The sequence below is a fragment of the Anabrus simplex genome, chromosome 13 (assembly GCF_040414725.1).
Source record: "Anabrus simplex isolate iqAnaSimp1 chromosome 13, ASM4041472v1, whole genome shotgun sequence".
Taxonomy (NCBI): domain Eukaryota; kingdom Metazoa; phylum Arthropoda; class Insecta; order Orthoptera; family Tettigoniidae; genus Anabrus; species Anabrus simplex.
This window is the reverse complement of record NC_090277.1, coordinates 79,440,131-79,648,741: the sequence shown is the minus strand read 5'-3', so window position 1 is coordinate 79,648,741 and position 208,611 is coordinate 79,440,131. Positions and strand designations below refer to the sequence as shown.

Genomic DNA, 208,611 nt, shown 5'->3' with positions numbered 1-208,611 from the left:
CTGGCGGCGCGATTTGAACTGAATATCAATTTGGAAATATGTGCGAGTGTGTGGTTGAGAATATTCTTTAAGGCCTTTCTCAGGTAGACCTTTCCACGAAAAATTCAGTCTTATTAAATGGCAATGTTGACTTTACAAAGTGTTGTGGGGGCTAAGATTGCTTACATTAAAAAAAAAACCTGCCAATTCTGTACTTTAAAGACCGCGCATACAGAAAGAAGCCTTTACCAGACTGCATTAAGCAGATAAAACCATGTTCAAAATTTAAGAAAGAATTATTCAAATTTGTTTCTAACCATTGTTTTTATTCTATTGAAGAATACTTAGCTCTTGAAAATTAACTTATGTGGTATCACTTTTGTTTTATTTTTTTAAATCTGTGCCTCTTTACCACATTGTATATTTCTCTTTATTTATCATGGCATGTATATTACTGTTTTATCCTTTGTTACTGTAAATATGATTATTGACGTGTCCCATATCACTGTATGATCAGTTGGACGAAATAAAATACAATACAATACAATACAATACATATTCAGCGGTTTTGTGTAGCTTTGTAAACTCTCTGTGTGGAATGCGAGTGTGTTATTCTTTGGTCACATGGTTAAATGCGAGAATGTGAATGTTACGATTGGTAACGATAAGTGACAGATACGGGTGGTTTTGCCGGAGGAAGACGTGTTGGTGAGGGAATCCCCTCGTTTTTGCATTTTCATTTTAATTATTGTAATGGACGACTGTTCCGTTGTCGCAAGTTTATTAAGGTGAAGTCGGAGAAACGATAGAGCAGTGGATTGGGCATATTGTCCATTGAAACGGCTTGTTTACTTGGCAAGAAGATCCACATGTGCAAGTTTTATTCAGTGTACATAATCGGCAATTAATTGCGGTACGTAGCTGATTTTTGTATGTATCTTTTTTTCTGTAGTACAGTAGGACAGTATGCTCTTGATGAAATATTTTCTTCTTGCATTATTAATGCCGTACGTTGACATTTTAGGTTATAACACTTTTTGAATTTGTATTGTTTTCCTAGGATATCAGTATCGAATGAGGATATCTTGCAGTGTCTAGTGAATCCTTTTAGAGTGGAGTATGTTGGGAGACATCAAATAACTGTCCTGAATTTCTTTCTTACAGTGGATAGGAAATTATAGTCTGTCTTGCATCAGGTTACTTAATATGCTAGATTGTGCTAGACGAGATATCTCGGGGACACACTGCCATTTTCTTTGAGTTTACGTTCCATTTAATGGATTAGCATGAACAGGCACAATTTGGTTCATTTAAGAGGAAGACCACTTATGTTACCGGTACTAAGCTAAGTTATGCATATTGTATTTGATTTTATATTGAGTTTTGTAGGTAGAAATTGATAAGTCTTTTTTAGTTTAGACAAGTTGAAGGAATGTTCTTTTTGTCTGTAAGCTCTCATTTTAAGATTTACTGTAATGTACTGCTGGTTTGTACTTTTATTTCCTTAAAACAAAATCTGACCACTCAGGGTAGGCTTGGTATAATGGAAGACAGTCTATAATGCTTATAATAAGCTAAGCTGGATGAAGTTAGGTCATTGAGTATATTTTCTGTCTTCAAGGTACTTCTAGTCATAGAAAAAGAGTTTTTAATGAAATACATTTGGGGGTCTTGAAAATATGCACATGAAAGTGAGATGGAGCCTGTGCTGCGTATTAATTAAGCTGAATTTGTGTGGTGATTCGTTTTTAAATGAAATTATAGATAATCAGTCCCTTTATTTACTGAGTGAGTTTGCTGTGTGGTTTGAAACAATTACCTGTGAGCTTCTGTTCGGGAGATTTATTGCCAGCCTTGAAGATGGTTTTCCGTTTTCCTATTTTCACCCAAGGAAAATGCAGAGGCTGACGTTCAGTTAAGGCCACAGTCTTTCCTTCCTACTCTAACCCTGTCCTATCCAGTCGTTAGCATAAGACCTGCCGGTCAGTGTCATGGTGCGACATAAAACAAAAAGAAAAGACCTTTTATTCAAAATATAAAATTCAGTCTGTTTTAGAGAAAACTTGTATGGGAGGTGAAGGTTTGTGTAGGAATAGTGAGGTGTTCGTTATTTTACCATCAGAGATATATGGTCAGCTTAGTCGGGACATTTATAAGTTGTAGGAAGTGTGTGTGATGAAACAAAACCTTTAAGTTTGCACTATGTATTTAAAACTTTGTAAATAATATCCAGTGGATGAGAATTGAGAAAGTTGATATAAAATACTTAACCTTCTTAACCCTATCCAGGAAACAAAGCTGCTTCTTACATTATTGTAAGTGTATAGAAACATGTCTTACGTTGATGTGTGCAGTTTCTCTTTAAGTGATCGAGGGGGAATGATTAGAGAGCATTAACTGAAATATAGTTCTTAGAGAAAAACTAAAGGTTTTAGGATTCATGTTCCTTCTCTAGCTTAGTCCTTTTTTTACCATGCTGTGCAGCAATGACAGGTTAGATTTTAATTCTCTAAAACTGAACTTTGGTGATAAAATATTCCAAATGATTTAACAATATAAGGTACAATATTATTGTCCAAATCAAAAACTGATAGAATGTCCATGTCCATAGCCAAGTTGCTGGAGATCAAGATGGGACAAAACACTTCACATTAACTTATTCCTAAAAGATTATTTACACTCTTCTAGAATATACTTTTACTTGGTGATATATCAAGCTCACTTGTCTTGTTAATATTGTTAAAGAGAGATGAGAGACTGATTTGAAAGGCTAGTTAGGTTATTGTGTACTGAATGTGGGTGATGTGGAGAGGATCTTTGAATCTGTTGGAATGGAAAGGGTGCTGTGAGAGAACAAGTAAAAGAGACATTCTGAGTGGAAATATCTATGTAGAAGCCTGAGGAGGACACGTTGGTCTGCTGCTGTCGCCTAGGGTACAGTGGTGACACATTTATCACTCTTAATCCCTGCAGCGTAGACTGATTTTTAAACAAGAGGTTTCTGTTCCTGACAATGGCAGCATAGGAGGAGACTGCTTTCTCTAACTGGTTAATGCTGAATGGGGAGGCCATTGTCAAAATCAGATAGCAGTAGTTTAAGGGAAGCTGAATAATTGTAAGGAAGAAGAGGTGATGATGAGTGGGATCAGAATTTTTCCTTGGAATGGTAAAAAATGCCTTGGAGTTTCATGGGCTTGGCTATGTGTTTTCTATGTAGCTTTTTGAATTGTAACACTTAAGTTTCACTGTTGGGTAACTACATTAGACTAGGAAATATGAAGTCGGTATTGGAGATTTAAATGGGGTAATGGTCAAGTGGCTCCACTTTTCTGGATTGGGTAGTTTCCAAATACTGCACAAGTTTGAGAGGACGTTGCATGTGCACTGTAGAAGAGCTGTATTTGCTGGGTTCCCGATCTCCTTAAATATATTGCAATCATCAGTGAAGAGAATAGGATATTTGCAGTTTCATTAACCCTCAACTGGTATCGTACGATTTTGTAACATTGCTGGTATCATGGTGTCTGTCAGGCTCCAGAAACTTACCATTAAATTACACAATTTTTTCTTACTTTTTAGTTTTTTATTGAGCTTAATCGGTTGGAACGTACGTTTACAAACATGTAACAGCAAAACTTAGGATATAAATTTACAAATACAGGAGAAAATACTAAAATGAAGCGCCGGAAAAGTGGACCTTCCTATTTTTGTTTAAAATCTAGAAACAAAACTTTTAATCCTTACTTTTCTAATATGTCATCCCTTTATAAAGAATGTAGAATTGGAGGAAAGAATCAAAATTACTGGAAATCTCAAAGCATGAATTCACATTTTTATGTTAAAAATCCATGTGTTTCTATATCCTCCCCTCCATCATTATCATCCGCTTCCTGTTCTGAATCCGTCTCATTATCACTTTCTATCTCTTAATCCTGATCAATATCACTGTCATCTAACATTTCATTAATCATTTCTTCTAAACTAATTTCAAAGTTTGATTGATTTGCTTTCAGAACTCAGTGAGAATAACCAGTTCATGTTTCCACATTGTCAGTCCATTCTGATTGTTGAGATGGAGCTGGTCGTGGCTCCATATTGTACGAATTAATTACAAAGCACTGTCAGTAATAACAATATTACATTGAACAGTATTAATCACAGTAAACCCAAAATATTGATTAACAAGACTCACGAATGATAGTCACGTAACTGGTATCATACTTCATAAAAGGAAGGAAAAATTCCACCTAATCAATACATTTATTTTCTTGTAAACTATTACAATCTAGGACCGAATTCGACCCTTCATAGGTCATCCTCAGCTATATCAGAATCACATTTGCATTTCTATCTTATACCTCTGAAAAAAAAAAAAAAAATGTGATTCTGATATAGCTGAGGATGACCTATGAAGGGTCGAAACCGGTCCTAGATTGTAATAGTTTACAAGAAAATAAATGTATTGATTGGGTGGAATTTTTCTTTCCTTTTATGAAGATTGGTAAATGTCAATACGGAAAATGAAATTCATAAATCAAGACTGGTATCATACGCCTGCGAGGAGATGGCGCGGTGAACTTACCCCTCTTTTACCGAAGGTCAAACAGAGCAAAGGGTACACTACCTTTATTGCATGGAGCCAATGCTCCAACTGGAAGGTACACAAAGGAAGAAAAGAATTAGGACCCCAGAATTAGAGGGGATGGCTGCCAGAAAGTTGAGCAGCCATCTCAGACGTATGATACAGTTGAGGGTTAAGTTTAGACCAGGGCTGGCCAAAGCCACCAAGGCCTTTTCTGTGGCCGTCTGGAGATGAAATTATTTTACTATTGTACATTTTTGAGTTTATTTGCTGGTAAAGACAAATGGTTTCAACGAGGTATTCCTTCTACATGTAAGACAGATAGTGTTTGAGTTATAACAAACTGGTTTTGTTCATCATTGTTGCAGAGGGTAGTGAGTACAGGTGGCTCATTGTTAATGTAAGTCCATTGTGGCTAGCAATCAAGGACATCATTAGTGTTCATTCATGCCTTGTCAATACTTTTATCACTTTGTGCCTCCACTCCTTGTCATGATCCTTTTATTGTCAGCAATTGTACATGCACAGTAATGTTGCAAGAATGGTACAAACCTATAGTTCCTTTTCTATGAGTTTCGACTTGACAGTTAACCAGAAGTCAGACATTAGTGCCAAATTGTTACGAGAACAAACAGCTGATTCACAACACGAGCGGAAATGTATATATTCAAATATATGTCCAGAATCAATTATTCTTTGAAGCAACATGCATAACTTGCATAAGATTAACAATAACACATACCGTAACATATTTAGGGTAAGGGTGAAAACCTATAACCTGTTTTTTCAGTCTTTGACCGGATCAGGGATGTAATGAATGAAGCATACGTATATAGGCTATTAGCACGATGGGGTCGCCACTCCCAAAGTGATTTATTAATGACTGGTAGATGCTATGAAATGATAATGGAGAGTGTTGCTGGAATGAAAGATGACAGGGAAAACCAGAGTACCCGGAGAAAAACCTGTCCCGCCTCCGCTTTGTCCAGCACAAATCTCGCACAGAGTGACCGGGATTTGAGCCACGGTATCCAGCCGTGAGAGGCCGACACGCTGCCGTCTTTGCCACGGAGGTTCTAGGATAAGGGTATAAGATAAAAATAGATCAGCGCTCGAACAGATAAAACTCGATATAATGAAATTACCATAATCTATAAGTTTCATTTCCGTATTGATTGTAGCTACAACATAAGATTGATACTGAAGCCTCCACCTTATCAATATATTTATTTACATACTATCATTCACAGTACTGGTTTCGACCCTTCAAGGGTCATCCTCAGCTGAGAATTACAAATATGGTTCTTAAAACATCACAATGGAAAATATTGTACGGTCGTGACAATTATCCAATTCAACAGACCGTCGAAATCGGTACTGTGAATGATAGTATGTAAATAATTGTATTGATAAGGTGGAGGCTTCAGTATCAATCTTGTGTTACAATGAAATTAAATTTCTACTCACCATCTAGTAGAGCACGTGTTGCTGATTGGTTCAATTTCTTCTAAAATCCTACAAAGGGAATACAGCACTCATTTCTGAGTCACTATCGGCAATATCATCGTCTGTCGAGGTTTCACCCTAGCTCGACCGTATCGAGATAACGTTTTCAACATAATCATTTGTGATGCTTTCCCTCTCCAAAGCTTCTCTTATCTCGGATTGTGTCCCAAAACCTTACTGCACTCTTCTGCACTTACACGGCCTACAGCTTCCTAAAGAAGTCTTTCAACTTCCGAGCTGTGAAGACTTGGTTTTTCGCAGCTACATATTCCTTAACTTGGGTCCAATTCAGTTCTATAGCATTAAAATGGCAGTGGTATGGTGGAAGGCGAACTACTATATGCCGATGCCTCCTGGCTGTTTCATTCACCACGTAAACTGGGTACTAGGGCTTATTTTGTTTCACAAGATGCATGAGATTCTGCCTTCCTCATGTCATTGCGAACTAAAATATTGTGCTCCTTCAGCCACTCAATCAACTCGTTGTTTCTAGCCATCATTTTTGGTGCTTTGTCAAGAATGACCGAGTGAACCGACTAAGACCGCAAAAAGATCTTAGCACAATACAATAGACAGCTGATAGTATGTGGTTATAGTAAACAGCAGATGGACAACACTGGTAAGGAGAACTAGAGTCTAACATGGTCTGTTGGAGCGATCAGCTGTTTATTAAAATCACTTAACCTCCGCCAAAAGGCAGTGCTCAGATGTCAAGTCAAAACTCATAAGAACTGAACTATAGTGTACACACTCCAGCATATAAGACAAGTTTGTGAGTTATGAATTCTGGAAATAATGTCATGTCGGCTAATGGACAATGGCGCGTGAAGTGTTTCATCAGGTTATAAAAGTAAATATACTTTTATGGGCAAGCAGATGGGGTCCTGGCATTCATAATGACTTGATTTTATGAGTCAGGTTGCGAGTTTTACAAACAGGAAAAGTCCTCTCAGTTTTAATTACTCTGTTGATGGGGTGAAAGTTCCTTATGGGAATCTCCGAGCATTTCCTATCCCATCGTCGCCATAAAGCTTGGTGCGATGTAAAACATTTTTTGTGTAAATGTTCATAAATTATCGTCAACGTCACAATAAAGAAATCATCATCAGTGTCCCACTCCAGTCGCCCGGGTGTGGTTAACGAGCCTTCTCCATTCCTCTCTGTCTTCCAACTGGTCTCTTTCCCTTTAATTCTTTCCAATTCCCTTCTTGCTACGCGTTCCTTTCCCATTCTTTTTACATGTCCGAACCATCTTAGTCTTGCTTTCTGTATGTTCTGTATTAGTGGTTCTATATTTAGCTCTTCTCTGATTTTAATATTTTGAATTCTATCTCTTGTCTTTTTAACCAATGTTCTCAAAAACTTCATTTCTACTGCTTGGGTCTTACTATCTTGTCTCTTATTAGTTACTAGAGTTTCTAGTCCGTATGTTACAATTGGTATGAAATACTGTTTATATAATGTTAATTTTGTTCTCTTGGGTACATTGTCACTTCATAAAAGCTCTCTGACTTAATGATAAAATGTTGTACATGCAAGCACAGAAATGGTGTCCTGACGTAAACAATCAACACTGCCCCACTCCAGTAATGAAAGTTGGCGAGGGAGTGAAGGGGTAGTGTCGAAGGCCACTCCAGTACCGAGAAAGAGGGGAGAGTGTGAACGGGTAGTGCTAAAGGCAGGGTGTGTGTATTGCTATACATCCACCACTGTGCCCATTTCAATCACAACAGTCTTGTAGCGGCTGTCTACCTGCAGCAATGCGTTAAGCGTGGAGGTGGGGGTATACCATGCTTTGTTTATACCGTGACACCATTTCTGTGCTCGCATGTACCTTTACTTAGTCTGTTATTAATTTCAGGATTGATTTCATTACTTGCATTAATAATGCAACCCAGATATGTAAACTGTTCTACATTCTCTAACCGTTCTCCATCTATGTTCACTTGACTTCTCTTTTCCACAGTGCACGACTACAGTTTTCTTTTTACCAATTACCATTCCAAACTTTCAGATTTTCATTCCAAATGTCCAGTCTCCTTTGTACTTCCTTTTCTCCTTTTCCCCAAATCACCACATCTGCAAACTTCATAACTACTGATACTCTGTTTTACACGTTTTATGATCTCATCCATCAATATAATAAACAATAATGGTGACGGTGCACTTCCTTGCTTGAGACACTTTTTTTTTTTTTTTTTTATAAAATGTTTGTCACAAAGTCCCACTTGTTCACTGCTTTTACTCTCATGATACAACATTTTTATCTTGTTAATTAATGATTTTGGTGCATTCCTTTTCAGTAGGCATTTCCATACATGTTTTCTCTTAATTGTATCATAAGCTTTTTTCCAAATCCAAAAATACGAAGATGATTTCCTTGTTCCTTTCCAGATGTTTTTCCATTATCGTTCGCACTGTAAATATCAAGTCTATTGTTGATCTATTTGGTCTAAAGCCATGTTGTTCTTTTTCTGTGTTTCTGTTATATCCCTCAGTCTTTTGTCTATGATTTTCATTATTATTTTTGCCCATGTGCTAATAGCGTTATACCTCTGTTTCCTTTTTTGAACAATGGTACAGTGCTTCCTTGTTGCCAATCTTCAGGTATCCTTTCATCCTTCCATGTGGTATTGAGGGCTCGGTATAGCCACTGTAGTCGAATGCTTCCTGCTGCCTTAATCATATCAGCATTGAATTTGTCTTTTCCACTTGCTTTACTTTTGGTCATTGCTTTCACTGCCCTTTCAAGTTCCAATCATGTTATCAGGTTCTCTTCTTTTTCTTCATCTAGTATTTCCATTTTCTTATCTCCTTCCTCCGAGCAGTCATCCTCATTATAAAGTTTTTCAAAATATTTTGTCATCACCTTCTGAAGACCTTTTTCGTCATGTACTATGGATCCATCTTCTCTCCCTAATGCCTTGATTTTTTTCGTGATTTATTCTTCTCGATTTTATTACTCTCTATAATAGTTTCTGATTTCCTCGACTCTTGCTCAATTTTGTTGGTAAACTCTCCCAAACATTTCTTCTTTTCTTCCTTGATACTCCTCTTTACTTGTAGTTTCAATCTATTGTATTCCACATGTAACCTTTCTATCTTATTCTCATCCCTATGATAAGTTTTTTGCTTTTCCTTATCCATTTCTTTCTTCACCTTGTTCTTTTCTTTTTTTATTTTGTCTGGCCACCACCGTGTCTCCTTTCCCTTAAACTTTGCTTTTGTTTTCCTGCATACCTCAGTTGCTGATACTACAGATGTCTGTCTTAAATTTGTCCTACTCTTCTTCTCCACTTCGTGTTTCCGTGCTAGGCAACTTCCTTTTTATCCAATCTTGGAATGCCGTTCTTTTATCCTCCTCCTCCAATTCCTAAATCCTGATCTTTGGATTCTTCTTCAGTGCTATTTTTACTTCTTTTAATTCCACAGTTAATAATGTATGATCACCTTCCATACTTTCACTGGGGATTATCTTCGTATTCTTGACATATCTTCCCCATTCTCGGTCTCTTGTTATAAAATCGAGTGTTCCATACTGTCCATCCCAATAAAGAAATCTACAAAGAAAACACTTCATGGTACATAATTAACAGGAAATATAATCCGAAAAGTAAACATTCAAAATACTACTCGGTCAGCGCGTGGTGCAATTTCAAATCACGATACGTTTTCTGATCTATTTATAACAAATGCTACGGAGCAGCATGGGTTCCTCTCGTTATAACTTAAAATTATTCCTTCTCAAGATTGATATGAAGCTTTATAATGATTTTGATTGGGGTCATGATCAAGTGTGTTGATTTGGTGTTAATTTACCTGTAATTTTTATATTTCAGGAACAATGGCAAGTGTTGAACAGGAGTACCCTCGGTTGAGTAGATTCCTTCGGGCGTTCTCTGGTTTAGATCGCCCGAAAAGCATTAAGCGGCAAAGAAGCACATTGGAACAGTATAGGAAATGGCGAGCAGAACAACTGAAAAAGTAAGTTTCTTCCTAGGATTATATTCTTAAACCTTCAGGGATCGTGCATGGTCTTTTTGATCAAGCTCACAAAGCTGTCAACTACTATGTCTTCGTGTTTCCTCTCTGGCTTTGTCAGTGCCTCCCAGTGAACTTGTCTCTGTAGCAACAATTGTTGGAAGTTGACCATGAATTGTTTACATTTGGTAGAAGAGTTTAAAGTACTTTGGAGAATATGTAACGGGAAAGGACAGGAGCAGTGAGAAGGTAAAAGAGAGTGTGAAAAAATAACGACCTAACTTGTGACCAGAGCAAAAAAAAGAAATATTAATAGATGCAAAGCTCAGACTTTACAAGGCAACAGCGAGGCCGAGGCGATGGTATTAGGAAGGCATGGGGCAGAGTAATTGGAGAAAGGAGAAAGAAAAATCCTGAGAAATATTCTGGTACCAAAAAGAGGTGAAAGATGGGAACGAAGATCAAGGGACGAACTGTCCTGAAACATAAGGACGATCTCGGAAGAAATAAGACATAAATGAGCAAGATTTGCTGGACATGTGATCAGGATGGACATGGAAAAGAGTATGAGACAATGGATAGGACGAGAGGAAAGACTGGAACCAAGTGGGGTGTCGAACTCTGGAGGACAGGACTGGACTGAGACGGGGGCCAAGGTGAAAGGGATGGAGAGCTGGAGAAATATACACCAACCAGTATGCTGGAGCTCAATGACAGAGGAAGGTACAGCAATATGATAGAGAAGTGCATGCTAATAGTATAGGGTCTTCCATCATTGGTCATCAGCTTAGGTGGATGGCACATGTCCGCCGGAAGGATGTTACGAGACTTCCACGTCAGATTCTGTTTGGTGAACTCTCTTCTGGCACCAGATCTCATGAGGTCCAAAGAGGCGCTATAAGGAGCAGTTTAAGCATACTATGAAGCTGACAGGTCTGAATCCACAAACCTGGAAATTTCGTGCTGAGGACTGTTGAACCTGGCAACTGATCATCTTGGGAGCTGTCAAGATGTTTGAAGAGAAACGGCGCAGTTACGAAGAGGCCAAGCGACGAGCACGGAAAATCAGGGCCGCTCAACCATGTCCTCCAATTATGTGTGGTCGTCTGTTCTGCACTAGGATTGGACTGTTTAGTCACCGTAAACGCATCCACGGACAGCCTTGATTTCAGAGTGAAGTTTTTTTTTTCCAATTTGTTTTACGTCGCACAGACACAGATAGGTCGTATGACGATGAGATAGGAAAGGCTTAGGAGTAGGAAGGAAGCGACCGTGGCCTTAATTATGTACAGCCCCAGCATTTGCCTGGTGTGAAAATGGGAAGCCACGGAAAACCATCTTCAGGGCTGCCACAGTGGGGCTCGAACCCACTATCTCCCGGATGCAAGCTCACAGCTGCACGCCCCTAACAGCACGGCCAACTCGCCTGGTCGGAGTGAAGTGACACGGAAGAAGATTATACTCGGAAATGAGTTAAAGCCAGCGATAACAAGAGAAGCGCCGGTGGGGGAGACGAGAGAAGGATACTGAAAATATCAGCTGAAGAATGGGAGAAAAGAGAGAGGGATGAGGAAGAGGTTCTGGGAGGAGTAGGAGGAGAAGGAGAGGATGAAGAAGAAAACCCAAACCATGACAAAGCTACCCGTGGTCCTGCAGAGGCTGTAACAAAAGGGACAATTTTTTTGGTTTTTCAACTTGATCGTTTTCGACTGTTCGGGCCTTACCACAAGATATGAGTCTCATGATTTCTGTATTAAAAGCCAACAAATGTTGATTCCGCATAGTCCTAAGCAACCTATTTGTGGCGGCGAAGCAGGAGGAGGAGAAGAAGAAGAAAGCACTAAAAAAAACCACAACATTAAAAGTTTTGTGTAAATCAGTTTTGAAATATATCGTACAGTACCCTTAGAAACATAATCTAATTTATAATGAAGTTCTTCACTCAGCTGAAAATAATTTTGAATAAACCAATTTAATTAAGTTGTTTATTTTTTCAGGTATGTTTTCTTTTTCAGATAATTTATACATTCATTTTATTCTTAATTATTTTCAGTAGAATGAAGAACCTAACAGTTTTAAATTAACAGAGTTGAAACTGAAAAGAAATTGCTTCAGGTATCGCCAAAAAAAAACCCCCACCACATATACGAACATATAAAAGCACTCGTTCTTCATGTCTTGATGTAAGAAGTGACTTAACAATTATGGTCAGTGGATACAGATATCAATTTATAAGATACATCAAAAATAATCTTCATGAAGAAAAATGGTTGGTAGCGTGGTGTATTGTGTGTAAAAGAAGAGGAGTATATTAACACAAACAGCCAATCCCTGAAACAGAGAATTAAGCATTCCCAGTTGAAATCCTCGACACAACCGAAAATCGAACCAGGGGCTCTCTACGCCAACTATTCAGCCAAGGAGCTGTCGTAATATAAATGTGAAATTAAAATTGCATTTCCATCAAAGCTAATAGTAGATAAAAATATTTTAAGTATAATAAAATTGATACGGTATATCCATAAGCTTAACAGAAAACTCAAAATCTTGCGTTCAGAAGGTAGTGTGTTAACCCAACTGTTAGAGGGTTTTTCGTGTTTCGCATTTTCACACTGGGCAAATGCTGGGGTTGTAGGCCCTACCTTAAGGGCATGGCTTCTTCCTTCCTACTCCTAGTCCTTACCTATCCCATCATCACCATAAGACATATCTCTGTCGGTGCAACATAAAGCCAGTTGTAAAAAATCAAAATTAAGTTCATATAAAATCAGAAAGTAAAAAGTTACCTGGGTTATTTTCACGAATCAGTGACAGTATTGAAGGAAATCACAAAACAAACCTGAACATAGTTCTGTTATTACAAGATAGAATCATTCCGTTGACGGTTTTCACTTATCAAAGGAAATTTAATGTGTCCTATTCAGTACATACACACCTCCATAATTAGATGGAGTGATAATAGTCATACATGTTTCAACTCATTTAAGCTGTCTTCATTGGAAAAAGGTTGAAGTTTTTTACATAACTGATGCTAAATAAATGTGTTAAAACATAAAGAAGAAAAGAATGAAAACAAATAAGAACATGACTGAATTAAAACAATAAGTGATTATGGCGAGGTTGTGGACCTCTTAGTTTAAAAACTTGCAGTGTGTTACATTTAAAAACGAGGACAAATTCACTGTGCTAAAATTTAAAATGAACATCTGTCTTCATTGAGTCACCATCACAAATCGTTGAGAGGGCAGCGAAAACTTGAGAAACTATGTTTGAGAAAAAATAAGGCAAACACAGCAGATAGACACGCTCGGTGAGAATGGGACCGCTAAATTTGAGGAGGTCAGGCTGCTCGTGAGGACAACTATTTAATAACTTTGAACTTCATTGGTGGTTTCCACTGTGTGTCGCATACATTTTCCCTGGCTCTTGTTTTCTTATCAAACCTAGTTTCTCAAGTTTTCGCTGCCCTTTCAACTATTTGTGATGTTGACTCAACGAAGACAGACTGTCATTTTAAATTTTAGCACAGTGAATTCGTCCTTGTTTTTAATTGTAACACAGTGCAGTCCTCGTTTTTAATTGTAACACGGTGCACGTTTTTAGACTAACAGATCCACAACCTTGCCATAATCACTTATTGTTTTTTCATTCTTTTCTTCTTTATGTTTTCACACTTTTTTTAGCATCAATTATGTAAAAAACTTCAGACTTTTTTCCCTGAAGGTGGCTCAAACGAGTTGAAACATGTATGACTATTGTTACTCCATCTAATGATGGAGATGTGTTTGTATTGAATAGGACACATTAAATTTCCTTTGTAATGTGAAAAAATTGTTCTGTTATTCATGCTCGTACAATATTAAATTATATTTACTGAAATGTCTTTCAACATCTGCAATCTTGTTAGGATCTCAGAAACATTGAAGAGCTGCTTGGACAAAGTGTGTGTGTTTGAGCTTAACAGCCGACAGCATTTGGAAGCAGTCCAATGTTATACATACTCCGTGGTTTAAGTTTCCATAAGGAGAAAACAAATCATAAATGAGGTTTTTATTTTGGAAAAAAAAAAAAAATCATCAGTTTCACAGTTGTATCTCATTTTAGTATGATTTTTGCATTTTCAAATTGTTGAAAAGTGGTTCGCAGGTTGAGAAAAGTGAAAATACAAAATTACAAGCCTTCATAAACATTTTGTGTAATATTGCTGTTGTGAATTGTTGTACTGGATGCTTGCTAAGGTCAATCTGTGACCTATTATCTTCTTTTATCATTTTAGTGGTTTGTCCTGGTCAGATGTCTGCGAATTTCTGGAAAATGAAGTCGGCCCGAAGTCTGTTGTGATGAAAGAACTGCGGCATCTACGCTCTATAGCTGTTGAAATGTGTGGTAAGTCTTCTCAAATAATAAGTATTGATGTGAACTGTATAACCAGCAGAAATGATATACTGATACTTTGCAGTACATGGAACTTTTGGTTCTTGGACTGTTTTGCTTTTGCTGCCACAAAAATGCACAATTTGTGTTTATGGTCTCCGTCCACTCTTTGATGATTTATTAATGATTCCTTTAAATGTTTAACTCTCTAGGTCTCGGCCTATGTTCAGGGGTTTGCTCGAAGCAGCTCAAACTAATTTTTGTGATATTGCAACCAAATTACAAAAAGAAATCTTACACGTAAACAGTTTGAAACATATTAAAATAAAATAAATCGCACTAATATAGGAAATTATGAGCATTTCTGAAATGATAATACCTTGGATGTATTATCATTGGTAAAGCCGAAAAAATTATTGGACTTCGAAAATAATTTTTGAAAAATAATTGTTTTCAATGACAGGAAGATTAGACATTATTGCGTCTTTCTTCTTTACTCTTAAACCTGAAAGGAAGAACGTTTAATTCTCAGTAATTTGATATCAATATGATGTGTGTGCTGCAATTCACTCATGAAGTATGGCAAGAGTTATTTCACCGTACACGTAACTGGCATCGATGTCAGCTTCTTCACGGTTCGATGCATGGTGCGCGGCAGTGACAGTGACAGTGCAAAAATCTTCAGGGGTAAAATCGTCACTTCCCACATAACTGGAATCGCTTTTGACAAAACAAAAAAGTCGCTATTAGTGTATAAATCATCTGGAAATTCAAGAATATCGGACTCATTTGGCCTTGAACATGGCCCTGCCATTAAGATAAAAAGATGATGCAAGCACGTGCAACAACCGAGTAATAAGATGTATAATTATAGTTTGGGATGTACAGCGAACATACAATTTACCAAAGAAACGAAGTAAACTCTAAACTAAACTGATAGCAACGTCAAATTGTTGTATTCATAAGCCAACCAGAAACAGAACCATGCAGTAACAACTTCGAACAACCACAACGTTAACATTCACGGTCAACAGTTTCATTTGTCGAAAATAAAATTATTTCGTAGGGCTGGTGGTTATATCTGTTGGGTAAAATGCAAATTCAATGCTTTAGGTTACTGTCACGGTCATCTGTTACCATTTAACAGCCACACAAATGACCAAATTCCCTAAATAGGACAGAGCCAATGTATCGGCGCCGTGAGCGTTCTTACCATAACCTGCGCGCTGAGTGCAAGAGGGTTAAGCCATTATAAGTGGTATTACACATTTAAAATATGATAGCACTTGGCTACGCCAAGAACTAAACTGCTTGGTTACATCCATTACTATGTCACCTGGTACAGTTAGTCAGTGGTTCCTTTTGCTCTAACAATTACTAGCTCCTGAACAATCGGTATTCACATTACGGACAATCTGAAATGGAATAAACACTTGGAGGAAGTTATGAGTAAGGCATACAGAGCGCTAGGTTTTGTCCGTATATGTCTCTCGGGAGGAAGAAGTGAAGCTCTACGAATGGCTTATATTTCCCTGGTGTGGCCCATACGACTATATGGCCTTCCTTCCTGGCATCCAGCGACGAGCAGAATGTTCATTTAACCAACACCTCCCTTTAAACACAGCCAGGTCATTGCCACCAGTGAACTCGTTTTGTACACAAATAGACGTAGCCTTCCTTAAGAAATCCGACAGACAACACGCACCTCTCCCCTTTCCACCACTTGCTGCTTAATTACTGCTCTGTTAAGAGAGGCCCTCCCTTCAGTAGAACAACCTCATATTTAAATGGGTTTTACGCAAGGTCTGCTCGTACCTGGAACCTTCTACCATCAGAGGTAAAGCTGCTTCCTCTCCCTCACTTCTGCGCAGTAAAGAAAGTGTATGTGTAAATAGGAACCCATATGTGATGTATATAACTTGTATAAATTAGAATTGCAAGAAAGATGGGTGCAAGTACAGTTGAAGGTGAGTGAATGTGTATGCGTGTGCATGTGGGAGTGGTTGTGAATGAGTGTGTAGACAGGGGTATGAGTGAGGGTATAAATGACTGGGTCTTCTTACTCTAATATGTATGGAATAAATCAAGATAATTATTATTCTAAGAGTATGGTGTTTGGAGTGTAAATATGTAAATTTAAAATTGTCTACATATATGTAAAAATTCAATAGTTTATGTACACAGACATGTGGAGATGGAGGCAGTTCCGTGTGTGTGAGGCTTGCCCTTTCTCTGTCTACCACCCCTAACTTGTACATGTCCAATTTAAGGGAAATAAATATTAATAATAATAACACACATCTGTTCTGAGTTTGCCCTGTTTTTACATTTGTAGGTCACAAATTCTTGTTTAAAATTCATTTTGTAATTAATATGAGATTTGTGTAATCTGGGAAAGCCTGACATTGGCAGAATGGTTTGGAATTAACAATGAGCTAAAACAAGTGTGTGTTGTCACCTTTACTATTCATGATGGTGATGGATTACATCGTAAAGGCAGCAAGGCAAAATTATAGAGGGGAAAGAATGAAAGTAATGAGATGTTTGCTGGTGATGTGATCTGGGGAAAAGATGAGGAGGTATAACAACAGCTGAATGTACTGAATATAAGAGGATTGGGGATCATCGTGGAGAAGAGTAAGACAGTGGTGATTAGTAGAGGAGGTAAAGAAGGAAAATAAGCTATCAGAATTAGAGACGAGGAACTGGAAATAGTAGAAATAGTAGAAGGCTAAACAAGCAATGTACAACGGATATTACTTTGAAATGAAATTCCTGAGAATATGGTAAGAAGACAAGGAGGGATAGAGTGAGAAATGAAAACGTACAAAAAGAGCTAGATGTGTAAAAACAAAAGGATAAACTGGAACAGAACTAATCGAGGCGGTTTGGGCATGTCTAGCGGATGAAAAAAGAAAGAATGCCAGGACGAGCACTGGATAGACAGATGATGGGCAATAGGGGAAGACTAAGATTGCGATGGGTAGAATCTATGAAGAACAGGGTACGACAACGGAACCTGGACTGGAACGCAGTGTTTCATGAGGAATAACAGACAGGACGAAGTGCAGAGCAACCATGTTTGTTCCCATCCAGTGCCAGCTGGAATAAGGGGAAATGCTGATGTTGACTTGTGTAATGACTGTACTCAGTCTTGTGATGTGCCTCCTGCTACTTTTGTAGTAGTTTCTTAGAACTCTTGGACTCGATTATAAGACTTGTGAAAGAGGGAAACCAAAATTATATGGATAGCATTTATAGCTCTCAATGAAATACCATATAATTTCAAGTACCACCCGCACTGTTTTTTTCGAAAATATCGCTTCCAAAATGGGTGCGGGTCTTATTTAAAATTTTGGGGAATTTATCTTTCCAAATGCACGTAAATCGGGCATCACCGCCGGCGCAGCTTAGCATCAATGCTCTCTCTGCTGTCAGTATACGCTACTTCCGCCTTGGCGTCAGTCTCACACACATTCTCAGAGTATTAACATGAATTCTACAAAGCATTTGCAATCTTTTACTGTGAGTGAGAAACTGAAAGAGCGGGAAGCTGAAATTATTGGAAATTGTGCCGCCGGTAGGAAATACGATATTGACGAGTCGTGGAGAAAGAAGAAAAATGTGCTATTAACATGTAGTGGTCATCGTAGAGCTTTTCGTGGACTGAGTGTACAGTTTCCAGAAATTGAAAAAAAAACTTTATAAATATGTGATAGAAAGGCGGGAATTGGGATAGGGTGTGTCAACCGAAATGTGTCAGCTAAAGGCATTAGAGATTGCAAAGGAACTTTCAACGGTAGGGTTTAAGGCAAGCCGAGGATGGGTTTGTAATTTTTTAACAGAAATGGGCTGAGCGCACGAAGGCGTACCTCAATTTCACAGCGTCTTCCTGGTGCCTATGATGAGAAGTTGTCATTTCAGCGTCATATAATTCGGTTGCGGAAGGAAAATGCATATTTGCTTTCCCGAATTGACAGTGCAGATCAGACGCCAGTCTACTTTGAAATGCCAGTGGACAGGACTGTGAATGTTAAGGGTGCGAAAAGTGTTACCATTAGAACAGGTGGTAATGAAAAACAACTGTGTACGGTAATGTGTGTGTTCTCGCCGACGGAACCAAATTGCCGCCGTACATTGTTCTCAAGCGAAAGACGCTTCCTAAAAATCTACCCGCAGGTGGTATTGTAAGATCTCGGAACTCTGGCTGGATAGACTGTTCACTTGTGGAAGACTGGGTAAAGTGTGTCTGGCAGCCCTGTTGCATTATTGGGACAAAAGAGCTTGCTTGTTCTCGACAGTTACCGCGACTGCACAACAGACACTGTGAAGAAACATGTCAAGGATGGGAAAACCGATCCTAGCAGTCATTCCGGGTGGGATGACTTCTATGGTACAGCCGGTGGATGTCTGCATGAACCGTCCATTTAAAGCAAACTTGAAACAGCTCTATACAGAATGGATAGTGGCTGATAATCACACACTGATGCCAACTCGACGCATTCACTGCCCGGACGTTCAGCTGCTGTATTCGTGGATTTTGACGGCATGGAAACATATCCCTGGAGATCTCATACGGAAGAGCTTCAGGAAACGTAGCATTTCTAATGCTATGGATGGCAGTGATGACTGCATTTTGTGGGAAGGTGATGGTGATGAAAGTTCCGAAGTTGGTACTGATGATAATGAATGATCTCGTTGGATATCGTTCTGCAAAGATTTGTTTACTTTTATTTGTATTTTTGAATCATTTGATGTGTGTTAGTAAAGATTGTAAATAATTTTGACTTAACTTTTTTTTTAAAATTTTATTCTTTGAAAATAAGGGTGCGGGTCTTATTCGGTGGCAGATGGTATTCAGGATTGTACGGTATATAAAAATATTCATTGCAGCATAGTTTTATCTTCCATAAATTATTAAAGAAAGACTTGAAACTAGCTGCACAACACTGCATTCATCACTTTCAGATTTTCTAATACTCTGTTGCTTTTCTCTAAAGTTCTTTGTGATTTGTCCTTTTAGGAAACGACCAGGGAAAGGATGTGGTTGACGAAGCAGCCATCTTCCTTCTCAAGTTATTCCTCCAGGAGCAACATGTTATGCAGAAGCACATGCTAATGTTAAAGCAGATGTTTGGTTCTGTTTCGCAACACTTGGCAGCTAAGGCTCACAAGGTAATTAAATTCATTGTCACATGTGGAACTTGAAATGCCAGTCATTTTGATTCATTCGGACCCATTGTCCATTATAACATACCCAGGTTTTTTTAACACTAATGTTTCACCTCAGTTATAACATTTGAAATTGCTTGTACATGTTCATGAAATTGTTTGAGTTTGTCAACATAGTGGCATATCATCATCAATTTCACTCCTCCAATCCCCGCTGGATCGGTATGTTAACGGCATCTTCCTTTGTCCAACCACCGTTGCTGCTCTTAACTGTCTTCCAATCCAGTTTCCTTCGTGTTGTGATGGGAGGCTAATGGTTTGAATCCCACATAAAACGAGAGGAACCGTGGCTGTAATCATGATATCAGCAGTCATGTCAAACTACATTGGCGGGCAAAAAAAGTGGATCACATTAATTAATGAGCTTCTAGCACTTGGACGTTCCTAAAGTTGATATGTGCTCCACTTACAAATAGGTGGGCACCCAGTCCTCAAACCTAGATCTTCTCTATCCATTCCTTCTCAGCCCCTGACAAGCTCGTTTCTGCTCCTCAGCTCCGTCAGGAAGGTGGGTTTCAACACTCATTGTGAGGGCATCTTAACAAATTTTGTGTTGATGTGGGAAGTGTGGGATAGGAAGAAAGCCGAATGAAGATTTAAAAAAGGTGGGGGGAGTAATGAATGCAACCGTGTGAGTTGGCCGTGCAGTTAGGGGCGCAAAGGTGAGCTTGCATCAAGAGATACTGGGTTCGAACCCCACTGTCAGAAGCCTGAAGGTGGTTTTCCATGGTTTCCCATTTTCACACCAGGCAAATGCTGGGGCTGTACCTTAAGGCCACAGTTGCTTCCTTCCCACTCCTAGACGTTTCCTATCCCATTGTTACCATAAGACCTATGTGTGTTGTTGCAACATAAAGCAAATTGTATGTATGTACCTGATGTAGGTGGCCCAGGCATCACTGAAGAGGCGTACTAGGGAAATGAGGAGTGAGGTAGTTTCCCGTAAGCAAATTTAAAAAAATAATTGTGAATCAACCTAATGTAATTTAAATAAAAATTAGTTGTTACACATGTTTTGTTTATTTTCTTTCCAGTCCGTTTGCAGCATTGCATCATGCATGCCAGAGTCCTGTGCGGAATATATAAAGAACGGTAGCAACGGTATCGTGGATATACCAACAGTACAGTTTGGTGAGCACCTAGTTATAGCTCCCGTGCGAAGGCAAGTGTACCAGCCTGACACTAACTTTCTTCACGACTTAAGTGTAGAATTAGGCAGCGAAGTCCTGAAAGAGTTTACAATGAAGTACGATGACAGTGCTGCCTTGGCTCAAGCGAAGGAAGAACCAAGGAAAAATCAAAGTAAAAGGAATGGGGTATGTAGCTTTCTTGTTTATGTAATAAGTGTATTCCATGTGCTGTAAATTCTTTGTCTGTTTTCTTAACTTACAAAGTGTTTTTTAATGGATGCCATTTCATGATGCATCCCATTTTAACTTTAGCCAAGCATTACATCTGTTTATCCGGAACTCATTTGCTCCCATGAGAGCAAAAGATGTCATTATCTGGAATTTTAAACTGCACGCTTTTGCAACCTTGTATTTTAGAGTATATTTGTAATATTAGGCGATAGATGTCAGGAGTGTATACACAGGACCCTTAGTTAGGCTTAACGCAGGGATTTGGAATGGAAAAAATAGAAAGCTTTTGCTGCTAAGTAACCTTTACCATGGTGATGTTCTTTTCAGAAGTTTGTTGACATTGTGAATGTTTGTGTTTTAGCTCTTGTGTATGTTCCAAAAAAATTCAAAGTGAATGTTCATGAATACTAACAAATTAGCAATAATGGATGAAAAAAGAAGTGAAATTGATCCAAGTGAGTGTGAGAACAACATAAGTGACAGGGTAAATTCAGACAATGAAATACCTAGGTATTATCAGTGGGATTAACCATCAGAATTTGACAAAGTCAGTGATGGTCATAAGGAAAGCAACGAATGGTACAAGGTTGAACATCAGGATTCAGGACCATAAACAATTCTAGTTTAAAAAATAAATAAAAGTTTCAATTTGTTTCCTATTTTGACACTTACTGTACTGTGCATATCGGTTAATTAATTTTACAATGTCGGTAATTTTTCTGTACTATTAGTGATAATGAATTGAAGTAGGCAATAAATAGAATTAAAACAAAGTTTTGTGGATATAAAATATAGTATTTTGTGATGTTGGTGTATTCACAAAGACGCACACAAAATGCTGCCATTTGCGTACGCTAGTTTATTTACAAATTATTATACAAATTCTATTTACATCCTCTACACACACATGCACTATTGAACTTTCATCATGAAACAAAGCACTACTACGAAAGAATAAGAGACTGCAGCAAATGCATGTCAACTACCAACCCAACAAAACCAATTCACATACTTGACTTCAACCACATGGTTAATTAGACTTCCACACAAGTCTCATCAAAACAACTAAACTCTCACTGACAAGACTGCCTCTTTATATATATTGCCTGGCCAGCCTTCTAGAAGGATATACATAACATGTTTTTCTTGCAAATTCAAGATCTCCCATAGCCTAGCTACAATGTAAAGAAGTTTCTACAACTATCAAGTGCCAAAGATATGTTATTCTGGATATTACAGTGTGTTGCACAATGTTACATTGGATTATACATCATATATACAGGTAATAAATTATATACTATTAGTTACATGTTCTTACATTAAATAAATTCATATTAATATATAGCACGTTTCATGACATAACCTCACAAATAATACGATCGTCCGTACATAACTATGTAAATAATAATACTAATAAATGGATATAAATACTTCATAGCCATACCTCACAAGTCATAATAATAATAAATATTTACATTATTTGTCCATGGGTTAAGGAATGTTGTTTTCAAGTTATATTAACTCTTATCACACTTCCGTCAACATTAGTAAAAAGTACCGTGGTGTGCGCCTTGTGCCACTTATGCACAAAAATGGGCAGTTGAATGTTTCTTCGGAGAGTAAATGGTAACCTGCAATCTGTTCAGTTGAAATTAGGTATGAATGATTTATTTATGCTTAACTAATGTTTTCGGAGTGTTCGTCTTTGTAAACAGTGAAAATAAGAATTCTTGGAGGGATTCTCATATGAAAGAGGCACCCTCTGGAAAAAGGAGCACTGTATTCAGAGAATCTGCGATTGCAGGATGGACGTCAAGACTTGCTCTAAGCAACAAAATTGAATGTTGTGGTCTTTAGTTGGCCATTTCAGGATTGTTCTTTACATCTTGTGCATTCCTCTGACCTACTTCATGATAAGTACCTTTCTTCAGGGTTGCCTATAGAATGTTGAGCTTGTGACTTGCACCGTATATGGAATGAAAGTGAAAATTTCTGTGCTGTTCTGGCTAAAACTGTATGTCTAGCAGGCCTTGGTACCTGTTCAGAAGTTGAAAATATTTTCATGTACATCATGGGGAAACGGCTCCACAGAATTTGTGGGAACTATTTATGTTCAGGGATAGTCAGGGTGTGCACTTTGCTATGTATTATTTGATTACTGTACAGTTGCTAGCAATATTACGGGACCCAAAACAGAAAATGTCTAATTTCTTTGATCATATTAGCTCTTATCAAAAAACTCTATACAGGTTTTGTAAAGTATAATTTCTGATCTTTGATGTTTTGTATGCTTTTAACCTGCCAGGAATAATAACCAACAGATTTTGTAATTATTATGGTTTTCATGAACTGCCAAACTCCCTGAAAATATTTGTTCTGTCTGAAAGGTTTGCTTAACAGTAGTTGTGGAAATGTAATTTTCAATCATTTATGCCTGGTTCACTTTTACTGAACGAGGTATAACGAAGATGTCCATGAATATAGATTTATTTTACAAAGGTCACCAGTGAAGAGCATCACTGATTTGAAGTTAAAAAATATTGTTCAATGTGACAGCATTGCAAATACCGAACAATTCTGTTGGTACCAATATACAGTATGTGTCTCTATTATTCGTACAGGCGTCAATTTCTTATCAGGTCTCGTATATTCGCATTAACGATTGAAATAGTGAAATAAAACGTACATTACGGGTAAGAACATGATTTGTCAATGACAATTCGGTAGTGAAAACCATACTTATTTACATACAGGCAAGATGATTTGATATTAATGTGCCGGCATCGACAAACTGGTGTATCAGTTGTATTTGTACACATAGACAGGATGATGTCCACCGCTTGGTTGTGATGCACGGAAAAGTCTCAGTGACGGCATACGACTGGTCAGGTGCAATAGTCTCCTTCCTAGTGTGTATGTGGTGGACATCGGTAGGAGTGCAGATTTAAGTACGGAGCTCAAGAATACTATACTTAAACTGGGACTTAAAGGACTTTCATTATGAAAGATTGAACAGCTGGTCAATAGAACACATTCTACGGTGCAATATGTGGTTGATATATTTAAATACAAAGATACTATTCAGAACACGCCAAGGAAACCCAAGCGAAAGTATTTAACTGAAAGGAAAGAACGGCTTGTTGTTCGGCTTATAAAGTCAGATTCCAAATCAAGTGCACTAGTATTGAGGCAACGCACGGAGGAATGAACGGGAAAGAAGATCAGCAACTCCACCATCCATCGGATCCTGTATCGGCACGGGTACTATAGAAGAATCCCTCGGAAAAGGCCATATGTAAGTATAAAAAACAGATGGCTTATACTGATATTCGCTAAGGAGCATATAAATGAGAAAGAATTCTGGAATGATGCTATCTGGTCTGATGAGACAAAAATAAACCTCTCTTGGGTCAGATAGCATCCACAGAATATGGAGAAAAATTGGTACGGACAATGATGTGGCGAATACACTCCCAACTGTAAAATAAGGTGGTGGGTCTGTAATGCTTCGGGGCTGCATGTCAGCCAGAGGTGTGCGTAACATACATTTCATTGATGGAATAATGAACAAGGAGGACTATAATGCAATCCCGTAGGCAAACGTGAAGCAGAGTGCTGAAAATATAGAGATGCCACCTTTTTATATATTCCAGCATAATAATGAACCAAAACTCACTGCTGATATTAAAAAGACATGGTTGATCTGGAACATTCCTAAGCAGCTTAGAACACCATCCCAGTCTCCGGATTAAAATCCCATCGAATATCATTGGGCTACGTTGAAGAGGAATCTCTGTAGGCAAGGAGGAGGAACTTAAAAGTGTGATTCTTCAGGAATGGCAGAAAAAAGCTCAGACTTTTGCAAGAAATCAGTGTATTCTGTCTGGCGACGATGTCAGGCAATTAAAAATTCTTGGGGACATTTCACTAGATACTAACATGTTCCAGGAACCCTTTATTTTTTGTTTATTTCAAATGTTCAGTGTGGTTGTACGAATAGGAATGATACAAGATTATGGGCGCGCTTTTCTTTATTAGAAGCTGTATGTTTGGATAACATGATTGCACACAGATACGGTAGATATGTTTTCTGAAGCTTTGTTGAGTGAATAAAATCCTTTCCAGTTTATTATTTTCTGTCAGTGCATTGAAGTACTAAAGCAAACAGCCCTTACGAATAGATTAGGTACATACTGTATACTTCTGATGTTATCGCAGTATCAAAACCAGAATATCGTATCGAATGTTGTATTGCAACATCCGTACCTGTTTATTTTAACCAATGAGCTAGAATCTGTAGCGGTCGCCGTTTGTGTGACTGTCAATATTTGGCTTTGCTCAGTCTGTGACAGCCACAATGCATGAAGTGAGAGCACAGCACTCGACTAAGGTTGGATGTAGGCCTATTCATACTCTTTGGGCCCATACGCGAGTCTGACGTCTCATTTTAGCACCAGCGCTGGTGCTTGGCTTGGTTCATCCTTATAAAACTTATATCTTTTTCCTAGGTTCTTAATGTTGCATAATCAAAACAAATAGAAATAAAAACCAGAGAATTAAATATTTTCCTGCAGATTTCACTATAATTTGAATTATGTTAAAATTAAATTACTCTTAAGCTGGGCTGAGTGGCTCAGACGGTTGAGGTGCAGGCCTTCTGAATCCAATTTGGCAGGTTCGATCCTGGCTCAGTCTGGTGGTATTTGAAGGTGCTCAGATACGTCAGCCTCGTGCTCGTAGATTACTGAACATAAAAGAACTCCTGCAAGACTAAAGTATGTCACCTCGGCATCTCCGAAAACTGTAAAATTAGTTAGTGGAATGTAAAGCAAACAACATTATTGAATTTGTCGTAAGGAGTAATTTTTGGGGCTTGAAATTTGTTGCCTTAAATGCAAATTTGGGGTTATACTGTATGGTATATTTCGTTCTGCTTTTAATCTGTCCTTGCATACCTTACACATTCTGTAATTATATCTTGGCAGTCGATTAACAGAGAGAAAAAGCCCCTTCTCTTAATTCCTCTTCACATTTTCTGTTGTGTATGGTAGCTTACTATATCTCAACTTGTTTAATGTTGTCCATAGTATGGACGATCGTGGCTGGAAAAGGAGCTCCGTAAACACCCTTCAGGGTTGTCCGTGGATCAGTTGACTGACAACGTTATCAACATGCTGAAGTCTGGACGATCAAGTGATGAGCTGCAGAATGAGGTGAGTTTGCCCTGTTCAGGAGTGATTTACTGATATAGACTGTGCCAGACAACCAGGTTATTAGACCATGTGGAACATTTGATTTTACTAGTTCCATTTAGTATCCTCTCTGTCTTTTCAGTTGTTTGATCTCCTGGGATTTGATCAGTTTGAGTTGATCCAGTCGCTCTTAGAACATCGCAGGGACGTCATCCACTCGGTCTCCGCAGGTGAAGAGAAGAGACTGACAAATTCCTCGCAAGCAAGTAAGTAACTGTTGATTTATGAATACCCTCATTGATAGGAAAAGTAAAATTTGTATAATATAAAGACAACATAAGTTTAAATTGCCTAGGTTTTGCCGATGACCTTGCTCTCTTGTCCAACAGTATTCAGGAAACCAGACAAGTTATATCACTACAGGAAATAGCACAGAAAATTGGTCTTGGAATATCTTTTGAAAAGACAGTAATCATGTTTACTGATCCACCACTCATAAACAAAATTGCCATAGGAAACCAAGAAATCAAAATTGTAGATAAATTTAAATACCTGGGAGAAATCATAACATATAACCTCAATGAAAGGCCAGCATGGCATAACAGATTAAATAAACTGACTAGAGCACAATATGTTGCCAAGGATACCTACAACAAAAAAGGCCTGTCGATAGCAACAAAATTAACATTACAACACAGTCATTCAACCAGAAATAACATTCGCAAGCGAAATCATCTTCAAAACAACTAACACTGCACAAATAGACAAAATACTCAACATAGAGAGAAGAATCATTAGAACATGCATCAACAAATGATACCAAAAAGATGGACACTGGAGAGTAGCTTCTAATGAAACAGTCTACAAGGAAATAGAACCAGTAATAAGCTCAATCAGGAAGAAACGCATTTCATTTTTGGACATCTAATCAGGACACCAGAGAACAGGATCATCAGGAGAATAATAGAAAAATTATGGAATAGTAAGTGCAACATTAAGTGGATTACAGAAATCAAGGAAGATATGGATGAACTACAAATTACAGTGGAAGACCTAAGAAACAAAACCGACAAAATCAAGAAACTCGCAAACAAACCAGACTGCAAATCAGAATCAACAGACAAGTGCTAGGCAAGTGTGTGGCCAGGGTGATCAAACGTTTGCCGAACTCTTTGAATGCCGCTGGGTACGCTTTGCCCGTCTCAGCTATACTTGTAATTATTACCATCACGCGAGGAACATCATGTGTTGCCTTTACTTGCAAGTTTGCAAGAAATCAGCTTCATTTTCCTTATCAAATTCTAATCACAGAGGCTTACAATAATTGAAAATTATCCACCTTTTTGATACTTTTTATTTGCTTTTTAGCAAATTAATTAATTATAAGCTTCAAACGTAGCTCCTCCAAAGTCACGGTAGGATTGGATTTTAACAACAGTAAGAAATCGTGACGAAGCTCCCTTTATAATTAACGAACGGCAATCAGCTTCAAGGTACTGCATTATACTCAATTTAAGATATATTATGTAAGCTCAAAACAAACACAGCCAACTTGGAAGGAGAGAAAGAAGTGAACATTCAACAATATTTAGAACAGTGACAAGGAGTCATTAACAAAAACTTTTTAACAGGAAGACAAGCGGAATAATTTTAGTGTAACAGAGTTTGAAACTTTTTAACAACAACTATTCAAACGAATAGATATAGTTTTTAAGTAGGCTACCTGTGTATCCATCCCATCTCATTTCACCCACTTAACCACCCACTTAATATTCAAATAGTTTTTAAGAGGAACAAGGTACCTGAAAATAATGTACTTAAAAACTCGGTAATTCACTTAAGCTAAGGAACAGCTGAAGATGTTCTCAAATAAGAACGAAACATGTACTGTTTATAATTAATTAATTTGCTAATAACTAATAAGTATCAAAAAGTTGGATGATTTTCAATTATTGTAAGCCTCTGTTTACTTGCAAGTACCAGGCGAGTTGGCAGTGCGGTTAGGGGCACGCTGCTGTGAGCTTGCATCCGGGAGATAGTGGGTTTGAATCCCACTCTCGGCAACCCTGAAGATGGTTTTCCGTGGTTTCCCATTTTTACACCTGGCAAAAAGCTAGGGCTGTACCTTGAGGCCACGGCAGCTTCTTTGTAACGCCTAGGCCTTTCCCATCCCATCATCACCATAAGATCTGTGTCGGTGCGACGTAATGCCACTAGCAAAAAAAAAATTGCAAGTAGTACCACTGTGTTAGGTACACAATAGGTTCGTGATTAGTAGCAACAGAGGGTGAATCACTATGGGATTTACGGTATCCGTGATTAGTACTGTTGTGATAAGCACCACAGGTCTGGGTGTTGCCTGTGATTAGTACTCCACTATGTGAAGAGGATCATGCATAGTATGAGTCCCTGTGATTAGTACAGCTATATGAACACCATGGGTTCGCATTGCCGTTGAGTGGCTCCATTATGTGAGAAACACCATAGGTCTGCGTTACCTTTGCATATTACATTACCTGAGAATAGTACCACAATGTGTGGAACACCGTAAGTCTACGTTACTTATGATTAGTACTGCTACATGAAAAATACCATGGTTCTTACTTTCCTAGCGATAAGTACCATTATGAGGGGCTGTTGATCTAGATTTTGGACCCCTTTAGACAACAAGCATAATCGACTCAGGATTTTGCTTTAGAAGCAGACCTTTGGTCAATATACACTATTGTTTTAAGATAGCTTCTGGGAAGGTGGAGCATTGCGGGTCGGCTCCAGTGATTGTTTTTAAGTGCATAATCATTGTCTCTTTTTTTTTTTAAATACTAGACAGTGGATTAATTTTGAAATTATTTTTAACTTTCAATATTGTGAGCTAAATCTGCTGATTAAATTTATATTCATCCATTCATTCTTCATCATCACATATTGAATTCTGGTCAGTGGATGAGTTTTGGAGTTTTAAATTTTCATTACATTTAGTCTCTTTTCGTACCATTAGGGGCTGATGACCTAGATGTTAATCGAGTAATACTTGAGACTAAATTAAACAACTAAATGCTACACCAACATAAATTTTTCGGTAGCTGTACAGTAACTCTATATTAAACTAAAACAGTTAAATCTCATGTGACAATGGATCTAGTGAATACAGGAAGAGTTACACAACAATCCTTTCTACCAATTTATCTTGCTGTAAGATTCTAGAAAGCCATACATTCATTCACACTTCCAGCCTAATGTACATCCATAGTCTGAGCACAGTGATTTTTTTTTTTTTCGAATAATGCTGTGTAGTTGATCTGTTGGATGATATTGCTTAGGTTTTTGCTTCAGAGGTTCTTGTTGTTTAAAAAAAAATCATTTCCTTAAAACATGGGGAATGAAGTGAGCTACTGTAACTTTTGATTTTCTTTTGCAGTCCTGGAGCAGAGGAGGCCGAATTTCGGTTGCCAAGTTATTGTGCAATCTGAACAAGAAAAGCAGATGCTGAAGCAAGCGCTCAAGGAAGAGAAGAGAATAATGAAAAATACTACCCGTGGAGATGAGGACAGTGATGAAGAGCCTCCTATCACAGCGGCTGATGTGAAAGCAAAGAAGTAAGATTGGTTATTAAATGAAAATTAATTCTTTTCATCTCATAAGCTGCAATTTATGGCGTGATAACATATTATTTGGTCTGCGAATAGGGATGCAGGCTAGAAAGCAATATATGGTGAGGGTTTGTAGTCTTCATACATTAGGAAGTTAGATTAATTTCGTTCATGTGACTATCAGTGTGTGGGAGAGGTCTCACTCACGGGGTGTGGAGGGGTATGGATACATTTCAGGTACACAGTCAACTTCGGGAATGTGATCTCTAGGCTGACCCTCAACCAAAGAGGGAGTACCGACCGTGTCTTGAGGGAACTTCAATATTGATGTTGACCTTGTAACGTTAATGAGGGAGGCATTTTAATCTCAACTGTGCAACAAGACCAAGACAAGTCTTTACTTAACCTACACTAGGGCCTTATTGTTTACTGCTTAAATCACATTTCATACTTCATGTATAGTCGTCCCATAGGCATGGCTATCATCCTTCCCTCCAGCAGCCTCCTCCTGAAGCTTCTTTAAATTATTATTATTATTATTATTATTATTATTATTATTATTATTATTATTATTATTATTATTATTATTATTATTCTGCTTTTACGACTTCATTGGACCACTTCAATAAATTTTCTGATAGTCGTCTTCGGTAGGTTTTCTGTCCAAATTGCTCAGTAGCTTTTCATTCGTTCTGACCTTTTCTTTCCTTCCTCATCTGTAAATACCCTTTTCATTGTATGTTGTTTGTCTATTTTTAGTTTAAATCTTACTTTTTTTTTTTTTGCAAATTGTCCAGTTATTTCTTCTTCTTCTATATACTCTCTAATTTCCTTAATCTGCCCTGCTTGTTGCTTCAGATTCCAGAGTTTCTTTATAATTTTTGTTGGAAATCTGGTTTCTGTTGTCCTCGTAATGTGATCAATAAAAAAAAATAAAAAAAGAGATCCTCTTCTTCTGTACAGTATTTGTGATGGGCGCCAGTTCTCTGTACACGACTTCATTTGGCACTTTTCACCATTACCAATCTTTGTGATGTTTTTTATTTATGCATGTTCTAGCTATTGTTCTCTCTACTCTTAGCATTTTGACGATTCTGTTTCTCTGAGTGACTTGAAAAAATAAGTAGGTATGTCACCTCTTTATGTACATCAAAGAAAGGACAATAATTTCCACCTTTTCAATACTATATATTGTGTGAAAGTTTTACATTACAGTTAAAACATCACAACTTTTATACATTCGGTACCGGTTTCGACAGATTCCCTGTCATCATCAGCCGAGAATAATTAAACAAAGACAAGTATAGATCATGATTCTTATGGTGTGATTACAATGGTGGATTAAAAATATACATTATATGATTAAAATAGTATATATGTATATATACACAAATAAAAGGTAAGTAAAATGGGAATGGTCATTATTCTATGAGGTGTACACCTTAATATTTCTAATTAAACGGTTAATTTGTTAAAAGAAATATTGTTCTTGTAATATATAATTAGGGCCTATAGTGAAATTTGATTGTAGGCTTAATTCTATAATATTTTACTTTTTGACCAGTCAATTCATTGAAGTTATGTAGCCATGTTTGACACGTTAAAAAAGTAAACAAACATTTAGTCGAATGGTGTTCCACATAAAATATGTACAATAAAATTCGATTGGAGCTTCAACTTGGACTTAAGAATGGAAGAATTATATTAATGTTCCATGCAAGCAGAAATAAATGAGTTAATTTTTTCACTATGTATTGATGTTGATAGTTAGAATGTCCGTTGAACAGTTCGATATGTCGATTTGTATTCTGGAATGGTTTACATTATTTTGAGAAATAGTAACTGAGGTTCTTGCTAAGGTGGTACTTGAAGATCTTGTGTTGTAAGTTGTGAATACATGAATGATTTGGAAAGATCCTGATCCAAGTCGGAACCTATAAGAAATAAAATACTATTTAAAGTTATAAGAAAATCGGAAGAAGTAAAAATTCGCGAAATATTCGTGGTTGAACCACAGTCTTGTAATGCTTTAATTTTGTTTTGATTGACAGACATTTTTATTGTACATAGACCATGTTCATTTTTGAGCTTTTGTCATTTTATTAATTCTTTCTTGTCATGCAGGTTTCTTGTCCAAGTTGTATATTATATTTTCACGTAGGTATTTAAATTCTTTCACTGTTTTTACTTTCATGTTATTTGATGTTTTGTGGTTTATTACATTACTGTTATGTGGCATCTATTGGGGTATATCGTGTCCGGCTCCATGGCTAAATGGTTTGCGTGCTGGCCTTTGGTCACAGGGGTCCCGGGTTCGATTCCCAGCAGGGTTGGGAATTATAACCATCAATGGTTAATTTCGCTGGCACGGGGACTGGGTGCATGTGTCGTCGTCATCATTTCATCCCCATCACGACACGCAGGTCGTCTACGGGCGTCAGGTCAAAAGACCTGCACCTAGCGAGCCAAACTTGTCCTCGGACACTCCTGGCACTAAAAGCCATACGCCATTTCTTTATTACTATCTGTAATAATCGCCTGCAGATTATTTCCGAGTGGACCCTATCCGAATCGCAGTGTGGTTTTTGAATGTCCAGAGGCACAAGAGATATGATCTTCTGTGGAAGGCAAAACCTGGAAAAATGCAGAGAGGAACAGACTCCTTTATACCTACTGTTCTATGATCTGGAAAAGGCTTTCAACTCAGTCCCGAGACCAGCTATGTGGACAGTACTAAAACACTTTGGCTGTCTACAGCATTTTGTAGATCTGTTTAAGGCTCTTCATAATACGTCTGAGCAATTCGTTCATCAAGATATTATCTCTGATCCATTTCCAATCACTCAGGATTTGAAACAAGGATGTGTGCTTGCTCCAGCACTCTTCACTATGTACCTAGCTGCCATACTATATGGAACATCTACAGACAACGCAGGTGTAAAGGTCAGAAATCGCTTGGATGGGGGGAACTGTTCAGTCTGGCTGGACTTTGCTCCCAAAAGCTTACTAAGATTTCCTCCATTACGGAATTTCAGTATGCAGATGATGCTGCTGCACCTGCTCTCACACCTGAGGAGCTGCAACAGTCAGTCAGTTGTTTCAAGAGTGCTTGCGATCATTTTGGCCTCTCCTTTAATGTTCAGAAAATCAAAGTACTCTCACTGCCTGCACCTGGATCAAACCTCCCACCTAACTATATCTCCATTCCGGATACTCCACTGGAGCAGGTCGACCACTTTGCTTGTCTAGGAAGTATCCACTCGCAAAATGCTAACTGTTCAAAAGATCTTGATAGGAGAATTGGTGCTGTCCATGCAGCATTTGGACGTTTATCCCACCGTGTCTTCATGAATAAGGACCTTACAATGCATACCAAGATGATGGTTAACCATCCTGTTGTCATATCGACACTGCATTACGGTTGTGAATCGGGGACCCTCTACCATCTGGATATCAAAAAGCTAGAGTGCTTCCATCTGCGAAAACTTAGATACATCTTGAACATCAAATTGGTGGACCGGATCACCAACCTTGTTGTTCTTGAGGAAACACATGCTATAAGCATTGAGGCTACCATCATTGGCCATCGTCCTAGATGGATAGGACTCATGAGTCTGGAAATGTAAACTGTTGAAGAATGTTTACTGGAAGAAGAGTTGTAGACGACAATGGTTTGTTACTGGTGGATCAGCTACCATTATCTTAGTCTTTTTTAATGATATCTGGAGTCCTATTTTTTGTGCTATAATTTGTAGGCCTGTTATTTGATGTCTGTGTTCATTATTATCTTCGTTTCCAGCTTCCTGGGTTGGGTTGTGAATCAAGGACCTCCATCGCTGCCTGTCTCTCCACCACTCTTCTCTTTGCACTCCCATGCTGAATCTGTCCATCTCTTTCATGTTAACTTCTCTGAAAAAGCTCGCTCTTTTTTTTTTCTCTCTCTCTTTCTCGCCTCCCATTCTCATCATATGCCCATACCACTTTAGCTTTGTTGTTTCTGTCCTGTCTTGGAGTTTCAAATTTCCTGTCCTTTTCCTTATCTCTTCATTTCTAATTCTATCCTTTCTGGTCTTGCCCTCGGTACCTCTTAGGAATTTCATCTCTGCTGCCTATATATTGCTCTCCTCTCGTTTTGTTGTAGTCCACGATCCAGCTGCATAGGTTAGTATGGGTTCTCCTCCAAGACAGGATAGAAGCAATAAAGCTAAAGTGGTATGGGCATATGATGAGAATGGGAGAAGAGTGTGCCAAAAAAAAATTTATCAGAGAAGTTAACATGAAAGAAGTGGACAGATTCAGCGTGGGAATGCATAGAGAAGAGGGGAAGAAAACCAGAAGATATACTTAAAAAATGAGAAGAAATCCAACTTCCGTTTCATCCTCACCCCATATCACTATATCATCTGCAAACATGACTTTTGTTGCCTGTCTTATGTTCTTATGAATTTCTGATGAATAGTATGGGGGATAGTATACTTCCCTGTCGGAGACCTGTTTCAACAATGAAGCATTTGGTTTTTCGTATACTAGTCTTCACACTACTAACACATTTTTGTACATAGCTTTTATCATTTGCACTTCGACTCTGTTGTTTTTTCCTTAATGTGTCCCATATCAAATGTCTGGGCACACTGTCATAAGCTTTCTTAATGTCAATAAATGTCATCACTATGTCTTTTCCAAATTCCCATCTTTTCTCTTGAATGTCTTCTTGAATGTTATTAGTTAGCAGTGCATAGTCATCCCCAATTTCCGAGCAATTTAAGTTTATTTTATCTTTCTTCATTCTAGTTTTTATGTTCTTAGGATTTTCCTTGTACCATTCTCTTATTTCAAACTCTATGTTGTTGGGTATTCAGCCCGAAGGCTGGTTGGATCCTCAAAGGTCCACCATTACCTGTCATTGATGGCCTAGGTTTCGCTGAAGAGGCGTACTAGGGAAATGAGGAGTGAGGAGAGTAGAATACAGGCAGCGGAGATGAAATTCCTAAGAGGTACCGAGGGCAAGACCCGAAAGGATAGATATAGAAATAAAGAGATAAGGAAAGGGACAGGAATCTTGAAACTCCAAGACAGGATAGAAGCAATAAAGCTAAAGTGGTATGGGCATATGATGAGAATGGGAGAAGAGTGTGCCAAAAAAAAAATTTATCAGAGAAGTTAACATGAAAGAAGTTTACAGATTCAGCGTGGGAATGCATAGAGAAGAAGGGAAGAAAACCAGAAGATATACTTAAAAAAAATGAGAAGAAATGAAATGGCGTATGGCTTTTAGTGCCAGGAGTGTCCGAGGACATGTTTGGCTCGCCAGGTGCAGGTCTTTTGATTTGACTCCCGTTGGCGACCTGCACGTTGTGATGAAGATGAAATGATGATGAAGACGACATACACCCTGCCCCCATGCCAGTGAAATTAACCATTGATGGTTAAAATTCCTGACCCTGCCGGGAATCAAACCCGGGACCCCTGTGACCAAAGGCCAGCACACTAACCGTTTAGCCATGGAGCCAGACAAAAGAGAAGAGTGGTGGAGAAACAGGCAGCGATGGAGGTCCTTGATTCACAACCCGACCCAGGAAGCTGGAAACGAAGCTGATGATGGTGAACACAGACATCAAAACAGGTCTACAAAATGTAGCACAAAAGATAGGACTCAGATATCATTAAAAAAGACTGAGATAATGGCAGCAGATCCACTGGTTGAAATGTAATGGCGATAAACCACCTTCATGAATTTTGTTTGTTGAAAATAATTCCTCTTTTCGTCTTCTGTTGATTTGCTATGCCTAATGCAGTGCAGGGTTGTTCTGTCAGGATGAACTCCCTTAGCCTTTAGTAGTTCTCCACTTTGTCTACAAGGCAGCAGATTGAGTACTGGAATGCCTCATATGAATGAGGTGATAATCTGTAAGAGATAGGAGTTTAATTTCACATTGTGGTCATTGTCAGAACTTGCAAAATGATCACAGGAAACATTGTCTGGCACATCGGTGCCTGTTTAATTCCTCTAGTTCATATTTTGGGTGTTTTTATTCCATGTGTTAATCTATGATGGTGCTGCTGATGATTTAGAAAGCCAATCCTTGCATAGAACATGCAATCGGTTACAGATGTTGCACCTGATGAAATGTGGAAGATGTGGATGGGTTTGGCGAAGTTTCTGTCTTTCCTGAGACCCTGTTTCTTCTCTTCAATGTACTTCTTTAAATATTACAACACCTGCTGAGATGTTTGCACTCACCGAGCTCGATAGCTGCAATCGCTTAATTGTGGCCAGTGTCCAGTATTTGGCAGATAATGGGTTCGAACCCCACTGTCGGCAGCCCTGAAGATGGTTTTCCGTGGTTCCCCATTTTCACACCAGGCACATGCTGGGGCTGTACCTTAATTAAGGCCACAGCCGCTTCCTTCCCACTCCTAGCTCCTTCCTGTCCCATCGTCACCATAAGACCTATCTGTGTCGGTGCGACGTAAAGCCACTAGCATAAAAAAAATGTTTGCATGCCAGCAGATGCGGTCTTCTGCCTGATCATGCCAGGTATTTGGGTTTATGCCTGTGTTCATCATGGTCTTTTTTGAGTGGATCTTTGTAGCATGATTCTCTTGCCAGTGCAAATTTCACTGTAGAAGGTTTGTTGTGGGCGTCGTTTGTCATTCATTCGTTAGATGTGACTAGTCCATCTGAGATGATGGGGGCTTCTATGCTGTTCATCTATGTTTTTTCAAGAACTGACACATTGGTTACATAATCCTCTCATCTAATGTCCATAATGGACAAGAGCTTTTGCCGGTGAAAATGTTTTCTTGGTATCTCGGCAGTAGTGTGTCCAGGTTTCACATGCATATGGTAATGATAAAATGTCAACAGCTTGACGCATATCCTCGGATATTTATTCAGGAAAACACTATGGGAAAGACGTCGAAAAGCTTCATGGGTAGCACAGATTCTGTTCACAACATCCTTCTCCGAAGCACATAGTATCGAGAGGTTACTTCTGACATTCAAACTTAATCAACACTATATATGTTGTTAAATTTATTTTTATATCTAAATTTCAATACATGTTTCAATCCATGGATCCTCTTCAGGTGCTTACACTAACAATTAAAATAGTACATTCATGATCATTAGAAACTTTCTTTGAGTTTGTCATATATTACAGTGTTAAATCTAATAACCAACCATGTTTCAGTTCACTAGCATATTGCTATTAGTTGAATTAAAGCACTCTTCTCTCGAAATTCTACAATTGGCTACTAGATTTTAGGACAGTGAATTTGTAGAAGTATATACATCGGAACAAGAATAAACTCAATTGAATTTTATTGAATAGGTGGACCTTTCTTACCTTTCATCGAGATCAGTATGTAATCTTTTTATTTTTATTTCACTGCTTTGTTTACATCTTTGCCTGTCTCAGCGTCTGCCATGACGTATGGCAATGTCACATGACTATTAGCGATGTTCAGGTTGGCTGCGAGGATGTGGGCAGAGGGCAGTTTATTTTGCTTAATATTTTGAAGGCACAATATTACACGAATGGAAGTTATTCGAGGTGGACCACTTTCATAACAGATAGGAAGTGAAAAATTATCCCGCTAGATGGCATTATCTGAGTTTACCGGTTTCTGGAGATGGCCCACTATGCTTCTGACCCCTTCATTTAAGGCCATGGCCGCTTCCTTCCCACTCCTATGCCTTTCCTATCCCATCGTCGCTATAAGACTATTTGTGTTGGTGCGACGTGAAGCAAATTTAAAAAACTTCGGTTGTTTTATTAATTCCTTCATCATTGTATTCTTATCATTGTACGGTTCACAAGATGCAAAACATTTGTTTTGTAACACCACGTTTCAAAAGACACTAGCTTTTTACGTGGTTATTAGCAGATTAGCACTCATCACTTTATTAGTAGATTCTGTGTTATCTTTAATCATAGTGAATGAAGTGAAGGTATTTGGGCATTTTCCTGTTTGTTTTGTAATTTATTTATTTTTTCACAAAGATAGTATGTAGTTTTATTCAATTCATCTCCCTGTTGCTGTAATGATGTATGTTTTCTGTTAGTTTCAGGGAACCGGTTGGGAAGAGCAAAGCAGCTCCTAACCTCAGAGACAAACTTCGACCGGCTCAGACTCGGGAAGTTTATCCTCATGTGTACGATGCTCAACACCAAGCTCAGCAGAAGACAGGTAAGGTACAGATATGGAGAGAGGTGGAAATATGTACAGTCGAACCTTCCCTAACGGACACCTCCCCATACGAACATTTTTCTACAGAAGCGATTTTATTTTACATAATACACATGTTAAATAAGCCTCATTTAAGCGGACACCTCAATTTATGGACAGCGGACAATGCTGTTTGCCTCGTCCACTTGTATTAAGCGGATGCTTTAAATGTTCAAGGACTTGTTCTTTACACAGGGCTGTGTCATTTTTTTCTCTTAAAATCATTCTGTAGACATACAAGAATTCCTTTTGAATGTTTGTACTATTTCAAGTCTGAGGAAAAAAGAGAAAGAAACGTACGTAGGAATGCTGAAGTAGCTGTACATTCTGTACATGGCTCGTTCCAGACCTTTTGTTAGGGTCCTCTTGCACTCTAATTTGTGTACGTTTTTAGAATTCTAGTTGTCCGCGAATGTACGAGTGACTGTTTACTCACACGTTACGAAGGGATTTTCCACCCTAGCCTGCATCGTTCCATTTATAACTCAGATTGTTGGTTATAAGGTCGAGGTCAGGTAGTTCAGTTAAACTTGACAGGGACGAGATATTCATATCCTGATTGTTGTAGCATTTCATCGCCAAGTAAACATCGGTAGGAGGGACGAGCGTGTTTATATCTTGAGACAAGAAAAGATGCAGTGCGCAAGGACTTTCAGTAAGGTAAGCTCCCTGAAGAAAAAAAGAAAGAAAAAAAAACTGCAGGAAAACTCAAATAAACACAATTGTGAAGAATAAAAATGCAATTTTAAGTGAGTGGGGGTAAAATAGGAATCAAGGAGTGAAAAGAGAGTGGGAGTCAGTTTTTGCACAAGTAAACGTTTTGGTGTAGGAGTGGTTCACATCTGCTCGAGCAAAGAAACTGCAAGTGAGGGATCAGTGTTACAAGGAGGAGGGTGATAAATCGCAAATAATGTGGAAGGTGAGGTCGGTATTCCCTTTTGCAGAATATCATGGTAAAGAAAAAGATGTGCTAAATTTGTACACCTACCTGAATGATTACTTCCCGGAGTCGTAATGATTGTGAAGGTTGTAAAATCACTTCTCTTATCTCACAGGCAAATATTTAGTTACAAATTATTTAGAGATCAAAATAAAGACCTATAATTATAAGCTATTTAAGGTAGGTGTTCTTTGGGGTTAAAATATTAAGTTAATTTTTAAAACCTTGTTTTAGCCGACACCTGTCGTAACAGACATTTTCTCATGGAACTGACAGTGTCCGCAGAAGAGAGGTTCGCCTGTAGTAGGTTAAACACAATGACTGGCCATTGTGATAAGAGGGAACGACAACTTTCTCTGCATCTTCATACTCGGTCATCTTCAAATGGATGGGCTGCCTCATCAGTCTCTTTTCTCTATGTATATGAGCTCTTGTCTACCCCTCAACCATATCAGGGTGGTGGGCATCCTCACTCCTTTAAGTAGCTTCTCATTTGGTTTATCCTTTGTAGAGATTTATATCATCTTTCTCATGGTCTTGGCTCAATCTGGTGATACTTGAGGGTGCTCAGAAGTCCCAGCATTTTGTTGGTAGATCTATTGGTGCATAAAGAACTTCTGTGAGTCGTCATGACATCTCTGAAACCTACAAATAGCTGGATGTAAAACCAGTAACGTTAATGAATATTGTTCGTGAGTGTTTTATGCACTGTTCACAAATTTCATCCCCCCTTCTCTTCTTCACTTTCCATTTACAGGATTTCCCTGAATTGGGTGATGTATCAGGGCTATCCATCTCTGCTTATCTTCCCATTATTATCCTCTTCATCTCTGCGACAGTCTGCAATATTCTCTACAACTGATGTTATCCATTGTTTTGTGGACCTGCCTCTAAGTCTCTTCCTTATATCTTCTCACTGAAGATCAAGAAGGAGCCTCCTGCAGTAAACGGTGGCAATTGCACCATCATCTAGTAAACGTCGACTCAAGCTGTGGCGAGATTGGTTACCGGAAGAGCATTGGGAGAATGTTAGACACCTGTCTCGGGCTATCATTTGCTGTATGCTACATGGAAGACGGTTAAATAGGCTGAGAACTGGAGTGTCCTGCTGCAAGGTGAATCTGAAGAAATGGGGATACATCACTGAAGACAGGCGTTGCGAGTGTGGTGATTTACGGGACCCACAACGTCTGTTGATCTGCAGAAACCTGCCTGAAAGTTGCAGCATGAACAATCTAATTTCTGCTAATAATAAGTCCTTCAAGACTGCTGAATATTGGTCCATTTAGTAAAGTAGTTTGTATACTTCTAGATTTCTCTAACTACAGTATGAAAAGGTGATATCCTGGACACGTACAATATCTCTTTCCATTTTATAAGCTTCATCATTCACTCCAGATCAGTCATGCCATGAACATACTACGCTGGCATAGCAGGGATAGAGGTGATACTCCGTGGCGCATCCCAGGTGGCGGATAGGGGGTTCTAACCGGCTTGCCAGTGGACTTGAGCGAAATAAAATAGCTCTCACAGACCACTCACACATCCCCCTTTTGGGTGGGGGACGCAGGCGAATAATACACCCTTGGTATCCCCTGCCTGTCGTAAAAGGTGACTAAAAGGGCGGCCAAGGGATGATTGAATTAGAACCATGAGACTACTAGTAATTAGTACTGAGTTCTATCTCCCCTAGGTTACCCATTGTGCTTCCAAGAAACCCCATTTCTACTGTCTAAATCTTACTCTTCTGTACTGTAAATGTTCATATTCCTGCAGCATATGTCAGGATTGGTGCATGGTATAGTTTGTACTTGCATGCACTTGCTCATAGTACCACGATGTTAGGTACACAATAGGTTTGTGATTAGTAGCAACAGTGTGTGCTTCCAGCTGGTTTGCACAGTACCTGTTATTAGTACTATGTGAGGAACACCACTGGATAGTACGAGTCCCTGTGATTAGTACACCTATGTGAGGAACACCATAGGTTTGCGTTGCCTGCAAATGGCACCGCAATGTGAGAAACACCATAGGTCTGTGTTACATGTGCGCATTATGTTACCTGTGAGTATTACCGTAATGTGTGGAATACCGCAAGTCTACGCTACTTTTGATTAGTACCACATGACAAATACCATGGTTCTACTTTCCTAGCGATAAGTACCAATATGAGGGGCCGATGACCTAGATTTTGGATCCCTTTAGACTACAAGCATCATCGATTCAGGATTGTGTTTTAGAAGCAGTCCCTGGGTCGGTAATACCATTGTTTTACATTAGATTGTGGGAATGTGGGACATTGTGGGTTGGATCCACTGATTGTTTTAAATTCATATTCATCCATTCGTCATCACGTTTTGAATTCTGGTCAGTGGATGACTTTGGGCTTTTAAATTGGCATTACATTTCATCTCATTTCGTAACATTAGGGGCCAATGACCTAGATGTTAGGCCCCTTTATCAATCATCATCAAATCAGCCATTGTTATTGGACCAAGGCAGAAAGATCTTCATGCTTACGACTAATTATTTAAGACACACCGGGCGAGTTGGCCATGCGGTTAGGAGCGCGCGGCTGTGAGCTTGCATCCGGGAGATAGTGGGTTCGCATCCCACTGTCGGCAGCCCTGAAGATGGTTTTCTGTGGTTTCCCATTTTCACACCAGGCAAATGCTAGGGCTGTACCTTAAGGCTACGGCCGCTTCCTTCCAACTCCTAGGCCTTTCCTATCCCATCGTCGCCACAAGACCTATCTGTGTCGGTGCGACGTCAAGCCACTAGCAACCTTAATGACACTACCTACTGTTACAGGGCTTCTAGTGGGCTGCTGCAGGGGAACTATCCCCAAATTCTTTTGTCTTTCTTGTGCCCGCTTTGGTATAAGCAAACAAGGTGGCCTGGACATAGGTCTCTTGGCACTGAAGGGCTTCGTTCAGATTTTGAGAAATCGTTTGTACACTTCACATTAGTAGAATACCTAAACCATGAGGTAAACAATTCCTCTGTAAAGAATACCCTGTTCTTTAATGGAGAATTATTTTGCATGGCATGCTCGTAGTATTACTAGGAGCACGGACGCTGTAACCATGCATCGTCCGTTATCACTGCTGCTACGCATGCTTATGACTTAATGTCTTTGTGACAAGCCTGCTTTTGCAAGTTTCAGCTTGTATTCTGAAGTCGGCAACCATGTCAGTCAGACATAGAAGGCAATATATATAGAGTTGCCCTGGAGAAATTTCTAGATCTAGTCCATGAACCCAAGGTGAACATGGATTCCTCCGTTTATCGGAGGTATTTCGAGGACTTCTTTCACCAATGTTTGGCCGCAAAACTTATCTTCACGAATAGTTCTAAAATTGGAGATATTGTTGGTTGCTCTTTCTTCACCTGTGATAATGAGCACGAAGATCTGACTTCCTAGTGTATGTAGCTTGTATACTACGGAGCTTTACACCATCTTAGAGGCTCTGCAGTTTGCACTGGGCAACGAAAGAAGCCACTTTGTGTACCTTCTTGTTAAGCTCTCTGCAGTGTATTGAAGCCTGTTTCTCGCAACACCCACTGGTGCAGCAGATTCATGACCTTTTAGCCAGGTGAAGTGATGCTGGGACCAGAATCACTTTCGCATGGCGTCCAAGCCACGTTGGGATTGCGGGAAACGAACTTGCGGATGAAGCCGCAAAGGAAGCAGTACTTTTACCTCCAGGATCTGTCAGTGTACCTGCTAAAGATATTTGTTCTTAGCTACATTGAACCATCTTGGCGTCCTGGGAATCGGAGTGGCTAGTTTTCCGAACTCCCAATAAGCTGAGATCAATTAAGATGACAGCTACCATGTGGCGGTCCTCTTTTTTTGACTTTCACGGAAAGATGCCATAGTATTGTGTAGGCTGAGGATAGGTCACTTACGATCTACGCAGTCTTATCTCCTAAATTGGGAAGATCCCCCAGTGGGTTCTTGTGGTGTCGACTTCACCATGGCCCACATCCTCAGTGTGTGCCGATCTCTCTGGCCTAAGACGGAGCCTCGGTCCTCAGGAAAAACTCGAATGCATATTAGCCGTGGCGCAACTACTGCTGATCTCGTCATCTGCTTTATGTGCGACAGTGGATTATTCAAGGGTATATAAATTAAAAGTGTACTGTTATTCAGCGAACACAGTTCCCTTTTGTTGTGTTAGTAATTTTTTGGCCTAATTCAATAATTTTTTGTTTTATTTAGTACTGCCTTTCCAAATTCCTTTGTTGAATAAATAATTGTTTTTATTTTAAATTCTTTTCCACTAATGTATTCAGAGAGGATGATTACCTCGTTGTACTTCTTAAAACAAAAATCACCACCACCACCATTAATAATGCTGCTGCAAATGGTGATGGTTACCATACATTCACATTTTATTAACCAGAGAAATCTGGAGTAATGCTTGGCTGGAAAATCAATATGGCTGCCTATAAATATAATTTGGGAGACCTGTAATTTGGTAAGTAATAACATTTAACACTCCAGTAAAATTCTGACGCTTGTCCTGTTCTTGCCCACCTTCCTGTCTTCTAATAAGTTATTTTGTATGGCCTCCAATAATTTATCACATATTTTACTTGCCACTCTATCAACTCACTCTCCTCTGGTCGACAGCATCGTCTTTCTCTTAACTATGCTGAGTTTCACACCGAACTCCTCAATTGCTTGACATCACGGAACTTCCTCTTCGTCCTACCCAATATCACTACATCATTAACATATCAAATTGTGTTCACTTTTCCATATTAATAAGTATTGGAAAGGGACAAGCAGGCATCCAGTCAAGTCATATAAAAAAAAAGGAACTCTTAATAGGATGATAATGGTAAGAGGGAGGGGGCCCTCTTTTGATGGCTCTTTTACCTGATGAAACTGGGAAGTAGAGACAAGCTCTTTGGGGGCTAAAAGAGACGGATGTAGAAGAAATGGGATTGATGTGAGAGCCTGTCTATTTGAAGTGTATCAGGATATGGAGATTGTCCTAGTCCTTTTGTTTTTACATGTTTTTCCTTGACTTCTCTTTCTATAGCTCCTTCCTACACTGACTTGTCATTCTTTTCTTTTAAAGCCTCTCCTTCACTTCTTTTTCTATTACTTCCATCTCTGATGAATAAATAGTGTCCTTCCACTTTTTCCTCTTGGACTCACAAATGGAGATGCAATTTATAACTGCAGGGTTTTGGCGATCACGTACTGCATTCCTAGAACATGAATTGGATCAGTCTATAAACTACTCGATAGCTGCTCGTTATACTGCTGTTTCCATACCTCAGATAGACTGAGCCCTGACTCTGTCTTTCGCTTGACTGTTCTCGGACGTGTTTGGGGGTATTCTAGTTCACCTAGACTAAGGTTCTTGATATCCTTGTGGATTGGAAGGAGAATGTTCAATAAGATTTTTTTGTATATTTGAAGAAAGGCATTCGGATTGTACAAGTCTAGTGGAGTGACTTGAGTAAGAGATGGTAATCCGTATGTTGGAGTACTTCGGATAGTGCTAGATATGACGTGCATTGTATTGTTCGGCTGCAACAAGATGCTGCGCATTTTATGGAGAATGCTTTTTTGTGTCTCTGTTCTCTGAAGAACCGCAACAGGATATTTTGGGTGAGAATTGTAACAGCGTGCTACCATTGAAATAGTGTGTCTGCTATCTTGTTGGGATGGAAAATGGCTGACTGTCATATTCATGCTATGCTGTAGTCTCCAGTTATGGAAATGTACTCGGTCTCTTCAGGATACCCAGTCTAAGAACCTATCTTGATGTTTGGTGGCAGTAGCTAAGTCATTGGCATAAGGAAATTTATAGCAGACTCTTGTAATGTCAGATGTGTACACATGAAATAACAGAGGGGCCAGCACAGACCCTTGTGGTAAACTGTTGTTAAACTTCTGAATCCACTGATAGTGTAATTTGTAAATAGTTGAAAGTAGCTATTGGACAGCATACTTTTGTTCAGGTTAGCCATATTTAGGCATAGAATGAATTACAATAGTTCAATATTAGTCCCTGTTTCAATACAGTGTCACAAGCTGGTTTCACATCTTTAAATACCACATGTCTGTAACTTTTGAAAACTTAATACTAGATTTTTAAGTGGAATTTTATATATGTGTGTTAATGTAAATTGAATATTTCTGTTTCTAATGTAGAGTACATTTTACATGTCCACAGGCTTCATTTCTGGAGTGAGAATGATGCTCCCTGAGGGAGTTAATCGGGTAGATACCAAGATGTATGAGGAAGTTAATATACCTGTCTCTCCACCGCCTCCTCTTGATGTTGGCAACAAGCTGATTGCTATCGACTCTTTGGACAAGGTAGGGCAAATAATTGTTTTGTTTTTGTATTTACTGTCAGTTTTTGGTGGTTATGCTAAGAAATACAAGCAGTTTAATTAAGCTGGTAGAGGGGAAAATCTTAAGAGAATGAGTAAGATGCATATGCGATGAAGTTGTGTGAAGTGAAGGATATTCTCTATCACTTTGTCATAGCAGAGAGGATGAGGAGTCCAGTATGTGAGGTGAAGTTTTCAATTTTTGCGCTATAAAGGTGTGTCCACAGCAAGATGTTTTCTTCAACTTTGTTAATAAACACGGATAACCAATCAGATAATAAGATTTTATGAGACCAGGAAAACTGAGGTGCGCTGGTACCAGGAGGTGAGGGAAGGATCTGGAAGAAATGGAAATACAAGGAACAGAAATCAGCAACAGGGATGCTTACAAATCGAGGATCAAGGCCACAAACAGGTTTCAAGAAAAAGTTTTATCCCGTACCCAATCGCCATGGGCAGAAGAAAGGAGGAAATTGCAGAGTGAAAAGATGGATTACTGGACGAGGTTTAAAGCCCCAAAATATATGAAGCTGAATCCAAATTAACGTGGTCCAATTAACAGCCAAAACGAAAGAAGAAACGAAATAGCATGTTTGTAAACTTTTCGGTCATGTTTGTAAACAAATTATCTTGAAATTTTGTGAATGAAACTTTGTGTTTCCGCTAACATTTGGGTTCACCCATGCATGAAGACACAATTAGAGCACGCAAATTTGTAGCGCGGAATACAGTTCTTTTTTATTTCTTTTGAAAACTGACCATCAAATTGCAAGCGAAGTTATAACATACAGTATTTTAAATTCTGTATTATATTGCTTTAGCTCTGTTCTAATGAAGTTTCATTTCCAGCTTTACTCCTCTCTGAATAACCTTACCATCGATAATCATTCTTATATCATCAAAGTAATACTATCCTAGCTAGTCTATGACGATTTTCTTCATTTCGTCTACTTCATTGAGATTGTTGTATTAAATTTTACACAATTCAGGCACAATAACTGACACTGCTTGTTTTGATACTCAAGAAAAACATATAAGTGAAGTGTACGAATCACCAGTTGCTAGGAGTCTTAAATTTATACCTAGCCCGTCATTAACCCTCTTAGTGCCAGGCCTGGGTGCTCACAGTATGCCAAGAGTGCCAGACAAATTTAGAGAATTTTGCAGGTTCTCACTCTCTGGACTATATAGTTCACAAATATTATAACTATGACTTGAAATTTTTATTGAATGTTAACAAGAAGGCACTCTTACTGCTGAACTAAATTACAACACTAAAACGCTCTTTGGTATTTTGAAAAAATATTTTCTAAACAATTTTAAAACACCAAAATTAAAAATCAAAATTCAACTCAGCGATAAATATTGATGACTTCTTCGAAATGTCTTATTTCATATGAATAAAATTGTAATGTTTCACATTTTTATCTTCAGTATTTTAAGAGTTGTGTACAACGGTATCGTAATATACAATTGGCATGTTCAACAATGGGATCGAACTTGGCACATGGGTTGTAGTCAGGGTGACCAGATGGTGATAGATTATCATTGTTCACAAGATGAAAGAATCTCAAGATCAATTGGAATCTGTTTCTTGAGAACTTATTTCCCAACCATGCAATATAACGTGAGTTTTTGACCCTATAAGAAAATATGCTCGGCCTTCTAGTTATACTCATTTCCAACAAAACAGCAAACAATTCTACCAATGGAAGCTTTTGAAATTCTAGCACTGTCTCCAAACATTACATGAAATGCACTTTTTTATTATTATTATTATTATTATTATTATTATTATTATTATTATTATTCATTCATTCAACTTCGCTAATCGGCCAACTGGGGACCACGATAAGCCTCGCTTTACGTTCTGGCATGTGTTCATTTTTCGCTTGATCCACATCGTCTTCATTAGCTCACTGTGTTTAGTACGACGTTCTTCTGTCCATTTACCACCAGTTGCCCGTTTTTCATCCCGGAAAGTCCCAAAAGTCTTGATGGCTGCTCTGAAAAGATTTCGGTCTTGTGCATCTTCTGCTTGTAGGCCCAGTTCTTTAAGATCTTTCTTGACATTAACGTACCATGGCTTTTGCGTTTTGAGTCAAATATACTGAAGATACGTTTCGTCCATCGAGAATCGATCGTGCGTCTGATATGACCGTAGAAGCGAACTCTGCCTTTGCGCATTGTGTCCGTGATCTTCTCTATCTTACAGTATACTTCTTGCTTGGATTTTCTAATGTAGATGCCATTTTTGTAGTTTGGACCAAGTGTGGTGTGTAGGATCTTTCTTTCTTTCCTCTCTAAATCTGCAAGCAAACATTTCTCAGACAGGATAAGGCATTCAGATGCATACAGCGATACTGGTTTGATGACAGTGTTGTAGTGACGAATTTTTGCGTTCAGGGAAAAACACTTTTTGTTGTATATGTTGCGGGTGGTTTGGAAAGTGAATTCCATTTTCTTGATTCTTGCTGCTATGGCCTCTTTGTCAAGTCTATTTTGCTGAATCCATTCCCCAAGGTATTTAAATTTACTAACACGGTTTATCGTTCCATATTTGATGTTTAGTTGTGCCGTATCATCTTTGATATTTGACATTACTTCCGTCTTTTGAAAGGAAATTTGTAAACCTGTTTGTTCTGCTACTTCCTTGAACACATTGATCTGTTCTGTTGCACTAAGCAAGCTAAGCAATTTATTTCAACTCCATTTTTCTTTGTTTCAATCCTCACGGGTTTGTAAAGGTTTCTTTCTTTTAACGTCTTTCGCCACTCCTGTATTACCTTCTCAAGTACGCAGTTGAACAAAAGAGGTGACAGCCCATCTCCCAGTCGAACGCCTGTCTTGATCTCAAAGGGTTCAGAGAGACATCCTTGGAATTTTACTTTGGATTTGGTATTAGTTAGTGTTGCCCTTATTATCGCCAGCAGTTTCTCATCGACTCCCATTTCTGCAAGGATGTTAAGCAACACATCACGATCGATTTAGTCGTATGCTCTCCTGAAGTCTACAGATGTAGATACATAGGTTCGACCTGTCAGCATATGGTATCTTATTATGGTTTTTAGGTTAAGTATTTGTTCTGCACTTGATCAGCCTTTCTGAAAACCTACTTGGTATTCCCCGAGTTTGTGTTCAACTTGCTGTTCTAGTCTTTCAAGGATGGATAGTGACAGGATCTTGTAGGCTACTGACAGAAGAGAAATTCCACGGTAATTGTTCACATCTCTATTTCCTTTCTTGTGTAAAGGATGGATAAAGGCGAGCTTCCAGGCCTCTGGTAGTTGTTCTTTCTCCCATATATCTACAATGGTTTGGTGTAGGATGTCGATTGCTTTTTCTGGGGCATGTTTCCACAGTTCTGCAATCATGGAGTCTTCACCAGGGGCCTTGTTGTTTTTCAGTCTCTTTATGTGGTGTTTGATTTCATCGCGATTTGGTGGAGAAGATGGCATGTTTTGGCTCACTGGTTTGTTTGTTTTGATGGGGTTGGCTGGTATTTCAAGTTTAGAAGGTAGTTAAAATACTTAGCTAAGATTTTGCAATTTTCTTCATTTAATGTTGCAGGAGTTCCATCTTTCCTTAGGCCCGGTTTCACAGTTTGAGTTTAAGCCGAAACTTTAGTAAGCCACGCACGCCGCTTAAGCAAGGCTTACTCTTTGGCTTAAACACTACGAGTTTCACAGTAGGGGGACCATGTGCAGCTTTACTAAGCTGAACATCTCCGAAGTTGGTAATGCTTGCGCATGCGCAATGATTCAATTCTCATCTTTGTTTACTTCCGTAACCTATGATTGATTGACTTTCAGGTTATACATCGTTTATCAGCCAAGATAATTTAGAAAAATGAACAGAAAATGTGATTCCAATAATAGTAACAAAAATAAAGTTTAAAAAAGGTCACTCGCCCGTCCTGCTGACACGTATTACCACTACAGTCTAAAATGGCCATAACTTCTGAACCATTCATGCAAATAATGTCATGACAAGGTTATTGTAATCCTTATAAAATACTGGAGGAGGTCAAACAATTTATTTCGATGAGGAATTCAAGGATAATATCGAAATATTTATTTAATGTTAAGGAGTTATATTTTTTTACCGCTGAGTATAGCATAAAATCGCTTCTAGAGGGCAAACGGTTGGAAATAGGTATATACCATCGCGGAAGTTTTTGTAGAGGTTTCTATGCTCTACAATTCGTACACCTGCACTTGGGGTCTATCGTTGATGGTTCACGCAGCGTAAGCCAAGAAAGCAAGTGACCGACCGACATTTTTGTCTCTTTTACTGTATATCGGAACACGGAAACTGTATTATTTCACAAGCTTCGAAATATATTCAGAAATATAAGTTATTTAATGTTAATGGTTTTACGTCCCACTAACTATGAATTTGAGCACCTTCACCACAGGACTGAGACAGGATCGAACCTGCCAAGTTATAAGAAGGCCAGCGCTCTACCGTCTGAACTGAATCCTTAGCTTAAACCTCAGTTTCATACAGCTTAAGCCAGTCACAGATAAGCTCGGCTTACCACTTGCACTCCCCACTGTGAAACTCATCCAGAGTTTAAGCTCCCGCTTAAGCCCGATCCAAGGCTTAAGCGTATACTGTGAAACCGGGCCTCAGAAAGCAAAGGGAAGGTGCCTTGTATCCTTGTACCTTCTTTTTAAAATTTCTGAAACCGTAAAAGTAGTTAGTGGTACGTAAAGCAAATAACATTGTTAAAATTTCTGAAGTATTCACGGGTCTCACCTCTACGAAAGTCTTGCTCAATCTTGTCCAGTAGTTCCTTTTCATACTTGCGTTTCTCACTGCGTATTATTTTTGCTGTTTGTGCTTGTTGTGTTTTGTACATCTTCCAATCTTCTTCTTTTTTCGAGGTGAAATACTTTTTCCTGGCATTCAGACGATCCCCTAAGGTCTTCTCGCAGTTATCGTTCCACCACGTGTGCTTCTTCCTCTTCTTGATTTTGGCCACTCCTTTTGCAGCTTGTACCATCTGCTTTCTTGTGCTGTTGAAGTCTTTTTCCAGTGGTTGGGCAAGTTCTTTGAATTCATTCTCTCTTTCTCTGAGCTTTCTTGTGTCAAAGCGAATTATGGTAGGTTTGTTCTTATTTTTGTTGAGAGGGATTGGCCGAAACTTGATTACTGATTCGTAGTGATCTGAGTCTATTTCCTTTTTTACGGTAACGTTCATGATTTCCGGACTGTATCTTTGAGATATAGCGACATGGTCTATTTGGAATTCTCCTATTGTTTTTTTTTTTGGGCATCTCCATGTCATCTGTTTTCTTGGTAAGTGACGAAAATGTATTGACATCATTTGGAGGTTGTGGTTATCACATAGTTCAACGAGGCGTTCTCCATTCTTGTTGGTTCTTTTGTGTGCTGGGTATAGCCCAACAACTTTTCTGTGTTTCCATTCACGTCGTACTTGTGCATTAAAATCACCAATTAGGATCTTGACGTGGCGTTTCGGGATTTTCGCTAATCTGGCATCCAGGAAGTTCCAGAACCTATCTGTGCCTTCCAAGTCTTTTTTATTTTGTTCATTAGTTGGAGCATGTGCATTGACTACCGTATATGTTTTATTTTGCACAACGCAAGGATAGTAGGCATAACCTGTCATTAACAGCTTCAAAATTTGAGACTGACCTAAGGATTCTGGTGTTGACTGCAAAAGCTGTACCGAAGATAGGGGTGTTTTTCAACACACTCTTATGGGATCTGCTCTTGAAGAACCGATACCCTTGACAGACTCAAACTTATCTTCGTCAGTGAAGCAAGTTTCTTGCAGAGCCATTACTGCGATTTTATTTTCGAGGAGGGCATTGGTCAGCTGTTTCATCTTACCAGTTTGTATTAGACTGTTTATGTTGAACGTTGCCAAGAAAGTCTTAGATATGGGTTTCAGCTTTCATGACTTCAGGATTTCTAAGACGCTTCGACTCGTCTTTAGCATGATGTTGCATCCGCCCCAGAATCCGAACGGGATGCATGCGTCGCTTGTCGGCGACGGTGGACTTCTTTGAAAGGTTGCCACCTGGGGTATTAACATCATGTCTTTGTTTTACTATCATGCTTGAGAAGCTTTAGCTTAGCTTGGAGCAAATTGCTCATTCTGAATACAACCAAGGTTGTTAGCCCTGGAGGGCCTCAAGATGTTCTCCGGCTGCGGGCAGACATTTCCTCCTTACCCGAATAGTTATGGTTTTCCCGCCAATACTCAGGTGGCTGATTGCAGTGGTTTCCCACTGGGCGATGGGTTCGCCACATCCCTACGCCAATTATTATTATTATTATTATTATTATTATTATTATTATTATTATCATCGTGTGGCATTTTCTCAGGAAATGTTTTAAGAAATGCGAGAATATTAGTGTGTTGTTAAATTTTGCATTACACAGTATGACTCTTTTGCTATAGTAATTCCACTTTAGTCTGTACACCTTACGGAGTTTTGTGGCTCATTCTACGTTGCCCCAACTGTCTAGTCCCGATTGTAGTATGATTTCTCCAAGGTATTTGAAGGAGGATACCTGTGAAATTGGCATCCAGAATGCTTTGAACAACAGTTTGTTTTAATGCAAACTAATGTCCAAAACTTATGCATGATAGGAAAACTAGAAAAAATTAAAGGGAGAGATATCCATGATGACAGTAAATATTTCTCAAGGAGTGTAACTCATTTGTATAGCAAGTGCCAGTGTTAAATGTGCTCATAATCAAAAGTTAAACGAAACAGAGTGTATTGGACCAAGAGTGTCTTGTTCTGTATTATTTTCTCATTGGAATCTGAGGACAAACTCAAAATAAAGTGTGGGCTGTCCAGTAAGAATGTGTCTCTTAGACCTCTTTTTGAAAGGGAAGAATTATTGCAATCCTGGAAGCAGGTTTTACTCAGGCCAAGGTCACAGCAACCCTGAATGTCTTTTCTAGGCTTTAGTAACTGTTCCAAGGTATGAATGATTTTCATCATAGCATAATAGGTCGCACTAGAATAACAACTCTGCAACAGGGTTGATTTCTGGTCTTGAGTGCACGACAAAACCAGACTATTTCTGCAAGTCAACTGCCTTAAGAACTTCTAGCAACTTCGGGAGCTGGAGTTCCTTAACAGACTGTCGCTGATCTCTATACATGGATCGCTGATGGCAGGGCTCCGCTGCAGGAGAAAGTACGCCAAGTTGAGCGCGCGGTTCGCCATGTTGGTGTACCCAACCTAGAGCTCTCCTTATGGAGAAGCAATGATAATATAGCCAATTTTAAGTCGCAATTAATGGCGCATTGGAATAATTAAAAATATGGAGACATGTTCACGCAAAGCATAAGGACATTGGGATCACTGACACGTCATTCCGAGGTCAGTAAATCTCCGGGATAGCAATAAACATGAGTGTATAATAACGGCCGACAAATATTAACTTAGATGCTGAATACATGCAATTAGCGATTGGTAACACAATACAAGTGAAAACCAGTTTCTGGAAACATTGCTGTAAATTGTATACATATATGCCACGAAATTATGCATTCTTAAAATGATGTACCTATAAACGTATCTCACTATACAGGCCTAGATTCGACATGTCGTAATCGGTGCTTGATAATGAATTTCTGTTTCCATGAAATAACGCGCAGTTTATCAAATTAAGATATAATTGAAGCAAATGTACACATTTATAAAACCAGCAAATATTCAAAACTTGTCAATATATCACATTACCTGCAGCTTAATTTACTATTACAGACCTCTTTAATTAAATTCAGCTACCAAAGCAATATTGATGGTCATCATCAGAAATATGTAACACCCGATAAATGAGCCCCAAATACCACAACTAGTATAATGGGATAGCCTAAAACACCCACCACACTTTGCCTTCTCCCACCACTCCAGTGTCTGAAACCCATAATTATTACTGATGTAAATAAGGTCTAGAATTCCTCCAGACTTCATTTTCTAAGATTGTTATAAGGTCACGTCAATTATTTCATCAAAACCGTCAGTTTAATTATGAGAAATAAAAAATATATAAGTAAATCTTTACTTGAAGTTAATGTTCAGTAAAATTGAAAACAGTTGGCTGTACATCACTTCTAAGGTGTACAGTTTGTCCATTTCTATCAAAACAGTCTTCCTCTAAGTGATCCGAGCAGAGAACAGCTGTTTTAGAAGGCTCCCAATTCTCCCGCCTGATACTCCTAATCGATGACCTTAGATGTTCGGGTCTCGAGATAGGAAACCTACAAAAATTAATTGCCATTTTGCTCCCGGAATATGCGAAATAAGATACAATAAACCTAAAACTTAAAACACTACCCTAGGAAGATTCTTATGTACAGTATAAAACTCCCCGAAATGATTTCTTCTTCTGCTGATCGGTTCTGTTTGTACATCCATAAGCTGAACACTGCGGTATGTTAATACCCCGTAGAATGTTTCTTCATTCATATTTCAGATAAACACATACATATTTAAATTGAATCTTGTAATCCACAAGTATACTACAAGGCAACGAACCTAAATTCGTAAAATACACTACTATTTACTTTGCAATAACACAGCACAGGACACTCGTGGAACTGCAATCAAGAGGCCTGGCGTCACTGAACTAAGCATAAACAAACCAAGCGCGCTCCTCGTGGTCTATTGCACCGTGCGCTCGCTGCCATCTTAGTACGCCAGTCATCTTCTATTCGGCTTACTGCTACCCAAGCTACCAGCCATCCAGGTATAGAGATCAGTGCAGACTGTCCACTGGAGACTTGGGACAGCTGTCTCTGTCAGACAGGCCTCCAGTAGAGTGTGTGTCACTTGGGCCCGTTTACAGTGGAGGCAACACAGTAGGAATAAATGGAGGAATGTGCTCTTCTCAGATGAGTTCACATTCACTTTTCTAAATTAAATGTGTGGTCATCTCCTGGAGCGTGATTTTATCCCCAGAACATCGTGAAGAGTAATCAGTTTGGTGACAGAGGAATATTGGTGTGGGCAGGCATCACGTTCAGTGGAATCTCCATCACAAGATGTCAGTGATACATTGAACAGTGTGAAATGGCCGGAATTGTAGACCTTTGTGTGCTTTAATGAATTGCACTTTTTTTTGTGAACGTTATGAGCCTATTCTGACGAAAGGACAATCTCGTGAGTGACATCTTCTGAACTGTATTTGTACAAGGCATATCGTTGTTGGTCACTACTTATTTTCGAGAATACATTTTTATCTTACAATTCTTCTTAATACAAAGGGCACCAGGAAAGTTTTGCATTGTGAGTGAACGCTTGAGACTTTTTCAAAATAATTTCCACCACACTTAATACACTTCTCCGTACGTAGAAACCAGTCACTGAACCAACTCTGCCACTTTCCTTCGGTTACATTTTCACACTCTTGATCCCATGCTGCCAAAAGCTCCTCGTCGGATGCAAAACGCCGCCCTTTCAGCTTCATCTTCACTTCTGGGAAGAGTGCGAAGTCATATGGGGAAAGATCAGGACTGTATGGAGGGTGATCAAGCACAGTCAACCCTGATCTGGCAAGAAATCCATTGTTACATCAGCACGATGTGCTTGAGCATTGTCATGATGCAAGAGCCAAGTATTGAGCCGTGACCTGGGATGGAGTTGCTTGAGAGCCTGGATGACCTGAGGCAGACAAGTCTCACTGTAGCACTTCGCAGTAACTGTCCTTTGTGTTTCTAGCACAACCCGTGTCAGGATGCCATGTTCAGTGAAGAATACTGCAATCATCCTTTTCTTCACTGACCTTGACTTTCACACAGTCACAGGAGTACCCTCACCTTCAAACAGCCACACCTTGTTCTGGGATTTTGTTGGGACATCGTAATAATAAAGCCAAGTTTCGTCACTTGTAACGATGCTATTGACGTTACGCGAAGTCCCATTTTCAGACTGTTTTAGCATTTTTAGGCACCATTTCAGTCGATGTGCCCTTTGTTCCCCTGAAAGTGAGTGGGGCACCCAAAGGGAACAAACCTTTCTAACATGGACATTGTCGTATAGAATTGAATGAATAGTTGTTGCAGGGATGTGGAGGGTCTCTTCTACCTTCCGATATGTCGACCGCTTCTCTTGCTGCAACATTTTCCTCACAGCTTCAATGTTTTCCTCAGTCACTGATTCAGACTGTCACCCAGAACGAGGATCGTCTTCAACCCCAAAATTTCCCCTCTGGAACTCTTTGTACCAGCGGAAAATTGTTGTCCGATGTGGGCAGTCTTTCCCCAGCACAGGAGTCATTTCCTCCAGGCACTGATCAGCAATTAGTCCACAAGCAAAATTGTAGCGGATAATTGCGCGATATTCCCCTTTAGACCACACTGACATCTTAACTTGCTTTCACTCCCACTGCTTGTTAACAACTGGTGTGAAGGTCACGCCTTGCTGTCGTCTAGACCAGTTTTCACCCCTCTTTTCATCCCTCACCATACTAGGGGTGTCCAGCCAACTGTCTTTGCATATTGCAAAACTTTCCTAGTGCCCTTTGTATCTATTGGCTCTGTGGAGATTGCATAAGACCAATTTCATGTTTTTACCCGTATTGAACTTACTATTAGTATTTACAACTCTTGTATTAATTATCCACACCAATTCAATACATAAAATGTTTATTGTCCTAAAGGGACATTACAATACAAATGTTAATTGGTACATGTTTCGCTCTCTGTATCGAGCATCTTCAGCCATCTTTTTATACGATTGTCTCAAGGTTGTCATTCATTAAGTCATATTTACAATAATGTTGCACATTAAAAATGTTTTACACAATATAATGTCATCACACTTACAGAGTAAACAAGAAAAAATTAACAATGAAAATGTCTCATTAATGGACTAAACGTTAAGAACATAATACTGATGTCCAAGTCATAGTAAATATACCAATAAAATTGGATGATTTGACTAATTCTCGTTTGATTCTTGATTTTTCCAAACACTGCTAGTGTATTTATCGAAGTTTCAATGTATGAAAATAGTTAAAGTATGAACATTGTTGCTAGGCAAGGAATATACTTGTTGCTAGGTAATGAATAACATAATTTTGTTTTTGGTACAACTAAAGGTGGATAGTGATATATAAAAAAACTCCTAGAGTATATTGTAGGATATGAACTTATCAGTATTGATATGGATTTATGAGATCTATAGAAAAAGGAAAATAAGTTAGAAATAAAAACATGGAAAAATGGTAAGATAAGTAATACTGTGAGGCTCACTTTGTTTAGCTTGCCATGAAGTATAAGAGGAAGTATGAACACAAATTGAGCAGGTGTAGGGGTTAGGATGGGGGAGTTGTATAAGGTGGATCGGGGGGTGTGTGTTTGTGTGTTATGATAGGGGCAAGTAGCGCGAGAAGGTGTTGTGTAGAACATGTAAGATCGACTGCCTACTTGTCAACTTGAAACTTTTGAAAACTAAGATTCTCAGATCAATTATGAAGTTTTAAACTTTAAATAATAAAAACTTGTATATACTGTATACGTTTTGGTGCAGTGTGTACTTCACCGATCTTGTATATGAAGGGTATATAGCGCCTTGCTTTGAAGTTCTGTGCAGCAGATATACCACTCCATTTCACTTGTGTTAAGCGCAATCAGCTTCATTGGAGTGGAACATCACTCCCGCTGATGTGTAGCAATTATGGCGTCTTGAATTCAACTCTTGTTGACGAAGAAATTAAATTTTCCCTCATAAATAGTGATTCTGGAGAGCTATATTTTGATAATGAAGATGGAGAATATATAGGGGGCGATATTGAACTAAAAGAAAGTGCGAGACAAAGTAGTAATAATGAATCTCATGCAGAATTGTCACTCCATTCTCGGATAAATTATTTTTCCCCAAATGTTAATGATTTTGAAACTATCTATTTATAGATAGTTTCAAGTATCTTTTTTCCACAGTAATCTGCTTTAATGATATCTCAGCTTGAAGTTAAGATCAGGCTGATCTCAGCAAATAAGGCGTACTTTGCCTTGAGCAAGACTCCTCAGCCGCCCAGCAAAACTTACTATTTATAAAACCCTTGTTAGACCAGGGGCCTATTCCACAAAAGTATGGTCTTGTACATTACAAGTTACTAGTGTGGGTTCTTGTAATGTATGGAGTAGTACATTTCTGTTCCACAAAAGATTGATAGTCTCTTGTATATTACCAGTGAATTGTTACAAGTTTTACAAGTGACGACATATCAATAAACATACTACATCATAGCATGAATCAGCTGTTTATCTTCGTATTCCATTCGTTGAATTAGGTTATGCTTGCCTCATTTATCGTAATATCGTATTTTACTGTAACTTATGCAGCAAAGATTGAAATAACTAATATTCCTGTGAATTTTTTAATGCTACGATGTTATTTTTCAGTTTATTTCTTTGATGATAGGAAATTACTCCGTTATTATCACCCATTCTGTTCTTCCGCGATCCTCGCGTATGTTCTACGAGAGTCTAACATACCTACCTTGGTCTGTCATTAGGAATCAGATGCCGCTAATAACGGTATTCGGCCGCCAAACTTAATTGTTACGAAATTGCAAACTCTGCATGAATTGTTTAAAATGATGTCAAGAGAAACAAAGTTATTCATTTTGAAGGAAATAGAAGGTAGGAAAGATATTCGTTTCGGTGGATTCAGCGAGAGTCTGAAAAAACAAGACAAAATAAATGTTTGGATGGAAATATTTGACTTGGGAAAAGCTCATGGAACTTTTGAGGGGAAAAGTTGGACGTATGTAAGAGATATTCTGCTCATTAATGATTCCAGGAATGTCCTTCTTGGAATATGTTTTTTTCAGTATTTTCAGGCCAACAAACAATTTGAGGAAATTTTATATCATTTATTGCAGCTACCACAGACCGAAGATTTTGCCATCCCAAGCATATCTGCAGTACCATGGTACTGACCACCATTTCCTAGCCAATGTAATGTTGTTAGTAAATGTGTTTAGCAGAGAGAGATTTATTTCTGTTCATAGGATATTTTAAGCTATGGCCAATATCTATCAAAAGTTCTTCCACTTGTATTGTGCTTAACCTAAAACGTTCATTGTATTCAAATACAGTGTTAAACTGGAAGTTTATTCTTTCCCTGTACAGACGATAGTTTTTCATTTTCATCACCATCACTATCACTACTGCTAGACCACATATTTATCAAAATGTATCCAAAATAGGCGTATTTAAATAGCACTAGTACATTTATATATTATTGTCCTTTCACTGGTAGAGAATTCTTCTCAGTTCGCTAGTAAGTTACAAGTACTAGTACTTTTGTGGAACACGCCTATAAAAATTCACTAGTAATTTGTAAGTATGGAGTAGTAAAGTACAACTGTAGAAAATTCTTTTGTGGAACAGAAACTCTGGTATTTGTACAAGTTACTAGAGAATTTACTTGTAATGTACAAGACCATACTTTTGTGGAACAGGCCCCAGTCCTCACTTATGCCTCAGAAACATGGCCCCTGACAGAAACCAACTCAAGGCTGTGTGATGGATTCGAGAGGAATGTTCCGAGGAGGATGATTGGTCCTGTGTATGATGATGAACAAAGGAGAACAAGGTTCAATGCAGAATTGTACATTATATACACCGATGCTCCAGTAACAAAAATCATACACTCAGGAAAAATAATATTGGCAGGTCATGTGGCAAGAATGGAGGAGTCTGAGGTGACAATGATGATTCTCCTTGGAAACCCAGGAGGACTAAGAGGATGGTTGGATGGAGTGGAAGATGATCTACGGAAGCTGGGATGCAGAAATTGGAGGAGGGCAGCGTGTGACCGTGATGGATGGTAGAAGCTTGTTGGAAAGGCCAAGGTTCACCCTGGACTGCAGCGCCACACAAGAAGTTAATGATTTTGATAATATCAGTTCTTAGGTCAACAATTTTGTATTACATTTCAGTGATAGTATCACTGAGCGGAGTAGCCATGTGTGTTAACATGCTACTACTATGGAGCCAAGCTCTGCATTCGAACCCCCCAGTCAGCTGTCCTGAGAATGGTTTTGTGGTTTCCCGAGCAAATGCCGGGACAGTTCCTATTCATAAGCCACAGCCGATTCCTTCCACTTTCTTAACCAATTTCCTTCACCATCCATTTTATATTCATTATCTTCTCAACTGAGGTTGGCATTAAGAAGGGCATCCAACCATAAAAACATGCTGTAAAATATAATCTCGCTTCATCTCGACCCCGTATTGGGCTAAGGGGGCGATATGCATTCCATTAATAGTATCAGTAAATATTATCTTTAAAAGTGCTTCTTCAAAAAAAAAAAAAAAAAAAAAAAGGCCCAGAGGGTTCGCCTGGTCATCAAAACTCGGCTGTGAAAGAGTTAACAATGATAATCCTCAGCCCAGCCAGGAATGTGAACCGCAGGCCTGAACATCTACCATTCGGCCAAGGAATGCATAGGAGTTCATTAAAAACTGCCTCTATATAAAAACACACAACCTGGGAATTGCCATCATATCCACCACCTGGCACTTTAACCCTTTCACACTCAAGCCTATATGCAGGGGTTTGCTCAAAGCAGCTCAAACTAATTTCTGTGATTTTCTAACCAAATTACAAAAAATCAACACATAAACAGTTTTACACAGATTAAAATAAAATAAATCGCACTAAGCTAGGAAACTATGAGAATTTCAGAATTGAATATACCTTGGACGTATTATTATTGGTAAAGACGAAAAATAATTAAAATTTGAAAAATACATAATGGTTTTCAATGACAGAAAGATCAGACATTGTCGTGTCTTTCTTCTTTACTCTTAAACCTGGGAGAAAGAACATTTCATTCTGAATAATTTGATATCAGTATGATGTGTGTGCTGCAATTCACTTGTGAAGTATGGCACAAAGTTTTTCACTTCACATGTAACTGTCATCAACGTCAGGTTCTTCATGGTCCGATACAAGGTAAGCAGCTGTGACTGTGTGCAAATCTTCAGGAGTAAAATCGTCACTTACTACACATTGGGAATCACTTCGACAAAAGAGTCACTTACTGTCTAAAATCTCCTGAAAATTCAAGGATATCTGAATCATTCGGCCTTGAACATGGCCCAGCCATTGTGAGAAAAAGATGATGCAAGCACGTGCAACAACGGAGTAATGAAAAGATGTATAATTATAATTTGGGAAGTATAGCAAACACAATATACCAGAGAAACGAAATAAACTCCAAACTAAACTGATAGCAAGTTCAAAGTGTTGTGTTCATAAGCCAACCAAAAACAGATCCACGCATTGACAACTTCGAACAACCACAACATAAACATTCACGGTCAACAGATTTCATTTGTTGAAAATAAAAATATTTCGTCAGGCTGATGGATATATCTGTTGATTAAAATGCAAATTCAACACTTCAAGGAACTGTCGTCTGTTACCATTTAACAGCCACACAAATGACCAAAATCCCTGAATAGAACACAGCCGATGTATCGGCGCCGAGAGTGTTCTTGCCATAACCTCTTGCGCTGATAGATCGGCGCGCTGAGTGCAAGAGGGTTAAACCCCGTAAACGTGAGTTTGAAAAACAAAACAAATGAACATAGAACAGTTTTGAAGCGCACAAACGACCAGTATGTAAGTCTTACAACAGACCTTGAACAAAAAACTCTCAATTGCTTGAAGGCTCTAAATATTTCATTTAGCAAAAATTTCAGAGACCGTAACAATCTTGTTACCAGATGCCAGGAAGCTGCGACATCACTTAGGAAAGGAGGAGTATCATCAGTGGCACAGACTCCCACATAAAGGTAAAGGCTTTAGAGTTTTTCAGTGACTGTACGCCTACAATTAAATGAATACGAGAGGCCATCAAGACGACTATTTCCACTGTGTGCTCCCTGCCGGGGAGGTCCCAGAGCAATATCTTCTGCCGCCGTTGTGGGAGAGAGTACGAAGAACATATTCTGGATGCCTGTCCATATGGAGAAGTTCTGCACAACAGTTGGCGCCATCGATTCCGGAGGAGGGTGGAAGAAGGTATGAGGCCAAAAGGCTTCCTTGGTTTATGAAGGGTTGCATGGACTGGCCACTGACGTAAGCAATTGACGCATTGACACGATTGCTTTTTAACCATCATGCAAGAGTGGAGTGATCATTGATCCTACCGTTCGTTTCGAGTCACACAGTGGTAGACGCTAAAAAGAAAGCCAGTCGCATACCAACATCAAATACTATAAGGAGAAGTATGATCTTCAAGATATAACTAACACAGGACTCATGATTGGTGCGCGGGAAACGGTGCCGAAACTGTTACATCGGTTTTGGATGAGCCAAGGTTTGGTCAAGGAACTGCTCAACTTGATTGCTCTCTCTTCCTTACGAGGGTCTCTTTTTAATTCTGAGGAACCATCTTTATAGCCTGTAATAATTATGGTTAATATTACGAATATCAGTCTCTTTTTTTTAAGTATATAATTGAGTACATATTATACTTTGTTGAACAGCTGGCCTCAAATGAGGAAAGTCTAAATAAATAAATATAAATGAAAATAAATCATAGCATTTAAGATCCTAAAACTTCAACATTGAGACTCTATCAACTCGACTCCTGATTAGTTCCAGAAAACCAAACAGATGTCACTGAATGTCTTATAAACACGAGTTAATTCATGTTCTGCCAACAACGTTCGTCAAGCCTAACAGGCGTATACTTGCTTCTTATCAACGGTGTGTTAAGATATTGTCATTCTAGTCTTTATGTGTATGGAAGAAGTTTAAGTGTTAAGATTGTGTGCAGCAATTAGTTTCTCTGATGTTCATCAAAGTGTGAAGTTTAGCTGCAAGGTACCTCATTCCTTACACTGAAACAATAGAGCACAGAGAAAATTTATTGTTTAATTTTGAAGGTGATGAAAAATCTGTTGCAGTTACAGAGCCTAAGCAGAAAACCTGTAGTAAATGGGAAAATCCAGCATAGAATTCTGTTGACCTTTAATGTTGTGTTGTCATTGCAAGTCAAAGTGAAAGAAGTTTTCATTACAAGATTTACGTTATCCATTTCAGGATGGGTGTGTGAAGAGGAAGGAGGCTTGCCAGAATGGTGGCGAAGAGGCAAGAGAGCAAGTGAATTCCGTGTGGGAATCGAGGTATTATGTCGAAGAGTTGGAAGGGGCAGTTGGCGGCAGAGAAAACGACTACATTTTACGAAGGATGAGACAGGCGTGGAAGAATGACAGGAACTCTACAATCGCCGCTAAGATGAATGAATGTTTCATTCTGGGACAGGAAGTGGCTCGTCGGGTCGCTCTGCTCTCGGACGATCACGCCTTCGGGGAAGTGAAACGACTGATATACAAGTTACTGACCGAAGCTGAAGCAGGCAAATATGACAAACCGTTAAGGCCTGTGCTAGCAGTTCCTAGTTTTAAAGGACCAAATCCTCCTCCATATTCAACTTATCATTTAAGTAAAGTTTCAAATATACAGCCAAGAAGAAGTGTTTCAAGGTTTTAAGGAACATAAACTGAATTTTATTTATTAATTCAGCTTTAACCTACCTATTAAGGATAAGCAGTATTAAGTGCCAAGTTGAGGTTGATTTTTAACATGTATTCTTGCAGCATATTTAGGGTCTTTGTTTTATGATAGTACGGCAGCATCAGCACGACCCGAGCCGCTGGCTGGTAAAATGGGTACCATATCTGTGCGCTACTCAGTGTCGAGCTGTTTCTGGTGAAAATAGCAGATTAAAACTCCACCTGATGTTAAAGGAGATGCTCAAAATGACTCCCCTCAGCTTTCAGACAGGTTTGGCACCTTCTAAACAGGTTTGAAAGCACTCTATGAATCTTATCCTGCAAGATGTTTGATATAACTTCCCGAATGTTCTTCTGTAGTTCTTCTCTTGCATTAAGAGTTGTTTTCGTTTTTGTGTTCCCCCTCACGTTATCATCCCAGGAATTTAAATCAGGGTATCTAGCAGGCCAGTTAATGGCATGATTGTTGAAAATGTTCCTTATTACTATGATTGTGTGCCATTGTTTTAACGTTAATATTACTTTTTTAGCAGCATTGAACTAAAAGCACTTATAAGCTAATTTCTTGCCTGTAGTGATTTTATTCTGAATGCTGTGTCCCATCACGCAGCTCATTGTCCAATACTCCACCATGCATTACAGTGGCAGTCATCAGACTCTTTACCTGGTCAACCTACCAGCTTGAGGTACATCCTCTCTGCCCTGGACAACATGCTTCTCAAATCTGTCTTGCACCATATGCCATAAAACCATATGCGGGGTATCCATAAAAGAACTCCTGGGTTTTGAAGTTAAATGTTTTAATGAAATCAAAAGTTGAGAATAATGTGTTATACATGGTTTGAAAAGAAATACTGCCAAGTTCCTTATACGATTTAGTGCAGTTTAATTTTGTGACGCGGTATGCATCCAGACAGTAATAGACCTTTTTCCACAGACTGGCCACCATGTTTGCCACAGAAGCGATGCTCTTTTGCCGTAGATGGTTTAAGTCTTGAGTCTTTTCTGCATAAACAAGGTTTTTTAGGTGTACCAAAAATAAGAAGTGTAAGGGAGTAAGGGGACTTTTTTTTAAACAACTTTCAGATAAAACTACGATTATAATATGTCGAATATTGAAGTAATATCTCTATAATTTTCTAAGTATGTAGAAGAAAGATTTGCTTTGGTTTCAGTTTCATAAAAAATATCACAAAAATGACCAAAGATATGAAGTGTTTCCTGATTAAATGCACAAAGTGAAATCGCAAGGCTTATTGAGCAACATCCTAGCGCCACCAAGAGATTTATAAGGCCAGCGGTGAACGGGTTAGCTGTGCTCTGGCTGCAGAGTTTGTTATTAGTATTTTCTGCTCCGTTTGGAAAATGTACATACAAAATGTGTGGCTATTTTTGAATCGATTTGTAGAAGATGAGTGAAATTTTTTTTGTGGAAGGTTATTTCTTATTTTAAAATTTAGTGTGTTATTGACTGTGGATAGCATGTTTGTGATTTCTCTAATTGTTTCACAAAAACCTAAGATGTTATGTCTGGGCTGTGTCTTTCCGTAGGTATTTTATCTGTGATATTGTCTTGCTCATTTAGCTTTCAGGCTGTACTGGTGACAGCGTCTGCTAATATCTGCTTTTTAATTGTTCCTAAAGAATTTTCTTGTTGAAATTAACTGCAGTACAAATGATAATGAAGTACAAAAAAATGCATATTATACAGTAAGGAGCATAATTACTTTGATTTTGAGGTTCATATGATGATATAGTTAATATACAGTGTTTGGACAATGAATTTTTATTCTAAAGCCAATTTACAAACTTGTAAACCTTGTTAGCATTTCAGTATTAAAATACCCACTTAAGGAACCCTTATTTTCTTCATAAGTGCTTAGGTAAAAAAAAAAAAAAAAAAAGAAAAAAGCTACCAAGAGCAAAATATTCATGGTGTTCATAAAGTCTGTGCATTCAAATTTCAATTTTTTCTTAAGTTGTATTCTGCAAAAACATTTAATAATTACATATGATTGTTATACATATCTTTAAGCATAGAAAAATACATTTTAAACTTTGACAAAAATATTCTGGAAGTGATGAGGATAAGGAATGCACAAACACAAGACTAACTTGTTTCCCGCATGTTGCTTTCCCACAGTTTTGGTTCATTGGCGATATTCGTAATGACAATTTTCCTGCAGGCACAATTTTATGGCGTACACATTTCACAGCACTTTTCTTAAAGTCACTGGAGATATTTCTGCAATAAATTAAAAATTTGCTTATTTGAATTCACATAATTAATATGGATTTTCTTTGTGTACTCTTTCTTTAAAAAGTCCAGAGAAAATAGTGTCAAATCTGGTGAACTTATTCGATCGCCAAAAAAATGTTGCAATATTTACAAGGTCGCATTAGCAGTATGCCAAGTGGTGCCATCTTGCTGGAACCAGCAGTAGTGCTCATACTGTTGTAAAAAAGCCACAAACTATTGCACAGTATCTCTGTATCTGGTGTCATCAGTTGTTGTGTCGAGAAAGAGGTCTAACGATCAGTTTTGATGGTACGGTAAAACAGACATACATTTTTTTCTGAATGAAGGGGCACTTCATGCAAGGCATGCAGATTTTCCATTGCCCACGTAATGTTGGATCCACACTTCATCTGTGAAAATGGTATCATTCTGAATACCTGTATTGCTGCTTGCAAAGGTTAAGAACTGCTGGCAATTACGCGACGTTGGCCACCTTCTGCAATTTGTGTTTGGACCCACTTGATGCTCCTTGCTGTTGTGTCAAACATCGTACAGATTTCCACTGAGATCTCACAAAATGATGTGAACATCACGAACAAAATTTCTGTGATTTATATAGATCTCCCATTTCGTTGTCTCATCTACGAAGTCTATGTTGCAAAACCGTTGTTCAAGATCACACCTGAAAGTTTTACATGGTGTGAGTTTATCAGGAAAACATAATCTCCAATTTTCCACATATCTGTCGTAACATTTACACTAAAAATAACCTAACAATGTGATCCGCTGTGTGCGTGAAAAGGGCACTTTCGGCTCACTCGACTTTAGACATCTCACTCCACACAGCTGCACTGTTATGACATTCCAATGGCTGTTCTATGAAGTCTGAGATTGTTCCACAGTCAACTTATTCAATGTTTCCAAGTTAGAGTGCGCTGACTTTATGAACGCTGTGTATTTGTATAGTAAACTGTCAAAGCACATGTGAATCGGAATTTCAAGTCTTTGACATGATGTTTAAGCGAGATACAAAACAAACAGCACAACACAGAAGGAGAGTTATTTTAAATTCAGCAATATTCTACATAAATAAACTGCAACACTTCCTTTGAGCTGCGCCACATCTTGACAAATCCTTACGTGATATAGCACAGCTCAAAGTATGTAATGCATGTAATTTGCAAGGGGTTTTACATGCATTCTTGCATTCCAGCAGACTTGTTTAACTTTGTATTGAGCCTCCATGCTTAGCAAATGTTCCACCATGTACCTCAAGCTGTCCTCCAATGCAACATTGCAACTATTTTAACGGATCAAAGAGTAGCAGGGGTACAGAAATCCTTGTTCTCGTCTATGTATGTCGCAGCACCCATAGTATAATCTTGGTGTGGCCAGTGAAATTTACCTGCAATGTTCCATTATTTAAGTGCATAATGACAGCCGTGGATGTGCGTATCCATTGGAACTTGCAGGTTATACGACAAAGAATCACTTTCTCGTGGTAAGAAGTCTTACATTATACAACCAATTGACCACACACTACTTCAAAACTGTGGCCTTTTTCCCATCAACATTTCAGGAGCCATGTAGTTCGGTGTTCCACACAGGGCTTTTTTGTTTTGTTTTGCTTGGTATTCAACTCTTGCAGCAAGACCAAAGTCTCCAGTTTTCACTTGCAATTTGTCATTGAGGAACAGATTTCCAAGTTTCAGATCTCGGTGAATAATATTCTTGTGCAAATAATCCACGATAAGTAGAATTTGTGTCAAGTAGTATCTTACTTCAGGTTATGATAAGGTCTTTCAGCATTTATGTGATTCCATTAGTTATCTCCTTTGGCAAAGTTCTAAAACTATGTAAATATTGTGCACATCTTCGAAAAAGCTGTGAAATCCAACTACATGCTTACGATTGAAACTACAGTGGATCATGATTTTGTGGATCATTTTGTTTGTTTTTGTTTCCACTAGTTATTTTCTTTTACACTATCTTGCCGGCGTAAATATTACCCATTTTAATTTCAGCAAGTTTGTAGCACTTTACAAAGCTGCCATCCCATAAAAATCTTTGTTTATTTAAAAATAGTTCCTTTTCCAGAATAATATGTATTCATCTTCATGTATATTATGTGAAATAAAATACCTATCATCTTCTTTCGAAGCCATTGTCGAAAATATTGGACAAAGGATGAAAGGGTAATAATATATTAACTTGCAAAAGAAATCCAACCTCACCAGAAACTTAAACCGCTTACCACTCTCTCCACATTGGAAAATTCTGGCACCTTTGCACCTCTAGAAACTACAAAAAGTAGTTGGTGGGGCAAAAAACCAAGAGCGTTATTGTTATTATTATTATTATTCATCGTTGACCATCTCCAGTTGCCTGGGTGGTGTGCAAGCCCCCCTCCATCTTTCTGTCCATGGACCACTGTTCTCTCATAACCTTCTCCCAATCTTGTCCTCTCTCCTTGTCATCTTTCTTCACCAGATTGGTCCATTTTCCTCTGGGTCTGCCCACTGGTCTTTTTCTTTCTTCTCTTTCGTATTCTCTTCTTGCAGTCCTGCTCGCACTCATCCTTCTTCCATTGGCCAATCCACTTCAGTCTTGCTTTCTGGATCCTCTGTAGTAGGGAGTCTCCTATTCTCACCTCCTCTCGGACTTCTTCATTCCTGAACTTATCCTTCCTGGTCTTCTATATCATGGTGCGTAGGAACTTCATTTCTGTAGTTTGGAGTTTTGAATAGTCTTGTCTCGTTAACGTGGTAGTTTCCAAGCTATTATTATTACTTATCATCCACTTCCTGTCCAGTGTTACAGATTCAATAAGTCGTTAACGGTAAGTTTGTTGCTCTCTGTGTGGATCAATCATAGAGTTTCAGCTTCTGAATCCTAAGATTGCAGTTTCAGACGTAGTCGGATTTTTGAAGTGCAGAGTAATGTAGTTTTAACGTTCCATATCACATGGTGTCAGCATGTAAAGGATCCCTGGTGACACGTGGTCTTTACCTGACAAAATTAATTAAAACTAGGCCTTGGATCGCCAAACTGAGATGCAAATTACTCTGCAATCTGGAGGAGTAAACTGGAACGTTGAAATGAAATTCCAGCCAGAGCAAACAGCCTACTGACTCTGCCGGTTGATGCTAGACATTGTAGTGTGTTTCTCTCTCTCTCTCTTCCCTCCTCTCCCCCTGACATTAGAACCTTGCTTAGTATTTTTGACAGTCTGAAGAGACTTGTCTCCTTGGCTAGACAACCAGATCTTCTCATGACGATGTCTCTTGTTTTTCCACCGTATCCAAAACATTGTCTCTTACAATAGCATATAACAGGTTTCAGAGAGTTTTGTTATATCCTCTGTCCTATTTTACTTGGATTGTTATCCACAAAGGTTTAGTACTATTGCACTACATTTTCAGATTGTGTTAATTATGGTTTTTGCCTTTAGTTTATGTTAATGTAATGTGTTTGAAGATAGGCTTCTCGGAGTTGAAAAATTTCCGATAGTTATTGGATAGGAATACACACACATGAAAATCACCGGTCCTAAATATCCAGCTCCTGCGTTCTCCGGTGGAGGAGAGATGTGTACTCTGCTAACAAAGGCTGCAGCTGAAAAGTATGAACTCTTCTTTTATGAGTATTTCATCCATCATCATCATAATCATCATGTCCCACTCCAGTCACCCGAGTGTGGTTAACGGGCCTCCTCCACTCTTTTCTGTCCTTTCACCTTTCCTGCTCCATTACTTCCGCCACATCCAGCTTCTCTAATGTCCTTCCAAATCTGATCCATACATCTTCTTCTCGGTCTTCCAACTGGTCTCTTTCCTGTAACTTCTCTTTCAAATTCCCTTCTTGCTACTCGTTCTTTTCCCATTCTTTTTACATGTCTGAACCATCTCAGTCTTCTGCACTAACGGTTCTGTATTTTAGCTCTTCTCAGATTTTAATATTTTGAATTCTATCTCTTCTTGTCCTTTTAACCAATGTTCTTAAAAATTTCATTTCTACTGCTTGCATCTTACTCTCTTGTCTCTTATTAGTTGTCAGCGTTTCTAGTCCGTATGTTACAGTTGGTATGAAATACTGTTTAGTCTGTTATTACTTTCCATGTTGATTTCATTACTTCCATTAATAATGCTACCCAGATATGTAAATGTTCTACATTCTCTAACCGTTCTCCGTCTGTGTTCACTTGGCTTCTCTTTTTCTCTTTTCAACAGTGCATGACTACAGTTTTCTTTTTACACATGTGCTTATTTCTTGCATATTTGTGGCTCGCTTTCTTCCAACTTCTAATCTGTGTTTTTCCCAGTAGCTGACATGTTTCACTATATCATTGGTGATATTCAAACAGTTTAACAACCAGGTCTGTGGCACGGATCTACCTACAAGATATTGTAATACATCATACAGTACATTACGTTGATAGTGGTCTCTGAACGATGATTCAAGTTCTTTTTTCTCAAATCACATGGCTTGTCACATGGCTTTTTATGACCAAACTGAAAATAATGTGAAATGCTATAAAGAGACTTCATTGAATCTGTAGCAATGCCATGGAGGAATAATTCATTATTGTATAGGTACCAAAACTATATAATCTTAACTGTCGACTATCAGTATTACACAAAGCAGCAATGTTGCCAACAAAACATTACTGTCTATTTTCAAGTTTCAACAGGGGTTACATAATAACACACTTTTTCTTTCTGTTACTGCCATAACTCAAATATGAACTTTGGTCTCTGTTAGATGTGTATTCAGCAAACTTTTTACAGACCACTGTTGACAGATAAACTCCCAGTTCGACTGAATCGGTGGAAACTGCCGGGATATCACCATGTCACTTAATTTGACTTGTTTGTATATATAACTTTTTAAATGAAATATAATATGCAAAGGAAGAACATGTTAGAGAAAATGTAGTTTCATTCTGTATATATAACTTTTTAAATGAAATATAATATGCAAAGGAAGAACATGTTAGAGAAAATGTAGTTTCATTCACCTGGTTATATTAGAATATGAAAAAGGCTTGCCAAAATAATCAAAAACTGTTATAAGTAAAAATGCTAATTGACACCAATTGTTTTTAAACATGCATGATTCTCAATAAATAGGCCTTGGTTCATCAGGGTTGCACCCATCTAGTCCAGGGTCTGCTGTGTGACTCCGCTCGAATGTGAGATGTGTTGAGATGTAGATTTGTGCTCATGTCGTGTAAAACATCGGCGCATTGTTGCTGAGTTTGTTCTTTGGGTTTCTTTCTATATTTGCTGTTGTATCACTTTCTGCACACTGCACATGTCTAAACCATAACCATCGTAGTTGGCATTCCTCATTTTCTCCTTGATCAGTGCAATACCATTTTAAAAAATATTTTTAAATATTTTTGCTACATAGAGGCTCTTAAGGGTTCTTATAATTATTGCAATGTTCTGTCTTAAAACTGAAGTAATGACATTAAATCTTTGGACAGTCTGAATTCATTGTCCATTTTCTGAATATAGATTTCTGAGGCGTAAATTTAGAATACTTATCTTGGTATCTTTTTCATCTTATCATTATATCTTTGTAATGTTGTGTACTTTTTTTATCAAATTGGAATTAAAGAAATTGTTTACAAATGATTGAGTATTGTTTGTAGTGTTTGAACTGTGTTCCGCACTTAGCAATGTATTCCCCCAGTTATTCCATTAATTTGTGGGACAATAAATGAAAGGCATTCACAGACGATATGGTGATATTGTCGGAATCATCAGAAGAGGTGGTTAATCAAATCACGCAACTACATAGGGAAGCGGCTAAAGCAGGCCTACAGATCTCTATCAAAAAGACACAGTATACGACAAACATCATCCTAGATGGATGAGAATAGGATGGAAAATTCAGAAGGTGGAGAGATTTAAATACCTAGGAGAATGGATAGAAACAGGACTGACAGAAAAAGAAGCAATGGGGTCTGAAATAATCTAGCATGTTATTACACTTCCCAAGTATTTGCAAGCATCTACCTGTTCTTTATGGTTGTCTTCACTTTTCTTGTGCTTATCACCATACATTTTGTCTTTTTCTTATAATTCTCATTCCAAATTCTTCAGACAGCATTTAGATCTGTTAGCATCGCCATCATAGCTCATTCACTCTCTGCCAGTAGGACCATGTCAGCAAATAAAATGCAAAATTAAGACTTTACCAGACGGTAATGCCTTATACGCAGTAGTAACTCTTAACCTAGTAAGAAAGAGTACTTTAAGAGATTAGAAATGATGGAACGAAGGACTCTCAGGAAGATATTGCGACAGCAAAGAACAGAGGATGGTCAATTTAGAAGACGAGCGAACCGAGCACCGTACACCAAAATAGAGAAAATCTCGGACATCATACGGAAAAGGAGCGTGTTCTTCGGACACATCCTGAGAATGGACCAGGGGAGGTTAACACTGCAAATAATAGTTTCTTGTGAACAAGTACACTGGATCCAAGAGAGAAGGAATGGGAATACAGAAACCAGAGATATACAACTAAGTGATTTTTAAAGAAAAAATCAAGCTTGCACAGGTTTCCAGGACAGAACTAGGCCGAGAACAAAATTATCATGGACAGAAGAGCGAAGAAGGTTGCAAATGATGAGAATAAAAGAATATTGGACAAGGAGAAAGAACAGAAGAATCGATGCTGATATCAATTAACATGGTCCTCAGATGGTCAAAATGAAAAAGGGGAAAAAATGTCACTGGTTTGAAGGAAAGGTAGACTATCGCCAATTTTAACTTATTTACTTAGCAAATGGCTTTTAGTCCGGGGACGTGTTTTACCTTAACTAGTGAAATGAAATAGCATATGGCTTTTAGTGCCAGGAGTGTCCGATTACAAGTTCGGCTCTCCAGATGCAGGTCTTTTGATTTGACGCTTGTAGGTGGCCTGAGCGTCGTGATGAGGATGAAATGATGATGAAGATGACACATACACCCAACCTCCATGCCAGCGAAATTAACCAATTATGGTTAAAATTCCCGACCTTGCCAGGAATCAAACCAAAGGCCAGCACGCTAACCATTTAGCCATGGAGCCGGACACCTTGACTAGTGCAGTTCTGTTTGGCACCCATGGGTGACCTGCATGTCTGGGTGCAAGATGATGACAATGAGGTGGGGTGAGATTGAAAGCAGTTGGTCCGCTCAAGGCTTAACATCCTCATCTGACGCACAATTCACCATCAACTGCATCGTATGCCCGCACTCCATATGAACACTTCATAAGGTTTGGAATTGAATCAAGGCTTTTGGCACACAATCTAGTGCTTATAAATTCTATACCACAACCTGTCCTACCTTACTTGCCAACATTCTGATGGTGATTTTTTAAATTTTCTTTTATTCCACCAGCAGGACTCAAACCGGCTGACCATGTGTCAGACCTTAAGGACTTGGCACTTAAATTATGATGGCCATTAGGTGGGCAAGGGCAATTTTAATTAAATGTTCACTGAAGATGTGTTGAAAATATGAATCAAAATCAGAGGAGATAATAAGCCAAGGAAAATAATAGAAAAGTCACGTTTCCCACGACGACGACTGGTGCAGCAGGTCCATGACCTAGCCAGGTTTATTTTGCTGGAACCAGGGCTTCCTAGTCATATGGACAACAAACTCGCGGATCAGCCTGCAAAAGAAGGGGTACTCCTACCACTTCCACCTGTGAACGTGCCACCTAGTTTTATTTGCTCTCAACTACGCCGAACCACCTTGGCGTCCTAGGAATTGGAGTGTCTAGCTGTCTAATCTCCCAGCAAACCGAGAAAATATTGAAGACGACTACAGTGTAGCGGTCCTCTTTCTGGCCTTCATGGAGAGAGGCTGCAGTTCTGTACAGTTTCAGGACATTGTGCAAGTTCTGCACACACTTGCCTCCTAAAGACGGAAGACCCTCCACTGTGTTCATGGGGTGCTGAATTTACCTTTGCCCACCTCCTCACTAAATTTTTCAGTCTCTCTGACCTAAGATGGAACCTTGGTCTGCATGGAAACTCAAAATTCATTCTAGGCGATGACGAAAATACTGCTGATCTTGTCATTTGCGAGTGTACTAATTAAGTGCATATAAATTGCAAGTGTTCTGTTACTCAGGGAACATGGTCATTTTTTTCTAATGTTACTTAAATAAAATAACAAAGCAAGTCCCATTTTGATGTATCGGTGTCCATTCTGACTTTAAATAATTTTTATTTTTTTCCTTCATTTCAGAATTATTTTTTTAGTATAAAATTTGTTTATTTTTGTTTCCACTTAGTTTAAGAGAGGATGGTTGCTAAGTTGTTCTTCCTCTTACAAACACCACCAACTGTTAGGAAGCTTCTAACACCCAACATCATGAGTTTGATCCAGATTTAAGATGGTAGGTTTTGAAAAATCGCAAATGAAGGCATTATCCTAAAAGGCTTTTTTTTTTTTTGGAACTTGACAAGTACTTGTCATATTAGGACTTGTTACCAACAAAGAAACCTGCAAAAAACTTGAGTGCCCACTGTCGGCAGCCCTGAAGATGGTTCTCTATGGTTTCTCACTTTCACATTAGGCAAGTGCTGGAGCTGTACCTTAATTAAGCCCACAAATACTTCCTTCCCACTCCTAACCCTTTCTTATCCTCTCGGCGCCATAAGAGCTATGTGTGTCGGTGCGACGTAAAGCAGTTTGTAAAAAAAAAAGATATATTTTCTGTCTGTCAAAATGTCAAGTCTCACTGCCGTTCAACAGGATTTAAACAAATGCTTCTATGTTTCTAAACAATTTTCATCAGGTGTGGTTTGATAGAATCTGATGATGTTCTTTCAAGACCAAAACATGTTATTACTTATATTTAGATTGATGCTTTCTCAGCCTATAATTGTAGACATGATAATAAGCATCAGGTCTTTTACCATGTCAGAAAACAAGGTGAAATGTCTAATAACCTTGCTGTTTACTTCGCACGCACATACGATGAAACAAGGAGCATCTTAATTGGAGCTTGGAAGGCTGGTGCACAGTGATGAACCAGAGCACCACTTACTATAGACGAACGGTAAAGCATTCTTAAATTCAAAACTTCATTATTAGAGAAGTCTTGCTTGTGAACAGACAAGATTTCTTCTGAAGACATGGAGCGATGTTCTCTGCAAAACTTAAATAATTTCACCTGGTTTTCTAGCAGGGTAAAAGCCCAATAGCTTACTCTCATGGCTACAAGTACAGGCAGTGAAAACATCAGTCTAAATGGTAGAGGCCAATTTAAGAAACGGTGTTTAGACTATGTCTACAGTTAAACAATGCCTAACTATGGCTGCCACATTGCAGAGCCGTTATTCATCACTTGTACACTGTCTAAAACCGATGTTCAACCGGTCATGTTTAAACTGCCGAGAGCACTGTTTAACCTCAAATGAGAGGAGTGAAGCGCAATCAGAGGTTATGTACCATGAAACATGTAATTTGCATTATCATGTTGAGTCTATTCCTGGAAGAAAGTTTAGTCCGACGGCCTCTCTGTGTGTCGCCTGCTGCAAAATCACAGCAAATCATTTGAAATGTACGGGGAGGTAGAGCTTAAAATACGATTTCGCTTGTTTCTCGAGACTGACAAAGAGACAGTCTGGTAAATGTCAACTTGAATACAATTCCTGGCAAACAATATATTTTATTATGCATGGGGTGATTTGCATGGAATTATAGGTCACTTTGACTACATACATGTCAGAATTACTTGTCCCAATCGTTAGAGGGCTGTCACATACATCAACTGGGAGGGATTTACATGTATTTACTGCCAAGTAAGCATACATAATAGTGAAAACTAAAAGGTAGGTTGTATGTGGTTTTTATATATAATCGTCGTGCTAATTCAGATAAGTTTTCGGCAACTATGCGATAGGAAAAGGCAAGTGGTGGTGATGGTGGTCATTAGTGTTTAAAGAGGACTGGGGAAGAAGAGCTGTGGCAAAACAGCCCTAGTGTTTGCCTTATTTTTTAACCAATATTGAAACTTTAAACGATGTCTAGTTAAACACAGCTGAACATTGTTTATGCAATGGAAGATCGTGATCGATTTAGACGTTGTTTAGGTAGACGTTGTCTAAGGCTTAAAACTAGTCATTGTTTCTGCAATTCCCCCTATGTTTTTTACAGGTCTTTTAAAGGATGTGGCATGGAAGAAAAAGATGATTTCCTCAGTGAACTGGAAACACATAGGGTCGATTGTCAAAACAGTATTTAGACTATGTTTACTGTCAAACAACGTCTTAGTATAGCTGCCGCATTGCAGAGATGTTATTTATCACTTAGACACTGTTCAAAACGGATGTTAAACCGGCCATGTTTAAGCACTGCCGAGAAAACTGTTTTAGTTCAAATTTTAGGAGTGAATCACAATCAGAGGTGGTGTAGCTTGAAACATATGATACAAGGGACAGTCAGGTAACTATCAATCTGACTACAATTCTTGGCAACCAGTATATTTCATTATGTTTGGAATAATTTTCCTGGAATTATAGGTCACTTCGACTACATCAGTCTTGATGGTCAGAAGACTGTCACATACATCAACCGGGAGGGATTAACTTATATTTACTACCAAGTAAGCACTCATAATAGTGGCACTAAAAAGTACGTTGTGTGTGTATGATTCTTATTTTGCTGATAATCATCGCGCTAATTCAGGTTAGTTTTTGTAAACTATGAGATAGGAAAAAGCAAGGACTGGGAAGGAGGAGCTGTGGCCATAACAGCCCCAGTATTTGCTTGATGTAAAAATGGGGAAACTATGAAAAACAATCTTCAGGGCTACTGATGGTGCGTTTCCAATGTACGATCTCTAGAATGCAACCTACGTCTATATGGCCCGTACAACTCGTTCAGTTACACAGTAATATAGTTCCATCTTCCTTTCCTAGAAGCTATTTATATTAGACTTACCGTAACGCTATAATCAAAGCCACACTTCCTTGTACGATGGCGTGTCGCTTTAGTGTTGATAATATTATGAGATTTTATTTCCATCGTAAGTGATATTCTTATCCGTGGGCAAGTCATGCTCATGCTTAGCCGTACTGAGTAATATGTAAGAAGACAGCTGACTAACGTTTGGCGCACGCACCGACGAATTTCATTAGTTGCGACAAAGAGTTGCATGGAAGGTACTTCTGTCTCCATTTTTGAACCAATATTGAAACTTTAAACGACGTCTAGCTAAACACCGGCTGAACATTCTTAATGCAATGAAAGATCGTGATTGGCTTAGACGTTGTTTTAGTAGACATTGTCTAAGTCTTAAAACTAGTCATCGTTTCTGCAATCGGCCTATATTGTTGGAGATGGGATCATGATAATGGGAGATCTGAATGCTCATGTGGGAACTGATAGAATGGGATGTGAGAATGTTTTTGGCCCACACGGGTATGGCGATAGAAATTAAGATGGAGAGAAACTGTTGGACTTCTGTATCAGAAATAACCTGATAATAAAGAACACATGGTTTTTGAAGAGGAATAGCCATAAGATCAGCTGATGTAGTTGGGATGGACAGTATGGAACACTCATCGATTTTGTAATAACAGACCGAGGATGGGGAAGATAGTCGTGAATACGAAGATAATCCTCATTGAAAGTATGGAAGGTTATCATAGATTATTAACTGTGGAATTAAAACAAAAGTCCCTAAAATTGTACTGAAGAAGAAACCAAAGATCAGGATTTGGGAATTGGAGGAGGAGGATAAAACATTGGCATTCCAAGATTGGATAAAAAGGAAGTCGCCTAACACATAAATACGAGGTGGAGAAGAAGAGTGGGAAAATTTAAAACAGACTTTTGTGGAAGCAGCAATTGAGGTATGCAAGAAAACAGAAGCAAAGGTTAAGGGAAAGGAGACATGATGGTGGACATACAAAATAAAAAAATTAATAAATGAAAGGAACAAGGTGAAGAAAGAAATGGACGAGGAAAAGCAAAAAACATATCAGAGGAATGAGAATAAGATAGAAAGGTTACATGTGGAATACAAAATATTGAAACTACAAGTAAAGAGGAGTATCAAGGAAGAAAACGAGAAACGTTGGGGAGAGTTTACCAACAAAATTGATCAAGTTAGTCAAGGAAATCAGAAACTATTATACAGAGTAATAAAATCGAAAAGAATAAATCAAGAAAAAATTGAGGCATTAGAGAGAAAAGATGGATCCATAGTACATGATAAGTGTCTTCAGAAAGTGATGGCAAAGTATTTTGAAAAAATTTATAATGAGGATGACTGCTTGGAAGGAGGAGATACGAAAATGGAAATAAGAGATGGAGAAAAAGAAAAGAACCTGATAACATGGTTGGAACTTGAAAGGGCAGTGAAAGCAATGACCAAAGGTAAAGCAAGTGGAAAAGATGAATTCAATGCTAATATGATTAAGGCAGCAGGAAGCATGAACTACAGCGGCTATACCGAGCTCTCAATGCCATATGGAAGGAAGAAAGGATACCTGAAGTTTGGCAACAAGGAAGCATTCTACTATTGTTCAAAAAACGGAAATAAGAAGAAATGTGAAAATTATAGAGGTAATAATAGTCATAATAGTAATTTCATGAGGCTATTTCTAGCCAGGGGCAGTCCTTGTAAAGCAGACCGTCCGATGAGGGTGGGCGGCATCTGCCATGTGTAGGTAACTGCGTGTTATTGTGGTGGAGGATGGTGTTATGAGTGGTGTGTTATTTGCAGGGATGTTGGGGACAGCACAAACACCCAACCCCCGAGCCACTGGAATTAGCCAGTAAAGGTTAAAATCCCTGACTCGGCTTTGAATCGAAACCCAGGACCCTATGAACCGAAAGCCAGTACGCTGACCATTCAGCCAACGAGTCGGACATGATAGAGGTATAACCCTGTTATCACATGGGCTAAAAATAATGGAGACAAAAGATTGAGGGATATGATAGAGACACAGTTAGAAGAACAATAATATGGCTTTAGACCAAATAGATCAACAGTAGCAAACCAGAGCACGACGGCTTTTACAGTACCTGTGATTATTAGCACTATGTGAGTGACACCATGGTTCTGGCTTGCGTGTGATTAGTACCCACCATATGAGGAACACCACAGGATAGTACGAGTCCCTGTGGTTAGTACCCTTATGTGATGAACACCATAGATTTGCCTGTAAATGGCGTCGCAATGTGCGAAACGCCATAGGTCTGTATTACATGTGCAAATTTCATTACCTGTGAGCAGTACTGTAATGTGTGGAATATTGCGATTGGTACCGCAGCATGACAAATACCATGGTTCTACTTTCCTAGTGATAAGTACTATTGTGTGGGGCCCCTGATTTGGAATTTAGACCCCTTTCGACTACAAGTACCATCGATTCAGCCTTGTGGTTTAGAAGCAGTCTCTTGGTGAGTAGTACTATTGTTCTACGCCAGCTTCTTTGCATGGGAGGCACTGTGGGTCGGTTCCACTGATCGTTTTAAATTCATATCCACCCATCCATTCATTCTTTGTCCTCACGTTTTGAATTGTGGTCAATGGATGTTTTTGGGCTGTCATTTCATTTCGTACCATTAGGGGCTGATGACCTAGATGTTAGGCCCCTTTAAACAACAATCATCATCATCGGTATTGCCTGAAGAGACAAGAACAATCCCGTGAGAGTTGAACGAGGAAACTTTTGCCTAATATAAAAAAATCTAGTTTTTATTTTTTAAAATTGTCCACCCTTTCAGTACAATATATTTTTCCTTATTACATTAGAAAATTTTACATTATTGCTAATTTCATTAATGGTACATGTTTCGCCCTTATATTATGAGCATCATCAGCCATGTTTCTTAACTCAAAATCATGAAAATATATTCAGGATCCTGTTTGTATTTAATCTTGTATTACTCTTTAAAATATAATGAAAGTTAATTGAAATGTGCTTTTGCATTACAATCGGTGTCCGCATTTGGCTAGTTAAGGATGGCTTATAAGATTATGTATATACATTAAGTACTGAAATCTAATATAAAATATCGAACAGCACTAAAATACTTTAAATTAAAAATTGTTCACAACTTTGGTAGGTTTTTGCACTTAATCTTATTGTCTGCTGGTATATTGAACATGCACTCTTAGAAATACAAATGTTAAGTCACATTGGATATTCTCTAACTAAGTCGTAATCTCGTTGAACGTCTAGTAAATTTTGTTTACTAACTTGTGCATATAATATAATATGAGGGATGTTCCACCATTCAACACAATGTAAAATATTTGAAATTTATTAAGCGAAGACCGGTTTCGACTCCCTTGGAGTCATCATCAGTTCTTGCAGAATAATTAAATCAAAGGGAATCTGATGATAATCATCTTGGTAATTGCCTAAATACAACCTGTGACAGTAAAGTTTGGTGAATAGTCCTGTACCATCAACATAGATGAACAATACACGACAGTGACCTTACTGTCCTTCGAAAGAGTCCCCTCGCTTAACTATGTACTGCTGAGATTGGCGATACGTGTCCTGCAAACTTTGCAAGAAGGTTTCCATTTGGATGGTGTTCAAAAGCCTCGTCATGTTTCGTTGGATGTCAGGAATATTGTCAAATCTCTTTGCTTTCAAAGCGATTTTGATGCGCGACTTTTCGGCTCTGACCTCTTTCCGACGAGGGGTTCGTGGAGAATGCCATTTGCCGTTTCGTTTCAGGGTCGTACCTGAGACACCAGGTTTCATCCTCAGTGACGATACAGTTCAAGAAATTTGGTGTCGCATCCGCTGTTTTGACAAAATCCTGTGAAGCCTCTAAACGTGCCTGCTTCTGGTCGTCAGTCAAGTGATGTGACACAAGACGAGAACACGTTTTGCTCTTCCCTAACTTCTGGGTAACGATTTGTCGCACGGATTCACGGTTAATCTGCAGTTCATTCGCTGTCATGCGCACAGTTAATCGCCAATCGTTTGTGATTAATGTCCTCACCTTCTCATTGTTTTTGTCACTGGCGGCGGTCACCGGTCTTCTGCTATGGGGGTTGCCAGAAACACTTTCCCGGCCTCCTCGAAAACGGGCGAACCACTCGTACACACACTTCAAGGACAGTGCTTGATCTTCATAAACACGTACCAGCATTGCATGCATTTCTTCCGGTGTCTTGCCAAGCTTAAAACAAAACTGTACATTGATGTTTTGGTCGTTCATGTTCCTGTTCGCAGTTCAGAACCAACGCACTAAACACGCACTGTGTCAAACAGGTCTTACACGGCATACACACGATGCTCAACTGAACAATGTTGGGAACAGGTGGTCAAAACCTGCTGCTACACAGGTGCAGCGTTACGTGTCGCCAGTGTTGCCGGATTGTCCGTTCTGACTTCATTCACCGAACTTGTCACAGGTTGTGCATCTCAGTAGGTTGACTCGTGCATACGCGCAGAGCATTATCTTGTCTCCATCATACACCCTACTTCTCCTCCCTCCCCTCCCTTTCCCTGAAGCACGGCAGCGGCAATTTGAATCGTGCGTGCCCGGAAGTAAAAAAAGTAACCTAATTTCCTTAAAAAGGAAAAATTTTCTCCAGCAATCTGTTTGCACCATTTTTCTTAACATAACACGAAGCACATCTCAGATTTTCTTGTTGGTATAGTTCTGATGCACCCTGTAGTTTTTGAGAAAGTAAAGTACCATAAATTACAAGTTGTTTGTATCTAAATACAAGGAGACATCATTTTAGATGGAGTGTGGTGCTGAGAAACTTGTGTCTGGATGAGCAGGAACTTCCCCTTCCAACTTCTTCAGAAGACAATGCAGTGTACACTCTTGTACATGATATATAGTAGAAGATGTCACATAACTGTTAGCTTGGATTTGGGAGATAGTGTGTTCGAACCCCAATATTGGAGAAGAGCAACGCCTGAGCTCCTTCATTCACAATGTTTTTCACAACATTTATGGGTAGCAAAAGGAAGTCGTGCTCAAATAAGTATCGTTCGCAACTAGCAAGCATTGAAACGAGAATGCTTTAGGAGAAATGTTCAGTCCTTTCGAGCTGTTTTCCTTCTTTTCTTTTCTTCTGTAGAAAATTATTTTTTGTGATAATGTTAGCTTTCCCGCAATAATTTCCCCCTTGACCGTAATTCCGTAATCGTCTACTCACTTTATCTGGTAAAATTATAACTGTAAAACCCACTAAAATATCACCAAAATATGCTGCCACTAAACATGAGAAGTTGGCTTATAAATACTCTTATCCTGCTTATATTTTCCTAGTGTAACATAGTGTTGCTCCAGTCACTTCTATGGTTCGCAGAAACTTGCCGTGAGTCACCTGCGTCACCTCACAGACCCGGGTCTCAATTTGCGGCCATCGTAATTGGCATCCTTCACATACACGTTAGATGGTCGTTACACTCGCCAGTGAATGAATGCATACCGTGACCTGCATTAAATATCATGATAGAGAGCATTGAATATTTCTGCTTCAAGAGTAATGTTTAATACGTTCCAACAACTTAGACATGGCACTTACTTAAGATACTGAAGTAGCTGGCGTATCCTGTCCAAATGCACAAGCGAGTGAAATTATACTCGCTGTTGGAAGAGAGATCTGGCAGTAAGAACAAAAGAACAGAAGTGTTACGTGGTCAAGACTAAGATGTAAGAGTAGAGAGGCCATTAAATATTACTAGAAAACTAAAAATGAAAAAAATCCTTGCGACAAGAAATGACAAAGAAAATACTAATAGATTGCTTAGAAATAAATTTGTAAACCATTGATCAAGAGGAAATTAATTACGAAGATAATGACTGAAGTAAATTTTGAATGTGTGTATGTTGTGCATTCAGCCCAAAGGCTGGTTTGATCCTCCACAGCTCCACCATTAGCTGTCATAGATTTCCTAGGCATCGCTGAAGATGCGTACTAGGGAAGTGAGGAGTGGAGGTAGTTTCCCCGTTGCTTTCCTCCTTGAGCCAGAAGTTGCTATTACATATCAGTCTGCCAAGCCCATGCACCAACCGACCCTATGAGCAATATTTTCACCCCAATCATAACAGGGACTGACTGCGTAAGGAATGGCATTACTAACATCGCTCATACCTCGCTCACTTGTATATTGCAGAGGTGCCTACTATTGCGGATTTCACCACACAATTATGGAATTACGGTCAAGGAGGAATTTATTACAGGAAAGCTAACATTATCACCAAAAAAAATTTTCTACAGAAAAAAAGAAAAGAAGGAAAAAATGTTCAATTCTTTCGAGCCTTTCTCCTAAATTGCCCTCGATTCAGTGCTTGTGAGTTGCGAATGATACTTATTTGATCGTGACTTGCTATTGCTACCCATAAACATTGTAAAATTAATTGTGAATGAAGGAGCTCAGGTGTTGCTCTTCTCCACTACAAATGCTTCAGTAATGTTGTACTTGCTTTGTTAAGTGTACGTGACAGTTGACAGAAACATTGAGAAATAACTGAGGCCTACATCTGCACTGGAATCGCTTTCTGTTCAGAAGACAAAAAAGTCATCGCAGTGGGAAGGATGCTTCAAGAAAAACTTCACTGAAAAGCAGCTGATGCGTGAGAAACAAGCTACAAAGAATGTTTTATCACAGAACTAACAGCTTGTGTGCAAATGTTGTTGTGTAATATGATATACTTTGGAATAGATTGCTAGAGGGAAAGGAAAAGAGGATGTCATTATCGAGAAGGAAGAAGCGGTTCCATCTGTATCATTTGTTTTCATTTCTTTTCTTCTTAGGTTAACACAATTTTTACATTCAATTATGTTTTGTATTAACCCCTGTTTTCAATTAATTTTATCGCAGTGAGTTGTTTATTGCTCCATATTATGATTTAAATATTGTATATTATACTGTTTTTATTTCTGTCATGTCTCTCTTTTGTTTTTTCATTTGTTCCTTCATTATGTTTTATGGCACATTTTTAGCTTGTATTATGTAAATTACTTCAACCCCCCCCCCCCCCGCCCTTTTCAATGAAGATGGCTCAGACGAGTCAAAACTTGTTTGAATTTGATTACTCCATCTGATGATGGAATTATATGATGTGTTGAATTGTGAGGATACACTTTATTTTACCTTTGTAAAGTAAAAAGTCATTGTTAGTACCAAAAGTCACCGACAGATGGTAGACAAAGACAGCTGTGAGAATTGTTAGCCTGTTTGTAACTCATGACTGAACAAGCTTGCTCTTCATTTTTCAGTAGGGATGGAGTGTCTTAAGGGATTCTGTTCTGTTAATTATTTGTTTATTTTCCAGGTCGGTCAGATGGCATTTCAAGGTATGAAAAAGCTGAACCGTATCCAGTCTGTTGTATTCGATTCGGCTTATCACACCAACGAGAACTTGCTCATCTGTGCCCCAACTGGTGCCGGTAAAACCAACGTGGCCATGTTGACTGTAGTACACACCATCCGCCAGTTCATCGAGAACGACATTATCAAGAAGGATCAGTTCAAGGTAGGATTGCTTTATCGAGGGCCCTTTTAGGTTTTTAAACTGTGCCTTTTTTTTAAAAGTTAACTGGAAATTACAAGTTAAGCATGATTTTATCTACAGTGATTAAAAATTATGCAAATTTCAAAGGTCATATAAAGTCATATTTTGTCCCGTTCAACATTTTATGGTATTTTTTTATGTTATGGTCGTATTTTCCTGTAAATTTTTGTGTTTCTGTCATATTTTTGTCTTACTATTCTGTTTTTGCACCCCTGCTTGCAGTCGTCTCAGACAGATTTTTCACATCTCCTAATTGTTGTCTGTGATTTCTTACAATTACCTTTCATAGAAATATATAATTATGTGAATTAGGAGGGTAAGCTGTATAGAAAGAGATAGATGCGTACAAAGCGACAGAATAGTGATCCTCAATTGAACTCTGATTTGACGAATTTCAAATATGCCCCAATAACATTCTGCGATGTTGAGCGGTCTTTTTCCCGTTACAAGTCAATGTTGCGTGAAAATAGAGATCATTCCTATTTGGAAATTTGAAAATATATGTAATTTGCTATTGTAATTCTTTCCGATCACCCATCAAAATGTGGCATTTATTTCATTCTGTGCAGAGTCGAGTTACCTCTGGATTGAGTAATTAAATAATTTCAAAATGCAATAACAAAATTAATGTTATTGCTTATTTATTATTATTGAACATTCTAGATTTTAAAAGTATATTTTCAATGCAATGTTAATTTAAACAGCGGCAAAATTTTGAAGAATTTGAAAATGTGACCAAAAAACATGTCATATTTTAATACATTTTTAGGTCATAAATGCTTGCATTTTGCTAACAATTTTAGGTCATAAATGTCCGGGCCCTAGTCATGATTTTTCCAGAAATAAATTATGGATTACAAGTTAAAAACTTGATCTTTATACCGTATTGAAACCAAAATTTAAATGATAACGGTTAGGGAGATCCACCAGATCAATACAGCCTTGTATTGGTGATATGGCTGTATTAATAATAATAATAATCGTATGACCTCGGCTACCGTATGCAGACATTTCAAGTTGACACCATCTGGCTGTCTGCTCGTCAATTTCGACGTTCCGTTTTACTCTAGGCCCACTAGATGGCAGACCGAGTAAACTGAAACTCTCTTGGGCGTCTATGGCTGAGATTTAATTAATTTTGTCGGGTAAACACCAAATGTGTCACCAGAGATCTTTTACATGCTGACATCGTACGACATGGAGTGTCGAATGGACTTTTTTCCGCCCTTCAAAAATCCGACTACCTCTGCCGGGTTTAAACCCGCTATCTTGGGATCCGGAGCCTGACACTCTACCACTGATCCACAGAGACAGCTTATGGCTTTATTGATTTAGTGCACCTCCCCAGCCGTTATAATTTAAATTAAAGAGGTAAGTTATAGTTCACATCGAGCATCACAAAAAAAGACACGAGTCTTATTGTGTCCATTTATAATTTTTGTGTATGAGTGTCTTTAAAGGAGGTTTATCTGGTAATGTGTTGCATGTAATGTGACACATTGGTTTTAATATGTTTTTCTTCTTTTCTTGGTTGGGTTGTAAATCAAGCACCTCGACAGGTTTCTGTCTCTCCACCACTATCTTCGTTCCTCCAATACCTCTTCTACTTTTTGTCCTCTCTTCTCTATACTCTCAACACCATATCCGTCCCCCTCTTTCCAGAAAATTAAGAACAATAAATTGTGGCACATATAATATAGGGAGTTCTCCTTGCAATTGAACTAGAGTTAGGCATAAAAGGGCATGATTCAAAACAGCTATGATATGTTTTAACTCCCATGAAAGGAAAGAATATGGCATTACCAAGGTGTACATGTTCATATTACACCACAGACTATATCCAAGGATACAGCCACGGAGTGTTCAAAAATATTAAGGTTTCCTTGTCTCATCTAAAATGCAGTTCTCTTGACTAATGCCTTTTTTCGACCATATCCTTGAATTGTGTGGGAGGTTTGGTTTCTTTTTGATTTTTTTTCCCTGCTTTAAAACAACTCTCACAGCTGTCATCAGCTTTTATATATATATATATATATATACACACAATTTGCTTTACGTCGCACTGACATGGCGACGATAGGATATAAAAGGGCTAGGAGTGGGAAGGAAGCGGCCGTGGCCTTAATTAAGCATTTGCCTGCTGTGAACATAGGAAACCACATAAAACCATCTTCAGGGTTGCTGACATTGGGGCTCGAACCCACTATCTCCCGGATGCAAGCTCACAGCTGCGCGCCCCTGACCACACGGCCAACATCAGCTTCTAATGGTGCTCAGATAGTTACAACTGAAACATTATGATGATAAGATTTTCTTTTGCCAATAGTAGATTAGACAAACCTCGCAACCAGTACAGATCATAACATAGATTTGTTCTTCTGTGTGCCATTCCTAAAGGTATGAAATTATAGCCGTACAGTGAAACCAATAGTAAGCGACCAGTGAGTTTAAAGTAGTAATGCTAATACTATCTATCTGCTGTAATATGCCAATGGCCGTTGCCATGTTGAAACACCGGATTCCATGAGATCTCCGAAGTTAAGCAACATTGGGCATGGTCAAGATGTGGATGGGTTGCCACACGCTCTTGGTGGGGGGTAAGGACATGGAGGAGCGGAAAGGAACTGGCCACACTACCATACGTAAACTCCGGCTCAGGCACGCCTCTGCAGAGGTTTGGACCTGCCTTCGGGCAGAATACACCTTTGCCTTTTATTGTAATATGTGTCTGATTTAAACTCTTGTAGTATTTAAGAGTAATGTATTGACATTGACTTCTTAATCTACCGTGCTGTTAAAGAATATCGGCCCAATAATTCATGAACCTGAGATTGCAATTCACATGCCATCTTTTGAGAATGAAGTCTCGCAAATTGCATGTGGATTTTCAGATGTCCAGAGTCAGGTGTTTATGTAACTAGTTAAATGAAACCAAGCTTCCTAGGTAAAAATTGATCTGTCTTAACACTTCCCTTGCATGTTGATTAATAAACCGCTGAAACCACTCGCAATAAAAAAATGTTCTTCTCTTCGCCCACCAACTTCAACTTCTGAAGGACAGAAAATTTATACGGATAACGATTTAGGTTATTTCCTGCTACTCTGTGCGCTGTGAACACTGATACACCAGTCTGCTTTGTCAATTTCTGCATGGATTTAGACAGACTTTTAAGGAGCTTCTTGGAAACATCAGAAAGTTTCTCTTCTGTTAAAGTTGGTGGTCTACTGATCTTTGAAGCATCCTATATGGCACTGCAACTATGACATTTAATCATTAAATCTCACATGGTTCCGCGTTGAGGTAGAAATGAGTCAGGAAACTGTTTGCAAAATCTTCTTTTCTCTCTGTCCGTGTATTTGTCACCTTCCCGGAAAACCCACACTACTAAAAGCGTACGCTCCTCTGTCGTAATCATCTTAAGTTTCACACGCTATTGACCACCTGCCCCGACCTTCATTTTTAACATCATTGCACTCCGTTCGGCTTGGCCGCAGCCTTGGTAACATACACAGTATTGCCGCCCTGCAAGTTAACTGCAGAGACTCTTTTCTAATACATTATTTATAGCAAGACACAAATTATGAATGATCTCTGTACAACTAAATGAGGGATAATATATTCAGAATATAAATTGTATCCTTAACTCCAAGGCATTGTGTTTTTTCACTCCTTAAATCTCTACTGCCGTCATGCCTAATACCCTCCCTTCCCCCATTATCAACTGCTGTAATCCAAACCAAACCCCATGGCGCAACAGCCCCAAAGGGCCATGCCCTACCAAACAACTGCTGCTCAGTCCAAAGGCATGCAGATTGAGGTGTCGTGTGGTCAGCACAACTAATCCTCTCGATTGTTATTCTTGGCTTTCTAGACCGGGGTCACCGTCTCATAGTCAGATAGCTCCTCAATTGTAATCACATTCGCTGAGTAGATCTCAAACTAGTTCTGAGATACAGGTAAAAATCCCTGACCTGGCCGGGAATCAAACCCGAGGCCTCCGCGTAAGAGGCAGGCGTGCTATCCTTACGCCACGGGGCTGGCATCAACTGCTGTAAACATTTCACAAACTCCCCAGACAAGTCTGCTGCGAGGTGGTAGAGCGGAGCAAGGTGACAGCAGAGCGCTGCTTCCTGTCCTTGTCTGGCCTATGACTTGTTTAATATCTCGTTTCAATTAACCCTTTTTTTCTTTCTCTATTCTTTATTTTGGCAGATTTTCCTTCATAAAGTTCACCATTTTCCCCATTTCCAGCTGACACCAGGTGTGGACAAATATGGTTCCTCTCCATTTTGTTCTGTCTTTCCACCATTCCTTGTTCAACACTGTGTTAACCAAGTTCATCCATTGTAATCTCTGTCTCTCTCACCCTCTCTTCTCTATCATCTCTCCTTCCCTTGCTTGTTTTAACATTCTTTATTTATTCATTTGCTTGATATGTCCAAACCATTTCAAACTGTTTTGCTCCAGATTTTTATTTAGCTTTTGTCATTGTAGTTGTTTGCATATCATCTTACTCTATCCCTGCTTGTCTTTTGTACCATACTCTTCAAAAACTTCATTTCATCTGCCTGTACGTTCTCTCTGTCATTGTCCAGAATTCTGCTGCATATCTCGTTATGGATATGGGGTATAATATTCCTTGTTCATTACTTCTTTAGCCTTGATAAAAAATAACCTATACAAATTTTCCACAACAGATTGTGTACGTGGCTCCCATGAAAGCTCTTGCTTCTGAGATGACCCAGAACTTCAGTAGACGCCTGAGCTGTCTGGGGATCACTGTCAAGGAGCTGACAGGAGACATGCAACTCACCAAGACTGAAATCCTCCAAACGCAGATGCTCGTCACCACCCCAGAGAAGTGGGACGTGGTTACAAGGAAAGGCACAGGTTTGTCTTAAGTTATAATAATTCTTTGAACTGCGAGTTGGGACGTAGAATGCATCCGTGGTCGCAACTGCCTGTAGTAAGAAGCAACTGATCCAGTGGTAATCAACATGGTTGGTGGCGTAGTAGGATTGCTTCCACTTACAGTGAAACCTTGTTAGTGCGTTCCTCATTAATACGTTTTCCCGCTTGGCACATCTTAAATTCGAAGTCCCGATTTTCATCGCATTAAGTCTATGTAAAAATACCTCGCTTATCGTATCGCGAATTTTCCCTGTTACCGCTTAGTACGATGACATTTTTCCTGTGCCTGAAACTGTTATTTGTCATCCCTTGTGAAAGGAACATGATTTACAACTTGGGCAAGAAATAGCCCTTGCTACAGTTGCGTGATAACAGGAAAAGACTTTAAATAGATAAGTTGCACCTTTGTGGAGCCAGCCGTTAGACTCAGGAATGTTCAGTTTTGCTTGCTATTTAGCAGCGAGATTGCTGAATAACACATTGAGCCTGTGTGGGCTTGTATTTCGCATTCCATTCAGAAAGTAGAAATTTATTTTGTGTTGAATGGTACAGTGAAGGGTAGCGAATATTTGTCACCTGATAGCCTACATCTGGATTAGGAACATAATCGTGTGAAGTTGACTAGCGTGGTGCATATTTGTCTTGTGACAGCCTAGTTATGGCTTTTAAAAGAGCCATTTCAGAATGGCGGCCAAAGGTGCAGCCGCACATGGTCGAGTGTAACCTACAATTCATTGCCTAAGATTGTGACCAGAAAATAATGTTTAATAACCCACTGCTCCAAAATAAAAGGCTTCTACTAACATTTTATTTTAGAAAGAGTATGATCTGCAATAATACTTTTGATTTTTTTCCATGCATATGTTTTCATGTTGTTGTCTGGATTTTTCACAATTTTCGGTGCACTATTGTTATTTTATAATCCCCAGCATGAAATATTTTCATATTTGTTCCCTCATGTTTTTAACACATGTTGGATAGTTTTTATTTGTGTATTCAGTGGTACGTTTTCTCGCTTAACATTTTATTTTTATTTTTTATGTAAGTATGAAAATGAACATATAGTAGGATAAACACAATGGTAGATCAGTGCGGGAAGAGAGAGCAGACAAGTACAAACATTTCTGCTGCTGCTGCTGCTGCTGCTACTACTACTACTACTACTACTACTACTACTACTACTACTACTACTACTTTTCAACTCTGATCTAGAATATGTGTTGGGGGAACAGTGCAAGGAAAATCCTAAGAACATAAAAATTGGAACCAAGAATGATCAAACTTAAACTGCTTGGGATTTGCAGACGACCTAGCATTACCAGCTAATAACATTCAAGAAGCCAAAAATCAAATAAATCTTCAAAATATAGCACAAAATAATAGGACTACATATTATTAAAACATAGTGAGATAATGGTAGCAGATCCTGTAGTAATAAACCACATAACAATTTATGTTGGAGAAATTATAACATATAAATTGGACAAGAAACCTACATGTCATGAAAGAACTAATGAAATAAGAGCTCAAACATTAACAAGGTCTGCGTACAATAAAAATTGTGTATCAACCAGAGGTGACATGCGAAAGCAAAACTCTTTAATGTCACTCAGAGAAACAGAATCGACAAAACAAAATCCAAAAAGTAGAGCAAAGAATAGCTAAACCTTCCATAAATAAAAAGTATCAAAATGATGGACAGTGATGGATAGTGCCAAATGACGTGGTGTACAGAGAACTGGTGCCCATCACAGATACTGTACGAAAAAAGAGGATCTCTTTTTTTTGTTACATTATGAGGACACCAGATTACCAAGAAAAAATATAGAGAAGCTCTGGAAGCTGAAGCAACAAGTAGGATGGATTAAGGAAATTGGAGAGATATGGAAGAACTAGAAATAACTCTATATGATTTGCAAAAGTAAACAAAAAATTTAAAGAAACCTAAATCATAGAAATAAGATTTAAACAAAAAATAGGCAAACAACATAGAATGAAAAGGGTATTTGGGGAGATAGTGAGTTCAAACCCCACTGCTGGCAGCCTTGAAGATGGTTTTCCATGGTTTCCCATTTTCACACCAGCCAAATGCTGGGGCTGTACCTTAATTAAGGCCATGGTTGCTTCCTTCCCACTCCTAACCCTTTCCTATCCCATCATCACCATAAGACCTATACTGGTGTGACATAGAGCAGATTAATAAAAAAGGACGAAAAGAGCCTGGTCATCAAAACATGGCAGTGAAAAGGTTAAGAGACCATTGTAATGTTGCTCTTCCATGTGGCCTTCGGCAAGGTATCTGGCCAAACTCCACCACTTTGTCCAGAGATTCTGCTCCCTTATGTGCATTGTGGCCAATGCACTGTTTTTTTTTTTTTTTTGAGGCAGGAAATAGATGACTTCTTCCCAATTTCATTTGGTTTTCTGTTGCGTTTAAGAAATACATTCTTCTCCTATTTTCTTCCTATCTGGTGTAATAATAGTGCATATTTCCACACCATATCTGATTAAAGTTCCTTTATAATCAGATCTGTGATTTTCTTTCAATTTCTTTTCCTTTTTTTTTTTTTTTTTTTTTTTTCAGGTGACGTTGCCCTCACTAATCTGGTGAAGCTGCTGATCATTGATGAAGTGCATCTCTTGCACGGTGACAGAGGGCCTGTAGTGGAAGCTCTCGTGGCAAGAACTCTCAGACTGGTGAGTAGACTTATAGGCAACTAATGAAACCAAAAGGTAGAGTTGTGAGAGGCTACCAGACAGCTGAAAATGTACTGAATCAATACTTCTCATCAAGAAGTGATAAAGTTAATCTGTTGTCACATATTTATAAGCTTCTGACCAAGATTTTTACTAACTTCTTTGCAAATTTGGACTTTCTAAGATGGCTTTTCGGCTATTGACCCCCATCCAAATAATTTGCCTTCTTCTTGTGAAAACCATTGAATTGAATAATGTAGGAATTATCTATCCTTTATCGACTATCGTAAAGCTTTTGATTTAGTGGAAATATGGGCAGTCGTAAAGGCTGTCAAAGATGCAAGGATAAACTCCAAATATGCTGGCCCCATGCTCTAGGGATAGCTTGCCTGCTTCTTATCCGGTGGCCCCAGGTTCGATTCTTGTTGAGGTCAGGCATTTTTACCTTGATCTGAGGGCTGCTTCAAGGTCCACTCAACCTTTGTGATGACAATTTAGGAGCTCTCTGACGATGAGATAGCGGCCCTCATCTAGAAAGCTAACCATAACAACAGACGTGTTGATCATCCTGTACTTCGTGGGCTGAGAAGCGGTCTCTTGGTAGTTCAAGGCCATCAGGGCTGTTGTGCTATGGGGTTTGTTTTTGGACTCGAAATACATAAGGCTTTTGAAAGGCATCTACGAGCAGACTGCAGCGATGATCAGAGCGGCTGAACATTTGATAAGTAGGCAGAGGGGTTCAACAAAGGGATAATATCTCTCTTAAGCTGTTCACTCTTGTATTGGAAGGATTGTTCAAAACTTGTCATTGGGAGAGGAAGGGAATCAAAATCAATGGCTTGAACTTAAATCATCTTCAATTTCCTATTGATATCGTAATCATCATCATCATCATCATCAATTCCCCCTATCCAGCTGACACTGATTGGGGGTAAATATGGTTCCTCTCCACTTCGTCCCGTCTCTCCGCCATTCCTCATACAACACTGTGTCCAGCTTCTGTTGTCCAATGCTGTTCTTCACCGAATCCATCCATTGTAATCTTGGTCTTCATCGTCCTCTCTTCCCTGACATCTGTCTTTCAAGTGGTTGTCTTGTAACCACAAAGACGCACGTGCGAGATGCTGTCAGTTGTGTACACTATTTTATTTAAAAATTATATACACATTATACACACACATTATCAACCGCCATCTTGGCAAACATTTGACTGCTACAGTAACATGTCAACCGATTACCAATACAGCAGAATCACGACATGAGTACACGAGTTTCACTAGCAACTCTCGCTAACAACTCAGCTCTTAACTCCCAAGGCTGCTTTTTTATATACCTTGCCTGGCCAGGCTTCTAGAAAAGTATGACACAACATGTTTTCTCGTAATTTCTAGAGTCTCCAATAACCTATTTACAATGAATGGTATATTCCGTACAGCTCTAGTGACAAGATGCGTTGTTCTGGACTATTACCCTGTGTTGCACAACATTACACTCGATTTATACATCATATTTACAGGTAATAATAAATTATATACTATTAATATTACATGTTCTTAGATTAAATAAACTCATATTAATATACATACAGCAGCTGTTTCGTGACATAACCTCACGTTTTGTTATGACCATGATTTAAACCAAATAAAGTCTGTACATACCTATGTAAATAATGAAGAAGAAGAAGAAGAAGAAGAAGAAGAAAAAGTTTGATATTTTAATAATTTACCCATCTGTTAGAGAATTGTTTCGAGTTATACTAATCCATTACACTTGCATCAGTCTATGCCATATTTCTTCTTCCATCCGCTCGACATGTCCAAACCACCTCAATCTGTTCTGTTCCAATTTGTCATTTATTTTTTTTGCACATTTAGCTCTTTCCGTACATCTTAATTTCTTACTCCATCCCTGCTTGTCTTCTGTATCATAGTCCCAGCTCCATGGCTAAATGGTTGACGTGCTGGCCTTTGGTCACAGGGGTTCCAGGTTCGATTCCCAGTATGGCCGGGAATTTAAACCATCATTGGTTAATTCCGCTGGCACGGGGGCTGGATGTATGTATCCTCTTCATCATCTTTCATCCTCATCACGATGCACAGGTCGCCTATGGGTGTCAGATCAAAAGACCTGGACCTGGTGAGCCGAACTTGTCGTCGGAAGCACCAACAAGGGGAGGCTATGGCACATGTATGACCAATTTGATCCATCTCTGGTACACGTATATGGCATGACCAGAAGCATAGCAGGTGCAAGTAGTAAAGCGCAACTCTCAGCCGTTTCCGAGTAAGAAATTAATGAAAAATTGCAGTGCGTTTATGTGCAAGTTATGTTCGCGAAAAAGACAACAAGCTCATGGTGCAGCGGCAAGAGCTCAGCTTCGTAAATGCGGGATCGATAAATCTAATTCCGCCGATGGATGACTTTTTTTTCAAATATTTGACCTCTCTCACAAATTAAGGAGTCTTCAATAATGTTCAGTTTCAAATCAATTCCAATAAAAAAAATTTCATGCGAAAAGGGTTCTGAAAAAATCGTACAGGAGCTGTTTGAAAAATTAATATATTCCCAGTATTCTGTACAGCTTATTCTACCCTATTTTTGTAATTCACTATTGTGCTGTTCGCAACAAATTACTGCACGAACTAGGATGATGTTGGTCAGAAGTAGGGGAAACAATCATTATTGCGGCATCTTGTGCAAGTGATAAATACTGTATTTTTGCATTCGCCAGGTCTTTCAAATACATCTATCGCAAAGCAAACTTTGTTGACGTTCATGAACGATGTCCTGTCATCGCACAATTTGGCCGCAAACCACGCGTATTTTAACATGTTGCAGAATATTGGTGCCAACAACTGATGGCATACCAGAGATTGCATTTTTATACAATTTTTTGTGGTTGTGAAAGTTTTTGAAGACACCTTTATTTGTGAGAGATGTGAAATATTTGAAAAAAACGTCCATCGACAGGATTCGATCCAGCAATCCCGCGCTTACGAAGTGCCGAGAGCTCGTTGTCTTTTTCGTAAACATAGCCTGCACATAAGCGCACTGCATTTCTTCATTAATTTATTTCTCAGAAACGTCTGAAAATTGCACCTTACTACTTGCACCTGTCATACCATGTTCATGCCCTACATGTGTACCTAAGATGGATCGAATTGGTCACCCATGCACCATAGCCTCCCCTTGTAAAAGCCATACGCCATTCCATTCTGTATCATACTCCTCAGGAATTTCTTTCGAGCTGTCTGTACTCTGCTCTCATCCCTAACTACAGATCATTCACGATTGATATGTGGCTTACATAAAATCAGCTTCATGGTCCGTATCACACTTCAATAGATTCACAATTAAGTATTTATTTATTTTCCACCTAGTCAATACAATGATTGCTTAAGGCAATTTTTAATGGTCAAAAGTGGTACATGTTTCGTATATTATCAACATCTTCAGCCACATAACACTGTTTAGATGAAAAATATATAAAATTGACAAAGTAATGCTTTAGAGGAAGTGTCCTTAAAAATTTCGACGAGGAGGAATGAAACCTTCAACAGCCTGTCAATCACAGAAGATGCTATGCAACTGATGTTCCGCTTGAGCTTCCCAGTGTAACTTTTTGATGATTACTGATAAATATAATCAATAAATAAAAATATATAAATAAAATTACTCCAAAACTTAATAAAATTAATAAGCATAATTAACTGAAATGTCCGTAGTATGGGTGCCAGAGTTCACTAGAATGGATCCCTCGAATTTAGATAAGAGCATGATAAACTGTATATCCCAGGGCGTGTACATAATGCTGCGTACTGGTACATCTGCTGCAGGCCTTACCTAACCTTCTGAAAACGACTAATTGGGTAGGAACTGCACCTAGGTTCATCAATAACACTGATTCTATAATAGCTAACTATATTCTTACAAATTCCGTGCATGAGCACCTCGTCAACATACAACATTATACATATAATACACACATAAAATATTGCTGGAAGACTCCATATTTACAACAACAATAATAATAATGAAAATCTTGGGAAAACAAAAGCGAGAACTAAGCTACCATTTGTAGATAGTTCGATGAACAATGTACATGTATGAAGATAAATACCCTTCACTGTCTCTATATCAATTCGACTTACCGATTCTCATAATCGGCAGTTATCACATCACACAGATACTGTACCTTGTACTACTGTGTTCACATATTTTAACACATGTTGTAAAGATATATACACACGTCTCTCGATCCTCAACATAAATTATGGAAAGTCTGAGATAGCTTTCACCAACATATAATGCTAGGCCGCCACAAGTGCTACAATACTTAATCCGCAAGCACTCTCCACAGTCAGCCACTTTCCACGAACGTTTGAAGTCCAGTCCATTGCAGCCGTGCCACTCCAGTACCGTGTATAGCACCACTTCCTTCCCGTACAGTGTCAGTTGTCATTCCTTCATACAGTGTTACTGCTTGTAGTTATCTTCCTTCTCGTTCCTTTACAATCACCTTTACAATCACCCTTACAATCACCCCTGTTGCCGCCGTATGATCAACCTTTATAGACATCAACGTCCCCCTCCTCTCAGATGATACGTCTGGATTGGTGCTTGCCAGCCAATCATGAGTGAACCTCTTGTCAAGACCTAGCTCCCAAGAGATAAACAAACTCTGGGGTTTGCCTCAGATGAGTCAACGAAGTTCCCTAATACAACAACAAGCTCATCTCATCAGGCTGGGATATATACATGACTCATGAATTTCCCGACACAAGTACATCACAACAAACACTGGGGTAGCCATATGACTCAACCAAATTACCAGAGTTCTTAAAGCAATGTTTTCCCACTTGTGCAAAACAAATTACTCATACCTACATATGTGGATATCTTCCAGCTTACCAATATAAATGGCAAAATATACAAATGAAATAATAATAATAATAATAATAATAATAATAATAATAATAATAATAATAATAATAATAATAAATCGAATACTGACAATAATATCTCGAACTTCTACATATAATTCGGGGGGTGTGATATATGTACTATCACACCAGCATTGCAGTTTTTGCATATTTAGCTATGAACCTCTTGTAAGGGTGGATGGCAAGATATCAATTTGCATTGTTCAATTATGGAATGTTTCGATGGGTTTGGAGTTGAGGATCTCTACTGATTATTTTGAATACACAGACTAGGGCACCTGATTGACGCATATTGGCAGTGCAGTTCCAGCCAGCAGAGAGAGCCAATACTTTGGAGTGGAGTTTAGAGTGACAGAAATCAAACGCACAGGGGTGTATCATGGGGGACAGTTAAGCCAAACAGGTGCACATTATTATGCATATAAGGTGTAACCTATCCTTGCGCAGTTAACATAACACAGTTAAATGGAAAGAACATTAAAACATGAAAATCACTTTAAAAGGGTCGAAAACATCTCAATGTAAATATTTTAAAAAATAGCTAATGGAACACAACAACTACAGATAGGATAAGGGAAGCGACATGGAATCCTGCGAGGTAGTGAAACGTATCCTTTTTACGAAATAAATTATCGAAAAGGTAATTTCCTTAGTCATCAAACATATTTCTTAAAATAACAACATATTCAAAAAGTTAAAAGATGGAATAAACTCAAGTAACATAATAAAAACATTAAAGGTTCTTTGCTATACCTGGACACATATGCTACGCACTAAGAAAATTTTAAGATACCGGTGCCATGGCACCCCATGACAAAAATAGCAAAAACCTACTCAGACGATGCATGTCCATGAAAATAAGAGCAAGGCACATTCTGTACAATGCATGAGTGATTATAAAATATTACACAAACCAAGTGGTAAAGAGAATAAAGCTACGTATTTAATCAAAACACTTCGGATAATGAGGATTAATTCCTTTATACTAGCAAGGTGAAACTGAACTACTGGATGGCACACCTAATGGAAGATTACAATCTAATACGAGAAAAGATTAGGAAAAGGGTTGTGCCTCCAACAAAGATGCAAATGATGTTAGCTGAAAAGCTAAGTCATTGTGACGTTAAAAATTAGCGGTGAACGTGTGACCCACGGGCAAACTTCTGCAAAGTTAAGGAATGTTTTACATTAAAATTCAAATGAAGTTACAACCAAACCTGTAAGAAGGAATAGTGCTTACCGTGAGAGCCAGGTTTCCGAGCGTTCAGCTCGGTCCGAGCATGACCACGCACTAAGATGGTCAAGCAGACAAGACACCCGGCGCTTCGTCGCTCTCACCGAAGGAGTGGTCAAGTTCGAGAAACAGGAAATGGTGCAGTCACAAAAGGAAACCATTCTGAATGCAGAATTCATCTTCGGATCCAACATTCACCCATTAATAACACTATTATTCTAACCAGTGAAACTCTTCTTTCTTGCTGACGTGAGAATTAAATGTTCTAGAAAAGTTCAATGTTGTGAAACAGGAAACACACTTCCAAAACTGCACGTGCTGGTATAGGATGTCGGAAAATAATTTGACAAAATATGGAAATTTTGAAATCCACATATTAAATGATAATATTGATAAGAGATTTTAAAACAATTCAAAATGTTGTGGATGAGTCGAGGTTTGTGAAATAGAAACAAATCTTCAAAGTCCGAAAATTCAATTCAACAGATAAAATTACCGGGCGAGTTGGCTGTGCGGGAGATAGTGGGTTCGAACCCCTCTTTCGGCAGCCCTGAAGATGGTTTTCCATGGTTTCCGCATTTTCACACCAGGCAAATGCCAGGGCTGTACATTAATTAAGGCCACGGCCACTTTCTTCACACTCCTAGGCCGTTCCTGTCCAATCGTCTCCATAAGACCTATCTGTGTCGGTGCAACGTAAAAGCCAGTTGCAAAAACAGATAAAATTTTGTACAAGAGAGAAATAAAGGTTTATACAATCAAATGAGAAATTCCCACGGCTGTCTTCCTACTGTTGCACAAAGTATGGTGAATGGTAACACTAATAGGAGGATTATATTGACAAAAGTTACTGTGTATAATAATTATTGAATGCTGACATCTGCTGACACTCATTAATTTTTCCTTCACTTCCCAGGTAGAATCTTCTCAGAGTATGATTCGTATCGTAGGACTGTCGGCTACGTTACCCAACTACCTAGATGTGGCTAGATTTCTCCGCGTGAATCCCTTCAAAGGACTGTTCTTCTTTGATTCCCGTTTCCGGCCCGTTCCTCTGAGTTCCTGTTTCGTTGGAGTGAAGGCTGTCAAGCCGCTGCAACAGATGAATGAGATGGACCAGGTGTGCTACACCAAAGTGATAGACCTCGTGCAGAAAGGACACCAGGTTAGTAATTGTTTATTTTAAAGAGTTAATAAACAGGCCTATCAGAATTATCTCCTGCCCATCATGACTGGTGACAATACTTACTCCCATTGATTTCAGTAGTGCATTTGACATTATAAATATCCAGGCACTATTAAACAAGATGAAATTTTACTACTTCACTCAATGAATTATTAATTTTGTTTCATCGTACCTCAAAAATTGCACGCAATGGATTGTAACCCTTGATAAAACCTCTCACTGGCTAACCAGGAAAGCAGGCACCCTGCAGGGCAGTGTTTCGGGCCTTTTGCTCTTTATTTTGTACATAAACGACATTTCATCTAATTTGAGGAATTGTAGCTACCATCTTTATGCGGACGACGTACATGACAGACACCAATGCTGACCTTCAGCAACTTAATGCTTACTTCTTGAAAAATTCCCTCCTCCTTAACCCTTCCAAGACTCAGGCAGTCATTATTGGCTATCAAAAATTGTTGACCACACTACAATATCAAACTATTTCACCAGTTATACTGAATGGCAGAGTTATTCCATTCAACCAAACTGTTGGAGTGACAACGAAAGAAACTTTAAATTGGACTGAATATATTAAAATTGTTTGTAAAAAAATATATTTTTTCGCTAGTTCATTCTCTTAAAAGAAACAGCAATATTTTGCATTGTAATGTGAATGTCAAACTCCTGTTTGCTGATCCTCTATATATAACAATTCATTTGTTGTGACGGGTTCTGGGCTTTGGAATTCCCTGCCTGTCATTGTCTGAAATGCCACCTCATTACTTAAATTTAAGACTGCCTGCCGAGACTACCTGCTGATTGCAGCTGACTTATTTGTATGACTGGATGAGTGAGTGACTGTTAGTTAGAAAAGTGTAATATATTATTTGTGTAGTTCATTATTTACTATATATTATTATGTACTCTTAAGCCCTGCTCCCAATGATGTATCACTACAGTGGTTAAGTGTAAGAGAGGGCCAAGAGCCCTAACTTCTCCACCTACAAAGGCATAATAAATAAATAAATAAATATAGTCTGGAGAGTTGCATCATACAAAAGAGAAGTAAGACAACTGCAAGCTTGTGAAATGAAGTTCGTTATATCAGCTGTACAGAAAACGAGGACGGACAGAATCAGGAAAGATCCGATACGAAAAGACCTGCAGGTCAGCGTGACCATGGAAGAAAGGCTGAGTGTTGCTAGGTTTAAGTGGCTAGGACACGTTAAGCGGATGCAGATGACTCAAACTCCAAAGAAGTATTTTGAGGAGATTGTTCCACTACGAAGACCTATTGGACGCCCTAGAAAAAGGTGGTTCGACCAGGTAAGAGAAGACGTAGAGAAGAGAGGAGAAACATGGAATGTCCTAGAGAGAAAAGAAGCATACCAAAGCCATAATAAATGGAGGCACATCCTACCGGGCTCACTGGAAGGAATTCATGATGATGATGATGATGATGATGATGATGACTTCAATTTCCCCAGATGTTGTTGGAAGAAAATCTGTTTGACACTCCACGTTGTACAATGTTGGCATGCAAGTGATCTCTGGTGGCACATTTGGTGCTTAACCAATAAAATTAATTAAAACTCAGCCATAGATCACCCCAAAAAAAATCCAATTTTTTTCAGTTTTACATCTTATTGTTTTTCCATTTTATTCCATTCATTGTTTTAATATATGGCTGAAGAAGGCCTACTGTAAATATTGGCCAAAACTTGTACCTTTTTAAAGTGTTTTTAATATATATTGAATTGTATTGACTAAGGTGGATTGTTAATTTTTCTCCTTTTTTAAAGGGAATTTTGTGTATTAACTTCTGTAGTGTTTAGTCGTGTTGTATTGCACACCACTATACGCAGAAGCTCGGCAACTATATTTCCCTCCTTTCCCACATATTAAAAATTGAGGAGAAAATAATTAAGGACTACAGTAATTGAACCACAACTAGAGATGAGCAGTATGGTTTTCAAGAGAACAGATCAACAGCAGACCTAATTTGTACTGGCAGAATGCTCGTGGGAAAAAGGAAGAGAGATTATTTTTGTCGTTCTTTATATTGAAAAGGCTTATGATAGTGTGTCAGTATGGGTATACTAAGCGTCGGGTAGCGTTATAGGAGAGACACTTTTTATTGTAGGTGTTCTTGCTCAGTTGGTATGCCAGTTCTAGCTTGTTAAATTGACTTAATAATGCTACTCCTTCCGAGAGATTGGGTTCCTGCCATCGTGCCATGTACTTAAACCTGCTCCAGGTGCAGTGTACAAGGAGATCCACTGATGTTCATGATGTATTGTGTTTTCTCAAGTGAAATGTGTAGCCATAACTTTGCTGCTTGTTGTCTGAGAGCATTGAGGTTTTTTTCACTGAGGTTTCTGTTCTCTGATTTCTTGTATTAGGTAATGGTGTTTGTTCACACGCGGAATGCCACAGCCCGCACGGCAACCGTGCTCAAGGAGATGGCCCTCCAGAAGAATCAGCTTCAGCTGTTTGAACCGCAGGACACCAGTATGCTCGGACTGGCACGCAAAGCTATGGCCAAGTCTCATAACAAACAGCTGGGAGAACTCTTCAACTATGGCTTTGCTATCCACCATGCTGGCATGCTCCGATCTGACAGGTAACGGGTTGATCTTGCTACCATAACTAATTTTGTGTTTGTACATATACTCTGAAGGTTACCATATCTAAATTGACCTTTTGGCTAATTTTCACTCTATCTGGTGATTGTGCTCTGAAACATAGACATCCAGCCAATCTCAAGCCGTCATTCATATAGATTTATATTGGTTGTGCGGATCTCGAAATCTTTTGCCAACTATATTGTATACATTCACCATTTGGGTAAGCTACCTCACTTGGCGTGTGTGGTATCTCTTGCATTTTGTATTTTCTTCCGTAACTTCTGTTTTTTCATATTGTTATATCTAGTCTTTATCTTTCTAGTATAGTACAGTATAATGTAGTTTACAATTTGGCATGGTACATATTAGTAAAATATCCTATAGTTTTTTATAGGTTTAATAGTTTGGTGTAGCTGTGGTTTTATTTTCATCCATGTATTGGTTAGTGTATAGTTCATTAGTGCTAATCATATCTCACTGTAGTTCGGAAAAGACAAACAGCAAGAATGGGCTGAGATCAGCAGTGTTTTCCCTTTGTAGGGCATAACCTCCTTCGTGTGTCAGCCATTAGCAAAGAGTGAGTTGTTGTTCTTTCTTTTATTCTTAATAATGTATTGTCGTTCTAGTATCGGGTGTTGTTAGTAAGTTATTAAGACCTAGTTAGGTATTATATTAAATATGAGGAAAGATCTTCACTTGGGGTCATCATGTAAATGGGATTGTAAATAAAAGATACGACCAGGCGAGTTGGTCGTGCAGTTAGGGGCACTGAGCTGTGAGCTTGCATAAAAATCTTGCCTCTAACACAGTTTACAAACTATGTAAAAAGATTTAAAACTCTGTGTGTACATGGACGGGAATGAAAGGGAGTGTAAGTGTTGCCGAGTGAATGGATTACTGTTCGAGTGTAAATATGAGATAATGTACTTATTGTAAAGATTAGCTTAGTGGGTCTGTGAAGCAGCTAATGTACATGGGACTGGACCATTTTCACTAGACCATCCATAAATGTATAATTTGTGGTAAATAAATAAATAATAATAATGATGATGATGATGATGATGCAGATCAGTAGTGATTGATTGATTATTATTGATGATGATGATGATGATGATGATGATGATGATGATGATGATGATAGTGGGTTTGAACCCCACTGTCGACAGCCCTGAAGATGCTTTTTCATGGTTTCTCTTTTTTTTTTTTTCTATTGGCTTTACGTCGCACCGACACAGGTAGGTCTTATGGCGACAATGGGATAGGAAAGGGCTAGGAGTTGGAAGGAAGCGGCCGTGGCCTTAATTAGGGTACAGCCCCAGCATTTGCCTGGTGTGAAAATGGGAAACCACGGAAAACCATCTTCAGGGCTGCCAACAGTGGGATTCAAACCCACTGTCTCCCGGATGCAAGCTCACAGTTGCGCGCTCCTAACCGCACAGCCAACTCGCCCGGTATTCCGCATTTTTCACATCAGCCAAATGCTGGGGTTGTACCTTAATTAAGGCCAAGGCTGCCTTCTTCCAACTCGTATGCGTTTCCTCTCCCATCATCACCATAAAACCTTTCTATGTTGGTGCGACGTAAAGCTAGTTGTTTAAAAAAGAAACAGATGGAGATCTTTGCACATGATCATGAGGATATTTAGGGGTTATAGTAAGGATGTAAAGGAGAGGGTATATAAGTCTCTGGTAAGACCCCAACAAGAGTATGGTTCCAGTATATGGGACCCACACCAGGATTTACTTGTTTTGAGAACTGGAAAAAAATCCAAAGAATAGCAGCTCGATTTGTTTTGGGTGATGTCCAGAAAAAGTGTAGCGTATCACATTCACATTAAAAGGTCAATTAAATAATGTCAAACTTGTCGACACTAACGTTAAATTTATTACAATTTTAGTGGTAGTTTGAGCCGCTGAAGAAGAGAACTTTGGCTCTTGAAACATGTTCAGTGGATTGAAACGCTGGCCCACATATAGATGAGTTTTGAAATGTCGTTAAGATGTTACATTAGAACTGTACAGTATGTTCGGACTATATTTTTAGCTGGGCTGAGTGGCTCAAACAGTTGAGGTGCTGGCCCCAGCTTGGCAGGTTTGAACCTGTCTCAGTCCGGTGGTATTTGAAGATGCTCAAATACGTCAGCCTCATGTCTGTTTTTCATATTTTTGTATCTAGTCTTTATCTCTCTGGTATAGCAGAGTATACTGTAGTTTACAATTTGATATAGCATAAATTAGTAAAATATCCTATAGTTTTTTATAGGTTCAGTAGTTCAGTGTAGCTGTGGTTTACTAGCATGTAAAAGAATCCTGCAAGACTCCAGCAATTGCATCTCCAAAAACCATAAAAGTAGTTTGTGGGACATAAAGGCAATAACATTATTATTATAAACTATATTCTTAAAAAGCATAATATTTTGTGCAATGTTGTGAAACTATGATTTCTTCTTCTTCTTAGCGTGCCTGTCCGCCTCAGACATTGGCGATCAACATGGCTATTCGGGCTTTATCCATTGAAATTCGGAACAGTTCTGCAGATGTTTTGTTGAACCAGGTTTTAATTCGTTGCACTGTTGTTTAATAGTTAACCTGAGGGATCCTTTAGTTTATTGATCTCTGATAGTGAAATTGAGAATTATATTTTTGGATTTAGGGAATTGCCAGAACGGACTGTAGCTGTTCTACAAGCTCAGAGCTGTGCACCCCTAACTGCACAGCCAAGTCGCCTGGTATGTTCTCGCAGCATTACAGCACTGCCAACATGTTTTGCAAATTGTCAATTAACAAGTAGCAAATGCAGACACCTCGTGTGAATATGGCGTTGAACAAGACCCAAGCCACCTACTTACCTGCCCCCTCCTTGACAACCCATGCACATCACAAGATGGTTTTAGAGGAAACAACAAGGCCGTCGCAGCTGCAGGTTTTTTGGAAATGCTGACCGGCATGGAAATGAATGAATGAATGAATTGCTTACACTAATTGTTATTCCAACTATGACAGTGAAACATTTCAGCAGAAATAGTTTGCAGGTTTCTAGGTATTGAAAAAATATAGGAATTCTTGAACAAAGTGATATTGAAGGTTTTAGATCATTCATTCAGGGTAAATTTGAAAATTCAGATAGTTAAGTCACAGGTCTGCTAGAATGCTGCAGCAATAGCAGGGGTTTAATGAAATATGGAAACGAATTGAATGAAAAATCCTTTTGATGTAAGAAATGAAACTGATCAAATCAAATCCCATTGTACAACAATCCTGATGGGCTGTGGCCTACAAACAATAGGTGTTCAGCCCGAAGGCCAGCAGATTACTAGGCGATGTGTGTTCATGTAACGAATCATCTTGGCTGTTTTCCTTGGCTTTCTAGACTGGGGCCACCATGTCAACGTCGGTAGCTTCTCAAGTGTAATCACCTCGAACATAGCACCACGGGCCGTGACCTGCACAGAGCTCGTGTGGACAGAAATTAAAACATTTCAGGGTTAAAAGAAACTTATGAAAGTTATAAAATAATATTGGCTCACATGTAGAAATAGAGCTAACGAAGATCATCAACTGCAAAGCCTAAACTATTCACATCATGACTTCATCTTTACTACATTAAAATAAAAGAAACTGAACACAAATGACAAGAGGAGAATTCTGACTTCTTTGATAGGAAGATACATTCCAGGTATATTCCAGAAAAACACTTATCCTATTATATTCTTAATACTGAAAGCAACATCTTTAAAGATAAACCATTCACATATCGATAACTCCAAAACTCTTCACTTGAGAGCAGTAAATGTCTGACCCAAGGTCTATACCATGAACAGAGGTTGGCATTGAGGGATTTACAGTAGCATTACAGTGACAAAAGTATGTTGAAATGAAATGAAATGGCGTATGGCTTTTAGTGCCGGGTGCGTCCGAGGACATATTCGGCCCGCCCGGTGCAGGTGTTTCGACCTGCGTGTTGTGATGAGGATGAAATGTTCCAGAGAGATTAACCAATGATGATTAAAATTCCCGAACCTGCCAGGAATCGAACCCGGGACTCCTGTGACCAAAGGTCAGCACGCTAACCGTTTAGCCACGGAGCTGGACACAATGTACGTTGTAGGGAGGACTTTTCTCTGCTTTTAATCAATGCTAAATGAAAGTACATTGAAACTAAGAGATTGTGGGAAATATGATTGTATTACAATGTTATCGTAAAGTAAACACTACTGAGAAATGAAAATAACATAAATTATATTTATAAACATTAACTGAATATAATCAAATAAAAATATAAATTTAAGGATACAGCGAACTACCCAATTTAAGTGTACAGTTACCACAATAAATTATTTTTGCAGTGTTGCATAATACAGATTATAATTGATTGCTTGTTGGTTGATGTTCCAGAAACTTGGTGGAGAAGTACTTCAGCGATGGCCTCATCAGAGTTCTTGTGTGCACCTCAACCTTAGCTTGGGGAGTGAACTTGCCTGCACATGGAGTCATTATTAGGGTATGAATTCTTCCTTCTAATGTTGACTGTTGCAGCACCTGGCGTTTTTTCAGGGAATGTTCAAAATTTTAGGAAATAATTTAAAATGAGAAATTGTGTATCAAAGAAGAGACGAATGTAATAGAAATTCTGTTGTATATAGGTGTTGAATCCATCATTGACAGGTTAGTTTTTAATCACTTTCAGTGGTAATGAAATCTAGCAGAGATGAGTGGCAGCTGACGAGAGAGAGCACATCTCAATTAACAGCAGTGGTGGTGTTGTTGATCAGTTTTACGAGTTTAGGACATTGCAGGTTATTGCATTTCATTTTTCTTCTCATTTCGATGGTTATCTTAATCTGGGAAAGGTTGTGTTGCGGTCTTTTAGACAAGGTTCATATTATTCATGTCTCCATTTTTGTTTGCTGTGTGCACTCTTTCCTCTATACTTCATCGGATCCTAACATAAGAATTCCAGTAATACTCTCTCACAGTCCACTGTCGCGCAGTAGGTCAAATCATGAAATGTGATTACAGACCTGGTTTTAGCATCGTACATGGCCTGTCAGTGTTTTCAATTTATGATAGATTGGGAAGTTAAGAATAGAAGTAAGAAACTCCTAGAGACTGCAGAGAAAGCAAAATGTAACAGAAAGAAAGTGCTTAGAGTTGAAGAAGACAGAAAACGAGATGAAGATAAGTATATGCAGCATCGTAACCGAATTACTCAGCAAAGTGAACTGAAGCCATCTAGAATGGAATGTCAACGGTCTCCGCCATCAAGGCGGGAAACGGGGCCTGGACATTGGCCTTCCGTGATGAGCTGAAAGTCAGCAAGATCAAGACGCACAGTTTCAACTTGTGTCAAATGTGTGCGGGGAAAGGTGAATGCGTAGGCCTAAGAGGAACTCAGGTACCCATGGTGTATGACTTGCTTTGTGTTACTACAAATATTGCAGTAACTATCATTATTGTCAGTACCCACTTACTGAACTGAAATTTTTTTAAATTACCAAAAACTCCCTTTGTTGTTCATAGTTTACAAAGATCATATGCTGAAAGGTATTAGGTGGCAGGGAGGGATACAGTTAAGTGAAAATGTAATAAGTAGTCTGGCCTATGCTGACAACTTGGTCTTAATGGCAGATTGTGCCGAAAGCCTGCAGTCTAATCTCTTGGAACTTTTAAAATAGGTGCAATGAGTATGGTATGAAAATTAGCCTTTCCAAGACTAAATTGATGTCAGTAGATAAGAAATCTATGAGAATTAACTGTTCACTCACCATTTTTTTAGGAATAGGATGATCACAGGAACACCATTATTTTTCAGGTGATTGTTAACCATAGTAGAGAAATTCATTCATAATATCTAATTCACTAGGATTTTCACCAAGACGTCTTTTGACAAGAATTTATGGTGCAGAGAGCAGTATTATGCACATTATAAGGAGGCTGATTATCGGAATGAGTCCAAATACATTCGCTATTTGAATTAGGTCTACCTGCTACTGCTGCCGCAGGAGGTGCAAGTCCATTTCCAGTAGGTTTTCGTGTATGTGCGCTGGAATCTTCATCAGAATCATCGTTGGAACTTTCCGATTTACTAAAATCACTTCCTTCACTTTCAGAAGCCACGAGATCACGTTTATTTTCACTTTGGTCGAGCCAGAATAGGATATCTTCTTCATTCACCACCACCATGTTTGTTTACATGATCGTCAAAACATTACATATTTCATTCGGTTTTACCAAGTTATCTATGGAATAAAAGGCAGCAAAGAGCACAAATTACAAATCTTCGATCTATCAATAGCAACAAGAAGCGACTACGGTATGTCTCGGTAACATAGTAACGAATTGACAATATGCTGCGTGAGGACAGATACATCCGTCAAAGTGCATCAGTGGGTTAAATGTCAGATTGGGGACACAAAGCTGGAACAGGTAAATAATTTCTAGTATTTAGGATGTGTGTTCTCCCAGGATGGTAATAGAGAAAGTGAGATTGAATCAAGGAGTAAGCGAGCTCGCAGTTACGATCAACAGTATTCTGTAAGAAGGAAGTCAGCTCCTGGACGAAACTATCTTTACATTGGTCTGTTTTCAGACCCACTTTGCTTTACGGGAGTGAAAGCTGGGTGGACTCATTATATATTATACATAAGTTAGAATAGGCATGAAAGTAGTGAGAATGATTGCCAATACAAACAGGTGGAAACAATGGCAGGAGGGCACTCAGAATGAGGAGAGAAAGTCTAATTTAGGATTGAACTCGATGGATGAAGCTGTGCGCATAAACTTGCTTCGGTGGTGGGGTCGTGTGAGGCAAATGGTGGAGGATAGGTTACCTAGGGGAATAATGGACTCTGTTGTGGAGGGTAAGAGAAGTAGAGGTAGACCAAGATGACGATGGTTACACTCAGTTTGTAACAATTTAAAGATAGGAGATAGAAAAATAAATGAGGTCGTGGAACTAGTTACAAATAGAGGATTGTGGCAGCTGTTAGTAAATTCACAGAAGCTTGCAGACTGAAATATGAAAGGCGTAACAATCTATAATTAAAATGGATGTATGTATGTAGCAAAAACCAGACAAATTCCATCAAAACAATAAAAATTAATTCCTGAACAAAAATATATAACAAATAATAGAGAACTACAGTAGAAGTCCGATTATCCGGCACGTTCGGGACCGGCCCGTTGCTGGATTACCGAAAATGCTAGATTATCGGGTGGTACCTCTTACTATGATATAGGTTAAGGCATACAGTGAAAACATCTGTAACATGACATTTTGCAATAAAATCTTGGTGAGCAGAATCGTTAGTTTAATAACTTTAGTTCAAAATTAGGGCAGCACCAAATTTTCATTCAACACATTCAGTTTACATTCATGTACTGTAGAATATTTTAGTGTGACTTAAATAAATCTTCAGTATCTTTTTGTTTTCAATATCGTTGTCACTTGGCATAAAAGTTATTTCTGATGATATGTAAATGAATAAGTTCAGTGGCATTATAATTAGTATTACACTCAGCAAAATTGATGAACTTATTTAGCGTCTCTACGGCTTCTACTCAGCTGATTCTCTCCTTTTCTTCGGTTTCATCATCTGAGTCACTCTCTTCAAGATTGTGTATAGGTTGAGGGTTTAATACACTTTGGATAATGTCCTTATCGGTTAGCTCCTGCTCGTTAGGTTCATTGTTATCCATTTGAATCCACTCTTCGGATTCACAATTAAGTATTTATTATTTTCCACCTAGTCGATACAATGATTGCTTAAGGCAATTTAATGGTTAAAAGTGGTACATGTTTCGTATTTTATCAACATCTTCAGCCACATAACACTGTTTAGATGAAAAATATATAAAATTGACAAAGTAATGCTTAAGCGGAAGTGTCCTTAAAATTAACATAAGATTGAAAACATTAAAACAAACAAAAACTCAAGAGAAAATATATAAATTATTACTACAATTGAAAGCAGTTGTCAAGGAAACACTTGTACAATATTCCATAGAGAGTATGTCCTAAATGAATATTCTTTTCTTAATAATTCATGAAAAAAGGTCAAATTATAAATTATATAGTTTATAGGTAATTGTCGAAATGAAGAAAACCAGATATCACAATGTGGTTCTTATTATTAATGCAGATGAAAATATAACTAATTCTTAGTTGTCAATTCTTATTAAGCCTGCTTTCCTTTGGAACAGTAACTTCTGTCATTCTTTCACAGTCTTGTGTCTGGTGTAATATTGATGATGCGTTCTTCCTTGCTCTTGCACCTGAGGAGGTGGAGGAGCAGGGGATATAGGTGTGTCAAGAACCTCCTTGCTTGAGAAAGATCACGAAAAAAGAATTGGAATTTCTCCATCTACAGATAGCCGTACAACTTATTCCTCCTCAGTTGAAGCTATAGGTGGCAATAACAGACGTGCGCTTTAACTGTCAGAAAAGAAAAGAAAAAATCTGGGAATGGTGCCGGACTGTCGGGTGTTCCGGACTGTTGGATGCTGGACTAATGGAATTCTACTGTAGTAAAAAATAGCCAGTGCAACGTCTCGCATCCAAGGAGTAAAAGCGACCTCTCCATCTTGCTGATCAATATAGGTTAATTATCACTTGGCTTTGTACCTTGTAAAAAGTCACAACATTGCCATTTAACTCGTTACAATGTCGTTTGAACAATGTTTCTATGTCAGCCATGTTAGGTATTGATAGTGTTTGCACTAAATTTGTGCGGTAAAAAAGTACGAGGCATAAATTTATTGGAAATTGTATCTTTCTGTAACTTTTTTTGCAGATAAAACAAATTCTTCCAGAGATGTTAATTGTAAATATCTCCCTTATTATTCATGAGGCAAATTGCATAGATCGGAGATTGTATACACGACTTTTATAATGTAGAGCTGGATGCAGCTAATATTTTATTAAAGCCATTGTCTTTTCTCTTTCAACCTAGTTAAAGTATGACCTTTAAGTCCAGTCTATCAAAACTAATGCAAGCTAAGAAATACTAGTGCAGTAGAGTCTTGTTAATCCGAACTAATTGGGACCAGAGTCTGTTCGGATTAACCAGAAAATATTTTCTAATAATAATGTTATTGTTTTTACGTCCCATTAACTACATTTATGGTTTCCGGAGACGCCTAGGTGCCGGGATTTTCTGCCGCAGGAGTTCTTTTACGTGCCAGTAATTCTACTTACACGAGGCTGACTTATTTGAGCCCCTTCAAATACCACCGGACTGAGCCAGGATCCAACCTGCCAAGTTGGCGTCAGAAGGGCAGCACCTCAACCGTCTGAGGAAAATGATTCCTACAATACAGTGCAGTACATACTGTAATTTGAATTGTCCATTCTTTAGCAGTTACACTAATAAAATACTGTATAAAATTACAGTAGGGTAGTTAAGAACCCGTAGAGGAGAAAACGACTAAAACTAGGTTAAAACTTGTCATTACAGCAAAAGATACTAACAGACTTTTGTAAAGATAAAGTACCAGTTGTTGATGGTTTCTGATGTGTAATCATGTTTACATTAAGTTATTCTAGTAAAATATGACTAATAAATGCAAGTAAATCTTCATCCTGTAATATGTTCTTTCATTTCAATAAGGAGAATTTTAAAAAAAATAGAAAAATGAATATTTCAGTTTGGATTAACCGGACTTTCGAATTAATGGGGTTTGGATTAACGGAACACTAGTATATAAACCTTATTGGCCACATTGGATCACTTGAGCCATTCCGTTTTCACTTTCTCTTTGAAGGTTGTGCTGTTTGGTTTTTGTGATCTGCCCAGTACTTTTATCAGTTGTAATTTTCTTGCTAGAGCCCTGAATTCGCTCTGGCCCGTCTGTGTGTCATTTCTGTTGAAAATTTGTGAGTCTTAAGAAGGGTGTTAATTTTATTTTTGTTCCCTGCAGTGCTATGTTTTGTATTATGCTGTACTAATTTGTACCTCTTGTTTGTAGGGAACTGAGATCTACGATGCCAAACATGGCTCCTTTGTCGACCTGAGCATTCTGGATGTGCTCCAAATCTTTGGTCGTGCGGGGAGACCGCAGTTCGACAAGTCTGGCCACGGTGTGATCATCACGACGCACGACAAGTTGAGCCATTATTTGTCTCTGCTCACCAACCAGTACCCTATTGAGAGTAACTTCATCGCCTGCTTAGTCGACAACCTGAATGCTGAGGTAATGCTATAAACAATTTCTCTCTCTTTGATACTATCCTCTTTACAAATATTCACTTTTGTTTTTCAGTATGTGCTCCATATTCATCGCACATTCTACCTTTTATCCTTCATCTACCATCCGTTCCATCTCCGGAGCAGTTTCTGGTCTACAGAATCGCCTCACTCCGCGCTCTTTTCGTCTCTCTCCGGATGATGACTTATTGTTAATGTATTTCTTCTCTCCTTATTTCTTGGCCATATGTGTACCCGTAAAATTGGCACTCCTGAGCTCGTCTTGACTCAGAATATGTCTAACGTTCTTGCACTGGACCTAACAGCACTTCACTTTTCCTTAAGGAGCCTCAGCCCTCTTCCTCTCTTCAGGTCTTGCTGGGCTCAGTGGCTCCCAACTTGGTAGGTTCGATCCTGGCTCAGTCCGGTGGTATTTGGAGGTGCTCAAATAAGTTAGCCTCATGTCGGTAGATTTACTGGCACGTGCGGGACTAAATTCTGGCACCTTGGCATCTCCGAAAACTGGAAAAGTAGTTGGTGGGGCGTAAAGACAATAACATTATGATTAATCTTTGGCTTTCTGTACTAAATGATCACGTTGTCTGACATGACCACGCCATCTTGTCGCTGATGGGCACAATTTTAAAAAGATAGGTCGCTCATATTCAATGCATACTTTATCATGTAGAGTGATGCCTTACGACTGTCACTGCGTCATTATCTCTGTGGCATGCATTCAATTATCTCAATGATCATACTTCTTTTGTCTTGTCCACCATTCGGAGTCATGTCTGAGGGCAGGTAGGGTAGTGGTTTTGTACACTTCCGCCCTTCAGTTTGACTGGCATCTGCTTATCATACAGAACACCTGTAATAGACCGTTATTCCTTCTTTTCCTTTTTTTAACATTTTTTTGAACTACTCTACTAACGCCTCTAGTTTGTTGAGGCGCCTGGCTGTATTGTCCTAGCCATTCCCAATCACTGTTGGCATACATTAGGCCTCAGCATTATCTTCGTTCTTATTTGTTCTCTATATCAAAAATAAGGTTCCTAGAAGGAAACAATAAACTATCACATGCTTCACCTAGTGGACCGTCACTGCATTGTCCTACATAAGAGGCTTGTAGTGGTGTCTCAACAGGGAACTAGCCGCCAACGTCTTGGAAAGTTGTAGCATCCAACTGATGAGCCCATTGCTACATTAGGGCAAAACGCTGGGAAATTCATGATTGAGAAAGCCTAAAGAGCTTAAATACCTAATTTATGTATGATTTTGTGTCTTGTATAAGTCATTTGGTGAGACTTCACGAGTAATCTAATGATGTCTATTAGGTATTATGCTTCTCTTGAAGACTCTTTCAAGGGCTTTTTACCAGAGTATTTACAATTAGCTAGTCATGAGTGTTTGCTCTCTGTTTTTCAGGTGGCATTGGGCACGATCAGCAATGTGGACGAAGCTGTCGAATGGTTGAGCTACACTTACTTGTTCGTGAGGATGAGGATAAATCCCCAGGTGTACGGTATCAACTACCAGGATGTTCTGGTAAGTGTTGTAGCATGTGTATCCCTTTCTTTCTTTCATTAAAAAATTATCATTTCAACCCACTAATTGGTTTGTTGTTTAATTCTGTGCCCTGAAATACTGATTACTTCATACCTTTTTTTTTTTTTTAATAGCATGAATCATTTGAAAGTGATCGCTAAAAATGGCAACGTTATACAGTGACCCTTCGTAAGAGTTTACACAGCAACCTCGCAGGAGGTGTGCACAGAGAGCTGATGGGAAGGTCAGGCTCTATTCCCCCAGAACTCTACTGGTCCTTCCTGCTGGAGACAGGCACTAGGTTTTTTCTTTTTTTTTTTTTTTTTTCCCCAACAGGAAGGAATTAGAAAACATTATCTTAAAAATATAGGAAAGAAATGAAAATCTGGCATTGATTTTCCTTTCCGTACCTTATTGTCATAGCAGCTGCTGTAAATGTTTCTCATTTTCATTTACGCAAACCTGGGGCATCTTCGTAGAAAATTCTGTGATGTGCATCGTAATTTGTCTTCTGTTATTTCACTTATCAAGCTCCTAATTTTATTTACCCAGGGTTCGAACCCCACTGTTGGCAGCCCTGATGATGGTTTTCAGTGGTTTCCCATTTTTGACCAGGCAAATGCTAGGGCTGTACCTTAAGCCCACAGTTGCTTCCTTCCCTTGAAAGACAGGAGCTGCAACATTTAACTTCACACTACAGAAACCTTATAGAAGAAAAACTTAAAGCCTTTTCAGCATTGAGGTAGGCGAGATTGTCCACTCCTAAACACATTACCAAAGTCATCTTGAAGTCTTAGCTCACATATCCTCAAGCTTTTCATCAGTTGAAGCCTGCATTTTTTTAATGCCTTTTCCTGTTCAAGGTTGATCCAGTTGAGTGTCACTTTTCAAAGAAAGCACAAATGATTTTGATGGAATAGAACTTCCCAGAAATCATTTGCAGTGCTTCCGTACACACATAACATTTCTTTTGTTAAAGATAAATGTTTTGACAATAAACAGTCATTCCTCAATGACGTTCTTAAGCATGATGGATAATTACTGTACATTATTACTGTTTCGGCGAGGATAGGAAATTGCTCAAAATTTTATCACTGTATCAGACATTTATTAGAAATTGGAAATTACCTACCAAAGCAGAAATTATGATATAAATCTTATTATTTGCCAATGTTGTCCTATGGACAGTGGTGCGCTTTCTGCGAGGGATCTTGGGTAAAACGAGAAGGGAAAGGTAAGAAATGAAACAAAACGAAACACACTACAGATCAACCCCTAGAAGAAACTATGGAGAGAAATAGGCTGAATGGGACAAGAAAGATTACCAAGAAGAGCTCTGGAATGGACAGAATCTGAAAGAAAACCAATTGGAAGATCACAAACAAGATGGAGGGATCAGGTGGAGGGTGACGTAAATCGGAGAGGACTACAATAGGGGACAGTGATGAACGGTCGACTGTGGGGAGAAAAAAGGGAAGATTGGAAAAGGCTCTGCGAACGACCTGCACAAGCAGAAACGTATCAGAAAGAAGAAGAATATTACTGTTTACTGTGCGATTAGGGTCATTTAGTATGAGCTTGCATTTGGGAGATGGTGGGTTCGAATCCCACCACCAGCAGCCCTGCAGATGGTTTTGTGTGGTTTCCCATTTTCACACCAGGCTAATGCCAGGGATGTACCTTAATTAAGGCCACAGCTGCTGCCTTCCCAATATTAGCCCTTTCTCATCTTTGTGACATCAAAAACCTTTGATATCTTAATATGACCTTAAACCACTTGCAAAAAAAACTTGCATTTTACAATCACAATTACTGAGCACTTCAAGTAAATCACATGTTTTGTTAGCAGAAGTACAGAACTCCACTAACGGCTACGACTTGCAGGACAGAGGATGGGACAAAGAAGTTGTGTCTTCCCCCTAGGCAGCTCCTTGCTGGTCTCTTGGGTGGGGGAATAGAGACTCTCATTCCTGTCAGCACACTATGTGCATTTTGCTTGAGTTTTACATAATGTCTTGTTTGAGGGACACTGTTGAAACCGGTTAGACTGTAGTGAACCACTGCTGCTTCAACCCATCAGCATGCTGATTTTCTAGCCCTTTGCACGCTCCAGAATTAGTATTTAATTTATGTGAGTCGTAGCTGTTTGTAGGTTCTCATGCAAACATCGATGTAAAAGATTAAAGAATCACAAAGCTTATCTTTATTTTGTTATACCTGCGTTTCAGTAGTTTATGATATGGCACATTCTGAAGTAGAAAGAATGTGCAAAGCCGTGAGACATTTACCTCATTCATATTGGATAAATAAGGGGCTTTTATGGGCCGTACAGTTCCACAAGTGACATTGGAGCTAAGCCATCATTTGTCCCAGAAAATGAACATACTTTGTGATTTGCTGCCTTCTACATCCATTTCTTCTCAGCACTCAGCAAGCTTGTTTCTGACTTCTAGCTTTATCAGGAATGCAGGCATCAGTGTCTTCACAGATCTTCAGTCTTTTAGAACTTTTATTGGCCCATTGGGATCTATTTCTCCTTTTGTGATTGTCCTGTGGTAATATTTTTTACCACCTGTATTCATATTTATCTATTTGGCTCTTCTCTCCTTCCTCTTTATCTGGATTCATATCCTACACTTCGCACATCAAGACTGAAGGTCTTTCAAGATGGCCCCTCAATGAGCGTCGATTGTGATAGAGCAGGGAAGCAGAAGCAAGCTCGTCAAAGGCTGAGAGGAGATGAATGTAGGAGAAGTCACTACTGGTCTGCATTTAGGACAGTCGCCCAGTTGGTAGATTTTTGGCCCATTTTTTTTTTTTAAATGATTGCAAAGAAATTGGAAATTTATTGAACATCCCTTTGGTAAGTTGTTCCGATCCCTAATGCCCCTTCCTATAAACGAATATTTGCCCCAATTTGTCCTCTTGAATTCCAACTTTATCAATGTTTCCTACTTTTAAAGACACCACTCAAACTTATTCGTCTACTGATGTCATTCCACGCTATCTCTCTACTGACAGCTCGTAACATACCACTTAATCTTAAAATAATCAGATTTATTTAAAATTGGTCCACCTATTCGATACATCATACATACAGGCCATCATTGTACAAGTATAGACCAAGACCTAACATTTGTAAAAAAAGTTAAACAAAGGAAATCTAATGAATGAATACGAGAATACATACATTTTTTTTTGGACCAATACTTGAATAAAAACTGTAACTTAAATGACATGTTAGATGAGAAGAACTCCATTTACGAAATAATACCCAAATTACTACAAGTATTAAAAATAAAGGGACACATGTTTAATAATATTTACAAATTTCCTCCCTCAACAACTTCTATAGTTTCAATCAACACGGCCTCGTCCCAATTACCCCCTATAAACACACCTCCACCGACAAACCAAGTACATAACACTCCGCCCACCCCTCCTTTCCCTATGCTCCCCCCACCGATGACATCACACTATTATACACAAAGTGCGAGCTCAGCAGTGTCCAGTCGAGCAGGCATTGCAAGCGATACAAACTTGCCACGCAAGACACAAGGAGGTAAGCAAAAAGGTCCATATTAGAGTTTTTAGTTGCGACTACTATCATACAATTGTTTTTTCAAGTCAACTGTTTTCCAAGAACTTAGCAGGAGTACAAGTACTCATTCAATTATACTGATTTGCGTCGTATATTTTTATATACGTACTTAACTTCCCGCAACTGTGACAAATTCTGGACCTTCAAAACATTCTCCACTCTACTTTGGTGTTCGACCGCAGCGCATGACCTTGAATGTGCCGCGCTGATCAGCAAGAGCTGGCGGCTTTCTACTACAAATCTATTCGTCTGCGACTTCAAGTTATTTTTGATCTTCGTATATTAGTTGATAGTGTTGTGACTTTGTGCATGACAGAATGTGGTGTCGTGTCTTTGTGCCTATCAGAGTGTGATACTATCATACTTCACGTCTAAAATAATTTTTTAAATTTCGTTACAAACATGTAAACATCTTTACTTTCTGATCTGGAAGTAATTCTTCCTCCAACAAGTTAGAATTCCGAATGTCTCCCATTACGCTAACGACAAGAACTGTGGCAAGATTTGACACACCCTGCATGTTTACTCATCAAGACTTACTGAAGCTTCTTCAACAACACCGGCACCAACATTAATAATAATAATCATCATCATTAGTCGTTGTGCTCATTACTGAGCATCGTGACCTCATAACTCCATCATTTCCGTGTTGCAACCTTGACAAGATGTCTCCATCCCGACCGGTTTTCACATTTCATTAATATGACCTGAAATGGTAGCCCAGTGATCTTCTTCGCCTGATCTATCCATCTGCTTGCTGTTCTTCCTCGTGGTCTACTGCCTTCAATTTTGCCTTGTAAAATTACCTTTTCCAAGTTCTCTCCATCTCGTCTTAAAATGTGGCCAAGGAACTGAAGGTAACGCTCACTCACACGGGAAGATAGGCGTTTCTTGGTGCAGAGTTCATCCAGAATGGAAACATTAGTTCTAATAATAATAATAATAATAATAATAATAATAATAATAATAACGTGTAGTATAATATAACATCCAAACATATTAACACAAACTAGCATAAACTATTTTATTCCTTCGAAGCTATGTACGTGTTTTACGTGTAATTATGTTGTCCGACACCAAGATGTTAAATTAGCATTTAGACATTTTAAACCCGATTCTTAATCCATTGGATGAGTATAAATTTAATTTATGTGGTGTTTTCCTGTGTACAAAAAATGTGTAAATGTAATTATTATTCTATAGGAGACAATGACCTAGAAGATATAATAGGGCCAACTTTATGAAGACATTCTAATGTGTCACAAAACAAGTGTTACCGCTGAACATTTTAACAACTATTTTAGGAATTTTTATATAACTTTGCAAACATTCCACCAATTAATTAAGATTATTGACAAACAGAAATGTATTTTTAACTTATATCTTTCAAGTTTAATTAGTAAGGTAGTCTGTTAAGAAAAAGTAATTGGGATCCCAAAGATTGTGATTTTGAGGAAGAGATATAGGATGATGATGCCCGCTACACAGGGCGAAACATGTCCCATTAATGACTTATAATGTATAAGTCATAAGTGTTCAAAAAGAACTGTGTGTATTGAATAGGTGGAACAGTTTTAAATAAATTTGATTATTTTATGATTATACAGAAATTCAATACGGACCAACAGTGAAATTTATTACACACCACTTAGTCGAGCAGCTCGTCTCCTTTCTCCCAAGTCTTCCCAGCCCAAACTTTGCAACATTTTTGTAACGCTACTCTTTCGTCGGAAATCACCCTGAACAAATTGAGCTGCTTTTCTTGGGATTTTTTTCCAGGTCTTGAATCAAGTAATCCTGGTGAGGGTCCCATACACTGGAACCATACTCTAGTTGGGGTCTTACCAGAGACTTTACATCCTTACTACAACCCCTAAACACCCTCATAACCATGTGCAGAGATCTGTACCCTTTATTTGCAATCCCATTTATGTGATTAGCCCAATGTAGATCTTTCCTTACATTAACACCTAGGTACTTACAATGATCGCCAAAAGTAACTTTCACCCCATCAATGCAGTAATTAAAAGTGAGAGAACTTTTCCTATTTGTGAAACTCACAACATGACTTTTAAACCCTATTTATCATCATACCATTGCCTACTGTTCATCTCACAACATTATCGAGGTCATTTTGCAGTTGCTCACAATCTTGTAACTTATTTAGCACTCTGTACAGAATAACATCTGCAAAAAGCCTTATCTCTGATTCTACTTCTTTACTCATATCATTGATAGTGATTGATGAGGAGAGAGCCCATTTATTTGTAGACGTAGAGATTGTCCTTTTGTTTTTTCTTGTTTATCCTTGGCTCAGCTTTCTTTACATACGCGCGCGCGCACACACAGACCCGTTATGTGTTTCTTGTCATGTTCCTTTCTTTCTCTACAGGTTATGTAGTTACTACAGGGTGTTTACAAATGAATATCGGAGTTTTAACGCCTTATAATATTGAATACGTTAAACTTACAGTTATACATTATATGTCAAATGAAAGAGCAACTCAAACAGTTTTGTTTGTTGGCACTAGTGCGCATGTACGTGCAATGGTTTCACCGCAATCCGCTAGACAGCGGTAGTAGCAAAGATGGCGACTAGTGAACAGAAAGCTTTTTGTGTTTTGCAGTTTGCAAAGACAGAATCTGTAGTTAATGTGCAACGTGTGTTCCGCATTAAGTTCAGTTGTGATCCTCCAAGTGATAATAACATTCGCAGATGGTATCATAAGTTTGAAGACACCGGTTGCCTTTGTAAAGGGAAGAGCAAGGGACGACCAAGATTAAGTGAAGAGACTGTTGAGCGAGTGAGAGAGTCATTCACTCGTAGCCCAAAGAAATCAGTCCGGAAGGCTAGTCGTGAATTACAACTTTCTGCGTCGACCGTTTGGAAAGTTGTAAGAAAACGCTTACAGCTACGTCCTTACCGTTAACAGTTATTACAGGCTCTAAAGCCGGCAGACCATAGATTACGTGCCAACTTCGCAAACGACATGTTGTTACATGATTATGAGTTTATGAATCGTGTTGTTTTCAGTGATGAATCGGTCTTTCACCTTAGTGGACATGTAAACACTCATAATGTGCGCATCTGGGGCTCAGAAAATCCTCACGAGTTGGTACAAATGCAACGAGATTCCACTAAAGTGAATGTTTTTTGTGCCGTATCCCGGCGAAAGGTTTATGGGCCTTTCTTTTATGGTGAACGTACTGTAACTGGTGCTTCTTACCTCGATACACTAGAGCAATGGCTCTTCTAGAGCAATGGCTCTTCCCTCAGTTGGAAGAAAATGAGCCAGAGAACTTCATTTTCCATCAAGATGGTGCGCCACCTCACTGGCATAACGACGTACTACTACCGCTGTCTAGCGGATTGCGGCGAAACCATTGCATGTACATGCGCACTGGTGCCAACAAACAAAACTGTTTGAGTTGCTCTTTCATTTGACATATAATGTATAACTGTAAGTTTAACGTATTCAATATTATAAGGCGTTAAAACTCCGATATTCATTTGTAAACACCCTGTACTTTGCTTTTACAGTATGTATGTAACATATGTAAATGGACTCTTGTACAATTTGTACAATTGTCTTGGCTTCAGAACCCACACACATGTATCCATGTAAATAAAAATGTTTTTATTATTCTGGTTCTTCCATCAATACAGTATTTAAAGTAAAACTGGATGTATTGCCTCGACAGTTGTTTGATTTATTTATACTGGAAATTATCCAAATAAACAAGCAGCCTCTGTCAGTGTGTTATTTTAAACAGGTGTGCATCTGTTTCCTCAGGATGATCCAAACCTGCTCAAGAGAAGGTTTGAGCTCATTGACGCTGCTGCAACAGCTCTGGATAAAGCTAGAATGCTGCGGTATGATAAACGGACACAGGACCTCAGCATAACAGGTAAGGCCTACAGACAGGTACTCATACTCATGTTGATGCGCTTTTGACACTGAAAAATTTATTGGACGAGGTGTTGCTTGTAAAAGTGGACTTAATGATGAGTGGTTCCAGCTTACTTCATCTACAGACAAATGGCTGACAGTCGTAAATGTTACCAAAAATGCGTTCTTATATATGTATGAACTATAGTGGGCGGGAATTTGGTCTATGCAAGAAAATACAGATGATATTGAGGCATTAGGTCTACCGATTTTTTTTTTTTTTTTTTTTAAGATCATAACCACGGGAATTGTTTCCTTCTTCTTCATGATGGGTCACCTAGGACCACACAAAATCAACATTTCTTTTTGGCCTTCCTTCTTGCCCAGTAGTTTAACGTTCCACGTTGCGATTTTATTTGACGTAAATAAATATCACATGAGAACACGTTCACTTTACTTTATTTACACTGTACGTCACAACACACAATTATACACTGTCGCTAATGGCACTATATAGAACACTCAATAGCGGAGTGCCCTGAAGTCGATCCTGACAAGTACAGATATCAACAACACTGATGCGCGCACTATAACATACTCTCTCTTGAATTCACCACCTGACTCACTTGAGCCCAGTACTCAGACTCCACCTCGGAGCCCAACAGTCGCTCCCAGTCCATCACTTGCCTGAGTCCGAAGCACTAAGAACTTCCTTCACTGACTGACAGCTCGATATTTATACTACTCGATCAACCATCTAGAATGATCGACTTCTAGAAGAGTTCTTACAACACAGTAAGGGAACACACTCAAAACCGACCAGCTAGTCGAATGGGTACTCGAACATTCCTTTCCTATTTAAAAATGTACATGGAAGTATCTACAACATTCGTAATGTTTCTACGTGTACAGTGAAACCTCGATTCTCCGTTTTTCGAGGGACCATGAAAATAAAACGTACAATACGGGAAAACGGAAAATCCGGGAATGAATTAAAACCATCAACAATTTGGCTAAAATCACAAAAATTAAATATGTATAATTATAATCTTACAAAAACTCCTAAACCAAACCAAACTACAGCCCCAGTGGGACTTTGCCTGCCAAGCGACCGCTGCTCAGCCCGAAGGCCTGCAGATTACGAGGTGCGCATGGTCAGTGCGGCGAATCCTCTCGGCAAATATTCCTGGCTCTGTAGATCGGGGTCGCCATCTCACCATTAGATAGCTCCACAATTAAAGGTATTCACGTAGGCTGAGTGGACCTGGAACCAGACTTATATCCAGGTAAAATTGCCTGACCTGGTCGCAATCGAACCCGGGCCCTCTGGATGAGAGGCGGGCATGTTAGACCGCGAAACCGCATTAATTACCGGTATTTAAAGATAAAAATTTCATTGTTCCGTATTGAAATTATTGATGTTAAAAATTAAATAACTGGAAAGGAGGTTCAACCTATTCAATACTCAAATGAAAGAAACGTAGCAATCACATTTCTATTTAAATGGGACCGGTTTCGACCTTAGTCTAGGTCATCATCAGCCATAAAAAACATGTAAAATGTTTATGAATGTTGGAGGTCAGTTTCACATTCTGTTAGGCACAAAGACACGACACCACATTCTGTCCTGCACAAAGTCACAACACTACCAATCAACATGCGAAGATCAAAAAGGCTTGAATTCGCAGACGAACAGATCTGTAGTAGAAAGCCGCCAGCTCCCGGTGACCAGCGCGGCACACTCAAGGTCGCGCGCTGCGGCCAAACACCAAAGTAGAGTGGAGAACGTTTCGAAGGTCCAGAACCTGTCACGGCTGCGGGAAGCCAAGTACGTATATAAAAATATACGACGCCAATTAGTACAACCGAATGAGCACCCGTACTCCAGTTAAGTTCTTGGTAAACAGTTGACTTGAAAAAACAATTGTAGAGAGAAGGAAAAAATGTAGTAAAAAGCGCAATATCGGAAAACAAATGAAAACTTATATGCACAGTGCGCTATTTTTAAAAAGAAAAAATTTTTAGGTTATGATTGAAGTAGTCGAAGTTGGCGCAAGACAATTTTTATTTTTTATTTTATTTTTTTTGAAAGAGGAGAATAAATTAAACGAGGAAGAGTGATAGTGAAATAAGAGAAAGAATAAAAGAAATTGAAGTTAGATGGTAATGAGGAAAGATAAGATAGGGAAATGAAGGAGGGGTAGTTTAAGGTGGGTTAGGAGGGTGGGTTATTGGAGGTAGAAAATGTGGGTGGGAACTATGTAAGACATGGAAAATAGAATTGGGGTTTTGGAATTTGGAATTTTTGAGAATAAGAATTAGGAAGTCAAAAAGGATATCGGGTTTTTCAGAAATCTCGTTTAAATTGAAATTAGGGTTGAAGTACTGGTCAAGGTGGATAAAGCAATTTTCAGTAATGTTTAAGAGGGGGCCTTTGTTAATGATTTTAAGTATGTTTATGTCATTGTCAATACTGGTGAAACTATGTTTGGAGTCTTGTATGTGCTGTCCTATGGCAGAGAATCTGTTGTATTTAATGGCGTTGACATGTTCAGAGTACCTATCTTATCTTTCCTCATTACCATCTAACTTCAATTTCTTTTATTCTTTCTCTTATTTCACTATCACTCTTCCTCGTTTAAGGAGGGAATATCACTCTTCCTCGTTTAATTTATTCTCCTCTTTCAAAAAAAAAAAAAAAAAATTGTCTTGCGCCAACTTCGACTACTTCAATCATAACCTAAAAATTTTTTCTTTTTAAAAATAGCGCACTGTGCATATAAGTTTTCATTTGTTTTCCGATATTGCGCTTTTTACTACATTTTTTTCTTCTCTCTACAATTGTTTTTTCAAGTCAACTGTTTACCAAGAACTTAACTGGAGTACGGGGGCTCATTCGGTTGTACTAATTGGCGTCGTATATTTTTATATACGTACTTGGCTTCCCGCAGCCGTGACAGGTTCTGGACCTTCGAAACGTTCTCCACTCTACTTTGGTGTTTGGCCACAGCGCGTGACCTTGAGTGTGCCGCGCTGGTCACCGGGAGCTGGCGGCTTTCTACTACAGATCTGTTCGTCTGCGAATTCAAGCCTTTTTGATCTTCGCATGTTGATTGGTAGTGTTGTGACTTTGTGCAGGACAGAATGTGGTGTCGTGTCTTTGTGCCTAACAGAATGTGAAACTGACCTCCAACATTCATAAACATTTTACATGTTTTTTATGGCTGATGATGACCTAGACTAAGGTCGAAACCGGTCCCATTTAAATAGAAATGTGATTGCTACATTTCTTTCTTTTGAGTATTGAATAGGTTGAACCTCCTTTCCAGTTATTTAATTTTTAACATCAATAATTTCAATACGGAACAATGAAATTTTTATCTTTAAATGCACAAGCTAACCAAGCTAAACAAAAAGCCTTCTCTTACATGGGCCTTAAGATCAAGATCGCTGAATTAGGAAAAGACATCGACTTCCTGAAACAATGCATATCCTACAATCTTACCCCCAAATTTCTTCAAAGTTGTACCAGAAAAAACATTTCTTCTCCTCACATGTTAAAAACCCAAAAAATAACCAACAAAATTTGGTTAAAAAACGAAATTCGTTTCTTATACAAGAAAAAATCATTTTTAAACAACAGATTATACGAAACACATCTAGAAATTGCTAATCTTCTCCCGAGTGCACAATGGAACCTCTTCCTAACTCAAGTAGACGATAAATTATTTCATGTACTGTCAATCAAACAACAAACCCTAGAGAAAAAAACTCAAAATTCTTAAGAACAACTCTTCTTCACATAAATTCCAGTTTAAGAACCGTAACACACCCTCCAAAACTATTGAACAATTCCATCCTCCCATCGTAAATCTATCTAAAACAACTCTGAGTGATGATGAAAACTCAATCCTTTCGAAGGGCTTCAAACACAATTGGCCCAATCTCAACACTTTCAATGTAGCCACCAATTTAATTATTGAATCTGAAATAGCCATTAACAAAATGCCAACAGATGAACAAGATGAAATCAGATGTGAAGTAAAAAGGAAACTTGAAAAAATCTTCATAACAATAACAAAAACACTTCTCTTATTAATAATAATAATAATAATAATAATAATAATAATAATAATAATAATTTAATTAAAGATAATAAAACCATTTCAGATCTTAAAAAGAAAATCAGTGACAATAATCTCATTATCACCAAATCTGATAAAGGCAACACTACTGTCATAATGGATAAAACTGACTACTTAGATAAAACCAAAAACTTTTTCAGTGACCCTTCTTTTTCTATAATAAAAAAAGACCCAACCACAAAAATCCAACGCCTACTCAAACATACTTTAAAAAACGTTTCCTTTCTCCTCACAGATCAAGAAAAAACTAAACTAATAAACATGAACCCTGGACTACCCACTGCCAAAGCCCTCCCTAAAATTCACAAAACTAACATTCCTATCCGTCCAATTATCAATTACAGACCCAGTCCCCTATACAACACTTCTAAATTCATCCAAACATTTTTACTAAAAAAGTATCGATTTTTATCCAACAAATCTATCAAAAACACTTCTGATCTAATCAACAAACTAAAAAATTTTGAAATCCAACCAAATTTTTCTCTCCATTCTTTTGACATTGTCAACATGTACCCTAGTATTCCAATTCCAAAATTATTCCCCATTATAAACAACAACCTAAACAAATTCAGTAACCTAAGTAAACTTGAAATTCAAGACTTCATGTCTATTTTAAAATTAGTTCTCAACAATAATTATTTTACCTTTGACAACACCATTTATCAACAAGATGGCTTGGCTATGGGCTCACCTGCTTCTGGCATTCTTGCTGAAATTTACCTCGACTTCTTAGAAAACACAAGAATTAATAATAATAATAATTTCTCCAACATCCTCTTTTGGGCGAGATATGTCGACGACACATTGGTAATATTAAATGAGGAATCAACCAACGCAGCCTCTACACTTCTTCATCTCAACAACTTAGACTCTAACATTAAATTCACCCTCGAATCAGAACACAACCAAACTCTTAATTTTCTAGACCTAACTATTACTAGACATCCTTCTTCTTTATCTTACAAAATTTTCAGAAAACCAACCCAAACAGCAACTACAATAAGACAAGATTCTTCGCACCCCCAAGCTCATAAACGTGCTACTTATAACAGCTTAATTTTTCGTGCCTTTAACACCCCTATGTCCAAAAAAGATTTAAATAATGAATTAAACACCATCCGCAACATTGCTAAATTTAATGGCTTTAACAACTCCATTAACCGCATCATCAACAAATTCAAACACCGTCCAAAAACCACTTTATCTAAAGACACAATAAAACCAACTGCTTTTTCCACCTTCACTTTTACTCAGGATGCTTATAAAATAACTAATATCTTTAAAAAACATAATATGAAAATTTCTTTTAGAACTAACAATAGAAGTCTTGATATCTTACACAACTCTAAATCTCTAAATAAGTCTAATGCTTTTTCTAAATCTGGTGTATACAGATTTAAATGCAACAACTGCAGTTCCTCCTACGTCGGACAAACTGGCCGCAACTTCAATATCAGGTACTCTGAACATGTCAACGCCATTAAATACAACAGATTCTCTGCCATAGGACAGCACATACAAGACTCCAAACATAGTTTCACCAGTATTGACAGTGACATAAACATACTTAAAATCATTAACAAAGGCCCCCTCTTAAACATTACTGAAAATTGCTTTATCCACCTTGACCAGTACTTCAACCCTAATTTCAATTTAAACGACATTTCTGAAAAACCCGATATCCTTTTTGACTTCCTAATTCTTATTCTCAAAAATTCCAAATTCCAAAACCCCAATTCTATTTTCCATGTCTTACATAGTTCCCACCCACATTTTCTACCTCCAATAACCCACCCTCCTAACCCATCTTAAACTACCCCTCCTTCATTTCCCTATCTTATCTTTCCTCATTACCATCTAACTTCAATTTCTTTTATTCTTTCTCTTATTTCACTATCACTCTTCCTCGTTTAATTTATTCTCCTCTTTCAAAAAAAATAAAATAAAAAATAAAAATTGTCTTGCGCCAACTTCGACTACTTCAATCATAACCTAAAAATTTTTTCTTTTTAAAAATAGCGCACTGTGCATATAAGTTTTCATTTGTTTTCCGATATTGCGCTTTTTACTACATTTTTTTCTTCTCTCTACAATTGTTTTTTCAAGTCAACTGTTTACCAAGAACTTAACTGGAGTACGGGTGCTCATTCGGTTGTACTAATTGGCGTCGTATATTTTTATATACGTACTTGGCTTCCCGCAGCCGTGACAGGTTCTGGACCTTCGAAACGTTCTCCACTCTACTTTGGTGTTTGGCCGCAGCGCGTGACCTTGAGTGTGCCGTGCTGGTCACCGGGAGCTGGCGGCTTTCTACTACAGATCTGTTCGTCTGCGAATTCAAGCCTTTTTGATCTTCGCATGTTGATTGGTAGTGTTGTGACTTTGTGCAGGACAGAATGTGGTGTCGTGTCTTTGTGCCTAACAGAATGTGAAACTGACCTCCAACATTCATAAACATTTTACATGTTTTTTATGGCTGATGATGACCTAGACTAAGGTCGAAACCGGTCCCATTTAAATAGAAATGTGATTGCTACGTTTCTTTCTTTTGAGTATTGAATAGGTTGAACCTCCTTTCCAGTTATTTAATTTTTAACATTAATTACCGGTACGCGAGTTCAAAATCTCGGTACTTTATATTCAATTTTACAGGGGAATCTTCGTCGGTTTCCCGTGAAAACTTCTTTCAGTTCAGCATCTTTGATTAGGCTAGCCAAACTTCGAAAAATCTAATAACGCCAAGCCAAACGACAATCGACCACAAGTAGTTTTTAATTCTCTCATCTAATAAAATAAAGCACATTAGATACAAAAGCACCCAAAATGATGGCGAAATCTGTTCATTTCTTAATCTTTCATTGTAATTTGGTCTACGGTATACTGTTCGTAGTCAGTTTCTGGAAATCTTGTACCGCGCAAATTAGGCCTACATCGACTTTTAAAGGTTATGTTGAACTCGAAAACATGGTTTCGAATGTAAGTATCGATTCTTAAAAGTTCTCGAATGCATTATATTCAATTCTGCGCGTCACAAATCCAATCAAATTGGAAAGATAAAAGAAATGTAAAAACTTCAGAAATTACGGTTATTCGTGACCTTGAGGTCATCTGGAAAGCTCGCTCGCTGCACATGTCAGTACGAGTTTGAAATGACACCAACCATTTAAAATGTAACGTGCGCAAATAAAACGACTGCAGTTTTTGGCATTTTAACACGAAAACGTAACATTCCCAGTCTTACATAAGGACCTAAACAGTAATAGGCAATCCCAAGACCTCCCATGGCTTTCTTTTTTTTTTTTATAATGTAGGGTGCAACATCTGTTTCGGTCTCGCTAACATATCATGTACGATAATATCAAAAGGTACTGAATTTGTGTTAAGAAGGAGCAGTTTCGATTCCTGTCTGAAAGCCCAGTTACTCTGCAGTGCCCTGAGCAAAGTGCCGAAAACCTCTTCGGCAGTTTGATCGAAAAAATGTAAAAATATAAACATCTAACCCTGTACATAATATGGATGTTTTATAAGTGCGAACATATGACGAAACTCGTTCCGTCTTCAAGCAGAGCTATCGAAATGCGCCGTGTCTCCTTGCAATTGTTGTGGGCACCCTCTGCTTTATGATTTTCCGACATTCTCTAAACAATACCACCCGAATGCGATGCTAAGATGGTCTCTTATGCAAGTTCACCGCCGATCGCTTTTCTAGTACCGGTACAGTACTTGCTTTAATTATCGCAGTGACGGGGCGTTAACGCCAAGATCCATAAATATGCCATAGCCGTCCTTTCGTGAGATACAGTTTATTAAAAAACGATTGATCGAGGATTTAGCATTGATGGGACTGGAATTTCTGGACGGTTGATCCGGGAAAGCGTTTCTTCGAGGAACGGATAATGCGGGACTTTTACAACGTGATTTAATTACGATGCTCACGGGACCACATAATTTGAACGCATATTCCGGGAAAACGTATTTTCCGGGAACGGATAATCGAGGTTCCACTGTATCTGGATAATAAAAGCTTACAGTAAGTTTCCAGAACTCTTCATATATACCAAATTATAGTACAATAAGTCTAACATACGAACATTATGGAATTTTCTACTGGTTTCGACTCTATAGATTTTGAGGTTAAACCATACGTATTTGAGGTTATATAATTTTATACTGCATATTTACAGACAAATCATATATTAGTCATGTTTAACACTTAATAAAAGATAATTTAGCATTAAATAAACTATAATTAGAATATATTAAACATACTAATTGAAAGTTTTACACCAGTTACGATGTCGTACCTACGACAAGTTCTTCATTCTTAAGGATGCGCAAGTTCCTGTATCTCTGTTCATTTACCTCTTGTAGATTCCTGTTCTCCTACCCCAGATCCCCTTGTTTAGACTATAATTCTGATTTCATTCCTATCTGGTAAATTTGATAATTCTAGTTAAAGTCTTTCTCAATTAATTATTTCACAGAATTTCAATGCATTCTTTGCTCAAGGAAAAGAGAGAGGTTTCTGTGTGATATCAGCGTAGCGTTTGGTTAGTCACTTACGTGAGTTGGATAGATCAAATAACAAGGGATATAGAGGAGGGGAGAGGGGCATCAAACTGGAAGGAGGACGCAAGATGAAGGCTGTAGTTGGCACCCTGGCAATTGGAGCAAGAGATTGATGATGAATCCTGTTTTTGTAAGATGTGTGTAGTAGTAATAGTAGTAGTAGTTGTTGTTGTTTTTGTCTTCCTGTTCATTTATCCATTTATTCATGTTCACATAGTATCATCTTAGTGCTCATACTAGAAATTCCTTGACTATGAAAGTAGTATAGTGAAACCTTGTTAGTACGTTCCTCATTTACACGTTTTCCCGCTTAGCACGTCGTAAATTCAAAGTCCCAATTCTCATCGTATTTAATCTATATAAAAATGCCTCATTTATCACATGAATTTTCGCTATTACTGCTTAGTATGATCACATTTTTCCTTGCCCTGAAATTGTTATTTGCCATCCCTTGTGAAACAAACGTGATTTTCAACTCCGGTAAGATCCGTCGCCACAGTTGCGTGATTACGGAAAAAAGCCTTAAATTCCTGAACTTCACAGGATAACTTGATCCTTCAAGGAGCAAGCCGTTAGCCTCAGGAATGTTCAGTTTTGTTTGCCGGTTAGCAGCAAGATTGCTGAATAACACAGTAAGTCTATCTGTGCTTGTATTTCGCATTCCATTCAGAAGTTAGAAATTTATTTTGTGTTGAGTGGCACAGTGAAGTTTTTTGCGCATTATACGGTAGCCTATATCTGGATTAGCTGCTAGGCCCATTTAAACAACAATCATCATCAGCAAGAGGGTCGGGAATTTTAACCATAATTGGTTAATTTGCTGGCACGGGGGCGGGGTGTATGTGTCTTCATCATCATTCCATTCTTATCATGACGTGCAGGTCGCCTACGGGTGTCAAATCAAAAGACCTGCACCTGGCGAGCCAAACATGTTGTCAGACACTCCCGGCACTAAAAGCCATATGCCATTTAATTCCAACATCAAACTTCCTCGTGTGAAATTGACCAGCGTGGTGTATATTTGTCTTGTGATAGCCTAGCTATGGATACGGAAAAGGTGAAATTCCTTTCTAATGACGAAAACTATAAAATCTTTCAGAAAATGGACTGGCATCCGTATCTTTATGCGTGCAGAGTTCGCAAATTTTGAACTCGCACCTTACAGTTTCGCTCGATCTATTTGTCTTGGTCAAAGTTTTTCAAAACGGCAGCCATAGTCATTCTGTCGCAGTTGCACATGGCCGAGTATAACTTCCAATTCATTGTCTTAGAATGTGACCAGAAAATAATGTTTTATAACCCACTGCTCCAAAATAAAAGGCTTCTACTAACATTTTTTTAGAAAGTGTGATCTGCAATAATACTTCGATGTTTTTATTGGCCCCCGTGCATATGTTTTCATTTTTGTTGTTTGGTGTTTTTCACACCATTCATTGCACTTGTTATTTTATACGCCCCAGCAGAAAAGGTTTTCATATTTGTTCTCTCGTGGGTTTTGCACCTTTTAATACTTTCCTCTCATCTGGAGAAATGGTAGATATAGTTTTCACTATACCTGCGGATACACAATGTAAATTGCCTTCATGTCGGAAAATATCATATCTAGTGTTTCCATATCCCTGTTGGATAGTTTTTATTGGTATATTCATTAGTATGTTTTCTCGCTTAACACGTTCATTTTTGTTGTCCGCTGCAGAAACGTCTTAACGAGGTTTTACTGTACTTACGATTGTTATATTTTCTCTCCATTGCAGATCTTGGAAGAACAGCCAGTCACTTCTACATCAAGTACGATACAGTGGAGATCTTCAACTCTCTGATGGCTCCTGTTATGGGGAAAGGAGACATTTTAGCCATGATAGCCCAGTCTCAGGAGTTTGAACAACTCAAGGTGAGAACAGTTATCATAATAATAATTTAAAATATCATCTTCTTCAGTATGATTAATCCCACTTAGGTGGAGTTCCTGGTGTTCATATTCGTCCTCCACATGCCCACACTGTTTCATACTTTCTTGGCTGCTATCTGTCCGTCGCCTTGTGGCTCGTCCTCGGCTCCTTTTCCCCGGTGGAAGCAGTTCAGTGATCTTCTTCACCACATAATCTTCATTTCTTAACACAGCCATACCATCAGAGCCTAGCTTCTCTGACTTCCTCAGAAACTTCTCCTAATCACTTCATTTCTCACTTTTTCCAACCTTATACATCCACTTTACCATTCACATTTCTGCCTCGTCCAGTTTTTGTGCTCATCTCCTTGTTATCTGCCAAGTTTCTGCCCCGTATTTCATTGCTAGTCTCATCACGGTTGTGTGTACCTTCCCTTTTAATTTTTCTGACATCTTCTTGTCGCACTGTACATTCGATGTCTTTCTCCAGTTTAACCATCTCAACCATATCCTGCTCTGTATTTCCTCCTCCTGTGCACCATCTTGTTGGGTAGCTGTAAGTAGATATCTGAACGAACTTGCTGTCGAAATATCTACTCCAGACCTCCTGTGGGTGAGGGCGGTAGAGTAACACCCATGGTATCCCCTGCATGTCGTAAGAGGTGACTAAAAAGGGCCCCAGGGGCCGTGGAGTTGGGAGCGTGGGTTGGTAACCACGGGGCCCCGTAGCCAAGTCCTGGCATGGCTTCCACTTACTTATGCCAGGATCCTCACTTTCACCTGTCCTATCTGACCTCCCTTGGTCAACTCTTGCTCTTTTCTGACCCCGACGGTATTGGAGCACTCGAGGCTTAGGGAATGGCAGCATGTGAAGAAAAGGTCTGTACATTGTATGGAAGAGCTTGGTGTCAGGGGTATAGAGGAACTCCTGCAAGACATAATTTGGGTACCTCAGTTCCTTTAAGAAAACATATCATATTATTATTAGTATTATTATTATTATTATTATTATTATTATTATTATTATTATTATTATTATTATTATTATTATTATCATCATCATCATCATCATCATCATCATCGAACAACTAACAGAAGAAAACATGTTTATGGTCTGCAACGTAGTACTGAAACTTTTGGGACATTAGTAAATCTTCACTTTGTTCTTACTACTCCGTTTCAAAAATTGGTGACAATTCTCTTACTTTGTCTGTTTGAAGGTGCGAGATGACGAGCTAGACGAGCTGGATCAGCTGATGGACATCTGTGAAGTTCCTGTGCCTGGAGGTTCCGAGAATGTTCATGGTAAAGTGAACATCCTGCTCCAGACCTTCTTGTCTCGAGGGAGAGTGAACTCCTTCTCTCTCATGTCAGATCTTGCCTATGTCAATCAGGTAGGTTTCATCATCATCATGCACCACCACTTCCTATCCTGTGTGTGTTTCTTTCCCTTCTTTTTTGTAACTGCATAAATACACATCTGCAATTATAAAGGACAATATTTCTTTTGAACACATTGAAGACCCTGCCTTTAAGGTGGCATTGGAGGGCAGGCAGACCACCATAATTTGAAGGTGTTTTAAAAAATGTGGAAATTAGTAGGCAGGTTGCAATTGTAACACATATTTTATGAAAAATGAAAATTCACACCTGTTTTCAGTAATTTAACCGGGTCAGGAATGGAATGAATAAAGTCCCCATCTAGCAGTGAGGATAGGAGCTATGCCTACTGTCTTAAGCCTGTTGTACTCCTCTGGGGCAATGATTAACGACTGACAAATGAAATGATATTGGAGTGTTGCTGGAATGAAAGGTGATAGGAAAAACAAAAGTAAAACCTGTCCCGCTTCATCCAGCACAAATCTCACATGGAGTGACCAGGATTTGAACCACAGAACACAGCGGTGAGAGGCTGCCGTAGTGCTGCCTGAGCCACAGAGGCTTCTGTAACATTTGTATTATCAAATATGTCAAAGTGTCTTGTTTACAGATGAAATAATTGCTTTAATGGCTAGGCCACACCAAAGTTAATAAACAATGTTTAATGAAAACATTTCTCAACATAGTTAATAAATTTTTGTTAACAAACTTCTTTAAGATTATGTCCACACCAAAAAATCTGTTTGTGAGGTTACGATTCATAGGGTCAAGAAGAAAATAGATGCGAAGTGTGGCAAAGAAAAATATTGGAGAGGCATTTAGAATTAAGTTTGGAGAGAACACTTGTATCAGAACTTTTAATTAATGATGCAGCAGGCTTTCAAAATTTTCTCGAATGCCCCCACATGACTTTCAGTTCTTGTTGACAGTAATTAGGCTTGAAATTGCAAGAAATGATACAGATTATCGGAAAGCCAGCTCCACTAATGACAGGCTATTTTGTTTATAGGTATAACATTCAGATTCCTAGCGACTTCTCGTGGACATTTCGCTATTAATTTATCTAGAGTATCAAAACAAGTAATTTCAGTTATTGTACCTGAGGTGTTTGAAGCTTTATACAACAATCTCGAGGAATTGTTAAAGGTACAAAATAAAGAAAAGTCTTCATTTAACATACAGATGTATGGAAGGTTAGGTTATTCAGTGAGGAGCGAAGCTGGAGATGAAACTACATTAGAACACAGCTAAAAGAATATCATACAGAATTAAAAATACTATATATTAGAGCTTTTGCTTGCGATTTGATAGTTTTTAGAAGAAATAAGAAAGCAACATATTCTGGACTACGAATTTGCGTCCTTGCGCATGTGCCTACCGAAATGTTAACGGAAACACGAAAAGTTAACGAAAAGTTTCATTCACAAAAGTTAAAGATATTTTGTTTTTCAATGTGCTTGAAAAGTTAACGAACACGCCGTTGTGTTTATTAACAGTCAAAAATTCATAAACATTGTCAGTTAAGTGTTTATTAACAAAGGTAATGAAGACATCTTGTTGTGGACGCATCTTAAGATACGTTGAGTATTTTCACTTTACAAATAATTGCCTCTATGGCCTCCTGATCCCAAGATGGTGGGTTCAAACCCGGCAGAGGTAGTTGAATTTTTCAAGGGAGGATAAAAGTCCATTCGACACTCCACGTTGTAGGATGTCGGCGTGTAAAAGGCCTCTGGTGACACATTTAGTGTTTACCCGACAAAATTCGGTAAATAAACCGTGACCATAGACGCCCAAGAGAGATTTGGTTTACTCTGCCACCTAGTAGCCCTAGAATGAAATGGAACATCAAAATTGACGGGCACACAGGCAAGTGGTGTCGAATTAAAATGTCTGCTCATGGTAGCTGATGCCATACAATTATTAATTTACAAATTTTCCAAGAATATTCATGCACCTGTTTATTGCGTTCTACTGCACTGACAACCTCTATATTATACATACCCACATTCATTATCATTATAGACTGTTATGCTTTTCAGCGTTCAGTCTGCAAGCCTCTGAAAATTTGCTAAACGTCGCCACAATCCCCGATTTGCAACTAATGTTGTGGCCTCATTTAGTTCTATACCTCTTATCTTTAAATCGTTAGAAACCGAGTCTAACCATCATCGTCTTGGTCTCCCTCTACTTCTCTTACCCTCCATAACAGAGTCCATTATTCTCCTAGGTAACCTATCCTCCTCCATTCGCCTCACATGACCCCACCACCGAAGCCGGTTTATGCGTACATCTTCATCGAGTTCATTCCTAAATTAGCCTTTATCTCCTCATTCCGAGTACCCTCCTGCCATTGTTCCCACCTGTTTGTACCAGCAATCATTCTCGCTACTTTCATGTCTGTTACTTCTAACTTATGAATAAGATATCCTGAGTCCACCCAGCTTTCGCTCCCGTAAAGCAAAGTTGGTCTGAAAACAGACCGATGTAAAGATAGTTTCGTCTGGGAGCTGACTTCCTTCTTACAGAATACTGCTGATTGCAACTGCGAACTCACTGCATTAGCTTTACTACACCTTGACTCAATCTCACTTACTATATTACCATCCTGGGAGAACACACAACCTAAATACTTGAAATTATCGACCTGTTCTAGCTTTGTATCACCAATCTGACATTCGATTCTGTTGAATTTCTTACCTACTGGCATCAATTTAGTCTTCGAGAGGATAATTTTCATACCATACTCATTGCACCTATTTTCAAGTTCCAAGATATTAGACTGCAGGCTTTCGGCACAGTCTGCCATTAAGACCACGTCGTCAGCATAGGCCAGACTGCTTACTACATTTCCACCTAACTGAATCCCTCCCTGCCATTTTATACCTTTCAGCAGATGATCCATGTAAACTACGAACAGCAAAGGTGAAAGATTACAGCCTTGTCTAACTCCTGTAAGTACCCTGAACCAAGAACTCATTCTACCATCAATTCTCACTGAAGCCCAATTGTCAACATAAATGTCTTTGATTGATTTTAATAATCTACCTTTAATTCCATAGTCCCCCAGTATGGCGAACATCTTTTCGCTCTGTACCCTGTCATATGCTTTCTCTAGATCTACGAAACATAAACACAACTGCCTATTCCTCTCGTAGCATTTTTCAATTACCTGGCGCATACTGAAAATCTGATCCTGACAGCCTCTCTGTGGTCTGAAACCACACTGGTTTTCATCCAACTTCCTCTCAACGATTGATCGCACCCTCCCTTCCAAGATGCCAGTCAATACTTTGCCTGGTATACTAATCAAGGAGATACCTCGATAGTTGTTGCAATCCTTCCTGTTCCCTGACCCAATTTTTTCCTCTTGTAATTCTTTCAGTGTACCATACTTACCGTCATATTTTTTTTTTTTTTTGTAACTTTTCTCGGCCTAAAAAAACGGGGAAAGAAAATTATGCAAATCTAAATTAAAAATAGAAATGAAAAATTGAACCTAACTAAGTTACAAAATTTATTTAGGCCTAAAATAGTGCAAAATAATAAAAAATATGTATAACACAATTCATTTTAATAAAAATTGGAAGCCAATAAGATGTTCGCTAGCAATAATTATACGGAAACCGTCGTCTTTTAATGTTGCAAGAACCCGCTGAAGATAGGAGCCAAATACCTGAAATAAATTAGAATACTGTATTAGTTTAAAGTCCGTAAAATTGCGTACGCTAATATGCATTTCACTTCAAAGAAACAGACTTACCATGTCATTCATCGTCGCTTTCTTCCCAAGTCGTCTGTGATGAATCAGTCCCATTCTCTTCCATCTCCCAGATACAGTCATCTCCAGTTCCATCTAGTTTGTTGGAAATGCCGGTTTTCTTGAAACTGTTCACAATGTCTTGTGAAATCAGTCCCCATGCATGAACAATCCACTCACATTTTTTCACTGTGATCCTTCGGAAGTCACTGGCATAGAGATGTCCTCTTTCAAAGAGAAAGATTGTTCCTTTTCATGAACCGACGAAGCCAAAATATTTTTCAAGGTTTTTGCTACTTCTACAGCCCTTAACTGGAGCATCTTGTGGGAAACTGAAAACCCAACATTTCTCACTTGATTTACTTAAGAAACAACTTCTTTTTCAATTTCAGGATGCTTCCTTGGTTTTGATACGTGAAATGATAGTTATTTTCTTGGTACACTGTAATTTTTCTTTCTGTTTCCACCAGTAACACACATGTGATGTGCTACAGAAAATTCACAAGATGCAGCACGATTGCTGTTATTTTTTGCAAATTCTATTACAGACAGTTGAAATTGTGTGTCATGACTACTGTTTCTTTCCCATCATGTCACTGATAAACATTTCGGACAACAATTCACAGGTAAGAACGCTGCTGAAATCGATTACTGTACACGTGCGAGTCACAGCTGATAACAAGGACGAGTTATGGCTAGCGGTCACAGGTGTTTTCTGGCACTGGGCGCTGGAATATTGAGTAATCGGTCACTTCCTCCTCTCCTAGCATGGGAAACATGACCTGGAATTTCCAAACTAAATCCTGATTTCCATACATTGGCATGAATCACAAAGACAGGATAAGTCCGTGGTTCACAACTAGCAGAAACCGTAGATAAGGGGAGGAAATTATGCAATTTTTTTACAAATTTTCGTTCTAAAAATCAGGGAGGGAAAATCATATGAGTAAGTACGGTATCTTCATTAGTCGCTTTTCAGGGATCAACTCTAAATTTGGTGCCTTGTCTTGTTTTAATCTTTCCAGAATGCTGTCCGTATCGCACGTGCGCTGTTCGACATCCAGCTGCGCAAGAATAACCCGGTGATGGCTGGCCGCTTTCTCATGTTGAGCAAGATGTTTGAGCAGCAGCAGTGGGACTTCCAGAGTCCCATGAGACAGTTCCACATTCTGGGACCAGACATTATACAGAAGATAGAGGACCGCAAGCTCAGCGTGGAGAAGTTGAGGGAGATGGACCCCAAGGAGATTGGTGAGTACCTATAGGGAGAGAGAGAATCCACAAGGGATAGCTGTCCTACAACAAGGGTTAAACAAAGTGATAGTAATGTACTGTAATCCCATTCAGTTTCTTGTACAGTCGTAGTCGTCGGCCGCTACTCATTTCCGAGAATAGGTTTTTCTCCTGCAATTACATTCTGTTGGCTCTGTGGAGATGCTGCTGATGACTGAAACATGCAGCCACACAGGTCACATCTAAAAGTGGGTGGAAGACGTGGTTGTATCTGACGTAGTTTCTGCTTTTCATGGGTTTCAATTTCTTGTCTGAGACTTGTCTGCTCAAACAGTGCGACACCTTCTGCAGTAGCTATGTGCCAGTGAATACTGTTTTGTGCAGTTGTTGCCTAGCTGTTAGCATTTATGTTGGTACTCTTCATAGTCTTCTTAAGTTGGTCTTTATAATGTTTCAAAGGAGCAACTTGAGACCTTTTGCCATGACCAATTACACCGAACAGAAGTTGTTTGGGCAGTCTACTATCATTCATACGCTGCAAACCAACCCATCTAAGCTGATGAGTGATGATGAAGGCTTCTATGCTGTTCATATGCATCTTGTCAAGAACTGCCACCACTGCCTTTGTAGTCATCCCATTTGATGTTCATGATGGATCTAAGTTTCTGCTGATGGAAACATTCAGGTTTCTTTATGTCACGACAATATTGTCCAGGTTTCACATCCATATAGTAATGTTATGACTACAGCTCGGTACCTCATTAGTTTGGTATATATTTTGAGATCCTTATTCAAGAAAACTCGGTGGGAAAGGCGGCCGTAAGCTGCATGGGCAAAGCATATTCTATTTTCCACATCCTTTTCTGAGTTGCAGCAAGTAGTTAGAATACTGCCAAGGTAAGTGAATTGGTCCACCTCTTCAAGAGTTGTTCCTGCTATGGGGACAGTCAGTTCAGAGACAGTACCACCCAGTGCATCTCATACTATAGAGTTCGTGGTTTATAGCATTTAAAAATCAGAGATTTCGCTTTTTGATTTTCAAATTTAGTGTTTTGTAGCATCTAAATTTCTCATATTTAGTGTTTTGTAGCAAATTGGTTTAAAATAGGCATAATTTGCTAAATTGCACACACAACAGTTGGGAGTAAAATCATACTGTTTAATCACACATTGCTCGTCATGCAGTTTTGAATTCACTATAGAAAATAAGACAAACATCACATAAGACTGCAAGAAGTATTAACGCACACACACGAATATGCCTATTTACAAATTTACAAACCCAATTTCAAAGTGAAAAATACTATTCACATCGTATTTATTTATCACAGTACAGCACACCTACAAGGAATAGGAATTTCAATGAAGATTTAAGTACAACATGCCAATTGTTTAAACGGTGTCCTCCTTCATTCGAGACCGCCTATCAGTTACAATTATGTTGTGCTTGCTAAAAAAAAAACTCGGCATTGACACTGTTCGTAGAGGCCCAAATGCACAGCCGTGCTGCCGAGGCAAAGGAAGGACTGCAAAACATTTTTCTTCTTCAAGTCTTTGATTGCAAAGTCGGCACATCAGTATAGGCCTATCTGTATCGCTTACATAAAAATGTCCCAATTTGTGACTCTCGGCATACTGTTTGGTCGTCACTTCGCTTCTACGCATGGCTACCAGACAATAGAATAAATTGCTACTGTACCTTAACACAAAACTACTACTCAACACCAATGTCAAGAATAACTGACTATGATCAAGGGTCAACACAAAGAGAATGAACGTGTGTGCTTGAAAGTGTATTTGCTGTTTGTTTGATTGATTGTTCTTTGCAGTACTCTTTGGCCAGTGAAATATATTCCACACTTTGAATGATTTAACCCTTTGGCCTACCATTACTGTGAAAGGAAATATTCCCTTACACACCATTTATATTTTTGTTACTTTAACATAAATTTGACTAATCACGTACATAAGAATACACAGAGCAAAGTGAGCTTTTAGCTCGTCTATAGTAACAGGAAACCAATGTTTTTGTTCGTAAATATTACTGGTTTCAAGGGAAGCAGATGAATTAGCAAGAAATTTAGAGGCATAGGCATTGGTTTCCTTAGTAACATGATCCCAGAACTGCGGGGTTAGAAATTCATTCCCTACGTTCATTTCTTTCAGGTTATTTCCCAACCCCATCCTCACTATAGAGTGAATTTCAGAAACTGCTTTGCTCGTTACAGAAACACTCTTATTGTCAACAAGTTCATAATTCCAAGTATCATTTTACTAGACTTCTCACCCGCTCTTGTTGCGTTCTGGTTTTGTCACGAAGTTTCAATTGGCACTATCATCTAGGAACTGAAATCGGAATCTCTTTCATCACTGTCAGTTGAAGAAGAAGAAGAAGTATTTTCACTCTCCAGAGAATCGTTTCCACTTTCAACATCACTATTATCAAGCCAGTTACGAATAACCTCATCCATGCCACGCTTGGTTGCCGCTATGATTGTTTACAACGTGCGGCAAACTGAGGTGCTTTTTATTTTCCGTATTTCAGTTCAGAGTTACTAAAATACACAGAGAAAATAGCTTCAGGTATCATCTGACATCAATTGGGTAGGCTGCAAAACAAACAGAATAAATGTCTCTGACAGCTAACCGCGATTGTGAACTTATAAATACTCCGTTCACCAGGACGGAAGTGTCCGTCAAAGTATGTTACCGCCTTAGGATCGCAATGGGTGCCGTAATAATTCTTTCTCCTGAAATAAATAACAACATATATCTTATTTTTAAGAAAAATACATCGTTTTTAAAAAGATATATGTTTATTTCCTATGAAACCCGAGAGTTTCGCATCTATTTTGCATAAATACAGTGAAACTCGGTTAAGAAGTTCCCGCATAAGAAGTTTTCCCGCCTAAGAAGTGTGATATTCTTGGTCCCTTGATCAGTTGCATTAAGACATATGTATATTTTTCCCGTTTAAAGTGTTCTGTTGTAAATATATTTCCCGCTTAAACAGTTCAGATTTTAGAGCCCCTTGAGATAGAAAACGTCCGCTCAAAGCAGCCCGTGGTTAGAACCCTCCAGTCTCCGCGCAAGTTGCACCCTGTGTTAGACCGTGCGCGCGCTCGCGGTGTGTGTCTGGTGTCACGGAACATGTGCGGGCCTGCCACGGCCATATGACGTCACGCTATGACAACACGGACAGCAGATGATCACTCTCGACTTGTGGAATCGAATCGAACCCATCAGTCAAAATTTCCACTCCACCGTTCCATCTAGCGGAATAAAATCGAACGGGATTCTACGTAAGAAACAAAGTACGCAATGAATGATTTGATAAAACTTTAATGCAGTAATTTGCGGGCCGCGACAGGGTGAAGTCATTAATCGAGGTGGCCTAAACATTAATTAAAAACCGTAAAGTGCATTTGCCCACAACATTACTGTTAACCTACCACAAAACTGAATATTCTAACCTGTCTGATTTTTCATTCCCTTGCTTATTTCCTTCCAGGCATTCTGTTTTACGTTGTTGCAATAATACTTGTGGGCCTTGCCGTAGAGGAAATTACGTTTTTGAACTAAACTGATAAGATTTTCCGTGTCTATTACTAGTGAGGTGAATAAAAACAACTCCGCGACTCTATGCAGGAAACAGCCGATTTGCCAGCAGCCAGCTGGTACACATGCCGCCAAACAGCCGACCGAAAGATCCCGATCGTTTACGAAGTTGAACGAATGTTGATAGCCAACTGGGTGTTGAGGGAGGCACACATAGGCATTGCAATACCACGTGTTGGCATAAAATTGAAAGTTATTTTTAATTTTACCTTTATACGAGCTAAACATTGTATTATCGTGTCACTCGTAATTATTACATCACATTATTAGAACGTAGCACAAGGATGAGGAGACATCAAATAAAATTCTCGCGGGGAAAGAAACTGTTTAAGTTTAGATGTGCTAGCGTTGCTACTGCACCTTTATCTCTCCCACGTAATACCCCGGATACATTTCCATGCACTAATTTCTACAAACTTCGAACCTGTGTTTCTTTTCTTCATTACCTATAGCATGAAGAGGATTGAAGCGGGAAAATAAACTCAATACTGGCTTGGCCATGGGGTACTTGTGAAACAGCCAGAAACTACGCCCGTTGCCGTGACAACCAGTAGGAATGCAGGGGCGATTTAGGCCTAGGTTCTAAGAATCTCTTAAGAGTAAGTTGCTAGATTTCCCATTTGCTGCCGTTATCCTTGAAGCAGGTGTCAGGGGTGTGAGGAAGATAGAAAGCACATGCTAACAAACTAGTACACGTCTTGTCTTTGCTTCTTGTAAGCCTAAGCTACGGATTGCCAAGCATAGTGTAGCGTCGTAATTAGTATGAATAGGAGTAGGAGAAGTTACTTGTACTTGTAATATCAACGTACAAGCTTTTTTTAAAAAGTGAAAATAAGCGCAACTCAGAGGAAAGAGATCAAGCGAAAGGCACTAATAATAAAAGACAAAGTGGAGATTATAAGGAAAGTGGCGTCATCTACACTTTCTCGTGTTGCTTTGGCAAAGGAGCTGGGGATGCCGCCGTCTACTTTGAACGATATTATAGCGAAGAAAGAAGAGATCTCTGCTTCTGCAGGGAATACTTCAGCAAATTGTAAGGAAGTTAAATCTGAAAAGTACGATGAAATAGAACAAGTTCTGCTAATATGGTTTAAACAGCAGCGAAGTTTAAACATACCTTTCAGTGGGACTATTGTGCAGGAGAAAGCCTCATGCAAATTAAGGGTACCTTTTACCGCGTCGAGCGGGTGGCTGGAACGCTTTAAAAATCGAGCCGGCATCGTTTACAAAGCCGGCCCCGTGGTGTAGGGGTAGCGTGCCTGCCTCTTACACGGAGGGCCCGGGTTCGATTCCCGGCCAGGACTGGGATTTTAACCTGGACCTGGTTCGAGGTCCACTCAGCCTACGTGATTAGAATTGAGAAACTATCTGACGGTGAGATATCGGCCCCGGTCTAGAAAGCCAAGAATAACGGCCGAGAGGATTCGTCGTGCTGACCACACGGCACCTCGTAATCTGCAGGCCTTCGGGCTGAGCAGCGGTCGCTTGGTAGGCCAAGGCCCTTCAAGGGCTGTAGTGCCATCGGGTTTTTGGTTTTCGCTTACAAAACAATTTGTTGCGAAGCAGAGAGTGTAAGTTCGCAGGGAAGGGAAGTGTGGAAGGACATGGTTCTACCTGCTAAAATAGTCAAACCTTGCAACGTTTTTATATAACTTAATATGTTCCCTTCTCTTATCAAATATATTTATAATATGGTATGTTCAACTATTTTACTTTATCTCTAAAAATATTGTCATGATAATCAAATTTTTATATTGTGGCTTTCTGTAAGCAGCTCTTATATATCGGCCTATTTCGGTATTGTTCACAAACGAGGAATCTGTTGGCTGTGTGTTTCACATGTATTTCAAAGTACAGAATAAGTTTTTGGGCATTACCCCTTTTAAGAAGTTTCCTGCTTAAGAAGTTTTTTTTTTGCAGTCCCTTGAAAAACTTCTTAACAGAGTTTCACGTATAATTGTGCATTTTGAACTAATTTTGCATTTTATCACTAATTCAAAATCGCTAAAAACCACTCGTACGGGTCATAGAAGATGAAGGCACATACACTGACAAAGTTTCGACATATTTCGCGTTTATCGCAAATGCTAAAAGTCACAAATTCTACTCGTACAGAATTTATAGGATAAAATGAGCTTATATATTTTAAATTCTGTGATTCCTCTGTTGTACAGCTATCTCCGATGAGGAATACTTGATTTTTCTTTGATATTGGAAAGGAACAAGCAAATGTCGGTTCAAGTCATATACAAGGTCTCTCTTACAAACCCAGACTGTCCAGCAGCGTTTCTACTCTCCGAGACTTAAGCAGCACGCGCATAGTTCTTGACCTTGCAAGGAGCATGCATGTGTTCGACCCAGCATCGGTAGCCACTCTGAATCTCAGCTGTTAACATGCTGACAGTAATCATTGCAACACCGTATTTTCATATGGAAAAGTTACTTTAAGTACGAGTCGGCTCGACGGGTACGCGATGCATTTGTTCAGCAATTTACTGGTGAACTGCCGCCTGCACGAGCTTAGATTCATGTAATTGTAAGTAAATTTGAAACTACTGGCTCAGTGCTCAAAGAAAGAAAAAAAACCATGTGCACACACAAACAGTTTTAACAGAGAAAAAGCTAGATTACATTGGTGCGAATCTTGAACGGTCACCAAATAAATCGCTCACAAAATTAGCACAAGTAGGGGTTTTGGTTTCTTCTGCACTCAGAGCTACAAAGCTGTAAAGGTTTACACGGGCCCATTGTTTAAAACCTGCTGATCCAGCCACAAGTGTGAGATATTGTGAGTGGTATCTTACTTCATTGAATGATCGTTTATTCGATCCACAGCTTGTGTTCTTTTCAGGAGAGGCCTAGTTTCATCTTGATGGTGGTGTGAACAGTCATAACTCTCGCTACTGGTGAGCAGAAAATCGTAATGGTGTTTATGAAGTCCCTCATTATGAAGGATGACACTTCCAGCATCTTTTATAAGATAGGATTTCATATACGATCGTCAGGGCAGCTGCAGTGCGGAGTACAAACACAGTGTGCTCGGTTTGGGTTTATAATAGAGACCTTGTACATAGACAGACAGATAGGTGGTACAAGAGAAGGAAGGTCAGTGTGGGAGAGGAAGACTGTTTTGGTTGGTTCTTCCTGTTTCCGCTCCACTATCAAGTCTCTGATAGTTGACTCAAGAACAGCGGAAATGGCCCTGTCTGATTGCTTACTCGTGGCAACCTGTGTACCTTTCCACAAAGTCATTAACCTCCTGTATTCAGCCCATTCTGCAGGTATCTCATGGTTCTGCACAACATCGAGCTGTCTTGAATAGAGATGTCTGAGTTCTAGTTTACATCTGCACAGGGGTGTCCAGATACATTTGAACACAAGGTGTATGTTCTCTGCAATGATAACAGTCTCTCATTTCCCTATATACAAACTTTATTTCTATGTACACTTAATTTTTTGTACATCCGGGTATGGTTCACATTTTACTTTTGAAGGTGGTGACGTATAACTAGTGTCTTGTTCCACCGTTTGGTAGCAGCACACACACAGGAGCCAACGAATGCACTCGTCATAGCCATTTCATAACAACACCGTCAGCGTAGGAGCAGACACCATGGAAAGCAACTGTCAGGGACAGCGTTATACGACGTGGTTCCTATGGAAAGAAGGCGTGACCACTGCAGAAATTTGTTACCTCTACTACAGTGGTAACACAAAACAAGGCACAAACACAGTTAAAAGGGGAAGGTAAGAGCAAACTACACAATATCAGGAATCACTACACACTCGGAAAAACAGTAGCTGGCATTACGCGGATCTCCAACAAAACGTACGTAAATATCAGTAGGGCCAACTAGTGGACAACAAACCGGGAAGATGAAAAAGGCTGGGAACCTACCAAAGGTATGGACATGGCTTAGATTGCGGATTCTGAAATAAATCCCCGTGATCCTTAGATTTAAAAAATATTATTTACAAAATAATTTTACAAATACATTCCAAATACAATTCCAAGTTACGAGCTATAAGTTCAGTAATATACATAGCTTAGAGGTTCTTTGATAATACTTTCGTAGCAGTGTAAATTCAAATTTTAAAACAACTATACATCTAGTTACCAATGCAGTTGTACAATACAATTTAAGGTGAAGTGAAACAGGTTCTCCAAAATCTAGCGTACCTCAAGTGATACAGAACTACCAGAGGCAAACCCCAAGGGAAATAATATTAAACAACAACCTACATATCTTAGTGAAACAAGAAATGGGAATGCCTCGGAAACGAACAGGTAAGCCCAGCTGAAAAACTAAGGCGTCATAAGTAACTAATTTGGCGAATCTAGGCGAGGTTAGGGCAGACTCCTGTATGAAAAGCAAATCGGAACATTACGGAAATTTTAGCAGGAATTCAAGAGTGCTTACCCGTGGAGAATGCCATCCCGGTAACCGGGCAACGTCAAGCAGATAGGCTGCTCACAGACAGACAGACAGATAGACCAAGACCGACAGAATTCAGAATACCGAATAAATTTGAACACTGCCTTGCTCTCTATATATAGGAAATTCCGGCCTTGGAGCAGCCAATCAGCGTGCACGAGTTCCCTATCGCCACCTAGACTCGCCAATCACAACCTTAGTTTCGGTCGCGAACTTTGACTAACATTCTAGAATACGCCTGATCGCGAATGTTGTATTTCCAGAACAGTCAGAAATATTTTCTAGAATACATTACCCACAAAACAACACACCCTGTTCCATAATTCATGTAACTTTCTGGATCGTTCCAGGAAATATAGAACAGAATTCTACTATTTACAAATGCACATGTCACCAATCTTAGTACAGGTTAGGTCATTACGTTATATCATCCTTTACAAACAACAGTACAGGTTAGGTCATATTAAGTGAAACATCATATTGTACTTCACAAATAAAGTCTTAAAAAAAAAAAAAACACTTTCCACTTGCACTACATAGTTCACTTGTGACATCTTGGTGGCAGTCTGTAGAGAACATGCGCCGTCACGGAAAACAGTTCACAACTGGGTGGAAGGTTGGAATACAGGGCACACATTGGTGGACAGGAGAACCAGTTCTGGAAGGAATGTGACAGTGACAACACCAGCCAACATTGCCCGGCTCGAGCAGGCCATCCAAAGAAACAAATGCATCACATTTACGGAAATGGAGGCAGCCATGGGAATTAGCCGAAACACCCTGCAGCGGATCGTGCACAGCCACTTACAGTTGGGAAAGGTGTCATCCACGTGGCTGCCTAGACTCTTGTCTGTGGACGAAAAGCAGAGGTGTGTGGACGTGTGCAGAGAACTTTTGCAACGCCATGATCAAGCCGACTTCATGGCTAGGCTTGTGACTGGTGATGAGACATGGCTCCATTACCTTGAGCCACAAACAAAACAACAATCGAAGCAATGGAAGCATAGGGGGCAGTCCACCGCCAAAGAAATGTCGAACAATGCCGATGAATTTTTGCAGTGGTCACGCCTTCTTTCCATAGGAACCAAGTCGTATAGCGCTGTCCCTGACGGTTGCTTTCCATGTTGTCTGCTCCTACGCCGACAGTGTTGTTATGAAATGGATATGACGAATGCATTCGTTGGCACCTTTGCGTGTGCTGGTACCAAACGGTGGAACAAGACACTAGTTACACGTCAGCACCTTCAAAAGTGAAATGTGAACCATACCCAGATGAACAAAAATTAAAATGTAAAACATTATAGTATGCCCCTAGTAAATTTCCACTCTTGTTCTATCAGTTGGCACAATCTCTTGTAATCATTATTGCACTGTTAATTTTTTTCTTTTGTTCTTCCAGGCATTCTTTTGCGGCATCATAAGATGGGTTTCGTGGTGAAACGGTGTGCAGAAGAGTTCCCCATGGTGGAAATGGATGCCAACTTGCAACCCATTACGCGGACCGTCCTCAGGATACGACTGCATGTACAGGCCAATTTTAGGTGGGGTAATGATGGTTATACTTATAAGTAGATCGTCACAGATGTATCGAATGTATTTCATTAGATTAGAGCTGGGGCTGAGTGGTTCAGGCGCTGGCCTTCTTACCCCAACTTGGCACGTTCGATCTTGACTCGGCCCGGTGCTATTGGAAGTTGCTCAAATACGTCAGCCTCGTGTCTCGATCTACTGGCACGAAAATGAACTCCTGCGGGACGAAATTCAGGCTCCTCAGCGTCTCCGGAAAACATCAAAAGGACTTTAGGCTGCACAGTTGCTGAATTTAATCACCCGCAGATTCTACCGAACTCAGCTGGAATTGACCCCACTATTGTGGAAACACTGAGATTTTTTAATGAAACTACCTTATTTCAGAATTGTGATAACTTGCATTTAGTAATGAATAGAGCCTGGACTCTTATATAATTACATGTTCCATTCCTTTACTTGTAGGTAGCTGAAAATGTTGGCTAATTGTAGTTCTAATATGGTTGGTTACAGCTGTGTTTCATTTTACATATTCTCAGGAATATTACACATTTTGACATATTATGTAAAGAATGTAACATTTTTGTACATATCTAGATAATTATTTAAAAAATTAAAACAATGCATCAGCTCATTTAACTTTCAGACTATAGTAAAATGAGAAGAGCGAGAGATCTGCCAGAAAATACTCCTACCTTACTGTCCGAGGAAAGAGACCAAGGAAATGCTGGATAGATAGAGTTAAATCAGATGTGGAGGAGAGAGGTCTCAAATGGGAAGGTGTCCTTGGAACAGAAGATGTATGTAGACAGGAAGATATGGTGAGCACACCACACCCGGTAAACTGGAGTCGGAAAATGATGATGATGATGATGATGATGATGAGTAAAATAATTGGCGAATTTCATCTCGTATAGAATTTATTCCATTTGCTAAAGTCGGCTTTAAAATTCCCTTAAAATTGGGATTTCTCTAACCCTTTGTCTGTGCCTCAACTGCATACAACAGCACTGATCCTTTCTCAGAATCGGGGATGGCTGGGTGCCTTTCATTGGTCAGACAGAGTTTCTAACAAACTCCATGCAGTCACGAAACGAAATCTAGGTTATTCAAGCTCTTTATCTGTTTGAATGAGTATTAGTGGCAAACAAGAGGAGCCCTCAGACAATATTCCACCCGGCTAGTTTTATCTTTTAAAATATGCAGCAGCAACTTCCTGTGATGTTGAACAGTCCTTCTCAGCCTACGAGAGAATTTTATTGGATCAGCGCCAAAACCTAACAATGGAAAACATGGAGAAGTACTTGGTGACGCACTGCACACTAGTTGTGTTACTTCTATATTAACTTTATTTAGTAACATTTAATTGTTTCATTTTCAGGGCATAAGGGGAACAAGAAACTAGCTACAACAATACAGTGTGTAATATACCCTGGGATTTAGAGTGCGTAACATTATTCTTTAATATTTGAAGTATTTTATGTTTTTAATTTGATTATTTAATGCTGTCAGAATTAGAAAACACTCACTCACTCTGTAGGTTTCTGAGGGACGTGAAGTTCCCATGCCAATCTCACAATCCTCTTCCATCCTTTTCGATCTTGAGCCCGCTCTTCCCAGTTATCAGTTTGGAGGGTCCAGCATATCTTGTTGATCTCCTTCTTCCAGGTGCTTCAGGGTCTTCCTGAAGGTCTTTACCCATTAAGAGATCCCTTGTATAGACCTACTGGTGCTCTGTTATCCTGCATCCTCAGTACATGTGCAGTCCAGCGCAGTCTGTTGGATTCTCTCACACCCATTATAGTGTGTTGTTGAGAGAGGGTCATAATTAGATCTTTTCTGCCAGCTTTGAGAGATAGGGTCGTACCATGGTCCAAATATTTCTCTATAAACTTTATTCTCAAAGACTTGCAACTGCTGCTGCACTTTCTTGGTTATACTGCATGACTTGGAACCATACAGAAGTACTGGTCGAATGATTGTATTGTAGATAATCATTTTTGCATTCCTTGTTAAAAACTTGGAGCCTAATATAGAGCTCATAGAGTAAAATGCCTTATTTGCATTCTTAATTCTAGCTTGGTGTTCCTTTTGCCTTCGGTTTTAGAAAATATACTAGACTATATAAATTGCCTAAAGCAAAAACTATGACTTTGTCATTAAATATGGAGGTATTTGAAACCATTTCATTGTCTCAAATCATAGTCATAATAAAAGGAGTGTACAAACATTTTTGGTAAATTTAGTGCATTAATACCAATATATATTTTATAAATGTTACATATTTAATGACATATTTTGTGAGTATTACATATATACTTCATTGGTGTTTACTACATTTTTCACACTTTTATATTACATTTAAATCTGGGCCCTGCTAATAAATAAAACTTTTTGTTGTTGCACTCGGATAGTACAATCCATGTTGTGAACCGTTCCATTTTGACAGATGTATAACATTGTTTGTGCAGGTGGAACGACAAAGTCCACGGGAAGTCCTCTGAAGCTTTCTACATCTGGATTGAAGATCCTGAGCATAACTTCATGTATCATTCAGAATTCTTCTTGTTGACCAAGAAGCAGGTAAGTAACTGAAATTAGCTTCTGTCTTAAGACTCTGATGCTTTCATCTTTCAACAATTTTTCTCTTGCCAGCGGATGGCCATGATCATTATGGCGATGAGCCTTCATGATCCGACACCAAAGTTAGCTGGCTCAAGTCTCGCTGGTGGAAAAAATGATCACCCTCAGAATGTTGGCTAGCTGGGGGGTGGGGAGGATATGTAGTGGTATACAATTCCTAACCAGTTGATTGTATGCCAAAAGCACTGGGGTCAATTCCAAACCTCTCCGCAGTGAGACGTGACACTGTTCATGATGATTTGTCCATCGGACGTTAATCCTCAAACAAATCCCTTACTGTTATTTGAGAGGAGCAGGCTACTTGCTGACACTGGGTTTCACTGTATCACGCGCTACGCAACACAAAACAGGCATCATTATTATTATTATTATTATTATTATTATTATTATTATTATTATTATTATTATTATTATTACTATGAAACACCTATGGATTGTGATTACACAACTTCCATCATTTTCTCAAGTTCCCTATCTCTTTCAACATTACTCCTTTATCTGTCTGCTTACTCATGCTCGTCCTTCTTCTGAGAATACTCTGTTCTTTCGCATTTTCTCGTTGGACAGTTCCTTCATCTCTGCAGAGAGAGAGATTTATTAAAGAAATAATAAATCGTCCGTCCTCCAGTGAGGGTGACCATTCGGATCTGGAATACAATCAGATTACGATAAAAAAGTTTAGGGAAAGGGAAAAGTTACCAAGTGTTAAAAGTTGAACTTATTCTTTGAAGACTTTGTTGTATAAGGTTTGATTTTTGGTGCTCCAATGTGTGCGTAAACAGTGTAAATAAATAAATAAATAAATAAATAAATAAATAAATGAATGAATAAATTAATAAATAAATAAATCTATACTAATATTATAAAGAGGAAAAATTTGTATATTTGTTTGTAACAGATAAACTCAAAAACTACTGAACCGATTTTAAAAATTACTTCACCCATAGAAAGCTACATTGCCAGTGAGTAACATGGGCTGTATTTTATTTTCAAAACAATTCAAGGGGGCAGGGGGCGACGGGGGAAGATATAAAAATAATAGGCTAATATAGACGAAATCAAATTTGTCGTACAAGGACGAGACAAAGCTCATTTTAAGCCCCTTGACGCAAAGAAAACTCGGTGAGCCCTTCGGGCCCGAAAACCATGTTTTAAGGCCCTAAAATCAACCACTGTGGAGATATTGGCATCACACTACCCCTGCTCTAGGAATCGGATAAAGAAATGAACTGCCTTAACCATGGCAACGTCAGCGCCAGTATTCCTACAGCAGCGAGATTATATACAATATACTGTATCACAAAAACGTAACATGTGACAGACATGGAAATTGGTATTTGGAATCTCCTTTAAAAATAAATGAACACACTTTTTTTGGAAAATCCACTTAACTGGGTGAAATAATAAGAAAGGCGGGTGAATTTTTAAAATGAGTATCATCTTCTTCTATCGCTTTTCCATACCTGTGGGGTCGCGGGTGCGAACTGTGTCGCACATGTGGATTTGACCCTGTTTTACAGCTGGATGCCCTTCCTGACGCCACCCCGTGTGTGGGGATGTAATTACTATTGCGTGTTCCTGTTGTGGTTTGTAATGCTGTGTGTTGAGTAAATATGAAGGGGAGAGTGTTGGGACAAATGCAAACAATCTGTCCCCGAGCCAGATGAATTAATCACACGCGATTAAAATCCCCAACACAGCCCGGAATCGAACCCGGAACCCTGTGAACCGAAGGCCTCAATATTGACCACTCAGCCAAGGAGTGGGGCAGTTTTTAAAATGAGTATATCTCATAAACTTAACATGTTACAGACGTGAACATTGGCCTGGAGAGTTCTTGAAGCCCACTAAAGGCAGAACCTTTTGAGAGACGTCCACATTTTTCGTGGGAGCTCAAAACCAGGTGGAACATGGTTTGGATCAAGGAGGCTGGGCCACTCTGGAGCTGTTGTCTTCATGGCTGGGTGGTGGGATTTCAGCCTGTGTCTCCTAAGGTCCGTGACCTAATCATATCGAACTCTCGGATAAGAGCATTTGAGCGGCATGAATTGGTTGGACAATGTGTGACAACACTGGCCACCAGTTAGTTGGAATAGGCTTGATAGTGCACAACATGACAACAGGACATCAACTTTCTTGATGTGGCAGCTACTAAACCCTACCAGAGAATGGTGTTCGCTTACTGAGTAGATGAAAACAAAGGGGGATGAACACTGCTCACATCCTTGGGATTTCCTGGGTTGAGTGGCTCATACGATTGAGGCACTGGCCCTTCGGACCCCAACTTGGCAGGTTTCATCCGGGCTGAGTTCAGTGGTATTTGAAGATGCTATAATACGTCAACCTCGTGTCTTTAGATTTACTGGCACGTAAAAGAACTGCGGGACTAAATTCTGGCACCTCTGTATCTCCAAAGACCGTCAAGAAATAGTTAAGTGGTGGTGGTGGTGGTGGTGATTATTGTTTTAAGAGGAAGTGTAGCTAGGCAACCATCGTCTATATAACACTAATCAGAGAGAAAAAAATGGAAGGGATACGCACTTCGAAAAATGAAGATATCGGCCAACGGGAAACAAGGGCCACGAAGGGCGTGGAAATGAAAGACTCCCTAGCCTTTGCAAACCTAACAGCATCGGGGTTGGAAAAACCAAGAGTTGACCAAGATAGGATAGATGAAAGTGAGGAGCCTGGCACAAGTAAGTAGAAACAATGCCAGAACTCAGCTAAGGGCCTCGTGGTCGCCAGCCCAAGCTCCCAAGTTCACAGCCCCTGGGGCCACTTTTAGTCACTTCTTACGACAGGCAGGGCATACCGTAGGGGTTATTCTACCGCCCCCACCCACAGGGGGAGTAGTTGGTGGGATGTAAAGCCAATAACAGTACATCTGCAGGATTTACTTACTTATTACCCTGAGAGCGAGAGAGTTCTCTCTCCTGGGTGGTAAGCAAGCAACAACATATCGGTGGCCAAATCATCAACAATCATTGATCTGACCACATGGATTCAAACAAATAGCAAGCAATCATCACGCAGGCTACAGAAACGCACACACTCATAACGATGTTCACGTCTGAGGCAAGGGGTAACTAAATCCTTGACCTGATGGTACATACAAATAAATAAAGATCACATACTATCCGCGAAACGTCTAGTGACACTTCGGCTTCCTAGTGCTGAAATCGGCAGACCTCAGTTATCTTCAAGATACGGTTTGGCAAACTATGACACCAAAAGTGAATTGATTATGCATCACCATAAGACATCTGGTGGTATAATCACAAATCTTTGAATATTATTGTTAGGTTTACAATAAAGCAAGGACAATAGGTGAAAAATGAACTTTTAAAACCTATTGCAATGGCTGAGGAAAATTCAGTACATGACATGAATATCTTAGAACTCTACTTGGAAATGTTTCAGCTCAATCACTCAAGTTGATCAAAGGTTTGTCAGATTCGAAATGGCGGCCAAAGTAATTCTTCACATTTGTACATGGTCGAATGTAACCTCCAATTTACTGTCTGAGAATGTGACCAGAAAATAATATTTAATAACAGATTGGTCTGAAATAAAAAGCTTTTATTAAAATTTGTTTTAGAAAGTGTGTGATCTGCAACAATGCAAATTTATATTTGCCCCTGTGCAAATGTGTTCATATTTGTTTGGTGTTTTTCACACCATTCGGTGCACTGTTGTCATTCATAAGCCCCGACAAAAATGGTTTCCATGTTTGTTCTCTCATGTTTTACACACCTTTCAATACTCTTGTCTCATCTTTAGAAATGGTAGACATAGTTTTCACTGTATCCGCGGATATACAACGTAAAATGCCCTCATTGTTGATAAACTTAACCATAATAGGTATTTGATTTGATCCTGTATTGACTTGTTTAAATCTGTTAAAGAAACTATTTTTAGTTTATGTTGGGTCCACCTCATCTGTACACTTCAGTGAAGGGAATGCATATTGTTCCTGAAACATGTATGTATGAATGAATAAATAAATAATTTTCAATCATTAAAAGTGTATTGACAAGGCAGACCCAATATAAACTGTTTTAAATAGTTTGTTTAATAAATGTCGGAAAAAGTCGTACCTAGTGATTCCATATCCTTGGTGGATAGTTTTTATTTGTATATTCAGTAGTACGTTTTGTAGCTTAATAAGTGTTTTGTGGTTTTTTTTTTTCCTCTGCCGAAACGTCTTAATGAGGTTTTACTGTATATCAGTAGTAGGAAAATGATACTGGTCACTACAAGTTGTATGGTACAGTTCTCACTGTGAGCAAGCCAGCAGCAGAGAGGCATGCAGTAAACTATGGGTCAGCACAGCTTCACACTGCTCGCTATTGAGGCGCTGCATTACTGTGTGGCCACGTAGGATTGTAGCTTCGGTTTCAGCCCCAGTCTAGAGAGTCAAGAATGACGACTAAGAGGATACGTGCCGGGCTGAGTGGCTCAGACGGTTGAGGCGCTGGCCTTCTGACCCCAACGTGGCAGGTTCGATCCTGGCTCAGTCTGGTGGTATTTGAAGGTGCTCAAACATGCCAGCCTCGTGTCGGTAGATTTACTGATACGTAAAAGAACTCCTGCGGGACTAAATTCCGGCACCTCGGCGTCTCCGAAAACCGTAAAAGAGTCGTTAGTGGGACGTAAAGCAAATAGCATTATTATTAAGAGGATACGTCGTGCTGCCTCGCATTATTTCATAATCTGTTGGCTTTCAGCAGTTGCCTTGGTAGGCCATTAGGGTTGTTGCACTATCTGATTGGTTTGTTTTCCTTGGAAACCCTGATGTAATTGAAGTTTCTTCTCGACGTTATTGTCTTTCAGGTAAAAGTTCCACCTTACAGTTTACAATTTTCTTGAAAAAAATTAATGGCCTACGTGTAAGTTAGTAAGGTTGGATAAACGACTTTTGTAACGAGTTCTATACATTCTCAACACCAACTGCATGCAAGTCAACAACGATTATGTTTTTAATTGGCATTGGACAGAAGATATCAAGAATTACCCAGTGCCTTTTAGCGTGTGAATTTTAATGTATCCTTGTTTTATATTTTGTATACTTTGTCTTACGATTATAGCTGAAGTTGTCCCAGCGGGATGAAACATGTTGCATTTACTAAAATAATGTTATTCTGAAAAGAATGAAGGCAAGTGTATTGTAAAGGTAGCCGGCCCCGTGGTGTAGGGGTAGCGTGCCTGCCTCTTACCCGGAGGGCCCGGGTTCGATTCCCGGCCAGGTCAGGGATTTTTCTCTCGACATGCGGGCTGGTTCAAGGTCCACTCAGCCTACATGATTAGAATTAAGGAGCTATCTGACGGTGAGATAGCGGCCCCAGTCTTGAAAGCCAAGAATAACAGCCGTGAGGATTCATCGTGCTGACCACACGACACCCCGTAATCTGCAGGCCTTCAGGCTGAGCAGCGGTTGCTTGGCAGGCCAAGGCCCTTCAAGGGCTGTAGTGCCATGGTGTTTGGTTTTGTATTGTAAAGTCGGAAAATTTACCTGAAAATACCATAACACTGTTAAGGTGACAATACGGGATTAAATATGAAATTTATCTCTTGTAATGAAGTTTCTTCTTACACGGGTCAAGTTGCTGTATGTTCACACATGATCGTCACATCTTTCCACTTCATTGAACTGAGTCCCCTTGGTTTTCTTGCCCTGAAAGTGGGTAAAGTTTCTGTTGCTCATTCTCGCTGGGGGCATTTGTGTCATCTGTCCATGAAAATCAATCCTCCTTTTCCGAATCGTGTCTTATCTTTTCCACGTATGTGTGATTATTATTTGCAGGTAATCAAGCAGGAAGTCCAGGAGTTGGTGATGACAATTCCCCTGACTGAACCACTTCCACCTCAGTACTACGTGCGGGCCATTAGTGATCGCTGGCTGGGCTCCACCTGCACTCTAGCTCTCACCTTTCAGCACCTCATTCTGCCCGAGACTCATCCTCCACACACAGGTAACTTTTAGAATTTACTAAACTAACATGATAGAGAAACATTTCTTCAGCTTCCAACTTCATCTTCTAACTCTTTGTCTAGTCCTTCTATATTTCCTTCCCTTTTATTATATTATTATTATTATTATTATTATTATTATTATTATTATTATTATTATTATTATTATTAACGTTTTTGGCCACATTGGTCCACTTGAGTCTTCCACTTTTTCTTTGAAGGTTGTACTGTTTGATTCTTCTTATCAGCCCAGTACTTCTTCATTCGTTCTGATAGCAGTGTTCTTAATTTGTCTGAAATCTCTACAGGCTTTCTGTGCATCATTTCAGTTGAAAATTCGTATTTCTTAAGAAGGGTGGTAATTTTATTCTTCTTTTTTTTTGGCTTTACGTTGCACCGACACAGATAGGTCTTGTGGCGACGATGGGACAGAAATGGGCTGGGAGTGGAAAGGAAGCGGCCTTTGCCTTAATTAAGGTACAGCCCCAGCATTTGCCTGGTGTGAAAATGGGAAACCACGGAAAACCATCTTCAGGGCTGCCGACAGTGGGGTTCGAACCTACTATCTCCCGAATACTGGATACTGTACAAGTAATAAATCTCATTGTAGACCGTATTGGACATCAGATATGAACATTAAAACAAGAATAATAGTTAACACCACCTTTCCAATACTTATCTTTCCTATATTTAGGAAATAAACATTACAACAGGCGTTGTAAGATGGGACATGTTTCGCTTAACAGTCGTAAGCATCATCAGCCGAAAATAAATCTTAGCCCTAAGAATCAACATTTATATTTATAAAATGAAAATAGGCTTAAAACTAGTGTGAAAAAACATGGAATGTTACAACATGGCTAAGAGAAAAAAAACAATCGAGTTGAGACAGAGGTTAAGAACAGAAAGTAGGCTACAATACAGAGCTGGTAGTGAAATAATTAAAATCATTAGGATATCATTGTTACCAGTCAGTCAATCAGAATGTTCAAACATAAAAACAAGCGTGAAAATATATAAGAGTGTTCATCATGGCTGAATTAGAAAAAACACGTAATCGTGTTGCCAGAGGTAAAAACATAAGGTACAACACAGAGCTGGCAGTGTAATAATCAAACTCATGGCTGCCAGTCAGTTAATAAGAATGTTCCTACATAACAAAACATGATGGTTATATTCTTTTAAGTGAAGAAATAATTAAATCCCACTCTTGCATAGATACGTGAGAACGGGCGAGAGAAATCGTATGTTGTAGCAGACATGTAGTAGTAACACTTCAAACAGGATTGATCACGCCTGAAGCCGCTTCATTTTTGCTGGGAGTTCAAGACCAAAACGGAAAAAAATAAGATGCCAAGTGCGTGCACTGAAATCTCTTATGTTGGATAATGCTGATGATGCTTACGACTGTTAAGCAAAACATGTCCCATCTTACAACGCCTGTTGTAATGATTATTTCCTAAATATAGGAAAGATAAGTATTGGAAAGGTGGTGTTAACTATTATTCTTGTTTTAATGTTCATACTGGATACTGACCGCACTTAAGCAACTGCAGCTATCGAGCTCGGTAATTTTATTCTTGTTCTCTGCATCTGTAATTTCGAGCTTAACTGTTTGATATCCTCTTGAATTTCTTTGTTCCAATGCCCTCCTGTCTTCTTTCCCTGATTTCTCATCACTAGTTGTCATAAAATCCTGTTTTCTGGTAATTGTAAGGTGTGAACGAAATGAGAGATTCTTTTCATCTTCATCGTGCTGGTAACTGGGTCAATCTCTCGATAGACAGTTTCTTTCAGGAGGATTCTCCAGACTCCTTCAACCTGGTATTTTATATATATGCAAGTTCTAATAATTCTTCTTTCAGTTTTGAGGAGCTGATCAGTTCTTTTATTTTTAATTAGGAACAAGGTTTCACAAGCATAAGTGGCTTCGGGAAAAGTTACAGTTTTGTAGTGTTGGATCTTAGTGTCTATTCACAAGCATTTTTTGTTATAAGTTGACCAGGTTAGAAATTGTGCTCTTTTTTTTTTTTCATTTTGTTGGTGCTCCTTCATTCTTGCACTGTGAACGTCTTTTTTCTCCTGAGTCCATTTCACTCCTCCTCCCGGATGCACTGTTTTTTCTATTAGTGACTGGAGAAAGTTTGATGTCCTGATCAATGTTCTGTACCTATTCCTGCCATAGATTTCACTGGGAGCAGTGTCCAATGGTTGAAGGTCTTTTCTGACAAGTCTTGCCCACTTGGCATTAGAGATGATGTGAAAGATTCTGGAGGTGAGCCTCTAATTTGTCCATTCTCATGACATGACCATAGAAGTTCAATCTCCTCTTCCTCATAGATGTTGTAATGCTCTCCAATTGTTGGTACAGTTCGTTGTTGTGCCTGATTCTGAACTTGCCTTCTTCTTTAATAGGGCCCATGATTTTTCTCAGGATCTTTCTTTCCTTCAGCTCCATTTTTCTGAGTTGCCCTTTTCTTACCATGTTTAGGCATTCTGAGGCGTATAATGCTGACAATCTCACTACAGAATTGAAATGCCTGATTTTGAGGTTAAGGAAGAGGTATTTGGATTTTTACATAGGGGCCGATGTCCTCGATGTTAGGCCCCTTTAAACTACAAGCATCATCATCATCATTGATTTTTACATACTCTTACATAGGTGGTAGGCGCTTTCCAATTTGATGCATCTGCTGTTCAGCTTGCAACAGGCCTTCTGGAAGTCGACAAATGTTGCCACATAGGGTAAGACACTTAGGTTTTTGTAAGTGATGATGGTTTTGAGGTTCAGGATCTGTTCGGCGCTTGACCTTGACTTTCGAAACCCAGCCTGATACTCTCCGATGCAGGAGTCTAATTGAGCCTCTACTCTTGTGGCTAATAGTTTGGAGGGTATCTTGTACGTCACTGATACAAGGGAAATTTCTCTGTAGTTGTTGAGATCTGATTTGTCACCTTTGTTGTGTAACGGGTGGATGATAGCTGAGGTCCAGTCACTAGGTAATGCTTCTGTCACCCAGATGTATGTATGTTTAGTCCTCAGCCCGAAGGCTGGTTGGATCCTCAACAGCTCTGCCATCAGCTGTCATAAATGGCCTAGGCGTCACTGAAGAGGCGTACTAGGGAAATGAGGAGTGAGGTAGTTTCCCGTTGCTTTCCTCACCGAGCCACAAGTTGCTATTACATATCAGTCTGCCAAGCCCACTGAAATGCATGCACCAACTGACCCTATGAGCAACATTTTCACACCATTCATAGCAGGGACTGGCTGCATAAGGAATGGCATTACTAGCATCACTCATACCTCAGTCACTTTCATCTTGTCAAAGCCAAGGATAAAGCTGAGACAGATCAATGAAAGTAACAATATTGCTCTAGCCCATAGCAGAAGACATAGTGCACTGTAAACACTATGTCCTGCCAGCAAAGGCAGGTCACCCAGATACTAGATATGATTTCATGAATACTTTGAATTGACTCCTCATCAGCGTATTTTCAGAGCTCTGCTATGATTCCGTCCTCGCCCGCTGCTTTGTTAGATTTCAATTTTGAAATGGCTTTCTGGATCTCCTCCTTTGTTGGTGGGAGAGAGTCTGACTTAGTAACATTCTGAGGTTCGAAATGCAGTTTCTCCTTGGGTTCCTTTGAATTTAGAAGGTAGTTGAAATACTCTATCATTCATTCATGTATTTATTTATTTATATATTTATTTATTTATTTATTTATTTTGTTTGTTTGTTTGTTTGTTTATTGATTGATTGATTTATTTATTTATTTATTTATTTATTTGTTTGTTTGTTTGTTTGTTTGTTTGTTTGTTTGTTTGTTTGTTTGTTTGTTTGTTTGTTTGTTTGTTTGTTTGTTTGTTTGTTTGTTTGTTTAAAAGGTAGGAACCTCTATATAAGTATATCTAAATTTTGGATGTAGTCTATAATTTCTGTGGTCATGAGAACAAAGTCACTAGCACTGCTATTATACTTTCTTGTCTTACAATTGGTGATGATGTGCTGGATCGTCTCTTGTGTAGCACCGCAGTCACACTCAGGCGTTGAAATTCTGTTTCACTTGTAGTGGAAGGCTACACAGTTTCCGTGGTTGGTTCGTATCCTGTTCAGCGTGGACCATAGTGTACGAGGGAGTTTGAAACCAGATGGTAGAGTCTTTTTCGCAGGAGGCATTGTTGGGTAATATTTGTCGTGGAATCTCTTCTGCCATTCAACAGAAGTTTGGTAGTTGCTATTCGTCAAGTTTGTGGCATCTCTTGTTGATGGTTTATTGTTTACATTGCATAAACTAGGCACTGATCATGAATTGATGATATGAAAAAAATTTGTACAAATAATGAGTGTGGATGACATAGTGATCTGGGGAGTCATCAATACAGAAGTGCAAATGCAGTTACAATATTGAGATAAATGGTACGAAAATCAGTGTGGAGAATAGCAAAACAGTGATGACAAGAAGAGAAAGAGAAGGGAAAGAATCGTTATTATCACGGGACAAAACCTTGAGGTTGTTGAATACTTCAAATATTTGAGAAGTGAAATGATGCAAGATGCAGAGTTGGATAAGGAGATCAGCAGAAGCATACAAGTGGGAAATATGTTCTACCATAATGCTAGTGGCTTTAAATCGCACCGACACAGATAGGTCTTATGGCAACGATGGGATAGGAAAGGCCTAGGAGTTGGAAAGAAGGGATTGTGGCCTTAATTAATTTACAGAGCCAGCATTTGCCTGGTGTGAAAACGGGAAACCACGGAAAACCATCTTCAGGGCTGCCGATAGTGGAATTCGAACCCACTATCTCCCGGTTGCAAGCTCACAGCTGCGTGCTCCTAACCGCACGGCCAACTCGCCTAGTCTCTACCAGAATGTAAGGAACCTGATGTGGAACAGAGAAGCTATGAAATGTAAAGAGATAATGTACAAGATGCACTATATTAACATATGCATCAGAGACTTGGATAGCAAGAAATGAGAGTAAAATTCAGGCCAGTGAGATGAAACTTCTGAGGAGTATTGTAGGGAAGACAAGGAGAGACAGAGTAAAAAATGTTGAGGTCAGGAAAGAGATAGGGGTAGAAATAATTGGGTAAAAATACAGTGAGATGGTTTGGACATGTTGTGAGGATGGAGGACGGGAGGATACCAAAACAAGTGTTTGAGGCTAAGTTAGAGGGAAAGAGAGCAAGACGGAGGCCCAGAGCAAGATGGGCGTACTCTGTCAAGAACATTATAAGAAAAAGAAGACTGGACGGGAGTACAACTACTGAAGAGGAGTGGCGCAAGAAGAGGCAACGGTGGAGAAGTGCCACCAACACCCCGACCTGGCAGGAGCTGGATAAGGGGAAATGAAAATGATGATGACGTACCCTTCACTGCATCGGATACAAATCCACAATATATCACACCGTGTTATATTGGGCTTCTGTTGTATCATGATACAAAATTTAGAATGAAAATGTGCACATGAAGAGGAATATATTTTTCCATAAAATAATTTGCATATTTACGCATGCATCATTAAGATTTGCAAGTTGGTCTTATGTGTCTCATTGCTAAAGGTGAAGCATAAAATGTTGGTGGTTTTGTTGTCTGCAAATCATTTAGAAACTACACACATTGTGGTAAATTCAGAAACTTATGAAACGTAAAGTGGTACATCACATTCTGCACAGCAGTGGACAGTTTCCCATTGTCTGAGTCCATATGTCATACCGATCACTTTGCTGCTGTATTAACGTGCACCGTTTATCTGATTCGAGTCAGAGAATCTGCAAAAAGACAACTAATATTAAAACAGGGAAGAATTTAAAAAACACACCAATAGACACTTCATGAGTGTACTCTGAATTTCAAAAATGCCAAAAGGCATCAAACCCAATATAGGTGTAAATGCCGTTGATGCCTTTGAGCGTGAAACCCAGTGAAGGAGTTAATATTGTGTTCATAAAAAAATTTAAGTCCCAAGTTTTCTGACACAGGCGAAAAAATTCACAGACCTGGCGGATCTCCTGCTATCATTTTTTACACTGTCAAGAATCCTGGTAACTAACCTCATTTTATATGTAGCATCGTCTTTAATATTTCACCGACACAGTATAGGGCACACTTTCTGCCAACATGGGTACAAATTTAGTATATCTGCTTGTAAAGGAGGCAGAGTACATGTGCAATATTACATAATGCAAGATTTCTCTGTTATACCAAATCTAGCAACTTACATAATATCAATTATGTCTTCATCCATTCTCTGCCGTGCCAATCCAAACACCCTCTTTTTCCATCCTCTTTCCCTCTTCCTACTCCTCCTCCTGATGGCTATGAATTAGTCAGGTGTGTGGTTCGTTGGACTTGATATTTATCAGATGATATTCTTTTAATTTCAGACTTGCTCGAATTGCAACCTTTACCAATTACTGCTCTCAGCAATCCTAAGTATGAGATGCTGTACCCGTTTACACATTTCAACCCCATTCAGACTCAGATCTTCCACTGCCTGTACCATACGGACAATAACGTCCTGTTGGGAGCACCAACGGGCTCTGGTAAAACTATAGCTGCTGAAATTGCCATCTTCAGGGTATTTGAGAAGCATCCAGGCTCCAAGGTAGGTAACATGTGGACTTGTTTATTTTATTATGTAGTGTTTGACATTGCACATTTCAGGGCAGTTCCTTATTTGATATCGTAACCTTCCCAAGTCTAGCCCTTTTAACCAGTCATCACTGGAAACCTGTTTGAGTTAGTGTGTTGTTAAACAAACTCCTGTTATTCTAAATGTTCTTTTTAAAGTCCTCTCAAGGAAAGTATCATACATAGGGTTTTCAAATTTCTTAACTGGAAAAAAAAAATCTGACATAGATTGGAGAGGCGAGATTGATTGATTGATTGATTTATTTATTTATTTACTTACTTACTTACTTACTTACTTACTTACTTACTTACTTACTTACTTACTTACTTACTTACTCACTCACTCACTCACTCACTCACTCACTCACTCACTCACTCACTCACTCACTCACTCACTCACTCACTCACTCACTCACTCACTCACTCACTCACTCACTCACTCACTCACTCACTCACTCACTCACTCACTCACTCACTCACTCACTCACTCACTCACTCACTCACTCACTCACTCACTCACTCACTCACTCACTCACTCACTCACTCACTCACTCACTCACTCACTCACTCACTCACTCACTCACTCACTCACTCACTCACTCACTCACTCACTCACTCACTCACTCACTCACTCACTCACTCACTCACTCACTCACTCACTCACTCACTCACTCACTCACTCACTCACTCACTCACTCACTCACTCACTCACTCACTCACTCACTCACTCACTCACTCACTCACTCACTCACTCACTCACTCACTCACTCACTCACTCACTCACTCACTCACTCACTCACTCACTCACTCACTCACTCACTCACTCACTCACTCACTCACTCACTCACTCACTCACTCACTCACTCACTCACTCACTCACTCACTCACTCACTCACTCACTCACTCACTCACTCACTCACTCACTCACTCACTCACTCACTCACTCACTCACTCACTCACTCACTCACTCACTCACTCACTCACTCACTCACTCACTCACTCACTCACTCACTCACTCACTCACTCACTCACTCACTCACTCACTCACTCACTCACTCACTCACTCACTCACTCACTCACTCACTCACTCACTCACTCACTCACTCACTCACTCACTCACTCACTCACTCACTCACTCACTCACTCACTCACTCACTCACTCACTCACTCACTCACTCACTCACTCACTCACTCACTCACTCACTCACTCACTCACTCACGTTCCTTCATGGCATATAGGATTAATTTTAAATACATCAAACAAGAAATAATAACTAGTAATAATAATAGCAAGAAATTTGAAAAGGAGAAAACTAATAAGCAGAACACAATTTAAAATTATTACTACAAATAAAAAACATAATAAGGATGGTCTAGGGAACGAACAGCAAAGAAGTACAAGAACAGCTTGATGCACCGAATGAGAAAATTGAAAAGTATGGTATGGAAAACAACTCAGAGAAAACCAAGACTATGATAGCCGGGCTGATTGGCTCAGATGGTTGAGACGCTGGCCTTCTGACCCCAACTTGGCAGGTTCGATCCTGGCTCAGTTCGGTGGTATTTGAAGGTGCTGAAATACACCAGCCTCATGTCGGTAGTTTTACTGGCACGTAAAAGAACAAAATTCCGTCACTTAGACGTCTCCGAAAACCAAAACAGTATTTGGTTGGACTTAAAGCCAATAACATTAATTAATTAGACCATGATCAAGAGGAGAAAGACAAGGGGAAAGCATTGTGAAAATTGGTGGTCAATGCCCTGAAATTGTGGACATTTTCAAATACCTTGGGAGTGAATTAATGCAGAATACAAGGCTAGGTATGGACATTAGCAAGAGGGTGCAACAGGGCAATGCATTCTACCAGAGTGTAAGAAACCTTGTCTGAATAAGGAAGTACAAAAGAAGTAGAGAGAGATAACTTACAAAGTGTATTATGCACCCGTATTGAGTTACGCAGCTGCGACTTGAACAGTGACAGGTAGGGAGGAGAGTAGAATTAGAATTCAAGCCAGTGAAATGAAATGCCTAAGAAGTATGACAGGAAAGAAAATCTAAATAGAACATCTAAAACACCTAAATGAGAGAATTGATAGGAGTAAAGTAAGATGGTTTGGAGTGTAAGGAGGATTGAGGAGAAAATAATACGAAAACAGATGATGGAGATGAAGTTCGAGGGAAAGTGAGCAAGAGGGAAACCTAGAACAAGGTGGGTCAATTCAATAAAGAAGAGTGCAAGAAGAAAAAACCTAGACTGAGACAAAATGTTGAAGAGGAATGGTGGAAGGAGAGAAGAAGTTGAAGAAGTGACCCATTGGGCGCTGGCTAAGGGAAAAGGAGGTGGAGGTTGAACAGTGCATTTAAATTCTACACATGTGAACATGTGGAAATATCAGTAACAGCCTAAGTAATAAATGGCATAATTGGTCAACACTCGCCTAAAGTAATATTCGACTACAGGAGCTCGGCTTTGGGGCTTCATCATTTCCGTTGCTGCACTACTTCTCTGACGAGTGAATCTTTTCCAGAAGTTTGCTGTCTTTTGATGTTAATTGAATCACTTCTGTAATGTCTCTTTAACACTTTGGCTGCCAGATCAGTACATTTTACCGCTGAGTTTCTCATGAGGCCACAGGGATACAGAGTTTTCATTTTTTATATATTCCAAATTCAGTTTGATAAAGCATTCTCTTCGTTTGCAGAACGTAACAGATCAGCTTGAATTGGATACCACTTACCAAATTCTCAGACTGGATGACTAGCGTCATTAGCCTCTTGAGTTCGTGAAGAAAACGGCTTTATTTTAAATAACTAAACTCTCCAATAACTGATGTAATAACTTAGAAATATCTCGCAAGTTCACACACACTCTACTGTAGAACTAAGAGTGCCTTGCCGTATCTCTCTTAGCGTCTATGCCTGAGGTTTTAATTAATTATGTCGGGTAAAGACCAAATGCGTCGCCCGAGATCTTTTAATGCCATGCAGTACGGGCCAAGCGGAGCTAAGAGATATTTAAATCTAAAGACCAAAATTGCAAAAATGGTTAAGGACATCCTTTTCTTTTAAAAAAACTGTCTCTGTGATTCACATCACATTCATGTTTGTTATTTTTAAGACTCAAGACTTGACAAGACGCCAATACATTGCACTACAAGATCCAGGAACTTTGTACCTAGTGATTTTATCGTGTCCTTACCATATTTTTAAAAGATTTTGTTTGTGACTGAAGATGTCTTGAAAGAAAGACGAAACATGTATCACTAATATATTTTAATTTAGTCTTATCAATAAAGACGATTTATGGTATTGTAAAGGTGGAACAATTGTTGAAAGGATTTTCACAAGTTAATACTTCAACAATAGACTACCTCTGCCGAGTTTGAACCCGTTATCTTGGGATCCAGGGGGCGACACTGTACCACTGATCCACAGAGGCAGCTGTTTTACTTTTGATTCAGTATATGCACAGTAGAAAGAAAGCTTTGGCCACCGGGACATTTCTTGCTATGTGTCATGGCATTCTACATGTTAAATATATTCTTGGCCTATATTAAGATACCTTTAAATATTTCTGGTGTTTGTAATTTAAAACGTGTAACAAGGCATCTACTAAAATAAGTTCACAACTCCCAATGGTGTTGCCTGTATTTGTTTTCATGCCTCTCATGTTTGTCTCCAGATAGTGTACATCGCTCCACTGAAGGCTCTCGTTCGAGAGAGAATCATCGACTGGAAGGTGAGACTGGAGAATAAGCTGGGGAAGAAGGTCGTCGAGCTGACCGGTGATGTCACACCCGACATCAACGCCATATCGCAATCGGACGTGATCGTGACGACGCCCGAGAAATGGGACGGTATCAGTCGGAGCTGGCAGACCAGGAACTACGTTCGTGACGTCGCTCTCATTGTCATAGACGAGATCCACTTACTGGGAGAGGATCGTGGACCTGTGTTGGAAGTCATCGTGTCTCGTACGAACTATATTGCCTCGCAGACTTCGAAAGTTGTGCGTATTATAGGACTGTCAACAGCCTTAGCCAATGCTAGGGATCTTGCTGCTTGGCTGAAGATCGGACAGGTACGTTGTTCTGGATTTGAATTGTAGTATTCAGATGGGGTGTCTCTGACATTTAATGAGAATGAAGCAATATCATAATTTCACCTTACCCAGATGCTGTCGGGCAGGTTGGGGTTTGTTCCTGTTCCATTTTTCCATCACTGTGTTCCAGTTCAGGCTTGACGCTGTTCTTAACTCTTCTACCTTATGTCAGTTGTTGTTGAAAGCTTCATCACAAAACGCTGATCAATAAAAACAATGAATAGTGAAATTTTGACACTTTTTAGTTCTGTTCGAAATTGACTTATGCCTTATTCATGGATTTCTATTCCTTTTTAATAAATTAATATTAATTAATAAATTTATATAAATAAATACATCACCATTATTAATTGTCCTGCTCATTATTGATCAATCATCGTGACACCATTTTAATTTTACTTTATTTATTTATTTATTTATTTATTTATTTATTTATTTATTTATTTATTTATTTATTTATTTATTTATTTATTTATTCATTTATTTATTCGTCCCTGAAAGGACATCTCCAATCAGAACAGTCTTCAGCTTTTCTTAATATAATCTGAAGAGATGGGCTGGTGATCCCACTTACTTTATCTGTCTACTTGCTGTTCTTCCTTGTGATCTACTGCCTTCAACTTCACGTTGCAAAATATTCTTTTCCACATTCTCTTCTTAGAACGTGGGTAAGGAGCTTTACACAGGAATATAGACATTTCTTGATGCTCGGTTCATCTATAATGGAAGCATTTGTTAGCCTTTCCATCCATGGTATATGTAGCATCCTCCACCATCACCACATCTCAAAGACCTCAATTTGACTTTTGTTACTAGTTTTCACAGTCCAGGTCTCTCAGCCATGGAAAAAGACTCTGAACACTAATGATCCAACCATACGTACCTTTTTGCCTGTTGTTTTCACTTTTTCCCATGTCACAGATAACTAATAATAATTTCGTGTGGCTATTTAAGCCGGGTGCAGCCCTTGTAATGCAGACCCTCCGATGAGGGTGGGCGGCATCTGCCATGTGTAGGTAACTGTGCGTGTTATTGTGGGGGAGGATGGTGTTATGTGTGGTGTGTGAGTTGCAGGGATGTTGGGGACAGTACAAACACCCAGCCCCCAGGCCATTGGAACTAACCATTGAAGGTTAAAATCCCTGACCCGGCCGGGAATGAGTCGGACAAAGTAAACTCGTGTCTTCATCCTGAGGTGGTACACTCCCAATGGAGGTGAGCTGCATGTACCATTTCAACCACATACCAGCCATCCTGCCATTATTAAATTTCTGACAGTACCGGGAATCGAACCCTGGCCTCCGAGGACGGCAGCTAATAACACTAGACGTTACAGTATGGAGGGGACACAGATAACTAATCCTAGATGTACGAAATCCCAGAGTACCTCTAGCTTCTATGGGTGCCATGTAAGTTGTATTTGACTTTCCCAATCAACTATCATTGATTTGGTCTTTCTCAACTTTATCTCTGGACTATAATTAAAACTAATGTTCTTCACTCTTGTAGTCCGGCTCCATGGCTAAATGGTTAGCGTGCAGGCCTTTGGTCACAAGGGACCGGGTTTGAATCCCGGCAGGGTCGGGAATTTTAACCATAATTGGTTAATTTTGCTAGCACTGGGGCTGGATGTATGTGTCGTCTTATCATCATTTCATCCTCATCACAACGCGCAGGTAGCCTACAGACGTCAAATTGAAAGACCTGCATCTGGCGAGCCAAACTTGTCCTCGGACACTCCCGGCACTAAAAGCCATACGCCATTTCATTTCACTCTTGTAATCAAGTCAGTAAGTTCCTATTAATGGTTGAAAATTCAGACAGATATGGAAATAAGTTAATCATTTCTGTGGCGTTATTATTATTATTATTATTATTATTATTATTATTATTATTATTATTATTATTATTATGTTACACTAATACAGATTCCGGCTCCTTGGCCGAATGGTCAGTGTTTTTGGCCTTCATTTGTCGGATTCCCAGGTTTGATTCCCAGCCTGGTTGAGGATTTTAATTTTATCCAGGAGGGGTTGCGTTGAGGTCTTTTAGACCAGGTTCATATTATTATATCACCATTTTTGTTTGCTGTGCACTCTTCTCACCATACTTCATCTAATCCTAATGGAGAGTTTCAGCAATGCTTTACCACAGTCCACCTGCATAGTAAGTCCAATTACAAACAATTTGTTTCAGACCTGTTGTTTTCACCACACACAACCTTTTGAATTTTCCATTGTATGAAGGATCCCAGAGACAAAGATAGAATTAGGAAGCTCTTAAGAGAGCATAGAGAAAGGAAAATACTACAGAAACCTAGAGCTTAGAACTGAACAAGACGGAGAGATGAAGATAAGTATATGCAATATCCTGAAGAATGCATGAAGTGGAGCCATTTGGGGTGTAATATGAACAGTGACTGAATATTGCTTCGAATTCCTCATGTTATGTCACGGTCATGTGATGCTACGTTACAAACTCAGTGTGGCCTTCATGAGTTTCTGCTGCCGACTGACAAGAGAGGGAGGTCCTTTAGCTTCTTCTGATCAGCTGTTCATCATCTTGAACCAGCTCCAGCTTTCCGGGTGCAGCGAATGAGCCTTCTCCATTCACTTCTGTCCAAGCAGATGTCTTCTATAACCAGCTGCAGTTCCAGACCTCGTGCAGCTAGAGCATTTTCTAATCTGATCGATCCATCTCTTCCTAGGTTGACCCCTTGATCTTTTGCCTTCGAGTTCCTTCTCATCACTACAGCTGTTCTTTGTGTGTCCATTCCTTTGAGATGACCAAAAAATTTCAGCCTGGCTTGGAGGGGTTTTCTCACTTGTTTCTTATTTTGTCCCTCCTTGTTTTCTGAATCATAGTTCTTAAGAATTTCAATTCCACTGCTTGTAGTTGGGTAAGAAAGAAGTATGTTCAAGTTTACAGCATTTATGTGTTGGTACAAAACATCTTTTTTTTTTGGATCAAAGAGTCTTAAAAAAAATAGCCATAACTCAGTTCCTGTAACCGTTAATGAATTACTATTTTACCACTTTGTTTTCCAAGAAACTGGCTGCTTGAAGACTTTTCTTCGAATCCATTCAGCCAGAGCTTTCAAATTACATGAAAATTGTTAAAATCAGCCCAGTTCAACTCCAGAAGTAAGTTGTTATTATTTATCGGATGATGAATCTATGTACATATATATATATATAGCTTCAGGATAAATGTGCGTAGTCGCAAGTCTGTACAATACTACGACTCTAGGTCTAGCATTTTGACCCAGTCAACTGCTTCATCTGATGTGCGGTGAATGCCCATAAGCGTTCCTTTGAAAGCTTGAATTGGGCAGTCAGCAACTATATGGTGGATTGACTGAGAAGAGACACCACAATCACAATCTGCAGAGCTAGTCCAACCCCATTTGCACAACAGATAACCACATCTGCCTTGTCCAGTTCTTATCCGATTGATGATTCTCCACTGTTGTCTTGGAAGATCAAATCCTTGTACGCATTTAGAAGGATTCTCAACATATGAAGTCATAACCTTTTATACATATTGATCATGATACCCAAGGCTTAAGTACACTGCAAGTGATCAATAACCATGACAGTGTATCTCACTTGTGTAATTTTGTTATTTCAAGTTGGTTTTTACTTGTTCTAGATGGGACTGTACAACTTCCGTCCGTCTGTGCGACCCGTTCCGTTAGAGGTGCACATAGCAGGTTTCCCTGGCAAGCACTACTGTCCACGTATGGCCACCATGAACAAGCCTACGTTCCAGGCCGTGAGGCAGCACTCTCCGGCTAAGCCTGTTCTGGTGTTTGTCTCGTCACGACGACAGACTCGCCTCACAGCCATCGACCTCATTGCGTACCTGGCGGCGGAGGACAACCCCAAGCAGTGGCTGCACATCCCAGAGAATGAGATGGATCAGATTTGTGCCACTCTCAAGGACTCCAATCTCAAACTAACACTCTCGTTTGGAATTGGACTCCATCATGCTGGCCTGCAGGAGAGAGATCGCAAGACTGTTGAAGAGCTGTTTGTCAATCAGAAGATTCAGGTATTTCTAATTACAGTTTTAAAATACAATATTTATTCATTGGACCACCAGCTTCTTCACGGGAGATTGTGAAAACTATGCCCAAAGAATGTAAGGATCCTTGGTGTACTGTCTACGGAATGTGAGGCATACATTAGTGGCCTCTTCCTATAAATGAATGAATTCCAACTTTATCTTCATATTGTGATCTTTCCTACTTTTTAAAACACCGCTCACACTTATGCATCTACTAATATCATTCCACGCCATCTCTCCACTCACAGCTCGGAACATACCACGTATGATATAGATGTTGATTCCCACAGGGAACCTGAAATATTTGTCTCGAATGAGTAAATTTATATTACCAATATAGTTGGTCCATTATTGGACATTATGAATTTTCCAGCTAACTCATTCTTGGTTGCCAGCATTTCGCCCCAGTGTGCTAAAAATTAAATAACTGAGTTATTTAATTTTTAACATCAATAATTTCAATACGGAACAATGAAATTTTTATCTTTAAATGCACAGTGTGCTAAGTTGGGTTCACCAGTTGGTAAATAGCACACTTACCCAGACGCATGGCTAGTGCATACCGTGGAGGCTACTGCGTAGGCTACTTGAAGCCACCAGCAGTGTATTGCACTGTGAGTCTCATTTTCAAAAATTGATGCCTGCCTAGCCATCAGATGATATAGATTTTGCTTCCCAAAGGGAACCTGAAATATTTGTCCCGAATGAGTAATGAGTTAGCTGGAAAATTTATAATGTCCAATAATGGACCAACTGTATTGGTATTACATACCACTTAGTTATGCAGTTCATATCCTTACTCCGATGTCTTCCAACCCAAACTTTGCAACATTTTCGTAACTCTACCCTTTTGTCGGAAATTACCCATAACAAATCGAGCTGTTTTTCTTTGGATGTTTTTCCATTTCTTCCATCAAGTAATCCTGGTGAGGGTCCCATACACTGGAACCATACTCTAGTTGGGGTCTTACCAGAGACTTATATGCATCCTTACTACAACCCCTAAATACCCTCATAATCATGTGGAGAGATCTGTACCCTCTATTTACAATCTTGTTTATGTGATTACCCCAATAAAGATCTTTCCTTATATTAACACCTAGTTACTTACAGTGATCCCCAAAAGTAACTTTCACTCATCAATGCAGAAATTAAAATTAAGATGACTTTTCTTATTACTGAAACTCACAACCTGACTTTTAACCCAATTTATCATCATACCATTGCCTGCTGTCCATCTCACAACATTGTCGAGGTCTTTTTGCATTTCCTCACCATCTTATAACTTCTTTATTACTCTATACAGATTAATATAATTCCCATTCTTTACTGCATATCATTTATATATAATAAAATATTAAGGTCCAATAATACTGCCTTGAGGAATTCCCTTCTTAATGATTACAGGATGGGATAATGCTTGTATGTATGTTCAGCCGTCAGCGATTCCGCTGGTGGGATCTTCAACAGCTCTGCCATCAGTTGTCATAGATGGCCTAGACATCACCGAAGAGGTGTACTAGGGAAATGAGGAGTGAGGTAGTTTCCCGTTGCTTTCCTCACCAAGCCAGAGTTGCTATTACATATCAGTCTGCTAAGCCCACTGAAATGCATACACCAACCGACCCTATAAGCAACATTTTCACACCATTCATAGCAGGGACTGGCTGCATAAGGATTGGCATTACTAGCATCGCTCATACCTCGGTCACTTCATATTGTCAAAGCCAAGGATAAGACAGAGACAGATCTATGACAGTAACAAAATTGCTCTATCCTATACCAGAAGACATAGTGCACTGTGAACACTATGTCCTGCCAGCAAAGGCGGGGGATAATGCTTCACCTACTTTAATTGTCCGAGTTCTGTTTTCTAGAAATATAGCCACCCATTCTGTCACTCTTTTGTCTAGTCCAATTGCACTCATTTTTGCCAGTAGTCTCCCATGATCTACCCTGTCAAAGGCCGTAGATAGGTTAATCCTGATATAGTGTATTTGACCTGAATCTAAGATATCTGCTATATCTTGCTAGAATCCTACAAGTTGAACTGCAGTGGTATAACCTTTCCTAAATCAAAAATGTATTCTATCAAACCAGTTATTAACACATGTCAAACTGACTGGCCAGTAATTTTTGGCTTTATGTTTATCACCCTTTCCCGTATACACAGGGTCTACTATAGCAACTCTCCATTCATTTGATATAGCTCCTTCATGCAAACAGTTATCAGTTGTGAGCATATGTGTGGGAATTACAGAAGTAACAAAAGTTCAGAAGTCTGGGAAAGTGTCTATGATGACTAATTGGGCTTCTAACTGTCAATTGACTGTCAATTGATGCAGACCCAGCCAACAGCTGGAAACTGCAGATGATGATGATGATGATGATGATGATGATGACTGTCAATTGCTAGGCTGAGTGGCTGAGACGGTTGCAACGCTGGTCTTCTGACCCCAAGTTCGATCCTGGCTCAGTCTGGTGGTACCAGTATTTGAAGATGCTCAAGTACGTCAGCCCCATGTCAGTAGATTTACTGGCACGTAAAAGAATCCTGCGGGACTAAATTCTGGCACCTCAGTGTCTCCGAAAACTGTAATAGTAGTTAGTGGGAAGTAAAGCAAATAACATTATTATTAACTGTCAATTGATAATTCATTGTTCTCCATCTGTTTCTTATCTTGTTAGCTTTCTTACCTGAGCATTTGGAATGGACTTTATTAACTTAGGTAATGCAGTATTATTAATTTTGGACCACATGAGTGATAAATCATGATTGATGTTCCACTGGTATCATAAAAATTGTTTTGCTTTTGACTTTGATTATGATAAGTAGTGGAGATTTTGTTTCATTGAATTAGGTCCCTTTCTTTGTTAAAAGACAAATATGAAATATTTTCCAGGTACTGATTGCAACAGCCACGCTGGCCTGGGGCGTGAACTTCCCAGCTCATCTCGTGGTGATCAAAGGCACAGAGTATTACGATGGCAAGGTGAAGCGCTACGTGGACATGCCCATCACAGACGTGCTGCAGATGATGGGACGTGCGGGTCGACCCCAGTTCGATGACCATGGCATAGCTGTCGTGCTGGTACACGACGTCAAGAAGAACTTCTACAAGAAGTTCCTATACGAACCCTTCCCGGTCGAGTCGAGTATCCTGGATGTCCTGCCGGACCACATCAACGCAGAGGTTGTAGCTGGTACCGTGCAGAGTAAGCAGGACGCACTCAACTACCTCACCTGGACGTACTTCTTCCTGAGGCTACATCAGAATCCCACGTACTACAACTTGGAAGGTTTAGCTCCTGAGGACGTCAACACGTACCTTTCCAACTTAGCCCAAGGAGCTCTCAATGTTCTTGCAGCGGCTTATTGCGTCTACTTTGAAGAGGTTTGTTTGTGTCCCCTGTTTTCTCTTAGAATAGGCTGGGTTATGATACAGCCAAAAAGAACTTCGTAAGTAACTAGTGGAGCCTTGCTGCTCGGCAGTGTTCATTATAAATGGGTCATATAGCGTGTCTTGATATGACTCAACAACAGAGGATGATATAACAATCGTCTGAGTGCAACAACACAAGTGACGCTGACACAGATAGCGACAGACCGGACGACTGGACGGACGTAATAGCGACCCTGGGCCAACAAACATTATTCCTGTTCGTAATGTTGATCAAGGGCCAATATTAGCATCACACTTTGATACTGATACGCCCCTGTAGAATATTTTCATCTATTTTTTGGTGACGAAATATTTGATGATATTCTCAGTGAAACTAAATTACATGCCAATAGTATAATACAACCAGCGTTTTATAATATTTTTGCAAAACTTGCACTTCAAAGCCTTATCTGCAACCAGATAAGTGCTTCAAGGTATACCACACTCAACATGAGTTTTGAGGATCCATAACCTTGACACTTACAAATTCAGGGTATTATTTGTGTACAGCAACTGCTATGACTATTTTCTGACAGATTTTTTCACTTTTTGATCGACAAAGACAAAAAATTAAACCAAAATATCATTGAAAGTAGTTCTTTGTACATATATTTCATAATAGCAGACTACAGTGTACTTCAAGTTAACCACTGTCACATCATAAAGTGGAGTGTGTCTTGTGCCGTTCTTTCAATGAATGAGCGATTTTACGATTTTTATTTTGCCTTCAAACCGCTTCAAATTTGGATTTCCACTCCTAAACAAGGTATGTGGTATATTTAGGCATATTTTCATGGTTTTAGTAAATTTCCCAAAATTTTGCATGCATTTTAATTTTTTTTATTTTCTTTGCCGCCTACGGCCATAAATGACCTCCCACGGAAGGGCTAAGTCATATGTGTACAAAATTTTGTTGAAATTGCGCATTTGCCTATAGTCGTCATTTTTAATCTTTTAACTTTGCCAATATCTGAAGTGTTTCACCTGGTCTTCTGTGAAGTGCATTCTTCAAATTGGAAGAAAACTGAGAACTTACACAATACATGTGATGATGAGTTTTTAACATCCAAATCTTTACTTGTCTTGCACTGAATATCAACAATACAAGCTTGCTTTGTAAATTTTATCTATAATATTCATGTCTTGGTTATTGATTTTGACTGATGATGGTCTCTAGCAAGACCGAAACTAGTTTCTTCAAATATATGCAACTTTTTTAAGGTTGAGAGAAGAGTGGTACATGGACTGACAGAAGTGGAGAGAGCTCGTAAACCACACCCGGGCAACTGGAGTGGAAAACTGATGATGATGATGATGATAATAAATAGTATTGAATAGATGGAAACTTTTACCTTTTGTTTTACATTATATTGCTCTAGAGAAATGAATTTCATTTTATGGGTCCGTATTGAACTTTGATTAAACCAAATGAAATAATAAGTGAGCTATTCCACCTTTTCAGTACAAATGGTGTTTATTAAATAGTCCCATTAAATGTTTAATTAATAAACACTGTTTAATTTGTATTGAAAAGGTAGAATAACTCACTTATTATTTTATTATATTGCTCTTCAGTACGGATTAATATGAAATTGATTACCTCTAAATTTGAGGTGATCGAACCGGAGCGTACGAGGAGTACGAATGTCAGCAATTAGGTAAGATCTAGCTCAGCACACATGGCTACGGAATATTGTCCCTAGGTTGCACCACCAATCGCTATTGATTGATAACACCACCTATCGATAGTAAACACGTTAAAACAAAAACCAGTTCGATAACAGGAATAGCTCGGAGTGGTATTACAAACAGCGGCATTCTGGCACACGCCGCGTGGTGGTAATATTACTCTCGCCAGGCACATAGTGTTAAGGTTGTAATTTGAACTTTTCAACAAAATCGGAAACCTACTAAGTTCAATCCACTATATTCATGGTAAGGGATCTATCAGTTGTATTACAGCTTTTACAGAAATGAAATAGAAAGTATGAATTCAAATATAGTGAAATAAAAATTACCTAATTTCAAAACTAGTTTAAAAATCAGAAATTAGTGAAAAATGGCCAGTATGAAAGTGAGCAAGACTTCAGTGTGTTAAATGTGCATTTATATGTAACTGTTAGTATAAGTGAGGGCTGGCATTATCTTGAAAAATTTTGCAGCTAGAAGACTTTACTGTTTTGTGTTCTAGGACGAGCGAGGAGTTCGGCCAACGTCTATGGGACGCATTGCCTCCTACTACTACTTGTCTCATCAGACTATGTTACTGTTGAGAGAGAATCTGGGACCAGATCTCAGCCTCCAAGAACTGCTCAAATTGTTGAGCGACGTTCACGAGTACGAGCAGATGCCAGTGCGACACAACGAGGAGCTGCTCAACGCGTAAGTACCATAATTTACAGTGTTCTCTTACGGATCTTCTGAAGCCTTAATTTTTAGTACTTCCTGAAGTATAGGGGAGATTTTTTGTAGCCCATCATATTAATTCAGTCTGCCCAATTGACTTGTGAATGGTTGCCCAGTTATACTTCCTCTTGACACATTGACGACCGGACGGCTCATTGTTGGTTCATACGTTGTGGATGAGGCAAGAGGAGGAAACATATTTAGCGTAAGATACAGGCTTAAGTAAAGAACTGGGGTTGATGAGGAGAGAGCCTATCTATTCAAAGATGGCATTGTATGAAGATATGGCAATTGTCCTTCTCCTTTTGTCCTCGCTCCTGTTTCTGTTGCTCCCTCTTCGCACACTAACCTGTCATTGCTTGTCCTGTTGTATGGGTTCCTTCCTTATTCACCTCTCTCTTTCTCTCTGAACTGATTTCACACTTGTTTATTTCCTACGATTATTATTAGTATTCAATTAGCCCTTTTGAGGGAACAATAAATCAACTTTGGTTACTTTTCTTTGCATTTAACTTTCTTCGTTTCCAAACATTCTTTTATTTTTCTCACAAGTCCATTTTCTTCCAGTTGTTAATTTATTTCTCTCCTGAAATTCTGCCTTTCGTGTTATTTCTCTAAAACGTGTTCTGTTTTCTATCGTATCTATTTTAATTCCAATGTTTTTCGTATCGTTTTCAATTTCAGTGAACCCTGTTGGCTTGGATTTGTAACTGTTCAATAAGTTGAAGATTTGTTTAGTTAGTCTATTGTTATTCATTCTATAAATGTGTCCAAAAAACTGGAGTCGTCTTTTCCTCATAACAATTGTCAGTTTTTGAACTTTTAAATATAGCTCTCTGTTTGATCGTAGTCTAAATTCAGCATTGTTGTTTCTTATAGGTCCTAAAATTTTTCTCAAATTTCTTCTTTCAACTTTCTCTAACTTTTCAAGATCCCCAATTCTTGTAAGTTTAAGTGTTTCTGCTGCATGGCCAGGCCACTGTTTGATAATGTCTCAATTCAAGTTCCATGATAGAGATTTCTTATTTTATACATTTTCTGTCATATGAAACATCCTTTCCATTTTGTTTACTCTTATATCAATAGCTACTTTTTATTTTGTGTTGTTTGTTATCCATTCTCCCAGGCATTTAAAGCAATCTGTCCAAGATATTATGTTATTTGTAATTGTGATATTTTGAGGGGCATTAATGATGTCTGTCACGAAATTTGTTTTTTCAAATGATATTTGCAATCCTATTTTGGCTGTTTGTTTCTGTAATTCTCGTATTTGGTCATGAGCATTACGTAATGAGTCTGTAATTAACGCCATTTCATCTGCAAAAGCTATATTCTCTTCTTTTTTCTTTTTTTTTCTTTTTTTTTTTTCAGTGAGCTGGCTAAGAACTGTCCTCTCCCAGTGGACCAGTACGCCCTGGACTCTCCCCACACCAAGACCCACCTGCTGTTTCAAGCTCACTTCTCTCGGCTACAGCTGCCATGTGCTGACTACTACACTGATCTCAAGTCTGCATTGGATCAGTCCATTCGAATATTGCAGGTAAGACATCTGAATAACTTTGTAGGTGTAAGAATCGTCAGTAAATTGTAAGGATCATTTAGAAAAATGGTTGACCTGCTCATGCTGCACATAAAGGGAAGCAGCATTTTTATTTTTTTACAGGATCGTGCATTTAATGCATACATATTGATCAGAATTGAGCTGGGAAATATACCATTCAGTAAGGAAATTTGCCATGATGTAGTGGCATTTTAAACAACAACAAATATTAAGCATTAACAGATTAGGTTTTCATGGCCGGTGTTTTAATGTGAATTTATACAGGGTAGACTTTGCTCCCAAAAGCTTACTAAGATTTCCTCCTACCAAGCGAGTTGGCTGTGCGGTTTGAGGTGCGCAGCTGTGAGCTTGCATCCTGGAGATATTGGGTTCGAATCCCACTGTCAGCAGCCCCGAAGATGGTTTCCCGTGCTTTCCTATTTTCACACCAGGCAAATGCTGGTGCTGTACCTTAATTAAGGCCACGGCTGCTTCCTTCCAGCTTCTAGGCCTTTCCTAACCCATCATCGCCATTAGACCTATCTGTGTCGGTGCGATGTAAAGCCACTAGCAAAAAAAAATTTCCTCAGTTACGGAATTGCAGTATGCAGTTGACGCTGCCGCACCTGCTCTCACACCTGAAGAGCTGCAACAGTCATTTAGTTGTTTCAAGAGTGCTTGCGATCGTTTTGGTCTCTCCATTAATGTTCAGAAAACCAAAGTACTCCCGCAGCCTACAACTGTATTGAACCTCTCACTTTTCCATATCTCCATTCCAGATACTCCACTAGAGCAGGTTAACCACTTTTCATATCTAGGAAGTATCCACTCACAAAATGCTAACTGTTCACAAGATCTTGATAGGAGAATTGGTGCTGTCCCACCGTGTTTTCATGAATAAGGACCTTACAATGCATACCAAGATGATGGTTTACCATGCTGTTGTCATATCAACACTGCTTTACGGTTGTGAAAAGGGGACCCTCTACCATCAGGATATCAAAAGTCTAGAGCGCTTCAATCTGCAAAAACTTAGATCCATCTTGAACATCAAATGGGAGGACCGGGTCACCAACCTTGCAGTTCTTGAGGAAGCACATGCTATAAGCATTGAGGCTACCATCACAAAGGCACGTCCATTACATGAGTGAAACCAGGCTCCGTCATCAACTCCTGTATGGTGAACTGTCTTCCAGTGCAAGAGCTCATGGAACCCCTTTGAGGCGTTTCAAGGATCAGCTAAACCATACTGTGAAAAGAGCTGGAATTGACACTCATTCCTGGAATACGCTTGCTGAGAATAGTACACTTCGGCAGCACACTGTTTCACAGCCGTTACGGTGTTTGAAGAGGAGCAAAGACAACGTGAAGAGGATAAACAACAAGCACGGAAGCTCTCTCAAGCTCAGTCCCACCCTCCCCCAGCCATTCCATGTGATTTGTGTGGACGTATGCTTCATGCCAAGGTTGGGCTACTAAGTGATATGAAACATATTCTCAAAGCTTTGCGAGTGCGAAAATGTACTGCTGAAGAATATGTTCACTCGGATACGACAACGATACAGGGTGGTCGGAAACATTGTGAACTGGGTGTATGTATGTTAGAGGGCTGGTCTTATTGATAAATAATTTGATAGAAATAATTTAATATCTTGCGCCGTAGCCATTTTATAAGGTGCTAAAGTTAGCCAATGAGATTGCTTCGTGGGCAAATTCAAATGGGCTTTCGGCAGTGTTGTTAAATCTGCAAGTGGCTTAAGAACGGCTTTAGAGCATCCATTGAGTAAAAAGAACTCCACCAGGGGAGCTGCTGAGTTGATATTATTACGCCATAGTGAGTACCCTGCGATGACACCGGCTGATGTCCATGGTGTGTTTGTGTTCCTTCTTGGCAAGGCTCCTAAGCCAGTCTTAAGCCACTTGCAAATTTAGCAACACCACCTCGCAAAGCCCATTTGAATTCACCCGCGAAGTGATCTGTTTGGCTAAGTTCTGCAGCTGAGAAAATGAAAACGGTGCAAGCTTTTTTCAAATTATTTATAAGTATGTCAAACCTTCTAATGCTTGTATACCTGGTTCACGTTATTTTCTGATCACACTGTATCTTTTGGGCTTATAGGCTGTGGTCCAAGAACATAATTATGGCAGTCTCAATGTTTCGCCGTAAACTGCATTCGGCATTTTCAAGGATTCTACTGTCCCCAACTACTATGAAGCTCTTGTTGATTTTTACTAAAAATTAAAAAAAGACTCAGAATGATCCTCGAGTCTCTGTATCAGAGAAGAAACATGAGTGATGACAAGAGATACACCTTTTTTTTCCAAACTTTCTCAGAGCAACGAAATGAGCGATTGATATTAACAGTTGAGGCTTTCACAGCTGTCTTCACTGAGAACTTCATCGCAATTGAAAATGGCAGAACCCTTGAAAATGCCGAATGCAGTTTTCGGTGAACCACGGGTATAAGCCCGAAAGATACATGGGTGGTTTTTTTTTTTCTAATTCTGTACTCTACATCTCAGGAGATGTTCAAAACATATCCTTTCACTTTTTAGGCAAAGGAAAGATGAGAAGCCTTGTTATAAAAAATCAATTCTTTTCTGGAAGTAGTTATATATACCTAGTCTTTTAGAACATTACCTGATTTAGGAGCACTGTATTAGTATTGTCATAATTATAGTTTTTCTGAATTACCGAGCAAGTTCTTGAGTTTGAATCCCATTCTCACATCAGGCAAATGCTCGCGATGCAGTAACACCCACGCGGTGATTGAGCTCATAGTTTCCAGGGTAGTATACAGTGTGCTTGCTTGTAGTACTCTGTCCTGAACCTGGTCAACAGAGCTTGCTGACTACAAGGATGTCCAAGTGCATCTTCTCCATTTCGTAAATGATATTTTCTTTCCTATCTCAAACGTACTTCTTGCATTCCATGTCGCATTATTAATGACTCACCCCGAGATTCTAAGTGCCCTTTGACCATATAAGGTGTGCCAGGGACTGAGGGTCGTGTTTTTTGTGATCTCAAGTCATCTTGATTGTTCTAGGAATAATTAATACTGTAATGCGGTGGCTTTCCATTGCCTTCTGCATCGCAGTGTCCCACCCATACTGCTACTGCTGCACTTGTGACTGTTTGGTCTTGCACCCTTTCACTGCCTAAGTTCTCTTCAACCTTGGGCCAGTTCTGTTGAAACTGCAGCAGCCCTCCAGCGAGATGGGTTCCGGTGGCATTTCATCCTGCCCAGGGGAAGATTCTTTGCCGGAAGCTGTTGACCCCCTTAGGAATGCCAGGATATTTTACTGCTGCCTGACATTTGGCATGGAGTTGCCCATGACCTATTGTGTTAGTATTACATATTTAAAAAAAAAACCATATGAGTTGCTACATAGTAGCTTTCGTGGCTCAGGCGCACACCGGTCTCTCACCGCTGGGTTCCATCGTTCAAATCCCGGTCACTCCATGTGAGATTTGTGCTGGACAAGGTGGAGGCGGGACAGGGTTTCCCTGTCATATTTCATTTCAGCAACACTCTCCAATATCATTTCATTTCATCTGTCAGTCATTAATCATTGCCCCAGAGGAGTGCGACAGGCTTCGGCAGCCGGCACAATTCCTATCCTTCCCGCTAGATGGGGCTTCGTTCATTCCATTTCTGACGCGGTCGAATGACTGGAAACAGGCTGTGGATTTTCATGAGTTGCTACATACGTACATACATACATACATACATACATACATACATACATACATACATACATACATACATACATACATACATATTATGTAATGGTATGGGGTGAGATGGAAGCAGAAGTACAAGCTAGACTAGATCTTTGACATGAAACTTTTACAACCTGTGGTCTTAAAATTAGCAAAACCAAAACAGTTGGCTAGTTTATGAGTGAGAACTCTCCAACTGTTCATCTAAGAATTGGAGATCAGGAAATGGATATTGTAACCACTTCCAGTATTTAGGTAGTGTTCTGTCCTCAAACAATAGCATTCATCAAGAAATTAGTTACAAAATACAGAAAGCTTCCTCATTCTATTATGCCATTCGTCAAATACTTTGGGTTGAAATATTTCCATTATTTTCCAAGATCAGCTTGTATAAATTATATCTGATATTTTTTGTATGGTCTGGAAGCAGCAACACTTCATGGATCAACAAAGAGTCGTCTTCAGGCAACAGAAATGAAGTTCCTCCATTCTTGTCTAGAAAAAGCAAAAATGGATAAAATAAGTAATGTGGACATCAGACAGTAGCTTGGATTGGAAAGACACCTTCTGGAGACCCTAGTACTGACAAAGATATTGCAATGGTACGGTCACATGTAAAGAATGGATCCCCACAGGACTCCTCAAACATACTTCGACTGCTGTGTTGCTGGGAAGAGACCAAGAGGAAGATCTCGTGATGTTTGGGAGAAGCAGGTTTCCAAGGACCTTGAAATTAGATATGTAAACTGGCATCGCATATACAAATAACATCTGTAGATGGACAGAACAAACTGGATATGTCATGTACACAGCCGCACCCGGCTTCCTGGAGCGAAGAAAAGATGTTGATGAAGGGTGAGTACTTCAGAATTTGTCATGGAAGGGGGAAGGGGGGCTTAATGTTTTACGACTTTAACTGTGAGACAGGACAGTGCTGGGTTTGAAGCTCCATGTTACAGCTTTTGCAGGTAGACATGCATTTGTTTGAGTAGAGTGTTGGAAACTGAGCATAGTTTGGATTGAAGCTGGCAGATGATGTTCACTGAAGTAAAGTAACGTACTTTGCTTCGTTCTTGAGATGGAACCTGTTTGATAAAATATTCTTTTTCAGGCTATGATCGATGTGTGTGCTGAGCACGGGTGGCTGGCGACCACACTGCGACTCCAGCAGTTAATGCAAATGGTGATCCAGGCTCGGTGGCTTCAAGAGTCGTCTCTTCTCACCTTACCCCACTTGGAGCACCATCACCTCTACATCTTCCAGAAGAAAAACCTCAATGATCGCCATCTACAAGGGAAGAATGTTCGTACTCTCCCCAGCCTCCGCAACGCTTGTTATCGTAACTACGAGACGCTGGCTGGGATGCTGCGATGTGAGCTCAACGAAGGCCAGATCGAGCAGGTATGTGCAAATTCTCTTGCTCTGTTTATCTGCTTCTTCAGCTCTTCCCAGTCCAGGGGTCAGCTGCAACAGTGAGTCTCGCATCAAATCAATCGGTCATCGAATCATCAATGATCTGCATTTAGGGCTGTCACCCAGGTAGCAGATTCCCTATCAGTTGTTTCCTTAGCTTTCTCTTAAACGTTTTCAAGGAACTTGGAAATTTATCGAACATCTCCCTTGATAAACTATTCCAATCCCTTACACCTCTTCCTCTTCTTTTTCATCAATTCCCTTTCCACATTCTCTCTGGGTAGGGTAGTGTATGAAAGCCCTCCACCTTACTCGATCTTTCCACCATTCCTCTTCTGGTACTTTATTGCTGTCGACTCCTCCATTTGCAATACTGTCCACAACAGAACTCCTCCATCTCATTCTAGGCCTCTTTGCAGTCTCTGTATCCATGAATGTTCTCCTTAGTATTCTTTCTCCTGGCATTCTCATCATGTGTCCAAACCATTTTAGCTTTGCCGTATCACTCTCTTCTTGAAGTTTACACACTCCCATGCTTCTCCTTATTTCCTCATTTCGTATTCTATCTCGTCTTGTCTTTCCCTGTATGCCCCTCAAGAACTTCATTTCAGCTGCTTGTATCTGAGTTTGGTTCCGCTTCGTCAACATCCAGGCTGCTGAAGCATAGGTCAGTGTAGGTTTATTATAGGGTGAATATAAAACCTTCTTGCACTTCATGGCGCATCTTTGTTCCATACAGTGTCTCTCACACACTGGTGTGTGTACAAGTGTTACACCTCATCTTATAAATTTTATTGCCCCAATCTGTCCTCTTGAATTGTAAGGGAAAGGAACGGGTAGCAAGAAGGGAATTGGAAAGAGAAGTTAAGGGAAAGAGACCAGTTGGAAGACCGAGAAGAAGGTGGATGGATTAGATTTGGAAGGACATTAGAGAAGCTGGATTGGATGTGGCAGAAGTAATGGAGCAGGAAAAGTGGAAGGACAGAAAGGAGTGGAGGAGACTTGTTAACCACACCCGGGCGACTGGAGTGGAACATTGATGATGATGGTGGTGGTGGTGATGATGCTGATGATGATGATGATGATGATATTATGGTCTTTCCTCCTTTTCAAAGTTCCACTCAAGCTTATTTATCTACTAATGTTCTTCGACATTGAATAAACATACTGCTTAGTCAAGCAGCTCCTCTCCTTACTCCCAGTTCTTCCCAGCCCAAAGTTTGGAACATTTTTTGTAACACTACTCCTTTGTCAGAGATCGCCCGGAACAAAGCATGATGCTTTCCTTTGTATCTTGTCCAGTTCTCATATCAAGTAGTCCTTAAGTGGGTCCCATACACTGGAACCACACTCTAATTGGCATCTTCTTTCCAAAGTCCTTTCTCCTTTTGGTTATCCACTGTATGTCGCTCCACCTCGTCTTCTGTCTTCCTCCTGATCTCTCTCCTGTCACCAGTTTATCTCATACTCTCCCTCCCTCCCTCCTTACAACGTGCCCATATCACCTCAACTGACTTTCCTTTATCACACCAACTCTTCATTGGACGTGTATAATGTGTATAACCTTATTTATCAATTCTGTTTCAGAGGTTTTAGGCCATTTTTAAAATCTATAGTTCTAACCGATACATTTTTCTTCAAAGGTATTCCAAGTATTGAGCGACATGCCAGCAGTGAAGACTGAAATCAGCATACGTGGCATTTGGAACGACGAAGACGCTGAAGACGAACGCAGGTTCCGCCAACCTCCCACCCGTGACAGCTGGATACCGGTTTACGCCGGTGAAGAATACACACTGGTTGTGAAGTTGAACAGGCTGAACCGATGTCGAGACACCAAAATTCACTGTCCCAAGTTCCCGCGAGGCAAGGACGAAGGCTGGTTCTTAGTCCTAGGCAACGTCGAGGCTTGTGAACTGTTGGCTCTTAAGAGGGTGCAAGGGAGTCGGTGTAGTAACAGGCTCACTTTTGTTGTGCCCAACAAGCCAGGTAAGTTACAGGTCTGTCCACTGACTGGTCTGAATATACCGTGTGTTTTCACATGATGGACACCATCGCATTATACACATACCATAATTTTCCCTCCAAAATTTTGGAAAAAAAAACTTCCCCACTTATTGTACATATGATTGGTTCTTCTTAATGCACTTTCTTCTTCTTCTTCTTCTTCTTCTTCTTCTTCTTCTCCTTCTTCTTCTTCTTCTTCTTCTTCTTCTTCTTCTTCTTCTTCTAATCTGTCTTGACACAGGTATCAACTGGACATCCTCCATGATTCTCTGTCCTGAACATCTTACTTCAGTTGTTCATAGCTTCTCCCTTGTTTGACATCTGTTATCATTCCAAAGCTTCTTGTTCCTCTTCCTTATAGTTTTCATCAGGGGTCTCTTCTCTCCTCCTTTTCTTAGCACTTCATCATTTCTCACTTTATCCACTTCACTTTTTCCATTCTTCTCCACAACCATATTTCAAAACTTTCCAGACACTTTGTTTCTTTCTTTCTTAGTGTTCATGTTTCATCTCCATATGACACTACATTCCACACAAAACTCTTAACGCACACACACTACCAGACCATATTTATGTACATGTCCATGAAAACCAGGCATTTTCTGCAATATTTAAATGTATTTTGTGTTGTAATTATGCTACAAACTATAATTAAACATCTACCATTTTGAAGGTCTTTTCTTCAGCAACACATAGATTTAAAAAAAAGAAAACATTATCTCCAATAAATCTCAAATATTACGGGGTTTTATCAACCACATAAATGTCGCACAAAAGGAAAGTCAAACAAAGGATCACTGTTCGTAAAATGTTAGCATTTCACTTATCATCACTAGGAATGGAATTCATAGCATGTTTTACACCATATTGTTATTTTTATGCATTATTACTCAGAATCATATTGTTTCTTTGTGTGATCAGTTTTGAAGCATGACTCCATACTCAGCACAACACCACACTGCTCACGCTGGTAGAATGTCTTCTTACGAGAAAGTATCCTAGCAGCATACTTTTTGGTTGTAGAGGGAATGTGTTGTTAGCCTTTCTACAGTTCCAGTTAATGTGATTGTGTTAGGAAGAGCATCCTCAACAAGCTGTGCTGCAAGCTGGGTGATGAAATCGGTGGTAGTTATGTCCAACAAATGCTGGCCGAAGCCGTTGATGCTCCGTCGCTCTGAAGCTGGTCATTTACATTTTCGTTTTTCAGAATGGAGATTGCACAAAAAAATGGAAACGACAATATCTCCAAAAGTACAGATAAAAATAACGTTACCGAGCAAGTGGTCGCACGGTTAGGGGCGCGCAGCTGTGAGCTTGCATCCGGGAGGTGGTGGGTTTGAACCCCACTGTCGGCAGCCCTGAAGATGGTTTTCCGTGGTTTCTCATTTTCACACCAAGTTCTGAAAAACGAAAATGTAAATGACCAGCTTCAGAGCGACGGAGCCAGCGTGCAAGCTATCAACGGCTTCGGCCAGCATTTGTTGGACATAACTGTACTTTAATTAAGGCCACGGCCACTTCCTTCCTACTCCTTGTGCTTTCCTATCCCATCATCGCCATAAGACTTACGTGTGTCAGTGCGACGTAAAGCACATAGTAAGTAAAAGTAATGTTTTGGAAATTAAATTTTAATGTACATTAGTTGCTTGAGAGGTAATATACAGTCTATTTTGATAAGGATTAACTAGTTAATTTTGAAGAGTTGTTTTTTAAATTTGACAATTTTTTACTACCAACTTAATTTAACCCTCTCATGCATGCATTTTCAGTTTGAAGTGATAAAAATAGTCTTGATTTTTTATTCATTTGAAAGTTACAAATTACAATCACATAAAAAAAAGAAAAAGAAATAATAGTTCATTTTCTTTGAAAATTACACGGACCTCATATGAGGCCTATGTGCGCGAAGGGAGTCCAAACACACCACACAACACAACTGAACTGAGGAATAATTTTCTCGGAAGATACTGTGCGCATGTTATTGCTGTTGTTATTTCCTGCTATGGAATTCCTCAAAACACACTGGACAAAGGGCTTCTTGGCAGCGACGGCAGACATACCTGGTTTTCCTTGAACAACCGTGAAGGTGGCACTTTAATGCATAATCTTTGTCTGTTTTTTTTCTTTTTTTGGGGGGGGGGGATAGTGAGCTTCCCCCCCCCCCCCTCCATACTTCCTCAGCTCATCAGGAGCGTTCACTTTCAACCATTTTTTGGTTGCTGGTGGCATCTGTGAAGCGGGTCTTCCTTTCTTGAGTTGATTGCTGCTTCCTGTGTAAATGAGAGAAGTAGCTACCGAGAACTTAAATTCTAACAGATCCATCTTCTCACAATCTGGGTCCATCCTCCAGAGGATCCAACAGTTTACAATGGTCACATTAAGTAGATGATGGAATACCTTTTGTGCTTTATAGTGTGCCGATAAAGACCTGCGAGTGAGTCCATTAGATCTACATCACCCATGAGGGAATTATAAATGCTGATGAAATATGACCATGGAATTTCAATGATTGCTTGCAGTTTTTGACACCATCTCTTAGCAACACCTACAGGTTCTGCTCCATCAAATGTAAATGCTATGTGTACAAAAGAATTACCATGCCAGCGGGTTATTGTGACGTTGGACTGCGACTTGGAGTACGACCCTCTCGGTTCCTTCTTCATGGTTTTCACAGACCACAGCTTGAGATCAGCACCACAAGGCCTGTTACCTCTGATAGTCCCGGAAGCATAAATGCCATCTTCAAGAAGTTTCTCACAAAGATTAATCGACGTAAAAGGATTATCAAACAAAAGCTTATGGCTTTTGAACTTTTCCTTGGTAGATCTCAAAGTTATGGACGTATCCTGAGGAACCGGCTAAGACCCAAATTTTGAAGCCCCATGTTTGGGGTTTATTCTTCATATATTGTTTCAGCTTTGATCAGCCTTTGAAAGGGACTATCATCTCACCAACTGATAAAAATTCTTCTGGCTGGGAGTAACATCTAAAGACATGCTTGAAATGGCCAATTATAGGACGTAAAGGTATAAGCAGATCATTGTTTTCTGCTGGAATGTTCTGATTGTCAGTGAAGTGCAAATACTTCCGTATCTTACAAAAGCGATTGTATGACATATTGTCAGCTATTACTGACAATGTAGTACCATGCTTGGAGCTCCTATACTGCCTCAGTTGTGAATACCATAATTAAGTAGTGATAATGTTGAACACTTTCAGTTCAGGAATTGTCAGTGAAAAATTTCTCTTTAATGTTCTGAACAGCATAAAGATTTGACTTGGTTCATGATCTCAGCCATCAAGGTCTCAGGAAACATTTTCAGGAAATAATCTACTGGCATTTCACCTCTGATATAGTAAAACCTTGTTAATTCGAAGTTGTTGGGACTCAAAAATCGGACTTCGAATTACGTGATTTCGAATTTGCAATTCAGAAGTACCAACCCTTGCCGTGTTACTAAATATTCTAAGGCCCGTTACTGCATGCAGTTAACCTTTATTCACAGTTTATACCTTTCAAAGGCCATGAAAAAAGAACTATTTCCAAAATGTATGCAAGAAGGTGCATTTACAGTATTCAAATAAAGCACTCGGATTTCTCACTGGTAAACATAACCTCACGCAACGAAAGAAAGAAAGAAAGAAAAAAAAAAGCACGATTCAAGGACGAGGAGAAATCTATAAATAATGTTATTTGTTTTACGTCCCTCTAACTACTCTTTTATGGTTTTCGGAGGAGAAATCTATGCTGGCTCCCATGTGCAAGTGCTTTATTAATTGGATTACTATACTGTATGCATTTTAGATGCCTTGTATTTACACAGAATGTACCCGATGCCCCTAAAATCGAACTTTCCTATGACTCTATCCTTGTACGATTTCCCGCCATGGCACTTCTCTCGTACTTCAGAAATGTAAACACTTGCCACGTTACGAAGTATTCTAAGACCCATTAATACCTGCAATCACCTTGATTCACAGTTTAAACCTTTCAAATGCCATGGAAAAAACTATTTCCGAAATGTATCCAACAAGGTGCATTTACAATGTTCAAATAATGCACTTGGATAAAATCACTGACAAACATAACCTCACGCACCGAAAGAAAGAAAAACTCGCACAATTCAAAGACGAGAATAAATTATGCCAGTTCCCCTGTGCAAATGCATTATCTTTTTGGATTTCTGTACTGTTTGCATTTTTAAATGCTTTGTACTGGCATGGAATGTGCCCGACGCCCTTAAAACATTGTACCTTATCAAACTTTCCTATGACGAGGCGATAAAGTATCTCGCGCCCATGTGCATTGCAACACACTACTATGACGCCCATCCCTCACCCTTGTACGATTTCCCGGCTGGCAATTTCTCTTTTAAAACCATAAGACCGTTTAGGCTCGCATTAAAATAAAGCAATGCAGTTTTACCGGCAAAGACAATATTTGAACATTAAAACAAGAATAATAGTTAACACCACCTTTCCAATACTTATCTTTCCTTATATTTAGGAAATAAACATTACGGTACAACAGGCGTTGTAAGATGGGACATGTTTCGCTTAACAGTCGTAAGCATCATCAGCCGAAAATAAATCTTAGCCTAAAGTTAGGAAAAGCTGGACTTTATTGACACAGAAATTGAGAGATGATACGCAGGGCAGCAAGAAATTACTGTATGGTATCTTAAGAAACAAAAAGAGAGATCTAGTAAATACCAGATTTGTGAAGGATGAAGGTGGCATAATATTAAAAGAGCCAGAAGAAATAAATAGATGGAGAAGAGTATTTTCAGAAGTTGCTGAACATAAGACCTGATGACAGTCATTCAATGAATGACCAGGAAAGGCAATTAGTTGGTGAAGAAATGGATAAAGAAATTACAATGATTGAAATTGAAATGGCAGTAAGAAAGATGAAGAATGGAAAAACTGCTGGTATAGATGAAATTTCAGTGGAGATGATAAAGGCAGCTGGAGCTGTAGGCCTGCAGTGGACATATAGAGTTCGCAGGATTGTCTGGTAGAATAAGGAGGTCCCTGAGGATTGGCAAAAATGAATAATCATCCCAATTTTCAAGAAAAGCGATCAGAAAGTATTGAAGAACTACAGGGGAATTACTGTAATATCCCATGTTGTTAAGATAATGGAAAGGATACTGGAAAATAGGATTAGGTTGAGGGTTGAAAATCAGATACAGGGAAATCAGTTTGGTTTCAGAAGTGGAAGGTCAACAATAGAGCCCATTTCCGTTATGAGACAACTAATGGAAAAGCAATGGGAGTACGGGAATAATGACGTAATAACCAGGGAAAGCGCTAGAGTGGGACGTCTTAACCAATTTCGACTGTCTTCATCTTATCCCACTTCAAGCGGGGTCGATGTTTCTGGCAAGTCTTTTCCACTTCGTCCTATCCCACACATCATATCATCTTCCCCTAATTTCTTCTCTTTCAGATCTTCTCGTACATTGTCTGTCCACCTCCTTCTTGGTCTCCCTCTATTTCTAGTCCCATCCACAGTCATATCCATCACTCTCCTCTCTACATACCTTTCATCCCTTCGCATAATGTGTCCATACCATAGCAGTCTTCTCGCCTGTACTTTATTCGATACTTCTGTCACTTTAACTGTAAATTAATTAATTTTGCATTCGAGTGATAGTGGGTCCAAATCCCATCATCAGCAGTCGTGAAGATGGTTTTCCATTGGTTTTCTATTTTCACATCACACACCTGTACTTTAATTAAGTCCACAGCCGCTTTCTTCCTAATCCTAACCCTTTCCTATCTTTGTATTTGCCGAAAACATACTGAAAAGTAGGTATTTTATCAACAAGCTGTAAGTCCCTTATACCCTCTTTGAAGAATATTGTTAGACCTCTGTTTCTAGCCTATGCTTTCTCTTTACTAAAGTTTATTTTGAATAAATGTTATTTTCCTATATGCTTCTCCTTTCCTTTTACCTACTAGTGTGGGAACATTTCGTGCCTCTCTTCGATGTATGGATTCGATTTCAAACTGTTTTTAATTTTGCCTTGATCAGGGTCTGCGGTATTTGGAATTTACGCTCAGTTACTGTGCTCATAGCTCAAATTTGGGTCTACGATCACGCTACTACATTTCTCTCTGCTGTATCTTTGATTTTGAACTTTAGGGTCCTCTGGGTTTTTTTATAGTTTTTATCTAATAATAATAATAATAATAATAAAAAAATATCCCTAATTTTAATCATCATTTGTTCCAGGTCGCCTCATTCTGACTGTGTACCTCATGTCTGACGGCTACCTAGGGCTGGACCAACAATACGACCTACAACTAGACGTTCAAGTACCTAGAAGAAAAGTTATCGATGCACAGGACATTGCATGTGATGTGAAAGACTCTCATTCGTGAGGTCAGTAGAGAGTAAGTCTGCCAAATTGTTTGCGTACAAGGTAAATCAAGAGTGATCAAAGAACCTCAGAAAATATCCTACTTACTATTTTTTAGCTGGTCATTCCTCAGTCTTGTTAACGACTTCTGAAATTTATGAAGTTTCGGCTATTAGGAATACTTGTTAATCAAGACAGATGATGGCATTTTATGGTGAATTATGGAAACCAAGTCTATATCAGACATAATGATGCAGCACAGATGAACATATAGATTCTTAAAGTGTTTGTTCCTGTCTTTGTATTTATATAAATATTGTAAAAGTAATTAATGCTTACCTGTTATTTATGATATTTTTAAGTATAGCTTATTGAGACAGGTGTGTAAAAGGCTATGTGATAAGTTTGTACTGTTTAGCACGGTTCTCGTATGCTGACAGCTATAGCTAGAGACAGAAATTTTTCATTGAGTTAAAATTATATTTTCCATGAAAAGAATTTACCATGCTTATTCATCTTGACTATGCAGTCGTCATTCTGATTTAAAGCTCTAGGTTTGGAAAAAGAAAACAAAAAGAGCATATGTTTCTATGAGCGAATTAAATTTTCCCATTGCAGATATTGGTATTTTTCTGCAGAAAAGAGCACTGTATTGGGGCTAGTTTAACTTTTGAATTTGTGAACAATAAGATTTTCTTCTTTCCTACAGCTTAAAAATTACAAAGAGGAATGCAGTTTTCAATGCTAGGGATTCCATCACTTTTTACAATATCAAAATTATGACATATTTGAGTCCATGTGCATAATAATTGCACTTTTTTGTGCTTATGTGTGTGTATCCCTTTTCATTCACTGTGAAAGCTTTATCAAAAAGTGAAAAAAATCATGTCACTACTCTGTTGTTCTGCATATGTGACATATGCTTGTTACCAATAACTATCAATACTGTTATAATTACAGTTTGTTGTATTTCTTGTATTTCACAGTAGGACACCAAAAGTAACATTTCAATTACACAACAATGTTCGAGACTAACTCACATATCGATCATATCAGGGGCTCTACGTATAGGATACCTCTTGATTTCGAGAGATACCATGGTTCTTTGAATCCAAGACAACCCTGATCCAAGATGACCCCCACTTTTTCCTTTTAAAAAAATTAAATCAGGCTTAAAATGCACTTTCTGAAATCAAATCATAATCAAATTTAATTTGAGAAAAAAGTAAACACACAGAAGTACCGTGTAAATTCTACCTACTTCCCTAATAATTTTCATTTAGAGGCAGCTGATATTGCCTTTGAAAGTTCCATGTAACTTAAAAACTTCCCAGTCTGTCCAACACACAGCTTCAACATAAATATTACACTATAACATACCTGTAAAAATCACACTATTAAATCATCATCATCATCATCATCATCCTTTCAGGTATTAGTCCCATAGAAGAACTGTTACGGTCTATACAAAAGATTTGCAATTTCACGCCATCTCTTCCTGGGGCATCCCAGAGATCTCTTCCCACTGGGGCAGTAGTTTATGACTGCTTTGGGGATTCTGCTTCTGTCCATCCTGTTTAGGTGTTATAGCCAATTTCTCTGGTATTCATAGATGTATTCCAATACAGGTCTGCTTTTAAGATCATTCTGCACTTCTGTATTTCTTTTGTGTTCCCACTTAGTGACTCCTGCTGTTCGCCCCATGTATTTCATTTCAGCTGTAGTTATTCTTCTCTCATCGCATTTCCTCAGGATCCATTCTTCACTTCCATAGCCAAGTACAGGTCTTGCCAAGGTTTTGTAGATTCTTGTACGGGTTTGTTTTTGAACTAATGATGGTCTAGAAACTTTATAGATGATTCCCAAACATCTGTTGAATTTGGAGATTTTCTCGGGTATGTCCAGTTCTTCAAAGAAAGAGAGTTTGTAGCCGAGGTATTTAAAGTCATTTACTCTTTCCAAAATGTTATTTAAACAGATCTTGCTTCTTACTGGTTCGTTGCCACAGAAAGCCATTATTTTAGTTCTCAGGGGATATTTCAGTTGAGTACTTTTCTGAGACTAGGTTTAAGTTATACCATATTTACGCGAATAATACCCGCCACCGAATAATCCCGCACCCTAAATTTAGGAAGGCTGATTTTGAAATAAATAATGTCAACATTGACGCAAATAAAACCCGCACCCCAATTTTTTTAAAAAAAATATGCGGGTATTATTCACGTAAATATGGGACATTGAATGCTGTAAATCATGTTCTGAGGTGGCAACCAGCACTAAGTCATCTGCAAATAATATAGTGTCCAGTTGTAGATTTCTGTTAATGCGGATGGAACCATGTCTTCTTTCTCTAAATTCTCGTGTGAGAGCATGAACAGGAGAGGGGAAAGACCGCAACCCTGTCTTACTTCTGTGTTTATCGTTTTTCACTCTGATAATTTATCATTGACCTTTACGGAAATCAGGTTATTTCTTACTTATGTTCTGTACCATCTGTTGTGGGGTGTGGTCAGATAGAATATTAAGTAAGGTATTGCGGTTTACTTCGTCAAAGCTTTTTTTGAAGTCCACAAAGGCAATGTGTGTTTCTACATTAAATCACACTATTAAATAAGGGATAAATATACACAGTAATAAACAAAGAATGACATGTTTCAACCTTAAGAGAACATCATCAGGTTCTGTCAAGTCACACTCGATATTTGGAAATAATTTTGTTTATTTCTGACCAAACACCTAGGAATTTGAAATTTGGAACTTACCTTTGTGAAATAAAGCCTGCTGGATTGGAGACACAACAGGACTTCTTGATAAAGCCCTGCTATGTAAGCTCACCATTTGGAGGGACGATGACATTCAGAAAGGTTTAAAAATTGAGAGATTAAATTTCAGCACAAATCACTTTCAAAATTAATCATATATTATTAACGTTTTAAGTGCTGAGTTACCAGTTGACTGTTTGGTACCTCAGTGCTGAGCTTTTTCATTTGAATGTAAAATTTTGTTGTAGAAGCCTCAATTTTTAACTTATCAGTGGGGTGATTCGCTTAAAATGTTTATAAGTGTTGGATGTTTATAAATCTAAATGCAAATGGAAAATCCTACACTTATGTTCAATATTATTTTGAGAGAAAACAAAATTACACTTGTGTGCCCATGCGTACATTATCTTTATACAAAGTAAAGAGCCCAAAATAATATTATTTCCTAAAGTCTGTAGGCAACTAATACATGTAACTTCTTAGAAGTATATAAGTTGATATTTTAAAATACTTTCCAAACCTGGAATGTGGTGATAGTTAAATGTTTTCTACTGGTTGTTTGTGATACCGATTTGTTCAACTATCTGCACCAACTCCACTGGCACAAAAGTTTATAAAAAGTCAATGATTTTTGGGTTTTCATCAAACACTACTTGGCCCTCATAGCCTGTCACAGTTACCTGAAACTCTGGTGAAGAAAAGTAATCCATCCGCCACGAAATTAGCGATAAAATAGCTTTTGTACTCACCGTGTTTTTCTTCTTTAGTTTACGAGGAGGCTCTTTCTCTCTCACATACAATATTTTCAGCACTCTCTCTATCACTCTGTTTCAAAATCACTTAACAATTCCTTAAAATGATTATCTCCATCATCACTTTCCGCTGTGGTTAATAACTGAAAGATTCTGTGCTCCGAAATAACATTGCTGCAAGAGCAACTAAATTGTTGTTCCCCCATGTTTGTTTACATCACAGATGAACTCCACAGACGTCTACAGAAAGCTCTGTACGTTACTTCCCGAAGCTCTGATCAGTTAGTTCTACATAATGCCCAACAGACAGCAGAACATATCAGAGATCAAATTCGCACTCGAAAGTGAACCGGGAAACTCAAAAAAAAAATTAAAATTCTCGCGCACCGTCTATAGACGGGCGTAGCACTGGTGGACCGACCGTGTCAGCCCATCCATAGGTGGCCGTAGCACTCATCGGGTTAATACAAATATATTTGTTATTCATTTTTAATTCATATTTTCATCGGGCGCGTTGACCGTACAGTTAGGGGCGCGTGGTTGTGAGCTTGCATCTGGGATATAGTGGGTTCGAACCCCACTGTCGGCAGCCATGAAGATGGTTTTCCGTGGTTTCCCATTTTCACACCAGGCAAATGCTGGGGCTGTACCTTAATTAAGGCCACAGCCGCTTCCTTCCAACTCCTAGGCCTTTCCTATCCCATTGTCGCCATAAGACCTATCTGTGTCGGTGCGGCATAAAGCCACTAGCAAAAGAAAATTCATATTTTCAATGATTCACTTTGATCACTCTCTTACTTGGTAGGTTATTATTCAGCAGCTGTGAAGATAATTTTAAAAATTCATGTAATTGCTATCACTTCTGTGAAAAATAACCTTTTTATAAACTTTTTTTTACAAAGATTTAGTTTTTAAAATTGAGGAGTTCATCATCATCATCATCATCATCATCATCATCATCATCATCATCATCTGTTCCCCTTTTCCAGCTGACACCGGGTGGGGGCAGTATGGTTCATTCTGCTTGGTAGTTCTGAAATGCCTATGAGATAGGAGGTACTCATTGTAATCTCAGTCTTTTTCTTCAGTTTTTGTCCCTCGTGATGGCAGGATCCACTAAATGGATTCGTTGTTTCCATTTAGTTCTGTCCTGGGCCATGTCAGGGTTGAGAATGATGCTGTTCAGATCTTTGTGAAGAGTATTTGTTCTTTGCTGTTTTGATTGTCCTTTCGGTCTCTTACCGACGACTTCTAACATGTAACCCGTCTTTACGATAGTATCTGTCCCTGTAATAATAGCCTAAATGTGGACTATCGTAGTGAATCAAAACAGAATTACAATATCATGATGTATGCATGCTACGTGAAGAGTATACATATTAATGATTGCTGTGAATTAATACAACATGGATATTATATTCTTGTTAATGACATCATCGCCATCTTGAATCAGCTCCAGATTCCTGGTTGCAGTGAGTGAGTGCTCTCCGTTTACTTCTGTCCATGTAGATGTCTTCTTCCATAACCAGCTGCAAATCCAGCTAGATGATTTCTAACCTGATTAATCCATCTCTTCCATGGCTGATCTCTTGATCTTTCGCCTTTGAGTTCCTTCTCAGACCACTCACTAGTTGTTCTTTTTGGGCCCATTCTTTTGAGATGACCAAACCATTTCAGCCTGGATTTGACACAGATCTCACTAAGGGGTTGTTTCACTTGGACAAGATGGCTTATCTCGTAATTTCTTATTTTGTCCCTCCTTGTTTTCTTGTATCGTTGTTCTTAACTCTTTCACTATCAGCTGCCTGAACACTTTGCTACTGCTGGGACCCAGCCATTTTTAAGCACACCTAATTTACAGCTGAGTTTTAAATTAGCACATATTATAGAAATTATTATAGAAAAAAATATATTTACAACAGACATAACATTGTTTTCCTCACTGTTTATGTTTTACACCCATATATACATGAAATATTGGATGTTAGAAAGGAGATTTGGGATCATTGTTATTCACCCTTCCAGTGCTTTCGCTGTGCACATAATCACACTCACTTTCACTATCTGAAGCTATCAGATCGTCACCTGAATCATTACTGTGCAAAATATTGCATCTTTCTCCTTCCAGAATCACCCAATTACTACAAAATTTACTCGTATTTGAAGGTTTATCTGCTACGCAACCACGGTCACTTGCTATTTCACTCAAGGTGAGAAGCGCCAAAATTGGCTTGTAACCGAGTAAATTAACACAAAGGGAGGGTTAACTATGTTGAGAAAAAAGGACACTCATGTCATCTATCGGAAGAAAGAAAAACTTCTAGGTAGAACTCTTCTGGTCTCCAAATATACAAGCATATTGGAGCGCACTACACTAAAGAGCACTAAATGACTACTCCTCTGTGGCAGCAAAGGTGTTAAGAACTTCATTTCCACTGCTTGTCGTTTGCTGACATTTCTGTTGGTTTGGATGCTGGTTTCTAGACTGCATGTGGTAAATGGTACAAAGAAGCTCCCGTAGAGTATTAATTTTGATCTTATTGGAACTTCTTAATGAAGTACCCTACACGCAGTAAAGTAGAACAACACCGATAGACTGATCAATATGTAATAATGAAATGCTGCACAGTATATGTGTTTCTTGTATTGTGTTCTACTCTACTGTGTGGATTTGCTTAGTATCTTTGCCTTTGTATATGCTATTTAAAAAATGCAAATCAACCTGAAAACCTGTTATTCTAAAAATTATCTGTCAAGAAATATTTCATTCTCTAGCTATAGTTGCTGATGACTTTTAGAGCTGCTATGAATACTGTTATATCTGTTATAATTAGTTACTATGATTATTTCTGTGGTTGACATAGAACATTCTGATAAAAATCAGTTCTGTAATTATAGAAATGTGGATGGAATATGTATATTTCCACCTGAAACTCTGTGAGGTGGCCAACACAAGTTTTTCTGTTTGTTTGTTTTTCACCTAAAGGAATAACAATTATGGGCAAACATGCCACGTCTGTCCCAATTGTCAATAAGCTCTGAGGCAGCAGTATAAAGTTGTATTTTTTAAAATGCAACTATATGAATTTCTTGTGCAGCCACATTCAGGGATGCAATTATTTCCACAGTCAGACATGTAATACTGGCAAAAAAGAAGGGTGAAATGCGCATGTTTTCAAATGTGGCACAAACATTCTGAACGTTGGAGAAATCGGGAGGGTGGTGTGTCAGATTCTGTTTGTATGTTCCCTCTCTCGATGACATCAGTACAGAGTATGAGTCACAGATAACCATTATCTATGGTTAACTTCTGATGGTGCCAAATTTGCAAAACCTCCACACTTTATAGCACTCCTTTTCGCCAATGCTACATGTCTGACAGTGGAAATAATTGATGACGTGGGTGCCTTCAGCCAACCAGGTATGAGATATAAATGGGTTTAAAACCATTTTTTTTTTAAAGCAACACGGTTTCGCTACCCCATTACATATTAAAGTGCTGGACACATATTGCGCGTTCTTTCATGTTATTGTTATTCACCAAAGTGTAAAACACTTACCGCTATCTTCAACTAGTCAGAAGATATTTGAGACAAAAAACTTTTGGTGGGCCACCTCATGTTTGAATGAAAGATCTACCATCATGTCAGAGATGTCGAGGAGTGAGATTTCTTCCCAAAATTGTTCCCATTCTCCTGCACTGTTCGAATACAGATTAATGAAACTGGATAAATACAAAAGCACTCTTGTTTTTTCTCTACTTCTTGGCATTATTTCCTGTCAGGAGGTGGTAATCAATCTTCTGCACCTTAACCTCCATTTGACAGACTGCATCATAGGCAGAGCAGATGCTTACCACTCGCATATCCTCCTCCATACAGTCCATCCACTGCTTCCTGAGTTATTCTTGTGGTCAATATCTGTCTGGACTAAGCACAAATGCACTCTTCATGATAGAATTCAGGACAGCTCTAGCCACGTGGCCAAACCTATGAAACCTGCCTTCTCTCAACTTATCCAATAGTGTTACTATTCGAAGGAATGTCCGAGACATCTTCATTATTAACATGGCCCAGCTGCGTCTCTCTCAGTGATCATTGTAATATCCTAATTTCCCGTGTGGCTCCCTCTGTGGAGCAGTCTCGTCCTCCGGATCCCAAAATCGTGGGTTAAATCCTTAAGAGATAGTTGGATTTTTTAATTGTGGAAAACGGTCCATCCGACACTTGATGTCGGCATGTTGTAAAAGATCTCTGGTGACACATTTAATGTTTACCAGACAGAATTAATTAAAACTAAGAGAATCTGCCATCTGGGAGAGTAAAACAGAACCTCAAAACTGCCACGCAGGCAGCCTAAATGGTGTTGAATCAACATGCCTGTGCACGGTAACTGTGGCCATACAAATATTATTGTAGTCATTATTGTTTCTTCTTTATTTCGATTTGGGCCATTGTGGACTGCATAGTAACTTCAGCATATTGGATGTGCATATACTGTCTTCCTCCATCGACTTTGATGTTCCGCCATTATTCCTCCAATCAGTTGCTTATTTCTTTTCTTCATTCTTCCAAAAAAAAACATTTTTGGATGTTTTCTTCCAATTTTCTCTGGGAAACCCTTGAATTCTGATACCATTTTTTCTTAAATTACGTGAGTTCTAGGCAATTGCCTGTCTGTCCAATTTTTTAAATTTTTTTCCCCCTTCAGCGTTGTGTCCAATTAAGGAGCGCAGTTGAACTTATTTATCAGGTGAATTTGCTTTCTTCTCTTGCCAGAGTCTCTTCATCCTCTTTCTATGATTGTTTTTTCTGTCCATGCAGTTTTTATTTAGTTCGGCTAGAACACAATTTTTAATGTATAAATATCCTCAACTTACTCATTACATTTGAATATCTCTCTTTCTGTGAGATACAGGAATGATCATCCAGTGGCAGTACATATACAAAAGTTCTGTGCCGAGACAGGCTTTCTGAGGAAATTTTCATTCACACTCTAGCAATACTAGTGTGGAAAGTTGTCCCGAGATCTGGCTGGGACACCTTAGTCTGTAAGTACACTCCTACCATCGTACCCAGTCTGTCTACGCAACGGATACACATGGTATATGCATTACTCAAAATTTCCATCGTTCAGTTTTTTCAGAGAGCCTATGTGCACCATCTCTAGCAGAATTGTGGCCGAGGCTTTCAGGGACTCCATACTTCGAGAGGGTTTCTAGCAAAATGTTCCACAAGTGATAGTCTAGGAGATTCATGTCAGAATTTCCAGAGGAAAAATTTCCAGCAGCAATGAAATCAGGCATGTGTTCCATGGACCTTGATTTATGAACAGGTGCTGAATCCTGCTGGAATATAAAGTGTTTACCCCCAAAAAGAAAGGAAAAAAAAGTTATGTTTAAGAGTTTCACCGCCTTCTCCAGAATTTCACTTTTGTAGTTGTGGGCATGTGCTTCCACCCCCTGTTTGCAGTTATGCAAGGCTGTGATGCCCTCAAACTCCATTCCCCTTTCCACCTTAGAGAATTTGGTAGCAGCTTTTCTGGAGCTGTGAGCATAAATGTTATTATTTTGGAGGTTCAGTATTTATTCAGTTGTGAAAATGAAGGTGATTATGAAGAGAATTTGCTGATAATTGCCATTAGCCTGCTTTGTCACCAGCCTCTTTGCTCTTTGGGCTCTTATGGGGCACAAATCTGGCATCAGTCACTGTCTCGTGTTTCTTCAGAATGCCCGCAACCTAACGTCTTCTTTAATGATGTGTATCCGGGAGATAGTGGGTTCGAGCCCCACTGGTTCCTCATTTTTCCACCACGCAAATTCTGGGGCTGTACCTCAATTAAGGCCACGGCTGCTTCTTTTCCACTCCTAGGCCTTTCCTATCCCATCGTCGCCATAAGACCTATCTGTGTGGGTGCGACTTTAAGCCAATTGGCTTCTTCTTCTTCTTCTGTAATGATGCTCGACATCACTCATGTTGAAATTTTCATTTCCTGTGCATTTTTTTTTTTTTTTTTTTATAAGCAGATTCCTTCAGATTTGTTGAAATCCTGCTGTCACGTGGACGACTATCGTCATCAACAAAGCACGGTTCATATCGTTTAACGCTGTGAGTTCCAGTCCTTTTTTAACCCTTGGTTCCTAAAACCCAAGCTTTATAGGATCATTTTGCTCACAATTTTTGTGAACATTGTAAAGAACAGTTACCATATACTGAAAGAGTGAGGCTGAAGGTTTTTATCAGAAGGTAAGAATTAATATTTTTAAGTTGTTTTGATAAAATATCAAATTACAATTTTTTAAAAAATTTGCATAGCTAGCATAATTGTAACTATTTCCCTTTCAGTTCAAAACACTTGTGGTATTTGTGGCATATTTGTGAAAACTATTCCTTCAACTTCTAATTAAATAGCGCGAGATCATCTTGCCATGCGATGACGTGTATCTTGCGTATCCTTCTAATAAGCCTCTTAACTAGTCAGCAAATGGTGACATAAACGAACATAATCAAAGAGGACAAGACCCGTGAACATTCCCTTAGTAACCCAAACCCAAGTTATGGTTGGACTGTTAGCATCTTCAGTCTACCAAAACTTAAATTCTTCTTTATTTCCCGTTTTCGGTCTTCTGGTTTGGGTTGTGAATCAAGAACGTCCAGTTTTCTATTTTTCGCTGTTCCCCCAGGACGAGAACACCAGGAACTCTTGTGTCGCTTTTGGGGGAGACACCCTGACCGTTTCCAAGGCCTCGACTCTGCCATTTTGTGGGCTATTCATATGATGGGCTTGCCACGCCCAAAGGCATTTTATACCTTCTTCCAAGATTTTTTCGGGCCGCCCCTAACATTAGAAACCAGACGCCTTTTGCAGCCGTCCCTAACATGGAGTGCAGACGCTGCTAGATGAAATTCCGTGGTTTTTATTCCACCACGGGACCATCAGCCCTCCTAAAGAGCCATTGGCCTCTTTATATTGTACACAATACTATCATAAGTTCTATCAGTAAAATCTAAACTCGCTGTAGTATGGTAATTATGAATTAAGAAGCGTGGCAATGCTGTACGTCGTCGCCTACAAGGTCACCTTCATGACTCCGCCAGTAACCGCTTGCAGTGTGCCAGCAGCAGGCATAGTAAAAAAAGATGGAATGGGGAGTGTATGAGAAACTTATCGCTGTATTGGCGTTATTTTTTTGCGGAAAGCGAGCTAAGGACATTTTTTTTACACTGACACCTCTCGGTATCAATGAATTATTTGTGTTTCGGGCAATAGCATGGTTAAAAAAAATGGGTGCAACTGTTAATCACGTCAGATCAGGCTGTCCGAGGTGTGTGTATACAGAAAAGAAGTTGTGAATGCTGTTCGTGCAAGGATTCAGTGCAATCCTTTGCGTAAACAAACGATTTTGTCTCGTGAAATGAATATATCTCTATGAACTACATCACATATTTTGAAAGATAATTTACGTGCTGTTGCATATAAAAGATACACACGGCATTTACTAGCTGAAAAATTAAGAGATACACTGGGTTCAATCCCAGGCTTCGTTAACAACGTTTGGGGAGAGCCAGTATTGATTCATCGCTGCTGCTGACTGGCCTAGTGGATGTCCATTGGATTGTTCTCTGTGGCAGAAGCTCAAGGTGATAGCATGTAAAAAACAGCACTGCAATATCGAGATGTTAAAAAAGTCAATCACGTCAGCTGTCAAAAACATTCCACTGGGCACGAATTGTGCAGCTATTGATGAGTGGCCTCTGTGTTGCCCCACATGGTGATCCTTTCAAATAAGAGTATGTTCAGTCTGTAGCATTTTTTTGTGATTTTTCGGAATATATGTATATTAATTAATTTAATGGGTTTGTGTAGTTTTATGTAGTAGTTATATGCATTGAAAGTACTGACAGACCTTATGGCAGTACTGTGTACTCGTATTTGTCCCCAAGTCCTTAGATGCCATTGAGGTCTTCACTCGTAACCCTGAGCTGGGACCCTTGCAGGTCAGTGTGCTGTGGGACTCAAATAGGCAACTGCACCACTCTCTGGGTAGTGCTGCCTCCGAAGAGCCACCATTAAACTAAATTATGAATAAATAATCAGTTTTGACAGACTGAAGAATGTAGCAGTAACAAATTCTGGTTGTACACACGAACACAGAAAAGGTGTCCTCAATCTGTACTGGGCGTAGGATACATGAATGTTTCACGTGACCTGAGTAGAGGTCGGCCGTGGGCTTCTATTTGATTATAGTTCAATACACGAACTTCTCTACTATTCTCAGCAGTTACAACAACACATCAAAAAATGTCCACTCGAATCTTTTTACATATGAGTAATACGATCTGCTCAATATGATTCTCTTTGATAACCCTTTACAAATTTTTGTTTATTCCTCCACCTAATCAATACATAGTTTATATCATCGAATAGGACGTGTTTTGGCTGTTCATTGCAGCCATCCTCAGCTATAATAATGTTCATCATTTTTATGGTGTATAAAAATGATAAATTACAAGGGGGGATCAAATATAAACAGGATTTTATTTTTTATTAAATTTATTTATGAAAAACACAAGGCAATTACAATTTATTTTTCCACATAGTTTCCTCCTTTGGAAATGCATTTGTCCCAGCATATGGGCAGCTTTTTGATGCCCTCATCGTAAAAAGAACAAGGTCGTGTCACCAGCCAGTTGCACACGAAGTCTTCCACACTCTCGTCATCTCCAAATTGTTGCCCTCCTAGAGCTTCTTTAATCGGTCCGAACAAATGGAAATCACAGGGTGATAAGGCGGGGCTGTAAGGAGGATGATCAAGTGTAGTCCAGTGCATTTCCTGTAGCTTGGAGACAGAGCTGATTTTCAGTCAAAAGGCGAGGGACCTATCTGGAACACACTTTACGGAACTGTAGGTCATTTGTGGTGATTGCTTGACAGCTCCCATAACTGATTCCAACTTGTTCTGTAATTTCTAAAACTCTAGCTCACCAATTGCGTCAATACGACCTTAACCACACAAATGTTTTCGTCTGTAATGTTGGTCCGAGGACGGCGACCGTGTTGTTGATTTTCCACGCGTTCTCGTCTTTCCTTGAACTTTTTATGTCAGGCAAAAACGCGTGTCCTTGACAATGTTTGATCATTGAACTGTGCAGTCAATCTCTGGCAAATTTCCGCCGCTGTAACTCACGAGCAAGAAATTTTATAATTATACGTTGTGCAGTGGAGGGGTGCAGCCGTTGCTCCGACGTCGTGAGCGTTATTGACGAAACGGCGATCTAACAGCACGCACTCCTAACGGTCCCGCCTAAGCATAGCAGAAGCGCTGTGATGTTCAGCATCAAAAATCCTGTTTATATTTGATCGACCTTCGTATTATCATTCTAATAATAATAATTATTATTATTATTATTATTATGGTTTTTTTTTTTTTTTTTTTGCTAGCGGCGTTACGTCGCACCGACACAGATAGGTCTTATGGCGACGATGGGATAGGAAAGTCCTAGGAGTTGGAAGGAAGCGGCCGTGGCCTTAATTAAGGTACAGCCCCAGCATTTGCCTGGTGTGAAAATGGGAAACCACGGAAAACCATCTTCAGGGCTGCTGATAGTGGGATTCGAACCTACTATCTCCCGGATGCAAGCTCACAGCCGCGCGCCTCGACGCGCACGGCCAACTCGCCCGGTTATTATTATGTTACCATTGATGCTTTCATGGCCCATACTTATAGACATGATATAGGCTTCTTGGGATTAAGGCCGTAATCTTGCCAGGTAAAATAAAACATTACTTACTTACTTATGCCATGTCAAGAAAATAAGTTGAAATTCTTTACATTTTGCAGAGAACTTTGCTCTGCGTCTCTGGAAGAAAATCTCGACTGTTGACGAGGAAGACTTCTCCAAGAATGAAGTTTGAATTTAGATGTTAATGATAGAAGTGGAAGTGATACGTTGATTCGTCACCGGATGGCTCTGCGTACACAGTACAGCACGGTACAGTGACTCCCCCTCAGACTGATTCTGATGGTGCCTTCAGCTTTGAATGCTAGTGCTGTACCACGTACAGTGAGCCATCTGGTGATGAATGAATGTACCACTTCCACTTCTGTCATCAACGTCTAAATTCAAACTTCATTCTTGGAGAAGTCTTCCTCGTGAACAGTTGAGATTTTCTTCTGAAGACGCAGAGCAAAGTTCTCTGCAAAACATAAAGAATTTCACCTTATTTTCTTGACATGGCATATGCCCAAAAAGCCTACATCATGTCTATTATTATTATTCTAGTAATTTATGGTCCGTAGCTGAGGATGGCTGAAATGAATAGCCAAAACCAGTACTATTCGATGATATAAACTAGGTATTAATTAGGTGGAAAAATAAATTAAAATTTGTCAAGAAAAGTACGTTATATCCATCAATATGGGCCTAGCAATGAAATTTATTGCATACTTTGCATGTTGACTATATGGTGAGTAGATTTGAATTTTTGTGTTGAGGCACCCAACGTCTGTGTCGGGCGGCAACACTGCAAGTGTGCCAACTTAATGTAGTACAAAGCCCTCTCTAATCTGGAGACAAAATTGGCATGAGACTTTTATCCATACAAGCTCTCTATGGTATAAATGAGAATAGTGTATTTTTCATCTGTTGTAGGCAATTGTTGACTATTGGACTCCTAGCTAAGGCGGTAATCTGTGAAGACATCAGAAATTATGTGCTCTTATTGAATGTTGTAAAAGTTATTTGATATTCCTTGTTAATTGACTTAGTTTTGGTAATGGCGGACTGATTTATTTGAGCTCTGAGCATTTTCATGAATGAAATAGTTAACTACATATTATACAACATATAATATCTTATATTTTGATATATTGTGCTTGTACAAAGATCGGTTTATTTATTGTGATGTAAAAATCGGTCTCGGTTATTTTAAATTATGGATATTGCTTTGTATATTAGCTTTTACCTATTGATCAGAGAAGAGTCATGTAAGGTTTGTGAATAAAGAATGTATTTTGTTACATAAGATGTGTCAATATTTGTGTCCTCCTTGTTAATTTCACAGCACATAAAGGAAATTGGTGTTGCTGTTCTTGATGGTAATGGATGAAATTGTGAAGGAGACAGGAAAAATATAAAGACAGGAAGATGAAGGTGATGATTAGTGGGCAAGTGATGTTGAAATATCTTGGTCTTTTCCCGTTTCCATCGAAATGTTGCTGAGTAGAATAGAAATTCATTCTACGATATAACCAAGGATGAAAACATCCTTTCATTTTGCATGGTTTTTTGCATTTTTAAAAAATATTGGTTTGTGCTGATCAGTCATTATTTCACCTTTTAACCCTATGACTCTTAAGATTATTTTTTTAACATGAACTCCAAAGAGGGCATTTCATCGAACCTACTACATAAAATTATTTTAAGGAAATAAATGTAAAATTTTATTAATACATTCACTGCCAAGCATTCTGAGGTGATTTAACCTTTTGCAGTCCAATTTCCAACAGTCTGGTCCAAATTCATTTTGCACATTTTTACCTAGTCAAATTAAACTAAGTTATTAGTAACTACAGTTATATTATTATTATTATTATTATTATTATGATTATTATATTCTATAAACATGAGTCTAGTGAGGTATTTACCATAGCTTTACACAAAAGTCATCAGTGCAGGAGTGAAAAATAACATAAAAAACAAGTGGAGTGATGCCGCTGGGAGGAACCTGCGGTCCTCTAGTTTTCTGACCTGATGAATAACTTAGTCTAGGAGGTTCATTATCACGAAATATTACATTCCGGTAAACACTATTGTCATTTTCATTCCCATTTGTATGTGCGGAAGTCTCTTCAGCATCACTGTTACTCAAATTATCAACACTGACCTGAGAAGCGTCGTCATTGCCGTGTGCCGTATCCCTCCCCCGCCCTGGCCCATTACATTCGCACGTCTTCTTCCTTTTGAGGCAGTCGCTGGAACTTCCTCTTCTGAATCTTCAGAAACAGCATATGATACTCCGAGATCATTCCATGCTTTTTTATGCACAGGTCCAGTTGCTGAAGTTTCACTTGCAATGCTGGAGTTCACTACACCTTCATCTTCACTTGACAATTCTCTAAACTCTTCGTCTAATTCAAAAAAATAATCATTGTCACTGCTGTCTAAATAAACGTGCATACGTATTTGCTCTTCATTCATATTTGCCGCTTTTATATCGCAAATTCAACTGAGACAGTTCGCATTCACAGATAAACACGTCTAGTACAACACGTGTGCAGCACTACTCAATGTAAACACAACTGACAGGCCGCGGGTAACCATGACGATACATGGCTACACATATCTCGTATTATTTCCATGAAGATAACAGAACAGCTTCTTTAGAGCACAAAAATTTGCTCTAGAAACTCCATGGATATTGATCAACCTCAATCAGGTCAAAGAACTTCAATAAATAACTTCTCAAGTAGAACGAAACATAATGTGAAGGTGACCTCGACGTTGGACCAGTTACAATAAACCATGATGTCGAGGTCACCTCAACGTTGGACCGTAAAAGGTTAAATGCCCCTTGCCAGATATTTCTAATGGAGGTGAACTGGTTTGACATAGTTACAAATAAAATTGGATATAAAAATAATTAGCATACATAATAGCATTAAAAATTTCAATTAACTTCAGTAATGTTTAAGTAAGTCTCCTGGGTGCAGTGGAATACTGCAAGAAGTGCAGATGAACTTTTCTAACTTAGGCTGGTCATCATCCAGAGTCCTAAAAAATTTCTCATCTTTCCAAAATGACAGGCCTCCAATTATCATACCTGCAGTATTTAGTAAATGGTCTTGCTACTGTGCTCGAGAATTGTTCCGCGTATCGGTTAGTTTCTGTTACAAGAAACGACAGAAATGCGGGCGTGAAAAACAACATGAAGTATGCCGTGCAAGATTCATCACTAGGTAATTTACTAATACCTGCTTCTTCGAATAATTGGGCATGTGTCCAGGTTGATCGGTCTCTGACCAGTCATCTGAATCAACACCAGATGTATCCTCCAAAAATAAATCATTAAATATTGCTGGACCTACCTCATCAGGTTCAGCACTCGTGACTTCATCAGATGAATCGCTATCACTTTCCTCCACACAAGGCACGAAATCATTTTCCGACTCATTCGGCCTACACTTCTAACATACCCCGTATATCGCTTTCCTGCAAGTAATCTGCACTTTTGTATGATTTACAGGTCATTTTATAAGAGCGCAAAGACACTAACTGAGAACAAACACGCCGTTACTCAACAAGCACGTGTTCGGGGGTCAACAGGAATGTGCTTCACATGTTTATCGATCGATACATTGATCCATCATTTTGAATCTGTGAAAGTTAGACTGCATTTGGGTGACATCTGTGGGAGCTACAATCAACTATCGACGTGTTTGGCACTGCCATTCGTTAGTCTGGTCTCTCGACAGATACCCATCTGATGTGGTTGCACCTCCAGCTTGTCTATCTGCTTCATTGGGACATGCAAGCCTCCCCACCATGACAAGTTCACATGGTTCACAGGGGTAATGAAAGTATATATGTATTGTATGAGATTTGTGTTTCTGAGATATATGCTGGAACACAGTGCAGAACTCTTGATAATTAGGAGAAAGTATTTCCTAACATGCAAGCATAAGGAATGCACCAGTCTTCGAGCCCACCCCTACTGGCAGTCATTCACCTACATGTATATCAAGACCAAGAAAACATGGAAAGGAGAAGGAAT

The 208,611-nt window shown here is 39.1% G+C and overlaps 1 protein-coding gene across 1 annotated transcript; it reads left to right on the top strand.

Annotated features, from left to right (window-relative positions):
• The first annotated feature begins 680 nt into the window (after window positions 1-680).
• On the top strand, window positions 681-191,963 carry obe (obelus). Its single transcript, XM_068230014.1, has 34 exons — window positions 681-892; window positions 9,907-10,051; window positions 14,325-14,434; window positions 19,446-19,597; window positions 20,689-20,970; window positions 26,103-26,228; window positions 26,350-26,473; window positions 29,626-29,803; window positions 37,872-37,990; window positions 45,170-45,315; window positions 83,401-83,601; window positions 88,339-88,531; window positions 91,137-91,249; window positions 98,343-98,591; window positions 100,997-101,217; window positions 105,616-105,721; window positions 111,187-111,411; window positions 112,830-112,949; window positions 120,345-120,459; window positions 130,912-131,048; window positions 132,266-132,439; window positions 137,211-137,436; window positions 146,872-147,013; window positions 149,471-149,582; window positions 155,446-155,614; window positions 162,005-162,229; window positions 165,939-166,333; window positions 170,006-170,407; window positions 173,326-173,817; window positions 176,057-176,247; window positions 177,643-177,811; window positions 182,647-182,937; window positions 184,593-184,938; window positions 191,198-191,963. The coding sequence occupies exons 2-34, from the start codon at window positions 9,912-9,914 to the stop codon at window positions 191,344-191,346; spliced, it is 6,540 nt and encodes a 2,179-aa protein (XP_068086115.1). The 5' UTR covers window positions 681-892; window positions 9,907-9,911; the 3' UTR covers window positions 191,347-191,963.
• Window positions 191,964-208,611: the final 16,648 nt, after the last annotated feature.

What these genes read in the sequence shown, in the direction of transcription:
- obe (XM_068230014.1), top strand. Translation starts at nt 9,912, where the DNA reads ATGGCAAGTGTTGAACAGGAGTACCCTCGGTTGAGTAGATTCCTTCGG. An exon ending in GCTGATGTGAAAGCAAAGAA is followed by an intron (nt 29,804 to 37,871) that starts GTAAGATTGGTT and finishes TGTTAGTTTCAG; the next exon opens with GGAACCGGTTGGGAAGAGCA. An exon ending in CATGTACAGGCCAATTTTAG is followed by an intron (nt 147,014 to 149,470) that starts GTGGGGTAATGA and finishes TTGTTTGTGCAG; the next exon opens with GTGGAACGACAAAGTCCACG.